We start from the raw sequence: 288,358 nt of genomic DNA, 5'->3' as shown, positions 1-288,358 counted from the left end.
GCCCACCAGGCTCCTCTGTCCATGGAATTCTCCAGGCAAGAATACTGGAGTTGTGTTGCCGTTTCCTCCTCCAGGAGATCTTCCCGACTGATGGACTGAACCCGTGTCTCCTGACACAAAGCTACCAGGGAAGCCCATGTAAATACGGCAAGTAAAGAAATGTCCCTATGACAATCTACTTATCTGTGCATTATCCTCCTTAGTAAATGTTGCCCCCAAGCCCCCTGATACCGTGCACTTCTTGCCAAGGGCTTCCTCGTGTGTTTGCCTGCTTCTCTTTCCTGATGTTGATGCAGAGACCATTTTTAGGCTGGTTAGCACATTTCTGGACACTGGGGCTGCTCGTGGGGCAGCTGGTTGTTGTATGTCCTGGATGGGCCTGAGAGGTATCCAAATTTCTGCCGTGCTAGGGAATTATATACACCCTTGTTGTGTTTTTTTAATCCATTCAGTCTCTAGCATTCAACACGCACCCAGAGATCTCTCTGGAAAAACTGGGGAAATTGGTCTGAGTCACACCCACTGGGTCTTCCATGAGTCCTTGATAAATTACATGTTCCTCCATGGCACCTCTTAATTCATTTCCAATTTGGCAAGAAGTGAATCTTAAAATTTAGAAATATGTGACTCATTAATATGCTTTCAGTACTTTCTAGCCCCAAAACACAAATCTCTACACTTTCACTGTCCTGAAATATATTCTGCTGAGATGATGTTTTCCTCTTCCTCTTCTAGACTGCCCCACATAGATTAATCTTCTTCAACACCTTTAGAGGAAGACCATTCCTGGAATCCCAAAACTCCACTGTTTTCCCACTTCCCATTAAAAAGCAGTCAAATTCCTTGAGTCCATGATGTCTGCCCATCTCCCTTTCCAGCCCACTCTGCTTCTGTGTCCGACAGCTGCACTCCAGTCAACCTGAAGTTGTCTCTGACTTACGCACATGCTCCAGACTCTCCTACCTCTGCTCCTGTCTTTCCATTCCTACCTGCATACAGCCAAGTCCTGCCCATTCTCCCAGGCAGAGTTTAAATACCAGCTCTTTTGTGGAGTGTTTTCTTCTTCTCAGCTCTCAGTTGGTACTTTCTGCTCTAGGGAGCTATGACTTTCTTTTCCTTGTGTCAGATTTATCTTTGTATACCCACAGTATCAGCTCATGATAGATTCCCTATAAATAGTCTCTAGGCAACACAGATGAATGGAATTAATCTAAAGAGCCTTTAGGGAGTATCCCATTAGACTATGTATTGATCCAAAAATTAAAGGTTGTCTTTTCTTTAAAAGTAGTTATTTATAGCCATTTCTATTGTTTTAGTTCCCCAGCTGACTCCTTGCTGAGTTCTCTGCCTGTTTTTGCTGTTTTCCACATTAAATTTACAGTTTATATCAAGCTCGATCGTTTAATTTTTTTTCCTGTTCCCACTGTTCTCATGTCTCTTTACAATGTATGCAATTACATGAGCTGCCTTAGAGAGTGAGATCAGGTTTTAAATCTTGTGATTAACCTTTCACATTAGGAGATTGCCAGCTCCAAATTTCTCCTGCACTTCTCTTGTTTTGCTTTGGACTAATTTCTCTATTTCATCTCTTTTGTTTTGTGTTACTTTGTAACTCGATTCTTGGCTGCATCCACCAGCTTAGGAGAATTTCTTGCCTTGCTACGTTTTATAGAATGACTCTTTTGCATAAAATCAAACAAATCTATACATGTTGAAAAACACTCTGCATAAATCTGTCTGGTAAGAGTTTCCAGGTGGTTGCCAGAGTTGCAAAGTTCTTGTTATTCTGATATTTTGAACACAGGATCTTAGGAGATGTTTTGAAATTTTACTGAAAATGCAAATTCCATGTATTTGCACGTGGAAAATTTTCCTAAATAGACGACTACTTAGCTTTAAATTGGAACATGAAATTGGAAATCTTTTCAAATTCATAAAATGCTGAGTTTTTGGTCTATATTTGTTGAATTCTTATTTTTATTCAATTTTTTTAATTATAAAAAGAAAAAACCCTTTAGAGTTTAGAAGGCCACTTTAGCATTTATAGTGCAGTAGAAAAGTTTTTTGCCACTGACCCAGCAAAAATGATAAAGGTGTGTATTTTTAAAAATACATACACATGGTACATTCCTTCAGGAAATGAATAATATATGAGTAAACAAGATATTTTATCTTTTAAAGTCTTTTTCTTAAGATCCTTGCAATAACTTTCAAGAATACTTGGTTTCCTGGCAGTTTGAATACAACTAACGTGAACAATCAGTATTTAGACCGACGAAAGAGGTTCATTTATAGTAATTGGTTATAGACAACAGCCTAGGATAAAGTTAATTCCAGCCTTATCTGAAAACCCTGATGGTGTTAAAATGGATGTCTAACGTGTTATTAGTGATATTTCATCTGAGGACCTTACCAAGTTGCACACAGCGAAGCCCTTGTCATTATTTTTTACTCTCCCAAAGTGACACTTTAATGAAATGTGCCAGCGCCCCAGTGTTAGGATGTGTTTCATTAATGCCCAGCACTTTTGTTCTATGCTTTACATTTGGAAACAGATTTAAGTATTAAGTGCCTCTAATGTCTGCAGCCAGGGAATCCTTTCCGAATTTGTAACAGTGACCAGAACAGACCGCACTACACTCTCCAAATGGTGCAGTTTTGCATTTGAATGTCTGAATTATCCCGGTTTCTTAGAGACGACCACAACGCCAACATCTTAAATCCTCAAAATACTGTCCGCTTCATTGAATGCTCGTGATCTAAGCATATGTGTAATTATTCTGTAATTCTCCCCAAAATGTGATCCCTTGGAAATGCATACTAGGTTTCTCCTATTGTAAATGCAATGACTATTTCTTTGTGGCCACTTCTTTAAATACGGTAACAAGCAAGTCTGTGTGTCTGGGTGAACTGCCTTGATAATGATGATTTCTTCCCAAGCTCTCCTTGGGACACCCATTGGGGAAAATGTGCCCTGCATTTGTGCAAGAGCTGGGACCCTGATCACAAAAAGACCACTTAAGAGGGTGTACATTACAACTAGAGGATTTCTTGCCAGAAACAGGCCTAATGTCACTCACAATAGCCTTAGAAATCGTCTCAGAGAGTGAGTTGGACTTTGCGCGTGTTACCAGAGCCAGCTGTGGTAATCCATGGCTGCATATAGATTTTAGAGAAGAATAGAATCCCATGCTCCTTAAAAAAGCTTTGGATGTGCTCCACCATGGAAAATTAAAATATACACTTTAGAAACTGACAGCTGGAAAGAAAAGTGGTGGTGGAGGGGGGTGGGAAGAAGTAGACCAGACAGTTAGGGTGTATTTTAACTTCGGTTTTTCTTTTAGAGATTTGCACTTTCTTCGGGAGAACCCGTTGGTGGGAACCACCTTAGTGTTAGAACAATTGTTGCAAACTGTGAGCTCCTGTGTGTGGAAGTCCTTTGCAAATGGTCAATGCCCCGTTCTAATGTGGCTGGGCTGCCCCTCATTAATTTCAGCGCGAGTCAGTTAATTTTGCCTTTTGGTTTAGCAGAGTGCAGTGGTTTTGTGGATGTTTCCTGGCAAATACAAACGAGTGAGGCATTGGGAGTCGGGCGGAAGGAAAGTCAACTTGCAGGGTCATAGCTACACTGTGGATAATTTGATAATCACTCCACAGCAGGTGTTTGCATTGAGTAATTCCTCCTCTTGGCATAATTTTGCAAATCACTTGGCTTTTACAGCCCATGCTGTTCCCGCAGCACCATTTCTAATGGTAGCGTTCCGAATGATCTCAGCATCGCATGAGCAGGGACATTAGCTTCCTCCTGGTCCATGTCATTTACTTGTTTATTCTTGGCAATACAATTTTTAGAAATTTAAAATCTGGGAGAAAATGGGGGGCTAGAGTAGGAAAAACCATCTTATTGATCATTTAAAAGAATTTTAAAGTTTGTATTAAGGGAAAGCTGTTTTGATCTTTTCAAAAATATGCAAGCCACAAGTGAAGAAATGAAAAGTTGGTACCTTTTGCATGGAAGAGGGGAAGACAGCAGCTGGAGGTAGGGGGAAGGAGTCAGGAAATGAAGGACGGAGGTGGGAAACAGCCCTGATAGTTGAGGCCTGTCCTCTTTACTTGACAGGCCCTCATGAGTGATGCCGAGGCTGTGTTTCCATTAGATTTAAAAAAAAACAATTTTATGTTGTAAAGTAAATTTTAGAAGTTTAAAAGAAATGAAGGACTTCTTATCGCTATTCTCTGGAACTCTGCATTCAGTTGGGTATATCTTCCCCTTTCTCCCTTGCTTTTCACTTCTCTTTTTCCCTCAGTTATTTGTAAAGCCTCCTCAGACAACCACTTTGCCTTCTGCATTTCTTTTCCTTTGGGATGGTTTTGTTAGGGGAAGCACACTGATTGAAACCGCCCACCCTGGCCAGGCACCATAGTAACCATTTGCATGAGTTGTTTTATGGCAGGAGATCCTGATAAGGAATACGGAACTAATAGGCCACCACCAGCCGGAAGAGTTCGGGAAAGATCGAGAGGAGACACTACCTGTCCGTCCACTTCCCAGAATCCCTCTTGCTAGCATCCATCTTGGCTGAGCGATGCGTGTGCCACCAGGAAAGACTCTGAATTAGAATGATTGGCCAAAGACCACCCGGAAACGAATCCCATCACCATAAAACCCAAGACTGCGAGCCACGCGGCAGAGCAGTTCTCCTGGGTTCCTTTACCTACTGCTCTCCACCCGGGTGCCCTTTCCCAATAAACTCTCTTGCTTTGTCAGCATGTGTCTCCTCGGACAATTCATTTCCGAGTGTTAGACAAGAGCCCAGTTTGGGGCCCTGGAAGGGGTCCCCCTTCCTGCAACAGTTTTGGTCACTATCTCCTGTACAGTGTTACAAACCTCTGAAGCTGAAGCTCCAATACTCTGGCCACCTGATGCAAAGAGCCGACTTGTTGGAAAAGACCCTGATGTTGGGAAAGATTGAAGGCAGGAGGCGAAGGGGGTGGCAGAGGATGAGGTGGTTAGATAGCTTCACCGACTCGAGGGACATGAATTTGAGCAAACTGCAGGAGATAGTGAAGGACCGGGAAACCTGGCATGCTACAGTCCATAGGATTGCAAAGAGTGTGGCACGACTTACAGACTGAACAACAGCAACAAAAGAAGTGAAAGAAAGAAATTATCAACTCAGGACCCACTATGTTGCTTAGAGATTTGGATCACTTCCCAAGGAAAGAATGATGTGCATAAAATCAGCAAAAGGTTTCTGAGTTCTTCACGTCTGTTTATATTTATTTTTAAAGTACTGTGATGTATCATTTATCTGAATGTTATTTATTTGCCAATCTGAAGAGAACACAAATTTAAAACGGCTTCGTGGCGGTCAAAATACGTGTTCCTAAGTCTGCTCACTAACTTTATGACTGAGAAAACCCCTCAATACTCGCTCAGAGCCTAATTACTTGTACGTTACAAATACTTCTAACACACGTGGATATCCGCTTCTCCAGCTCATAAAAGATTAGCAGGAGCATAGCAGATGGGGAACAAATGAGGAGAAGATCTCAGACATACTGGGAGCAGCAAGAAATAATAGCTGACAGCTTGATTGTGAAGGGGGAGACAGAAAATCCATATAAAGCAAACATAACGCGATGAAAGCTTAGCAGTCTGGAACCATTAGGGGTTTATAATTTACCAATCCCAGAAGGACTCACTCTGTTATAGGATAGAATAAAAACTGATGCTCGTAATTATGACTTCGAGTCATCAAGAAAAAACTGTGTTGTTAAAATGTGCCTGTCTTTTAAAAAGGCATATTTAGAATAATTTCCACTGGCACTGGCTAACATTAAAATGCAGGTCTTTATGCTTGGAAAGCTGACCTTTAGTACTTTGGAAATTTCTATTTACGTGGAGATTATTTCTCTCTCCATAATGCCAAATAATTAATACATAAAAATTCCTCGTGCTTTGAGTTTTGGCATAGCCAATTGTTCTTACTCAAACTGAATTTTGTAACTATAATTCTTTCTCTAGTGAAACACTGGTATAGTGAGGGGAGAAGAAACACCAAAATGAACCAGAAAATTTTTTTGGTCCCTGCTCTACCTCTGAGATGCCAGGTATTATGGGGAAAGTCAGTTAACTCCCAGGTGTTCAGTTTCTCATCTATTCAATGGGGTCCTCTGATTCCATACAATTTGACAAACTAAGATTTTTCTGATATAGTAACTCAATAAATGATAGGTGATTCTCCTTGTGCTTGATTCAGAGCTGGGTCATACCGGTTGCTTTCCATCCTGTGGGGATTAGGGAGACTCACCTCAAACTTTATCCCCACCAGTATTCTGTTAAGATATTTAAAAATGATTCTAAAAGAGCTTGGAGCCAAAAATGTTAAATACTTTTATTTCTGAGTGGTGAGAACACAGAAGATTTTTCTTTTCTTATGCTTTTCTCATACTTCCAACATTTCTAAAACAAATATGTATTATATTACAAGGAAAAAAGTGATAGAAGCTATTTTTAAAATATTGACACAAAAGAGAAAATTTTGAGGCCTTTTAATGCTTAGAGAAATTCAGCCTTAAAGACAGAACTCATTCAAAATGTTGTTGTTCAGTCACTAAGTGTCTGACTTTTTGTGACCGCATGGACTGCAGTACTCCAGGCCTCTGTGTCTCTCACAATCTCCTGGAGTTTGCCCAAGTTCGTGTCCATTGAATTGGTGATGCTATCTAACCATCTCATCCTCTTTTTCCCCTTCTCCTTTTACTTTTAATCTTTCTCAGAATCAGGGTCTTTTCCAATGAGTTGGCTCTCCATATTGGGTGGGCAAAGTATTAGAGCTTCAGCTTCAGTATCAGTCCACCCAATGAATACTCAGGACTGATTTCCTTTAGGATTGACTGGTTTGATTTTCTTGTAATCCAAGGGACTCTCAAGAATCTTCTCCAGCACCACAGTTTGAAAGCATTGGTTCTTCAGCACTCAGCCTTCTTTATAATCCAACTCTTACCACCATACATAACTGCTGGGAAAACCATAGCTTTGACAAGATGGACCTTTGTCAATACAGTGATGCCTCTGTTTTGTAATACACTGTCTAGAATTGTCATAACTTTCCTTTCAAGGGGCAAGCGTCTTTTTTAATTTCATGGAAACTTGGCAACTATTTTCTCTGCCACATTCAAGACTCTCGAAATCAGTGGCAATTTTTCAGACTTGAGGAGGAAGAGTAGCATCCAGCAAACCAGGGGAATGTGATATTTAAAAAAAAAGTCCCCAAATAAACAACTGCTTGTAACCCTGGACTCCCAGCTGCCTCTGTCTTCTAGACATCCTTCTTGCCAGGAATAATCTCATTGTGACTTGTCAAACACTAACTAATAAGAAAGGAGTGTTTCTCTAGACTCCGAATCTCCGGGTAATTTCCCCAGGATCATCTCCTTGGGTTATTGTTAGAAAATCTGCAACCTACCCGAAACCTGTCTAAAAACAGTGGAGAAATAGGAAAGGATCTGGGAGGCTGGTTAAGCTCTGCGGATATTTAATGTCCCGGGAAACTGGACTGCTTGAATGCTAGCAATTTGGAAACCAGTCGACTGCAGTTGAGGAAAAGGGGCCTGGCTGGGACAGCCCCAACTTGGCAACAGCTTGTGGGGAGTAAATCCTCTCACTGAAGGTCTTGCTTAATCTGAATACATTCAGTTTCAAAATCTGCCCTTGATCTAAGCCCCTTAAGCTTCTGGGGGAGGACTAAGGGCCTTCAGGGTCAATGCCAATAACAAAAGATGAGAAAAATGCCCCTTTCCTCATATCTCATTGCTGTATTCTATAAACTGTTAACTCACTGCAGAAAATGTTTCCTTTCAATGAAGTTGTCTTTGAAGATCCCTCCTCCCTTCACTTTAAAGATGACATTCAGTGCTTCCTTTTTTTTAAGACGGTCAACATGGTTAGTAGAAGGAACACCAGACAAAAGGTTAGGAAGTCTGAGTTATAACCCTGAAGGTGCGCCACCAGCAGTGGGGCTGCGGCAGACCAGCTGCTCTGAACTTCAGTGTCAGCAATACAGTGAGGTGTTTGGACCTGACATATTTTTCTCCTAATTGTGGTCTTTGTAACACTTGTCTTTAAAGGTGCTTTCCCAGGGGTGTGTGTTAATCACTCAGTCGTGTCCTACTCCTTATGACCTCATGGCCCTGCCAGGCTCTTCTGTCCATGGAATTCTCCAGGCAAGAATACTTGAGTGGGATGTCGTTGTTCAGTCGCTCAGCCGTGCCCGACTCTTTAGACCCCATGGACTGCAGCACGCCAGGCTTCCCTGTCCTTCACCATCTTCCAGGGTTTGCTCAGATTCATGTTCATTGAGTCAGTGATGCCATCCAGTCATCTCATCCTTTGTCATAGCCTTCTCCTCCTGCCTTCAATCTTTCCCAGCATCAGGGTCTTTTCCAGTGAACTGGTTCTTCGCATCAGGTGGCTGAAGTATTGAAGCTTCAGCTTCAGCATCAGTCCTTCCATGAATCTTCAGGATTGATCTCCTTCAGGACGGACTGGTTGGATCTCCTTGCAGTCCGAGGGACTCTCAGGTGTCTTCTCCAACACCACAGTTCAAAAACATCAATTCTTCCGCACTCAGCCTTCTTTATGGTCCAATTCTCACGTCCATACATGACTACTGGAAAAAACCATAGCTTTGACTATATGGACCTTTGTTGGCAAAGTGATGTCTCTGCTTTTTAGTATGCTGTCTTGGTTGGTCATAGCTTTTCTTCCAAGGAGCACACGTCTTTTAACTTCATGGCTGTTGTCACCACCCACAGTGATTTTGGAACCCAGAAAATAAAGTCTGTCACTATTTCCACTGTTTCCCCATCTATTTGCCATGAAGTGGTAGGACTGGATGCTATGATCTTCATGTTTTGAATGTTGAGTTTTAAGCCAGCTTTTTCATTCTCCTCTTTTACCTTCATCAAGAGGCTCTTTAGTGGGTATCATTCCCTTCTCCAGGGATCTTCCCAACCCAAGGATCGAACCCAGGTATCCTGCATTGCAGGCAGATCCTTTACAGTCTGAGCCACCAGGGAAGCCCATTCCCAGGGGTAGGATGATTATAATGAAATAAGCTTGGTCAACACTGAAAATCACGTTGCTCCTTAGAGATTCACAGTCTTATTAGCATATTGAAGGCTCTGAAAAGTCCTGTAGTAGAGAAACTTTTTCAAATGTTTTCAAACCAGTATTTCCCAAATTTCTTTACTAAACCAGGAAGCCCTTTTATCTGGTAATTCCCACTGTGAAGCCAGAGTCCCTTTCTGACAATGACAAAAAAAGGTCCTGTGTCTGATCTCCATTTTAGCAGTTACCTGAGTATATATGCAGAGGGTGTGATCAAAGTCAAGGCATGATATATTTTACATTGTTGGAGGCTCAAGATTGGGAGATATAATTTATTCATTGGTTTTGGGAAGTAGGATCTGAAGCTACCCAGTAGTTACCTTAGTTTCTGTGGCTGTTGTAACAAATTGTCACACATTTGGTGGCTTAAAACAGCAGAAATGTATTTTCTCATGGATATGTTGCAGGAAGGGGGACCCCTTCCAGGGCCCGAAACTGGGCTCTTGTCTAACACTCGGAAATGAATTGTCCGAGGAGACACATGTGCTGACAAAGCAAGAGATTTTATTGGGAAAGGGCTCCCGGGCGGAGAGCAGGAGGGTAAGGGAACCCAGAAGAACTGCTCTGTCACATGGCTTGGGGTTTTATGGTGATGGGATTAGTTTCCAGGTTGTCTTTAGCCAGTCATTCTGACTCAGAGTCCTTCCTGGTGGTGCATGCCTTGTTCAGTCAAATGGATACCAGAGAGAAGGATTCTTGGATGTGGTCGGACATGTGGTGTCTCGTTTTGACCTTTCCTGAATTCTTCCGGTTGGTGGAGGCTTATTAGTTCTGTGTTCCTTACCAGGACCTCCTGTAGTAAAATGACTCATGCAAATGGTTACTATGGTGCCTGGCCAGGGTGGATGGTTTCAGTCAATGTGCTTCCCCTAACAGATATTTTGTTGACATTGTGTAGTCTGTATACAAATGCAATTGCAAGTGTAGAGTTATTACCCAAGTTCCTATGTGTAATATAGGACCCTCTGTCCCAGGCCATAAAAGCAGTATTAATGTAGTAGTGAAATAAGTATGAATTCCATTAATCAAACTATGAGTCCAGACCTGTCACTTAATATCTACATCACCTTAGGAAAGTTATTTAATCTTCAAAACCTCAGTTTTCTCATCTGTAAAATAGAGATAATAATAGGACCCACCTCTGTAGAGTTGTTGTGAGGATTAAATGAGATGAAGACTGTAAAGAACTTAGCACAATTCCTAGTGCACAATTGTGTCTGACTCTTTGTGACCCCTTGGACTCTTTGTGACCTGCCAGGCTTTTCTGTCCAAGGGATTTTTCAGGAAAAAATACTGGAGTGGGTTGCTGTTTTCTTCCTCCAGGAAATCTTCCTAACTCAAGGATTGGACCCTCATCTCCTGTGTCTCCTGCATTGCAGGCAGATTCTTTATGAGCTGAACCATAGGGGAAGCCAGCACAATGCCTGGCTAATAGTAAATGCTTAATACCTCCTGGCTATTATGGTAGTGCATCTAATCTGGGGTGGAGGTGTGTTCTGGGAGACCCCTAAAGCAGTAGGAGCAATGTGGAAGAGATCTGGAATCATGGCATATGAAGATGACTATCCTTGGGGGACATGAAATCTGTCTTCAGATATACGGGTATAGGCCTCTGAGCCACAGCGATACAAGATGGCAGCCACCGTGGGCTTGGAAGTAAAAGTCCCTTGTGATTTCTGGCATTGGAAGAACTTGGAGAAGGCCAGAAAGGAGTAAAAGATGGCACAGCTAGCTGGGATCTGGAAAATAACAATGACAGGACACTTACAAGATGGACATGGATGATGATTGGGCCACCAATAACAATTTATGAAAACCAGATAGACACCCTTAAAATAGAATGTGGACCTAAATACCCAGAAGCACCTCCCTTTTATATGATTTGTAACAAAACTTCATCTGAATGGAGTTAATAATTCAAATGGAGTGGTGGACCCAAGAACCATATCAGTGCTAGCAGAGTGGCAGAATTCATATAGCATCAGAGTTGTTCTGCAATAGCTTTGGTGCCTAATGGTGTGTAAAGAAAATATGAAGCTCCCTCAACTGCCTGAGGCACACTCTGATAGTTCAGATGGTAAAGAATCTGCCTACAATGCAGGAGACCCGGGTTCAATCCCTCAGTCAGGAAGATCCCCTGGAGAAGGAAATGGCAACCCACTCCAGTTTTCTTGCCTAGAGAATCCCATGGAAAGAGGAGCCTGGCGGGCTACAGTCCATGGGGTCACAAAGAGTCGGACACGACTGAGTGACTAACACTTTGACTTTTTTCTTTTTTTTTTTTTAAACAAATATTTATTTATTTGGGTGCCCTGGGTCTTAGTTGCAGCATGCGAACTCTTGGTTGAGGCATGTGGGATCTAGTTCCCTGACCAGGGATCAAACCCAGGCCCCCTGCATTGGGAGTATGGAATCTTAGCTCCTGGACTGGCAGGGAAGTCCCACTTTCACTTTTTCAACTGCCTGATGGAGAGTGTTACATCAGTTAATCAAAAAGGAAAATCACAGACTCTCCCCTACCCGCCTTCCATTTAAGCAGTCTTCATTTTCCACAGTAGTAAATTTTATAGATATGTCTTATAGACCTCAAAGTACTAGAAAGGAAGCTCCCATTCAAGGGCAGCTTAAGATACTATAACTGATGTTAATTTTTTGTCCATTTGAAATGTATGTTTTGCTCTAATAAATCATCCTGCCAAAGGTAAGCACTGTCTGCATAGTCGAACTTCTGAGATCAAGAAAGTATGTTTTAATTGATTCCTGTCATAACTGGTGGGGCACATCTAACTCAACTATGAAAAAACACCTCACACAGTCACCTTGCTGCTGATTATATGGCCTGGGGTCTCTGCCTTCTCCCCTTTCCCCTCCCCCTGCCTCCCTCCCTCCCTGCCTGCAATAGCCCTCAGCTTGGGTTGGCTTGCTAGAGTAGATATGAAGGTTTCCAGTCACAGCCTGTGGGATACTACTGAGTGGGTGAGGGTGCTTTGCCCACATCCCTGATCTCTTCCTCTAAGTCTTAAATGATGCCTCCTTCCAAGCCATCATCCTTTCCCCCACCCTCCACTACCACCCTTGGCTGAGGCACAGATTGTAACCCCCTCTGCTCCCTTCCTGAAACTGGCCTTTAATGAGGAATTCAGGACTTTCCCCATATCTTCTCACCCCACCTTAATTGAAGGGTGCTACTTTTTCCTTCCTCCTCCTCAAGTCCCTTTTTGCACCATCACCACCCAGCAGTTTCCAATGATACTTCCTTACTTTTGACCAGAAGCCATCAGGTAAGGCTGGAAAGAGTCTCTGACCTCCCTCATTTAGTTTTGGAACCACATTTATTTACTCTTCACCAGATCCCTCAGTTGAGAAGATCCTATGGAGGAAGGCATGGCAACCCACTCTAGTATTCTTGCCTGGAAAGTCCCATGGACAGAGGATCCTGACAGGCAACAGTCCATAGGGTTGCACAGAGTTGGGCATGGTTGAAGCAACTTAGCACGCACGCACCAGCCTGGAGAATGAATATTGGGTTCTCACCCCATCACCCTCTGCTGTCATCGTCAGCTGATGTGTTTTATTTATTTATTTTTTTTTAAGCTCAGGTTTTGATAAGGTAAAAAGAATAGTCACCAGGGTCACTCAGACCTGCCAGCTCTGAGTCCTTGGTGGTTACACTTGGAGAAAGGCCCCAGAAAGCACCTGCAAACACACACAATCTTTCTGAATGAATTTTTTTTCTTTTCCTGTAATTGCTTTGCTCTTAAAAATTGAAGAAGTTATGAACAGGGCTCTCATTCGGTCATCCTTGCAGTTCATTTAGGTCTGATTTGAAAGCTGATAGCCGGAACAAAAAGAACCTTGAATTTGGTGCATACTTTGGTTTTGGTACTGCTGCTTCTCTTGGGCATTAGCAGGGATTAAGAAAGAACTCTGTGCACAGCAGATCCTTGAAACTCCTGGCAAATGGCTGATTTTTCCACTTTTCTGTTCAGGACCACTAAATGCTTGGATATGGATGCATACTGAAATAAAACCATTTCGCTGTGTTCGAAGATTTTATATATGAATATGTTCTCATTGTTTTTCAAGAGATAGAAATCCAACTTAAACTCAATTTTTTAGAAAAGGAAATTAGTAACTTTACCCCTAACTTTGGGTTTCCTTTGTGGCTCAGCTGGTAAAGAATTCGCCTGCAGTGCAGGAGACCTGGGTTCGATCCCTGGGTTGGGAAGATCCCCCGGAGAAGGGAAAGGCTACCCACTCCAATATTCTGGCCTGGAGAACTCTATGGACTGTATAGTCCATGGGGTCGCAAAGAGTCGGACACAACTGAGCGACTTTCACTTTCACCTTCACCCCTAACTTAAAAGTTTAGGGAAATACTAACTTTGGGCCTCATTAGATACATGGATTTAGACACCATCCTTAGGATTTATCTTTTTCTCTCCACCACTCTGTCTATCCCGCCTTTCCTCTGTGTTGATTCCATTCTCAGGTAGACTGTCCTCTCGTAGTGTAAAGATTGTTGCCAAGGACACCAAACTTTCTCTTAACTCCTCAGCGATTCAACCAATTTCCAAAATATCCTGAAATTGATTTTCCAGGTTGTCAGGTGTCCTGTAGCAGAGGCAGTTTTTCAGATGTGAGCAATCCAAGGTTGAACTCTGGACAACCAAGCCTGGGTCACATGTCTGTTCCTGAATGAACCCCATAACCAAGGATTTGAAATGCTCCATGTGACCACCCTGGGTCACACATTTGTTCCTGAGCTGCACGTCCCCCCAGTAATAGTGAGGAGATGGGGTTTCTAAGCACACTCAGGTAGCTTTCCCAGAAGGTGTGGGAATGAATGAAAGACAAATGAAAGCAATATATGTATGTCCTCTATGGCTGCATTAGGGACCTGGTGGCAAATAGTAAACAGAATCTTTCCTCTACTTGGCTGACTGCTCATCTGTTGTTCTGGCTGGTTCACTGTGCGCTTGGTAGAGTCTAGGTGGAGAGAGGCTGAAATTCATTCAGATTCCAGCGTTAACATTCTCTGATTTGTTCAGATTCCAGCATTAACATTCTCTAATTCACTCAGATACCAGCATAAACATCCTCTGATTCGTTCAGATCCCAGTGTTAACATTCTCTGGGGCTGTTCTCCTCCTGTGTTCAGTGGACCCAAGAGCTCCTGAGTATATAACATATCATCCAACCTGGGACCACTGTGAGAATGAAAGGAAATAAGTCTGCTAGGACAACAGACAGAAGCCAGGGCTGCCCCAGGAGCTCTGGGACTTGTGACTGTCCTAGATTCTGCCCCTGTTGACAGAACCCTTACTGTGCTGGGTCTGGGGCAAAGCGGCGAAAAAGGTATCAATTTGGGATGTTTATTCCAGCTTCTTTCTCTCCATGAACTGGAGCCTGCCAGTCTCCTCTGTCTCTGGGATTTCCCAGGCAAGAATACTGGAGTGGGTTGCCATTTCCTACTCCAGCCCATCCACCAACGCAGGATATTCCCATTTATGTGTGTTTTCTTAGTGTCTTTCATCAAAGTTTTACAGTTTTCGTTGTACAGATCTTTTACCTCCTTGGTTAAATTAATTTCTAAATATTTCATTTTTTGATTGCATTGTAAATGGGATATTTAAATTTCTTTTTTGATTAGTTTGTTCTTAGTATATAGTATAGTATATAGAAACACAACTGATTTTTGTGTTGATTTTATATCCTGCAACTTTACTGAATTCATTTATTAGTTCTAACAATATTTTACTGGTATCTTTAAAATTTTCTTTATATAAGATCACATCATCTGCAAATAGGGATAGTTTAACTCTTTCCTTTCCAATTTGGATGCTTCTTTTGCTTGCCTAATTGCTCTGGCTAGATTTTCCAGTGTTTTCTTTTAAATGTGGTTGATGTACAATACTCCATTTGTTTCAAGTTTACAACATGGTGATTCAACATTTAAATACATTACAAAATTCCGATACTATATTGATTGGAAGTAAAAGAGTGGGTACCCTTGTCTTATTCCTGGTCTTAGAAGAAGAGTTTTCAGCTTTTCACTATTGATTTTGATGTTAGCTGTGCGTTTGTGATAAATGGCCTTTATCATGTTGAGATACATTCCTTCTGCACTTAAGTTGTTGAGAATTTTTATCATGAAAAAAATGTTGAATTTTTCCAATGCTTTTTCTGTGTCAGTTGAGATGATTATACGTTTTTATCCTTTATTCTGCTAATGTGATGTATCACATTTGTTGGTTTGCATACATTGAATCATTCTTGCAACCTAGCAATTCATAAACAAAAGAATGAAATTGGGTCCTCATCTTACATCACACACAAAAATTAACTTGAAATGTATTAACATGAAACTATTCATCTCCTAGAAGAAAGCAAAGAAAAAGCTCTTTGACATCTGTCTTGGCAATGATTTGGGGGAAATGACACCCATAGCATAAGCAACAAAAGCAAAAATGAACCAATAGAATTATACCAAACTAAAAGTCTTCTATACAACAAAGGAAGCCATTAACAAAATGAAAAGGCTATGCACAGAATGGAAGAATATATTTGCAAACCATATATCTGATAAGGGGTTAATATAAAAAATATATAAGGAACTCATACAACTCAGCAGCAAAAAGCAAACAACTCAATTAAAAATAGAAAATGATGCTGTTGAAAGTGGAAGATGGGATAGCTCTGTGAGCCATTTTATTTTTATTCCTTCTACGGGGGCCAGCATCATAGACTTCAACTATATTTATTTATTTTCTTCCTTAGAGAATTCTGTACTCTGGATAGAAAGTGTTCTTTTCCTCTTCACTTTGGTACCTACATTTTTGTATTTGGCATTGTACTCCTGAGTTTAGGGGACGGAAAGAGTAGCTAGAAGAATCTAAGTGCCCTCATGTGATTTTGGGGACCTTGTGCTATTTGAAATCTCTTCAGATTATTTCTTGGGTATATCACCTCTTAAGAATGAATTGCTCATGAGTTTAATTTCATGTTTTTTCTGGACAAATATGGGGTTTGCCAGGCTAGGACTTAATTTGATAATAGCATTCTAGTAAGTAAAAGTTTAAATACTTTCCATTGCCTGATGAGAAGGTATAGTCTATGCAAATTAATCATATTAAAATATTTCTCAGTCAGTTCAGTAGCTAAGCCATGTTCAACTCTTTGCAGCCCCATGAACTGCGGTACACCAGGCTTCCCTGTCCATCACCAACTCCCAGAGCTTGCTCAAACTCATGTCCATTGAGTCGGTGATGCCATCCAACCATCTCATCCTCATCCCCTTCTCCTCCTGCCTTTAATCCTCCCCAGCATCAGGGTCTTTTCTAAGGAGTCAGTTCTTCGCATTTCTATCAACTGCTTATTATATCAGTAGTCATTCTTACAGGATTTAATAAACAGTTTATGTGTTCCATCCTCAAAGAAACCCTCTCTTAACTTCTATGGCAACTCATTTGTACTGTTCTAAGGACCCTTTTTCTCATTACTACCTTCCTTTGTATAAGAACAGTATTTCTCCTTCTAGACTGTAAGCTCCATAAAGCCTATGACCGTGTTTCCCACCGCCATGTCTCCACAATGTCCTGCAGAGGACAGGCGATCCTCAATGTTTTGATGGGTGAATGAACATATGATTTGGAATTTAGGAGAGGACGAATTGATGCCTTTTTAAAAAAAAATACATTTAAAAAGCAAATTTGCAAAATACAGAGATAAATAGAAAACAGACATTATCTATACCCCTGTTATTGACAGTCACTATAAATACTTCAGTTTATCTTTTTTCCTTAATATATATTTAACAATATATTTTGCCACAAAACTGCAATAGTACTTAAATGCAGGTTTGCATCTTTTTTAAAACTCCTTACTACGTAGTTTGAGCATTTCCTAAGTCATTAAATATTTTTCCAAAACACCATTTTGAATGGCTACATAATATTTCAGTGATGACTAGATAATGATTTACTTGTGGACATTGGATTGATTGTCATATGGGCTATTTTAGACATGCTTTGATGGACATCTTTATGCAAAAATAGAATGCACAATTTGGTATGTTCTTAGAAATGAATTTATTATGCCTAAAGTTTAAGAGTTTTTGATACATATTTTCAGTTCCCTTCCATTTGTCTCCATGTGTACGTGTGTGCTGTGTGCTAACTTGCTTCAGTCATGTCTGACTCTGTGTGACCTTATGAACTGTAGCCTGCCAGGCTCTTCTGTCCATGGGTATTCTCCAGGCAAGAACCCTGGAGTGGGTAGCTGTTCCCTTCTCCAGCTATTTTTCCTCAAAAGTGTCTCCAAATAGTCATTTAGTAGATTTATACTTTATTCACAGGAGTGACACAGAGGAGGACCACCTTATTGCAAATAGTAATAGAGAGATCTGCACAGCAAGGTAAATTTAGAAAATGCTTCTCTCTCATTTCTTTTGTACCTAGGAGTTATTTTCTACCCAAGCAGATATTATTTCCATCTTACAAATGAAAAAAAAAAAAAAACCTAAAGTTTGAGAAGATTAAATGATTTGTTCAAGATCGCATAGCTCATCAGAAGTTTTATGTTTTTTTCAACCACACGTGTTTGAGACACAAAGAGGAGATGGGGTGATTACATGGAATGACAAATTCAACAGATGTAATATAAATAACCTTTGATGGTTGGAAATAGAATCTCAAAGGAGAGAGTGGCACATTTTGTGAATAGATTAGTAAAAAAAACCTTTTGGAGCTAGGGCTGTCAATTTAGATTCTAGGAATATTTCATGAAGGGTAGTCCTTAAACTTAAACTCCAAAACCTCAGAAATACTTTCCAGAAATATCTTGATAACTTTCTATCTTTGTGATCCCCTAATTATGTCTGGTTGGAGATTACATTCTAGGCTAGAAGTGATTTTATCAGGAGGAAAGGTTGTCTAGAACTTGTTTTAGGTTCCCAGGCACTGTCAGAGCTAGAAGGGACTTTAGAAATCATTTTAATTCCCTCATATAAACTAAGTCACAGAGAGAAGTAACTCACTCAGGGTCATACAAGGTCTACACAAGATCACACAAGGTCTACGCAGTGCAGATCTGACAGAGTACAGAGAAGGAAACAGGTTAAAATAAAGCAAAGCAATTTTTTTTTTTAAAGTTCTGTACCAAAGGAGGTCTTAATTCACTCAGCACAGTATGAGTATTCCTATTGTGTTACATCCAAATGCAGTTTCAGTTTACACATAATGCAAGGAAATGTCTCTGTAAATCTCTCAAATGAGCTTTCCTGTTTTTTTTTTATTATACTTTTTTTTTTAACTTTTAGTTAAGTGATTTACTTAATAGAATCTTTTGAGAGTCATACAAATAAGAAAACAGAGTCATGTATTACCAGGCATCTTAGTAAAGTGTAAGTAAATCAGATCAGTTGTTTCTGAACCTGGTTGATTTTCAAAATCACTTGGAGGACTTTTTGAATAAACAGATTCCCAGAGTCCCACTCCGAGGATTCTGATTTAGTAGATCTGATGAATTAGACTGCTTCCTCCCAAACTTATTTTTTAAAAAAGAAAAGATTTTCAGTTGTAAACTTGATCCTTGAAAATAAGATCATGAATTCACAAGAAGCTTAATACATAACACAGAATGCTTTTTTTGAAATGTCAAAGTCAAGTGACCATTCCTGTTTAAAAATTAATTTGGGGTGACAATAGATACTAAATGTCTATGCAAAATGGCCCTATACTTAGAAATGTCTGAAAAAGTTAAGTTAGGAAAGCAGTAATAGTCAATAAATGGATTTTCTGTTGTATAAATGTTTATACAGATGTTTTAAGTGAGACTTTTGAAAAAAAAAAAACCCATAGGTTGCTGACAGCAGACAACTTTGCATATGTGTGTTAACAGGAGAATGTGCTGTGTTTCAAATGAATGGGGAAGCGGGTCTAAATGACTTTCAGATTAGCTGGAACAGATGGAAGGGTCACAGTTGAACAACTTGACACACCAGCATAAAGGCAACATTGGAGTGGAGTTCATTGCCTCTGACAGATACTGTCAGTCAACCCCAGTGCTCTCTCAAGTTAACCAACAGCCTAGGCCTTTAAAGATTTTTAAAAAAGAATTATTTTAAAAAGTATTTTGAGAAAAGAACTAGAGCTTATCTTTTTTTTTTTTTTCCCAGGACAAAACTCTATCCGGGACCCACTAAGGATTTTAGAAACAAAGCATTAGATTATAGACATTTTGGAAACTAGTATGCTATAACTTGGAATTAGGGCCTTTCAGTAATAAATCATTTTGTAAAAATTTTGTCCATATGATGGCTTTTGAGAATCTTATTGTCACACTAATTAAAACACAGTGCAGAATACCAGAATGAAGGAAATGCAAGTGTTTTTTCCTTAACTATTCAGCGTGTATTTTGATCCACTGTTGTCATAGCAATGAAGTGAAGTGAAAGTCACTCAGTCATGTTCAACTCTTCGGGACCCCATAGAATGTAACCCACCAGGCTCCTCTGTCCATAGGATTCTCCAGGCCAGCATTCTAGAGTGGGTAGCTGTTCCCTTCTCCAGGGGAATCTTCCCCACTGGATAGAACCCAGGTCTCCTGCCTTGCAGATGAATTCTTTACCATCTGAGCCACCAGTAATAATATGTACAAGCAAATATTAAAATATACCATATTTATGTTATTTTTTTCTAGGTCTAACTTTTTAACTTGATATGTGTTAAACTTTGCATGTGGCCCAAATGGTTAAAAATAAAGAACAGAAAGCTTCAAGAATAAGATGAGACTTGGAGGTAGCCTTGCCCCCTCAGGCCACTTAGGGGGACCCTTAAAGAGTCTGAAGACTCTCTCAGACCATCAGCACCAGGTGGATTCACTGTAGAAAGCTACTGTTTTCTTTCCTGCCTCAACACAGCTGATTAATCCAAATTAACACATTGGTTCCTAGGTGCTTCTATGCATGTTGCTAGAAAGGTTGAAATCCTGGAAATTTCAGAAAGATTGCAAAAAAAAAAGAAGCTTACCATTTGCAACAACATGGATGGATCTAGAGGGTATTATGCCAAGTGAAATAAGTCAGATAAAGACAAATACCATACAGTTTCTCTTATATGTGGAATCTAAAAAACAAAGGAAATGTAATGCAATAGAGACAGATGCATAGATACAGAAAACAAACAGAATGCCCGAGAGGAGGGGTTGAGGGGATAAGTGAAATAGATAAAGGAGATTAGGAGGTACAAGCTTCCAGTTACAAAATAAGTAAGTCACAGGGATGAAATGCACAGTGCGTGGAATATAGTCAATAATATGTTAACTTTGTATGGTGACAGATAGTAACTAGACTTACCATGGTGATCATTTTTCCTGTGTGGAAATACTGAATCTCTATGTTGTGCACCTGAAACTAACAGTGTTAGAGGTCAATTATACTTTAGTTGAAAAGAAAAGAAAGGTGTTTGCTATTTGCACATTAAGGAGTGACTCTGATTTTCATCACTGGCTGGCTGTGGACTCCTAATAGTCCCATGGACTCAGAGAGACTGTAGAAAGCAGAGACAAGATGCAAATTATTAGAAGGGAATCTTGCACAATGCATGTCATGACTAAGTGATTACCTTTGTAGATTCATCTCCATTTGCTGAGGCTAGCATCCATTTGAAAAATAGTGGCTTGAGAAGCAGATGAGCCAGTGGAGCATCCTGCTGATGGTATTTCTATGACTCTAGGGGCATTTTAGGAGCTTCCGAGGTGGCACTAGTGGTAAAGAACCTGCCTGCCAATTCAGGAGACCTAAGAGGTGCAGGTTCAATCCCTGGGCCAGGAAGATCTCCTGAAAGAGGGTATGGCAACCCACTCCAGTATTCTTGCCTGGAGAATTCCATGGACAGAGAAGCCATGGCATGCTACAGTCCATAGCATCACACAGAGTCGGACATGACTGAAGCGACTTAGCACACACGCACACACAGTGGTACTTTATATCCTAAAGACATTTTCATAGGACCATGGACTGTAGCCCACAGCTCTAAAGGGTGGAATATGATTCCCTTAACTCTGTGCTTATCCATGTCATAGCATTACCATTGCCTCCACAAACAATGATCCATCTTTGAAAATCTCTTATTCATAGCCTAGAACAGGGAGTCCAAAGAACTGCATGATTCCAGCCTCGTCGCAGCCAATTTTCCGATGTAGACACCTGAATCAAGCTGAGATTGAGTCAGTCAACAGTGATGTTCGTCGGGGTTGTAGGCATGCAGAGTAGTCAACGTGGCTACCCAAAGCCTCATGCAGCTAGAATTTTGAAAGAATAGAAACTAAAAGTTTTGCAGAGGAAACTAATCTGAAAGAGGAACAGCAGATTAGATATGGACAGAGGAATCAAGGTGAGAGATCCGCATGGCTCCAGGTAGAGGAAAAGAGTGGATAATTGTTCTGTTCTCACAAGACCTTGCTGTGCATTCTGTAGTTGGATTGTGGGAAATTCATCTTTATCCTCATACTAAACTTACTTAAATTAATTTGACAAAGTTTCTGTTTTGTACAAGCAAATATTATGACTGGGAAACTATAAAATTTCCATTATTCCTTTAAATTAAAAAAGTTTATTGGGCATCTACTATGTAACTGACATTGTGTCAACCTTTAGGACTACAATAATGAAAAAGGCGATGTTAGACTCCTAAGTAGTTTACAGTTCATGTTAATGTGTCCTGTACTTTCCCAACCATCTTCTCCAAGCCACTTGTGGGGCTTGTACTACAAATGTAGAGAAGTAAACCAAAGTCTTCCTCTGCTTCAATCTGTCTTCCTTTATCCATCCATTTCTTTGCTAACCGGCCCTCTAAGTGCCAAAATGCACTCACTCTGGGTGACTCCAAGGAGGTTCTTTTTCCCATTGTGTTCTGCCTTCCCTTATTTATTTATTTTTTGGCCATGCCACGTGGCTTGCAGGATCTTAGTTCCCCGACCAGGGACCTCTGCAGTGAAAGCATGGAGTCCCAACTACTGGACCGCCGGGAAATTCCCTCTGCCTTCCTATCTTAAAACTTCCTTCTCCATGTCCAATTTTCATAGGTCCCTGCCAAAGAATGACTATGTATTAATGAATCATACATGTGGATGTGTCATTAATGAATTATTGTGGTGTTTGTGTCATTTATCTGTTCTAGGGGGAACAACTATTAAATATTTTTTTATTGTGATAAAATACATATAATCTTAAAGTTGAATATTTCAACCATTATAAGGTGTACAACAATGGGATTTGGTACATACACATCACCCTTACCTAGTTCCAGAATATTTTTATCACCCCCCCCCAATATACACGCACAAAAACCTACCCATTAAGCCCTTATTCTTCATTGCCCCTTCCCCAACCCCTGGCAACCATTAATCCACTTTCTGTCTCTATGGATTTGCCTCTTCTGGACTTTTCATATCTACAGAATCATAAAATATGTGGCCTTTGTGTATGGCTTCTTAACATTTTCAAGATTTGTCTATGCAGTAGTATAGATACTGGGCTTCCCTAGAGGCTCAGTTGGTAAAGAATCTGCCTGCAATGCAGAATATCTGGGTTTGATCCTCGGGTCAGGAAGATCCCCTGGAAAAGGAAATGGCAAACCCACTCCAGTATTCTTGCCTGGAGAATTCCATGGACAGAGGAACTGGGCAGGCTACAGTTCATGGGGTCACAAAGAGTCAGACATGACTATGCAACTTTCACTTTCATAGATACTATTTCATTCCTTTTTATGACTAAATAATATCCCTTGTATAGGTCTAACACATTTTGTTTGTCCATTCATGAGCTGAAGAATATTTGGGTTGTTTTCACCTTCTGGCTATTGTAATTAGGACTGCTGTGAACATTCATGTACAAGTTGTTATTTAAGTGAATGTATTTTTAAAGAGAACTTGATGATATAGAAAAATTACAAAATATTCTTAAAGTGAGTAAAAGCCTATAAAACTATAATTCGAATCAGATTAAATTTTATATTTTAATATATAGGGACTAGATGAACAGAAAAATCTCTGAAAGATTCACTTAATTGTTTCTAAGTCACAGATCTATGGATAAATTCTTTTATACATTTCCAACTTTCTATAATTAACACATGTCATTTTATAACAAGGAAAATCAACTTATTTAGCAACTTATCTAAACAACTTATTTAAAAATTAGTGCTTAGGGGTGAGAAAATAGAGGTAGTGAGGGCTCCGGTTGTTTTGAGGACCATGCCTGGCACAGGAGATGCTCGGTGATGTAGTACTAGTGAAGGAAGAATAATTGAAGGATTTTTAAAAAGATAGGTAACTTAAACATATCCTCAGTCTGCACAAAAGAATCTGGCAAAGAGTGAAAGGGTAATAATATAGGGAGAGAGGAAGAACAAGGTCCCGATCTTAGAGAAATCAGAAAAGGACGTGATCAGAAATAGAGACTGGCCTAAGAATAGGAAAAGCTCCATCTTCCCTTAGATGAAAGGGTGTTTTGGTGAGAGAGCAGGCACATAGAGATAAACTGTAGGTATATAGAAAAAGTTTGAGGGGTTTCATACCTAATAGACTTAATATTCTTGGTGAAACAGGTTCAGTCAGATATTGGAAAGAGTAGGATAGATTGTGTTGCATCCTTGAGTAAAAACAATGAAAATGTAGAATGTTTAAGGGAAATAACCAGGGACACCCAGGCTTCTGCAGCACTCAGTCTGTCCCTTATTGCCTTCACTGTATTCTAAAATCCATTAGTTATACTTTCCCTGTTTAAGAAAACTATATGTAGATTTTTTTCCCTTTCATTGCCAAATTGATCCTGTTTTATAGATGCAATAGCTTCTAGAACATATTGATAATACAGTTTGGAGATGTTTCTATAGTTCTCTTTTGCTTTTAGGGCTGGATATCTTCTCACATCAACTCTTTCTTTGGAAGTGCTTAATATTGCTGTATATCCAGAAAATTCTTTCTCTTTGCTCATCCTTACACTTGGAAGTTTTTATTTGTCCAGTATTGAGGTTTCTATGATTGATTATGTGTCACCTTTATATACCTCTTTAAACTCAGATGAAAGGGAACATACACACCAGATTTATGTAGTGTTGCTTTTTCATTCAGAGTTAGGTTGGACTGTATTAGAGATATGAAATAACATTATTTTAAATGAGAGAGAGATTTGTGTTGTATGTAAAGATCTGAAGAGAACCATTCTAGGGCTGGTAAGGCAGGTCTCTCCAAGTCCTGAGAAACTCAGGCTCCTTCTCTCTGCCACAGTCAGGGTATGTTTCCTATGCCCATGGTTCAAGACAGAGTTCTAGCCACCACCCCCACATTCCAGGTAACAAGATAGAGGAAAGGGGAAAGAAGAGACTAAGGGAAGTTTATGGAAGCTACCACACGATGCTTTTACTTCCATTTCATTGGCTAGGACTTAGTCACATGACTGAATCCTACCTGCAGGGCAGGCTGGGAGACGCACATTTTATTCTAAGTGGTCATCTGCCTCATTAAACAGTGCACTGTTTAGCCGGGAGAGGGGAATGGTTATGAGGGGCAACCCATAGTTTATGTCACTCAATGATCAGAGAAGTCACTTCATCTACGGGAGTAGAAGGAAGCAGTCACCAGCAGTGTCAAGGAAAGGATACGTGTGTAAGATGTTTCTTCTTACACAAGAACATGTTTCTTGTGTGTAAGAAACCCACAAGATGTTTGTAAGATGTGTGTAAGATGTTTCTTCTTTGGGTAGAGTTGTCTGAGTTAACCTCACTTAGTCTCATCTCTAACTTGCAGGACTGCTCTTTCAAGGATCTACCTTTGGCTGGGTTCTCTGTGCATTTTGACTGACCATCCATCCATGTCAGGTATGGTCTTTCCAATAGGATTCCCATTCCTTTTGTGTTAAAGCATTCTGCCCTTCTACAGGCTTTAGGAAGCTTGAAATTTGATTTACTTTATTGATTTCCCCCAGGAAATGTTGCAAGCTAGAGGTTGCTATCTGAATTCCATTGGGGTTTCTTCCACGGACAACTCATGGCATTCTGGTGGGCCATCCAGAAACATGGTACTGCTTGTATTATAATCTGCAGTAACTAGAAATTATAAACCCATTCAACTAACTTTAAGGAAGGGGGAGTTTTTGTGAGGATGCACAGAAACTGAATCTGGTACCAGAAAACCACCAGTACCTCAGGTAGCTGCTCTCTTGGTCTCTCCTATGGGCCATGTGGTTTTTCATAATGATGTTACAGCTTCATACATCTCTGGTCCAGGTTCTTTGATCTCTATCACCCAGCATCCTCCTAGACTCTGTGAGCCTGTGGTCCCAAGCAGACACCCCAGCCTCAGGTTTGCCTCAAGACTCTTCTGTTCAGCTGTAGAAGCTACTGTCTTGTTCTTGTTCATCACAGAAGAATCTGGATTGACCCAGCTCCATTATGCTAAAAGGCTTTTCAGGCATGAATCACAGCTTACTGGACAGGTTGCTCTTCAGTCCACGGTTGCCCCGGTTCACCTCAGCTGAGGCATAGAGCAGGGCGCGAAGCATACAGTGCCCAACGTGGCTGTTACGAGCAGTGGGGACTGTAGCTCTCGCTGGGCTTCTCTGCAGTTGCTTCTAACCTAGGTTGTCTCCAGGACTGTTCCATATCCATTGTCTTCTTAGCCAACAAGAATAAATGCCAGTCTCCTTAGCCATGCGTTCAAGGCTGCACCCTCTTAAATGTGCCACCTTACTGAGCATGCCTCCCACTCTCACCCTCTTTGCCAGTCTCCCTGAACTATTTACTGCAAAACCCACCATAGATATTCCCACCTCCAGGCCTTTGCTCACACTGTCTACCTTGCCTTCCCCACTCCTGTCAACCTTCAAAGGCCAGTCAAAGTTGCTCTTCCTTTTAACAATAACAGCTACTGCTTGTTGAACATCTGCCAAGAGCCAGGTATTCTCCCAGATACTTTACATATCCAACCTCATTTAATCTTCTCTACTTACCTTTCCTTGGAGAAGGAAATGGCAACCCACTCTAGTATTCCTGCCTGGAGAGTCCCGTGGACCGAAGAGCCTGGCAGGCTACAGTCCATGGGGTCACAAAGAGTTGGACACGACTAAGTGACTTACACACACACACACTTACTGACCTTTCAGAGTAGGTATTATTCCCATTCTACAGCTAGATAAAAGAAGGGTTGGAGGAGTTAAAGTACTTACACAAATTCATGCAGGGAGTAAATGTCAAAGTTGGAATTCTGGCCCCAGAGTCTGATTCAGAGTCTGTACTTTTTCTTAACCCATGCTAAGTCATGAAGAATTTCCTGATAACTTGAAACCTGATTTTCTTGACCTGTTTTGAATAGTACTTGATGGCTATTCTGAATGACTGGTTTAACATTTAATAGATGATATGGTTGTCTTTTGGGGTGTGAACCTTCCTTCCTCAATTAAACTCTAAACCAATGGTTCTCAATGGGCTGGCAGTGCCCCTCAGAGGCATTTTGTAAATATTTATGTGTGGCGACTGGTGATCACATTGATTGGCGAGGACTACTGTCATATACTATGCAGAGGCAATGCACAGGATAGTCCCAGACAATAATTACACCACAAGTCACAAAATTTTGTGGTATTCTACTAGATATTCAAGGTTAAAAACTTTTTGTAATTGTCTAAGGCTCAAACCTAACTCTGGTTTTTTTTTTTTATTTTTTATTTATTTTTAATTGAAGGATAATTACTTTATCGTATTGTGTTGGTTTCCACCAAACATCAACATGACTCAGCTAAACTCTGTTTTACCTATTTTTTGTTCTTGTTCAGTTGCCAAATCATGTCCAACTCCACAACCCCATGAACTGCAGCACGCCAGGCCTCCCTGTCCCTCACCATCTCCTGGAGTTTGCCCAAGTTCACATCCATTGCATTGGTAATGCCATCCAACCATCTCATCTTCTGTCACCCCCTTATCCTCCTGCCTTCAATCTTTCCCATCATCATGGTCTTTTCCAGTGAGTCAGTTCTTCACATCAGGTGGCCAAAGGATTGGAGCCTGTAGACTCCAAGACACCTGTAGACACCAAGTAATCTTTGCACAGTTTAACATAGAGAATTTCCCAGGAATGTAGCAACCATTGTTAAAAAAAAAAAAAAAAAAAAAGAAGGGCTAATACACACACATACACACATATAAATATTTTGCTTTACATAATTTTGCTGTTTTCTGTCAAACCTCAACATGAATCAGCCATAGGTATACATATATCCCCTCCCTTTTGAACCTCCCTCCCATCCCCCCCACCCCACCCCTCTAGATTGGTACAGACCCCTGTTTGAGTTTCCTGAGCCATACAGCAAATTCCCATTGGCTGTCTATTTTACATAAGGTAATGTAAGTTTCTATGCTACTCTTCCCACACATCTCACCCTCTCCCCATGTCCATTTTGTTTAGCCTGGCCTTTGACTGAGTTTTCAACCATTTCAGAAAATTACATCCGCTAATGGCAACACTGTTTGTAGTGCTTGATTCTCCAGCAAAATACAGGTCTATTGGTCCACTTTTATAGTGACCGCATTTACAATAATCCTACATGTAGATGAAAACTTTTGATCTCTCATAACTGTAGTGTAAGCTTCCTCAGGCATTTACATATTTAAATATATGCTATTATAAATTACTTTCCTTTTGTTTCTCCTTTATATCACTGACAGGGGATCACATTGCTTTTTTTGAAATTATATATGTAGGTTGTTGCTGTTCAGTTGCTCAGTTGTGTCCGACTCTTTGCGACCCCATGGACTGCAGCACGCCAGGCTTCCCTGTCCTTCACCAACTCCCGGAGCTTGCTCAAACTCATGTCCATTGAGTCAGTGATGCCATCCAACCATCTCATCCTCTGTTATCCCCTTCTCCTCCTGCCTTCAATCTTTCCCAGAATCAGGGTGTTTTCTAGTGAGTAGTCTCTTCACATCAGGTGGCCAAAGGATTGGAGTATCAGCTTCAGCATCAGTCCTCTAATGAACATTCAGTGCTGATTTCCTTCAGGATGGACTGATTTGATCTCCTTGCAGTCCAAGGGACTCTAGAGAGTCTTCTCCAGTACCACAGTTCAATATGTAGTTTACGTCATATATGATAATGGGTGTGTGTGTTCAGTCAGTCAGTCATGTCCAGCTCTTCGCGACCCTGTGGACTGTAGCCCGCCAGTTTCCTCTGTTCATGGAATTTCCCAGGACAGATTCTTCCTAGGCAAGAATATTGGAGTGGATTGCCATTTCCTACTCCAGGGGATCTTCCTGACCCAGGGATTGAACCCACGTCTCTTGCATTGGCAAGCGGATCCTTTACCAGTGAGCCAGGGAAGCCAGGTTTCTAGGGAAGCCCTGGAAGGTATATGATAAATACCTATAGATTGTTTTAATATAGTAAAAGGGATGTTAACACTATGTATGTAGAGAGAAAAGGATGAAGAAGCAGGGCTGTGAGCCCAGGGAGGGAAAAGACTAAGTCTCATGCTGGTGTGACTTCTCAGGACTCCTGGTGGAGTCCTATGTGCTTTGGAAAGAGAGCAGGAGGTAGATAAACTGAGAGCAGGAAGTGGCTCCAAACAAGACCGGAAGTCCCTTTCTCTCAAAGTTCATTCATGTTTGAAAACTGAATGGCAATGCAATGTCTCTTGTTTCTGAACATGCCTCTTGGGCCCACACTTTCGAGCTTTGACTGTTCTTTTACCTGGAAGCTCATTTCTTCTTTCAACCAATCTTTGCAAGGACAAATCCAGATTTATCTTTTAAGGCACAATTCAAGAGGATTTTCCCGATCCTATCCTTTCACCTGCCGATTCTTGAAAATTGAACTCATCTCTCTTTCTTCTGGACTCCCACAATATTTTGCCTGAACTTCTTTTGTGGCACAGTGGGTTTTTTAAACTATGTCTTAGAGTTCTTTGTATGTAATCTCCTTATCCTACCCTGAGAGTGAGTTCTTGGCCATGAGGATCTTTTATTGACTCATTTCCATATCCCCATACATGGAAGAGGGGCTTCCCAGATGGAACTAGTGGTAAAGAACCTGCCTGCCAGTGCAGGAGACATAAAAGACACGGATTCTATCCCTGGGTCAGAAAGATCCCCTGGAGAAGGGAATGGCTACCCACTCTAGTATTCCTGCATGGAAAATTCCATGGACAGAGGAGTCTGGTGGGCTACAGTCCACACAGTCGCAAAGAGTTGGACATGACTGAGCAAACTTAGCGCACACACACACGTGCGTTGCAGAGGACCAGGCACAGAGTAGGTATTCAGTAGACAGCTGAATGAGTAAGTGAATTACTCACAAGCAGTCCTGCTGAGAGGAAAGATGTCTGAGAGTGATGGGTTCTCTGGGGTGGGTTAGAATTGAGGTGGGATTCCCTTTGAATAATTTCCCCCTGGACTTTGCCTCAGAGAGCTTTGTGCTGATCCTAAAGGGGGACCAACTCGAATAGGACACAAATGCCTTTCTTCTTGTTAAGAGAAAGAATGCTCACGTGCTCAGTGAGGGAGCCTCTTTCCTAGCCTCCAGCCCTCTTGATTTTAGAGGTTCTGATTAAGAATCTGCCTGCAATGCAGGAGACCCGGGTTTGATCCCTGGTTTGGGAAGATCCCCTGGAGAAGTAAATGGCAACCCACTCCGGTATTCTTGCTTGGAAAATCCCATGGACAGAGAAGCCTGGCGGGCTACCTCCAGGGGGTCTCAAGAGTCAGACATGACTGAGTGACTAAACCAGCACCAGCACACACCAATCAGCGTGTGGATCAAAACCATGTGGTTTCACCAAAGAAGTGTTGCTGGTACCTGATATGTCAAAACAAAGACCTCAGAGATGGGTCACCTTGAAGTCTGCATTTTATACCAGTGATGTTCCAGAGGAAATGCTGGGGGAGTAAGAAGAGGAAAGGATGTTGCCCCACTTCTGTCCTCATTTTCCTCTAAATGAGAAATCTCTAAAAGGATCTCTCTTATCTTTCTGGTAGGGAGGCAGCAAAGCATTTATTTTGTTTATTTCACACAATGAAGTAAAAGGTGAACAAAGAATAAAAAGAACAGTAATACAAAGTCTTATATAATATTTTTCCTAAGTGCTCTCATGCCTCAGTGATCTTTGTAAAAGGGGCCTGTGAAGTCATGGGGATATTCACTTCCATTATTTGAATGGGGAAATATAACAAAATGTGTCCACCTAGGGTGTTTTCAAGAGACAGGTGAAAAGTGGACTGCCCTGGTGGCCCAGTGATTAGGAATCCATCTGCCAGCCAATGCAGGGGACACGGGTTCAATCCCTGGTCCAGGAAAATCCCACATGCCACAGAACAGCCAAGCCCAAGAGCTGCAGCTTCTAAGCCTATGCTCCACAACTGCTGAAACCCATGAGCCTAGAGCTTCTGCTCCCCAAGGAGAGAAGCCACCCCTAGGAGAAGCCCTCACCTCAAAACTGGAGAGTAGCCCCCACTTGCCACAACTAGAGATAGCCCAATGGCAACAAAGAAGACTCAGCACAGCCAAAAATAAATAAAGCCCCCAAAGTTTAGAACACGCAAAGAGAGATGAATTAAAAGTAATGAGGAGGAGGTGGTGTCTCCTTCACTGAGAAGCCAGCTTAGAAAGATCTGGATGGCAGCTGGTCAGTGTCAGAGGCCAGAAGACAGTCTTCAGAAGCCAAAGACTGGCCTCAAAGGGCCTCTAAGAGTCTCGCAAATCAGAAAAATAACAAAAGAAAAACAGTAGTAGTATAGTAATAAAAACTATTACTTATTGAATTCTCTGGGACCATGGAAAACATTCTATATACATGATCTATTTGAACCATTGATGGAAAGGAGCCTGTGAGAGAGGGTGTTATTAGTCTTACTTTAAGGATGAGACTGTGACAGGCAAGGGACTTGCCCAAGGCCCTGCACATTAATAAATGGTGGAGCTTGGATTCACAGCCAGCGTGGTGCTAATCTGTCACCCATGCTCGTCTAGGACATTCTGAGGACAAACATGCCCCCAGCGTGTCCCATAGGCATGTCTTTCAAAACCCAAAGAGAGAGGACTCAGATAACAGAGGCTTTTTTCCTTTATTAAAAAAATAACAAACAAACAAACAAAAAAAAACAGGTCTCCTACAACCTAACTAAATAAACCCATGAGAAGAGCAGGAAGAAGGCCAGAGCCTCTGGGAGCTGGCCTTCACCTGAAGAAGAAAGCGCAGAGATTCCTCCTGGGGACCGATGCCCCCATTTTCTTCTCTTGTTTAGGAAAGGGGCTTGGCTGTCAGACTTTGATTCAGAACAGGAGTGCATTCAGAAGCATCCTCTGGCGAGGCTGGGAAGCTGCTCACATCCCCGGAAAATTCAGTGGGAGAAAAAGGTTATGGAAGCGAGTAGGAGTTTATTCAACAGTGTCTGAGGCCTTTCAGAACCATGAGTGAGTGTCTATAAAGAAGCAGTCAAGCATAGGCTGGGAATTATCTCTGTTGGGTGCCTACCTGTGACAGGCCCTCAAGAGCTGCTAAGAGGCTCATTCAGTGCCCGGGGGGGACAATGGGCAGTGGGGACAAACAATTCGGAGGAGTCTATCACTCTGGTGATGTTATCTTTAGCACTGAATAAAACCGGAGTTCCCCCTTTCTGCCTCCTCGTCAGCACTATTTTTAGGAGCCAGTGGTACTTTTCAGCTCTCTTTCACTATTTTTCAACAGGTTCACAAGGGCACGAAGTGCAGTATATAAAAAGAGGATAATGACTGGAGTGCAGGAAAAGGCCCAATGCGCAGAGCAGCCAAGCTTGCCTGGGACTAGAATAGATGAAAGTCCAGAGAAGAGTCAAGAAGAAATGGCATTGTCTGCACGGAGAAACTCCCCATTTTACATACAGTACTTCTGAGATGCTAAAGTAGGCTTTCTGAAGTTCAAAGTTTAGAGGAAAAAGAGTCAGCTCTGAACCGCTCTGAGTGAGAAGTCAGGATAAGGCAAGGCAGTCTTCTCGGCCCCACTGTTCATGGTTGTCTCGTGTGTGCCTTTGCGACCTGGACGCTGATGTGTGAGCTTGCTTTCCGGGGCTGGTTCCATGGGTGTGTGACCTGTGCAGTCACACAGGACCCAAGGGTGGAAGGGCCCACACCTCGTTTAATGCTCTGTCTTGAAATCCTTGAGAATTTTTGAGCAGGGGTCGCCACATTCTTATTTTGCCTTATGCAGCTGCTCTTGGATTAGAGAAGCAGAGAACTGTCAATTTACACAGTCCCAGACACCAGGCCTTTGCTGTGTCAGAATTATATGGGGAATTAAAATATAATGTGTATTATATAAACCCTCGAGTTGTATAATCTGTGTTTTGTTTTTGCTTATGTTTTCATGGCATACATTTTTCCTGTTATAGGGAGAGAGTTGCTGCTGGGTTGGTTTTTTTTTTTTTTTTTTAACTGCATGATATTTTAAAATTCCCCAAGGAGGGGATTTTTTCTAAACCTGTGTCTATGTCTTCTGGTGAATTCTATACTCTGTATTCCACCTGGGACTCCTCATTTGAGCTTCCCCTATGTGATTCCCCGGCCGGAGGCTCAGGGGGAAATGAGATCCTTATTGAAATCTAGGGGGAGCTGGATTCATCTTGTGAAGGTTTTTTTTCTTGGTCTGCTGGGTATATGGAGGAACAAAAGAAAAGTCAGCCTTTTGCTCTTGGCTCAGAGCAAAGATCATAATGCCTGTTATTTCTAAGCCCAGTCGCAACCCCAAAGTTGGTGACGTCCAGAAGTAAGATGACCTTCACTGAGACAGAGGAGAAATTAAAGTTTACACTGTGGGGCAGCATCTGTCTGGATGGGGTTTGGAAGTGTCTCACATTAAAATCAGAGCAGGGCCAAGGGCGAACCCCTGATGATGCCCCGCTCCAAATAAACATTGTTTATTAAAGACCTGTTACCCAACTGACTCTGGATCTGAGGGTTGAAGACAGAAATCATGCCAAACTATGCTATGTAAACTTTCCACCCTTTAAAAAATATTCTAACTGCAAAGGGAAATTATTGCTAACAACAATAATAATGACAACAAACATAGGAAAATTACTGGGATAATGATCTCAGATGTGACTTCAAAGCTTGATGCCTGCACTCCTAACTGTGATCATGGGCAGTGTCCTAATCTCACTGATCCTTGGTTGCTTCATCTCAAAAAGATGGAGGAGACGAGGACCATCCTACTTCTCAAGGCTCTTGGGAGCCTCAGACTTGGCTAATATGTGTCTTAAATCACCCCAAAGTAGATAATGTTGTCATAAATGCATGCTTAGTTGTTCACCCATGTCCAGCTCCTTGCAACCCCATGGACTGTAGCCCGCCAGGCTTCTCTGTCCATGGGATTCTCCAGGCAAGAATACTGGAGTGGATTGCCAGTCTCTCCTCCAGGGGATCTTCCCAACCCAGGGATTGAACCTGGGTCTCCTATATTGCAAGGGGTATTTTCCCACCTGAGCCACCAGGGTTAAAGGCAGTTCTCAGCATTCCAGACTCTATTATTTGGACACAGAGCCCCCTCCCATCCACTCTCCCTCTCAAGCTTCTCAGTCTCAGCGTGCTCAGAGAACAATCTGGGCCCCACATCTGGAATATCCAGGATGCCCGCAGGAGTCAGAACCTCTGTCTATAGCAAGGGTTCTGGAGACCCCACTCCCAACCCCAACCCCTCATCGTGTTCGTGGGGTGCTCATTCACCATGGGCCATTGGAGTGTTACCTCACAGATGGAGCACCCAGTCTGTGGGAAAGAAGAGACCATGACTTATCGGAACATATGGTTTCTTAATTCAAGTTAAAATGTCTGAACCCTGTTGCATCTGGTGCCATTTTAGTTTGTTAAAAATGCCACACAAGGCTGTGACTAAAGGGGAAGAAATGGAGAAAAATACAGTTATTACACACTCAAGAGCCGGGTTTTGCGGCTCATTACCCAGTGGCCTCCGTGACTAATTAGGTTTTGTCACTGTTGCTGGGTCATTATGCCTTAATTTTTTTGCATAGTTATTCAGCCGTCACTTGAGGAAAAATGAAGTAGAGAAATACCCTTCTCTGTCCCTCCTGCTCTGAATCACTCAGGCTAAAAAAAAAAACTCTCCCGGCAGAGAGTACCCGAAACTGATGAAATGATCATTTTGCCACAAAGGGACAAAGAAGTGTTAGTGGATTAAAGAGGCGCTTCTTTATCTGATGGCAAAGACCTCATTGAGGAGCGGAGGGCACAATTCAGTGGGGGAAGATCATTAACTTTGAAGTCAGTCATCCAAAGATAATGTTTGTCCCTTTGCTTCCTTTGTTGTCCAACTGGCCTTAGCAACCTCTATTTTTAAACTCATCCTTGAAAAACTGGGGGAAAATGCATAATAAAACAGAGGCCTTAGGTCTTCCACAGGCTGCAGGCCTAGGTTAATTTTTGCTGGCAGCAGAGGAAATTGAAGACACCATGGTATTAGCACAGTGGGGCTTGTGTTGGGTCTGGGAGAGTAAAAGGACCCATGGTGAGAGGGGAGACATTGGTGTCAATCACAGGGCCGGACGCCACAATGGCTGGTAATTGGCGTGGGTCCACCTTCTACGTCTGTCCCGCTGAGCCCGCAGCCCCCGGCCCACTCTTGAGCCCCATCGCTAACAAGTAAACAATTTATCAGGGTTAGGTCTCCTGCGGGTTGCTCATCACACGCTCCATTCAGCCCTGGTACACCCCCCCAACCCCCGTGCCAGCCCCGCCACACACACAAAAATTTACGTACACCGTGCAATTTGGGGCAGACGCACCATGTAACAACAAATTTACAACAGGCCTACCATGAAAATGGCTGTGTCAATATAGCTGCGAACTGGGGGTGGCAGAGCAGCTGTGTCGGGCCAGGACTGGTGGCCCCCAGAGGACGTCAGGGGGAGGGGGCCACAGGCATCGGACCCTCTCGGAGCTCATTATGACCCCTGCATTTCTGACACAATAATTCACACAGATGCTCACTAGAATCAGTCAATGTCTTCTAAAGAGCCTAGCCATTTTCATGTCACTTTCTGGATTTGTTTGTTCACTTTTTGAGTGGGTCGGGGCTCTTTAGGGTCCAGAGTACAGGTCTTGGGGACTGTGATGAGAATTTTGACAGAGTTGGCTGTTGGATAGAAAAGAGAACTCTAGACTGTTCAGAACCCCCAGCCCCATCTCTTTCACCAACCATGTGACCTTGCTTTACATTACCAGTTTCATACCTGATTGGCGTGTTTTGCAGATTGCATGAACTTCTGGGCAGTTATGTATCTGGTATCACAAATAACTCTGTATTAATAGATAAGAAACTTCTGTTGAGCATCTCCTACATGCCAGGCTTTATCTCATCTCTAGGAAAGAAATGTCACCAATCTTTTACAGAGCAGGTAAGTGAAGCTTCAAAAAGAAAAAAATAGTGAGTACCAGAAATGGAAGTTAGAACCAGCTCTGTCTGCCTAAAGTTGATTCTGTCTCCTTGCAGTTTTGCTAGGAACCAGTAGTCTTAGGGAATTTGAGATACACCATCTCATTTTCAGATTGATAAAACAGAATTCTGTCTAGCGGAAAACTATTCTTTGGAGGACAGGAATGAGAAGGGAAATTCCTTTGAGACGTGCAGAGCTTGTCAAAACGTGGATTTTTTGTTTGTTTATCAATTTCTAACAGTCTGTCATTGACTTTTACTGGTTTTTTAGTCCAATCCAAGATATTCTCAATTATTAAACACACACAGTTTCATGTGCCACCAAGAAAGAAAAATTCCTGCCATTTATAATTTTGTGCTGTTAATCATAGGGCTTCTGCCTATTTAGGAGATTAAAATGTAGGAAAGTGCATACTTCAGAGTCAAATATATATATTCACACACACACACACACATATATATAGTGAATTGAAAGTTACTCAGTCATGTCCAATTCTCTGAGACCTCATGGACTATATAGTCCATGGGATTCTCCAGGCCAGAATACTGGAGTGGGTAGCCTTTCCCTTCTCCAGGGCATCTTCCCAATCCAGGGATCAAACCCAGGTCTTCCGCATTGCAAGCAGATTCTTTACCAACTGAGCCACCACGGAAGCCCATATATGTATACACACAAACACATATACTTGGATTTCAGCATCATAGGGCTGGTAATTCCTTCCAAGTTCTTCTTGGAAAAAGCGGTGACTTGTTTTGCTTTCTCATCTCTTTCTCAGATGCCAAGAGTCAAGGCCAGTCAGGACTTAGGCAGTAGCCACTGCATAAATAATAAAAGAGGAAATGAGTGAGTAAAGTTGCCCATGTCTTTCTTAAGCTTCTGCTCCTGAAGGGAGGTAGAAATTGCACTTTGGAGAGGAATACTTTCTGTCCTGTCCATGTTTTATATTTTCACCTAGAGATGAAGGAAGTTGAGGCCAGAGGTCCCTTCTTGGTGTTTGCATTTGGAAGTCTAGCTGATCCTGGTTCCCTGGGGTTTTTGTGTGGAGTGACCTGAGCCACTCTGCGGGGAGGGAAAGGGACTGTCTTCCCAGCCAGGAGTCTCAGCGCCATTGTCCTCTGTAGCAGCTGAGCAAAAGAGCAATTTTATGCTAATCAGTGTACATGAAATGAGCTTTTTTTTTTTTTAAACCAAATTTATTTCTTTCACTTGGAAACCCAGTAAAGGAGCTGAGGGTCACAGCCACTTTCCTCGGTGAGGCACACAGCCGGGGCAGCCTTGGTCAGGAATGTGTGCAAGGCAGTGGAGAACTTGACAGAACCCGCCTGGCCTGGCCATCTCTGCAGTTTGTTCTTCAAGCTGGGACCCCATGCATTTGGGGGTGGTGTTGTAGCGGGCTGTCTTTGTGGAAAGGAAAGAATACACTTACCTATTTGAGGAGAGAATTGTCCACATTAGAGGGAGAGGGGAATTGTCTGCAGTATCAAAAGCAAAGGAAGCAGAAAAGAACCTGCACGAACTAGACCTACACAAGAGAGCTCTGTGGGTGAGGCTTCCAAAATAAGGCAAGTCCTTTGAAAAAGCAAAAGACATTTATGACACATAATCTGCTGAGCACTCTCCATCCTTCACGATGTGTCTCCAACTTCGTTACATCTCCTTCAAGCTTCCTGGGCTCCCATGCTCCTGCCAGCCTCTGAGCAGATGCTGAACTTACCAGATTCGACCTTGCCCCATTGCATCTATTGCAGTGATTGACTTTTCATTTGTCTGTCTTATCTACTGCATCTCCAGCTGTCATAATCTTATGCATTCGCTTCCGGTTCTGAATCAACTGACCCTTCCTCTTCCATGCAGCCATCCCTGATTTCTTACATCAGGAAGGAGGTGGTCTTTCCTTCCAGTCAACCCCAGCGACACTATCCGTGAGTTCCCAGGGTGTCTTGTGTGATAGTCATTTTGTGTCATTTCATAAATAGAGCTTAGGACTACCCAAGACTTACAGCAGGTTGCTATAGGCTTCAAGGGGCTGTGTCTGGGAGACACTCTCTCCATTAAGTAAGGACACTAAGATGGACACAGAATAGACAATTAGAAATACAGTTTCCAGGGAAATTTTTGTAACTTTCTTAGAATAAAAGAGGATATCTTTAATATTAAAAAGGCAAAACAAAAGGAGGCAGGTAGGGTTGTCTCGTATTCCCATCTTTTGAAGAATTTTCCACAGTTTGCTGTGATCCACACAGTCAAAGGCTTTAGTGTAGTCAATGAAGCAGAAGTAGATGTTTTTCTAGAATTCTCTTGCTTTTTCTATGATCCAACAGATGGTGGCAATTTGATCTCTGGTTCCTCTGCCTTTTCTAAACCTCGCTTGAACACCTGGAAGTTCTCGGTTCGTACTATTAAAGCCTAGCTTGGAGAATTTTGAGCATTACTTTGCTAATGTGTGAAATGAGTGCAATTATGCAGCAGTTTGAACATTCTTTGGCATTGCCTTTCTTTGAAATTGGAGTGAAAGCTGACCTTTCCCAGTCATGTGGCCCCTGCTGAGTTTGGCATATTGAGTGCAGCACTTTAACAGCATCATTTTTTAGGACTTGAAATAGCTCAGCTGGAATTTCATCAGCTCAACTAACTTTGTTCACAATGATGCTTCCTAAGGTCCACTTGACTTCACACTCCAGGATGTCTGGCTCTAGGTGAGTGATCACACCATTGTGATTATCTGGGTCATTAAGATCTCTTGTATATTTCTTCTATGTATTCTTGCCACCTCTTCTTAACAGCTTCTGCTTCTGTTAGGTCCATACCATTTCTGTCCTTTATTGTGCCTGTCTTTGTATGAAATATTCCCTTGGTATCGCTAATTTTCTTGAAAAGATCTCTAGTCTTTCCCATTCTATTATTTTCCTCTATTTCTTTGCACTGATCACTTAGGAAGGCTTTCTTATCTCTCCTTGCTATTCTTTGGAACTCTGCATTCAGTTGGGCATATCTTTCCTTTTCTCCTTTGCCTCACTTCTCTTCTTTTATCAACTATTTATAAGTCCTCCTCAGACAACCATTTTTTCTTTTTGCATTTCTTTTTTCTTGGGGATGGTTTTGATCACTGCCTCCTGTACAATGTTACAAAACTCCATCCCTAGTTCTTCAGGCACTCTGTCTATCAGATCCAATCCCTTGGATTTATTTGTGACTTCTACTATATCATCATAAGGGATTTGATTTAGGTCATATCTGAATGGCCTAGTGATTTTCCCTACTTTTTTCAATTTGAGTCGGAATTTTGCAATAAGGAGTTCATGATCTGAGACACAGTCAGCTCCCGGTCTTGTTTATGCTGACTGTATAGAGCTTCTCCATCTTCAGCCACAAAGAATATAATCAATCTGATTTCAGTATTGACCATCTGGTGATGTCCATGTGTAGAGTTGTCTGTTGTGTTGTTGTTGTCTGTTGTTTCTATGACCAGAGTGTTCTCTTGGCAAAACTCTGTTAGACTTTGCCCTGCTTCATTTGTACTCCAAGGCCAAACTTGCCTGTTACTCCAGGTGTCTCTTGATTTCCTACTTCTGCATTCCAGTCCCTTATGATGAAAAGGGCATCTTTTTTTGGTGTGAGTTCTAGAAGGTCATGTAGATCTTCATAGAACCCTTCCACTTCAGCTTCTTCAGCATTAGTGGTTTGGGCAAAGACTACGATTACTGTGATATTGAATTATTTGCCTTGGAAACGAACAGAGATCATTCTTTTGTTTTTGAGGTTGCGCTCAAGTACTACATTTTGGACTCTTTTGTTGACTATGAGGGTTACTCCATTTATTCTAAGGGATTCTTGCCCCAGTAGTAGATATAATGGTCATCTGAATTAAATTTGCCCATTCCTGTCCATTTTAGTTCACTGACTCCTAAGATGTCAATGTTCTCATGCCATCTCATACTTGATGATGTCCAATTTACCTTGATTCATGGACCTAACATTCCAGGTTCCTATGCAGTATTGTTCTCTACAGCATCAGACTTGACTCTCACCACCAGATGCATCCACAACTGAGCATCATTTCTGCTTTGGCCTAGCCACTTTATTCTTTCTGGAGCTATTAGTGATTGCCCTCCGCTCTTCCCCATAGCATATTGGACACCCCTTTATGGATCATAGCCTTGTCATGGCAAAGGGACTTATGAAGCTCAGTGAAGCTCTGAGCCATGCCATGCAGGGCCACCCAAGACTGATAGGTCATTGTGAAGAATTCTAACAAAAAGTAGTCCCCTGGAGGAGGGAATGGCAAACCACTCCAGTGTTCTTGCCCTGAGAACCTCATGAACAGTATGAAAAGACAAAACGATATGACACTGTTAGATGAGCCCCCCACCCCCAGGTCAGAAGATTATAATGAACTCCAATAGTATAATAAAGAGTATGATGGATGAATATTATAATGAGTTAAGATGTTCCCCTACCTTCTGTATTTCTTGCAAACTGAAACTTGTATTTTGGAGTGTGAGCCTGGGCCAGCAGCACCAACACCTCGGAGCCTGTTGTAAATACAGACTCTTGGAACCCTCCCAGACCTACCCAATCAGCAACTTCAGTTGAGGGTCCCAGAAGTCTGTGTTTTCACAAGCTCACATGGGGGTCTGAATGCCTACTAGAGCCCCTGAACTAGAGGTTTACTCAGATGCAAGGTTGGTTTTTCTTGCATGATGGCTGTGTAGGAGGTGCTATGTATGCCTATCACGAGGGACACAGTGTCTGCTTGTCTGTAATATTTGCAACCATTAAGGATTATTGTCTACTTCAGGGTGTCTCATCCTTAGCACTGTTGACATTTTGAGCCAAATAATCCTTTATTGTGGGGGACTGTCTTGTGCATTTTCAGAAGTTTAGCAGCATCCCTGGTGTCTATTCCCTAGATGCTATATGCATCTCTTCCCCGGTTGTGACAACCAAAACTGACTTCAGACATTGCCAAATGTCTACTGAAGGTCAAAATTGCTCCATTTGAGAACCACCGACCTAGACTCATTATTTCCTTAGAAGTTGGAAAATGTTGATATTCTAAACACATCATTTAGTCTTTGGTTATTAGCTGGTGTCCTTTTATAAAGCCAAATGTCCCCTCAGGAGCTGATGACCTACAGTGAGGCATAGTTAGTCCTATAAGAAAGGCAGGCTCAATGCTTAATTCTTTCCCTTTCTGTAGTATTTTTTTTTTGACAAGTACACACTGCTGTATTTAGTTTACTTACTTTTGGCTGTGCGGCATCTTCACTGCTGCGTCCAGACTTTCTCTAGTTGTGGAGAGTGGGAACTGCTCTCTCGTGGTGCCTGTGCTTCTCAGCGCGGTGGGTTCTCTTGCTACAGGGTCCAGGCTCTAGAGGCATGGGCTTCGGTAGTTGTGGCACACAGGCTTAGTTGCTCCACAGCATGTGGAGTCTTTCTGGACCAGGGATTGAACCCGTGTCCCCTGCATTGGCAGGTGAATTCTTATCCAGTGCGCCACCAGAGAAGTCCATATGTATTAGTTTTTAAATAATGAATTGGTTCCTCAGGTCTTCCAAAAATCACAAGTGAAGTTTTGTTTTAGAATCTTTGCTTATCACTTTGAATTATGAGCTTAATCTTATTTAATGCATTCAACCCATTGATGTTGTTACTCTCATTGATATTCAAATTTTCCCAGCTTTGGCCAGTAGAAGACGCTTCTAGTTGGTCTAATTTAAGTGGCTGCAGAAAATGTAAGAATGTATTTGAAAGTCAAGGCAAGTGGTGTTTGCCAAGTCTTAAGCAGTAGTAATATCAGGGAAGACTGGCCCCAGGTAACACATTGCGACATACTCTTTCATTTACTTAACTCAGTCCTTCAGCCTATACATGGGCTTCCCTTGTGGCTCAGCTGATAAAGAATTTGCCTGCAATGCGGTAGACCTCGGCTTGATCCCTGGGTTGGGAAGATCCCCAGAGGAGGGCATGTCAACCCACTCCCATATTCTTGGGCTTCCCTTGTGGCTCAGCCAGTAAGGAATCTGCCTGCAATGTGGGAGACCTGGGTTTGATCCCTGGGTTGGGAAGATCCCCTGGAGAAGGGAAAGGCTACCCACTCCAATATTCTGGCCTGGAGAATTCCTTGACTCATAGTCCATGGGGTCGCAAAGAGTTCGACACGACTTGAGTGACTTTCACTTTCAGATGATACATATTGAATCCCATCTCCCTGCCAAGCCCCAGGAATATAATGCAGAAGAGAAGGTTTTCTTTTCTCAAAGGTAGAGTGAACATATAATTCTTATGCAAACCAGGACACTTCTAAGGGGGAATTGAAGTGCTATTAATAATTACACAATAATGACACTGTGTCAATAGGCATTAACTAGGACTGTCTTGGGCAAACTTATGGAGATTGTACTTTCCTGGCTGGAATCTGTGTTTCAAGAGCAGGACCCAAACTCTGGGTTTGGAATGACTCTTACCCAGAAGCCAAGTTGTGATCATATTACAAAGTCCCCAGGAAGAAGAAAAAGCCAAGTTGTCAAAACCTTGGCCACCCAAAGTCAACCCCAGACATGTGGGAAAGTTGATGATGCTTAAACTCCAAACTTCAGACTAAGGTTCCTTGAATCTTTTTGATTCGGAATTTGAAGATCAGAACTTAATCTATAGATTGGGGCTACAGTATGGCTGAAGGTGGATACTAAGTGATCACAGGGGTGAGTCCAGGAATGCTTGATGGATTGTGTACCTGTCTTCTAGCTCTCCTTGAAGACAAACTTCTCAGGGTCTTTGGATCCCCTTGCTCCTGCAGTGCCTCAGTGGATTCTTTTTTTTTTTTTTTTAGATGCTCTTTTCCCTGGTGGCATATGCTTTTTATTTTTGGCTGCACCATACAACATGTGGGATCTTAATTCCTCAGCCAGGGATCAAACCTGTGTCCCCTTCATTGGAAGCTCAGAGTTCCAACCACTGGACTGCTAAGGAAGTCCCCCAGTGAATTCTTACACCTTGTTCATACAAAGATGGAGAGAGACCGTAAACTATTTTTGCCCATCCCTTTATGTTGAATGCAAACCCATTTTCTAACACTTACTCTATTTAACAAGATACTAGTTTCACTAACAATATCCCTTTTTGACAGCCTGTATTCCAATTAGCAGCATGTGAGTTGTCCATCACGAATGACCTGGCCTCCTCTGGGATGTATCTTTTCTGAGATAGTAGTAGCCAACTGCTCCTGGGCAGTATACATTCTAGACGTGAACTGACCACCCCTGGAGTTATATACTTTAAGATATCTGACCCATCTTGTCTATCACAAGATTATATTGAAATTTTTTAAAGCACTGCAGACATAACCACCATACTGCTGACCACTGCAATGAGCTGTCAAAAGGAAAAAAAGTCCCAGAATCATAGAAACAGAGAGGCAAGACTGTTTCCCTAGTAATGTTACATGCTCACCTCTCCTTTCACCCATCAGAATCTGATTTTCCTCATCTAAAATGAGAATAACTACGCTAGACAAAGGTAGCACAGTACAACATTGTGGTGAGTTCAAGTAAAATGTTAACTACATCTTCTCATTATTTCTCTGTCCACTGACCTGAGCCATGTTCTTGAATTCACCTATTTAAGTTAATTTGATTACTGAAACACTATAATCCCTTAAAGTGAGAGAATAAGTTTAGTCTCCAATTCAGGCTCTGTATGATACCTGAATGTGGTGAAAAATGAAATTAAGCAGAATATTTGTTTTACCAAGACAGGACTTAATACCCATGTATTTCAAAACATCCTGAAATGTGCCTGACTTCTTCTTTGTTTTGTTTTTTTTTTTCAGATTTCATGTGAATGTGGACTAGGCCTAGTCTGAGTTTAGGTTTGGAGATTAAGCCCTTCTAATGAACATTTGCCTAATCCCCCCTGCAGATCCAGGGTTGCTGTTCTCAAAAAAAAAAAAAAAAAAAGTGAAAAACAGCTCATTATTAGGGCTTTGATATGGGATTCCAGACACCTAGAGTTTTCCCCCATATCAGAGTCTTTGACAGTACAAAGACAAAGCGCCGGGGAGATTAATTTCCTGTTTCAATACCACATTTTATCCTTTGTTGTGTGAGAGGGAAGATTTTTGACTCTTTTTTGTTGTTGTTCCCCCAAAATGGAAACCTTTCCCTCTTGGCAGGAACATACACAACCAACATTGCCTCTTACTGTATTAAATTTGTCAGTTTTATTTTGGATGGTTTCCCTTTTATAACTTTGAGAAGATGGAGCAAGATTCAGTTGAAATCAGTATTTCCTTTTTTATATGGTTTGCTTCCTGTTCAGTGGCTCTACTTCCTCATCTGTCAAAAGAGACAAAATGATTCCCCACCTGATGGACAGTTGGAAGTTGTGATAATAAATTAAATATTTGAAGTAAGCCAGCAGCAGCAGCTTTCGAAAAGGAAGCCTGAAGTATAATAATTAAACCATTATCTATAGAGTATGTGTGAAGTATTCATTTATGATTTTGTGGTTTTGTACTTATTCAGTTAATTCAACAAACATGGATTGAATGCCTTCTATCTGCCAGATAAAAAAGTGGATATAGTCTTTGCCCTTAATGAACATCCAATATGCTACTGTTCTCTTGCTTTCCCATTTTTTAAAGTCTCTTTTTTAATCCTCTCTAAATCTCATCAGTGATGCAAACCCAAACCATGATGGCCAGACTCATGTGGCTGCCTAGACGGGAGGCGAGTTGGGGGAGAATGGATACATGTATATGTGTGGCTGAGTCACTCTGCTATGCACCTGAAACCATCACAACATTGTTAATTGGCTATATTCCAATATAAAATAAAAACTTTAAAGCATGTAAAAAATGTAAAAAAAAAACAATTGAAGTAGAAAAGCTTGGCTAATGTTGTAGATGTCATTACTCACTGTGAGGGGGAAAAAGGTAGCAAACATCAGTGATTCTAGATTTATTCCCCTATGAGAAAAGTTCTTTCTCAATAACTCAGAAAGTAAAACATTTAAGTTATTCCAGTGCTTCAAAATTTTATGAAACAGAAGTGGTATAAATTCATATACATTTTTTTCAATTGAATGTCTGCTGGCTCTCCAGTGATGGCAATGGCATTGCTTCATTTTCCTCTTTTTTTCACAAAGGCAGTGGGTAGCAGATGTTAAGAGACGTGTAGTTCATGCCAAAATATCTGGGCATCCTGCCTACATAATAGTAACAATGTGTATTTGGAAGGCATTGTGTGTATTTGATTTCATATTAGCAGTATATCTGATTTATTAATTCCATTTTTCATTTTTAATTCAGGCAAACAAAGCAACACATTGCAACAACAAGAAAAAATTAAGGAAGGGAGATTTTATGATTCAAAAAATTGTAAATGTGCCCTGAAGCAATTCTGCTCTAAGAATACTGCTCCAAATATGACATTCATGATATCTTCATTCATCATCTGGCTATGAGAGTTGCTAAGTTACTTGCCTCTGGGCCTCTGTTCCCTATGTAATTGGAAATTACAATCTCTCTAAAATCTTTCTATTTTGAAAATTATATAGTTCTGTTTCTGTTCAGTCATTGAGTGCAAATGAAGAACAACTCTTGTGGAATTGTTGTTTCTAAAAGAAACATCTGAAGTGACTATTAATACTTACCAGAGTCTAATGTGTAATTAGTTAATTTCTCCTTCTGGTGTCAATGGCTGTGTGTATGAGAGAGCACAAGATTTGGTGTCAGCAATTCCTTATCACCTAGTATCTGCAAGACCTAGAAAAAGAAATTCTCTAAGGTTCTCAGTCTCCTCATCTAAAAGTAGTATTAATAAATGGAACATAGAGAATTTGTGTAAGGATCAACTTGAGAAGATGTATGCTATTGTAACGTGTAAGGAGAAATCCAACTATTAATTGCACTTTTCACCTTATTTCTAATGAATAACCATTCATTAAGCTCTCTAGTGCTAGTTGCCTCATAATATCACCTCAGGTACATGGGGCAAGTTGATGTTATTATCACAGAATTAAAATTTGTGTTCTTTTTTCCTGCTCCCTCTTACCTCGTCTCTGCCAAAGCCTAGACCGTCTGGATTCCATAAGCTTGTCTGAAGCTGTTTCCTTGACTGAGAATTGTAGAACCTCTTGCAATCACATGCAAGGAACATCTGCTCAGAAAAGCCAGTCAATATTGTGGAAAAGTTCAAAGAATGCAGCCCATTGGTAGTGTCAGCTTTACAACCAGGAGGTAATGGCATTAAAGGGAATGGTCGTAATACCCAACAATAGTGACCTCATTAACCAGTGATTTATCATGATGAAAAGACCTGTTTAACCTTTGGTCTCCACAGGCTTTTCCTTTTAACAAAAAAGTCTATTATTTCAAGTTGTCAGGAGATAATTTGTGAGTTGTTAAAAGACAGATTCAATTACTCTTAAGACAGTTATATGAAAACTCTACTCACTGCAAGGTGCCTGCACAAAAATTTTTGTTTTCCTCAACCATTTTTCTGGGAACAGACAAAACACACAGGAGTTGGATGGCTTTTGCCACAAGAATCCCTGTGATTATACCTCTAATGGCCCCTGCTGTAGACGTCTGGTTCTAAATTGGAACTTCTTTGAAACAAGTGTAAGGGAGACTTAAGTGAAATGGGCTCATTAAGACCACATATCAAGGTCCTCTGTCAATTCTGTGCAATATGTACAGAGGGACTATTGCGTGGTCCACCCAGTTGAACACTGTGAATGAGGCTGGGCTCTGCCTTCTAAAAGCTCAGAGACTTGTGTGAAGATGCCCTCTCAGTTTGTACTTTTTAGAATCCTTCTAATGCTTCATGAAATTATTATGTGCTTGTAGGTCTCCTGCTGGTTGGTTCTGGCGATGGCTTTCACACTAAGGAAACGGATTGGAACAACATCAGTGATCTCTGATAAGAGATAGGAAAAGGTGCATAGTTGAGGTTTTGCAGGCTGCTTGGAATTATCAACTCTGTGAATTTTGTCCCTGTGGTCCAAACTGAGGAAAGGGAAAAACTGTTAACATCTGTGCCACTCCAGATCTGGGCCTCTTTAGAGCAGAAGCTGTCAGTTGTGACAAATTGAGCCCAATTGTAGGGGGCTTTTGTGAAGTAGACAAATGTCCATCAGAATCTCAAATGACCACCAACCTCAGTTCACTTGTGCCTTCTCTCTAATTTATACCCCAGGACCCTGAGGTGAGGGACCCCACTCTCTGGTCGCCTGACCACAGTAAATAACACCAGCTGGAGAACTTTTAACTGAAGATGTTTTGGTAAAAGACCAACTTTCAGAATGGGATTGCAGACATTTCCAGTGTCCGCTCACATTGTTTTATTACCGAGGTGTAAAGAGATACTGGAACCATGATCACCCTTGATGAGGTTGTATTCAGAGGTAAACCTCAACTCCAGATTTTGGTCATAGGTTAAAATTTCTGGTGCTGTCTTTAAGAAAACATGTTGCTTATTATCCATGTTGTTCAAATATCTTGTATATTGTTTTGTTTGTTTGCTCTTAAAGACTAATTTGAAAATTTTATACTAGTATTTTCTCGGGGAGTGCTGTTACTGACTGCCTGGGTTTAGTTGCTTGCAAATTTTTAAGATTTTTGTTTAAAAATTATTTTCAGAAACCTAGTAAGTTATTTCTGATTTTTTAGAGAAAGAATAAATAATATCTAATTTTACCTGAATAAGTATTTCTACCTGATTGCATCAATAGATGGATTTCACTAAAAGAAATAAATCTAGGCACTTGGAACACCTCAAAATCTGGTTATTATACAATTAGTAGTGAATGGAGAGGAAGGAATTAATAGAATCCATTCTTAACCTGCCATTAGTAATTTAATGTTTACTTTTGAGTGCTGTATACCTGCTCACTTACACAGAAGTTTTGAGGCAGATTAAAGTTGCAAGAGAGGTAAAAAGAGAAGTGAAAAAATCATATAGAGGAGCAGTTGAGTAATTGAGATTTAGAGATATAGTTATTTAGCTTAAGCCAAAAGAAAATAGAATAAATTACAGAATTTCTATTTTATAGTAAATGAAGGTACATGGCTCATTAGGAAAGTCAAATCTTTCCCAGGGAGTGGGGGCAAATTCTAGAAAGAATTTGCCTTTATAAAGAATCTTCTTTATAAATGGTTGGGTTTTGAACTGTTAGCTTCAAAATGAAAGCCATTTAGATCATTATCTCTTAAGGTCCTGGCCTTCACATTTCAGCAGAGGAAAAGCCTGGAAATTAGGATTTCTATATAAACCTTGCATTCCACTACTTGAAAAAAGCAATAAACCAGAGGGGCTATGTCTATTATCTCAACAGAAAAATCTATAAACAAGCAAGTAAGTACAGAAAATTTTTGAGCAAAAAAGCCAAGACATGGGAGAAAACAAGGATGTATCAATATCAAACTAATTATTCCCTTTGGGAAGGCAGGTTCTATCCTTCTTGGATAACAGTTCCAAGTGGGCAGTGAAAGCCTTAATCAATAGGAGTAAAAACTCTGAGGAATTTGGTGTTTGGGTAGAATTAATGCTTACCTTACTGAAATTTAAGGGAAGAGCTGTTTATTTTGATTATTGTAATCATATAATTTTTGTAACTTTTCTGGCACTACTTTGTTACCTAAGGAAGAAAACACAATTGAATGTTTCCTGGTAATTCTGGATCTTACTGACTTTGGGATTGGCTTCCCAGGTGGCTCAGTGTAAAGAATCTGCTTGCCAATGCAGGAGATGAAGGTTTGATCCCTTGGTCTGGAAGATCCCCTGGAGGAGGAGATGGCAACCCACACCAGTATTCTTGCCTGGAAAACCCCATGGACAGAGGAGCCTGGTGGGCTACAGTCTATGGAGTCACAAAGAGTCAGACACAACTGAGCATGCACACAGAGAGGCTTTGGGATTAACATTTTGAAGAGTAATTGTTATTATAAGATGAACTATAAATCCCTTGCCATGATCTTAGTTTTCTGAATGTTGAACTTTAAGCCAACTTTTTCACTCTCCTCTTTCACTTTCATCAAGAGGCTCTTTAGTTCTTCTTCACTTTCTGCCATAAGGATGGTGTTGTCTGCATATCTGAGGTTATTGATATTTCTCCCGGCAATCTTGATTCCAGCTTGTGCTTCCTCCAGCCCAGCATTTCTCATGATGTACTCTGCATATAAGTTAAATAAGCAGGGTGACAATATACAGCTTTGACGTACTCCTTTTCCTATTTGGAACCAGTCTGTCGTTCCATGTCCAGTTCTAACTGTTGCTTCCTGACCTGCATACAGGTTTCTCAAGAGGCAGGTCAGGTGGTCTGGTATTCCCATCACCTTCAGAATTTTCTACAGTTTATTGTGATCCACACAGTCGAAGTCAATAAAGCAGAAATAGATGTTTTTCTAGAACTCTCTTGCTTTTTTGATGATCCAGCGGATGTTGGCAATTTGATCTCTGGTTCCTCTGCCTTTTCTAAAACCAGCTTGAACATCTGGAAGTTCACACTTCACGTATTGCTGAACCCTGGCTTGGAGAATTTTGAGCATTACTTTACTAGCGTGTGAGATGAGTGCAATTGTGTGGTAGTTTGAGCATACTTTGGCATTGCCTTTCTTTGGGATTGGAATGAGGGGACAGACTCTGCCTTGATCATCTTTTCTATTATAGGGCTGAATAGGGGCCCTATAGAGAGTAGGTAGCTGTTACCATTGACTGAGTTGAGGGAAAGTATCTAGGATTGGTGAAAAGGACTAGGTTAAGGAAACTTCTCTGTGCAATCACCCTGGCAAACACCCTAAGCACTGTTTTAAATAAACTCCCAGTAGAATTTTAGGATTTTAAAATTGAAAGGATCTTTATGTTGGGATTTGAGATAGCTGATCATATCCTTTCCCCTCTGATTTCCGAAAGAGTTGAGAATTAGTCACAGATTGCCAGGAGAATTATACTGGGAAATGATTTTGTACTTGAGACTCAGTGGATTACTAGAATTGCTGCTTGCTTATGAAGAGGAGATTGAATCTGCAGGATGGACAGTGATCCAAACCAATTACAAGGGAAACAACTAATGCGTGTGCACACACACACACATGCATCGGCCTCTACACTGGCCTTAATAGTGCTTTTTTCTTTCTTGGCTGTGCTGGGTCCTTGTTGCAGCGCACAAGCTTTCTCTAGTTACAGCTAGCAGGGACTACTTTTTCATTGTGATGCAAAGGCTTCTCATTGTGATGGCTTCTCTTGTTGCGAAGCACAGGCTCTAGGCACACGGGCTTCAGTAATTGCAGTGCATGGCCTCAGTAGTTGTGGCACATAGGCTTAGTTGCTCTGAGGCACATGGGATCTTGCTAGACCAGGGATTGAACCTGTGTGCACTACATTGGCAGACAAATTCTTAACCACTGGACCACCAAGGAAGTCCCCTTAATAGTGCTTCTGTAACTATCTGTGTTGAAGAACCAGTTTTCCCTTTTCTTTATTCCTATTCAATAACAGACCCATTAATTAGCCAAATGCAATAAAAATGAATTACCAGACAAATGAAGAAAGCAAAGACATATAAAACACAAATTGCAATGTTTATTAGATTCAACAGATAAAAATTACATTTCCATTAATATAATAAAACAAACAACAAAGGTTTAAAAAAGTTATACAAAACTGTATACATAGTTCATTGAAAGTGTGCCTATAGGCAATCAAAATATAGAATCACTATCACACTCATAATTTTTGCCCCTTGTAAATTATAACAAAATTTAAAATTATGAGTGAAGTAGCAATTTCCCACATTTAATACATATATGCACACTTTAGGTGAACATTATATATATCAATGTTATTTGTATGTTGTCATTGTTGTTCAGTCACCCAATCATGTCTGACTCTTTGTGACCCCATGGAATATGCCAGGTGAAGTTTGCTCAAGTTCATGTCCATTGCATCAGTGATGCCATCCAGCCATCTCATCCTCTGACGCCCTCTTCTCCTTCTGTATAAGTATTTGTATACATATATATATATATATATTTCTTATTTATCTAAGTCAGGTTAACTGAGATATAATTTACACACCACTTCCCAGGTGGCACAGTGGTAAAGAATCCACCTGCCAATGCAGGAGGTGTGAGTTCAGTCTCTGGGTTGGGAAGTTCCCCCAGAGGAGGAAATGGCAACCTGCTCCAGTGTTCTTGCCAGGATAATCCTATGGACAGAGGAGCCTGGTGGGCTACAGGGGTCACAAAGAGTCAGACTTGACTGAGTGACAGAGCGTGCATGCAGTAACTGATGATGTTAGCATGTTTGCCTGTGCTGATTAGCCATCCAGATTTCTTCTTTTGTGATGTGTGAGTTCAAATTTTTACAAATTAAAATTTTTCTTTCTTATCATGGAATTATAAAGAGTTCTTTAGACATTCTGTATACAAATCCTTTATCAAAAATTTTTTTTGAACTTAATAAATATTTATTTAGTTTTTATTTATTTTTAATTGAAGGATAATTGCTTTATAGTATTGTGTTGGTTTCTATAAAACATCAACATGAATCAGCCATAGGTTTACCCATGTGAAAAATTTTTTTGCAAATATTTTCTTTCTTACAGTCTGTGGTTTCAGTTTTCATTTTCTTAGTAACATCTTTTAAAGAACAGAAATTTTATATTAAGTCCATATTATCTATTTTTTCTTTTATGTTTCATGTTTTTTGTTAAATTTCTCTTACCAATGTTTTATAGTTTTTAGCATACAATTTTTGCACATATTTGGCTAAATTTATCAATAAATATTTCATGTTTTTCAATGCTATTGCAAGTGCATTTAAGAATTAATTTCTAATTGTTTATTGCCAATATCATAACTCAGTTGGTAAAGAATCCACCTGCAATGCAGTAGACCACTGTTCAATTCCTGGGTTGGGACAATCAGCTGAAGGGATAAGCTACCCACTCCAGTATTCTTGAGCTTCCATTGTGGCTCAAATGGTAAAGAATCCACCTGAAATGCGAGAGACCTGGGTTTGATCTCTGGGTTGGGAAGATCCCCTGGAGGAGGGAAAGGCTACCCACTCCAGTATTCTGGCCTGGAGAATTCCTTGGACTGTATAGTCCATGGGGTTGCAAAGAGTCAGACACAACTGAGCGACTTTCACTTCATGTCACTTCAGATGTATAAACAATTTTTGTATATTGACTTATATATTACAACCTTGCTAAACTCACTAATTACTTCTAGTAATACTTAAAAAAAAAGATTCCATGGGATTTTCTACTTAGATGATCATGATGTAGTAAAGACTGATTTCGTTCTTTACAGTTGTTTGCCTTTTATTTCTTTTCTTGCGTTGTTACGTTGGCTACAGTCAGTGTTGAAGAAGAGGAGTGAGAACAAACTTCATTGCCTTCTACATGATTTTAGTGAGGTGAGTACTCAGTTTCTTACCAGTAAGTATAATTCAGTTCAGTTCAGTAAGTATAATATAGTTCAGTTCAGTTCAGTCACTCAGTCGTGTCCGACTCTTTGCAACCCCATGTACTGCAGCATGCCACGCTTCCCTGTCCATTCCCAGAGCTTACTCAAACTCATGTCCATCACGTTGGTGATGCCATTCAACCATCTCATTCTCTGTCATCCCCTTCTCTTCCTGCCTTCAATCTTTCCCAGCATCATGGTCTTTGCCAATGAGTCAGTTCTTTGCATCAGCTGGCCAAAGTATTGGAGTTTCACCTTCAGCATCAGTCCTCCAGTGAATATTGAGGACTGATCTCCTTTAGGATGAACTGGTTGGATCTCCTTGCAGTCCAAGGGACTCTCAAGAGTCTTCTCCAACACCACAGTTCAAAAGCATCAATTCTTCAGCACTCAGCCTTCTTTATAGTCCAACTCTCACATCCATACATGACTACTGGAAAAACCATAGTTTTGACTAGATGGACCTTTGTTGGCAAAGTAATATGCTGTCTAGGTTGGTCATAGCTTTTCTTCCAAGGAGCAAGCATCTTTTAATTTCATGGCTGCAGTCACCATCTGCAGTGATTTTGGAGCCCAAGAAGATAAAGTCCCTCACTGTTTCCATTGTTTCCCCTTCTATTTGCCATGAAGTGATGGGACTGGATGCCATGATACTTGTTTTTTGAATGTTGAGTTTTAAGCCAGCTTTTTTACTCTCTTCTTTCACTTTCATCAACAGGCTCTTTAGTTCCTCTTCACTTTCTGCCATAAAGGTGGTATCATCTGTGTATCTGAGGTTATTGATATTTCTCCCAGCAATCTTAATTCCAGGTTGTGCTTCATCCAGCCCAGCATTTCACATGATATACTCTGCATAGAAGTTAAATAAGCAGGGTGATAATATATAGCCTTGATGTACTCCTTTCCCAGTCTGTTGTTCCCTGTCTGGTTCTAATAGTTGTTTCTTGACCTGCATACAGATTTCTCAGTAGGCAGGTAAGGTGGGCTGGTATTCCCATCTCTTGAAGAATTTTCCACAGTTTGTTGTGATCTACACAGCCAAAGGCTTTGGTGTAGTCAATAAAGCAGAAATAGATGCTTTTCTGGAATTCTCTTGCTTTTTCTATGATCCAACAGATGTTGGCCATTTGATCTCTGGTCCCTCTGTCTTTTATAAATCTACTTTGAACATCTGGAAGTTCATGGTTCACATACTGTTGAAGCCTGACTTGGAGAATTTTGAGCATTACTTTGCTAGCGTGTGAGATAAATATAATGTTAGCTGTATGTTTTTCATAGATGGCCTATATAAAGTTGACAAGGTTCTCTTCTAGTTACAATTTGCTGAAAATATTAGCAGGAATAGATGAGGATTATGACAAATGCTTTTGTTTTGCATCTTGATATGCCCATAGACCATTTTGTTTTTAGTCCATTGTCATGATTGATTAACTTTCAAATGTGGAATCAAATTTCCATTTTTGGAATAAACTCTATTTAATCATGATATATAGTATTTTATATATTAATGGATTCAATTTGATAAAATGTTGCTATGCATTTCTCTGTTAGGTTTCATGGGGGATATCTGTTTGTTTGTTTTTCCTGAAATGTCTTCTGGATTTGCTGTCAAGGTCATGCTGGCCTTGTAAAATGACTTCAGAAGTATCTTCTCCTCTTCTATGTTATGTGAAAGTGAAAGTTGCTCAGTCATGTTCGACTTTTTGCAACCCCATGGACTATACAGTCCAAGGAATTCTCCAGGCCAGAATACTGGAGTGGGTAGCCTTTCCCTTCTCCAGGGGATCTTCCTAACCCAGGGGTCGAACCCAGGTCTCCCACATTGCAGGTGGATTCTTTAGCAGCTGAGCCACAAGGGAAGCCCTCTAAGTTATGTAAGAATTTGTGTAAAATAGGCACATTTCTTCTTTAAATGTTTGGTAGAATTTATCAGTCAACCCATCTAGACTTGAAGTATGGCTTGTGGGAAAGTTTTTTATAGTAAATTCAGTTGCTTTAATAAATAAGGACAATTCCATTTCTTCTTAAGTAGTTTATGTCTTTAAAGGAAATGTTTCACCTAAGCTATCAAAATCTTTATTGGCATAAAGATGTTTATGATATTATCTTATTATTCTTTTAAATTCTGAACACTCTACACATTGATCTTCTCTTTCTTTGCTAATACTGGTAATTTATGTCTTCCTCCTTTTTTCCTGACCAGCATGGCTAGAGGTTTATCAATTTTATTGCTCTTTTCAAAGAATCACTTTTGACTTCATTGATTGTCTCTGTTATTTTACTTATTTCTGCTATTATCTTTTTATGTCCTTTTCTTTGATTTGGTTTTAACTTGATCTTGTTTTCTTAGTCTCATAAGATGGAATCTTAGATTATTAATGAAAGGACTTACTTGTTTTCCAATATAAACAAGTTTTTTTAATGTTTATGTTTAATGTTATATGTACATTTACCTCTTGGTTACATCAGTATTTAGTTTTTAATGTGAAAAGCGGGCTTGCTTCATGGATTGACAGGTTTCTAATGACAGTGTCTGCGTTACTTATCATGGGTCAGTCATAAATACACTGATTAGCAGGTCACATTTGAGTATCGCTGCCTTAGAAGACAGGACCTGGGTTTTAACTCGTGTTTTCTCACCACCCGCCACCCCTGATAAAGACATGAAGGCTAGAAGGAGAATAGTGTACCTGTGAGCTTTTGGCCAGACAATAGAAAGAGAAAAAGACAGGTCTTCTGGAAACAGCAATCTTTAACACTGCACACCACCTAGGAAAGAAAAGTTGCTGTATTGAATCAGACACTAGACATCTCCTACCTTAATTAGGGGTCAGTGAGAGGAAAGGCCACCAGGGCCTTTCTGATACCTAAAAAGAAAGTAGAAATTGCCATTCTGCAGACCTATATAAATGAGAAAGAGAGATCATAAACCTCACTCTTCTTTTACTGCCCCCATTACCATCCACTTCTCCAGTTCACATACAGATAAACTACTTTTAATATTAAGTTTCCCAACTCAGTTCACAGTGCTTAAGTGATATGCCTAAACTCATTCAGCTGCTTACAGCTGTTTAGTATTAATAAGAGAGAATGGAAGAATTTTTTACTCTAATATACCCTTTCACAATATTAAGTTTATCATCTTTTCCTTGCCTTGTCACTTCTAACTAAAATGCAGGTGTATATGTGTGTGTAGAGACAGGGAATGTGGATTTTAATTATTTAAAGGTTTTGCTTAATCAACTTCTAGTTAACAGATAAATGTCATATCAAAGATATCTATCTTAAAAAGAAAAAGATAGGTTTTCTGGAAACAGCAGTCTTTAACACTGCACACCACCCAGGAAAGAAAAGTTGCTGTGAGGAATCAGACAGAAGTAGATCAGAAATTGGAATTTTTATTGAAGAATAGTTGATTTACAATGTTGTGTTAGTTTCAGCTATACAGCAAAGTGATTCCATTATGGAAAATAATCTGAACATATATATTTATATAACATATATATTTATATGTTCAGATTATATATATATTTGTGTATAAATATATATGTTCAGATTATTTTCCATAATAGGTTATTACAAGACATAGAATATGAAAAAAAAAAGATAAAGAATATGGTTCTCTGTGCTATACAGTGGGGCTTCCCAGGTGGCTCAGTAGTAAAGAATCTGCCTGCAATGCAGTAGACCCTTGTTCAATCTCTGGGTTGGGAAGATGCCCTGGGAGGCAACCCACTCCAGTATTCTTGCCTGGAGAATCCCATGGACAGAGAAGCCTGGTGGGCTACAGTCCACAGGGTTGCAGAGAGTTGGACACAACTTCAGTGACTTAGTATGCACACATGTGCTATACAGTAAATTCTCATTGCTTATCTGTTTTATATATAGCAGTGTGTATCTGTTAATTCCATACTCCTACTAATTTTTACCTCCCCCACCTCTCATTCCCTTTTAGTAACTATAAGTTTATTTTCTATGTCTGTAAGGCTGTTTCTGTTTTGTAAATAAATTCATTTGTTATTTTTTAGATTCTGCATATAAGTTATATCATATGTCTTACTTCACTTTTTGTATTTGTCTTACTTCACTTATTATGATACTCTAGGATCATCCATGTTGCTGCAAATGGCATTATTTCATTAAGTAATATTCCATTGTGTGTGTGTGTGTGTCTGTGTGTGAGATTGGATAATGCATCTTACCCAATCATCCATCAATACAAACTTAGGTTGCTTCCATGTCTTGGCTGTTGTAAATAGTGCTTCAGTGAACATTAAAGTGCATGTATCTTTTTGAATTAGAGTTTGCACCTTTTCGTGATGTATGCCCAGGAGTGGGATTGCTGGATCTATAATATAGTAGCTCTATTTTTAGTTTTTTAAGTCAGCTCCATACTGTTCTCCATTTTATGATTACCAATTCATATTTCTACTAACAGTGTAGGAGGGTTCCCTTTACTGTACACCCTTTCTATCATTTATTACTTGTAGACTTTTTGATGATAACCATTTGACCAACGGGAGGTGAGACCTCATTATGGTTTTGATTTGCATTTCCCAAATAATTAGTGATATTGGGAATTGTTTGATGTGCTTGTCGGCCCTTTGTATGTCTTCTTTGAAGAAATGTTTATTTAGATCTTCTGCCTATTTTTTGATTGAGTGTTTTTTTTTATTACTATTGAGTTGTATACTCTTTTAGTATGGCAACTAATTTGGAAATTAACCCCTGATTGGCTGCAAAATGGAAATAAGAATTTTAATACACTATATTGTTACTAGAGAACTATGTCAAAAGTCACTTAACTTTAGAGTCTGGATCTGTCTGACTCAAAACTCTATGCTTTTTTTTCACTTTGTCTCATTTCTTATCACATGTGATTACAAGCCCTAAATCATAAAGACACTTGACTTTTATATCCCAAAGGCATAATTCTCTTGCTGTTTTCTCATTTGGGCAACACTTACCCCCAGGGTACTGACTCTTAGACATAAGGCTCTAAATAACTGCCCTTATTTTCACTTTAGAGGAAGAATGAAGACTTTCATGGAGTAGAGAGTCTGTTTGAAGTTGAAATTAGTGTTAAAACAACAGTTGCTCCTCTTACTAAATCGTCCCAAGAGCAAGGAGTCAGCTGGCCTCTCTCTTCCCAGCCAGCCTTCCACCGTCAACCCACACTAAAGCAAAGCAATATGCATCTATCTGCATAGTCATTAAAATGCACCGAGTCTCGGAACTGGCTCCCCACACCCCCTATTCTACTGCCTGACAAAGGATTTGCGACAAAAGACCTTCTTCCCGGTTTGTAGAACAGTTGTGTAAAACTCGGACTGTAAAGTCACAGTTGACTGCTTTAATGTGGAACAGCTGGGAGGGTGTAGACACCCTGGCAGGTTGAGACAGGGACTGGGAATGATCCTCCATTCTGCCAAGGGTCGACTTAGTCACACCACCTGCTGCCCCTATTATGTCAAGAGCAAACCAGTCATGACAGCCTCAACAGACGGACACACGGCACCAGACGGTGCAAGGGAAGTTAAGAAAAGATAAATTAAGTGATCAATAAAGATAAGGGACCTGCTTCACCAGTAAATGCTGCTGACAGACCAGACAAAACATGAAGCAAACGGGCATTTGATAATGTGGGGTTGTGTGAGGCTTAGCGTCAACCTCAATAGTATTGACATTTTGGAGACCATTGGGACATTGGCAGTGGATTTTCCTGGCTGGACTGACTTGCGTTGAAGGTGGTTGCCTTTGTGTTTCCATTGTACACGTAGGAGGGTTCAGGATCCAGTTTAGGAGTGTCGTAAGCCACGTACATGGAAAAGGTCACTACTGGCCTTGACCCAGGCCAAACTGGACAGTGCATGGTGGGTGAAATCTGAGGTTAAGGTCCACAAAGTTGCCTCTATCCTTTGACTTATTTGTTGGGCATTTAGTTATTCTATCTGGTCTTTACCGAGCATCTCTTAGGGGCCAGTCACAGTGCTAGGCCCTGATGGGGATGGAGGTACAACGGTGGTAACAGTGATGGTGGCACAAGAGTGCAGTCATTTTCCTGGAGCATATTGTAGACTAATGAAGGAGTCAGCCCATTCACTTTAGACAGCCCGCTCCCAAAACAAGTTTAAGTATCATCTCTTAAGTGCTATAGTGGAGCAATGTACAGCTTGCTGGAAACTAAATCTGCTTAAAGGAATCAAGAATACTCTTACAGAGGAGGCTGGGAGGGCCAAGTTCAAGGAAAGGTGTTGCTGGCAGAAAAAAAATAGCCCCAGAAGCACAGAAATGTGACAGATTTGGGCTTCCTTCTTGGATCTGGATCTGGAGAATTCTCAAAGTCACAAACTACTCAAGGTTGAGTGATTTGAACAGTATAGTTTTACTAATGGAAATAGGAGGATATTGTGGAGGAGAATGTAAATTAAAAAAAAATTTTTTTAATAAAATCTAATACTTCCAAGAAATGTGGGGCTTTTCCATAAGCTGTTTCAGGCTCTAGATGTACCTGGGGTCTGTGCTTATCCTTCTCTGTCACCAATTAAAAATTTTGAGACTAATGTAGGAGATGCTCAGTTTGGTGTAGCTGGAAAATGAGGTATGTGGAAGGAGGGGTTAGGATAGACAGGAGAAGAAAGCAAGAACAAGGCGGGTCAGAGAGGTGTGGCCATAGTGGGAAGAGTCTTGATGCCTCCCACTTAGGTATAATTTACATCATGCAAATTACTTTTACAGAACTATTTCATTTGATCTTCATCATAACCCAGTTAATGACTCTGCAACGGGGATAATTGAGTACACCTATGAAATTTGTTGCTTAATAATTTGAATTTTAAAAGGCTCTCTGACTGCAGTAACAAGAATTGACTTGATGGGGAAGATAAGAGAAATAAACTAAAATTGTTGAGTGCCTACAAAATGCTGAGTACTTTATCTTTCATTATCTTATATGGATTTGGCTACAGGTGACAGAAAACTCAGAATAAGATTAATTTAAACGAGGTTGGTTATTTTTGATTATTCTTAAGAGATGTTCAGAGGTAGTCACTACAGAGCTGGTACTGGAATCCCACTTTCTCAGGATTTAGACTCCTTCTGGTCTCTGTTCAATTCTCTCTAGGGGCCACAGAGTTTTTTGAGTTCCAGCTATTATGGCTTTGTTCTTAGAAAAAGGAAAGATTAATGAAATACCAGGCAATACTCCTGGCTATATCTTGTTTGTCAAAATCAAGTCATGTGACCATGACTAGCTGCAAAGGAAGTTGGGGGATGTAGTCTTTTAAGTAGGCAGCAGTATGTGCAGATAATAAGGAAGTGAATGTAGACTGGGGTCAACAGCTAGAAGTTTGGTCACAGAGTTATTATCTGGGCATGGAAGCAGTCCAGAGAAGTAAATTATTTGTCCCAAGTCACAACATTGTAAATTGACAGAGCCTAGATTCATCTCTGGTTCTCCCTGAATCTGAATCTGATGCCGCTTCTATTACAGTGCTCCCCCTGGACCTGGCCTGTGGGGGTGTGGAGCGGTGATGGAGGTGTGAGTGAGGCGTGATAAAATGAAAGCTGCAAACACAGGAGTACGTGGACTAACATAGTACAGGTCAGAAGTGATGAAAAAGTAGATTCTTATAGCCTATTTTCAGTAATAATGATCTACCATTTCTAGAACCTGACTACATATAAGGCTGTGTTTTATTTTTGATTGTTAAAACAATTTAAACATTTTTTTATACTGGTGTATAGTTGATTAACAATGTTGTGTTAGTTTCAATTGTACAGCAAAGTGATTCAGATACACATATACATGGATCTGTTCTTTTTCAAATTCTTTTTCTATTTAAGTTATTTCAGAATATTGAGTAGAATTCCCTGTGCTTTACAGTAGGTCCTTGTTGGTTATCTGTTTCAAATATAGCAGTGTGAACATGTCAATCCCAAACTCCCTAACTGTCCCTTCCCCCATCCTTTCCCCCTGCTGACCATAAGTTCCTCCTCTAAGTCTGTGAATCTGTTTCTGCTTTGTAAATAAGTTCATTTATATCAATTTTTTCACATTCTGCAAATAAGCAATATCATAGGATATCTATCTCTGTCTGCTTTATTTTACATTAGCTCCTTAATTCTCCCAAATTTGGGAAATAGTTATCACTATTTACACATAAGGAATAAAACTCAGAGGGGTTAAATAATACGCCCACGTATGACTGTCTCTTCAGGCTTTATTTTTGTGGCACACTGTCTCCCAATGTGTCATTAGAAACCAATAAATTTGGGTTGATAGGTTTTTATTTATCAATCTTTTTTTTGAAGTATTACTATTGTTAATTCAGAGCTGAAAGAAACCTTAACCCTCACTATTCAATTTCCTTTTCGCTAATAGTGAAAACACAAGCACAGAAATGTAATGACAGCAATGATGACAATGACAGTAATTATGATTAAGGTATGCTAGGCGCTACGAGGTAGCTTAGTCTTCAACCTTGTCTCCCAACGCTGCCCCTACCTCCACTCACCTTCTACTACCCATATCGCAGGAAGAGGAGTTGCTAATATGAATAATGAGAATCTAAAACATGGACTGGGTCATGGTCATCAGTAGACAGGGTCTCTGTGTTACAAAGCAGCTAGCATCTCCTCCTACCTGTGTGGTGAGCAGATCCACCCAGAGCTGTCACAGCAAGTATGCCTGCTCGTCTCTCTCTCTCCCTCTCCCCACACCTCCTCATCCTGCTCCTGTTTCCTCTCTCTCTCTCTCCCATTTTCTCTCTCTCTTTCCAAATCTGGCCAACTTCTTCCTTCTTCCTTTCTTTGACCTCCCACCCCCATGAATCCGCCAGAGAGTAGACGGTGTTGAGAGTGGGAAGACTCTCCCTAGTCTTCAAGCTAAAACTGTGTGCTCCACCATCGCTTTGCCATAACTCAGGAGCAGGGTGTGCAAGCAGCCAATTCAAAAATGGAACTTGGGTTTCCATTCAGCCCTTATTCCTCATGTGTTTACCTTCCTTCAAAGTGGTGATTGCAGGGCCGGCTTTGAACATGCCTGGGTTCCTTCTCCAATACTATCAGTTCATCGGTCACCAGTTAAGAATTGACCATGTACCAAGCACTTTGCTCAGCACCTCACACAGCCACACAGCGACACAGTAATAAAGCCGTCCTTCTCACTGACAAGGCATTCAAGGCCCAGCAAGTGAAGGACTTGCTCAGGGCATGGCAGTGTCACCAGGATCAAAGTCCAGCAGAGCTGGACTCCAGCTCCTCTCTCTCTGAAGGCTTACGTCGGTCCCCTCCAATGTGCGAAGGGAGCCATGTGTGCCAGTCGAGTCTTGACCAGGATCTGTGGCAATCCTAAATGAAGTGGACGATCCCTAGTTTTCCAAAGTTGTTCACATAATGACCATCCTAGTCTTTGATGAATGCTTTGTATCTGTGAGCTGATCACAAATCAAGCCGTCTGTGGAATGGTTTCCGTTCACGAGCTGGGCTCCACAATCCTAGTCCTGAGAAGGCTGTGGAAGTTCAAGCTTCATGTTGCCACACTTGCTTCCTAGGCCCACCACATCCAAAATGATTCCAGCCAACAGCTGTTGGAGAAGGAAATGGCAACGCACTCTAGTATTGTTGCCTGGAGAATCCCCGTGGACAGAGGAGCCTGGTAGGCTACAGTCCACGGGGTCGCAGAGAGTCAGACACAACTGAGCGACTAAACACAAACACAACAGCTATAAGTGTTGTGATGGGGGTGGCATGTACCAGGCTGGCCATCTTGTGCCTCATTTGGCTGTTCTGCCTTCATCTAGTCAAGCTTTTCCTAGCAGTTTCTGGAGATCTTTTTCCTTCTCACATGACACATGCTGATTTAAATAAGTGAGACATCAGGGGGTATCATGGAGAAGCCTGCAGTGGACTGGCCAAAGACCCCAACCCTGGTCCAGACTCTTCTCCATCCTGGCGGTGGCCTTTCTGATGCATACCTTCTCTGCACACCATTGTCTTCAGTGGCTTCACAGCGTTAACAAAAATGCTGTTGAGCTCCAGTGAGTTAATAACATGGTTAATGAGTGTTTTGTGAAATAACCAATTAAAAGTCACTTTTAGGTAATGTCTTGCACAGTAGAATGTGACCTTTTTGAGGAAAAGGGCCCATGTTTTATTCTCCTTAGTTACCTATGATGGTGATGGTGGTGATTTAGTCACTAAGTCATGTCCAACCCTTTGTGACCCCATGGACTCTAGCCCACCAGCCTCCTCTGTCCATGGGATTCTCCAGGCAAGAATACTGGAGTGGGTTGCGGTTTCCTTCTCCAGGGGATCTTCTTGACCCAGGGATTGAACTCGTGTCTTCTGCATTAGGTGGTCTCCTGCATTACAGGCAGATTCTTTTACTGATTGAGCCACCAAGGAAGCCCCTGGTTACCTAACCATGGGGAATAATACCTACCTTACTGGATTCTTATAAGAATTAAATGAAAATGTAAAGTACCCAGCACAGAGCCTACATAAATGGGTGTTAAATAAATATTAAATCTTTCCTTCCCAATTTCTTGTTTTTAATGTTCCTAGGCCTTAGAACATAATAAACATAAGTAAATATTGAGACAGTATAACAGATGGGTTAAAAACGATAACAATAATAATAACTGATATTTATATTGAGCAGAGTCTGTATCAGGCAGTATTCTAAGTGCTTTATATATATATATCCACTCAGTCTTCATAAATACCCTTCTAAAGGAGTCCTGTTATTATTTTCATTTTAAAGATGAGGAAATAGGCGGGGAGAGGTTAGTTAACTTTCCCAAGACATCACAGCTAACACCTGGCAGAACCAAGATTTGAACAGAGACTGTTGGGCTTCAGAGTAAACAGCAGAAACCTCAGACCATAAGTTCAATTGCAAATGGCCCCAGGTTCTTTACAACTCCTCTCATCAAGGGGCAGAATCTGTTTAAGCCACCTGGTAAGCCTGTCTGGCCTCGTGTCTTGCTTTGATCAGTGGAGTGCAGGGAAGTAACCATGAGTTCTGAGCCTCAACCTCATTAAGTCTTGCAGCCTCTGCTCTCTCTTGAAAAGCTGCTTCCATCTGAACAAGTCTCCATCAGCCTCCTGACGGCTGAGCAGAGGGAGGACCAGCTCTCCTAGCCATCCCAGCTGAGGCCCAGCCCTGTGAGGGAGACCATCCTAGACGACCCAGCCCAGCCATGCCAGCCCAGTTCAGCAGAACCTCCCAGCCAATCCACAGAACCATAAGAAATAAGAAAATGGCTATTGTTTTAACCACTAGGTTTGGAATAGTAATTAGGCTGATCTGCTTAAAGTCTGTATGTCCTTGGGACCATGGCTTAGCTTCCCTGAGCTTCTGTATGCTGGAATGGGTAGCCAGTCCCTTCTCCAGGGGATCTTCCCAACCCAGAGATCAAACTCCCGTCTCTTACATCTCCTGCACTGTCAGGCAGGTTCTTTACCATCTGAACCACCAGGGAAGCCTGCTGTGTAAGCAGGTGCTCAAAAAATGGTAAATTCCTTCCCCTTGAGGAATATGTTATGCAAAGATAAACTTGAGAGGAATGCAAAGTGGCTTCAGTCAGGTCAGTTCAGTCGCTCAGTCGTGTCTGACTCTGCGACCCCATGGACTGCAGCAAAGTGACTAGAAGATCAGAATTAAAAAAACTATAATTTGTAATCAAGTTATAAATCAGAATTACAAAAACTGAAGATGATAGATCCCAAATGCTTGGAACAGATAAGGAGGTCTACTGAATCTTGGGTAGAAGGGATTTAGAGTACTGGTTGCATGATTGGATTTGAGGATCTTTAAGGTTGACTTTTGATGAACCTGTCTTAATCATTGTAGGAGCCAGGATAAAACTTCTCCTCTTCTCTTTTCCTCACTACCTTTCTAAACAGATCTCCTTGAGTGCCCACTTGGTAATGCTGGGTAGTGGTTGAAATTTTTCATGCTTTGTTGGGTGACCTTCTTTCTAACCCTGCGTTACACACAGCAGAGAGTAGGGACTCAAAAATGTTAACTGTGTTGAGTGTCAAGCACAGGGGATCCAATTGCTTTCACAGAAATGGAAAAAGTAATTAAAATCATAAAGACAAAGGGAGGTAGAAATGGCAAAATTTGTCTTTTACTGATTGGTCAAACACACATAAACATGCCCGCAGGATGGTTATTTACTTGTTGTCCTGACTTATTGACTTGGCATTTTGTTTGCTCTGTTTTTAAAGGTTGGATTTTACTAAGGGAAACCTTTGATAACAACGGGCACTGCAGTTTCTGTTTTGCCTATGGGGGTCTCACTTGAATGCCTTGATCTCACTAAAAATCCTGCAAATGACATAACTCAGACTTGCATTTGGTGGACTTTTTTTCCTTCATTAAATTCATTTATAAACGTAAACCCAATTGAAATGGAACATTTCAGCGAGTGATAAAGTTTTCACATCAGAGTATTTGGAGGGGGTCAAGGCTGTGGCTTTTAATAAAAAGAAAACTACAAGTATAACATAAACCTTCACAGGGTCTGAGTTGAAGCGTTCTCCTGTACCTCTCCAATATCTTTCAGGAAGCAAATTCCCCAGTCCACATTTCCCCCCGTCTTCTCTGGCTTCAAGCTCTGGCCTCGTGCTCGTCCACATCTCCCTTCTTCACTCTTTGCCTGTGGGAGTCCTCGGCTCAGGGCTTTGCAAACCCCAGCCCTGCTGATGAATAAACATCATTCTATCTGTGGCGCCCAATACATTTCAGAAACAATGTTCAGCTTCAAAGTTTGCAGAATTGCCTGGTCGGGTTTGTGAACGACCCTAGTGGGACCGCATTGTCGGGGCGAGGGGCAAAACAATGGTGCCTCTCTGACATCACCGGGCACAAGGAGCTGTCTCCAGCTGTGCAAACAGCACAGGAAATGGATTTTTTTTTCCTTCATGTTATTTTTTGTCTATTAAAATTATGCAAACCCGGCAAATACAACAATTGCTTTTGTTAAGTCTCTGAAATGTCTAACCATTCATTTCCCAAATAAGGAGGCTGCGGTGCCTTTGATGCTGAGGATGGTTAATCCCAAATGTGGAGAACTAATAAAATAATCAAAAAAAGCTTCAGAAGTGTTGATAAATTTCAATTATCTCGCGCGCTCTCTCCCAAGATTGGGTGAGGCGGGATGGGGCTGCCTTCAAGTAGTACTTGAGTCCGGACTGCATTTTCTCTTCCTCAGGCCTCTAGGCACCGACGTCTCTCCTTTGTGGCTGAATCGCCTTAGCAGGGCTGGGGTTTGGGGGTGCTGGGGGCCAGAGGAGACAAAGCAGGCCTGCTTCACAAAGCCAAGGGAGCCAAAGAAAGCAAAATTGAATCTCCAGCACCCTGCTCCTGAGTAAACAGACAAAACTAATGGGTCTGCCGTTTCTCCTCCCATCCAATTACTGGGCTCTGGTACAGAGAATATGGCCACATCAGCTCACACACATTCTAATACTCTTAATCCCTTCCATACATATAAACCTCACATCCACTCACATGACTTCATTACCAAAACCACCCAGGCAGGCGGTGTGAAGGAATGGGCCCACCAGCTGCAGAAACCTGCCTTCTTCAAGTTTTCATCAGCTAATGAGGGGTATGCAAATGAAAAGCTTATGGGATTACAGCTTGTCGGACAGCGGTTCGCCCCGAGTGCTGGAGGACTAATACAGGTGTTAGTAAACGGGTTATTAGGCCCGGCCTAATTTAGGCCTATTCATGCTGGCTTGCACTCTTAGCCTCACCGTTTGTCCTCCTGCTGGGGGCCCAGCAGGAGCCATCTTTAGGCCTGCGGTGGGTCTGACGTGAAGGCCTACTGAAGATATGAAGTTAATAAATCCGGCCATTGGGTGTTTAGGCATACCCAGCAGCAGAAGAGTGGCCTCCAGGAGGGGCTTTTCTTCCTCCCCCACAGGCGGGAAGGGCTTGAGAGACAGCCGTGAAGCAGTGAGAGGGGATTTTACCAACACGATTCACTACTTGTTCCTGGCTTTCCAGACTCTATGAGGCAGATGCTATCTGGGAGTTGTACCTAGCTCATCTTTTTTTTTTGGTGGCCTGACACAATGACTCAGTTTCCCATCTGCAGAGGGGTGTGCCCTGTAGTCCTGTACGGCCTGTCTGCAGAACGTACAGCTAAGGACAGCGATCCGAGGCCGACTGGCTTCAGCTGGGCGGTTTCCTTGGAGAGGTCACTACCAGACAGGGTTAGATGCCCAGCTCTGCCAACCCAAAGCCTAAAATGGTCCACACTCCTTCTCTGCAATTCTGAAATCCCCAAAGCTCAGGAAATCAAAGTTTTTTTTGGTTTTGTTTTAATAATTCATCTGGCAGTAAAGCCTGGCATGAACAGATGTGAGGCTTCTTATAATCTTTCTATCCCATTGAATGTCAGGGGACCCAGGTTCCATCCCTGGTTGAGGAACTAAGATCCTGTATGCCATGACCTACCAATGCAGGAGACACAAGAGATGTGGGTTTGATCCCTGGGTCAGGAAGATCCCCTGAAAGAGGTCATGACAACCCACTCCAGTATTCTTGCATGGAGAATCCCATGGACAGAGGAGCCTGGCGGGCTACAGTTCACAGGGTCACAAAGAGCTGGACATGACTGAAGTAACTGAGCCCGCAGGTATACGCATGCATAACCAGTGTAAGGATAGAACACATGGAGAGATGGACTGCCTGGAGAATCTGGGAAAACCTCCTGGAGAAGGTAACATCAATAGATTAACTGATTTATTTAACAGGTTTTCATTGAATACCTATATTTGGCAAGAACAATGTAAGACATTGATTTACAAAGACCTAGGCGCACAGAGGGGCTTCCCTGGTGGCTCAGAGGTTAAAGCATCTGCCTGCAATGCGGGAGACCTGGGTTTGATCCCTGGGTTGGGAAGATCCCCTGGAGAAGGAAATGGCAACCCACTCCAGTATTCTTGCCTGGAGAATCCCAGAGACAGGGGAGCCTGGTGGGCTGCTGTCTATGGGGTCGCACAGAGTCGGACACGACTAAAGCGACTTGGCAGCAGCAGGCACACAGAGAATGGTGTGTGGTAGACGGTTAACAAGCAATTCTCCATAAGGACCCGGATTTGTCATGTCTGATGATTCCTGTGGATTAAACATTCCTACCCTGGCTGATAATCACACAGCCAATGTGATGTCAGTCTGCTTGCAAAAATTCCTGAAAAGAGCCATGAGCTTTTGCAAGCCAGTACCAGCTGGCTCCAGCATACCACTGGACATAGACCTTGCCCTCACGTTACTTTGAATGCTGTCCAGTAGCTCTCAGAGGGTGTCTGTGAGATCAAAACCACTTTCACTGTATTCTAAGATGTTCTTTCCCTTTTTCCCACTATGTTGGTTGACATTTGCACGGATGGTGCAGAAACAATGGTGATAAAACTGGAGGCTTAGTGTGAATGACGGCCTGGCTCTGCTAGTACAGGCTTTCTTCATGACTACACACTTGCAGGGAAAAAAACATTCCAGGTTCTTTTATGGATTTCCTTGAGGAAGGAGTTCAAATTATTAATATTGTCAAATTTTGGCCCTTGAGCACGTGTTTTTTTAACATTCAGTGTAGTGGCCTGGGAAGTAATATATAAAGCATTCTTCATACCAAAGCATGATGATGACCTCAAGGCAAAGCATTGTGTGATTGTTCAACCTGTGAGCTGAACTGACTGCTTTTCTGGTGAAACACAGTTTTTACTTGAAAGAGTATTTTCTTGCAAATGAATGAGGTGGGCCTGTCATTTCAAGGGAAACAATTGACAGTACTTCTTGCTAATGATAAAATTTGAGATTTCAAGCAAAAATTAAAATTTCAAAAACTATATCTCTCCTCCCCTCTACCTCCCACATCATGAACTTGACATATCCCAATAAAAAAGACTTTTTCAGTAAGGTTAGTGGTGAGATTAATGACAATGGTGTTTCAATATTGTGTAATGAAATGTGTCAATATTTGGAAAATCTGCTTAACTTAGTGAACTAATATTTTTCAAATGACCAATGCTGGTGTTACAAAATCAGACATGGGTAAAAGATCCATTCAGAGTGTCAGGTGGACTGAGATTTTAATTTTTTAAAAATTTTTTTAAAATTAATTAATTTATTTATTTTACTTTACAACGTTGTATTGGTTTTGCCATACTTTGACTTGAATCTGCCATGGCTGTACATGTGTTCCCCATCCTGAACCCCCCTCCCACCTCCCTCCCCATCCCATCCCTCTGGGTCATCCCGGTGCACCAGCCCCGAGCACCCTGTATCATGCATCGAACCTGGACTGATGATTCATTTCACTTATAATAATTTACACGTTTCAGTGCCATTCTCCCATATCATCCCGCCCTCGCCCTCTCCCACAGAGTCCAAAAGACTATTCAATACATCTGTGTCTCTCTTGCTGTCTCACATACAGGGTTATTGTTACCATCTTTCTAAATTCCATATATATGCGTTAGTATACTGTATCAGTGTTTTTCTTTCTGGCTTACTTCACTCTGTATAATAGGCTCCAGTTTCATCCACCTCCTTAGAACTGATTCAAATGTATCCTTTTTAATGGCTGAGTAATATTCCATTGTGTATATGTACCACAGCTTTCTTATCCATTCATCTGCTGATGGGCATCTAGGTTGCTTCCATCTCCTGGCTATTATAAAGAGTGCTGCAATGAACATTGGGGCGCATGTGTCTCTTTCAGATCTAGTTTCCTCGGTGTGTATGCCCAGGAGTGGGATTGCTGGGTATGCCCAGGAGTGGGATTGCTGGGTCATATGGCAGTTCTATTTCCCATTTTTTAAGGAATCTCCACACTGTTTTCCATAGCGGCTGTACTAGTTTGCATTCCCACCAACAGTGTAAGAGGGTTCCCTTTTCTCCACACCCTCTCCAGCATTTATTGCTTGTAGACTTTTGGATAGCAGCCATCCTGACTGGCGTGTAATGGTACCTCGTTGTGGTTTTGATTTGCATTTCTCTGATAATGAGTGATGTTGAGCATCTTTTCATGTGTTTGTTAGCCATCTATATATTTTCTTTGGAGAAATGTCTGTTTAGTTCTTTGGCCCACTTTTTGATTGAGTCTTTTATTTTTCTGGAATTGAGCTGCAGGAGTTGCTTGTATATTTTTGAGATTAATTGTTTGTGCATTGCATCATTTGCTATTATCTTCTCCCATTCTGAAGGCTCTCTTTTCACCTTGCTTATAGTTTCCTTTGTTGTGCAAAAGCTTTTAAGTATAATTAGGTCCCATTTGTTTATTTTTGCTTTTATTTCCAGTATTCTGGGAGGTGGGTCATAGAGGATCCTGCTGTGGTTTATGTCAGAGACTGTTTTGCCTATGTTTTCCTCTAAGATTTTTATAGTTTCTGGTCTTAAATTTAGATCTTTAATCCATTTTGAGTTTATTTTTGTGTATGGTGTTAGAAAGTGTTCTAGTTTCATTCTTTTACAAGTGGTTGACCAGTTTTCCCAGCACCACTTGTTAAAGAGATTGTCTTTTCTCCATTGTATATTCCTGCCTCCTTTGTTAAAGATAAGGTGTCCATAGGTGCGTGGATTTATCTCTGGGCTTTCTATTCTGTTCCATTGATCTATATTTCTGTCTTTGTGCCAGTACCACACTGTCTTGATGACTGTGGCTTTGTAGTAGAGACTGAAGCCAGGCAGGTTGAGACATTTTAATTTAAGACAGTGTGAAAATTCCTTTGACATGGTTTCAAATTCCATATGGCAACTACCCTTTCAGAAATCACTGTCTAGTTTGGGCATAATGTCAAGAATAAAATCCAGTTATCCGCAAAGTTTACTAAAATACTCATTTTTTTCCCAACTACATATCTGTGAACATTCACTTCAACCAAAAACAACATATTTATTTAAACAGATTCAATGCAGAGGCAGATATGGGAATTCAGCTGTCTTTTACTAACTTAGACACTAAAGGGATTTGCAAAAGCATACCAAATATGTTTTCTTCTGGAAAATGGTTATTTTTCATAAAACATATAATTTGTTTTTAATAAGCTAATAAATATCTTTAAAACTTTTTAGTTTTTTAATACTGTAAATATCAAGAAATAATAACCCTCATCAACAAAAATCTTTGGAGTTCCCAGTAATTTGTAAGAGTGTTCAGGAGTCCAGAGACCAAGAAGTTTGAGAACCACTGGTCTAATAGAATATTATCATTTGTCTTGGAGAATGGGCAAGTGTATTCCTAATGAAGATGATGGATAGGGAAGGCCAAACAGACTGTGTGAGGCTAAGAGAATATTTGCTTGGGTTTCTGCAAGAAGGTCAGAATGTCTGGATTTGAGATGTGTACACCAGAGGGCAGCGATGGGGGCGAGGGACAGATTGTGAAGCTGCAGAGGCAGGCAGGAGCCTTGTTTGCTCACCTAGGAGCTGAGTTTGATGTTCAGATTATTTCGGGCCCCACCATTCCCTTATGTCTTACACTCCCCCAGTCCCCATATTTATGTTCTCTTTCTAGTCCTCACGGCAGTGTGAACTTGAGAACACTGTCAGAGAAGGTTCACTCTTCTAAATGGGCAAAACTGGGGACTTCTCAGTGGTTTCTGAGAATCCTCTTTGGAAGAGGGTCTTTGAAATGCAAGTCATCTTTGGCACACACAGAAAGAATAGAAGGGCTTGTGTAATGAGCAAAATCAGGCTTAGAACATTTTACATCTGTAATTTTTAAATGTCTCTAATTTTCTTTTAGTTGGGGGGGAAAAAAAATCTATGTTATAGCTCCTGCCAGTAAGTTGGCCAGGGCTTTGAAAACACATAGCTTTATAACAAAAGCTATGTTATAACTTGATTTTCTACCAACTGTCTCTTCTCAGTTCAGTTCAGTCACTCAGTCATGTCTGACTCTTTGTGACCCCATGGACTGCAGCATGCCAGGCTTCCCAGCTCCTGGAGCTTGCTCAAACTCACATCCATCGATTCAGTGATGCCATGCAACCATCTCATCCTCTGTCATCCCCTTCTCCTCCTGCATTCAATCTTTCCCAGCATCAGAGTCTTTGCCAGTGACTCAGTTCTTTGCATCAGGTGGCCAAAGTATTGGAGTTTCAACATCAGCATCAGTCCTTCCAATGAATATTCAGGACTGATCTCCTTCTGGATGGACTGGTTGGATCTCCTTGCAGTTCAAGGGACTTTCAAGAGTCTTCTCCAATACCACAGTTCTTCGGTGCTCAGCTTTCTTCATAGTCCAACTCTCACATCCATACATGACCACTGGAAAAACCATAGCTTTGACTAAATGGACCTCTCTTGGCAAAGTAATGTCTCTGCCTTTTAATATGCTGTCTAGATTGGTTATAGCTTTTCTTCCAAGGAGCAAGCATCTTTTAATTTCATGGCTGCAGTCACCATCTGCAGTGATTTTGGAGCCCAAGAAAATAAAGTCTGTCACTGTTCCCATTGTTTCCCCAACTATTTGCCATGAAGTGATGGGACCAGATGCCATGATCTTAGTTTTTTGAATGTTGAGTTTTAAGCCAAGTTTTTCACTCTGCTTTTTCACTTTCATCAAGAGGCTCTTTAGTTCTTTTTTGCTTTCTGCCATAAGGGTGGTGTCATCTGTGTATCTCTTCTGGAAAATAGCAAATGTATCTGCTCATTATGGAAAGAGGTATCTTTTATCCTCCTGGGGACAATCTTACAATAAGTTGGACTTGTCAATTTTTTTAACTGTTACTTATTTTCCAAGGAAAATTGTAACATATTAAAAAGCCAAGAGAGAGGGAGAGAGAAAGAGACGAAATGACCTCTAATCCCCGTTCCACACTGTTTTTATTAATTCTTCATGGTGTCTCTCAAAGTCGGCCCACAAGCATACACAATTATAACACACTTGTTATCATAGCATAAAAATAATTTTATATTCTACCCTTTCTTTTAATTAAGGCAAGGAGCAAAAGGGATATAACCAAGTTCTATTTGCAGTTCCTTCTATACATTGAATAATTGCCACTAAAGCTTCCAGCAACCCTCTCCCCACAAATGTACCTTTCTTCCAGATCCATACACTTAAATTTTGCTGTTTATAGGGTTTGGAATTAGTTTCATGTACAGTCACTTTGGGTTTATAAATTTTCTGGCCTATCATTGTAAAATCAAGCTGAACTCCTACCTGATTGTTGCCAGGTTCATATGAATTTGCTATGTGGTCCTTTGCATTCCATCACTGCTAACATCTTCATAATTCAGAAAGGTGATATGAACATTCTGGCTCTGGATAAATTTGACCAGAGGCCTTTTCAGAGTATGCTGTACAAACATCTAAAGAAATACTGTTTTCTCCCTTCAAAATGTCATTTTCCAGGTTCCTGATCTCATTCCTACAGAACTGCTTTTGAATAACAATGTGGCCAAAGCCAGTGCTTAAGGACTTCGACGCATGACCGAGGACAATTTTTCTGGCCTTGGAATGTGTAGGGTTAGAGGGTGGGGGGAGGGCAGGCGTCCAATGAGTTTCTTTCCTCATACTCTGAAATTGTTCCCTTCTTACCTGCCCTTGCCTCAAACCTAGTTTTTACTGAAAAATTCATTGCTGTTAAAAGTAAAAGAGCTATTAAAAGTATTTAGATGTCAGGGTATCAGGCAACCACTTTATTCTTGGTGGTTCTGTTTGCTCTCAGGAAAAGTAATTCCAAATAAAAGTTATTGAACCGGGAGTCTTGCCAGCATGATGTTGGTTCTCAGAACACAAATGAGCTTCTCTGTGTGTGTGTTTATCTGTAATAGTGTCCTCAAAATACGGGGAAACTTTTTAATCTTTTTGGTTCCCTTGGAGAAGAGAGGACCTAACTAAATTTCCCGAATTCTTCCACACAAGAGTCTTTTTTTGTTCCCTAAATACTTTTGCTGTTGGATATAAAGAACTCGGCAGACTAAGTCCTTCAGCAAATGTTTCAAACACCTCGTTTGGGCCAACACCTTGTCCTGGGATTGGCCTGTTAACCTTTCACCCTTTACCCAGCCTGCCTTGGGGCAATGATCCTCTTAGAGTCCTCCCCAGGGAAGGCTGCAACGTGGGATGATGCTTAAGTCTATTTAACCTGGGGATTTGGGGAGGCAGCTTTTCCACAATGCATTGTTCATCATTTCCATTTGTTTTCTACAGTTCTTCCCAATTAATTGGCCAGGGCTTTGAAAACACATGTGATTTTTAAGGCCCTGTAGGCTGTTCCTCTATTTTGAGGGGGAGAAACCAGAGTAGGTTCATGATTTATAAATGTCATTATGCTTACATACTCAGAAATAGTCCATAAAGAAATAGGGGTCACACGTATTACAACATACGTGAACAACAATAACTGGCGTTTGTAGCATGCTTTAGAATTTACAAGCTGTTTTCTATGTCTGATTTATTTAGCTCCTTACAATGAACCTGTGGAGTAGGTGATAATTATAAATGTCCATTTTACAAATGAGCAAACTGAAGTTGAGGGAAGTAAAGGGCGTTTCTGAAGTTGCTTGGTTAGGTAAAACTGATTTTATTGCCTGTTTCCACTTGGTTTTTTCACCATATGAATATTAAGCTTTAAAATTTCAATAATTTGCTTTTTCACTTGATTAACTTATTTTTATTAATAAACAACACCTAACCAAGGAAAGCAAAATTTACCATAAGTCTCCTGTTCTAACAACAGAGAATTGGAAATAGCATAGAAAAAGAAAACTACAGTGTTGGAGCCAAATAAAAAAATCTAAAAAAAGATATAGTACACTTGAGAACTTATTATATGAGACATAGCATTCCATTTTAGTAAACATAGGTATTCCATTTTATAAATGGTATTTGCTCTCCTCTCAGAAGAAAAAGACCCCTTAACTTGTATCTTATGTAAGAATTACAGGTGGACTAAATATTTCAACATTTTAAAATAAAATGGAAAAATTTGAAAAATATTTGAAAGAAACCTGTTATATGGGAGACCATCATCATCACAGGAAACCAGGAGGCCATGAAGGAAAAGAAATGCTTTCTTAATATGGCAAAATACACCATGACAAAATCAAAAAGCAAGCAGTGGCTTAGAAAAAATATGAAATGTATGGCAAACAAAACCAATATTTCTACCACACTAAACATTCCTACAAATTGTAAAAGGCACCTTAAAATTTACCAAATAATTTGAACAGGAAATTCACATAAGAAGAAATCCCAAAGTCTCAAAATACAAGGAAAAAAGGCTTAACCTTAATAGTCAGGAAGATGCCAAATATAGTAACAAGGATGTACCATTTTGACCCATAAAATTGGCAAAGAATAAAAAGAACAATACTGTTGTGAACTGGAGAAGATGCTAGAGAACTAGCATTCCCATAAATTTATGGGCTATTCAAAGTTGTCAATTACTGCAACCTTTTGGGAAAGCAGTCTGGCAATATCTATTAAAATATTCTTCATTTTCATATGTTAGACTTCCATTTGGCCTTACAATCCTACTTTAAAAAAAACACTCCACAGAAACAAAAACAAGAATAAGATTTGAAGTTCAAGTGTGTTTATTATAACAATGCTTATCATCCTAAAAACAAAAATGAAATAAAATTGGAAATATTCAGTAATAGTGGTATATGGAAAATGGTCAAATAAGTGAGTGTGTCTACTCTGTAGACTATTTTTCAGCCTCTAAAAAAAGTAGATTGTCTTTATCCTTTAACCCAGGTGAACCATTATGTATTTAGTAAAAAAACAGAGAAATGAAGATGGCATGCCATATTTTTACTTTTTAAAACTTTACACGTGTGTGTGTGAATGTGTGTATATCTATATGTATTTTGAACTTATCTAAGTCAACTTAGATATGCACCACTTAGGGTCTTATCGGTCTAAGAAGTCAATACTAACTTCTTAATGGTTCCAGGCAGGTAAAGGTAGCTAGTCTCCGATAATCTCACTACTAGGCTATAGTAAAAGCAAGTGTCTGACTCAGTTCTGCTGCATAAATAAACACTTTTAGCAAACAAGCATAAACAGGGCCTATCACTAGTTCTGGAAGCTTAGTTAAGCCCTCTAGTTGTTTTACCCACTGTCTTGCAAGCAGGTTCCCTTGAGCCAGATGTGACAGTACTGCAGGGCTGGGATTCTGTTCTCTTTATGGTCTTTCGGGCCATCAGAAATCCCCCAGAACACACTGGACGGTACCCTTTAGTATCAGGCCTCAGACACCATCCCTAAGGGAGCAGGCCACAGACCTAGCTGGAGTCTTAATCTCTGTCCATACAAGGAAATGGAGTGTCTCTAAAAGACTTTGGATAAGCCATATACAATTGAATACCACCGACTTCACCAATAAGAGGCTATTTTAACATCTATCATGCTAAAAAGCTACTCATTTTACCTGTGAAAAATCCATTCCTGACTTTCACTAAACCATCAATCAGGTGTCCTTGTGTCCATAAAAAAGATGAAAATCAGTGAAGCAGTTGTAACAGTCACATCTGGGTCATAGCAACTAGCTCTTCTTGGCTTGTGACTTCAACCAACCAACACACACATAATACCATCCTGTCTGGGTCCAAGCATTATGAAACAATTTAGCTATATATTAACTGTTTCATAGAGAGGAAGAGGAAGATTCAACATGAAAGTAATTCATATTGGCTGGGTAGAAATGGAAGGAGAGTGGAGATAAAGAGAATATGAACTTATTCATTTCTTAAAGGGTGTTCCATTATCTTTTTAAATTGAAGTATAGCTGATTTACAATGTTTAATTTCTGCTGTACATCAAGTGACTCAGTTATACATGTATGTACATTTTTTTAAATATTCTTTTCCATTATGGTTTATCCCTGGAGATTGGATATAGTTCCCTGTGCCATACAGTAGGACTTTGTTGTTTATCCATTCTGTTGTTTTTGGCTGAGCTGCATGGGATACAGAGCTTCCTCCATCAGGGATGGAACCTGTACCCCCTGCCCTGGGAGGGAGCAGTCTTAACCACTGGACCACCAGGGAAGTCTTTTAACTTTATCATTTATAGACATTTATGTTATTTCATGTGGCACAACATACTTATATTATTTTTGTACTTTTAAAATCTTAGAAACATGTTTTTAAAAGATGCAATAACTTTACAAAAATAAAAGCAAGATTGTCTTTGCGTGTATTCTTTCTTCCAGATGGAACTTCTCCGTCACCATTTATATCATCAGGAGTCTCTTCCTCCTCCAGTTCTCAGTTTTAAACCCTACATCCTTTGGGAAGTCTTTTCTAACTGTTCCAGATAGTCACAAGCTTGTTTTGTATGCTCCTAGAGCACCCTAACTGTTTCCTAGCCGAACACTCATGACAATGCTTATGTTTTTTCTGTTAAGTTATACATTTTATGAGAGCAGGAGCTTGGCCTTATTAAATATGCCTAACACCATGTCTAGCAATCATAGACACTTGAAAAATATGTGCTGAATTTATGAAAGAAATAATGGATGAATGAATATCAAGATATAGTATTTAGTATTTTTGTATTTTACATTTACAGTGTTTATGAAATAGATCGAATAGGTTTTCAAACTTTCTGGCTCAACTAGTTTCTTACTATCATTTCATGAGAAAAGATATGAGTCACCAGCATAATTTTCAATACCAACATTTGCAATCGATAGGGAGGGAGTTAAATTCTCCTCCTATAATAAATAATCAAGCATCATAGAGTAGTAGAAATTATACTACTCCAGACCTATATGAATGGGCTCACCATTCATTAAATGTGGAATTTTGGAAGAGACACTGAACTACTCCCTCTGAGTTTCAATTCCATCATCATCTATAAAATTGAATAAAAATTGCTACTGCAAAGGCTTATGGCAGGGATTGAATGAAATAATATATGTGAAACACTGTTAACTACAAAGTGAGGGGCACAAAGTATTTTGATTAGAATGAAGGTGGAATAAGTCTCACTTTTCCTTCTGCAACATTAAGGTTTATCCATCGTTAGGTCCTAGGTGCACCACATTTACTCTTTTGGGTGCCTCAGAAGGGAAGAATCACAGAATCATAAAATAAGAGTTCAAACAGATCACAAAATCCTAGTTCACCCTCCCCATTTTGTTGTGAGGAAAACCAAGTTCCAGATAAATTGTATGACTTTACTCGGGCCACAGGGCAAGTTGGTTCAACTGAGGTCATCATATCCAAAGGATCATCTTAGCATCTTTTTCTGATTTACTTTTGTGTGTGTGTGCTGCAAAAAGAAACTCATTTCAGACAAAACTTGCCTTGCTTTGATAGAAAGAAATACTCTTAATCCCAAGCACAACACAAAGGCTTCTTTGAGGAATTTACTTGTGTGTTGAGCAGTGAATTCAATTATTGCAATGACAAATGCAAATTTCCCTGAAAAAAAAAAAGTGTCATCTGTTGGGCCATTCATAAATGAATCTTACTGCACACTCTTCATGAGCTTGTGCAAGTCTTAAGCAATGCCAGTGAAACAAATATTAACAACTAAAGAACCACAAAAACTCTGAAGTCTGATACAATATAAAGAAAAAAACCGTGAACCACAGACCTGGCCTTCCCGTTGATTTTGTGATTGCGGGAATTATTTTGGGAAGAGAGCTTAGGGTTTTGGTTTTAGTATGGTGATAATAATGACTCCTTCCATTTCTGAAGGCCTTCAGAATTTTCAAAGCGAGATCACACACATTCCCACTTTGATCCTCACAACAGCCCTGTGATGGAAGCATGCAATTTTCTAAGAAAGTCCACTCATGTTTTTCAACTGATCTCCTCTTTTGTTTCAGGCATATTGCTACTCAAGGAGCTACAAGTCTCAAGTGTGAAGGGTCAGAATAATTCAGAAAGACAAACAGAGTGGTCAGTTTTTCTGAAGGAGCTGTGTGTGTGTGTTTATCTGAATTGATAAAGAAATAATAAAACAAGAAAACGTGGGAGTGGAGTAGTAAATGAGAATCCTGGTAGCCTATGGGACTAGAAAACCTACAGCAACTGCATTTACTGTTTTAAATTTTCTATTTTTATGCTTCTCTTAAGATAAAGCTAAAGACTTTGTAGCTTCAGTTTTAGGGAATTTTTAAGTTGTTGTGGCTGGATCACTTCTTTAGTAACTGACATCACCAGGTATGTGATAGCACATGTTTGGGACAAAATACTATGGCCTCTGGAATCAGAGTATCTGAGTTCAAATCCCACATCCAAAACTTACTAGTTTTGTGAGATGTTGTGTGAGGCACTAAACCTTGCTGCCTAGTTTCCTTTTCTGAAAAATGGGCATCATAATAATACCTACCTAATAGGGTTATTGTGAAAATGGGATGAGTACATGGGCTGAGAACAGTCTGATACAAAGTAAGTACTGTATACTCTGCCCTCAGTATCTGCAGGTTCTGAGTCTGTAGATTTAACCAACCACAGATCAAAAATATTATAAAATATATTTTTTCATACAGTTCCAAAGAGCAAAACTTGAACTTGCCAACCAGTGGTAACTATTACATAGCATTTGCATTGTATTGAGAATTATAAGTAACCTAGAGATGATTTAAAGGAATCGGGTGGAGAGGGAGGTGGGAGGGGGGATCGGGATTGGGAATACATGTAAATCCATGGCTGATTCAAAAAAAAAAATAAATTAAAAAAAAATAAAATTAAAAAAAAAAAAAGTATCAGGAGGATATATGTAGGTTTTATGCAAATACTACGCCATTTATATGAGATACTTGAGCACCCGAGGGAGGACTGTATGTGTGTGCTCTCATCTTCATTGTTTGTGAATCTATGTCCCCAGCCTCTCTTTTCACTAGATATTAGAGTATTGTGTTATTATGTCTATAGAGTATGTGTGTTATGATGTACAAGGCTTCAAAGCTTGAGATCAATATTTTCTGAACCTTTTCACACAAAATTGGTGTGAAAGTATTTTGCAACGTGGTTTAGAATTTCTTACAATGGGATTAAGAGTCCTGGTTTGAGAGCCAGATGACATGCACAGAGTTTTTCCTCTATGATTTTCAAGCTGTGTGATCTTGAGCAAGTTATTTAATCTTCCTGGAGCTGAGTATAATAATGGTACCTATCCTAATGGGTTGTTTTCAGGTTAAATGAGATAATACAATCAAAACATTTTCCAAAATGGTTGCCAAGTAGTTATGGAACTTCTCTTAGTCATCATAGGAGGAGAAGGAGGAAGAGAAGTATACTCGTACTCAGAAACTAAACTTTCATTTTTTAAAAAAAAAATTCCCTTTTTTAAAAGGGAATCAAAAGAATAGCTAAAGTGTAACAGGTGCTTACTATTTGTGCTGAGTCTTATGCTAAACTCTGTATGTGCATTATCTCCCTTAATTATATTATTATAGTAGTGTTATATATTACATATACAATAACATATGTGATATTATTGATATATATATATTGCACATATACCTCCTTTTGGGGGCTTCCCCAGTGGCTCAGCGCTAAAGAATCCACCTGCAATGCAAAAGACGCAAGAGACCTGGGTTCTACGTCTGGATTCGGAAGATCCCCTGGAAGAGGGCATGGCGACCAATTCCAGTATTCTTGCCTGGAGAATCCCATGGATAGAATAGGCAGGTAGGCTACAGTCCCTAGAGTTGGACACGACTAAAGCTACTGAACACACAGACATATAGCTCTTTTATCTCTGACACAATTAGATGTCATTTTTCCCCTCTGTTTTTTCTCTGACCAATCATTGTCAGCAGGCCTAGACTTATGACACTTTAGTAAGAGTGCTAAAATAGTGAGAACCATGTTAGCTTCTTCAGCAGTTCTCATCAAGACAAAGTCCATCCTACAGTCCCCTGGTGAGGAGGAAGGGCATCATGCATCAAACTGCTGTTAATAGAATACATCTTCTGTAATCAACAGTGTGTTCACTTAGTATCCCTCCCTCCCTCGTTGGTTAAGTGGAAAAAGTACAGATGGAGAATGAAAATTAAAATTTCTCATTTTAGTTGGTAATACAGCTTGGACGGAATCCTTGACAAGTTTCTGTTAGAATCTCTGGGGTCCTTTGAAAGCTACAACTGACTTTAAGTAGATAAATTGCTAGCCTGGAAGGTGGCGTTGCTCATTCTTTTGCTCTAAAGTCCATCCTGGGTTGTTTGTATGCTTGTTACAGGTGGTGGTGTATGTTTAGTTTTTTAATTGAAGTATAGTTGATTTACAATATCATGTTAGTTTCAGGTGTATGGCAAAGTGATTGAGTTATATTTGTATATTTTTAAGATTATTTTCCATTATAGATTAAGATATTACAGTTCCCTGTGTTTTACAGTAAATCCTTGTGGCTTATCTATTTCATGTGCAATAGTTTGTATTGGTTAATCCCTCCCCTCTTTGCCTAACTTATCTCTCCCTTCTTTCCCCTTTGATAACTATAATTTTTTGTATATTTAATTTGTTGATGTTATGAAAAGTTTGACTTGAGTTTTATGCTTCATTTTCACAAGCAAACTGAAATAAATAATGCAGACAATTTGGGGCAGAAATTATCTAGATGGGGACTGCAATGACAAAAATGTTCCATATCTACAATGTCTTATGTTGTTGTCACCAGCCACATGTGACTGTTGAGCACTTGAAATATAGCTCATGCAACTGAGGTATCAAATTTTAAATTTTATTTATTTTAAACTTATATATAAATATCCAGGTAGCACTATTATCTGTGGTATCATGGCTGCTGCTTTTAAGGTCTGATCACTGAGAGGACCCAAGAGCCATGAAAGGGTCTGGAAGAAGCAAAACCCAAAAGAAGTAGCACCAGCAAGTAGCAATCTAGTGCCCAGATCTTGGCTCCTAAATGCCATTCTCTATAAAACAGAACCAGAACCTTTTTGAGAAATGACTGATTCAAGAGCTGGATGAGAAAAATATAAGATGACCCTGAAACATCTTATTGAATCCAAAAGCAAAGATGTGTTCAAAGACTAATGGTGACATGATGAAAAAACACAGATTTCTGGTTTTGGTCAGAATGGAATAAGCATAATGCACCCTATTGCTTTCTCTAACTGCAACTAAAAATTGTGGGTAGAATGTCTAAAGCAACTGTCAGAGGACTCTGGGAGGGGGGTCAGAGCAGGAGGACTGGGAAGGGAACCCAGTCCTTGAGGGACAGCCCAGCTGTGGATCTCCTATGTTGCTGCTCTTTGTCCCTCCTGGACAGTCTGTCTCAGACCCTAGGGCACCCTGAAACCTACAAGTGGATACAGACATAAAAGGTTTTGAGGAAAGCCCATGCTTTCAAGGACCTGTAGGAGAGAATCCTGTGGGACAGAAGTCTTTTAATGTTCCCTGGCTTACTCCAGGAGAGGGACCAAGGAAAGAGCAGACCTCTCTCCCAAGCTGTGTGCCAGCAGCAGCAATGAAAGTGGCCCCAGGTGGGTGAAGCTCTTGGGATTCTCCCCACCCCCTACTAGGTGAGTTCCAGCAAAGAAGGGACATCCTTTTCCCCACATTTGTGTGGTGGAGGTGGCTGCTTCAGGATTGAGCCCTTGTGAGTTTCTGACAAACACCAAGTGCAACCCAGGGACATTATTGAGATACTCTTTTTGCTGTGGCCAGCCATTCAAGATGGTTGTATTTGCCTGAGTTGGAAAACATGAATCTTTTATCAATTCTTTAGGTCGTACAAACAAAGGAAGGGGACAGGACTTTCCTGGTGTTCCAGTGGTTAGGAATCCACCTGCCATGCGAAGGATATGGGTTTGATCTCTGGTTTGGGAGGAATCCACAGCTACAAAACCCATGCACTTAGAGACTGCTCTGCAACAAGAGAAGCTACTGCAGTGAAAAGCCTGTGTACCGCAACCAGAGTAGACCCTGTTCTCTACAACTAGAGAAAGCCCACACTGAACAACGAAGACCCAGAGCAACCAAAAATAAAAGAGTAAAAATAAATTTAAAAAAAGGAAGGAGATGGAATACAGAATAGAAAATAATATTGGGATGTGGGTATAACCATAGAACAGGGAAGCCTGACCTGCTCTGTTCTTTCTCCCTGCTGTGTACTCTCTATGTGGCTCTGTTGTAGACGGCCATTGACTGAGATTCAGCCTGGAGGTAAGAAAACATCAACTGTTTCCTACCTGAGGCTTTTATTTTGCTTAGAAGAGGCTGAAATGTCACCTACTGATGAGAGTGGGAATTCGTTAAAGTGGAAAGACTGTTGCTAAGAGACAGAAACCACAATGGTGATGTCTACATTTAAGGATCACAGACAAGATCTCTGACTTTGGACCTGAGTTCATGGTCACAGAATACCAACGGGAGCAGCCAACTGCAATTTTAAGTGTTGTTATTGCCAGAGAGGTCAGAAGCTTGCAGAATAATGTCTTGAAATCAATCAGCTTTTTTTTTTTTAGCCGGAGGAAAATTGCTTTACAGTGTTGTGTTGGTTTCTGCCGCACAACAATGCAAATCAGTCATAATTTTATATTTCGTGTGTGTGTGTGTGCGTATTCCCTTGTCAATCAGCTTTTTTGGTCAATACCTAGATGTCAGAATTCAGACTTATAGGAGAGAATGGCTTAACAGTAGAGCCTTCAGAATAGGAATTCCACTAGAATATACCTCCCTGAAGTGGCCATGGAGGCAAAGGACAATCAGATTTCTGCCGCTTGCAACTTAAAAAGCCTTTACTAATAGAAACAGAACTTTGATTCTCTTTTTCCCTTGCAAGTTGTCTCAGCTTGTCTTGTTTTCTCTCATAGATTCCCAGTCCCAATATCCCTCCTTGGGTCATCCTTCCAGTTTCATCCCAGCCTTCAGAGTAGAAGGGGAAACGGTGTTCTCTTTGAACCCAGCTGACATCTTGATGTTCCAATCATGACCTGGCACCTTTTTCCCACTTCAAGAAATACCCTAACTTTGATGAACATCATCACTACTGACTGTAGTTTCCATCTTATGTGTAAAATGAGAGTTTGAACTAGATGAGTTTTCAAGTTTTTTCCAGATTCCTCTAGGGCATGGGACTCAGGCATCTCATTAACTAACTAAAGTGCACCTGATTTAAGGAGCCATGGCATATGAATGGGTCCCTCTAATTTCCTGGCACAAAGCCATGCTTGTAGTAGGTTTCTTAGGACTATTCCATTGATTATTAATCTGGGGCAAAGCCCACACAGCTAAAGCTTTCTCCATATAGGTTCATTTTGTCTTACTGTTCTTGCCTTGGGCTGTTGTAGTCTTCTGATAGAGGTCTTAAATTAACAAACTCATTTCACATCTAGAACTAAGACAACCCTTCCTGTTCTCCCCATTCCAAATGAGGACAATTTCATCCCAATCACTCCAAGATCCCTCGCCTCCAAAAGCTCAGATACCAATTAGCCTCCACTGGAGATTAATCAACAATACAATAATGACAGATAAAAAGACGAATTCTGTGGCCAAGAGAATCACTTTAATTAATTTAATCCCAGCTGAAAGATCAGCTGTATTCAGGCCTGCACACCAGCAGGGCCCATTTATCCCAGTCTGTCCCTTCCTTGAAAACCAGGGTGTGCTTGGGAGCCGGCACTTAAACAACAATGAGAAACAGATTGTACTGTCAGGCTTCATTAAAGGTCATCATTAGTATTCCAATTTGAAGACAGTCGCTCCAGCTCAACCTTTTACCAGTTCTTCCCCTGGTGCATTTGTGAAGTTTGGTTCAGCTGCGAAATGGAAAAATTCTCTCTGGGCTCCCACCGTCGGGATGGGTATCATTTGATGCCTGTCGGCTGTGCAGCTTAAAGGGCAAATCCTCTGGGGAAGGGATGGTCTGGGACTCAATTTGATAATGAGGTCATGTGCAGCGGCCTATAAGACAGACATTTCAAGGAATGGAACTTTCTAGGACTCAGCCATAGCAATCAAAAACAGAATAGCTTCATCTTCTTGAGGAGTCTATTTCCACTGTTCTCTTGCAAAAAAAAAAAAATGATGAAAGAGGTTTTTGAATGAAACCAGAGAGAGTGACAAATAGGAATCACCACCAAAGTAGAAAATTGCTCTGGATCTAAGGCTCCAGAGAAGGTCAGGAGATGTGCCTGGTAGACCTTTAACGGCGATGACCCTCAGAGCACAATCTCAGCTGGCTTAGGGGAGCCAGTTTTCAGACTGCTCACTTCACACAAAATGTGAAATTTTAATTTTCTTTCCCTACAAACTGCCAGTTGTTTTTTGTTTTTTGTTATGATTGGAGGATAATTGCTTTACAATGTTGTGTTGGTTTCTGCCATACAACAGCATGAATCAGCTCTAAGTGTACACTCTTCCTCTCCCTCTTAAACCTCCCTCCCACCTCCCACCCTATAAACTGCCAATTTTTAATTGCTTTCACTCTGCTGAAGCAGTTTTTATCTGTAGGTGACTGTGTGCACAGAGGTAACATTTTACTGTTTTTTTTTCTTCCTTTTTTAACCTTTTTTCCTAGTAAGTAGAGCAACAGCCTATCCTGCTGTTTGGGGAATGAGTTCATCTGTACCAGGTTCTGCTTGTCACCTTTCTTTGACGTACTCCTCTCAGAGCTTTTCAGTCCCTTACTTGATCATTATTTTTTTCACCTTTTCCACATGCTTTTCTCACACCTCATTTGGTGCCAGTCCGTGCTGTTCCTTTCTAAAACTAGTGTCTCTTTCGCACTAGATTCTAATCTCCAAATGAATGAGTCCCCAGAATCAACCTCTATATCCTTTACTCCCTCCCCTCCCTTCCCTCTCTCTCCTCCCTCCCTCTCTCTCTCTCCATCCTCTCTTTTTTCAAATTGGCAAACAACATCTAGGAGAGATAAAGCTTAAAGAAAAAAGTAGAAGAGTCAGTACATCAGTCCGTCTTGTCAGCATACACCCGATATCTGGACTGGGACTGGAGTGGTCTCACCGGGGACGTTTTAACAAAATCAGAGGGCAAGCTAATTTTTAAGTAACTGTGCTTATGAATCAAATGGAGCCTAAATCTGCTTTGCAGCAGTTCTTGCTGTTTCTCTTGGTGTGTTTTCAGAAGCGGTAACATTTTAAATGGCCCATTGTTAACCCTAAGGATGAAATCTTTTTTTTTTTCCTACTTTTTATTTATTTTTTTTTCCATTTATTTTTATTAGTTGGAGGCCAATTACTTTACATTATTGTAGTGGTTTTTGCCATACATTGACATGAATCAGCCATGGATTCATTTGAATCAGTTCTAAAGAGATGGATGAAACTGGAGCCCATTATACAGAGTGAAGTAAGCCAGAAAGATAAAGACCAATACAGTATACTAATGCATATATATGGAATTTAGAAAGATGGTAACGATAACCCTATATGCAAAACAGAAAAAGAGACACAGATGTACAGAACAGACTTTGGGACTCTGTGGGAAAGGTGAGGGTGGGATGTTCTGAGAGAACAGCATTGAAACATATACTATCAAGGGTGAAACAGTCACCAGCCCAGGTTGGATGCATGAGACAAGTGCTCAGGGCTGGTGCACTGGGAAGACCCAGAGGGATGGGATGGGGAGGGAGGTGGGAGGGGGGATTGGGATGGGGAACACATGTAAATCCATGGCTGATTCATGTCAATGTATGGCAAAAACCACTACAATATTGTAAAGTAATTAGCCTCCAACTAATAAAAATAAATGGAAAAAAAAAACATGCCAAGAGAAAAATAAATAAATAAATAAAATAATCAATTAAAAAACAAAAAAAGCAGATTGGAGTTTTTCAGGGTTCTCTGAAAACTCCCAAGTTCTTATTTTAGATCTTACTGAAGATAAGTATGAATCTCAGACATAAATAATATAAGGACGTTCACCCATCCCTACCTACTGGATCTTTCCTGAATTGTAGAGGTTTTGCTTGCTCAGTAGAGCCCCTGCATGTCATGTAAATGGGAAGAATATGAATTTGGAAGTTTTTTTGTCTCCTTCTTGGTATTCACTGGTGGTGCTGTCTGACCACCCATATCATCTACTTTTGACACCCAGGGAGGTGTTTTCCAGAAGCAGGCTCAATTTTCCTTGGAAAATGCTTTAGTGCAGAGATCTCTGCAATGGGCATTTATCATTATTTGGCTATCCAGCATCTAGTAGAACTCCTTTTTTTAAAAAAAAAATGACTTTATTGGGACTTCCTTGGAGGTCCTGTGATTAAGTCTTTGTGCTTCCACTGCAGGGGCCACAGGTTCAATTCCTGGTTGGGAAACTGATCCTAACACATGGCATGCAGCCAAAAAAAAAAAATTCCTGAACTGAATACAAATGAAAACACAACATATCAACTTTTAAAAATTATATGGGAAAAGTAACAAAACTTAAAAAAAAAAGACTATTTAGATATAATTGATATACAAAAAAGCACATGTTTAATGTATACAGTTTGATGGCTTTGGATATGAGCATATACCCATGATACTATCCCCATAATCAAGGTAATAAGCATATTCTTAACTTTCAAAAGTTCCCTTGTGTCCCCCCATCCTTTTCTGTGGTGAGAATGTTTAATGCGAGATGTGCCTTCTTAATATTGCTATGGGCTTCCCTGGTTGCTCATCCTACAATGTGGGAGACCCAGATCTGATACCTGGGTCGGGAAGATCCCTTGGAGAAGGGAATGGCAATATTCCAGTATTCTTGCCTGGAGAATTCCATGGACAGAGGAACCTGGCAGGATACCATCCTTGAGGTTGCAAATGTTGCCCAGACGTTCTCTAGAACTTATTCATCTTGTATAATTAAAACTTTATAGCCATTGAACACCAACTCCCCATCTTAAGTTCCTGGCAACCACCATTCCACTCTATGCTTTTAGAAGGTTGACTATAAGTTTGACTATATTAGTGGAATCCTACGGTATTTGTGTTTCTGGGATTGGCTTATTTAGCTTATCATTTCTCCCAATTTTATCCATGTTGTTGTAAATGGTAAGGTTTCTTTCTTTTATAAGCTGAATAATATTCTTTTGTGTGTATATGCCACCTTTTATTTATCATTTCATCTGTTTTTGGACAATTTGGGTTGTTTGCCTATCTTGGTTATTGTAAATAATGTTCCATCGAACATGAGAAATTAGATTCCTCTCCAAGATCCTGATTTCAATTTTTTTTAGTAAATATGGAGAAGTGAAATTGTTAAACATGGTAGTTGTATTTTTATTTTTTTGAGGAACTGCCATACTGTTTTCCATAGGAGCTATACTATTTTACATTCCCATCTACAGTGTACAAGTATTCTGATTTCTGTACATTCTTGCCAATATTTTATCTTTTTTTTAATAGCCATCCTAACTAGGGTGTAAGGTGATATCTCATTGTGGTTTTGATCTGCATCTTCCTGTTGATTCGTGACGCTGAGCACTTTTTTATGTACCTGGTGGCCATTCATATGTCTTATTTGGAGAAATATCTATTCCTTTGCCCATGTTTTAATCAGGTAATTTTTTTTTCCTTCTTACCTTCTTATAGGTAAGAAGGCCTTACTACTTATTTCCTCTCTGGATACTTCCTGTTTATATATAGTCTTCATAGAAGAGAGTAGCTTTTAATTCAGAATCCCCAAATGCCAGATTTCATTCTCTTATCTCATGTGCAAAAGAACAGGTATGTGATTTTCATTTGACCATTTGATCAAACACCTTCTCATCTTCTCTACCTATTAATAATATCTAGCTAAATAACCCCCCCCCTTTTTTTTCTAATACAGCCAGAATCTGTTTTTATTGCTGCAATAAAAAAATCCCGGGGATATTCTCTGCAAATTCACTTTCCATCTGCTTCTCCCTCTGCAGATTCCTCTGTGAAGGCAGTGGTATATGTGTCAAATGTCTGAAGGGAGGGACATAGGCAAAAGAGACTTCAGTGAAACATCATGCTAGATAGTCTCAAACCTCAGTTTCTCTCTGAGTGCCTTTGGAATGAGAGTGAATGGATTTGCGCTTTAGTAAGTAGTCAGCTGAAGCCCTATAATCGCTGTAGGCTGTGATTGGAAACCTGGAATAGGACTACGTGCTTTTTGCCTTCCTCTTTCAGGGCTCTCCATTGGTTTCTAAGCTTTAGCATGTCTGAGTTATCTGAAATATTGTTCAAACATAAGATTCCTGGACATCCGTTCCCCACCATATACCCCAAGATTCTGGTTCAATAGGAGAGTCTGATGAGGATGGTCTCAGAACCATACTCTGAAAAAATCTGGAAGCCAGCCTGAGGATAAAGCCATTACACAAAGAAGGAAAAATTAGAGAAATTCAGAGAAAAACGAAGTTAAAGCCCCACTCAAGCTATGCCTGAAGCTTGCTTGATCCACTATAGTTTTAATGTATTTCTCTTTGGGAAAGAGAATACATTCCTTGTAGTATTTATGCCCAAATTAAAGTTGGTTTTCTGTTACTTGTAACTGAACACACCCCAAATGATATAAAAATACTTTCATTTCAGACATCATATGATTGGATAGTCATCACCACCACATGAAGAAGGTTTTAGTTTTATTCCTATTTTATGGATGATGACATCCATGACATCCAGCTTAAAAAGCTGGAATCTTTGCTTAATTTAAAGCAGTTAGAGTCAGATGCATGGAGATGGAACTTATCAAGGCAGAGGGACCCTCTGTTAAGGAAAATTAAAAATTTGCCCCTATTCTTACTGGATTCATGTTTTACCACCTTCTTTAAGTCTTTTCTGAATATTGGACCCACACTGATATTCATTAGGTAAACAGATTCAGTGCTACAGACATAAAATTTAATTATTTTTAAATAGTTTGTTCCAATATTTCCTTTATTTTCTCCAGCTCTACTGGAGAGGAGAGTTCTCCAGTACCACCCAAAACACTGGGTTGGTCAAATTCCCAGGTGGTGCTAGTGGTAAAGAAGCGACCTGCCAATGCAGGAGACGCAAGAGACTCTGGTTCGATCCCTGGGTTGGGAAGATACCTGGAAGAGAGCATGGCAACCCACTCCAGTAGTCTCATCTGGAGAATCCCATCGACAGAGGAGCTTAGTGGGCTATAGTCCATAGGGTTACAAGGAGCTGAACATGACCAAAACAACTTCACACACACACACACACAAACTTTGCAATATCTTAAGGAAAAACCCAAACAAACTTTTTGGATAACCCAATACGTAGATGCTGGACAATGAGTGATGTCTTCCCAAAGAAAAGTTAAGAATGGGGAAAAAGAAAGAAAATAAATGCTGAGTGGGCACAAATCCTTTGTATGAATGGCACAGATTTACATTCTGATGGATGGTAGTCCCACAGTTCAGTCTGGCATACATCTGTATATTTATTTTATAGTTTTAAGATATTTAAGTTTAATATGATCTAATTAATTCATGATCTTTCATTCTTTCCTTTTTGTTGCCACCTCTCCAATGCCTGAGATTACTGCCATGATGAAAGTCATATTATATTTTGGTTTGTAATATATAGAAGAGCTTAGAGAACTGTAAAGCAACAATGCAAATAGCAGATACTTTTCTTGCTACTTTGCTTGTCAGAATGGAGATACTAGCTAGTATGTTAGGATCGTGTGATTCTCTGAATAGTCAAGTTCCTTGGTAACTAGATTGATTCATAAAGGATAAACTTTATGGGCTTCCCTGGTGGCCTGGTGGTAAAGAATCTTCCTGCCAGTGCAGGAGACACAAGTTTGACCCATGATCTAGGAAGATCCCTTGGAGAAGGAAATGGCAAGCTATTCCAGTATTCTTGCCTGGAAAATCCCCATGGACAGAGAGCCTGGTGGGCTACAATCCATGAGGTTGCAAAGAGTCGGACGTGGCTTAGCAACTGAACAATACCTACCTTAAGGGTTCCAAGAAAAAACTCTTCAGCCCAGCTCTTATTAGACAATCTAGCCCCAGGCTTTGCTGAAACAGATGACTCACTGGCTTTTTTGTAACATCTTAATGTGTATGATGACTTACAGTTCGTAAACTGTTTGAGAAGAGTCTGAGAGCAATAGATGCTGAAATTTTGTAGATTTTGAGCCTGGGGTCAGACCCCTAAGACAGTGGTATATCTAGTGTAGCCTGAGAACTAACATAACCAAGATTCCTAATAGCATAGCTATTTAACATCTAAACCCTAAATCTTTATTTCTTTCTGAACTTCCTAAATATCATAAGGCATAAGATAAAATCTGCAGTTTTATAATTATTTCATGTTTTTATATGTCTTAGCTTATTTGATCCTTCTAACCTCCTTTGAGATAGGTAAGGATTATTAGCTTTACAGATGTGGAAAGTGAACCCCAGAAAGGATAAAGGACTTGCCGAAGATCAAATAGGGAGTGTCAGGTTCAGGTTTTTTTATTCCAAGTCCAATACTCTTTCTACAACAGCATGGCATATACATTTGGAAATTTATGGGGACCACAACAAAAATATCAGTTTCACTTTAGACTCTAGGAAAGGACGTAGACATCTGTCTTAGGAAGCACTTAGAATCAATTAGTAAGATTGGAATAGAATCTTCATCCTTGGAGAGTTTTACAAGTCAGAAGAATCTCCAGCCTAATCCAAACAGAGGCTACAGGAAAAGCTAAATGACTTAAAGGCTCCTTCAACTCTTAAATTCTAGAATCCATATTTCAAGGGCTGATCATCATTCCAAGAGTTTTGATTACACCGTTAAGAATAACTTACCCGTATTAAAGCATCTGTTTCTGACAACTGGCAGGTTTTACTAACAATCAAGTCCACTTTTGAACCATGACTACAGAAGGAACAAATGTTCTCAGGCAGTCCATCTTATCTTGGAAAAAGAGAGTAATACCAACCAAATGAATTCATGCTGGCTCTGTAGAAAGTGTGTGATCCCCTCCAAGCAATTTCAAGGGAAAAGGCCATCCAATTTTAAACTGAGGAATTTGGTTTGCAGATGAAGTCATTCATCTTGTGGCCACTAACCAGAGTTATCCAATTGATAACCGTGCCTCTCTTTGAATTCGAGTAGGTTTGATTTAAATCACTAGTTTTCCTACAAAGAGCACAGTTTTGTTTTTTGTTGTATAATCCTATGTAACAGTCCTTGCAAGTTAGATAGTTATAGCATGCATTTCATTGCAAAACACAATACATTTAAGACAGTAATTTTGATATCCCATTTTTGTAGCATATTAGAAAACAGAAGGATGATCTTTTAACAAGCAGAGCTAATTGTAGCAGATGGTTTTGAAGTTACTGGAGAAGATGGTGAATCATCTTCAAAGTGGCTATATAAGGGTTATTTTTTGTTGTGTTTGCAATAGTGAAACTATTACCAGAATACATTATCTTTGAATACATACTTGTATTTTGGATGTTTTTTCTTAATCAGCATATGTAATAATTTTAACACAGCAAGCACATGTTTATTTTAAAATGTAATTACTATGTTTCCATTTAATTTCACTTCTTTAAATATAGCTAGATTGGTACCAAAAAGAATATGAAGCAAAATGTTAACTGCTCAGTCATTCAGTGGTGTCCAATTCTCTGTGACCCCATGGACTATAGCCCGCCAGGCTCCTCCTCTGTCTATGGACTTTACCAGGCAAGAATACTAGAGTGGGTTGCCATTTCCTACGCCAGGGGAGTTCCTGACCCAGGGATTGAACCTGCATCTCTAGCATCTCCTGCACTGGCAGGCAGATTCTTTACTACTGAGCCACTTGGGAAACTCCATAAAACAGAATTCTGTCTTTTAATTTAGAAGATTTTTAAATACATATACATAGGTTATTTCAGATCAACAAAAGAAATTTAAAATATCAGCTAACTTCACTCTCTTTGTTTATATACAACTTGAAAGTAAACCTGAGTCTTTCCACTTTCCAATTCCCAAATGAATTCCTTTTTTTTTTTTTGAGTTCACTTTCATTTATAAAAATAACTTTTCTAGGAGCTATTCAGGCTAGTTCAGCCTCCATGTTCAAAAAGGTACACATATTTCACTGAGAAAGAAATAGTAACCAAATGTAAAAGTAACAATTTAAGGAAAATCCAGCTTGAATGGACATGAATAATTTCCAGCTAAGGTGTTTTCTGGGCTTCCTGGTGGCCTAGTGGTAAAGAATCTGCTTTCTAATGTAGGATACGTAAGTTCCATACCTGGGTCAGGAAGATCCCCTGGAGTAGGAAATGGCAACCCACTCCAGTATTCTTGCCTGGAAAGTTCCATGAACAGAGGAGCCTGGTGGGCTACAGTTCATGGGGTCGCAAAGAGTTGGACATGACTGAGCAACTGAATACACATATACAGGTGTTTTCTATATTCTGTATATACCACCTCACTGATTACTGTCTGGAGTATTTATTCAGTCTTGGGTCCAACTGTACTTTCTGAAATTTTTAAAAAATTTTTATTGCAGTAGAGTTGATTTACAATGTTGTGTTTAAGTGTACACAAAGTGAATCAGTTATACATATACTCTCTTTCTAAAGGTTCTTTTCCCATAATAGTCCATTACAGAGTATGGAGTATAGTTCCCTGTGCTATATAGCATGTTCTTACTAGTTATCTATTTTATATATAGTAGTGTGGGGGAGCCTGGTGGGCTGCCGTCTATGGGGTTGCACAGAGTCAGACACGACTGAAGTGACTTAGCAGCAGCAGCGGTGTGTATATATCAATCCCAATCTCCCGATTTATCCCTCCCCTGCATTATCCTTTGGTAACCAGGTTTTTTTTCTACATCTGTGACTCTACTTCTATTTGTAAATGAGTTCATCTGTACTCCTTTTTCAGATTCTATGTATAAGTGACAGTGTATGATATTTGTCTTTCTATTTCTGATTTACTTTGCTCAGTATCACAATCTCGAGGTTCATCCATGTTGCTGCAAATGACATTCTTTTGTTCTTTTTAATGGCAGAGTAATATTCCACATGAATTCTTGATTGAAACTGGATTCGTCCAGGTCAGCAGTGATGTAGAAACCTTTCTGAACTGCTATTAAATGTCAGATTCTCATGCGATAGTCTCTAGTGAACCAGGGACCTTCTATGACTCCTTCGCTTCCTTGGTGCTTTTTTCTCTATACTCTTACCAGTCAATATTTATTTGCTGAGTGATTTAACCATAGCCCAGTGATTTATCATGACTGACATTATGTGCAGAATAACCGCTGGATGCCCAGGTGAATTCTTCGCATCAATTAAGGCTTAATAGTCTTATTGACTGGACAAATAAGCACTGTTGTCATTATCATGACTATTGTTATCGAATCAGGTATTGGGACTTGACAAGAAAAACTGGATTATAGATTCTTGGTTTTGATGGGTTCTACTCAGAAACTTTTCCTTAACATCATCTTAACACACAGTAGGACATTTTTATCTGCTGTGGCTCTGTTAGAACTCTGGTTTCTATATTTGAATGAGTTATGCTGATCTCTATCATCACTAGATGGTTTTTTAGTGTGAGAATGAATGTGGAAGGGCTAAACTAATTACAATTTTCACCCGCGATGAGGACAAAAGTGAACTGTTGGCTGTTATAATCAGATTGTGTGCTACTTGACTTGTTCAGAAATAGTAGGTACTATGAAAATAATGTTTGGCAATAACAAGAGTTACCAGTTATGCAACAGCTTTTAGGTCCCAGGCGCTTCCCATACACTGTCTTAGATAATCTTCCCAAGACTACTGTGTTCCCAAGATATCCATTTTACAGAATGCTTGTACCATTCCCCGTTCCCCAAACTCCCAGCCCCTGATAAACACCTGTTTACTGTTTCTATGAGTGCGACTTTTTTCCTTTGCTTAATGCCATGTTTAGATGCAAGTCAGTGTACATTTCAAGCAGTCGATGCTGAGAAATTTAGCACTGCACTGCCCTCTTGTGCTTTTGACCACATTTACAGCATCAAGGCGATTAAAATCTCACTGCCTTCTTTGCACCCAATCTTCCCTCTTCCACTTCAACAGTTGAGTTTGCCCGCTTGTTTTAAATTTAAATGAAGGTTTATGAAGGCTCTTGGCAGAGAATGGTGTCTTTGTCCACACTGGAATCCTTCCTCCCCTGCACTCAAGATTTTCTCCTCTTCATTGCTCTCTCTTAATACTAAATTGTATAAAAGAGGTAAAAAGACCCCAAAGCGGCCAGTTTCCAAGAGCTCAAATGTTCAAAAGAGAAACTGCAATATCTATTGAGCCGCAAAGTTGTGTGTGTTCCAGTATTTCATTTTTATAATTAGTCAATTATGAATTCCCAGTTATAAATAATTAATCGATGTTCGATCTCCTGAGAGGAAACACATTTGACAAATGATCAAACCAATGCAAAACCTAATTCAGGGCATCCTTAAAAATGACTTTAAACAGAAAGAAAAAAACTCTGAGAAATTTTTTTTTTTTTATTTTAATTTTTTATTAGTTGGAGGCTAATTACTTCACAACATTTCAGTGGGTTTTGTCATACATTGAGAAATTCTTTAAACTGATAAAAATGCTGACATGTAAAAAGACTCCCAAAGTAAACCAAAATAACCATTAAAAATAAATAAATAACTGAGAAACTTGCTTTCTTCAAACTATTATTTTGACCTAATTGTCCTCTGAGCCAGTTTGATTTCAACCAAACTGCTTTCTTCCAAATCATGTTTTGAGAACTTGTTTCTAATTTGTCTTTGGCCAAATCCCATGCTACCCATACAAGCCAAGGAATTCAGTCATCAAAATGAGGTTTTTTTTTTAACCTCTTTTACCTAGAAATGTATGAATTCAATTTGTCTTCCCTTATATATCCTGCTTGATTTTTTTAGTGTTTTCATAATCATGTAATTTAATCCTCACAAAAAGTTAGGAGATTATTTCTGTTTTACACTGGAGGAAATGAAGTTTCAGTGAGGCTAAAGGATTTGTCTGTCCAAGGCCACATGGTTCACTAGTGAAAAAGTTAGAGACCCCAGATCTTTTAGGTTCTACGTGTGCATGCTCAGTTGCATCCAACTCTTTGCAACCCCATGGACTGTAGCCCGCCAGGCTCCTCTGTCCATGGGATTCTCCAGGCAGAATACTGGAGTGAGCTATCATGCCCTTTCCAGGGGATCTTCCCAACCCAGTGATCAAACCTGAGTTTGAGCCTCTTAAATCTCCTGCATTGTCAGGTGGGTTCTTTACCACTGAGCCACCAGGGAAGCTCCTTCAGGCTGTATACTGGGGCCAATTCCATCACAATAGTGGCAAAAATGTAGAACCTGCCTTGCAGGATGGAGCCTAGAACAGAGTTTAGGAACTTTTACACTCAGTTTCAATGTACTAACCAGGTGTTCACAGAATTTTGCTGTGGAATCTGAGGGAACTGAGTTTGTTTTTAGGGTAGAGTTGATATATCTATCAGTCAGTTTCTGTGTGTGTATGTGTGTTTAGCTCCTACGATATGACAATATAGAAAAATACACAAGGATTCTTGACCAGTGGGGTTGCAAAGAGTTGGACACCACTGAGCGACTGAACTGAACTGAACCAAATATGTAATGTTCTCAAGCATTCTGCTCTCCAAGTTGTTCAATATGATCAAGGAAAGCGAACCCACATTTGTTTGTTCATTCATTCAGGAAACATTTATTTAGTGTCTATACTATGTCAGGTACCATCCTAGGTGTTGGGGATACAACAGTGAGCAAAATAAAGTCCTACTTCATGGACTGTTCATTCTAGCAAGACAGTAAGTAGTATATAGCACAGTAGGTATTTGAGGGGTAAATTAGATGGCTTTTCCTAGTGACCATGGCCAATACTCAGGAAAAGGAGAAGTCAGAGAAGATTCAAGGAAGTATGTCACTGTTACATGGAACCACAAATGATTGAGGTCATACTTTTTAAAGTGTGTTATACCAAAGGATATTTGTATCATTTGGGGGAATATCAGTTTTATATTGTAAGACTAGAAATGGATTCAGATCTTGATTCCTTTCTTTATTAGTTGTATGATCTGAGATGTGTTACTCTGATCTTTACTCTGTTTTCTCCTCTATAAAATGGAAATAATATTAGTACCTGTCATATCTCTACCTCATACAGCTACCATGAAAACTAAAAGGATAGATAATATATGGAAAATTTAGCACAGTAACTAACACAAATCAAGAAACTAAATATAACTGCTGTGTCAGGCAGGATACTTTCTGTTGCTGGTGATAGACTGGTCCACGTAGTTATATCAAACAATGCCTTTGGACCCATCATTCTGTCTATAATTTCATTTGTGTTCCCAAGAACAAGTAATATCTGAATAAGAATTCATAAATATTGAGCTCTTAAATATGACACGTTTCCAAGCACTTTGCATGGATTGTATCATTTAATCTTCACAAGACTCAATGAGGTAGATGATATAATCATCTCATTTTACAAGTGAGGAAACTGGGATACAGGGAGGTTAATAGCTGGAAAGAGGAAAAACTGTTTTACTCTAGAGCTTAACCATTACACAGAATCCTTTTGAAGAAATTAATGGGTGAAGAGGATAGAGTTTCAAATAAGAGAAAGTAAAGTATTATAGATAATTTTGAGTTCTCATGTGACTAATAAGTTCAATGAAAAATTGTGGGCTCATTTATCTTGGCACCCACAGCATCTAACCAGCATGCACACAAAAGCAACTAATAAATATTTCACAACTGAACTGATTCAGTATTAGCAATCTTTACTCTCTGCTTTCTCCAACAATGCTTAAGTATTTTAGCTTTGCATTTGCTAACTACCCACCTTGCTCAAAACTATTAGCTAATAAACTTATGCATATAGTTATTTCATTTTAAAAAACTCAAAAAGAACTAATAGTAAGCACCCCTATATTGAGATCAGAAAGGACTTTCTAACACTGAAATGGATCCCTGGAAAACAAAAATTTCCACCTTCTCTGGCGCCCTCTTGTGCTTTATGACAGAAACTAATCCAGAGTGCTGATGCTTCCAGGTGTTGAGAAGTGAAACTGAATCTGAAAAAATTCAACACACACGCTCTTAGAGATTAAACTGTTTTCCACTCATCTCTTCATGTTACACTAATCAGTGCTTGTGTCAGGAATTGTAAAATATTGTGTAACCTGGTTTCCCTCGTCCCAGTAGGCTGTAATTTACCTAATCAGTTTGAAAATTTCCTCCAGCTCTTATTCCTAGAGATTCATACAACCTGTAAAATGTGTGCTTTTTGGAAGCATGTGTGACTTGTGTTATCTGGCAGGACTGCCATCTCTCTCTCTCTCATCCTCGGGTCAAGGCTCTGATTTCCTTAAAAAAATGTAAAGCTGCAGGAAGAGGGCAGTACATCTACTTTTCCTTGACTTAAAGGGCGCCTTGAGGCAGTGCTGCTTGTTCATCAGTCTTGCTGAGTTTTCACTGGTTCCCTGGTACCACTTTTCAAGTCCCCCTGCATCATTGTACTGTGAGCACTGGAAAGGAATACAGGCTCAGCAGGTAACAATGCAAGTGATAGATTCTACATTGCCTTAAACCAGGTGTCCTGCCCCAGCAGCTGGCGAAACAGGCTCAGATGTTTCAGATTATTAAACTTGAGCTGGAACCTGCATTATATTTCCATGAATAATGATGATATTAAAATTATTAATAAAAATGACTGAATTTTATTTAGTGCTTAATAGTTAAGCAATAAACACTAAATACATTGCTGAGTGCTTTACAGGCAGCATCTTGCTTAATTTTCACAAGTCTCCTAGGGAGTAAGTAGTGTTATAATTGTCCTTCACAGATAAGAAAACTGAGCTGCAGAGAGGTTAGATACTTTGAGAGACACCATAGCTTTGAGAGAATCTGTCTGCTCTAATTGTCTGAGCCACAAGACTACAGTTCCAATGCTGGCTCTACCACTTTCTAACTGTGTGACTTTTGGTTATTTGCTTAACCTCTCTGTGCCTCAGTTTCCTTATCTATAATAACTCCTGCTTCAGAAGCATATTGCAGGTATTAAATGAGCTAATGGTCCATATTGTTAAGTGCTGTAAAAGTACTTTTACAAAAAGAAGTGAAGCCCAGGTTGGTTCAGACCACTATATAGTCTAAGATGAAGATTATGCTTTTTCTCCTAATGGATATTGTTATGAAATGGATCCTAGTAACATGTCTAACCAAGGTTAATTTCTTCTTTGTGCAGCACAATCATCTAAGAATCTTTAAAAACTACTGATCCTGATTCAATAGGTCTAGTGCAAAGCCCAAGCATCTTTATTTTTCTGAAGCTTTAAGAGATGTCCATCCATAGCCAGAACTACAAGTCACTGCCGTAGTACTTAGCTGTTGTCAAAGATCTTTTCCATAATAAGATAATATTTATTCAGGGGTTACTATATGCTATATACTAAGTGCTTTATTTGGATCATCTCATTTTAATCCTCCAACAAAAGCTTCATGAGTTAGCTAACTAGTGTCATCCACACTTTACAGATGGGAAAACCAAGGAATAGAAGGTAAGGAACTTGCCCAAGGTCACTTGCATAGCTGGTGGCAGAGCGGGGATTTTAAACCAGTGGACCAATACCATGGCCTGTTCATTTAACTAGCAGCTTAGACTACCTTTCCACCTAGGGTCTAATTTGAACTTTGAATAAATCTTTCACATAAAAAAATAAAAACAAACTTGCACACAAGTCTGTGCAGTGAGCTGGTTTTGCCATTATTCACAGTTTATAACTGCAGAGACTAAAACTAAGGACTAAAACTATAACTGCAGGACTAAAACCAAATATACACAGCTAGTCAGTGTACAAGCTAAGGCTTACACCTGGGTCTTATAACTTGAAATCCTATTCACTTTCTCTATTGTCACAGAGAACTTCAAATAAACCAAAGTGTTAGTTGCTCAGTCATGTCCGACTCTTTGAACAGTAGCCTGCCAGGCACCTCTGTCCATGGAATTCTCCAGGCAAGAATACTGGAGTAGGTTGCCCTTTCCTTCTCCCAAATAAACCAAGGTGGATAGTTCTTTTATAAGATCTTTCATATGCTTTACCTTCTCTTTCCTACAATGACTGCTTTAATCCATGCCATCACCCCCTCTGGCAAGAGCTTCAACCAAAAGCCCTCTTCTATCTTTATCTCTTTTCTGCACACTACTTCCAGTTTCTTCATCTGCTAAATGCAGAACTCATCAATCAACTCTTTAGATTAAAATTTGGCTAACATCTGTTTTGTCTGCCATTTGCAGTAGGTTGAATGGTGGCTCCAAAAAAAAAATACACACACACACACACGCACACACACACACACACGCGCGCACACACACACACACACACACACACACACACACACACACACACACACACACCCCTAGCCCCTGGGACCTGTGAGCGTGACCTTATTGGGGGGCGGGGGGAGTCTTTTAAAATGCAGCTAAGGAGTGGCGCGCGCATGCGCTCTCGCGCACCCCTGCTCCCACAGTCCTCTTTGCGCAGCCGGTTTTGCATCCACCTCGTGGCAGAGCGCACGAGTGCAGTGACGCGCAGGAGCCCCGCGCCACCCAGCAGGCCACAACCGTTTCAGAGCTCGCGACTCTTAAAATGGCAGAGCAGCTTTCCCCCGGAAAGACGACGGACCAGGTGTGCACCTTTCTTTTCAGAAAGCCTGGACGAAAGGGGGGTGCAGGCCGCAGAAAACGCCGGATTTGCAACCAGGAGCCCGGCGGAGGAGCCGGCGCCGCCGGCGGCAGCAGCAGCAGCAGCAGTGGTGATGAAGGCATCAGGGTGGTTCGTCCAGAAAAGAAGCGAGCTATCCACACTCCGATGATCCAGAAGACCCAGGGCGGTGGTAAACAGAAGGGGGCTTCCGGGGACCGGAGTAGCGAGGAGGAAGTGGAGGAGCCCGAGAGTCTCGGCGTGGTCTATAAGTCCACTCGCTCGGCGAGACCCGTGGGGCCAGAGGACATGGGGGCGACCGCTGTGTACGAGCTAGACACGGAGAAGGAGCGTGACGCACAAGCCATCTTTGAGCGCAGCCGGAAGATCCGGGAGGAGCTGAGGGGCAAGGAAGATGATAAGATCTACCGGGGAATGAATAATTATCAGAAATACATGGGGCCCAAAGATACGTCTGCGGGCAGTGATTACTCCGGAATGGCGAGGAAGGGCCCCATCCGAGCTCCCGAGCATCTGCGTGCCACCGTGCGCTGGGATTACCAGCCCGACATTTGTAAGGACTACAAGGAGACCGGCTTTTGCGGCTTCGGAGACAGCTGCAAATTCCTCCATGACCGCTCAGATTACAAGCACGGGTGGCAGATCCAACGCGAGCTCGACGAGGGCCGCTATGGCGTCGACGAGGATGAAAACTATGAAGTGGCGAGCAATGAGGAGGAGCTACCATTCAAGTGTTTGATCTGTCGCCAGACCTTCCAAAACCCTGTGGTCACCAAGTGCAGGCATTATTTCTGCGAGGTATGTGCCCTTCAGCATTTCCGCACCACCCCGCGGTGCTACGTCTGTGACCAGCACACCAGTGGCGTCTTCAATCCCGCGAAAGAATTGATCGCTAAACTAGAGAAGCGTCGAGCTGCAGAAGAGGGCTGTGCTTCCAATTTCCCAGAAGACCCCGATAAGGGTCCAATTCCCATTACTTAATTTTCCGACTATTCTCAAATCTCGAAATGTTTTGTAGTTTGGGGGAGGGGGGGTGGAATACTGTAGCTAAGTTACAGATCTCTAGGTGAAATCATTTTTTATTTTTCTGGGTTGGCCCTAAATCCAGCCTTAACTATCCTTGTAAGGCAGAAGAGAAGGCCATGTGAAGACAGAGGCAAAGACTGGTGTCCCCAGCCATAAGCCAAGGGATCCCTGAAGCCACCAGAAGCTGGAAGAAGCAAAGAGCCTCTAGAAGGAAGATGACCCCACCAACACCTTGATTTCAGACTTCTAGCCTCCAGAACTGTGACTGGATACACTGCTGTTGTTATAAGCCACTCAGTGTTAATTTGTTGTGGCAGCTGTGGGGACCTAATACACCATTTCTTTACCTCTTTTTGACTTTGAGGGTTCATGACATCTCTGGCTTCCCTGCTCATCTGGCTCTGTACCTCAAATAAACCCTCAGCCCTTCTGGGACTCCTTCACTGTCTACTGCGTGGGACCCTCGGGTCTTTTATGTGCCATCCCTCATGTTGCTTCTTTGTTGGAAAGAAGACATGCCATGGCAACAGAAGTCCCCCCTCAGAAGGGAACTGGCTTTGGGGTAATATGGGGAAGGAAATGAGCTCTGTAAGGACAGATGGTGTGTAAGAAGAGCACCATTTGCCCATGAGTTCCTTGCTATGTTTTCCTCTTTCTTAAAAAAAAAAAAGATTATTGTTTGTTTACGTTTGGCTGGATCTTCATTGCTGCAGGTGGGCTATTCTCTAGTTGTGGGGGCTACTCTTCTCATTGTGGTGGTGTCTCTTGTTGCAGAGCATGGGCTCTAGGCGTGCTGGCTCAGTAGCTGTGGCGCATGGACTTAGTTACTTGTAGCATGTGGGGTCTTCTCGGACCAGGGATCGAAACGGTGTCCCCTGCATTGGCAGGAGGATTCTTTACCACTAGACCATCAGGGAAACCTTCCCTCCCCCCACTTTTTAATCCCTGTATTGTTTCCATTAAAGAGCACATCTGAGGGTTACTACCTGTACAATTGCTACCTCATTTTTGGGTACCATCTGCAAAGTAAGAATGTTTGACAAGTTGACTCCTTCCTCTCCTTCTGGGCCACGTAAAACATGAAATCTATCATACAGAAGTTTTTCGTGAGTACCAGCTAAGTGTCAATGACAAATTGGCACTTACCGAGAGCATTGCCAATGAGTGAACAACAAAGGCATTTGCCATCTGTCTCTAAGGAGAGTGCACCCCGTGCTGCTATAGCTGTTGATCTTCAACAATCCCCGAGGAAGTTCAGGGTGGTGTGAGGCACTCTGCTCCAGGGAATCTGGTGGGACAGGTCTTTAGATAGTTGGATGTTTTTAGGAACAGATTTTATGATCTCAATCCTTGCATCTCCTTATATCTAGAGAAGCACTAAATCCCTTCATGGTGACCTCAGATCCTCATGACTAACAAAAAGCCTTTTGTAAAATCAGTTCTTCATGCTATTGAACTCCCCCTTCATCAAAACCTTATATATTGACTTCCCCCCCACTGCCGCTTTGGAGCAGTCCCTCAGAGCTATCTGAGATGTTGCCTCCCCGGCTGCAGTCCTCATTTTGCCCCAAATAAAACTTAAAACCCTCAAGTTGCACATCTTTTTTTAGTCAACCTAAGTATTAAACACTACTCCAAGAACCAGGACTTGTATCAGTGAGATAGCTGTGGTGCCTGAACTCACAGGGTAGTCTTCCTGGGTTGATGAATACCATGCTTATCTACTTGGACTTGCCCAAGGTCACATAGCTACTAAATGGCCAAGATTCAAATCTACTTCTGTCTGATTTCAAAGTTCACGCTTTCCATCACATCCGGCCTATCTATCAGTGTTCTGGCAGGAAAACAGAGAGTTGTTCAAATGGGACAGTGGAATGAGAATTTAATAGAAGATTTATAAGAGGGTGGGGAGGATTAAGGAAAATCCAACAGGGAATGGTGCTGTGTCCCAGTGCTAACAATAGCTGGGTCTGAAGAGGTGTGGTGGGGAGGTGCTTACAGGAACTTGGAGAGGGTTGTCTGTAGCTGTGAGGGAGATCTGAATGATGGGAGTTATGCCTCTTGGTAGAGGACCAACCCCAGTGACCCTGTAGAGAAGGATATGAAGAAATAAACGCCCTTATCTCACTGTCTTCCCCCTTTCAGATAACCAGTGCCTTCCACTGGCCAAATCCAACTAGAAACTAGAGGACAAGCCAGAATGTTACAGGCTTTAGACGTCAGCTATGAGGTCACAGAGAAGGGTGTAAAGGGTAGAAAGTGGATATGAGGGGACAAATGAGAAATGCCCAATACACCAGTATTTTACAAACTTTTCCCATTCAGGTATTACCTTCATGAATTCATCATATCCCATGTATCCTGTACACTCACCTATTCTTAATATTTTTTAAATGTCACTTTTAAATACCTTATTAAATGTATTAATAGGTCACAAAGAGTCAGACATGACTCAGCAACTGAACAACAACAACTAATAAATGTATTACTAGTAATTCAGGTAATATGTGGCTACCTTAAACAGAAGAAAAGCATTAAAAAATATAATGAAAAATCATTGCCCCAAATTTAAAAAATAAAATTAATAACTATAAATGGTTGTTTATCTTTTGAGGTCAGGTACCATCTGGCCCTGCCTGCTTATCCAGTGTCCTGTCCCCACCCCCGCTCCAGATGTTTACCCCTCCATTTCAGCCATGTTGATTTTTGGCCCTTCAAAACCAGCCATACTCTCACCCACCACAGTGCCATTACATAGGTTATTCTTTAGCATTGGTTAGTGAGAGAACACTCTTGAAAATGCTAGGGAACTGAATAATACAACACATACGGGACAATCAGCTACAAACAAGAGGAACTATGCTTTTCTGAAGACTATTCTAGAATTGCACTGGTATCACTAAACATTGGTCATTGATCTGGGTGTCCAAGGTCTTGTCCTGACATCAAACTTTAATTCTATGGTCTTACATAAGATATTTAACAGAAACATGACTCAGTTTCTCCATCTATATAAAATGAAACAAAAATTAGCATCGAAGCAGGAAACATGTGGGTACATATGCCATCACCTCTTCACTCCTACAACTCCCAAAAGGGAAAAAAAAAATTACTGTCAAGAATGTGATAAATATACCAAATTAGCATCTAAATTGCTGAATGCAGTTCATGCCTATATTTGTTCTATGACAGGAATATAGCAAAATTTTCTTCTAAACACCTTCCTTTACCAAATCTAAATTCTTTATGCCCCACCAGATATCTTAATAGTGCTACATTTATTTATAGCTCTCCTTTGCAAAAAAAGTCATCCAGCATACATATTTATGAATAAATGGAATAATAAATGGGGAAGAAGTATGGCCACCTTGAATACGGTTTAAACCTATTCTTTCTTTTATAATAGTGAGCTCTACTTTCTAGCCACAGGAATCAGAGAAGAAACTAAAGGAATACAAAATTGCTGCTTTCCTTGAGGTGGTACTCTCAGACATGAGAAGTTGACCTCATCTAGGCTTCATTCCTCTGTCTACACTGATGGTCAGGATGGTCTCCTTAGTTCTTCTCAGTCAGAACTAAGGAGATGCAGCTGACTAAGAAGGGGCTTTTGCTTAGATTTGGCCTTTTCCACTGGACTTAAATCTCAAAGGATGCACTGGTATCTTGAATAATCCACTCTCTTCATCCCTGCCGCCCGCTCTGTGTCCTGAATAAAACTGATCTGCACAGTCTAAGTTCCTTCTGACCAATTAGTACCAGCAGGAGATCAAGGGAGGGAGAAGAGGATTCCCTGGCCAGCTAGTGATTAGGACTACATACTTCCACTTCAGGGGGCATGGGTTCAATCCCTGGTCAGGGATCTAAGGTCCCACAAGCTGCACCAAAAAGGTGGAAGAGAGTGAGGTTGGGCTATTATTCCCTTAACTCCTTTTCTGTGCAGTTGCTCCAAACTCACTGTGTCCTATAAGACAGCCCTCTCTGGCTCAGTTTTGATGAACTGATCCCCTCTTCTCTTTTGCTCTTTGAAACAACATCTGTTTAGTACCCTTGCCTTCAATTACCCATTTTGAGTGTCATGTCTTTCCTACCTTGAACCTTGAACCTAAAACAGGGAGTGGTAGGCTGGACCTGCCCACAACCTTTGAGTTACCTTGTGAGGTCTGAGAGTCAGGCTGACATAAAGGAGAGAGGAGCCAAGGGAGGAAGAGGGATTGAGTCCTGGCCCCACTGGCTGACCGCCTGACTTCAGTGATGCCCAAGGCTTTCACACACAGAATTTTTTTTTTTTTAATTTAATTCAGTATATATCTTTTTCTTTGCCCAAAACATCTTGAGCTGATGTTTCAATAACTTGAAACAGAAGTCTTAATGAAGGTGTTACTAAAAATATAGCTCTAAAGTGAAGACATCTGGATCCTTGATGCTAAAGACTCTGCTGCTGCTAAGTCACGTCAGTCGTGTCCAACTCTGTGTGACCCCATAGATGGCAGCCCAACAGGCTCCTCTGTCCCTGGGAATCTCCAGGCAAGAATACTGGAGTGGGTTGCCATTTCCTTCTCCAGTGCATGAAAGTGAAAAGTGAAAGTGAAGTTGCTCAGTAATGTCCGATTCTCAGCGACCCCATGGACTATAGCCTACCAGGCTCCTCCATCCATGGGATTCTCCAGGCAAGAGTACTGGAGTGGGTTGCCATTGCCTAAAGATCCGGCTAAAGATTCTAGATCTGGCTTAAATACAGAACTACTTTCTAGTTCCATTCTGCCTGAGGCCTGATCCTACAGCTGATTCTATTTTCAGATTTCTCTGAGATTCTGTCTCCCATACATACTATGTGGGTGTTACAATATTCATCGTCTTTACTCTAGTTAGCATGAGTGAGTCTCTGTTTCTTGGAGCAAGGTGAACATAATAAAACAGTTCCCATTTTACAGATAAGAATATGAAGGCCAAGATAAATGAAGAAACTTCATCTCAGTCAAAGATAAGGTCAAAAGTGGACTTGACAGGCAGGTCTTCTGGCCCAGGACCTTTTCATGCTACCCCAGCTTTCTTGTGTTTCCTTTGCCTCCCTCTTTTCCCTTCCTATTTGCTCTGAAATTTTGTGGCCCTGTTGCCTTAGTAGTCTAGGTTGTATCATTTTATCTAAGGGTATTGATGCTCGGCCAACTGTCAGAGAAGAAGAGCCATGGGCTTATCTTTTTCTGAGTTCCATCCCTTGTCAGTCCACTCATTTACATTTATCATGTGCTACCCTATGAAAGTTTGGGAGATGTTGGATAATGTTAACTTGTACTTTTATTTAGCTCCCCAAGTATTAATAACTTACCATCTCAGGTTAGAGTACATTTGTCTTGTATCTGATTCATCCTGGAAAAGTCTATAGTACCTAGCACAGTATTTAGCTCACATTAGAGAATCAGTATCCAGTATCCAGTGAGTATCCATGAACATGATTGACTCAAAGCATCTTATATTAGGCAAAATGTTGATGAAGCTGCTGTGACACATTATAGTGGCTCCAACATGACAGAAGTTGACCTATCCCACAGCCCGAAAGTGGGCAAACAGCCCAGGGTAGGAGGCAGATAGCTCTGTTCTATGAATTGATCCAGGGACTCAGGGTCCAGGTTCTTACTCTGCCATTCTGCTTATGGTTAGAACTGGCTCACTCATACCACATTCGCATCTTTGCATAAGGAAAGGAGAAAAGGGAAAGGGAAGGGAAAGCAGGTAGCTTTCTTATTAAAATGTGATTTGAGTATGCACATATCTCGGCTTGCAGCTAATTGGCTAAAACATTGTCACATGTTCAAACGGACTTGAAAGTGATGTTGGGAAATATAGAATATAAATGGTCAGCCACATGGCTTGATAAAACTCAGAGCTCTATTGTTAAAAGACAAGAAAGACCATGTAATATCCAGTGAAATGGCTAAAATTTTTAAAAAGTGGGTGGGAGAAATCCTTGGTCATTCCTACCCTAGGTATTTACCTAAGAGTAATGCAAACCTGTGTCTACAGAAAGACTAGTAGAAGAATGTTCATAGGAGTCTTAATCATAATAGCTAAAAACAGGAAACAGACCTAATGTTCATCAACAGAGTGTTTAAACATGTCATGGGCTAATCATCCAATGTACTGTTACTCAGCAACAAAGGAACAAAACTGCTGATACATGAAGCAACCAAGTTTGACTTACCCATTTAGCAGAGTAGGCACAGTGCCCAGGCCCATGGAAATGTTTCAATTTCTTTTAAAATCAGAAGGAAAAAATGAACTTTTAGGTTGATGAAAATGTTTTATTATATAACATGTATTTGTCATTACAGTAACAGTTATAGGAGATAAATGTTATTTTTTATGAAGGAAAGGGCTCATTGAAGTCCGTAGGATCCATGAAAGTCATAACACAGGCCTACAAACAATAGAGATGAATCTTAAAAACATTATGCTGAGCAAAAGACTTGAGACACAAAAGAGTATGTGCTATATGATTTTATTTAATGAAGTTCTATAACAGACAAAACTAACCAACTGATAGATTAGAAAATGGTCACCTTTGGGATGGGAGGCATTGAAGGCACTTTCTTAGGTGACAGAAATGTTCCGTATCTTGTTTCTAGTGGCGGTTATGAAGATGAATACAAAGATGAATACGAAGATGAATTATCTTCATATGAATATGAAGATGAATTATCTAAAAGGATGGGACAGAACCTTTTCCATCCATGCATTTTATTGTATGTATCCATGCTGAAGAATTGATGCTTTTGAACTGTGGTGTTGGAGAAGACTCTTGAGAGTCCCTTGGACTGCAAGGAGATCAAACCAGTCCATCCTAAAGGAAATCAGTCCTGAATATTCATTGGAAGGACTGACGCTGAAGCTGAAACTCCAATACTTTGGCCACCTGATGCAAAGAACTGACTCATTGGAAAAGACTCTGAGGCTGGGAAAGATTAAGGCAGGAGGAGAAGGGGATGACAGAGGATGAGATGGTTAGATGGCATCACTGACTCAATGGACATAAGTTTGAGCAAGCTTTGGGAGTTGGTGATGGACGGGGAAGCCTGGCTGCAATCTGTGGGTTGCAAAGAGTCGGACACAACTGAGCAACTGAACTGATTTTATTGTATATTAATTATGACAGGATTTTTTAAAAACGAGAATTAACACTACAAAGCTAATCATCTCTGCAATACGTTTGATTAATGAATTCTTGAGACAGTGTTAGCTGGCATGGTTTTAAGTTGCCTTTTAGCAGAAATGCTCTAGGAACTCTAATGGAAGAATCCAACACCGTGGCAGACTAGCAGGGAATGAAACACTCTGTTCTGTATCAGTTAAGGTTTTTGGTTGCAAGCAACAGAAAGTAGCTTTGGTTAGCTTAAGCAAAAATGAAACTATTGCCAAAAAAGAAAGGAAAGAAAGAAAAGGAACAAGAGGAAATATAATGAACAGCCTTTGAACACAGGGAGGAATTAAAGAAAGTGAAACAATCAATTAGGCCATCAGATCACTGGCAGATCCCAGGATGATATTATCCTATACGATTGCTCTGTCCAACCAAACTCTTTCTCAGCTTCCCACAGCATCATTTTATAACCTTCCAAAGTGAAAAACCTAGATGAGAAGTGTCTGTCTGTCTGAGCCTAGGTCTCACCTGCATGTAAAATAATTCCCTGGCAGTTGGAGAGGAAAGATGTTTTACTTGCCTTCTAGAGTAGGAGGTGGGGCCCTGTATCCCATTTATTTTGTAATTCTCTAAAATAAGACTTGGAGAAGGAAATGGCAAACCACACCAGTATTCTTGCCTGGAGAATCCCACGGACAGAGGAGCCTGACAGGCTACAATCTATGCGGTTGGAAGAGTCGACACAACTGAGCGACTAATAAAATAAGCACAAAATAAGACTAGTATTTGAATGCTGGGCAGCCAACAATGACCAACGTCCACAACACAATCAGTCTCTGTTGTTCAGGTTCTAGCTTATGATTCTAACTCCTGTCCAGGACTTCCAAAATCCAGGACAGGCCCAGTGTAGATAACTATGTTCTAATACATGGATATTGGCTCCAAAGAGTGAACAGGGGAACCGTGTGGAAGGTTGCTCTGGCTCAACCATCTAGAACCTAGGCAGGGAAACCAGTTGTACTGGTGAGATAAGATGAGAGCTGGAATTGCATAAGACAAATATTTGAAAGGCAGAGAGGATGGCAAGCGTTGGTGATTAATTTAGAATGTGGAAAGGCCGGCCAAAGGAGTCAGAGGGGGAAGAGTCCGAATTTCTGACTTGAGAGGGACAGGGTGAATGAAGATTGTGCAAATGAATAGACAGTCACACCCAAGAGAGGCCAGGAGGAGACTGATTTTACAGCTGTTTGGGGGCGGTTGGAAGGGAAGGGTTACGTTTCGATGTGAATTCAAGATGAGGATGTTCAACATGCAGTTGACATTATAGGTTTTGGAAAGGGTCAAACGCAGGTCAAGGCTACTGGCCGAGGCCTTGGATGCGGGCCAACGCAGCCTAGAGGGTGAGGAAAAACGCTGGAGAGAGGGGCCCAGAGATCCCCGACATTGAGGGAGAGGTCTCCGAGCTTTCTACCCAGCAGGGCGCAGCCACGTGCTCTGGGCGCGCCTAGGCCGCACCCTCCGGCCCCCACCGGGCCCCATCCCTCTGGGCGGGGCGAGCAGCGATACCCGGAAGTCACCCGGAAGGCGAAGTCCCGGTAGGCGTCGAGCTGGGAGGGGCCCCGCCGAGGCGTGCCAGGGGCCAGGGAACGCGGGCCTGGAGGGATGGCCGGATGTCCCGGCCCGCAGCTCTGAGCGCCGCGGCGGCGGCGGCGGCGGCGGCGGCGGCGGGGGTGGCGGCGCTAGTAGCCGCCTTGCTCCTGCTGCAGCCCGAGGACGTGGGGCCCGGGGCCAGCCTCAGGTAACCCCTCCGCTTGGGGGACCGAGCTGGGCTCCGCGCCCCCTGTGGTTGGAGGAAGGAGGGGCCAGAGTCGGGGACACCGTGGGGGACACGGGGCGTCCTGGTACCGGCAGTTTGTGGCACCTGGGCGCAGCCCCTGTTCCAGCCCCTTCTGAGGTGTGGGTTGGCTCAGGTGCTGGGGAACGGCCAGGGCGCCCCGCCCTGCCGGTGACTCTGCACTTTCCCCTGGGCCCAGACTGCGGAGAAGAACCGTACCTTCCTCCAAAACACACAACCTACCCTTGTTCGGGGGGAGCACGGCCGCCCCTGAAACGTCCCCGAGACCAGCACCTGTTAATGTTATTTCTGCAGTATGGCCGAGACAGAAGCCCTGCCGAAGCTTCGGGAAGACTTCAGGATGCAGAATAAATCCGTCTTTATTCTGGGCGCCAGCGGGGAAACCGGCAGAGTGCTCTTGAAAGAAATTCTGGAACAGGGCCTGTTTTCCAAAGTCACGCTGATTGGCCGGAGGAAGCTCACGTTGGACGAGGAAGCTTATAAAAACGTGGTGGGTATTTGAGCTGGGACTCAAAAGTGTCCCCGCAGTGTTGCTTCAGGGTGAGGGTATTTTCTGCTGCAAGGCTTGCGGTGGTCCCAAGAGGCGTTCAAGTGTGACCATGGTTGGCCTGTGAGAGGCTTTACTGGAAGCTGGGTTGTATGTCCAGGTGGGCCTCTTCCTCACTTGAACAAAGCCCTTCTCTCAGTCCGGACCCCCATAAGGTGGAGCCGAGGTGAAAGGGAGGCCAGGGACGAAGAGAAGAGCCATGTTGCGAGGGTTCTTCAATATGGCTTCTAGAAAAAACAGTCCTGCGACCTAGGGCAATTTTCTCAACCCCATTGCTTGTTTTCTTTACCTGTCCACTTGACACTAATGTCAGTGAATCAGAAGATGGTTTGTGGAGTGGGAAATGCTTTCTGGCATTGAGATGTGCTCTTATTCAGCTGCAAGAATTTGCCCTGCCTGACTTCTTAGGGCTGCAGGCTTGTGTCTGTAAGTTGAATCATCCTTTTACTGTCACTTACACTGTCTTGGTTGACCCACTGATACAGCAGACTGCAGTCTGGTGCTCATCCTCTAAATATTTGAAGCTTGAGCTTGGTGGAGATTTGTAAAGGGAGTAATTTGTAAACTGCAGTAAATTAAACTGTAGTGTAATTCTGGTATCTCCAGCTGTTCCCACAGGTTTCACAGGTGGAACATTCCAGTTAACAACTGTCTCACAGATAAATGTCCTTGACTCCTGCGGGTCATTTTGCATATGTTTTTGGTCTCTCAGGATTTTTGTGTTCTAAGACTTAGGTAATATGTGATCTTCATAGTCTGACTTCATGGGGCGTGAGGTCGGACACTTCTGGCCATTAGAAACTGAAATGGAGTTTTGTGCTTTGATGGCCGAGTTTTGGTGGCACTTCTTTTGGTCAGGCACTTTCTGTAAGCATTCTTTTCTTCAGCATTGGGTAGAGTGCCAGGAAAATGCTTTTGAAAGAGAGGGAAAAGCAACATTTTGTGTAAACTCCTGGATGATGGGAACTTCTGAAACTTTTCTTTTTTAAATTTCACAGCAAACTTAAGAGGTTAGATGGAGTTTCTTGAATGTTCACGAGTGTGAGAATTAGCAAGGGTGCTTATCAAAAGTACGGTGTTGGCATGAGACCTAGGAGTGTGGCTTTTTGTCAAGAACCTGCTGCCTGATTCTAATGCTGCTTTAGACTGAAAGAAAGGTTATCTTTCACATTTTATTGATGAAGGAACTGAGACATGTAAATAACTTGGCCAAAATGATTATCATGCCTAGTAAGCAGCAAACCCAAGACTCAAACCTAGGTTTTGAGATTCCAGACACCATTTCCTTCCTTGACATTATACCTCATTGGTATTTCTCCTGGTAATATATAGAGAGGTCTTTTATTTTTCCAGAGAGAAAAGTATATTTGAACCTGACTTAAGAGAGCTAGATCACCTGTAGTCCAGTTGTGTGTACTGTAGACATTTAAGTACATTGTTGATGTTTAAATTTAGATTTATTGCTTTTTCTGGAAGAAAATGAGCTTGCAAAATGTGATGTTAAGTGAATGGACTCTAGTAGTATTCTCTCATTTATTCTTTAAATCTAGAGGGAGTATTTTTTTTCCTGTTTGTTTTAATAACGTCAAGTAATATACAGCTATGTCTCTCTTGTCTAGAATCAAGAAGTGGTGGACTTTGAGAAACTGGATGACTATGCTTCTGCCTTTCAAGGTCATGATGTTGGATTCTGTTGCCTGGGTACCACGAGAAAAAAAGCTGGGGCGGTAAGGAAGAAATAACACCACCCTTTTCCCTTTTCTCTTGTCAGTCACGTCAGAGATTCCATTTTTGCTCCCCCTTTTGCTTTTGCTGTGCTTAAGTGTATATTAGCACTTAACATTTAAGATTCCATGTGCTGCCCTAGCATTTGCTATATTTTAAATAGTACTGATAAGTTCATCTTTCCTTCAACATAATCCTTGAGTTCAGATCCCGTCATAGATATTTCATGGTCTTGCCTTTTACAAATATTGTGGTCACTCCATCCTCTGACTAAGGTTTGAGTAAAAGTAACTGGCTCATACTCTTAGCAGTAGGTTTTTTTGTTTCTTTATAAATGCCTTAAATTGATCGCTCTCACTTGAGTGATTTGCTTCAACCTATTTTCATGCAGAGCCTTAAGCTTCCACGCTAGAACATCAGAGGCACGATTCAGCTAGCCTCCAGTGATGACTCAGCCTCCAGCGATGATTCAACCCCTGTGGTGATTCAGCCTTAACTGACTCAGAACTGTCTTCACACACATTTTATTTGCTTTTTAATGATAAATTGCATTCTAAATTGCATCAGCCTCTGTCTGGAAGTCAAACTTTACTATATAGTTAGAAATCAAAGCTTACTATGTGGATCCTGAGCAAGTAATGCGTACATCTTATTTAATTTATACCTTGACTATAGTTTATCTCCCTAACGAATTTACTTGCTGGAGTTAAACATGTCTGTTAACATGCAGGACCACGATGGTCCCATGGGGGCTTACCATAGGTTTATAAACAGGCCCAGGCATCAGAATCATTCAGAGAACGCACGGTTAAGAACTATTGATTTATACCAACCAAGAAGTTAGCCTCAGATGTATTTCTCTGGGCTCTTTGGGTGATCCAAAGAATAATTCCATTTATGCTTTCATTAGGGACAAATTTCCAGATTTTCTGTAGTTTTGCCATGTGCCCAGAGGAACAATTGATTTTTTAGTTCTTTGCTGGGAAATGAGGATTACCAAGTTTGACTCTCTCTGGAATTGGCACATCATCTCTCCTACGAAGGGTCATTTTCCTGCCGAGCAGCTCATGCTGTCTTTTCTGTCCCAGGGACAGTCACAAGCCTTGTGCCCTCTAAAAGCATGGAAAAATTTTTGTTCTAGTACCCTGCAGGTTCCACGGTCTCAACTGCCGACCTGACTTTGGTGGTGACTCAGCAAAATAAAAAACACTGCATTAGGCATAGAGCGATTGACTTTCATGACAGAAGGCAAATCTCATAGGGCTCTCCAGGGGAAAGTCTAAATTGTTTTATTGCATTCAAATTACGTAATGCAGTTTTAATCAGGATTTGGGTGTGTTCCCTGTCCGGAACATTTTTGTTTTGATGGGAGTTTTTTCCCCACCCCACAGGCTGCTCAATACCTTTTGTTCTCCAAACAGTTTGAAAAGATAAAAGTAACTAATGAGTAAGGAAAAGACTAGTAAACCAAATATATAATCTCAGAAATTAGTTAAGGCATAAATGGTTTAAGAAGATAGTGACAGGAAATAAGCTGACACTTCCTCCAGAAGTCTTTTTTGTTTTTAATTTGAAACTAATTTAGATTGGATGCAATATAAAGCTTGGAGGTTGTGATAACTTAAGGCAGTTTAAAAGAAGTGACAGTTCACAAGTGACTAGGTAGTTGTTTGATGGGGGCCTCACCCCACCTGGTATTCTGGTCAGGAACCCTGTCTGTCTTTTTTTTTTTTTCATGGTATCTGGGCTTTATTTTTTATTTTTTTCATTTACTTTTATTAGTTGGAGGCTGATTACTTTACAATATTGTAGTGGTTTTTGTCATACATTGACATGAATCAGCCTGTCTGTTTTTTAAAAATAAGGTCATTGGATGGCTTTTGCAAGTTGGTGGCTAGCCAAGTGTCGTTCTGTAGCTGTTTTGTAACTGAAACAGCCCACATTTTCATCTAGTACCCTGAGTTTCCAGTAGAGGAACTTCAAGAAATTCAGGGTTTCTATCTCTAGTGTTGAAGCCTTCTGAGTAGCCCACTTATTTCCCTTTGACCTTCATTGTATTAGTTTGCTAGGGCTGTCATAACAAAAGATGATAACCCCTGTGGCTTAAACAACAGGAATTTCCTGTCTCCCAGTCCTGAAGTCTGGACATCTGAGATCGGGGTATTGACAGTGTTGGTCCTTTCTGAGGGCTGGGAGGGAAGGATGCTTTCCAGGCTTCTCTGTTTGACCTGCAGATGGCTGACTTCTCTCTGTGTCTATTCTCATGGCGTTTTTCCTACATACTTTCGTGTGCATGCTGTCACTTCAGTCTGTCTGACTCTGTGCGACCCTATGGACTATAGCCTGCCAGGCTCCTTGGTCCGTGGGATTCTCCAGGCAAGAATACTGGAGTGAGTTGCCAGGCCCCTCTCCAAGGGATCTTTCTGACCCAGGGGTCAAACCCTAGTCATTGTCTCCTGCATTGGCAGGTGGGTTCTTTACCACTAGCGCCACCTGCCAGTGGCCATGTCCAAATTTCTCCTTTTTATAACAATACTGGTCAAACTGAATTAAGAACCACCATACTCAGTATGGGGCTTCCCTTGTGGCTCAGACTATAAAGAATCTGCCTGCAATGTGGGAGACCTGGGTTCATTCCCTGGGTCAGAAGGGTATGGCTTCCGGGAGGGTATCCCCTGGAGAAGGGTACGGCTACCCACTCCAGTATTCTTGCCTGCAGAATTCCATGGATAGAGGAGCCTGGCTGGCTACAGTCCATGGGGTCGCAAGGAGTTGGACATGACTGAGCGACTACTCAGTATGACCTCATCTTAACTAATTACATCTGCAAACAAGGACACATTTACTGGAGTTTAGGCCTTCAACATATGAATTTTGAGGGGAGAAGGTTGCAACCATAAAATACAGTCTACCAAGATTTCTGTTGACGCTGGTGCAAGGGGTAGGTCTGTTAGCCGTCTTGAGCTGTTTGGAAAACCGTTTCCTTTAGCAGTAGCTGGTGAGATGCTGATCATCTTTTCACAGTCACAAGCCATAGTTGTCCAATCAATGCAGGGACTTTGTGACCTGGCCCTAATCCAGATGTGTTGCATCAGAATCTGAGGTTGAAAGCCTGTTTTTAATAGGCTTCTTGGGGGATTCTGATGCAGCCAACTTTCTTCTTCTTGTTGGGCCTGCTTTCAGGAGGCGTTGGGCAGTATTAGTCCTCCTTACCTGCTGGTTTTCCAGGTACTGTTGACCCAGATGGCCTTCACCTTGCTTTGCTATGTAACTTAGGTGCCAGTGAAGGTTGAAATATCCCTTGCAAAGCAGATCTACATTGGCTGTAAGTGAAGTGCAAAAAAAGAGGTGCCACTGAGAATGGTGCTTTCTCCTTATTAAGTGAAGGATTTGGTTAGTGAGTTTGAGGGGGGTGTTATTGTAGTTTCATCTTTTCATTTATGTCCTCACCAGCTCAGCACAGGATTCTGAAGTCCAGGCTCTTGGAGTCTATCAAATGAACGGTACCATTAATGTGATTAACACAGCTACTGTCACGTTTATTAGGCATCATTGAAGTCTCTGGGCTTCTGATTCTAATAATACACTCTTCTAAACCAGGCACTTGCACACTGCTGTGGGCCGAATACAGCCTGCCTGTTTTTGAATAGCCCTTGAACTATGTTCTATAAATGTTTTTATATTTTTAAGTGGTTAAAAATTTTCAAAGAGGAAAAATGTGTCATGACATATAAGGATATAAGAAATTCAAATTTCTGTATCCATAAATAAAATTCTATTGAAATATTTTCATTACTTTATGTATTATTAATGGCTACATTTGCACGATGATGGCAGAGGTGTGTAATGACAATTGTAAATCTGCACATATTTACTATCTCATCCTTCACAGGGAAAGTTTGCCAGCCCCTGTTGTCACCTCTACTGTTTTATTTGATGTCTAGGAGGGGACTTGTGAAGTAGTGAGGTCCCAGATGGTTCAAGGGACCCAGATTATAGGCTCTGTTTGGATACCGAGTGGCTATGGGGCCTTGGGTATGCCAATTAGCTCCCAAGGATCATGGCCTCCTTGTTTGTGCTGAGAGGGAGGTGACCACTGCAGCCCCTTTGGCCTGCAAAATTCTTTGACTTTTAAAACACAGAGAAAAGAGTGCCCCATATGGGAAAAAAAAAATGTGTGAGAACATGGAGATTGGCTCAGGAATCTCTGTAAGATTTTGTTTTCCTCTCCAGAGCTCTTTGGCTCACCAAGACCTTGCTTCCCACTCTGTACTTGAAGTATAGACGTGCTCTCCAGGACAGGAACACATGGGGGTCTCAGGTCATACCATTCATTGTTGGTCGGCATCTCTTTGTTTTCTAGTCTAATTTGTAGGGTTGGATTGAAAAGGGAGTGGAGGAGAAAGAATCTGAAGCAGCAATATGGCCAAGTGGGACCCTTTGCGGGATGATAGATCCTCCCTTCTTGGAAAAGATTCTTCTTGACCTTGCGTCATTCCCACTGCTTGCTTGTCGTATCAGTCGGTATTGAAATACTGTGTCGGGATGAGTTATTCCTAAGGCACAGTGTTCCCGGTGTGCAGGCATTGGCAAAGATTAGAAAGAATACTTAGTAGTTTTGGATTGTCATAAGACGTAAAGAGTAATTAGAGAATTTGTCTCCGTAGATGTTTGTGGAGCTCACAAAGCGCTCTCTGCTATGTCATAGGAGTATATTGTGTTTATTCTTTTGAGCAGGTACTGGAAAAGGAAATTTATAGTGGCAATTTATTTAATCAATTCCTTTTTCTAGACAGACTCTGATTCCTGTCTTAGGGTAAAACACACCAACTGTGGATCATAAAGACACAATAATATAATGGACTTAATGCTCTCAGAAGAGACGTCTGTTTTTTCCTGCTATATGGTTGGGGAAACTAAGTACAGTTTTTCCGAAAATTGTGTTTCTGGGATATGGAGTAGCTTGTTTTAGTTTGTTTTTCTATTGCTTTTTTATTTGAGCTGCTAGAGAACAAGAAAGGGTGTTAATAATAAGGTTTTAAAGATAGCTCCCTTCGGTCTGTAAACAGCATCTTCCTCATTCCAGAGAAAACCAGTTATGTGTCGGTGTCTCGGACTCAGTCGCTGGGATCGCATTTAGTTTGGTTTCCAAGTCCTTGAAAGCCGTTGACCCTTTGCTTTTGAGTTTCATTCACCAGCTGAAAGGCCACGCATCAGGGTGGGGGAAGTGAAATTCAAAGTTTGTGGGCTTGGAAAGATGCGTATTTATAATCAGCTTGAGGGCTCAGAGGATTTGTGAAATCGTTTTGGATTAACAGCCATTGATTGCTAATAAAACAGTATTTTGCTTTGTCCAGAGAACAGCGGTGGAGAAAGGTATGGGCACCTTGTCAACAGGGCCCCATTGAGCAGGACTGATGGGCCAAGTGTGGGGGTCGCAGCAGCAGCGTGGGTGCTCGTCCCGCAAGGAGCCGTTGTCAGCCCTTCGCCCGGCGGGTGACAGGAGGGACGCCAGAGGCTGATGGCTGGGGTGCTATTGATGTGCCTTAGCTGACTAATCAGATTGAAAAAAGTCCCATGGTATTTATGTCACTTTAATTTTCATCAAACAATTGGAGACGACAGGACTCTATTAAGGAGAGGTTGATCCAGAACTAAAGCCAAATAAATTGGGGTCTCAGTTTAATCAAATTATCCCTTTACTGGCCTTGGATTAAGTGAGAGCCACGGCGTCGGTCTAGAGCCTTGTGATTGGCTGATGCTTTCCCTTATTTTTAAAGACGCTGATGAAAGAAGAAACGTTTTTTGACAGAGGTAGTTCTAATAATCCTTCTAAGAAATAGTGCTAAACCAGCAGCGACAACAAAAAGGAATTTCGCTCGTCAACACTGTAATTTTATTGGAAATAGTGGACCTGTTATGAAAATCAGAGTTCTGGTGAATTGGAGTGAGGGGAAGAAAATAGGTATGGAAGAGAAGTAGAGTGTTTTTGAATTTTTCGATGTCATTTTGGGTGGTTCTTGGCACATTTTTCAGCACATGTAAAATCTCAATTCAGAGAATGGCTCTGAGGAGGTCAGTCTCGTCCCACTCTCAGGATGTGCTGAGTATTAAAATCAGTTTGCTGCACACCCATTTAGAAAAGCAGCAAGAGAGAATTTCAATCAGTGTGTAGGATAGGTCTTCCAGTCCAGAATTAGGATTGAATGTCAAAGTCTACAACACAAAAGGAGATGGGGATGATACCTGGCTAATAGTTAAGGTTATATCATCTAAAAGAAGGAAAGGCAAAGGAACAACACTGTCCTGCAGGTCGTGGACATAGTCAAAAATTCTCTGTGGGGTGTGATGAAAAGAGAGGACAAAACAGGTTTTGGGGGTAACAGTGATGCTCTATTTCTGGGGGCTGGTTGCAGAAGATGTTTAGTTTATGAACACTTTATAGCCAGTCCTAAACTGAAAATCTGTTTTCTTTTATGATCCACTGCAAGACAAGGTTTGGAAAGTTTGCTCAGACCTCTTGTTTTAGGATTGAATTCTGTATTGGTTTCCTATTGCTGCTGTAACAAATTCCCTCAAAGTTAATGGCTTGAAACAACGTGAATTTATCATCTTATGGTTAGCAGGCGGATGTGGATTTTGCTGAGATAAAATCAAGGTGTTGACAGGGCTGCATTCTCTTCTGCCGGCTCTAGGGGAGAATCCATTTCTTTACAGTTTCTGGCTCTAGAGGCCACGGGGGTTCATGGTCCCTTCCTCCATCTTTAAGGCCAGCAATGGGGGATCCAGTGCCCCTCACACTGCCTGGCTCCAGCCTCCTTTTCTGCTACCCTTTTCCACTGTAAGGACTCTTGTGATTCCATTGGGCCCAGTTGGATATACAGAATAACCTTTTTCAGCGTCAAGGTGGTTGTCACTCATTGTCGTTGTTCATCGCTAAGTTGTGTCTGACTCTTTGTGACCCCATCAAACTGTGGAAAATTCTTAAAGAGATGGGAATACCAGGCCACCTTCCATATCTCCTGAGAATCCTGTATACAGGTCAACAGTTAGAACCGGACATGGAACAAAGGACTGTTTGAGAATTGGGAAAGGAGTACCTCAAGCCTGTGTATTGTCACCCCACTTATTTGATTTATATGCAGAGTAAATCATGCAAAATCCCACAGTGGGGTGAATAACAAGCTGGAATCAAGATTGCTGGGAGAAACATCAACAACGTCAGATACACTGATGATACCACTTTAGATCCAACCAGTCCATCCTAAAGGAGATCATTCCTGAGTGTTCATTGGAAGGACTGATGTTGAAGCTGAAATTCCAATACTTTGGCCACCTGATGCCAAGAGCTGACTCATTGGAAAAGACCCTGATGCTGGGAAAGATTGGGGGCAGGAGGAGAAGGGGATGACGGAGGATGAGATGGCTGGATGGCATCATCAACTCGATGGACATGGGTTTGGGTGGACTCCGGGAGTTGGTGATGGACAGGGAGGCCTGGCATGCTACGGTTCATGGGGTCACAAAGAGTCGGACACGACTGAGCGACTGAACTGAACTGAACTAATGGCAGAAAGTGAAGAGGAACTAAAGAACCTTTTGATGAGGGTGAAAGAGGAGAGTGAAAAAGCTGATTAGCAGCCATAATTCCACCCGCAACCTTCATTCACCTTGGCCATGCAGCCTGTAACACATTCACAGGTGTGGGGATTAGGATGTGGGCATCTTTGAGGGGCCATTATTCTGTCTACCACAACAATGAATTAGTCTTGCCATTAGCTGGAGACGGTGTGAAGTAAGAAGGAACATGGGTACAAGTGGGAAGCCCTGCTTAGAGAGTCAGGAATTTGCATGCTGTTCTCAGCTCTCTCACTTATTAGCCGGGAGTTCTTGGAATACTGGGCCTTGTGGTCACATCTCCACAGTGAGGGGGTTGGCTGTGATGTTTCTCAAAGTGCCTTCTATCTATCCTATGAAAGATATATACATTTAGGATCAATAACTACGAGAGGGCAGACTTTTAAAAATTTAATTATTCTTAATTGAAGGATAACTGCTTGACAGAATTTTGTTGTCAAGCAGCAACAAGAATCAACCTTAGGTACACCCATGTCCCCTCCCTCCCGAACCTCTCTCCCATATCTCTCCCCATCCCATCCCTCTAGATGGTTACAGAGTCTCTGTTTGAGCAGATTTTTAATTAAAAACAACAAAAAAATCACTGAGACAGTAATCTAGCCTTCAGATTTGGAATCCTCCTTATGTGAAACCTCATTATATAATTGTGGGTACTTGTGAAGTTCAACTTCACTGGACTTTAGACTTCTTTTCAGCTGTCCTGAGTTTGAGTATGCCCGGCCTTGTGGTGGTCCCAAGAAGCTATTACACGGAATTCCCTTTTCTGGATATAGGCATGTGTCCTTCAGTTAGACCCTAAAAATAAAAATGAGTCCATATTATCTTGTTTACACCATCCTCTCCCCTCCTCCTTTGATTGCCTCTTATTTTTTTCCTAGTTGGATTTGCCTTTTTTCTGCTTTCACTGGACTTTTATTCATTCCAATATTTTTGGAGTACCTACCAGGTACTGGGCATACAGATGCTGAGATGTGAACTAAGAAAGACCCAACAGCTACCATCACTGGGCTGAGTCTAGATCAGGGGTCTCCAGACATTCTTAATTATATGTTGTTGTTTATTCAACTCTTTTGCGACCCCCATGGACTGTAGGCTGCTAGGCTCCTCTGTCCATGGGATTCCCCAGGTAAGAATACTGGAGTGTGTTGTCATTGCCTTCTCCAGGGGATCTTCCCAACCCAGGGATCAAACCCATGTCTCCTGCCTGTCAGGTAGATTCTTTAACACTGAGCCACCTGGGAAACCCCCTTGATTATACACCTGTCAGTAAAAAGTTTGCAGATGCACTCCTTACTAACATGTAAAGTATGTTGTAAAACATACATAAGAGTTGGAAATTAAATAGACTTCATTCTCACAGTGCCTGGATAGTGTTTGCAGCCAGTCTTTTGAGACACTACCATGTTAAAGTTAACACTGAAAAAAAACAGAGAAAACACAAACAGGGTGGTAAGGTTGTAAAGTGATTAAAGATAAAGAAATGTGAGACTAAAAACAGTCTCTCAGCCTGATAATATCATCGTTTCTTTTGCTCATTGCAGAGTTGCTTGGTGTCTGGTTTCAATGTCACTGTCCTTGTTTTTTCATCACAGTCTGGCCTTGCTGCTGAAGCTGGTACATCCGTCCTGAGCGTCACATCACAGCCATTCCCAGGGTCTGAGCCTGACGTTCATGTTTTACTAGGATTCATTTTACTTAGATCCTCTTCCTTCCCCACCGCAGAACTGCTTACCTGCCACCAAGCTGAGGAGTAATTTTTAAGACAAACTCACAGCTGTTTGGAAATAACTCATTCTTTTTGCCCTTAGGAGGGATTTGTCCGTGTTGATCGTGATTATGTCCTGAAGTCTGCAGAGCTCGCAAAGTCTGGAGGGTGCAAGCATTTCAACTTGCTCTCCTCTAAGGGAGCTGATAAGTCAAGCAATTTTTTATATCTGCAAGTCAAGGTTTGTGCATGTTTCTGTCTTTTATATACTTTGGGGAACCTTGGCTTTTTGGCAGTAATAATATAAAATGCTAGGTAATGCCAAAATGCACTAAATGCATTATGTTATGCATTTTTTATAGCTGCAGGGACTGCTCTTTTGCCGGGATATATTTAGTAATCAAGAGTGATTTGAAAGATAATTTCCAGTGTCTTCCCCTTTGTTAATTATCTGGTAAGCATGAAATGAAATGTTGCCATCTCTGGTATTGAAGATAAGCTGAGAACCCTAGCATTAGAAGAGACTTTGAGATAGTTCAGTGCATCTTTTTTAATTTTCTACTGCATGTCATCTCTTCCTTCACTTTCCAGACTCTAGAAGCTGAAAATCTGAAAGAGGATATTTACATATAACGAGACCGGCAGAAGCAGATTGTCTTCAAAACCCCAAGTTACTCTTGTTAGCATTACAGCAAGTTGGTCTTGATTACATACTAAATGTCTTTTGCTAACAGGGGGAAGTGGAAGCTAGAGTTGAAGAGTTAAAATTTGATCGTTACTCCATATTTAGGCCTGGGTAAGTATTTCTACTGCCTAGGAGTACACCTTTAAGTTGGTTATTCTCTAGGAGCTGCTTTTTCATTTGAAGAGACTGACAAATAAGATATCTATGATGTGAATAGAAGTCGTATGGAGGGAGAGCACTTCCCCGAAGAACCCAGCTTTGGGCTTTCAAGAAAGGGGTAGATGGTTGTTGGTGCCGGGTTCAGAATAGTCTGGAATTTCATGGGTAGCTTTTGCTGCCTTCTTCTTCAGAATCCTCTTCATGTCCAAATAAGACTGTTTTCACACTGGACTGGTGTTTGGGCTGCCCTGACAGAGTAACATCACAGAAGGGGAGGTTACCAGTCCAAGGTCAAGGTGCCATCCGGGTTAGTGTTGGGTGACGTCACACTGGGGGTTAGGGCTTTAACATGAATTTGGGGAGACACAGTTCAGTTACCATCCTGTATGGTCTGAGATTCCAGGAGATAGTGGAGGACAGGGAAGCCTGGTGTGCTGCAGTCCATGGGGTCACAAAGAGCTGGACACGACTTAGTGACTGAGCAACAACAGTGATCTGAACGCAGTTTACCATCTGTTCCCCCGCTTTTCTTTTTCTCTCTAGAGTTCTCTTATGTGATAGGCAGGAGTCTCGCCCAGGTGAATGGCTGGTTAGGAAGTTCTTTGGCTCCTTACCGGAATCTTGGGCCAGTGGGCACTCTGTGCCGGTGATAACTGTGGTCAGAGCAATGCTGAACAACGCAGTGAGACCAAGTGACGCGAAGAAGGAGCTGCTGGATAACAAGGCCATCCATGACCTGGGGAAAGCCGATGACCCTCTCAAGCCATGACCACACTGAATAAATGTTTATTTTTTAATTGTCAGACTTAACACCTACTAGCTAATTGGTAATTTCAGAGTCTAAAAAAAATGTGCTTTAACTATGGTTTTCAGTTTTCGTCCAGTCAAAAAATGATTGTGCTCTGCATCAGTGTTTTAGAACCTGGGGCTTTCCTCGCGGCTCAGATGCTGAAGAACCTGCTTGCAGTGTGGGAGACCCAGGTTCAATCCCTGGGTGGGGAAGATCCCTGGAGAAAGGAATGGCTACCCACTCCAGTCTTCTTGCCTGGAGAATTCCATGGACAGAGGAACCTGGCAGGCTACAGTCCATGGGGTTGCAAAGGGTCAGACACGACTGAGCAACTAACATTTACTTGCTTGTACATAAGTAGACATCACCCGGGAAGCCTTTCAAAAATAGAGATCCACCAGCTCCTTGGTGGCCTAGTGTCTGGTATTCTGCACAGAAATAAAGAGATTCATAGGAGGGCCTGAGTCAGACTTTTCTGACTCAGAATTTTTGCGTTATGGGCACACAAATCTGTTGTTGAAACTTACAGAAATCTGTTGTTGAAACGACTGTTCTGATGCCACTGGCACAGAGGCCAGCTTTGAAATGCTTTTCTGCAGAGTCACAGCAGCAGTGCACACTTTATGTATCATGCAGATGAGTTCTGAACTAAAATTGTTTACATTTGTGTCTCTGAGTTACCCTGTGGTGACTGCCTGTTAATTGTGTAAGTGAACATTATGCCTTACTACTTCTTTTGGATATATAATAAAAGTTATTATGTAACTGAGCTTATATAATTCATGGGAGAATTAAATAGAATAGTTAATATGAATGGACAAGTTGTGGGTGCCCTTAGATTGTTAGAAAATGCCCAGGTTTCAGTGGGAATATGCAGTGTATTGACCAGTGGGGTGATAGAATAGCAGCTAATATTTATCAGGTGATTGCTAAATGCCAACCTTTATACATGCTGTCTGTCCTTTAACCCTCCAAGCAATCCTTATAATTCACATCATCCCATATCTTAGATGGGGAAACTGAGGCTCACTGTGGCTAAGTGCCTTGCCCAAGGGCCCAAAGCTAAAGCCAGGAAGTAGCAGAACCAGGATTCTAACTCAAGTCAGCCTGAATCCATAGCTTCTGTTTTCAGCCACTTGGCAAGAGGATCCAGTATCCGTGTATTTCAAGGAAACTCCACCTAGTTGTTACTGGATCAGTACATGCCATGGATGCATAAGATTGAAATATTTGGGTTCTCTATTGGTCTAGGATCTCTCTAATGATTAACCACAAAACGTTCGCATAGTCAGTTAACATGTCTCAAAGTGCTTCACTTTAAAAACTATGGAAAAGGAAAGGAAGATGCAAAAGGAAAGGTCAAAGTCAAGAGGAGCACACATCAGGGAGCAAAGGACAGTAGCGAAATTAATCTTAACTTCTGTGCTGGGGGAAGCCAAGTAGTGAATTTCAAGCTTCGGTGGACACCAGAAGATACAGGCTATCCCCTTCAATGGGGTGTGTTTGCTGTGCTGAGTTGCTTAATCATGTCGGACTCTTTGCGACTCCACGGATTGTAGCCCGCCAGCCTCCTCTGTCCACGGGGATTCTCCAGGCCAGAATACTGTAGTGGGTTGCCGTGCCCCTCCTCCAGGGGATCTTTCCAACCCAGGGATGGAACCCAGGTCTCCCACAATGCAGGTGGCTTCTTTACCATCTGAGCTATAAGGGAAGTGTGCACACGTGTGTGTGTCTGTCTGTCCTGAGAAAGTATTGGGCATTCCCAATGTCAGTCATCTAGGAAAGAGGCATATCTTAGGATGGAATAAGCCCAATGTCAGTCATTTAGGAAAGAGGCATATTTTAGGATGAGATAAGATCTTGGAATATGGGCTTTGAGAATGAGATAGAACATCTTCCTTCTTCATGGAGGGTGGGGTTCCTCTGGGGCTGAACTCTTGAAGAGTCTGTGTGTTTGGGTGATAAACAACACCAAAGCATGGGCTGCAAGAAGTGTGGCATGAAGTGAGGGGACCCCATGAGGATATCTTGAGGCGGGTGGACTCTAAAAGCAGCTATACCCAGTGCCCAGTTTTAAATTATTCTGTTTGTTATTTCCTTACCCACAAACCTGTTGGGTCTTCAACATTCTATTCTTATCTCGGTAGTGAAGTGGGGTGATGGGAGAGGGTCTGTGTTTTATCTTTGGAGTAAAGAAAACTGCTCCCTGCTAAGCCCAGCATTGTGGTGACAGATAAACTCCTGACCCTGTCAGTCCTCCAGACTGGGTGTTACTTTGATTAATGTTAACATGGAGTTGTTCAGTCTGTTAGTCATGTCCGACTCTTATGCAGCCCTGTGGACTGTAGCCCGCCACGCTCCTCTGTTCATGGGCTTCTCCAGGCAAGAATACTGGAGTGGGTTGCCAATTCCTTCTCCAGGGGATCTTCCCAATCCAGGGATCAAACCTGTGGCTCCACTGATCTACCTGGGTTGTTAATGGGATTTAGCACGTCTTCCTCCAAATGTTATGCAGACAGGGAGAAGATAAGCCTTGCTGGAGAGTGTGTTGGAAGGATGAAGGAAAAACTGGATGAGCCCAGGTAACAAATGCGTTTGAATTCATTAGTTCATTCAATGCTATGTGCTACTCCTATGTGCCACTGGACATGTAGGCAGTGGGTTTACATCAGTAAACAGTGAACAGTACGTCTAACCTAGCGAAGCCAGCAGATAGTCTGGCAATATCCTACACTATGGGCTTCCCTGGTAGCTCAGCTGGTAAAGAATCCACCTGCAATGCAGGAGACCCTGGTTTGATTTGTGGGTCGGGAAGATCCCCTGGAGAAGGGACAGGCTACCCACTCCAGTTTTCTTGGGTTTACCTGCTCCTCAGACAGTAAAGAATCTGCCTGCAATGCCAGAGACCTGGGTTCAATCCCTGGGTTTGGAAGATCTGGAGAAGGGCACGGCAACCCACTCCAGTATTGCTGCCTGGATAATTCCATGGACAGAGGAGCCTGGTGGGCTATAGTCCATGGGGTTCGCAAAGAGTTGGACACAACTGAGTGACTAAGCATGGCAGAGTGGGACATCCTGATATAAGGGGACCTCAAAACTGGTATTTGATGGATTCTGACCCCTAGGCGTGACAATAAAAGAAAAGGAGTAAACTTCAGAAGAGTTTAGCAGTAATACAAGGAATTCTCATTAAGGAATTTTTTTATTCACTCAGCAAATTTATTGAGTACCTACTATAAGTTAGGCCACATGTTATGTGCCAGAGAAATGAAAGTAGAGACATGGCCCTTCCCTCATGCTCAAACAGTATTGTGGCTGAAGACTGAAAGAAGAAAGGAAAAAGGACTTCCCAGGTGGTGCTAGTGGTAAAGAACCCACCTGCAATGGAGGAGACAAGGGTTCGATCCCTGGGTCTAGAATATCCCCCAGAGAAAAAAATGGCAACCCACTCCAGTATTCTTGCCTGAAGAATCCCATGGACAGAGGAACCTGGTGGGCTACAGTCCATGGGGTCGCAAAGAATTGGAGGCATGCTGCGATTCATGGGGTCGCAAAGAGTCAGACCTGACTGAGCGACTGAACTGAATGAACTGAGGAGACTTAGTGCACATGCAGGTGCTAAGAAACTGACTGGAGGCTGCCTGGGTGACGGTGGAAGCTACTCTAGAAACAACGGTCTGAGGTGGAGACAAAAGCACCTCCCCTTCAGTAGGACTTCGTTATCAAAGACAGTTCAGTTCAGTCGCTCAGTCGTGTCCGATCTTTGCGACCCCATGAATCGCAGCACGCCAGGCCTCCCTGTCTGTCAGCAACTCCCAGAGTTTACCCAAACCCACGTCCATCGAGTTGGTGATGCCATCCAGCCATCTCATCCTCTGTCATCCCCTTCTCCTCCTGCCCCCAGTCCCTCCCAGCATCGGGGTCTTTTCCAGTGAGTCAGCTCTTCGCATGAGGTGGCCAAATTACTGGGGCTTCAGCTTCAGCATCAGTCCTTCCAATGAACACCCAGGACTGATCTCCTTTAGGACGGCCTGATTGGATCTCCCTGCAGTCCAAGGGACTCTCAAGAGTCTTCTCCAACACCACACTTCAAAAGCATCAATTTTTCGGTGCTCAGCTTTCTTCACAGTCCATCTCACATCCATACATGACCACTGGAAAAATCATAGCCTTGACTAGATGGACCTTTGTTGGCAAAATAATGTCTCTGTTTTTTTAATATGTTATCTAGGTTGGTCATAACTTTCCTTCCAAGGAGTAAGTGTCTTTTAATTTCATGGCTGCAATCACCATCTGCAGTGATTTTGGAGCCCCAAAAAATAAAGTCTGACACTGTTTCCACTGTTTCCCCATCTATTTGCCATGAAGTGATGGGACCAGATGCCATGATCAAAGACAATAGAGGCGGGGAAATGAGTAGCACCAAATGAAAGGCTGGAGTGGAAGTTTAGTCGCTCAGTCGTGTCTGACTCTTTGTGACCCCATGGATTGTAGACTACCAGGCTCCTCCATCCACAGGATTTTCCAGGCAAGAGTACTAGATGGAGTAGGTTGCCATTTCCTTCTCCAGAGGATCTTCCCGACCTAGGGATCAAACCCGGGTCTCCCACATTGTAGGCAGACACTTTATCATCTGAGCCACAAGGGAAGCCCCTGGAGAGTGGGGTCCAAGGAAGAGGCATGAGTTGAGATGTCAGACAAAATTAGAGCCTGGCACGCCATAGCAGTCAGTTTAACTGGATAAATTTGTGCCAAACCCAGTGCCAACATCTGGTACTAGAACTTGGGACATATACTTCAAAGACAAAACTGCTTAAAACGGCCCTTCAGGCTTTGGCCCCTGGTACATTCACTGGTCTCTGCAGTTCCCTTTCCCCAGCCGCACCCCAGAGGCGCCTCGGGCCCCGAACCAGGGTGGAGTCCCAGGCTCTCGCCTGCGTTTGACATTTTCCGCCACCAGAGGGCGCTGCAAGCAGCTCTCCCTCCACTAGCCGCTCTTCCCTAGAATAACGGATGGACTAGGGGCGCGATGCGGACTGCGGAGCCGCTGTTGGCTCTGGGCTGTGGGCCACGGTGTCAACGCTAATGCCTGCCGCAGCCCAAAGAGAATACCAAAGCTACGTACAAGCTGCAAGGGCCAGCCCAGGCTTCCGCGCACATTCAGCGCGCGCTGCGTCCGTCCTGCGTTGGGGGGGCGGAGCCCTGCCCTCACCCCGCCCACCCTAGTCACGCGAACGACCCTGCGCTCCTGAGGCCGGAAGCGCTCGCGAGCCGGCGCGCGCGCTCTCGCGTTTCCCGGCGTCCCCGAGGTTTCCCCGAGCAACGGCCCCGCTGCGCGCTCACGCTGCTTCCGGGGTTCCCGGGCCGGCGTTGCTCTGAGGCGGCTGCGCGCTCTGCGCCGGCTGTTCCCCGCCCAGCGGCGTGCTGGTCTCCCAGGGCCGCCTCAGCCATGTGCTCGTTAGCGTCAGGCGCTACCGGTGGGTACCCCGGGCCCTCGGCGCGCAGGCCGCGCCGCGGTGGGGCCAGTGAGAGCCCTCTTCCCCTGCGCCCCGGTCGGGGCGGAGGGGCCCAGCGGAGAGGAACGGGGAGGTGCGGGGTTGGGGGGGAGGGCCGGGCCCAAAGCCATCACCCCTCCCTGCCCCTCGTGCGCCCGGTTAGCACTGGTGTCCGAGGCCGTCTGACCGTTTGCGTGTGCTAGGCGCCGCGGAGGAGGAGGACCCGCCAGGCCAGTCCGACAGCGGCGACGAGGCCAGCTGGGAGGATGAGGACGACGCGGATCTCCCCTGCGCCGAGCAGCGGACCCCCTGCCTGTTCTGCCACAGGTTCGTCCGTCTCAGCGCCAGGTTCCAGCCCAGGGTGGCCGAGCCACGTGGGTTTTCGTGGTCGGTTCTGCTGGAGTCTATAACCCGAGTGGCTGCCCTGGAAATCTGGAACCCATGGTTGGGAGTGAGGGTTTGTCCAGAGGGAGGAGCCATGAGCTGGAAGCCAGGTTACAATATTGGTCTTTGACGGGCCTTAGTTTCTCCTTGTGTAAAAATAAAAGTCTTCTGGACTGGATCTGTGGTTCCCTAGTCTGGTTGTCACCTAAAACACTTAAGAAAAAAAAAATTACAGATGCTAAATTCTGCGCCTCCGCCCTTCTAGATCAGGGTTAGTGTCTAGGAATCTGCTTTTTTACAAAGACACTATCGGAAGTGATTCTAAAGAGTAACAAGTTTGGGAGTCACTAAACTAGATTAATCCCTCAGAATCCTTCCGGCTCTCCCTTTCTATATTTGTTTGACAAGTAGAAAGCTTTTCAGGTGTAAAATAGTTCCATTTGAACCATTTAAAGAACCTCGTTTGTTAGAGGACCCCCACCTGTTGAAGGTGAAGGAAATTGATGCCTTTTTGAGAGAAAGTAACTTGTTCAGAGTTGCAGAGCTGTGGTTTGTCTTATAGCCAAAACAGTGTTCTTTCAATTTAAAATTCTGCTTCTTCATCTCAACAAGCTTTGACTTTGACTGCTTCTCTGGGCAAGTGGGGATGAAAGAGGACTGAGTGGCATTGACTAGTCTTTAATAAACATTTTTATTAGTTCCTCCTGAGTTTGGGCATGGTACTGATTGATGGTATATTAGCATCTCTTGATTTCCTCAGTTTCCTCGTGTAGCCTCATTTGCGTAAATAAGGGATGTGTGCATATACTCTAGTCACAAAATAATATTTACTGAGTATCAGGCAGGTACTTCTTTGTGATAGGTTGGGTAAATACTACAAAAATAACCTATCATGGTAAATGTTTATTTAAAACTGCTGCCTATGTGCTAAGCATAAAGGTGTGTCTCTGCTGTAAATTCCTGACTTACTGTGCATCTTTCAGTTTTGCAGATAACATAATAAAGCAGCTTGGGCCTCCCAGTGTCTGTAATGCAAATCCTTGGGGAGCACGATAAGACTATTTTTTGAAATACGGCACTTTGGAAATGTGCCAGTTATAAAATTACATTTTATACTTTATTTCTAAAAGACGTTTGATCCTATGCTAGTTCAGAGCCTCTGAAAACAAGAATTGATACTTAGAGGAAAAAAGAGTCTTACATGGGGAATGTTCATGTCTTGAGAGACACAGATTATCAAAGGGATTTCTCTCTCCCAAAAGCTTTGTGATAAATTCACTGCTATTGTTTGGCATATTAATCTTGACCTTTAAAGGATAGTTTGTTTTAGGTGTAAAATGGGACTCAGAAGTACTAATTCCCTTTAGAAGTGCTGGGATCCTCTCTACAGGTGGTTTTTATTATTATTAATTGGAAGTAAAACTGGAAACTTGTAGAGTGAGGGGAAAAGTGTATATTTGATTAAGTATGAAATCAATAGAGTTGTTAGGTGACTATTCCATGAAGCTATTGCTTGATTTTTCAGGTTATTTACATCTGCTGAAGAAACATTTTCACACTGTAAGTCGGAGCATCAATTTAGTATTGATAACATGGTTCATAAACATGGTAAGTATTTTTTAGAATAAAGAAAATTTTAGTAATGAAATTCAAACTTTATATTTTACCACATCTCTTCATTTTCTATACAAGTCTAATATAGTGAAACATATAGTAACAGTTTATGAAAATGAGGTGTTTTTGGCAAGTGGCTTTTGAGGAAAGATTAATGAGTCATTCTTCTAGATAAGTTTCACTGTATTTAAGCTTAAATTCGCTTCACAGCTAAAAAGGAAAAAAAAACACCCTTGGCATGTGATTGCATTTTAATCATTTTAAGAGAAGGGGGGGATATTAGAATTAGGGAAAATAAGGGTAAAGGTGGACTTTGGAAAAGGAGGCAGATCATTATGAAAAAAGACAGCTTACAGCTCAGCATAACATAGACTTAAGGGCATACAAGATTGAGTTTTATAAGGAGTTCGATAAGAGTATGGAAGTAGGGAGTGATACAGTTAAAGTGGTAGCCAGAGGTTCAGATGATGATTCTGTTGTAGACATACTTAAAGCCTTTTACTCTAAATAAATATTGAAGAGCTACAGTATGGTTCTAAAATTAATTCAGTAGAGAATTGACTTTTTGGTCCCTGTATTTACTAATAACTAGGAAGGACATTACTGAAGAATAGCAAATAGGCAGATTTTAGGTCTTAGATACACATATGATGCAGTATGTTTTTGAACCATAAGTTCAACCGCAACTCTTTTTGTAAGACATAAACTACTGTTTAATTGTTTGTTTTTTTTCATATTTCTAATGTGCCTTTTTAAATTGGAATCATGCTTAATATAATGTTACGTTTTCACTTACCAAATAGGGGTTTTGTTTGTTATTATGCACATGAAGCACTTTCATATACCAGTGTGTTCTCATAAGTCTTCCTCCAGGGCTTTCCTGGTGGCTCAGGGGTAAAGAATCCGCCTGCAGTGCAGGAGGCACAGGAGCTGCATGTTCGATTCCTGGGTCGGGAAGATCCCCTGGGGGAGGGCATGGCAACCCACTCCAGTATTCTTGACTGGAGGATCCCACGGACAGAGGAACCTGGAAGGCTGCAGTTCATAGGGTTGTAGAGAGTCGGACATGAGAAGTAACTTAGCACATGTTCTCGTAATAGTCTTTCTCATGACAAATAATAATTGGTTGGACATGCTATTTTCTCTCCCTTATTTTAAATGCTGCTTCATTTCTGAAAAGGTGAGAACCAGATACAAGCCTTATTGTTTTTTCATTTGTATCATTTAACTTAATGTAAAAGCTAGTATACTTTGTATATTCTGTGACTTGGCAAAATGATAGTTTGATAGATACTGTAAAAATTGGGGAATTAGAAAATTTGGCTCTAGTGTCAACTGCCAAATACTTGGTAAAATCTAAGGCCTAATTTTCCTTATTTGTATTTTTCTGAGAAGAGTTGAATTCTAAAAATTAATTTCCCATTTTCTAGAAATGCAGGGAAGGCATTTAAAAATTTGTCATCTATGGCTGTTGTCTCACCAGAGAAGCATCTCTGGAGCAGGTCAATGAAACAAAACTCATGTTGAAATAAGTGAATTTTTTTTTCCCCTTTTAGGACTTGAATTTTATGGATACATTAAACTGATAAATTTTATTAGACTTAAGGTAAGATGGTAGCTTAATTTACAATTTTGTTTAAAACCTAAAGAAATGCTGCAGTGATTATCAGTGCACTCATTTTTAAGAGAATATGAAGAACTGCTCTATAAGGAAGTGTTTTAAATTTTACACTCATCATGTTGGAATTCTGGACATTAGGAACTAGCACAACATATAGCACCAGGTAAATACATGGTACTTACATGCATACATAAGTACCATATAATACATACCATACTTAAGTATGGTTTTAATTGTATGTGAGAGATGAATCAATATTATGTGGCAAAGTAATTCAGTGTCAGATAAAGAATACAGTCTTCCTATAAAATCAGAAATTTCTGATTTCTAGTGTGATTTTTAAGTGCTTTAGTTGCTCTTTTTTTAAACACTTAGTTCTGGTCAGTTGATATTTATATTGCCATTTCCCCCAAATCCAAACAGTATAAAACTGCACTGAAACAATTAAGCAATCATTCAGTCAAGTTAATGAAATGGCAGGTTAACACAGATTCATTTTAAACAGCAATTGTGTGTTAATGTAGACATGCTTTCCTTTTTTGTTTAATTTTCTTTTGGTAAGGGGATTGTGTGATTATGTGCAGTGAAAAAATAATGCAATTGATTTTATTTCCAGAATCCTACAGTTGAATATATGAACTCCATATATAACCCAGTGCCTTGGGAGAAAGAAGAGTATTTAAAGCCTGTACTAGAAGATGACCTTTTACTTCAATTTGGTAAGCTGAACATATGGTATCTACTTTAAAGTAGGGTCATTTGTTATGGCAGAATAGTGGTTAGGTTTTATAGGAGATATGTTATCTCCTTGATTCTCAAAAGATCTGGGTAGTTGGTTTCAGTAGGTAAGTTAAGTCACTTGAAAAGTGAGTCACGCCAGCAGTTACCAGGGAGGGCTATGAGCTTGGGATAAACATTGTGTACAAGATGTTTGGAAACATAGGAACATTTAAGAGAGTAGTTTTTCGTTGGCAGACTAATTTTTAATGTAACTCAAATTGATAACTTTTAAATCTAAAAAAATTTAAATCAGATGAAATATTTAATAGATTTAAGTAAATTGAGCAGTATTTGCTGCTTTTACCTCATCATCAGATAATTGACTTTTCTTAAGATACCTAATTTACAGAGTAGTTGTTTTGGTGCAGAGCAGACCATGCAGATTCTCATGGGCTTACCCATGTACACTAACTAAATCAGCCTGCCTTGTGGCGGGTTCACTCATTTATTGACCGTAGCTTTCTTTCTGAGTTATTTGCTCTGTGCTTTGGTTCATTCCTTATTGAACTGGAATCCTGTGAAAATTCACTTCGCTTCTTACTCATCCTTTATAGATCTAATTTATTGGAGTTCGTGATTTATTATTATTATTTTTAAGTTTATACTTTCTTTCATGTTCTGTGCCAGCTGGGTGACATAGAGGGCTTGCTGTCTTTAGATCAGCAAGACTGGTCTAAATAGACACACACCATCACAGATAGTAGTTTGACAGTGTATATTTGAGCAGTTCTCTGAAAAGTGAGAACTGTGGGAAACCACTCATTTCCCTAAGAAGTACCATTAACGGGAGTTGTATGGCAGTGTGATGCTATGGAAAGAACCTTAAGGTATGATTCAGGGACTGCGTGACCCTGGACAAAGCACTTACGCTTTCTGTGTTTAAGTCTTCATCTGCAAAATGAGAACTGGGGCCAGATTTCCAACTTTATCTCTAATTCTAAAATTTGGTGAGGCCTAGGTTGATTCTTTCTTGTTTTTATAACCTCTCTCAAATTTTATTTTCTCCTCAGAAGTGACCAAAGTGATCTCTCTGATACATGACGAAATGCCCACTAGGTGGTCTTCATGACACCCTAAACTCAAATTGAACACTCACAGGTTAACCAGTAGTATGTTAAATTCTGTGGAAACCTAACCAATGAGTCCTTCTTGTAGAGAGCCCATAATCTAATAGTAGGTGTGTTTTGTTTTTGAGTGAGTTACCTGTATTGTATTAATAATGTATGGTGGAATCTAGTAAGTTTCCTGAGAAGTAGGAAATACAGGGCAGCTCAGAAGAGAAAGCAGTTACTCAGATCAGCAGATGCTGAGTGCTGTGTGCTGTGTGCTGAGTACTGAGTACTGTGGACGCAGACCAGTATTGAACTCTTTACTTTCCAAAGGTGTGTACACTTAATACCTGTCAGGGTAAGTGCCTAATGACCGAGAATTTGTTATTACTAGTAAATAGATTCTAAGGAGTTAGATGAAGAAGTCATGACTGAGGTTTGGAACAGTTAAAAGGCCTAGGGAAGGAAGTGGACCTTGAACTGGGTATGCTCATTAGTGTACTGTTTGCATCTCTCAAAGGATCTGTGGGCTTCCCTGGTGGGCCCTCGTTAGGACTCCATGCTTCCCCTGCAAGGGGCACAGGTTCAGTCCCTGGTTGGGAAACTAAGATCCTGCAGCCAAAACAAAAAAGCCTCACAAAGGATCTGTGCTCCTGGCCGTTGGTGGAGAGAGATGGAAGAGAAGGTCTTCATTCCCCTGCCTCTTGGCTTGGTGACCGACCTTTTCACCTCCACTGCCCTTCAGTAAATATTTATTGAGCGTCTGCTTTGTATTTTGGCTTTTGAGGATATAAAGATGACTAAATTTAAAAAGATGACTAAGAAAATAAGTGATGAATGTATAGTGTAAGAGGGGAGAAGTAACTATACGATGGAGAAACCTGGCAAACACTACCATAGCCAGGTAATCAAGGTTAGCATCATCAATAATAAGTCATGTTGATAGTATGAGCCCTTTGTATGATGTGATGAAAATAACACTTTACTTCAGTGGTCTTCCCTCGAGACCAGTAACCTCAGTATAACCATGAAAAGCCATCGGACAGACACAAAGTGAGGGACATTGTACAGAGTGTCTGGCCAATACTCCTGAAAACTGTCCATGTTGTTAAAAACAAGGAAAGCCTGAAAAACTGTCATAGCCAAGAAGGGTTTAAGCTAAACACATGTAGTATTCTGGGTGAAATTTTGTAACAGAAAGGGGACATTAGGGAAAAACTAATGAAATCTGAGTGAATAAAATGGAGTTTAGTCAATTTTTTTTTTAAGTATGGTATAGAATTTGAAACATATTCCACAAGGGGTTAATATCCATTTCATATAAAAGACTTCTTAAAAATTAAGGGACAGAGGATCAAACAATTGATGGAACAATGGAGAAAGATACGTGGTTGGACTGTAGAACAAAAAAAGGTATAAAAATAACCCAACAGCAAGTTACCATTTCTCACTTCCTAGACTGGTAAAGATTTTTATAGCGCCGTCTGTTGACCAGGCCATGGAGAGATAGGCACTGTCATACACTGCTAGTAGAATCAGATTTGACAGTACCTCACAAACCTGGACGTGAACTTTCAAACTGAGCAGTTTCTCTCGTAAGAATTGGTCTTGAAAATGGCCAGTCCTGGTGTCTGAGTGATTCCCTGGGCCCAGCAAAGGGACCAAGTTTCCAGAGCCTTGAAGACAAGGGGTAACACCCCAAAATATGGACTCATTTTCCACTCTACCTTCATTGGCCGAGCAGCTGCCAAGAACAAAGGTCGCATCTCCCGATACCTGGCAAACAAATGCAGTATTGCCTCACGAATCGATTGCTTCTCTGAGGTGCCCACCAGTGTTTTTGGGGAGAAGCTTCGAGAACAAGTTGAGGAGTGGTTGTCCTTCTATGAGACTGGAGAGATTCCCCGAAAGAAGCTGGATGCCATGAAGGAGGCAATGGTTCAGGCAGAGGAAGCGGCTGCTGAGATTACTAGGAAGCTCCAGAAACAGGAGAAGAAACGCTTGAAGAAGGAAAAGAAAAGGCTGGCTGCAATTGCCCTGGCTTCTTCAGAAAATAGCAGTGCCCTGGAGGAGTGTGAGGAGACAAGTGAAAGACCCAAAAAGAAGAAAAAGCAAAAGCCCCAGGAGGGTCTTCAGGAGAATGGAATGGAAGACCCATCTGTCTCTTTTTCCAAACCCAAAAAAAAGAAATCTTTTTCCAAGGAAGAGCTAGTTAGTAGTGATCTTGAAGAGACAGCCGGTACTGGAAGTCTTCCCAAGAGGAAGAAATTTTTTCCCAAAGAGGTAACAGTTACTGACCCTGATGAATCAGAAAACAAGACGGTCCCCAAGAAAAAGCGGAAATTGTCCAAGGAGGAGCCACTCAGCAGTGGACCTGAAGAGGCTGCTGCCAGCAAGAGCAGTGGCTCCAAGAAAAAGAAAAAACTCCGAAAGCTATCCCAGGAAAGTTAGAATGGACATCTTCCTAGTGGGACATAACTTACAGAGGTATTCCCCATCCCATCCCCTAGAGCCCAATAAAAATAAAAACAAAAAAAAAGAAAAGAATTGGTCTTGAAGATACACCTCCAACGCTCTGAAAATACATAGAAAACATGGTTCTTCATTGCAGCATTGTAATTCCACGATGTTGAGAACAGCCTAACTGTCCACAAATGGGAGAGTGGTTGAACAAACTGGCACGTCCATACCACGCAGTAGTAATCCTGTCTTAGCGTGAGCGGAGCTGGTGCAGAATGCTGTCCAGGACAGCTGTCTTTTTTGTTGTTTTCATTTCTGTTTGTAATTTTTTGGTTGCTCTCTGTGTCATGTGGGATCCTAGTTCCCTGAACAGGGATCAAACCTGCACCCCCTGCATTGGAAGCACAGAGTCTTAATCACTGGACTGCTAGGGGAGTCCCAAGATGTAGTGTCAAATGAGAAAGGCAAAGCTCAAGAGTATCTAGTATGATGCTCTTCGTGTAGGAGAGATTTGAGAAAATGCTTATGTGTCTGGTCACTTTTGCGAATGAAGTGCAGGAAGGATAAACTGGAAACTGAGATTGGCTGCTTGGATTTGTGGGACAGACATGGAAGCAGAGAGCAGAGGCTGCGGTGACAGGTGAGGGGTGACGCCGTCACTGGGTGGGTCTTTGTGCAGCTCTGACCTCAGGATCGTAGTCAGGTTTTATAGCCTTCACATCATTAAAGAAACCAGCAGTGATGAGGCTGAATGGGTATGAGGGTGGTGTTGGTGTGAGGTGGAATGCAAGCACTAACAGATGGACTAAACCGTGATACAAAGGAATAATGTAACCCTACTGCAGCGGGGGTGGGGGGGGGGAAGAACTCCATGAGACCTTGACTGGATGTTGTGCTGAGGCTACAGAGAAAAAGAACTACATCAGTGCTATAATCCAGTAAGAAAAGAAATTTCTTGTGTGGGGGTGCTCTGTGTGTGTGTGAATGTGTGTGTACTCAGTTGCTCTGTCATGTCCAACTCTTCGTGACCCCATGATCTGTAGTCTGTCAGGCTCCTCTCTCCATGGGATTTTCCAGGAAAGAATACTGGAGTGGGTTGCAATTTCCTTCTCCAGGGGATCTTCCCAACCTCGGGATTGAACCCGTGTCTCCTGCATTGGCGGGCAGATTCATTACCACTGGCAACATGGGATGCCCTTCTTGGAGGGTATGGATTAACAGTTCTGACACTTCTCACATATGCCAGAATGGAAGAAGTAAGTTAATATGAATAAGAGCCAGGTTTTTCATTGTTGGAGAAGGAAGTTGAATTGAAGGATGAAATGAATCTTGTGATGACAGATTAGAATCAGAAGTCCAAATTCACAGTATTTCTTATATAGGCAGACAGATACAGAAATACAGATGTGTGTGCATATAGACAGAGAAGTATAGATGTGAGTGGATTAGTATAATACATATTTATATATTGTCTAGCTCTGCTGAAGGGCCTAGAAAAATGTCAGTATGAGCATCCCTCATGTCCAAACCTTGATTTACAATCCTTTATTAATATAAGGTGCCAGGGGTCCTGAGAGAGGTGATTGATTCCATGATAAGGCAGGGAAAAAGGGAAAATACAAGATAAACCTGGGACATCTTGTTCCAGAAAGTAAGGAAGTACTTAAGAAAAGGTGAAAAGAGGAGACTTACCTAAAGAACACAGGAAGCCAACCTGAAGGAGCTCCTAATGGACAAAACTGGAAAAAATTGAATGACACAGAAAATGACAGTGTTGAGTTTTAACCCTTAGGATAATATAAATGTCCATGAATTCATACTGACATGAATAATCAAATAAATGGGGAAGAATTAGCTCCACTTTAGCATAGAATTTCTATTAATAAATGTTGGAGAAGAGAGAAAAAATCAGCATTAGGCAATGACTGCAGTAGTAACTTGCCGAGAAGAGCCACCCATGGATGCTAAGATTAGTAGTGAAAACTTAGGTGGGTGCGATAGGATTTGCATAGTTCAAAGTATCTCCCCCAAGAAATCTGTTAAAAGGAGACGTTAACTTTTGTGGAAAAACCAAGCAGACCCCACCACAACTGAGTGATCAAGGTTAACATCACCAGTAATAAGCATATTGACATCATGAGCCCCGTTGTGTAATACTTTGAGGAGACAGCATTGTTTCTCTGTTGTCTTTGCCAAAAGTGTATAACCTCATTCCAATAATGAAAAAATCATCAGACAACCCCAGGTTGAGGGACATTGTACAGAATTACTGATGAGTATTCTTCACAAGTGTCAAGATACAGTTATTGGGCACATTTTTGTATAAATGGGTCACAGTGCTAGTATTTTTCTTCAGATCTTTTATGTCTTTGTGGAGTTTTAAAAATCTGCCGCTATCAATTGTTGATTGAGGTGTATTTGAATCCCTGACTGTGATTGGAGGATTTTCTGCTTTTACCATTAATTCTGTCAGCTTTTGCTTCATGTATTTTGAAACTCTCTTGTGAGATTTATTCTCATTTATAATTGTTAGGTCTTCCTGATAAACTGACTATCTTTTGTGGTAGTTTCCAGCTGCCAAGATGGAGTGTCCAGGTGATTTGCACTTCCTAAGACAGAATGTAGATGTGGCACTTCTTCCTGAGTGTGGTTAGGACTTTGAATTAGACTGTTTTGATATACTGTAGATATGAATGTTAATGTTTACTGAATCCTTTCTCATTTTCAAAGCTATACACTTAACCTTTAATTTGTAATTATCTGTGTACAACAGGCCTACTGTATCCAGGAGTTCTGCCTCTTTGGATTCAACCAACTTTGGATCAAAAATATTCAGGAAAAAAAATTCCAGAAAAAAAAAAATTTTGAGTTTGCTGCCCAGTGGCAACTACTTACATTGTATTTACAACTATTTGTATAGCATGTATATTGTGCTAGTTACTATAAGGAATCTAGAGATGATTTAAAATGCTGAGTGTAAATTGCCATTTTATACAGGAACTTGAGCATCTGTGGGTTTTGGTATCTGAGGGAGATCCTGAAACAGAGCCCCTGCAGATACCAAGGGACAACTGTATTATTAATAAAGTTTTTATTCTGACTAACTTAGTGCAGCAGAAAGCAAAATAGAGAAACTAGCTGAAACAAGCCAATTTCTTTGTTCAGTGCTTTAACAAGGTGGTTTGCAAACAGTTCAAAGAATTTTGAAGACAAGATACACAATGCGAGTTGTAGTGGGAAGTAGAGAAATGGTACCACCATCCTTTAACAGTTTGGCAGTATTTTGTTGCTGTTGTTAATTTTGGGTGAATTAAATAGTAGATGAATCTATAGTTTTTTAAAGCAAAGAGTCAGTGTTCTGCTAGACTGATTATCCTGCACTGCTTTTATAACAAGTTCAATTTAGGCGTTAGTCTTTATATAATATTATTGTGAAAAACTTAGTATTTTGTCCCAATTCTAAAGAATTGTTGCGAGTAAAGACTGAGTGGGGGGATAAAGTCCTGCTTCCCTCAGTGCTGCTCTGAGGAGACGGTATAATACCTGCATTGTTTTTATTGCTTTAGGTTGATGTGAAAGTTAATTAGACTGGTCAATGGACATTGCAGTTTTGTACAACTCACTAGCTCCGCATATTAATTTCTGTTTGCAGAATTAATGATTTACATATATTAACTTCTGTAGCAGAAGTTACTAATTTACATACAGTGAAATTAAATTTAAATCAATTTTTAATAATATTAGGAATTAGGATATTTAACAATATCAGCACTGAGACAGTGTATAGATTGCATACCCCCTTACCCAAGATGAAAAACTCAGTGAGTGTACAGAATTCCTCACCTCCATGTTGTCCTTAAGGAATATCCAGATGTAATACTTGTTTTTCTACAGGTAAAGACCCAGAGACTAGAGGTGGCCCTCTAGTGATGGCAGGAACATGGGCTAGAAAGGCAGGCAAGAGTTTGGATCAACGTTCCCTCATTAAACAACTATGTGACTTTGGGCCAGTCAATTTCTCTGAAATTTATTTTTCCCATGTTTTAAAACAGGGATAAATGTTTATATTTTAGGTTTGTTTTGAAGATGAAATGAGATGTAATACATGAATTTGAAAGATACCCGATCAATAAATACTAGCATTTTTTTCCCTTCTACTTTTTTTGCTTTGTCCTGGGTTTGATTCAGTGCAGTTACTATTTGTGTGTTCAGTTTAGCCAACTAGACTAACAGCATGTTCTTTATAAACCCAAAACAATTTGGATATTAAATAGTTAAACGTACTTGTACTAATTATTCTCAGTTGGCTGCGTAATAGGCACTTAGTATATGTTTACTTGTAACACGTGTACCTGCTTTGTTGTTATAAGACGGCCTGAAAATGATGTCCGTTTACTTTTTAGACGTAGAAGATCTTTATGAGCCGGTGTCAGCCCCGTTCTCCTATCCCAATGGGCTCAGTGAAAATGCATCTCTGGTTGAGAAATTGAAGCACATGGAAGCCAGGGCACTATCTGCTGAAGCTGCATTGGCTGGAGCACGTGAGGACCTGCAAAAAATGAAGTAATTTATCAATCTTACAGAAAATTAATGGTTTAGGTCCCTCAAATAATACAGTTCAAGGTGAAATACAGTAAAATATTTCATGCACTAGAAAGCACAGTGTAGATATTTAATTTTAGTAATATTGAGGATATGCAGTATTTTTGTATATTGTGGCTACAACTGATTAACATAAAATTCTATTCTCATATACTTCTATATAATTACTTTTATATTAATGGTAATTGTTCTCAGGAGTGTTTTCCTCTTGAGTGCGTTTGTTACTTAATACTACCTTCTTTTAAATTACCTTCTTTCTAATAGCTTTCTCCACTTGCCTTTTCTTCTCCTAGGCTTTTTAAAGTATAGGGATTAATACATTTTACATTTTGGGAAATACACAGGTGAAATGTTTGTTTTTAAAGAATCAAATGATAATTATGGTGAAGTATGTAATCAGAAAACTAGCTCCATAAAATGGTTTTCTACAGTGCGTAAATTAGCATTCTGCTGGCTTAGTACTTGTCAGAATTTTACATGTATACAGATCACCTGGGTAACGCAATAGACTACAGATTCTGATTTAGGAGGCCTTGAATAGATAAGAGTCTGAGATTCTGGAGGTATATATACCTCCAGCTTAACCTGTTAGATTTGTAAGTTGATTGCTACTGCCTGAGTACCCATTTAATGGTTTGCCAGAATGTCCAGCAGGAAAAATAGTCAAGCGGATTGTAGTTTCCCTTCCCTTTTTCTGATATTTTATGTTGAATAACCTAGTAACCAAGAACTCTCTTATCTGCCTCTTTACACTTCTTTCCCACGTATACCTTATAGGTTCCTGATGTGTTGTGATCAGAGGGGAAACTGAGTTTTAGAGCCTGAGTGGATGGTGTTGGTGTGTGTAAATAATTTCCAGTTTGTATCTGCTTTCTGCCCATATAACCTTTCCATGATATAATAAGATTTTGGAATAGTAGAAATAATAAAGTGAACAGAGTCATAGTATGCTTATTTTGTTCGGTCGGAAGGTATCAACAGCCATAATTTGCAGTTGGCTATGCTTTTGTGCTTTGCAGAAGGAATGCTTCCAACTGGGTTTGAATATGCCTGTTGCTTAAAATCCAGCAGGGGGAGCTTTTCGTTGCTTAAGATAGAGCGTGATTTAGAGGCTCATCACACTCCACACTCCCCTTCTACCTCTCCCTCAGCCTCTAGCCTTTCCTTTTTTCATGGTCCAATAAACTTGTCTCAAGGGTGTATTTCAAATTGATTACAGACAATTTGCTCAGGATTTTGTGATGAACGCAGATGTCAGAGCCTGCCCGTCATCTACCACTGCCAATGCAGACCTCCCGGAGGATGAGGACGGTGTTTATTTCAGCTCCTACGGGCATTATGGGATACACGAAGAAATGCTCAAGGTTAGAAAAGAGCACAGATGTGCCAACTCCATGCTGAAGGAAAGATAGAGTGAAACTGGTTCTTAACACACATGCTGTGGTAGAATTGCCTTTTTTTTTGAGAACTGCTTTTTAGATCTTTTTGGTACTTGATAGCTCATCTTACGTTGAAAAGATTATAGAAGCATCAGAATTACTATAAATTCTACTTAAGATCATTGTTAATCTTTATGAGATTACTTTTGCTTAAAACAGAAAAATGGGAAAAATTCCTAATGATTTTAGGCTTCTCAAGAGCAACTTTTAAATAGAAAGAAATAAATTATATGTTTGCCTTTTAATGTGTGAAGGAGAAATTAGTGTTTTAATTAGCAGTACTGTCATTAGTTTGGGCAAAGAATAATTCTTTGGTACAAAGTTGTAGATAATTCTCACAGTTATAGCATGACTTTTTTACATTTGAAATCAATGATAGAATTTCCTAAATCAGATCAGATACTTGAATTTGGTTGGTTTTAATTTTTATAATGGTAATATTTATATAAACTATAAGTAGATTTCTAGCTGTACCTGGTATAATAGATACATTTTATCATCTATTATAGATTATGAAATAGCAAAGTGTAATTTTTTAATTTAGTAAAAGTGAAAATATCTAACAAATGTTGGAGTTTAAAAATTATTGAAAAATTTAGATGTTTATCTCTGTGAATTTTAGTTGTCACTACCTTTTTTTTTCTTTCTTAAAACCAACAAAAGAAAAATCCCCTTTGAATCCTTCCTCAGAAGATTGATTTATTTTACGGAAGCCTGAAGACTGTGTTCCTTGAAACATACCTATTTAAAATAACCAGGGATATTTAATAACACCTATATATTTTGTTGAGTCAGTTTTGCAGGATCGCAGAGTTGGAGGTTTGCTGATTAATAGTAACTGTAATTATTTGTAGTCTTTTAAAGCAATGTCATGTCATTTCTTTACTACTGACTTGTCAGGGTTGGTTGTGCTTTTTGTTGTTACTTGGGTAGTTGCATAGGATTGCAAATAACAGTTATAAGTAAGAAATTATTTTAAGTCCAGGATGAATTTATTTAAAAGAAATGGATATACACCGTTTTCCTCGTTAAAATTAATTTTACTGTGTCTAGAATATTTTCTTTAAAGGAGTTTTTCTTAGCCCATGTTTGTCATTTTAAATCACCCCATCGGTTTCAATGCCATGAACCTTTAATGTTTTTGATAGGGAAATTGTATTGGGTTTTTTAGACTGGTAAGTTACCGAGACGCCTAGAAGATAGTACATCTGAGTGCTCTCGGTTCAGTCGTCTGGGAATCCAGTTTGGATTTATTTCCAAATCTCTCTCCTGGACCCTTGTAGCTATATTTCAGTAACTAGAGGATCTTCATACCTGATGGAGTATCTTTAAGTCCTTTTGATGTACCTTAAGAAGTTCCAGCTGAAAGTTACCAGTGCCATCTTTTCTCTTTTAGATCTGGAATCACTTAAGAAATCTTATTAATATAATTTGCCATGCCTTAATTCCCCTTAGCTGATACACAGTGTAACTACCTCTCCTTGGATCATAGGAAATATGGATATAGTTTATTCAGAAAGAGTATTTGTCCATTTTATATTTTGCTAAGTTACATACTGTGGACAGATATGAAATGTGCCTTATGTCACGCAATATTTCTTCTGTTTCCTATCAAAACAATTTTTAGCACATATAATTTGTTCAAGGTTGTGCTACTACCAGAGTCTCACATGATCTTTACAAATCATTTAAAATTGAGAAGCCATACATACAGGACACTTATTTTTATGCTTAGAATTGCCTTGCTTTTATAAAAATATTATTTGGATTTTTTGTTGCTTAGTCTCAGATACAGTATTTTAATGACACTATTTTGGATATGCCTTATTTAATGATTATAAGTAAGGATAGTTTGTAATCTTATTTTCCAGAATCAAGATGAAGGTAACTTGGAATTCCAGAGATATAATTGATAGCAGAATAGATGACATGAACTTTCAAAATCCTTCACCACTTTATCTTTCTGAAAGGAGTTGTTGCTGATGTTTTAAATCTGACATGTATCACACTCTGTTCCCCCCCCCCCCAAAGAAAAACATTGTTTATCCCGGTGAACATTTATCCAGATTATTAGTACCATTAAATAATTTTTCTTCATTTTCCTCATTGTATTTGTAGCTGACTCAGTCATTCTGTCCACCTTCATGAGCCTGTGTTTTAAAACATGCTGTTACTTATATCAGTAAAATTTATAGCATATAATTTTTCTGTTGTCTTTAGTCTCATACTTAAATTTTTAAAATATTTGTAGGAATAATTCCATGACACCATGTACTAGTCTTAAAAGATTATTTTGCTGCTTAATATTGAGAAGCAAAAGAACCCCTTATTCTTTTGTGTTTCTTAGTTTTAATAGGTGAGTGCAAAAGATTATTTTATTTTTGTTTATTACCTTATTTTATATTGAACAGTTTTAGTTTTTTGTTAGAATAAATTTTTAGAAATGGTTCGAGGGCTTGTCTTTAATTTGTTGGATTTTCGCATTTAGTGGATTTTCCTCTCAAAAATTCATTTATTAAATCAAACCTCTGCTATGTCCAAAGCACTGTGTTTAGTATACTTTGAATTTCATTGCACCAGGGTGAGCATATGAGTGGAAGCAGATGGATGTGTAGGAAGAGCCGGATGAAGGTTTATAGTTGAGCTGAGCAGCAGTGCATGGACTTAGGACGGGAGTTGGGGTGCTAGTGGTTAAGTTAGAGCCATGTGCTTGGTGAGAGCTTTCTGAGTGACTGCCTTCTTGACTGATGTTCACCCGTTGTGGGTTTTGTTATGTCAGCAAAAATCACTGGTAATAGTGTAAGAAGAGTATAAAAATAGTAAGAATGTATGAAGTGGTATTTTATTTATAGATTTTTACTTATTGTTTAAATTCACTTGACTATTAGATTCTCCTAATAATTCTTAAAATACATTAATTTAATAAACCTGATTTAAAATTTTGTTTGTAAAGCAGTTAGAACTAATTCCATCAGAAAACATGGAATTAATTATGGAATCCCCCCTTTTTAGATCCACTAATTAAGTAAAACAACTTTTAATTTACGACTTCCTTTATATATATGTATCTTTTTTTTTTTTTAATTCAAATATTGGCATAAACATGGTTTTGTCAGGGATGTGAATGGTATAAATGTTGTAGTGTTTGGTGTTAACTACTTTTTACCAAGTGTGAAGTTTAAAATTCCTGGTTTGAGATATTTTTATCAGACTTATTTTATTCCCTTAGCAATTGTGCCCTTACTGCTTAATTTGCTGTCAGTACATGTCTCAGCTGAGGTGATTTAAAAGGGAACCGGCACTGTTCAGGAACCAGCATAAATGTTAACGTTCATTGCCTGCCTGGGGCATGGGTCATGTGAGATTCTGGAGTGGAGAAGTCTCATAATGTGGGCTGTGTGGCTCAAATGATTTACTTTTAGGCTTATAGGCTTTTAAGCATCATTTCCTGCTACAGACAGTTCTAGAAACAAAACAGGATTATAAATCATGTAGATGCTGATCAATGACTTTCTTAGAAAACTGTACTCAGTTTAGCTTCATTTTTCCTTATGTAACTAATTTTCACATCTGTCTGTTTTGTCTTTTTCCTCTCATTTTAACCTAGTTCTACTACAGGGAATCTGGCCCATTAGTATTAATTATCACTTGAAGTCTTATAGTGATGGTGCATGTCAAGACAAAAATATGTACATTTTTAAGAACTTAGGTCTTATTTTACTTTCAGTGATGTTATTAAATGTTTTCTTTGTGTGTTGTTGCTCTTACTATTCTTATTTTCTTTTTGAAAAAATATTTATTTGGCTATGCTGGGTGTTAGTTTCAGCTCACGGGATCTTTAGTTGTGGCCTATGGGATCTAGTTCCCCCACCAGGGATCAAACCTGAGCCGCCTGCATTGAGAGCTTGGAGTCTTAGACACTGGACCAGCAGGGAAGTCGCTATTATTTTCTTCTAGCAAAAAAAGATTAAACGTGGGTTTCCAGGCAAAAAGTAGCTATAGAAACGTATGTGATAATTAGCAGATATCTTCTTAAAAATTTTATTTGTAAGTCTAACGTAATGTTTTCCTTTCTTTGCCCTAGGACAAAGTACGAACCGAAAGTTACCGAGATTTTATATACCAAAACCCACATATCTTCAAAGACAAGGTGGGTAGCATAGGCTACAGAATGACATGTCTCACGTGGATCTTGGGTAGCAGAAATCCTCTTAGGTCGTTGTGACAGCAGTTGATTTCGTGTGTGTGCTGTGCTTAGTCGCTCCGTGCCCCACTCTTTGCGACCCCGTGGACTGTAGCCCGCCAGGCTGCTCTGTCCACAGGGATTCTCCAGGCAAGAATACTGGAGTGATTTGCCATGTCCTCCTCCAGGGGGGTCTTCCCAACCCTGGGATCAAACCCTGATCTCACGCATTGCAGGCGGATTCTTTACCTTCTGAGCCACCAGGAAAGCCCAAGAAAACTGGAGTAGGTAGCCTATCCTGTCTCAAGGAGATCTTCCTGTCCCAGGAATCGAACCGGGGTCTCCTGCCTTGCAGGTGTATTCTTTACCAGCTGAGCTACCAGGGAAGCCCGATTTCATGTATACTGGCTTTATTTGATGGAAGACTTTTATGATACTGATCTGTGGTGCAGAATACTGATAAACAGAAATGCTGATTGGTGTCATTCAGTACACTTTTTTTTAATTGAAATTCATTAATTATAGTGATTTAACTTAAACTTTGCTCAGTCATGTAAGTTTTGCTTAAACCATGTTTTTGATTTACTGTGATTCTTATAAATTTCAAATGTACAAGATAAACCCCATATCAAAGCATTTAATTATTTTAGTTCACATTAATTAGTTAAAACTTAATTTAAAAACTCATTTGGTAAGTAGGGTCAAATATTTTAAGGTAGACTTTATCTTAGGTGCTTTTTTTTGAGACCATTTTATGAGATACTTTATATTTTACAATTAGTGTTTATGCTGCCTCTGGTTATTTCAAAGATGCTCTTTCATGGTGTGTATGAGTATGTGTGTGAAATTTGTGTCAAATATTTTTTCCTCCCTTGTGAATTTTTCCATTTTTTCTTCACTTTCTCTTTCCCTCCTTCTCTACATTGGCATGTTACCTAAGAGTTCAGGTTTTCTATTTGTTCCACCTTACTGGAAGTTAGTCCAGAATTCAGTCAAGTATATGATTCTCTCTGCCACTCACATACCTTTGCTTGGAAATTTTCCCCCTCTCTTTCTACTTCAGGGGCTTCCTGATGGTAAAGTATCTGCCTGCAGTGAGGGAGACCTGGGTTCAATCCCTGGGTCTGGAAGATCCCCTGAAGAAGGGCATGGCCACCCACTCCAGCATTCTTGCCTGGAGAACCCCATGGACAGAGGAGCCTGGTGGGCTATAGTCCATGGGATTGCAAACAGTCAGACACAACTGAGTGACTAACATACACACACACTTTCTACTTCATGAATATGTATATTGGTAACATCAGGTTTTCACAGTTCCCCTTAATTTTAAAAGATACTTTTCTAAGGTTATTTCATGGACCTTACATGATATTGCGGTAGTGACCCACAACCTTAATATATTGAAAAGACTGTTTTCCTGCGTTTTTGCTGCTTGGAATAACATAAAGAGAGAGAGACTGGCTTTTCGTTTTCCATACCTGTTTCCTAAGAGCTGTGTTTAACTTGTGACTTAGCTGAGTTGGAGATGTGAAATTTATATGGTTCTGATATCTTGTGGCCAACACATTACCTATAAGGTAATGGTGGCGTCTGTTTCTTTGTTTTGCTAATTCCCCAACAGGCAGATTATTTCATTTTTAAAAATATTAGTTCTTATCAGTTCTTTGTTGGCCTTTTTATTTGCTTTTTATTTATTATTATAGCGAAGACTTATCATTTTTTTAGTAGTTTTTATATTTGCACCTATAATGCTAGAACAGTTTATTTAATATCTAAAAAAACACTTTCCAGTGAAGCAAATAATGTTACTATTAAAATTTTGCTTTATACTTACGTTAGATTGTGCCTAGGTTTTTATTTTATTTTTTCCTTAATATGTTGTATACAATTTAAACATGTACTAGTCTGAGAATCACTAGTTCTGCCTGGCTACTCAGGATCCAGCCACATAATAATTTTAGACAGTGGTGAGTCTCTGTGCCTCATCTATAGAATGATTTTTAAAAAATTTTTCTGGTTCTAAAATTTTAGAACTTCTGTTTTTATAAAAATAGTATCTTTGAGCTATCTTGTAAAATATTTTAATACTTTTTGATACGAATGCTGTAAATACTTTTTGATACCAATGCAGTAAGAATTTTTTTAAGTAAACATAGTTTCTTTTTCAATATGCTCTGAGTAGACTTTTGTCTTATATTACATAAGAAAATAGTGAAAAGACACAAGTATTAGTAATCATAAGATTGATCAGGAAATTAAGTAATTATGAATATTTCTATGTATATGAAACAAATCGATGACCTGTACACAGTCATTATCTGCTTTTAATTTTTTATTTGTAACTGTTATAGAAATACCGTATACACTTTTGGACAAAATACATGACCATAGAAAATGTGTAAAGTTTGTTTTGTCTTATACTTACTGCTCTTGCTGAAGCGATTAAATCTGCCACAGTTAGGAGAGGGATTAATAATAAATTGGAAGTGTTTTCCTTGGTATTTTGCCTGACATGTTTTCTTTTATCAATGTGTGGCTAGGTTTGCTCGGCATTTATGGTTTCTCAAGAGTATAATGTAAAATATGTATCAATTTCTAACTCTTTAAAGCATATACAGGATATAATTCTCTGTAATTAACAATTGTAATCTAGAGATTTTATGTGATTTGGGATACTCTTCTTTGTATTATACTATGGCTGCAGATGTAGAAAATATACTACCATACATTTAAGTAGTGTTCGATTATTTATAAAATATTTTCAAACATGTTGTCTCTTTGCTGTATAATATATCTGTAACTAGGGATGGTAGGTATTTATCTCCATTTAATCCATGAGGAATTTGAAACCAATAGGTTAAAGGCCTGTCCTAAAATAGGCAACTAAAAAGATAGAACTTGAAGGTTTTAGTCCTAGTTAGTGCCCTTAACCCTGTGCCACTACACTTTAAGGAGAAAATAATTAGGGTGGGATTCGTTAATGACATTTTAATTCTCATTATTTTTCATGTATAGGTCCTGTGTGGCATGACAGAACGTGTTCATGAAGTTATTTAAATACAGTTCTTTTAAAAAATGTATGGAATAACATGTCTTCCTAAGTTTTACACCATTGTTTTTGTTTTCATTTTTCTTCATTAGGTAGACAAATTTCATATCACAGCTCTAGCTTCTGTATCATATATTGTTTAGGGCATGGTAGAGATTTATTTTTCACAAAAGGGATTAAAATTAAAATTTCTTTTCCTCTCCCGCCATCCTTCCTGCTTCTTTTCCTTCATTCCTTTCTTAATATTGTTTTAATTCACAAAGCTCCTGTGGAGGCCATATGGTTTCTCAGATTTAATTTAACTTTGGGTGCCATAATCTTGTTATCACTCACTCATAATTAATTTCTGTTTGTAGTTCATTGAAGAAATTCACAGTTTGGTGCCTTTTTTATGCTTTTGATTATTATCTACAGTTAAAATGTTTTATATACATTGCTTCATCGTTTTATAAAATAACATTAGTGTATTCTGTTATCATTCTCCCTCTTTCTTGGTTCTATCAAGTTTTAGTTTATTTGCCCAAATACCTAAATCTGAGCTAGATGTAATAAATAATTAGTATGCAACTAAAAATATAATTTAAGTATGCACTTTTAAAAAAGCAGTTTGACCTGTGTTTGAGTTCCAGCTTTACAAATTACCCGCTGTATGATCCTGAATCTGTTACTTTCTTTCTCTAAAGCTCTTTTTCCTTCAGAAAAATTTAAGTAAGATTTTATATATATATGCCTATGTATATAAATTATGTGTGTGTGTAGTTTTACAAGAGAATACATACTCTAGCTGGAGTACGTTATGTGTATCCTGCTGTACTTAGTTGTCACTTAGCAGGTTCTCTAAGATAATCCCTTATTAATGTTATTTTAATGGCTCAAAAATTCAGTGTAAATTGTCCATAAGTTCTAACTTTTTGTATTAGAAATAATGCATGTAAAATATAAAATATTAAAAATCTCTTTATAAATGTAGGAATAGAATAATAAGATAAATTCTAGCAGAGGACTCTCTGGGTCAGAAAGGTTCTACCCTGGATGGAGTTAGTCCTGCCAGCTTGTCTTTCCAGAAACAGTGCATGAGTGTTGATATTCAATATTTCCAAAAACCATTGGCAAAGCACTGTGCTGTCAAACTTGGTAAATTCTACACTGATCTTTTATTTTTAATTTTGAAAATATTTCAATGAAAGTTTCTGGGAAGTCATCATTTACTGTTGTGTTGTATATATTTTTACATTTTATTATCATTTTATGCCAAGTAATATTTCAAGTTGATATACTATAACCATACTATAAATATATATGCTCTGTGTTATAGTATTTACTTGATGATGTGGTTAGTATATTTTATTTGTAACTTTACAAAATGGTCTTGCAGTGGTATTTTATAGATTTCATCTTACAGTTTTGAACTTTCTTAATGTGTGAAGTGGTTATGTTAAAATGTGCTGACTCACCCAAACAGGGAACATTACGGTCAGGGACACTCGCATTCTCCCTTAGCGGCCTCAGCCTTCTGAGATGGGCAGAGAGGATAGGGGACAGAGTAACAGCCTTTTGACAACCTTATATCTTCAATAGAAATTAAGACTTTATAGATTCTCTCCTCTGGAGTCAGTTCTGTTATATTTTAAAAGTGTAATGGAACAGACTTCCCTTATACTAGTAAACAGTGCAGAAGATAAAATGCATAGGAACAGACTTTAACTAGTATGCAGGACTTACATGAAAAAGATTTTTAAAAAATCCCAAACTCCTGAAGAACATAAAAGATGATTAAAACAAATTGAAATTCTTAACATGTTCCTGAATAGAAAACACAAAATGAAATTGTCTGTGTTCTGTAAATTTATATTTTAGTTCAGTCCCCATGAAAATACTAAGACTTAAAAAAAAATAGACAAACTGATTCTCTTATGCTTGTGGAAAAATGAATATATTACCTAGTGAAAAAGTAGTTGTTGAACAATGTACTAGATTCTTTTTTTAAAAAACTTTATTTTATATTGGAGTATAGCCAGTTATCCACTGGATCATCAAAAAAGCAAGAGAGTTCCAGAAAAACATCTATTTCTGCTTTATTGACTATGCCAAAGCCTTTGACTGTGTGGATCACAATAAACTGTGGAAAATTCTGAAAGAGATGGGAATACCAGACCTCCTGACCTGCCTCTTGAGAAACCTATATGCAGGTCAGGAAGCAACAGTTAGAACTGGACATGGAACAACAGACTGGTTCCAAATAGGAAAGGGGGTACGTCAAGGCTGTATATTGTCACTCTGCTTATTTAACTTATATGCAGAGTACATCATGAGAAACGCTGGGTTGGAAGAAGCACAAGTTGGAATCAAGATTGCCGGGAGAAATATCAATAACCTCAGATATGCAGGTGACACCACCCTTATGGCAGAAAGTGAAGAGGAACTAAAAAGCCTCTTGATGAAAGAGGAGAGTGAAAAAGTTGGCTTAAAGCTCAACATTCAGAAAACTAAGATCATGGCGTCTGGTCCCATCTCTTCATGGGAAATAGATGGGGAAACAGTGTCAGACTTTATTTTTGGGGCTCCAAAATCGCTGCGGATGGTGACTGCAGCCATGAAATTAAAAGACGGTTACTCCTTGGAAGGAAAGTTACGACCTACCTAGATAACATATTAAAAAGTAGAGATATTACTTTGCCAACAAAGGTCCGTCTAGTGAAGGCTATAGTTTTTCCAGTGGTCATGTATGGATGTGAGAGTTGGACTGTGAAGCAAGCTGAGTGCCGAAAAATTGATGCTTTTGAACTGTGGTGTTGCAGAAGACTCTTGAGAGCCCCTTGGACTGCTAGGAGATCCAACCAGTCCATCCTAAAGGAGATCAGTCCTGGATGTTCATTGGAAGGACTGATGCTGAAGCTGAAACTCCAGTACTTTGGTTACCTCATGCGAAGAGTTGACTCATTGGAAAAGACCCTGATGCTGGGAGGGATTGGGGGCATGAGGAGAAGGGGTTGACAGAGGATGAGATGGCTGGATGGCATCACCGACTTGATGGACAGGAGTTTGAGTAAACTCCGGGAGTTGGTGATGGCCAGGGAGGCCTGGTGTGCTGCGACTCATGGGGTTGCAAAGATTGGGACACGACTGAGCAACTGAATTAACAGCCAATTAACAATGTTATGATAGTTTCAGGTAGACAGCAAAGGGACTCAGCCATACATATACATATACCCATTCTCCCCCAAACTCCTCTCCCGTCCAGGCTGTCTCACTGAGCAGAGTTCCCTGTGCCATACAGTCGTTGTTGGTTTCCATTTTATTTATTTATTTTTTTCATTTATTTTTTAGTTGGAGGCTAATTACTATACAATATTGTAGTGGTTTTTGTCATACATTGACATGAATCAGCCATGGATTTACACGTATTCCCCATCCCGATCCCCCCTCCCACCTCCCTCTCCACCCGATTCCTCTGGGTCTTCCCAGTGCACCAGGCCGGAGCATTTGTCTCATGCATCCAGCCTGAGCTGGTGATCTGTTTCATCCTAGATAATATACATGTTTCGATGCTGTTCTCCCGAAACATCCCACCCTCGCCTTCTCCCACAGAGTCCAAAATTCTGTTCTGTACATCTGTGTCTCTTTTTCTGTTTTGCATATAGGGTTATCGTTACCATCTTTCTAAATTCAATATATATGTGTTAGTATACTGTATTAAAATGGCTATACTACCCAAAGCAATCTATAAATTCAGTGCAATCCCTATTAAGCTATCAACAGTATTTTTCACAGAACTAGAACAAATAATTTCACAATGTGTATGGAAATACGAAAAACCTCGAATAGCCAAAGTAACCTTGAGAAAGAAGAATGGAACTGGAGGAATCAACCTGCCTGACTTCAGACTCTACTACAAAGCCACAGTCATCAAGACAGTATGGTACTGGCACAAAGACAGAAATATAGATCAATGGAACAGAATAGAAAGCCCAGAGATAAATCCACGAACCTATGGACACCTTCTCTTCGACAAAGGGGGCAAGAATATACAATGGAAAAAAGACAACCTCTTTAACAAGTGGTGCTGGGAAAACTGGTCAACCATTTGTAAAAGAATGAAACTAGAACACTTTCTAACACCATACACAAAAATAAACTCAAGATGGTTTCCATTTTAAATAAAGCAGTGTGTACATGTCCATCCCAAACTTCCTAACTATCTCTTCCCCCCAGTTTGCCCCGCTCTGGCAGCCATAAGTTTATTCTTTAAGCATGTGAATCTGTTTCTGTTTTGTAAATAAGTTCATTTGCAAAGATTCACTTACATAGATTGAACAATGCTCAGTTGCTCAGTCGTGTCTGACTCTTTGCAGTCCCATGTACTACAGCCCACCAGGCTCCTCTGTGTGGGATTTCCCAGGCAAGAATACTGGAGTGGGTTGCCAGTTCCTCCTCCAGGAGATCTTCCCAACCCAGGGATAGAACCTGCATCCCCTGCATTGCTGGCAGATTGTTTACTGTTGAGCCACTAGCGAAGCCCCATAGATTGAACAATACAATAGATAAATTCTAGTTTTGTTTTTCTTAGAGTGGCTTCCTAGGTGGTACAGTGGTAAAGAATCTGCCTGCCAAGCAGGAGACGTTTCACAGGTTTGATCCCTGGGTCGGAAAGATCCCCTGGAGGAGGAAATGGCAACCCATTCCAATATTCTTGCTAGAAAAAGTGCTTCATGGACCTGTTTAAAATTCTAAAAGAGTGTGTGTGTCCTCTCTCCTTGCCCTAAGCTCTGCTCTGTGCTTGAGTTTTCTTTATTGCACTACTATTCTCTGTTACGCTCTATTCTTTATTCTTAGTTGTTGCTGAGTATTTTGCTTAATGTGTTTCCCTGGTAAATTTTTTTTTTTTTTTTTTTTTTTACTGTGAACCATGCAGATTTCATTATTACTATTCTGGGAAGAACCATATGAAATTCTTGATTAGAAATAATTGTTACACTCCAATCCCCAATAACATAAATTTCATTCTTCTTACTGTTTCTACCATTGATAATGAATATCTTTTTGAAAACTTAAAATTCTCAAGTTACTGAATTCTAAAAGCCTGTTTTTTATTGTACCTCTATAATTAAAATGAGTTGAATATTAAACTTTGGAAGTGGAGTGGGTATGACAATATTCTGTATCCATGATTCGTTTATAACCTTTTCTAAATTGTATTGGATCAGACTATCCTGCTTAGGTTAATTTCTGGTACTCAAACTTGAGAAAGCTTATTTTTGTTAAAATTTAGAATTACTGAACCTAAATTAGAGCATACATACAATAAGGAAATAAAAGGCAGACTACTTCCCTAGTAAGTTTGTGGGAATTGCTCATTTCATATAAAACATTTCTTAAATTTACATTGTTGCCTATGATTGCAATAAACTGTGGCCAAAAACAGTTATGAATTTAAAATAACGTAATTATATGTTCAATTTACCCAAATAGAAATTATTACCATGTTTGACTGGTAAAGTTTAAATTTTGTTATCTATTCCTAGCCAGAAACATCATCATATATGAATAGGATTTAAAGTATTAGACCTTCTCAATAACATTTATTCTTTTTCTTTTATTATTATTCCAGGTAGTTTTGGATGTTGGTTGTGGAACTGGAATTCTCTCTATGTTTGCTGCTAAAGCAGGGGCAAAGAAGGTTCTTGGAGTTGATCAGTCTGAAATACTTTACCAGGCAATGGATATCATAAGGTAGATGCATTTTAAGGCTTGAGTTAAGATTATTTTTAAATTTGATGATCAGTAGATTTTCTTGTCTTTAATAGCTGTCTGGTGCAGACCTAAGGCCCTTATCTTTCAGTAAAATTTCATTCCAGCACAATAAGATTTTAAGTTGAATTGACCTAAACATGTTTGAAGTATGAACAATCTTTTCACTCCTCTTATTAGAATTATTTTTATATAGTTTTATGTCTTTTCAATTATGACTATGAATATGCTAATTATAATAAATTAGAAATCGTGGAAGTATAGGGTAATGTTAGAAGATGTACTACAAAAGTCAATATATTGGTAGTAGTTTGTTTACCAGATAACAATTCAGCTAAAAGAAAACTAAAGGTTATTGTTTTCCTTTTGACAGTACTGGTAGCCCTGTGCCTCCTCAAATTAAAATGTGAAGTCCAAAATGGCTACACCCAGAGTGGATTTAGTTTATCCCCTAAAACTTAATTTTGTTCTCTAAAAATACGTCCTCTCCTTGAGGAATTGTTAGGCTAATTGAACAGTGGTTGATTTTACAGTTGGCTTATATTCTAGTAAGAAGACCTTTATTTGAACTACAGCTTAGAGATTTTGTTAGTTGTGTACTTAACCAACATATGTTACATGTTGCATTTTGTGTGTTGCATGTTACATGTTACATTTGAAATTTAGGAATAATTTCCAAAATAATTTTAATAGCAGGCTTCTCAGCAATTCTTCCCCCCGCCCCAGGGTTATTGAGATATAATTGACACATAACATTGTGTGAGTTTAATGAAAATATATTATAAATGTATTTCTTTGATACATCAATGTATTAACGTAATAGCTACCACCATAGTGTTAGTTAACACCTCCACTGTGTCACATGAAATATTGGGTTGGCCAAAAAGTTTCTTCCAGTTTTCCCTCACATCTTACAGAAAACCCCAAATGAACTTCTTGGCTAACCCAGTAATTACCATTTCTTTTTTGGAGGGAAACATTAAAGCTCTACTCTCTAAACAACTTTTACCATGCTTACATTAGATTCTTGGTAATGATCCTTCAATGGTCCTCTCACTGATGCATATATTTTATTCTTAAAATCGATTAATGTTGATCTTTTCTGATTTGTATAACATTTAAATAAACACAATTGTGTAAAATGTTTAAGGTTTTATTGCATAGTGTAGAGTGTAGTGTTGTGGTTAAGCATGCAAAGTTTCAGGCTTTCCTCGTGGCTCAGAGGTTAAGAAACTGCCTGCAGTACAGAGACCTGGGTGTGATCCCTGGGTTGGGAAGATCCCCTGGAGGAGGGCATGGCACCCCACTCCAGTAGTCTTGCCTGGAGAGTCCCATGGACAGAGGAGCCTGTCGGGCTACAGTCCATGGGGTCGCAAAGAGTCAGACATGACTGAGCAACTAAGCACATACATGAAAAGTTTCAGTTGGACAGTGTTGAGTCCTTGCTCTGCCCCTTCCCCATTGTTTGAACTTCGATTAGATATCTAACCTCTTTGAAACCTCAGCTGTTTCATTGTAAAAATGAAAGTAATGATGACAAGGAGTCATTAATGGTTATGAGCAAGGTAAATAAGTTGTAAGTAAAATACACACCTCAATCTCTTTGGTGTATTGCCTGACCTGACATGTAGTAGGTATTCAGATGTTAGCAACTGTTACTGTTAACAAGCACCAAATGAATGTTAATGAAAAAATGACATTGCTCTTCCTTAGATTTTTTCATAGATGCTGGTGGTTATTATTTTCATAATCCAGAATATGCATATGTGTTGCATATGTGTATACAATTCCATAATCTGGTAAAATTTTTTTAGTTCTTTTGTTACCATTAACTATAACATCATCATTTTGCGGGTTCCTTAAATAGCACCCTCTCTTGCTTGTACCTTGCTTTCCAAATAGGTGTGAGAACTGCTATCCCAAAGAAGAGATTGTTTTACGTAAATTAACAAAATTTATTGTTGATAGGTTATGGTAAGATATTTCTATTAGAAATATGGAAGACCCATGTTCATTTATATATTTGTCATTTTTTATTTCTATGAGACTAGATGTGCTCTTATTTTTTTTAAACAATAATTTTAAAAAATTGTTTATTTTTGGCTGCTCGGAATATTTGTTGCTGTATGCCGACTTTAGTTGTATTGAGTGGGGTCTGCCCTTTGTTGTGGTGTGGCGGCTTCTCTTGTGGAGCATGGCCTCTAGGTTTTGGGATCTGTAGTTGGTGCTCGTAGGCTCTAGAGCTCGGGCTCAGTAGTTGAGGTGCATGGGATTAGCTGCCCCATGGCATGTGGGATCTACCCTGTCCAGGGATTGAACCCATGTTCCCTGCATTGGCAGGCGGATTCTTAACCACTGCACCACCAGGACGGTCCAGTGTATTCTCATTTTATCTTCTGTGGAAGAAAAGGATGGTGATACTACTCATTTGATTTTCATTTTATTTCACAGAAGCCCTAATTCCTAGTGACGTTTTAGAAATACATTTTTACAATGATTATATTCAGATTCTTTGTGTATAAAATTTAGTGTTGGAATATACAGAAATTTTACATGAGAGCATATATTGAAAATGACTTAGCATTCATTTTTAGGTACTTTAACTTAATAATAAAAGTTGCTAACATTAACTTAGTACTTCCTATTGAATTTTTTTTTGAGGTAGGTACAAAAACAGTATAATATTATTTTTTTAGTAGAGATTAAGAAATTGAGACATGGAGAACACATCAGTTTATTTGTAGTACTGCCAGGATTGGATCCCATAGTTGATCCTGACAGCCAGTTTACTATGCTGTGTCTCCATTGCACTGCTCAGAGGGCACATATTTTATTGTGGCCAGTAGTTTGCTTTACTTAGAACCTATAGCATTTGAATATTAGACCTTTTTGTTTTGGATGAGCCGACATTATACTTTTCTTCAAAGATGTTCTACTTTGCCTTTTTTATATCGTGAAAAGATAAGATTGTTATTTCCGTAGTGTTCATAGCATCTCTTCGTCGTTTTCCATTCAGAAACTTGAAATTTACACTGTGGATGAAATAACCTCTGTTATTCTGTTTGTGGATGTATCTATAGAAGAATTTTCATGAAACAGTTTATTGTTAATGTCTGCAGCATTTTCTGGCCCATTTTTCTACCAGATGAGAAAGCAGAATAGCATACTTATCTCAGCATCTAGAACCATGTGACTTGATTTCTAACTTCGGCTTTTTGACTAGCTTTATGATAATGGGCAAATTGCTTAACTTCTTTAACCCTGGTTTCTTCATTTATAAAGTGAGGTTGATGGTAGTATCTGTCTCACAAGATTGTTATAAAGATTGAATTCACTTATAGTGCTTCGCAAAGTGGCTGACATGTAGTGAAGTGAAAGTTGCTCGGTTGTGTCCGACTCTTTGCGACGCCATGGACTCAAATCTGACCCCTTGGACCCCAGGCTCCTCTGTCCGTGGAATTCTTCAGGCCAGAATACTGGCAGAGGGTAGCCGTTCCGTTCTCCAGGGGATCTTACCAACCCAGGAATTGAACCCAGGTCTCCTGCATTGCTGGCGGATTCTTTACGATCTGAGCCACCAGAGAAGCCCGGTTGACATGTAACTGCTTACTAAATGTTAGTAGTAATTATGATAATATTAATAGATAATTATAGTGATATGTTTGATTTGGCACCAGGGCCTCCAATAATACTTTACATTTGATTGGTTATGTTTCTGAAATGATCATTTCTTGCCACTATCCCACCAACATATGCTGACTCTCTTTTCTTTATTCTATTTCATGATCTCTATTCTTTTATACCGTAGAGTTTCAAGCTTTAGTCAGCTTTATTATGTATTCACTCTCCTCCCTTGAAATCTACTCTCAGCTTCTCTTATACTTGTCTATTATTGCACTGGAGCTTTCTAGAACCATTATCAATCAATGAAAGCAGCTCTTCTGATTAGCAGGCTGTGAATTGTCATTAGCAATTCTGAGGCTTCTTTTGCTGCCAGAAATTTGTACACAGCAGGATTTCTGTAAAACTCCCTAAGCTTACATCTATAACAAAATACTTTAAATTCTAAAAGATGGATAGTGTCCCCCCGCCCCCCAGCTCTGGGTAGGAAAAAATTTTTATTGTACCAGTCATGGAACTAGATTTCAACCAACAAAATCTACCACTGGCTATTTTAAGTCAAACTGATTGAAAGGGGATTTGTTTTGTTTTTAAATGTATTTATTTTTAATTGGAGGATAATTGTTTTATAGAATTGGGTTGGTTTCTGCCATACATAAAATATGAATAATTACATGTTTCATATTCTTTTAAACAAATTCAACAATCCTTGAATTGTGCTCAAAAAGATGATAAAATAATTTTATCTCTTTTATTTAAAAAGGAGATATAGCATTTCTAAAGAAATGAAAGATGTTTTGTTAGCAGGGGCAAATAGAACTCAAAGTAATACATGGGAGGAATGAGAAACTGTTTTTTCTTGCTCTCACTTTACGGTGAGTGATCATTCCAGAAGCATAAATATCCTAAGGATAGCAAAGCTATTCAGTTGTCAGGTGATCATATCCAGTGTTCACCCTGAGGAAGCAGAGGTAGCTTCTGGTAATATTTACCTTTACTTCTGACTGCCTTTGGTTTCTCATTGACTCTGCCGTGGAAAGCTCATTATTCAGATTTTTGGATGTTTTTGCAAAGTTTTCATAAGAAGGTTGATCTGTCATATGACTATAATGCAGTACTTTCAATCTCAGTATGACTTTAAAAATGCAAACTTTTATTACCTGTGCCTATTTATGCCTAGATCTGTTGTCATATTCATGTAAGTGTTCTTCTCTAGATTCTAGGACAAGAGCTTTATCTTCTTAATGTTTTTAGGCACTTAGTAACTTAACACAATGAATTTAAAGATAGTGGTGGTATATGTAAGATTTGGACCAAGATCACAAAATATACCAGGATATATTCTTGAAGTAAGAGATACCTGTCATATCTTGTCTCATTATTCATTATTTTTGTTCATTTATTTATGTATTTGTAGCTGTGCTAGGTCTTTGTTGCTGTGTGCAGGCGTCCTCTAGTTGCAGCAAGTGGGGGCTACTCTTCGTTGAGGTGGCAGCTTCTGTTGTAGAGCGCTCTAGCTTCAGTAGTTGCTTGCGGGCTCTAGAGTGTAAGCTTAGTTATTGTGGTGCACAGGCTTAGGTGCTTCATGGCATGCGGAATCTTCCCAGACTGGGGATCGAACCCATGTTAACAGAGTTGGCAGGTGGATTCTTTTTTTTTTTTTTTTAATTAGAGGTTAACTCTGCTTTACAGTGTGGTGTTGGTTCCTCCCTGCATCAGCCACAGGTGGACACATGTCCCCTCCCTCTTGAACCTCCCTCCCACCTCCTACCCCGTCCCAGCCCTCTAGGTTGTCACAGAGCACCAGGTGGACCCCTTGCGCAGTACAGCAGCTTCCCATGAGTTACCTGTTTTACACATGGTAATGTGTATATTTCAGTGCTGCTCTCTCAATTCGTCCCTCCCTCTCCTTCCCCCACTGTGTCCATAAGTCTGTTCTGTCTGAATCTCTATTCCTGCCCTGGCAGACGTATTCTTAACCGCTGAACAACCAGGGAAGTCCTCTAAATTTAATAGAAATAATAAAAGAGTAAGTGAAAGCTGAAGGAAACTTTGAACCAGTGATGAGGATAAAAATGGTTAAAAACAATTCGCTGCTCAGAAGTCTTCTAATGAAGGTGATTAAGATGGTTTACATGGAAACTAAATTCTGTTTTTCTCACATCCTGCCACCTCCTTAATTTCGTGTCTACTCAATGGTCCTGTCTTGGGGATCCCATAACTACCTACTAGTTCAGTGATTGACTGGAAGAACTCACATGATTCAGTATAAAGTTGTATTCACAGCTTCACTGCTAAGATTTATTATAGCAAAGAATACAGTCCAGGGACAGCAAAGAAAAGATAACAGTAAAGAGGTCACATACAGGCTCCCACAAAATCCTTTCTTCTCTGCAAGGGTCACGCAAGATGTGCTTTTCCCTCTAGCTGTGAACCTCAGAGACTCTCAAGAGATGCCTCAACCCAAGGAAGTTTGAGTCTTAAGAGTTTATGGTTCTCAAAGAGAACTGAGGGCATAGGCACATGACCGCTGTGTGATTAGCCATTGTGCAGTGGTGTCAGATGCCAGGTGCATACCAGGAATCTTCCTGTTAACTTTACACATGCTGTTCTCCTGATTTGTCTTGGTTCACATCTTCAGGTGGAGAAGGCAATGGCATCCCCATTCCAGTACTCTTGCGTGGAAAATCCCATGGATGGAGAAGCCTGGTAGACTGCAGTCCATGGGATCGCAAAGAGTCGGACACAACAGCAACTTCACTTTCAATTTTCACTTTCATGTATTGGAGAAGGAAATGGCAACCCACTCCAGTGTTCTTGCCTGGAGAATCCCAGGGACAGCGGAGCCTGGTGGGCTGCTGTCTATGGGGTCGCACAGAGTCAGACACGACATCTTCAGGTGTATCGAATAGCATCATTAACCGGTAAATATAAGAATGTTCAGGAGTTTTGTTTCTAGGGTTTGATCAAGAATTGCCATGGTTACAGAGATAAGAACCAAGGGAACAGACCTGCATTAATTCTTCTCACAGATTAAAATTGAAAACCTGGGGTTGATACTTGACCTTTCCTTCTCTTTTACCAGCAGACTTACTGGAGATAGAGTCCTGATGAGAATCCTTGCTGTTTCTCAAATCCATCCTTTTTCTACTTGTTGATGTAACTTAAATCTATGCCTTCATTCACATTCTTGTATTTTTTTATATACTTACCTGAATTAATGCATTTGCACATAAGTAGCTCAGTTATTCGGAGAAGGCATCCCACTCCAGTACTCTTGCCTGGAAAATCCCATGGACGGAGGAGCCTGGTAGGCTGCGGTCCACGGGGTCTCGAAGAGTCGGACATGACTGAGGGACTTCACTTTCACTTTTCACTTTCATGCATTGGAGAAGGAAATGGCAACCCACTCCAGTGTCCTTGCCTGGAGAATCCCAGGGATGGGGTCCCACAGAGTCGGACATGACTGAAGTGACTTAGCAGTAGCAGCTCAGTTATTTGGCTCTCTGTCATCTCTCTCTTAGTGTGTCCAGGTTGATTTCCCTACCAGCTCTCTTCTCTTTTAAATAAATAAAGGAGGGAAGGGAGTAAAAAGATGTTTTTGTGTTGGGAGGATATGAGAGTAAAATGGAGAAACTAAAAGTTACCTCTGATCCTGGTATGAGATCTCACTATCAGCACTTTGGTAAGGCTTTTTAAAGACTTATCACATGAAAATGTAAGCTTTACTAGAATATCAGCTCCCCAGGGTTAGACAGTGATTTTTCTCTTATTCATGGACATACCCCAACCATCTGGAAGGGTACCAGGCATGCAGGTATTCAGTGTAAATACTTGTTGAATCAGTGAATGGATTTTCAAGACCCAGGATGTGAAATAGTCAAAGCTTGCTGGAAACCCATTATCTTTCTTCTTGAATTCGCATTATTCTCTAACCTTTTTTTTTTTTCCATTTTATCAGAAGCTAAGCTATTGCTAACTTTAAACAGTAAATGTCCTCAGTGTTAGCTACATGCCTATAAACAGAAATTATACATTTGGGAGGGAGACAGCTCATGAAATACACTTGATAAAGGTAATTGGCATATGTTTTCTGTTATCTGCCTCAGAAGAAAAGAGAGGGATCTGTTCTGGGCAGCACTTTAGTCTTCTCTGATGTGTGCACTGAGCACTGGGTCCTTCCTCACAAGTTTACCAAAATGATTTGATTGCTCTTTTTGCCTCCGCTGAATTGTATCTTTGGTTCTTTGATATTACCATCTAAAATCTCTATGCATTTATCAATTTACTACATTTTGTATTACTTTATTGTCATTTCGGCATGCTTGGGGAATAGGAGAAACATGTATGTTTGGGTGCCATAGTGAACTGAAAACAAAATAATATTATGCCTTGTATATTTTTGTATCATGGTATTTCCCCCACCCCACCCCCATATGCATTTTGAAAAAATAATTATCACCTAGGTATTCTTCTAGCTGAATTTTATAGTCATTTTGTCACCAACTTTAAATGCCATTTAATTGATAAGATGTTCATTGTATGAACACTTGGTGGTACTTTATGCTGTTTACACGTCTGTTTCCCTGCTAGACCATGTTCTTCCTTAGAACCTAGACTGTGTCTTTTTTTAAATCAAAATTGCATTGGGCAGAAGTACATTACAAATTTGATCCTGTTTTCTGATTCTAAAAATCCTGAAATGGCTCCTCATTGCCTCTAAAAACTAGACTCCTTAGCATTACCTCTTACTGCCTCGCAGCTTTGTCACTACATGCTGCCTCTTGTTGCTCTGATCATACTAAACTATAGCTCTTCAGATTTGCGATTTGTCTTCCATACACACACATATACACACAGGCAGTTTGTGCATACAGAGATGAGGCACCCTCCTTTACCCCCATATTCATATATATCTTTATGGATACTCTGTCTTTTTCTGGTTAAACTCGAATGTCACTCAGTTAAGGTCTTATTATATTAGCTTCTATGAAGCCTGTGTTCTTTACCTTTCTGAATGCCTTAGACCATGTTCTTAAGTGCACGGACTCTCTCTTATCTCTGTAAGCCCAGTATCAGATAATTACTCGTGATGATGCCTCTGTATCATGAAATAAAAGTTAAATTGCTGCTTTTGAGATAGGAAATAATATAGGATAGTGATTATTGCTCTAACAAAATATTCACTCAGAAAAATAATTTCAATGTTTATTGGATTAGTTAAGAGACTTACTTAACATACCCTTTATATTATGGTGTTGTATTTCTGAGAATTAAAGCTATGCTAGTTTTTGAGCAGGTGTTTTCAGAGATAGAATTCATTTGGAATGCTTTTAATGCTAACGTAATGTTCAGTGATTGGCCTCTTGAGAGAAGAAAAGTAAGTAAAAATCTATAGTTTTTTTTTTTCCATGAATGGTAAAATCAGGTGGTGATTAAGATGAGCAGGCTCATAAAAGGGATTATCTCTGTGAATCATGTCTGTGTTGCAATGTTTTAATACAGAATCACTGGGAATTATGGCCTTTTGTCTTTTTTCTATGTATTCCCTGAAATCTTAATCTTTCCAGTTGTATTTATATTCCAACAAGTAATTACTGAGGTAGATAGGATTATGACTTGTAGCAGACAGTAAACAGCCTGAGCAGATGGGCTTTTACAGGACATGTCTTGTTTCAGCATGAGCATCCTGAAAATATTTCTAAGGCACTAGGAACATTTTGATCTTCTAAGAAGATTGCTCTTTGTTTCTTTTGATGTGTTTGTAATTGTTAAACCTTAATAGAATATTTCAGTAAATGTAATCAACTACAGCAATTCCATTATAGAGAATTTTATTAAATACCTCTTTTAAAAAGCTCGGATATGATATATAAGCATCCTTTTTAACCTTTGTGTGAAATATACATATTAAAAAGTACATAGCACATAAATTATGTGGTAACATAGGTACAAATAAGTAATAGGAAAGAGAATATTTCCAGCACTTTAGATTTCCTCCCATCTCCATCTGTCCTTTCTCAGTAAGATGCTCTCCCTGCTTGATTGAGGTAGTGACCATCCTGGCTTTTGTAGTAATCACTTCCTTAATATTGCTTTATATTTCACTTTAATCATTTATTGCATTATTTTGGTCTAGCTTGTTTTGTTCAACATTATTTTTAGTGTTCATTCATGTTTATTGTTACATAGAATGGCATTGATTAGTATATCCCAATTTATCTTTTCTATTCTTGACGGGAATTTTTGTGTTTTCCAGTTTAGGTCTATTTAGAATGATTTTGTTATGAACCTTTTTGTCCATGTGCCTGGTACACATCTGTGGGGTATATATTTACAAAATACTTCAGACTTTAGGGAATATATATCTTCAGATTTTCTCGGTGTTGCCAGACTGCTTTCCAAAGTGGTAATGCCAGTTTATACTTCTACAATAGTATATAACTGTTCGGGTTGGCATTGCATACCATTAAGAATTTTTTCCAGTTGGTTGTGTAGCAGTGTCTCATTGAAATTTAAATTTGCATTTTTGTGATTGTCAATGTGACTGAGCACTTTTTCCTGTGATTATTGGCATTTGGATTTCCTATTCTGTGAAATATGTGTTTATGTCTTTTGTTCAGGTTTCCATTGACTTGGGCCTTTTTCTTATTTATTTGTAGACAGTCCTTATTCTGTGTGTGTGTTTGAAATGTTTGTAAGGTTAATGTAATGAAAAAATTCTTCTATCTTGCTTTTTTACTCTCTTCAAGTATCTTTTGATGTACTGAAATTCTCAGTTTTCATGTATCATCATCATTGTTTATGGTTACCACTATATGTGAATTGGGTAAAAATCCTTATGGAGGTGTTTTCCTATATTCTTGTGTAAAATTTTATAGTTTTTTTTTTTAATATTTAGATTTGTAATCTACTTGGCATTGTTTTTGTATATGGTATGAGGTAGTAGTCCAGCTTTTTAAAACTTAGTAGCAGTAGTAGTAGTATTAATTTGTTTAAAAATGACCTAGTTGTTCCAAAGACCATTTTTCCCCCTCTACTTTGTACTGTCATCTTTGTCAGGAATCAAGCATCCATATGGGGCCAGTATAACCTTTATACCAGAACTCTACTAAGGCAGAACAGAAACTTCTAGGTCAATCGTTTATGAACATATATGCGGAACATCCTATTCAAACTATCCGAAAACTTAAGTGAGCAGTGTGTGCTGAGTTGCTCAGCTGTGTCTGACTCTTGCAACCCCTTTGGACTGTAGCCCACCAGGCTCCTCTGTCCATGGACTTCTCCGGGCAAGGATACTGGAGTGGGTTGCCTTGCCCTTCTCCAGGGGATCTTTCCTGCCCGGGTCTCCTATATTGCAAGCAGATTCTTTACCTTCTGAGCTATCGGGAAGGCCTATTGAGCAATATATTGGAAGGTAAAGTTTATCCCAGGAATACAAGTTTGGTTAAATTTGAGAAAATTAACCAGAAAAATTCATTAATGTATCTCAGGAAAGAAAGTTTGATAAAATTCCATATCCTTTCGGTCTATATATTAAACTCTTAGCAAACTAGAATTAGAATGTGTTATATGATAACATGATACAGTGTATCTCCAGAAACAAAAACTACAGCCCACAACTTGATGAAGTTTTGAAAGTTTTAAGTTCAGGAACAGGACAGGGACACTTGCCGTCATCTTTTCTATTCAACACTGTAAAGGAGATCCTGGACAATGGAACAAGGCAATGAAAGATACAAGAATTGGAAATGAAGGATCAAGACTTTCCATGTTCCCTAGTAATATGTTTATGAATATAGATATCAGAAATAAACTATCAGTAAGTTATTACAGCAGTAAAAGTATTAAGGTGCTTAATATTTTATTATGTATTTTTAATTTTTAAATTTGACATAATTTTTAAATTTGACATGATTTACAGTGCTGTATTAGTTCCTGGTGTACAGCAAAGTGAATCAGTTATACATATATATATATATTCTTTTCCATTATGGTTTATTATAAGATATTGAATATAGTTCTCTGTGCTATTCAGTAGGACCTTGTTTGTATCTATTTTATATGTAGCAGTTTGTATCTGCTAATCCCAAACTCCTGCCCTTTCTTATGCTAATCTTATGACCAAACATATAAAACTATCTAATGAATGTTCTTGGACAAAGTTAAATAATTTATGATTGGAGGAAAGTTTCAAGTTTATGTAACATGTTATTCATGTAACATTGTTATTCATGATAATACCTTGCTGTTATATAGTGCTTGAGGATGTGCACATAGCTTTCACAAATATCTCATCCTCATAACAGACTGTTAATAGAAGTGTTAATAGTTTGGGAAGGTATCTATTTCTGTTTTACACACGATTTCAGGCTCAGTGAGATGTTACATAATTTGTTGACAGTCACTTAGCTGACAAGTGCTAGAGGACCTGGAATTCAGCATAAAGCTTCTGGCCCTAACTCTCTCTGCTATGGCAAACTACTTCCCTTTAAAATATACTTTCGTTGTCTGGTCTGTTTCCACCTCTCCCTTTAAAAAAAAATTTTTTTTTTTTTTTAACTTTATTGACATGCATTCTTAATAGCATTTGAGTTTCTTTCATGCTGTACTTTTAAACACTGGTTCAGCTGTATTGTATTAACCACAAACATTCTTGGGGGTTCATGAAGTGACCAAAGAGTGATTATAATGCCGGGAAATAAAACTTTGAAAAAACATACTTTGAGTTCTATAAAGTAATAAGAACAGTAGCCAAGAATTTTTGTAGTTTGACTAGTTTTCAGAATTTAATTTATCCATTATGGCATTTTTCAGATTAAATAAACTTGAAGATACTATTACACTAATAAAAGGAAAAATTGAAGAAGTTCGTCTTCCTGTAGAAAAAGTGGATGTTATTATATCTGAGTGGATGGTAAGTGTTTGCACACAAAACTACTATTAATTTTTTTTAAAGGCAATGAATAAAGTAGCAAGTGTTCTGCATTTTATTATATTTGATAAATGGCAGAATGGTGGCATTATTTTAAAAATAGCTACAGTCTTTTTATGGTGGTGTATTCTGCAGTGGCACTTATTTACTGGTAATATGTAATCTTTAAGAAGAGAATAAATTATCTTTTTAAATTTTAAAGTCATAATACTACTTTCTAGATTTGTTGAGACCTAACTATGTTTGCCTAAAAGCCTCCAAGGATTCTTCAAGGATTTATTAAGACTGTTCATGTCAAAATAATGTGGTGTTGCTACTGTTGTTGTCATACTGAATAGCCTATCTTTCTGATTTCTTTGGTCATGTGTCCTATACCACGTAAAGTGAAGGTGAAGTCACTCAGTCGTGTCTGACTCCTAGTGACCCCATGGACTGCAGCCTACCAGGCTCCTCTGTCCATGGGATTTTCCAGGCAAGAGTACTGGAGTGGGTTGCCATTGCCTTCTCCGTGAGTTATTGAAGTGAAGTCGCTCAGTTTTGTCTGACCCTTTGCGACCCCTTGTACTGTAGCCCACCAGGCTCCTCCGTCCATGGGATTCTTCAGGCAAGAATACTAGAGTGGGTGGCCATTTCCTTTTCCACCTATACCACATAAAATAGTATTTATTGGCATCATTAAAATAATGAAATAAATGTATATTATTATATAACTTTATAATTTGCTTTTAAAACCATAAATCAAGGCCAAAGTATTTATAAAGTGTCTGTAAAGTAAAATTAATGGTATTTGTCAACTGATTTGACTTGTTGGTATGCCACTTCTATTAAGACAAGTATATAGTAGTTCTGCATAACCATTTGGAAAGTGTTAAGGTTTTTTTTTTTTAAAGAAACTATATTTGATACCTGTATTTTAATTAAGTGAATTTATCAAAGCTTCTTGAAAAGAATGAATTTTGCTTTATAATTATCTATAAATTTCGAATAACAATTCTAGCAAAATAGCTAGAATTAGGGCACTTTTGAAATGTTCAGATTTAATGTCGTGATTTCAGTTCAGAGCCTGTGACAGTCACTGTTGTTAACAGTTACTCTTTTGCATCTGAAACAGTATGTTGAGTTTTTTCATGCTAAGGTTGGCCTCTAACAATTCTTGATCACAATACCCTTGTTCTTCTTTAACCAAGTAATGTGTGTCCGTACTCTGATTTCCCTTAAAAATTGAGTGAGGAGGAATGAATTTAGTTATACATAACTGAAAATCTAACATCTCTTTAAAGACTACAAAAAGGTGCTTTGGAGAAAGTGCATTTGAGGCATCTGCTTGACAGCAACTTTAAGTAGTTTGTACTAAGTGTTGCCTAATGTAGTGCTTATTTCTCTAAGGATCATTTATTTTTTGGGGGAAATGCATCTTTTAAATTACCCCAAATTACACTGTAAGCAAAATAAAAGATAGACCTTACTAAAACTTCCTGTCACCTCAGTTAACCTGGTGATAGTTCTTGACCAGGCTAGCAGAATTATCCTTCTGGATATTGATGTTTCAGGAACTTTCATTTTGAAACTTGAATCACTGTCTAGAAGTATTAATTGTCATTCAGTCTCTCAGTAATGTCTGACTCTTTGCAACCCCGTGGACTGCAACACACCAAACTTCCCTGTCCTTCACTGTCTGCAGGAGTTTACTCAAACTCATGCGCATTGAGTTGGTGATACCATCCAACCATCTTGTCCTCTGTTATCCCCTTTTCCACCTGCCCTCAGTCTTTCTCAGCGTCAGAGCCTTTCCCAATGAGTCTGCTCTTCGCATCAGGTGACCAAAGTATATGAGTTTCAGCTTCATCATCAGTCCTTCCAATGAATATTCAGGACTGATTTCCTTTAGGTTGGACTGGTTTGATCTCCTTGCAGTCCAAGGGACTCTCAAGAGAAATATTAATATGAAATTGAAATCTTAGAGCCAGTTAGTATAATAACAAAAACCTAGCTAGTTTGAGTGAATTTATGAGATTGTCACAATTATGATGTAAACTTTATTGAAAGGTGTGCTGATCTTGGGCTTGTTTTCCCTAAGATTCATTTTACACCCTTCTTCTGTTTTCTGCTGTCTGATAGAGAAGGGCTAACACTGCAGGTGGCTTTTTCTCAGCTCCTGTGACAGCCAACTTCAGTTGGGCTTGGGGAATCTAATAGGAAACACTAATGGGAGATTTACGAAAGGAGAAGTCAGGGCATTTTCTTTTTTTTTTTTGCCTCTGGTGGTGGTGCTGGCAGAAATTGTTTCTTTTGTGGCTCCAATTCCTACCTGACAAACCTCTCATAATTCCAGCATCCACTGTGTGACCCTGACCCTGGGCTCTTGTTGCAGTACTTTTTTATTTTGGGGGTTTGGTCAGGAATGATCTCTGCCTCTATCAGGAAGTCAGTGTCATGCAAGCAATACTGAGTCACTGGAACCTGAGATGAAAAGGGTACGTTCTTTGCAACTGAGATGCTTTCAGAAACCCTTCAGAAAGGGGAAAAAACACATGTGTCCAGCATGTGATGGCTAAGAAATTTCTTTTTCTCTGCACAAAGGTGTAATTTGAGAGTTTGCATTATCTTGCTGTCAGCCTTTCCTTGTATACATCAGTGAGGTTGGTGTCTAGTAGATCTGTTACACGTTAGAGGGAGCATTAGACGCTGTAACTTACAGGTGATAGAGTCATCTTTGTGGCTTGGCAATATCGTTTATAATATATTCTAGATCCTCTCCCAACTTTGGTACATATACTAGAATTTGTGAGCCTCGATGCTGGAAAATTCTAATTACGTAATTAAACAAGAAGCAAGTATGCTTCCTAAAATACATCCAACATTTCTTCAGATATTCCTACTTAAACCCAAGTTGTTTAAACAATGATTTTTAAAGCCACATTTTCTTGAACCAGCATTTTAGAATTAAAATATCTTGCATAGAATCCTGACTTTGGAAGTTTCTTTTCTTTTTTTTTTCTTTTTTACATATAGCAGTAGAGATGCAAAAATTAGAATAATTAAAATTTAAACGATGGCATAGTGTTTTTTTTTCTTTTTAAAAGTATTTTGAACAAGAAAGAACCAAAAAAAAAAAAAATAATGTACCTTGAAGAATTGGACACAGATGTTTAATGAACTTGTAATCCAATATAGCAATGTAGGCATCATATATTGTAGAGATGTACATCTGTTTTCTTCAGCTGTGGTCCACTAACTCTTTCATGGCTTAATTTAGATATGTTTTTTGTCTGCAGCTGTTCATGAGCTTTGCTTTTATTTTTCAAGATGTTCTCAGATAAGAATGTGTTTTTAAAACCCAAATCATTGTTGTTAGCATGTCATTTAATAAACTTGCCCCTTAGATTTACAAATTTCCGTATTTAGGCCTCTCTTTAATTTTACATTTTCATTTTTATTGAATGAAATTTCTATTTGATAAAATTGTTATCAGTTGAATAGAAAGTTTAATTTCTACAGTATGTTACTATGTATGCCTATGAATATCTGTTCTCATATTTTACATTTTACTGTACCAAGAGAGCCCTTCTTTATGACCTCTCATTTCTGACGGCCTAATAGTACTGTTCAAAGTAAGCATCCCTGATTCTTGTCCTATGAGCCAGTAAGCCCAGATAGACTGATTTGAGGTTGCTGTTTGCCATCTAAGTTTTCAGCATGATCTTCTTACAAATATTTACATAGATAAGATCCCGGCACTGCATAATACAATTGCCAGAGATGAATCTTGTTTGGACATGTTATTTTCTGTCATCAGGACCATCAGCAAAATTATACATTAGGTGAACTTTAAGTTACGTTGTCATGATCACGTACTATATGCATTCAAATTGTCCTTTGTAATTTTTCTGTCTAGGCTTGCTTTTCACAGAGTGACCTAAAATTTTCTCAACTTTCCCATCCCATTTCACCAGCACAGGTGTCTGTGTAATGTGCATGCATGTACCGCCCACACCCACAATGATGGGGTATATTTCGTTTACATTTAATACTCTTTGTTGTTGGTAAATAGCTTTTCAGGATTTTATCACTTTAGACTTTATCACTTAGAAACATGACTTGTCATTTAGTTTATCAACACTATAGAATCTGGGCTGTGAAGCATATCACAGGTTACAATTTCAACTGTTGAAATGTTTTTGTTGTTTTTAGTTTGGTCTGGCAGCGAAGCCATGCTGTGTCAGCCAACTGCCATGAAGATTAGGTGGCCTTTCCTGATTTCTCTTCTTACCTTAAATGATGTAATAATAATTATGTAAGTAGTTTAGTAAGTTAGATAAGCTAAATTAATCTTAGTGTTAAGGAAAGTATAAGAGATTGATTCACAACACAAATTTTTAATCGTACAGGTACATTTTTGCCTTTCTAGTCCTTGATAAGAAATATGCTTATGACCTGAATTTAAGGATTTTTTTAGTCTTTTTTTTCTCTTTTGTGTATATTACTCTGAAAATTTTAAGCAAAATAAAATTGTCTATGTCTAGTATGTATTTTGTTTACTTAAAAGTAGACATAATCTAATGTCCAGTGGTTCAAGATAAGGAAATGTAAGATGTAACTTTCAACTCTATATTCTCTGGTCAGTCTTTTCCCTTATTTTTCTTATTTTTTGTTGTTCCATCAGAGAAAAAGTCATCGTTTTATTGCCCAACTTCTGGTATTTTTAAAAACCAATCAATATGATAATAATTAAAAAAGCAAATGCTTGCTTAATCACCTCAGTCGTGTCTGATTCTGTGCAACCCTATGGACTGTAACCTGCCAGGCTCCTCTGTCAGGCTTCTCTTTCTAAAATCATGTTATTATTTATATTTTTGATAAAAAATTTGTCTTTTAATGAAATATACTGATGATGAGAGAAATATGTGTTAGCAGACTGACTGACTTCATGTCATGTACTCTACCTTCCCTGTCTGGCAGACTGCCACAGTTTCTGCACGCCTCACCTGTGCAGCTGCCCCTTGATCACATATAAAATCTTTTCCCCTTTCTTTGCAATTTAGTTTAAGCTTCTGTTACATACTTTTACAGTGTATTAGAATTAATTGTTCATAAACCTTTCTCCATTCTCTGAGATTGGGAACCAGGGTTTACTTGATATGGTCAGAATTTGTCAAAGGGATCAGTATGAGTAAATGATGAAATATGTAAGAGAGCTTTTCCAAATAGAAATTCACTGGCCACAGACACAGTCTTATTTATAATTTTCTATACATCAGAGGAAGGCAAAGATGAGACAGAGTTAAGTATATTTATTGCTCTAGAGTCAGACCACCTGAATTCTTGGTGCTCTTTTGCTGTATCTTGGTTTGTTACCTTGGGTGTATTACTGAACCTGTCTGTGCCTCACTTTCCTTCTCTCTAAAATGAACACAGCAATAGTACCTACTTTATAGGGATTTTTTGAGGATTAAATGAATTAATACATGGAAATTTCATAAAACATTCTGGCACTAATAAGATCTCAGTAATTAGCCACTCATTTTGAAAGTTGTACAAACTTTTAAGGACTCTATAGTGAATGAGCTGCTTGAGTAGATTATGCAGTTAATAAAAGCTGGAAATGATAATATATGTGAAATCAGTATTATTAAAACTTGAGGGAAGAATATACTTGGTGCTTCTCTCTTGGCTTTTGAGCCCTTTGTAAAAGCAGAAGACCCTCTGTTTCCATGGCTAATATTTACTAATTGACTCTGCCTATAATGAATGCAAAGAAATACAAACAGCTGATGAATGTGGATTATTGGGGTTGGGATTTTTTATATTTTTCTTCATATTAAAATGTATTATATGTATATTTCAAGAATAATTCTCAGTTTGCTGCTCTGTAAATAAATTATAGGCAGTACTAATATTACATAATTATTTCAGGTAAAGTATAAAATACACATTCAATAGGCTTTTTTGTTTTTAGTATTTTAAATATTAACAGAGAAGTAGTTACAGTACTTGAATGCTGAATTTGAAAATTGTGGTTTGTAAGTATTTTTTTTCTTAAATTTTTCCTTTATTCTGAATTAAGAATAAAATGAAAACAGTAAAAATAAAATTAAGAATAAGCCTCTTATGTTCAATTATTTCAGTTTTATAATCTTTACATATGTTCTTACTTGTATTCTTAATCACTCCCCAGCTTCTGCTTTATTTAATCTTAATATTTGTTTAGATTAAAATTTAGATCACACTCTGCAGCTATTTTATTTCTTACTCTAGAGAGGAGGCTGTTTTGTAATCTTGAAAGCTGTAGGAGAAATTTAACCCTCAGGGGCTTGAGACCAAATGTAAGTGAAAATAGTCCTTTAAGCATCGTGTTTATATTGAAACACTTATGTATGTGGATAAAGTTTTTGCTTTTGAAATATATTTTAGATGTTTTATATCTCGTTCATCAAAGTTCTGAAAGTTGCATTTACCAAGAGATTCTGTGCTCATATATGATTGATTTGATTGGATTTATTTGTTTTTGGCTCTCCATAATTCCCAGTGCATTCTAGTGCTTAAGTCCTGTATGCATTACTTTTTTAAAAAAAGAAACATTTTGCTCAATAAGTTGTAAGTTATTCTAATTATGAAGGTAAAGGGCGTAAGTTACTCAGGAGTATGAATCAACTGTCCTTACAAAAATTTTTCAATATATTAGCCAGAGAACATGAAGTTTTTGTTAATTTTGATTTCAAACTCTAAAATTGTATAGCAATTAAAAAAAATTTTTTTTAGATAATACTGTTTAGCTCTGCCAGGGAGTGAAAGTAAGCTCCTAAAATTTAACAGTGTGCGTTTGCAAAAGTAGATGGGTGTTCATTACAAGCTCTGTTTCATGTAACTGAATTGGCTCAGTCATGATTATTATAATAATTAGTATGAAGTGGTTCTACTTAAGGATTATCCTGGGACAGATATTTGATTCACATGCCATGAGTAATAATATAAATTCTACCAGTTTATAATAATCTTGCTCCAGTGCTTCACAACGTGGATTTAGAAAACCTCTAATCATGTGCTTGAGAAATGACAAATTATGTCTGTATGAAGCTTCAAGGGGGGCATCATTATTATTTTTATGGAATGAAATACAAAATTCTCACAGACTCTTAAGATAAAACACCTGCCTTTAATATTTTTTTGAGCCCTTGCAGCACTGATTTTAGTTAACTATTCCCTAATTACTTGGAATTTCAATTCATTCTCTTGAGCTAGTCTTAGTACTTCAAGGGACAAGTTAAAGAAGCCATGATTTTCATTGCCTTAGGCAGTGGGTCATAGAGGATCTTGCTGTGACTTATGTCCAGGAGTATTCTGCTTATGTTTCTCTCTAATAGTTTTATAGTTTCTGGTCTTACATTTAGGTCTTTAATCCATTTTGAGTTTATCTTTGTGTACGGTGTTAGGAAATGTTCTAATTTCATTCTTTTACATGTAGTTGTCCAGTTTTCCCAGCAGTACTTATTGAAAAGACTGTTTTCTCCATTGTCTTAATATATTCTTACCTCCTTTGTCAAAGACAGGGTGCCCCCAGGTATGTGAATTTATCTTTGGGCTTTCTGTCTTGTTGCATTGGTCTGTATTTCTGCTTTGTGCCAGTACCATACTCTCCTGATGACTGTAGCTTTGTAGTATAGTCTGAAGTCATGAAAACCAACTCAATTCTTCTTTCTTAAGATTGTTCTGGATATTTGGGGTCTTTTTCATTTTCATACGAATAGTGAAATTTTTTGTTCTAGTTCTGTGAAAAAATGCCATTGTAATTTGATAGGGATTGCACTGAATCTGTAGATTGGTTTGGGTAGTATAGTCATTTTCACAGTATTGATTCTTCCAGTCCAAGAACATCGTATGTCTCTCCACCTGTTCATTCACGTCTTATAGTTTTCTGTATACAGCTCTTTTGTCTCCATGCTGCTGCTGCCGCCAAGTCGCTTCAGTCGTGTCCGACTCTGTGCGACCCCATAGGTGGCAGCCCACCAGGCTCTGCCATCCCTGGGATTCTGCAGGCAAGAATACTGGAGTGTGTTGCCATCCTTCTCCATTTTTCTCCATAGATAGGTTTATTCCTCAGTTCAGTTCAGTCACTCAGTCGTGTCCTACTCTCTGTGACACTATGGACTGCAGTACGCCAGGCTTCCCTGTCCATCACCACTTCCCGGAGCTTACTCAAACTCATGTCCATCGAGTTGGTGATGCCATCCAACCATCTCATTCTCTGTCGTCCCCTTCTTCTGCCTTCAATCTTTCCCAGCATCAGGGTCTTTTCCAAGGAGTCAGTTCTTTGCATCAGGTGGCCAGAGTATTGGAGTTTCAGCTTCCGCATCAGTGTTTCCAGTGAATATTCAGGACTGATTTCCTTTAGGATTGACTGGTTGGATCTCCTTGCTGTCCAAGGGACTTTCAAGAGTCTTCAACACCACAGTTCAAGAGCATCAATTCTTCAGTGCTCAGCTTTCTTTATAGTCCAGCTCTTCGCCTAGGTATCTTTTTTTGGTTGTTGCAGTGATGAGTGGGTTGATTTCCTTAACTTCTCTTTCTGATTTTTCATTGTTACTGTCTAGGAATGCAAAGGATTTTTATGTACTGATTTTGTATCCTGGGACTTTACTATATTCACTGATTAGCTCTAGTAATTTTCTGATAGTATATTTAGGGTTTTCTCTGTATAGTATCATGTCATCTGCAAACAGAGTTTTACTTCTTAAAAAAATTTGCAGCAAAGGAAGGCAAAAAACAAGATAAAAAGGCAGCCCTCAGAATGGGAGGATATAATTGCAAATGAAGCAGTTGACAAAGGATTAATCTCCAAAATATATAAGCAGCTCATGTAGCTCAGTATCAGAAAAACAAACAACCCAATAAAAAAATGGACAGAAGACCTCAACAGACATTTCTCTGAAGAAGACATTCAGATGGCTAATAAACACATGAAATGATGCTCAAGATTGCTCATTATTAGATAAATGGAAATCAAAACTACAACAGTTTTAAATGAGCTTGTAGCTCATTTCAGCATTGTCTTCTATAAAATTTCTGTTCATTTCTTTTGCTTATCATTCTGTTTGTGACTTTTGTCTTTTTATTTTCTGAGTTTCTTATCTATTACAATTATCAATCTGTTACTCGGCCTACTGTCATATCTTTTGCTTCTCTTTGTTTTGAGGCACATAATAGAATGTTTCTTTCTGTCTCCTTTGAAGTTAGATGTGGCCCTGTGACTTCCCTGTAACCTAGCCTGTCTTGACAGGTACGTTATTCTCTCTCAGTTATATTTGTTGGCAGTGTCTGGTTTGTCATTTCTCTCTTTTTTTGGTGTAATTTGGTGAATAGACATTCTTAACTTTGTGTATCAGATTTATCAAACTTCTTTATGGTTTGAGTTTTTTGTATCTTGTTTTAATAAACCTTTCTAAAATTACCATTGTATATTTATTAGACTTCTCCATTTTCCATGCCTCTTCACCTCTTTCATATTTTCTAATGTTTTGGCTTTCTGAACTGCACTCTGGATAATTTTTCAGTCCACCTGTTTTTTTTCTGAAGTTATTTTTCACAATCTGTTAAACTCATCTGTTGTTTTTTTATATCCTCTTCTCTAGATTTTTTTTAACTGAAGGATAGTTTGATTTACAGTATCATGCTATTTACAATATGTGTGTTATTTGCAATATTGTGTTACTTTCAGCATGGTGATTCATGATTTTTGCAGATTATATTCCATTACAGGTTATTATAAGGTAATGGGTATAATTCATCTGTTATGTAGTATTTCCTTATTGTTTATGTATCTGGTGGCTCATACAGTAGAGAATTTGCCTGCCAGTGCAGGAGACCTGAGTTCGATCCCTGGTTCAGGAAGATCCCCTGGAGAAGGAAATGGCTACCCACTCCAATATTCTTGCCTGGAGAACCCACGGACAGAGGAGCCTGGCGGGCTACAGTTCATGGGGTCACAAAGAGTCAGACTTGACTGAGTGACTAACACGTCACAATTTGTATCTGTTAGTCTATTCCTCTAATTTGTCCCTTCTTTTTCTCTCCCCTTTGGTGATCACAAGTTTGTGAGTCTATTTCTGTTGTGCATATACATTCATTTGTGCGATTTTTTAGGTTCCACTGATAGGTGATATTGTATAGTATTTGTCTTTCTCTGACATTTCGCTAAGCATAAAGTTCTCTAGGTTTGTTCACATTGCTGCAAATGGCAGTGTTTCATTATTTTTTATGGCTGAGTATTACTTTGCTAACAAAGGTCCGTCTGGTCAAGGCTATGGTTTTTCCAGTGGTCATGTATGGATGTGAGAGTTGGACTGTGAAGCAAGCTGAGTGCCGAAAAATTGATGCTTTTGAAGTGTGGTGTTGGAGAAGACTCTTGAGAGTCTCTTGGACTGCAAGGAGATCCAACCAGTCCATCCTAAAGGAGATCAGTCCTGGGTGTTCATTGGAGGGACTGATGCTGAAGCTGAAACTCCAATACTTTGGCCACCTGATGTGAAGAACTGACTCATTGGAAAAGACCCTGATGCTGGGAGGGATTGGGGGCAGGAGGAGAAGGGGATGAGATATGCTGGATGGCATCATCGACTCGGTGAGCATGAGTTTGTATAACTCTGGGAGTTGGTGATGGACAGGGAGGCCTGGCGTGCTGCGATTCATGGGGTCACAAAGAGTTGGACACAACTGAGCGACTGAACTGAACTGAATTGAATATTCATGTGTGTGTGTTTGACATCTTCCTAGGCCAATCATCTAGTGCTGGGCACTTGAGTTGCTTCTTTGTCTTGTTGTTCAGTCTCTAAGTCATGTCTGATTTTTGCAACCCCATGAACTGCAACACTCCAGGCTTCCCTGTCCTTCACTGTCTATGTCTGAAATATTACAAATAGTGCTGCTATGAACATTGGGGTACATGTATCCTGTTCAATTACTGTGTCTGTTTTTTCCGGATATACACCCAGGAGTGGAATTGCTGGATCTTATGGTAGTTCTGTTTTTAATTTTTTAAGGAACCTCTAGTCTGTTTTGTATAATGGCTGCACCAGTGTACATTCCCAACAACAGTGTGGAAGGGTTCCCTTTTCTTCACATCCTCTTCAGCATTTGTTATTTGTATACTTTTTGATGATAGCCATTGTAACAGATGTGAGTTACATTTATTTCATTGTGGTTTTGATTTGCATTTCTCTTAATAATTAGCATTATTTAACATCTTTTCATGTGCTTGTTAGCCATCTGTATGTCTTATTTGGAAAAATATCTATTCAGGTCTTCTGCCCATTTTTTAATTGGATTTGTTTTAATTCTTCAGTTTTTATAAAACTGGATCATACAAACTAGTCACGGATTTAGTACTCAGAAGTAACCACTTTCCCCATCACAACGTTTTTCTCTACTCCATGTGGGGTTGTCATGGTGGAACACTCGCCCCTTCCTTTCCTCCCTTTTTCTGTTCTCAGGATCTTAGTTGGAATTCAAAACAGGAAAAAAGTTCCCTATCAGTGTTTGACTTAAAGATTTTAGTATTCATTGAAAATGATTTCTTAGATTCATTATTTAATTAGAAGTTACAAATTTGTGGTATTCTATCATTTATTCTTTATTTGTTACTAAGTACTTTCTCTCATCAAATACTTGGTTATGAAGTATAGTTTATAGTTGAAAGGGCGATAAATGCTGGATATTTTCTATGTAACATTTTTAGAATAATGAATTGTTCTGCAGCATTTTCTAAAGGGATTTTTGGAGTTTTTTTTTTGTAGTGTCATTATGAACTCATATTTGATGTGTTTTGAACCATTGTAATTATTATTTTGATTTTTGAATTGGCCCATGTTTAGCTAATGATAAGCATTTGAATTAACCTCTTAGATGCCTTTAACAATTTCTAGTTATCCTCGGTATAATGATGAAAAGAAAAAAATGTATGTTTATAATCCAGATTATACTTTCTGATAGTATAAACCTCTTTACAGTCACTTTATACTGCCTAAACTTGGAAGGAGCCAAGGAATCCTGATTCTTTCACTGGAAAACAGTATCTAGAGATCACAGTCTCAGTTCTAGGAATGCTCGTTACTACTGGACTGTCACTGGTTGTATGTTATTCTTAGTAGACAGATATAGCTATTTTTTTAGTATTAAAAAGCCATGAGTTTACACTGATATTTCCAATTTAAGATTATGGAATTTTTAATTCTTTAACTTTACACTGTATCTCTTTGTAGAAAAATCTTGATTCTTAAAATAAAAATTGCTTATTTGTTCTAATATGTATCTATATAATAGTTTCAAAATTTTTACATGAATTTTACTAGTAACAAAATTTGTAAATGAAGTTTTATAACTTCATTTATGATTTCCTTATATATATTTTTTTGTCCTAGAATATATATCTCATGAGAAATGTATAGTCTAAATACTGTGTTTTAAAGTTAACCTGAGGGGGACTTTCCAGGTGATGCAGTGGTAGAGAATCTGCCTGCCAGTGCAGGAGATGCAAGCGATATGGGTTCAGTCCCTGGAGTAGAAAATGGCAGCCTGCTGCAGTATTCTTGCCTGGAACATTTCAGGTACAGAGGAGACTGGCGAGTACAGTCTGTGGAGTCCAAAGAGTCAGACACAACTGAGCATTTCCTTTGGTTATGTAACCAACTTGACATACCTTCAGATGTATTTGTTTTCTTTCTCTTCAGTTTGGAAGAATTGCTTCTTTTTTCTCTTTTTAGTTTAAATTTATGTTTTAATTACAAAAAAGTTCAGTGATTCCATTCTTCTGTCCATTAGTTAATAGATAAATTTTTGTTTCATTTTTAGCTTTTGGCTTATTATTAAAATATTAGATATGTATATGTTTACATTTTTACCCTTGTGTTATGCAGAGTTAATATACTCTATGTATTGTTCTATGCTTTGTGTTTTTTAATTTAAAATTATATCTTGACCATCATTCTATATCATTATAGAGAAATACTCGTTCTTTTCTATGGCTGGTTAATATTCCATTGTCTAGATAAATGTAATGTAAATAACTAATATTCATGAAAATGTCTATCATTCTTTTGCTGTTACAAATAATAATGTATTGTGTATTCTTATACATTATTCATTTTATTTCATGTTCCTGGAGGTGGGATTGATGGGTCAAAGACTTAATGCATATGCAGTATTAACAATTTTTACCAAATTCTTCTTAGCACTTACCTTACCATTCTGCCTTCTTGCCAGTAGTATGAGAGTTCCTGTTTTTTCAGTTTTACCAACAAAGTATGTTGCAGAATTACTTTTATTTATTTTTTTTTATTTATTTTATTTATTTATTTGGCTGTTCCCAGCCTTAGCTGCAGCATGTGGGATCAAGTTCCCTGACCAGGGATTGAACCCTGGCCCCCTGCATTGGGAGCACAGAGTCCCAGCCTCTAGACCACCAGGGAAGTCCCGCAGAATTACTTTTAAATGATTGAAGTTTTTCCTGCCACCTGGACATTGTAAATTAGCATGGTGAATTCACAAGAGGACTAGCTTACGTTAAGAATTATTGGAAACAGTGTTGGGGTGGGGAGGAGATATGTGTTTGACCATGGTTCTAAACTGGGTTGGCAGGGAGGGGGCAAGGTGGCAGCAGATGAGATTTTAAGTTTATATTTACTCTGCAGATACATTTGGTTGTCTCTGTTTTGTTATTTAGGATCATTTCCTCTTCTGTTCCTCACTTTGGCTGGACGATAGGTTTTATCTCCTGTTTCCCAATGTTTATTCACTTTATAATAGCTTTAGCAAATGACTCTCAAGGTGATGACCAGCTTACTGATGCATCTAACTAGATGGTCTGTTTTTTCTTCTTCTGGTATATATGTTGTACTCAGAGGATCAGTAGCTCCTAAAAATGCATTTTTGCAGGAAACAGAATGTGATCTTGTTCAAGCCTTGAATCATACTATTAATAGAGTTCATCTTTCCTGTAGTCTGAAATATCTATAACTTAAGAATATTGTATGACTGTGCTGTTATAGAAATGTAACTTAATATATCAATAATTCTCTTTTTAAAAGTGCTAGCAAGTGATTGTTTTGTAAGTAGAATATCCAGTTTAAATTATTTTTTTCAATCACTGTGGGGAATTGGGAATATTGTTTCAGAAATACACATACATCTTTCTCCAAAGAAGACATACAAGTGGCCAGCAGGCACATGAAAAAATGCTCAGTATCACTAATTATTAGAGAAATGAAAATCATAACTACAGTGAAGTACACCTCACACCGATCAGAATGGCCATTATTAAAAAGCCTATAAATAATAAATACTGGAGAGGATATGGAGAAAAAGGAACCCTCCTACACTGTTGGTGGGAATGAAATTGGTGCAGCCCTAGAGAAGAGTATGAAAATTCCTTAGGAATAAAAATAGGGTTACCATACGATCTAGCCATTCTACTCTCGGGCTTATAAATCTGGAGAAAATTTTAATTTGAAAAGATACGTGTACCCCAGTGTTTATAGCAGCACTATTTGTAATAGCCACGTCATGGAAGCAACCTAAGTGTCCATTGACAGATAAATGGAAAAAGCAGAAACTGTGTGTGTGTGTGTGTGTGTGTACACACAGTGGGATATTAGCCATAAAAATGAATGAAATAATATTATTTGCAGCAGCATGAATGAACCTAGAGATTATCATAGTAACTGAAGTAAGTCAGATAAAGACAGCTAATCATGATATTTATATGTGCAGTCTAAAAGAAATAGGGCAAGTGAACTTATTTACAAAACAGAAATGACTCATAGATATAGAAAACAAACTTACGGTTACCAGAGGGGAAAGGGGGAATGTGATAAATAGGGAGTTTTGGATTGACATACACACACTGCTGTATATAAAATAGATACACCACAAGGACCTCCTGTATAACACACGGTGTGTCCATGCACATGCCCAGGCGTGTCAGACTCCTTGCAGCCCTATAGACTGTAGTCCTCCAGGCTCCTCTGCCATGGGATTTTGCAGGCAAGAGTACTGGAATGCATTCATTTTCTCCTCCAGGGGTCTTTCTGACCCAGAGATTGAACCTGCATCTCCAGTATTGACAGGAGTATTCTTTACCACTGAGCTACCTCAGAAGCCCATAACACAAGGGACTATATTCAGTATCTTGTAATAATCTGTAATGGAAAAGAATATGAAAAAGAATTTGGAATTAGATTTTATAGGCGGCTTGTTTAATATTTAGAATAATCTTTTTATCTTTAAATAAATCCATATTATTGCCTATTTGTTACTAGACTTTCTACAGATTAGCTCTTTGTTTTATTTTTGCTTTCCCATGGCCCCACTTTTTAAACTGGTTAATTCTGCCTAAGAGTGTATCAGTAATTCAGTTATTTGAACTGAAGAAAAAAAAAATGAGTCAGCAGAAGCACCTTATTCTGAAGGTATCACAACTTTCTTTTTATCATTAATTTGTCTATTCCAAGAATAGATATCATGGACAGGCACTTTAAAATAAGGTTCCTATTTCAATGAATAATGTTAATGACTCTTTTAGTTCCAGATTTGACCCAGTGTGTTCCTTTTGTAGTAATTAATTTTTGAAGTGTAAATGCAAATTTTAATTTTAACAAATGAATGTCAATTTGGGAAGAAGAGTGCTCCATGAGCATCATGGGAGAAAGTGCGGAGTATAATTCTCTTCCAGATGGCACCCCTACAGGTGAGGCAGCAGCCTGTGAAATTACAGTCTGAATCACACTGCAGACAAGCAGGGCATTTGGAGCAAAGCCTTCTGATATCAGTAATAAATGACTTGGTTCAGAACCAAGGACAATTCCCAGGAAATTAAAGCCCATTCTGTCACATAGGGAGCCTATAGTAAAATGAAGTTTAGCAAAGTGGAAAGTTGAGAGAAAGGACAATAACTGCGAGCAGTCCATATATGAATCTTTTCATCTGCTAATATACTTAACTAGACATTTTAATTTATCTCACAAATACTAAGTTTTGTTTCTACATATAGTATATTCATGGATTTTCTAAAGTAGTATTTTTCACAGTGAATGCTGGCTAACAGCCAGTTGCCAACTAAGCTTTCACTCTGAAATATTATCAATCAGGTACCTGTTGTAAACCTAATCCTGTTTAATATGTGCTGGGTATTTTTTATTTCAGAACACTTGAGTCCTTAATTACAAACGTGGTATAATATAATACAAATGTGTGTAATAAGTCATGTCTGACTCTTTGCAACCCCATGGACTGTAGCCCACTGAGCTTCTATGTCCATGGGATTTTCCAGGCAAGAATACTGGACAGTGTTGCCATTTCCTACTCCAGGGGATCTTCCTGACCCAGGGATCAAACCTGCATCTCCTATATTGGCAGGGGGATTCTTTACCACTGAGCCATCGGGGAAGCCCCATAATATAATATGAATACCAAGTCTTATTTTTACTGAGGTAAATCAATAAGAAGCAACATAGAATAGTTACTTAGAACTTGGCCTCTATAGACAGATAGACCAGGGTTCAAATTCTGACTCATTCAACTGTTTCTTTAACTGTGAGCTGTTTTTTTTAAGTCTTATGATTTTAGATTATGTAACATTTCTAAGGCTTAGTTTCCTTGTCAGCTGAATGAAAATAATATGTGCTTTAGGGACGAATTAAATAAGATATTCCATAAAGGACACTTAATATTACTGTGATGATATTTACCACTATTAATATTTGAAAATTAATTTTAGAAAGCAGAACAGCACTTTAAAATAACCAGTTTTCATTAAAGTGCCATGTTAGAGTATAAAGCAGAATAAAGAGATGGAGTTTGGTGGGGAAAGAAGATATTTAATATGGAGAATCCAGAAAATCCTTTTTGAGGAGGTAGTAGGTGAACAGATATCCAGATACTAAGTGAAATAAATGACTAGTGAAATTGTCAGTCTTCATCAAGTATTAAATAATGTGGCTTGAGTTTTCCCTGGTGGTCCAGTGGTTAGAGGGGCTTCCCAGGTGGCTCAGTGGTAAAGAATCCGCCTGCCAGTGCAGGAGACACAGGTTAATCTCTGGGTCAGGCAGATTACCCTGGAGGGGGAAGTGGCAGCCCAGTCCAGTATTCCTGCCAGGAGAATCCCATGTCCTGAGGAGCCTTGTGGACTACACAGTCCATGGGTTTGCAGAGTCAGACCCGACTGAACATGCACGTACGCCAGTGGTTAGGACTCAGCGTTTTCACTGCCAGGGCCCAAGTTTGATCCCTGATAGGGGAGCTAAGAGCCCTCTAGCTGCACAATTAGACCATAATAATAATAATGTGGCATATTTAGTAGACAGGCTCAATATGAACATGGGTAATCCATGGTTGTTTTGAAGAAATGCTATTCTACTGATTTGCTAGTTTAGTTGATCTTTACCGTAAAGTTTAGAAAAGTACTTTGACAGAATAGAGCCCTTGTCGTATACTTATACTAGAAATATCTTACTTGTTGTTCAGTTGCCAATTCCTGTCCAATTCTTTGTGACCCCATGGACTGCAGCAAGCCAGGCTTCCCTGTCCCTCACTATCTCCTGGAGTTTGCCCAAGTTCATGTCCATTCAAATATCTTGCTACAGAAAGGAAAAAAGGTATTATCAGAAATAGATATACGGTTTTCCCTGGTGGCTCAGTGGTGAGGAGTTCGCCTGCCAGCGCTGGAGAGACAAGTTTGATCCCTGTTTTGGGAAGATCCCACATGCCACAGAGCAGTTAGGCCCGTTTGCCACAACTGTTGAGCCTGTGCTCTAGAGCCCGGGACCCGAAAGTACTGAAGCCCACTCCCCACCACAGCCCACGCTCTGTAACAGAAGCCGCCTCAGTGAGACTGTGCAGCACAGCTAGAGAGTGGACCCTGCTTGCTGTAACTAGCGAAAAGGGCAGCAGTGAACATCTAGCACAACCAAAATAAACAAAGTTATTTTTAAAAACCAAAGTTAAAGAAATAGCTTTAAAGTATTGTTTTTAATTTTACACCAATGAAGAGTGAAAAAGGAGGGGGAGAAAGGAATGTGGAAAGGAAAAAACCTTCTGCTTCTACCATTTTAGCCCAGTTCCATCCCATAGTAGCAGACCCCATATGACTTCTGCCAATACTCTTTAATAGGTTTTATGTGTTAACTCTGTGCCAGGCACTGTGCTAAATGTATCAACAAAAGCATTTGATTATTTGCTTTCAGAAATTTTCCTACCTAATAATGTTGGCTCACTCTGAAATTTGTGACATAATGCATGGCATCTAGGAAGGGATGTTTGTGCATCCAGGGATGATGATCCTCCTTTTGTTTGCCTGCCCCTCTATCTCAGGTTGAGTTTGGTTAGCAGCATTTGGAATTGAATCTTAAAGCCAGTGTTTATGATGGGATCTGAAGATTGTCCAGAGTTATTTTTCCAGCTACATATCCTAAAATAAGTCACTTAACCTTGCTAGTACTGATTTCTCTGATATGAAAATCACATTGTTTAAATAGTTAGAACCTCAGAAGTGCTCTCTAATATTGTTCGATCATGGTTCTGGGTAATCATTATGGGGTATGTGGAAAAGGGCTTATTGGTATTTTTTATTTTGAATGGAAGTAGACATATAGGAAATTCTTTAGTATAAATACCAAACTTCAGAGGATTAAGAAAAATTGACATTTTTAACCCAGAGGGAAAAAATCTCTCTGAGAACCTTGAAGTTGGAATTGGCACTAATTTGGCCAGCCTGATCAGATTATTTTGATTGGGTTTAAAATTGTGTTTATGAATTTTAAAGAAATTTCAAACATTTTAAAGAAGGGTCTTTTTATTTTTTGTATGCACACACATATACATAGTCTTGGATAATCTGGAAAAAAGTGACTCCTGGGGAAAAAAGAAAAGGAATTTTAATTCTGACTCAAGGATTTTTAATAAAGGACCATTCACTAAATAAATACTATATGATTCTGAAGAATCTGGTAAACCTTCCTTCTCTAATGTATTAAACATAATTTTAAAAATCTCAGTAGCCTTTACAAATATATTTTTAAGTACTTATTTTTTTTAGTTAAACTGATAAGATTTACTGCTGTAAACCCTTTTGCATTTATTAACATATTTAGGTCTTGCAACAGCACTGTGATATAGAATACCATTGTTATTGTCACTTTTGTTATCATGCATGTATGCATGCATACTCGGTTGTGTACAACTCCTTGAGACCCCATGGGCTGTAGCCCGCCAGGCTCCTCTGTCCATGGGATTTCCCAGGCAAGAATACTGCAGTGGGTTGCCATTTCCTTCTCCAGGGGATCTTCTGGACCCAGGAATTGAACCTGGGTCTCCTGCATTGCAGGCAGATCTTTACTGTCTGAGCCACTAGGGAAGTCCAAATCCTTAATTTTCCTAAGTAAATACATTAATACAAGATTTGTTGCTAAGTCTGTGTTTTGTAGGCAGTTATTTTCTTATCAATAAATTAGTGAGTTGGAGGGAAAAGATAAATGCCAGTGTAGAGTTGCTAGCAGCAATTTAATTAGGTTCTGTTATAAGTGATTCAGAATGAGAGCTGTATTTTCTGTAAATTTAAATTTGCTGTTAATCTCTTGGGAAAATGACCCATCTCTAGTTTTGCAGGTTTTTCTGTTAGAGAAACCTTTGAAACGTTCATTGTGTTGTATATTGATCTTGTTAGACCCTTAATTTGTGCACAGAACAAATGAATGAAAACAGTTTTGTTTCACAATGCTGACATGAGGGTAACACTCTTATCCATTCACCTTTAGCAATAATAGGGTTTACTGTATGCTAATAAGTACTGTACTGAAGACTTAACTTTCCCTACTTTTCAGGGCTGTTGGGAGATGGGCCCCAGAAGAAGACTAATAGAAACTGGCTTTGATCTCTCACTTATAATTACTTTATCATTTCTATAATAAACTGTGTAGCATACTACTAGAATGTGCTGTGTATGTGACACCGATACAGTAAGTCCCCTACATACGAACCTTCAAGTAGCGAACTCTGAAAGATTCAAATGTGCCCAGGATCACACTGTACTACTGTACTTTTCAGGTTGCTTTACCGTAAGAGTAGAAATGTTTTCTTAATTTTTTGTTTTTTATGTTTTATTTGTATGAAATGTACTATAAACCTGTTATAGTACTATATAGCCAGTTGTGTTAGCTTGTTACTTAGGCTAACTCTGGTGGATTTACAAACTGGACTTACAGCCGTGCTCTCAGAATGCAACTGGTTCGTATGTAGGGGACTTACTGTGGTGGTGAGTTATCTTTTCATTTGTGCTGTGATTATCCTTTCTTGGTGAAGGAGTCAGTGGTGTTCTCCAGAATCTGGAGTGCACTGGGGCCAAGTTTCACACAGTGTGTTTCAGACTGCTGAACAACAACTCTGCTGAGTCGTGTGAGATGTTGATACATGTTACATAGGAAAAGAAAGGTCTCTAGTCAAAAAGTGGGCAATACTTATTTAAAATATATTCAGCCGTACTCTTCACTGTAACACTTTTCAGAACTTGTTAATGTGCTGTTGTGCATTATGAATCTCTCCGAGGAGGATAGAGAATCTGATCTTCCTCACCTCTTTAATTAAAAGTCCCCTCCCCTCTTTTTTTTTTTTTAAAAAAAAAACTCTTCAAAGAGAATGTCTTTGGGCAGAAAATAACTTTGGGAAAAGATATTCTAAACCAGTTTCTCAGTCTTAGCCTTATAGACGTTTGAGATCAGACATACGTTTGTTTGGGGGGCCATCTTATGCCAGTAGAAGATGTTTACCAGTAAAGGACATTTACCTCCCAAATAGTTGTGACAATCAAAAATGTCCTCTGGGGGCAAATAGAACAACTGGTTGCAGATTCATACTGCAGTAGTCCAGGAAGTTATACAATACATTAGCAATTTCTGTGTGAAACTTTCCTTTTAATGGGGAAGAAACAATAGTCTAGGAAGTGGAAGCACAGGTGGAGAAGGTTCATTACGTTCTACTGTAATAAACATTCTGGATCCACTTTGTACCCTGGCTTGATTTAATTATTACATGGAGAATTTCCTGCGAAAAGTAATTTCAAACTTTGAAGACTATTACATGGTAGAGACAAAAAAAAAATATTTTTTGCTAAAATAGTAGCCTAGATATTTAAAGTTATCTGCTTATGATGATATTGCACATTTCTGAAAACCACTTTTTCCTTTTTATTTATATAGGGCTATTTTCTTCTCTTTGAGTCTATGTTAGATTCTGTCCTTTATGCAAAGAACAAATACTTGGCAAAAGGAGGATCGGGTGAGTATAAAATTCAAAGTAGTCTAATTTTAGTCTGGCAGAACCAAATGAACCTTTGGATTTCAAATAAACTATGCATGACTGAGAAAGTTCCCAATAGAGATGAAAGATATTTCCATTAGAGGAAGCTTTAAGACATTTATTTAGTGTACTGTTGATAGTAGAACATTATATTGATATAAGATATGCAGGACTCCCAAGTTAATGGTATTCTCGTGAACACGTGAGTGTTTTGATTTGTTTGTTTGTTTTTATGACATTTAGTTGTTGTTTTTCCCCAAAACAATGTTTCATACTAGGTTGGAAATCATTCACTTTGGTAGCAAATTTTCCATGACTTCAGTAAATGTATAAACCTGTCTTCTCTGTGATTTAACAAAAACATTTAAATATTGGTTTCTGTTAAATTTATAAAGTACCGCATACCAGTCAGTATTTTTAAATAGATCCCAATAAATGTGGAAGGCTTCCTTTTCATATCCATGGTGAACTTTTACTCATATTGTCTGCATACTCAGTGAGATTGTGTTTCATAGACTTTCTGCTGTAAACAGTTGTATACACATAGAGTGTCCTCAGGATTATGTTTTGCTCATCTTTGGCTCTTTACTGAGCTCTACAGCTCCTGGAATATAGATAGAACATAATACATGTTTGTTGCATTGAATCATTAAAACTGAGTTGAATAGCATCTGTTGATAGCATAGTTGAAGGTCCCTGGACCTTCCGTTTCTCAAAGCTTTAGAATTAGTAAGTCATTTCTGTGGTCCAAGTATAGTTGATAAAACTGCTATATAAAAGTAGATGAAAAGGAGGATACATTTTGAACTGATATCATAAAGCACTTGAGCATACATATGCTTTCTGCCCATTCATGTTCTGTGAAATTACTTGGCAGTAAAAATCAGTAAGACCAAAACAGAAAGCACACAGAAAATTCTCCAGTACAATTGAGTTCTTTTTATAATAGCATTTAAGTGGATTGCCTTTCTTTTGCAAAATGCTCTCAATTTATCACTGTATTTTCTGCGACCATTTCAAGATATGTTTCTGATCTGTGACATGAATGTGGCTAGAATGTTTTAGATATATTTTACCCTGTAATAATTGGCTTTCAATAATTGGAGTGGGTTTTTTTTTAATGACAACTATACTTAATGACTAAAAACTAATATTATCTACTATTTGTCTACTAGTTGCCAAATAATACAGTCTACCTTTATTTATTGTATTACATGTAGTTGTCACAACAGCCCGTTGAGATTTTAGAAACATAGATGTCCTGGATGGTACATTTAAATATCCAAGCCTTGAACTTGTTTTTCTAAACACAGATCTGCCAGGCTCTAGTATTCATGTTCTATTCACTGTCCCTTGTTGTTTCTTTACTAAAGTGCATTTTATTGAATCTCATTCTTGCCTTGAAGTTGTTTCAGGGAGGATTCAGAAAACTGTTTCCATACCTCCCTGAGTGGTGTTCATTGATCTTACTGAAGGACTGACAGCAGCTTAATACATTTAAATTGAATTCTCGATGAAATTCGTTAAGAACTTACAGCCTTGTGAATAAAGAGGTTATAGCTGAAACAGTGGCAGAGCTATTTTCCATCATCGGAGGGATAAAGTAGAGACACATAAGTTTATCTCTTTCCATATTTTTATATAGCTGCTTTTAGCACTCAGATTTTCTAGGGGTGTATTAAAGAGAGGTCAGCATTCAGCTGCATCAGTGGTGCTATTGAATGTTACTTATCAACAGAATCAAAAAGGTAGGAAAAGACAGAAATAAGTAACATGAAGTGATCTAACCTATTTTGTATATTTGAGCATGCTTTGATGAATATCATCAGTCATCTAGATGCTCATTCTTTTATTGCAAACAAAAGTTTTATGTTTTTCTTAATGAAAGATTTACTAAGCAATTAGTAGTGTAAAGATTTAAGAAAGAATAACTGAATTATGAGAAACAGACTATTGAAGACTATATAAGCATGAAGGGACCACACTTTATTTTTACAGGAATCTTGGTTCAGTTTATGTTTTACTTTATATATACTGGCATGGCCTTTATAAAACATAGTCAGCCAATAACTTAAGTATTCACTCTCCTAACCACCAAGTAATTCCACAGTACTTTAGAGGTGCTCATTTTCTGCTGTTATCACTAATAAAAGTAAAGTTTTGTGGGGATTCCCTGGCAGTCCAGTGGTTAGAATGCGGTGCATTCACTGCCATGTGCCCGTGTTCAGTCCTCTGTTGGGGAACTAAGATTCCACATGCCATGTGGTGAGGCCAAATAAAAAAATAAAAAATAAAATAAATTTTTAAGTTTTGTAGAGTTACTGAAAGTGGGTTTACTACTTTCTGCTTATTATTAGTTTACCAATTGTATATCAGAAATGTAGTGTTTTTACATTAAACCGACTTGCTTGGTGGCTCAGATGGTAAAGCGTCTGCCTACAATGTGGGAGACCTGGGTTCGATCCCTGGGTCGGGAAGATCCTCTGGAGAAGGAAATGGCAACCCATTCCAGTACTCTTGCCTGGAAAATCCCATGGATAGAAGAGCCCAGTAAGCTACAGTCCGTGGGGTTGCAAAGAGTCCGACACAGCTGAGTGACTTCACTTACATCAACCCAACCAAAAAATCAGGAGGAAAACCAGGAAAATGTTAGATCATGACCAGTGCATATTTTTACAAGGAATTGAGTTGAAAACCAATGTATATTTTAGGATTGAAGCATAGATATAAATGTTTTATACACTAAAAGTGTCAAAATTCCTACACGGATTTATCTTTAATAGGAATTTATGGAATTCATTATTTCATAATTTGAGGGTTGGCTGTTTATGTCGCTTAAAACTGACAACTCAAATTAATAGCATTATAAGTACGTTTAGCACTACAAAGGTAATATTAAAATGATACTGTTGATTAAAATTGAATGGTGAGGCTTGTGGTCATCAATCCTGTCTGTGTCTTGATTGTGGTGGTGATTGTATATAACTGGTGTATTTATCAAATCACATAGGATTACACACCAAAAAGGGCAAAGAGAGTGAGTTTTACTGCATGTAAACTTTATCTCAGTAGAATTGACTTTAAAAAAAAAAAGCAGTATTACCTCCGTCAGGTCAAATAATCATGATATAATATGATTTCTAGCTATTTTGAAAAATAAAGCTGTGTACTAACTTTATGCCCACTTCTATGATTTTTGTTAGTATTATCAATATATCTCTCTATAACAAAAAAATAATTGGGTGATTACAAAGAGGAAAGGAAAGGGGAAGAACAAGTAAATACACTAACTTTATCATTACTCGTGATAGGAGATTAGTAAATACTATTAAAAAGAGACAAACAGAAGATATTCTGTAAGGTTGTAATTATAAAGTTAGCTATTAGAACAAAAAAGGCAGACTTAGTAAAAAAAAAAAAAAAAAGAATACTTAAGAAAAAAGGAAAACGATTGTGCAGTTGAACTACTTAAAAAACAAAATAAAACAAAAACTACAGATAACAGAGTAACAAAATGATAGGAACAAGAAAAATTTTCATATCAATAATGTAAATGGACTAATTTATAAATGAGAAAGAATTAGGTTGTAACACAAGAGAGAACCTGATTCTATGGTACACCTAAGACAAAATTACATAGAAAAGTCAGGACAAAAAAAAGACACTCAAGCAAATAAAAAACAGTTATGATATTGATACCTAACAAAAGGGAATTTGGGCAAAATACATAATTAATCATAAAAACAGGGCTTAGCACTAAGGAGCAAAATCATGCCCATCTTCATAGCTACTGAAAATGTTGATGTATATAAAATACATGAACAATCTGAAAGTTTGGTTAAAAATGGCATACTTAAGTTGTTTGTTTCTGAGAATCTCCCCACGAAATATCTTCTCATTATAAAAGGGAAAAGAGTAAATTTCTCTGTAGAAGCCTGGCAGACTCCACTTCTAGTCATAATCAGAGTTGGCATCCTCCAGAATTGGACTAATTGATACTGTTGGAGCACGAAGAAATGATTTGTTGCTTTGAAACTTCCTCAGAACTGATAACATAGTCGTGTTTTTAGAATTTATTTAAGGTGTACACAGTAGTGGTGGTTCAGTGGTAAAGAATCCACCTGCCCAGCATGAGACTCAGATTGGATCCCAGGGTCGGAAAGATCGCCTGGAGAAGGAAGTGTCAGCCCACTCCAGTATTCTTGCCTGGGTAATCCCATGGACAGAGGAGCCTGGAGGGCTACTATGCATGGGATGACAGGGTCTGACATGACTTAGCTAGTAAACAGCAACAGTACACAGTAGTAGGTATTGCTGCCTCTGAAAAGTAGACAGAAATTTAGGTGTGTATCATTAGTAGAGCCTCAGTCATGGATTCATGCCTAACTTGCAAGGGAGGGAAAGAAACATTTTCTCGTTTTCAGCTTCTGTAGAAGAAAGCAGATCTGCCTCATAACAGGAAATCTCACAAACAGTTCAGAAGAGGGCAGCAAAACAGAGTGGCAGATACATGGCATTGGAATCCTGGTCTTTGCTGATAAGAAACTGCCTCTGTTATGAAGTCCAGGCTTACAGATGCCTTTCCCTTGCTATTTCCTCATGTGTGGAAAGCTGAACTCTAGAGTGTACTGACTTCTCCCTCATTTCTGCTTGGTTGCTCTCCTTTTTAGTGTGTCTCTCTGCTTTATCGCCTCATTCCTTTACTCGGGTGGAATGGGTAAGGCAGGACGTTCCCATTTTCCTCACTTAGCCCTGAAGTTTTATTAATCTCTAATCTTTCTCAACGCTTTTCTCTTTCCTCATTCTTTTCCAACAGGTGCTCATTAGGGCAGTTGAGTTCCTCTTTCCTTTTTCTCTGTTTGAAAAGCACAAAACATGGCATCATGAATAATGGAAAGCACAAAATTTTGCAGTCAGACCTCGAATTAAATCCCTGCTTCATCAGATGACTAGTTACCTAGTTAGCTGATTAAGAACAGTAATTTGGGCAAGTTACTTTATTCCTCTGAACTTCAGTTTCCTTATCTGAAAAATGAGGCTTATTATCTAGCTTTTTAGAATCAGTCAAAAGTCTAAATGAGGTGCTTGACATAAAGTAGTTGCTCAATAAACGTCGATTCCACTCCTTAGTTTTAGCTAAACATGAGATTCATGTTGTTTATACATTATAAAAGTTTGCGATCAATTTAGGCATTTTCACCTGCCTTTTGTATAGTACTTGACTTTTACATAACTTACTCAGTATAATCAGTCACTGACTGTGTCATAGTGCTTAGAGGTCTCCTTCAGTATTTCCACAATTCACTGTGTACTTCCTCATCTTCAGATTTGTTTCTCCCACATTTATTATTTTGGTTTTGTTCAGTGATATTGCAGTACTATCATTTTCTACCTTTTTTTAGTATAATTTTTCAGTGTATATTACAGCAACAATTTAGCCTAGCTAAGCTTTAGTGTGGGCCCAGAGGAAATGTTCCAATTTCCAAATAAACAGTTGGTTTTTAAGATAACCTTATTATATAAATTGAAATTAATTTTTTAAAACTGTGATTATTTGATGACGTAGTTACCTGGTAGTACATTTTCCTTTATTCATGACAGTCATTTTATCATTGACTATTGTTTCACCAAAGCTTTCCTCTGTGGTTCATATACTGTGAAAAGAACAGTCTGTTTTAACTTATTTATTGTCTCCTTTTTGTTATAAACCTTTTCCTTCTCTGGTTATTTATATACAAACAATGATGCTAGTGTTTAGTAGGAGTTGTTTCTTCATGCATCTCAGTCTTATCCTTTAGTGTCCAAAAGTTTGTGAGGCATTTCTAAGGGATAAAGGATTTCCCATCTTTATCTGTTCACCATGTGAGCTGTTCTAGTGACAAATGAATTCTGGGCAGTGAATCGAGAAGGACACAGATGTCAAAGCCATGAATTTATAAATGGTCTGCTAAGAAAAGGCTTTTGTCCAATCAGCGCTTTGTTAATTTCACCTACAAGAAGGAATAATTATTCAATTATGCTTCTATCTGACAAAAATCAGGTGACAAATGTGTCAGAATGCGAAGGTAAAGGGTTAGTCAGGATTCTGGCAGCTGGCCCAAAATGTTAGCCAGCTGTGAGGAGGTGGATAAAGAATCAAATTGACCTATAGCATTGATAGCAAGTCTTTCATGGATATTCATAGATCTTACTAACTGAAAGATAAAAACTTACTTCTAAATTCTAACAAATACAGAGGCCATGATTTTTTATATCTTTGTGAAATATAATTAGATTGAAAAATAAACTGCAAAAAATTAAATCATATTCCTCCTTAGTCTGTTTCTTATTACCAACATATTTTTAAAATTGTTTTTTAACAGTTAAAATATGTTATTTTTACTTCCTATAATCTGCTAATTGTGTTAACAATTTTTTTTTAATTGGAGGATAATTACTTTACAGTATTGTGTTGGTTTTTGCCATACATCAACATGAATGGGCCACGGATATACATCTGTCCCCTCCCTCCTCAGCTCCCCTTCCGTCTCCCTCTCCATCCCACCCCTCGAGGCTGTCCCAGAGCACGGAGTCGAGCTCCCTATGTCACACAGCACGTTCCTACTTGCTGTCTGTTTTACATATGGTAATATATATGTTTCCATGCTTTTCTCTCAATTTGTCCACCCTCTCCTTCCCCAACTGTGTCCACAAGTCTGTTCTCTCTGCCTGTGTCTCCACTGCTGCCCTGCAGATAGGTTCATCAGTACCATCTTTCTAGATTCCGTACGCACATGTTAATATACAATGTCTTTCTGACTTATTTTACTCTGTGTAATAGGCTCTAGGTTCAACCACCTCATTAGGACTGACTCTAATGTGTTCTTTTTTTTAGTTGAGTAATATTCCATTATACACACACACACCATGATTTCTGTAAGATTCATCTGTCGATGGACTCTAGATTGCTTCCACGTACTGGCTATTGTAAAAAGTGCTGCCACAAGCATTTGGGTACATGCATCTCTTTCAGTTATGGTTTTCTCAGGGTATGTGCCCAGTAGTGGGATTTTTGTGTTGTATGGTAGTTCTGCTCCTCGTTGTCTAAGGAATTGCCATACTGTTCTCCATAGTGACTATATCAATTTATATTCCCACCAGTAGCAAGAGGGTTCCCTTCTCTCCACACCCTCTCCAGGTATTGTTTGTAGAATTTTTAATGATTATCATTCTGACTGGTGTGAGGTGATACCTCATTGTAGTTTTGATTTGCATTTCTCTAATATCAGAATTGCTTTTTAATTAGTTTTAGTAACTGAGTTTTTCCTTATAAAAACAGTGGAAAAGTTATCCTTACTTCTTAACGCTATTACTAACGAGTACATCATATTACTTGATTCAGTGCCTGAGTTCAGACATTTCTACAAAAGGCTAGATAGTATTTTAAGTCCACTAAGATTTTTAATAATATTCTAAAATAGAACTCTGTGAACCATGTTAAGTGGCTTGAATGTACACTGCCTCATCTGTGTTAGGAATATCCGTCAGATGCCTGCTCCTTGGAAGAAAAGTTGTGACCAACCTAGACAGCATATTAAAAAGCAGAGACATTACTTTGCCAACAAAGGTCCATCTAGTCAAAGCTGTGGTTTTTCCAGTAGTCATGTGTGGATGTGACAGTTGGACTATGAAGAAAGCTGAGTGCCAAAGAATTGATGCTTTTGAACTGTGGTGTTGGAGAAGACTCTTGAGAGTCCCTTGGACTGCAGGGAGATCCAACTAGTCAATCCTAAAGGAAATCGGTCCTGAATATTCATTGGAAGGACTGATGCTGAAGCTGAAACTCCAACACTTAGGCCACCTGATGTGAAGAACTGACTCGTTTGAAAAAAACCCAGCTGCTGGGAAGGATTGAAGGCAGGAGGAGAAGAGGACGACAGAGGATAAGATGGTTGCATGGCATCACCAACTCGATAGACATGAGTTTGAGCAAGCTCCAGGAGTTGGTGATGATGGACAGGGAAGCCTGGCATGCATGACTGCAGTTCATGGGGTCTCAAAGAGTTGGACACGACTGAGGGACTGAACTGATACCTAGTGTCCTGCTTATTTTTCTAGATAAAGTTTTATTAGAAAATAGCCATGCTCATGTACTTATAATTATCTGTGGGATGTTTACATCATAGCCCCAGAGATGAATAGTTTCAGTAAAGACCATATAGCCTGCAAAACGTAATACAGTCACTTTATATAAGATGTTTGCTGACCCCTGACCTATTATGTTCCTCTTTAAGGGTGAAATTACAGGACATAATGTTGGAAAGCTTCTATGATGGTCATATTAAGTCTGAAGTGTACATAAAAAACTTGGTGGTGGTTTGGTTGCTAAGTCTTGTTCAGCTCTTGCAACGCCATGGACTGTAGCCTACCAGTCCTCAGTCCATGTGATTCTCCAGGCAAGAATATTGGAGTGGGATGCCATTTCCTTCTCCAGGGGATCTTCCTGACCTAGATATCTAAAGTTGCTTCTATTTCTTCTTCATTGTTCCTCATCGTAAGAACCTCGTTAGGAAACTAAACATGCATACCTTTCCTATAGCAGATAACTTGTGAATCACCATTTGCAGTAGCATATCTTTACTTTGAAGTATTTATATCAATCAGAAATTTAAACACAGTCAAGAGGCTTACCACATTTGTGGAGGAAGAGGAAAGTAGAAGTAATTCAGGTTACCCAGCAGTCGACTCCAGCCCAGTGCAGTTGTCACACCTGACTCACTTGCTGCTTTAGACAAGACTTGGGAAACTTCTTATCAGTATCACAGCACCAGGTTTTTTTTCTGGGTATCTCAGATGTCAGGTTTGGAAGAAGCAGTTGCTTTGTTGTCAACAGATCTTATCGTGGGCTTTATTTAGAAGATAATTTAGTACTGCTGTCATTGAATAATAAAATTCCTACAGCTGTGGAGAGAAACAAAGTTCGGAGGAAGGAGGGTTATTTCTCTGATGTTTATGTCTGAAGGCTAAATTAATAATTGTGAAATTATTTCTTTTTCTTTGGCACACATCTAGTTTCTTTCAGTGTGTTGATACACTAATGTGTATTTTATATTTTAATTTACAAATTCCCTAAATTTTGACATTTGAAGGACAAAGTTAATTTGATTATTAGTCCAAAAAACGAGCATCAATATTGTTTTAAAAATTTTGTGTTATAAAGACTTTTACTTGTTACTAGAAGAGGGTTTCTCTCAGCTTCCCTGGTGGCTCAGTGGTAAAGAATCCACCTGGCAATGCAAAGGACACAGGTTCATTCCCTTATCCGAGAAGATCGCACATGCTGTGGAGCTACTAAGTCCATGCTCCACAACAAAAGAGGCCCCCGCAGTGAGAAGCCCATGCACCACAACTAGAGAGTAGCCCCCGTTCTCCGAAACTACAGAAAAGCACACATAGCCAAAACTAAATAAAAAAGTCTCTCTCTGAACACACTATTCCCTTACCTGTCTTAACACTTATTCTCTTGGTATTGAATCCAGATCACCTCTATTGAATTCCAAGCCTATGTATCAGCTGATAATTAATTGGATATTTTTACCTGTTTGTCTAAGCATTAAACTCTCATATTCCTCTTGAATCTGCCCTTATGTTATTCCGTTGCCCGGGTTAGTACCATAATTTGCCCAGTCACTAAGTATAAAGCCTGTCATCCTTGACTCTTCCTGTTTCTCGCTTTCATAGCCAGCCTGTCTTACCATGTGTTAGTTCTGTCTCCTAAACTTACCTTGACTGTATCTCCTCCTTTCCATTCCCACAGCCATCACTTTACTTCAGATCAGCTGAATTATTACAAGTGCCTCTTTCTTAAGTCTTGCTTCCCACCATTTATTCTCCACATTGTACTCCATGTGGCTTTTCTGAAACCAAAATTTGACCAGGTGCTCCCTCATATGAAATTTTTCACTGGCTTATCCTTATTCTCAGAATAAAGTCCAGTTTATTATTGTGGTTTACTCAGCACTGGCTTTATTTTATTTTATTTTATTTTATTTTGGTTTCTACTTAACCTTTGTAGCTTAGTATTCCTTACTTATTCCTCTCAAGTTGGAATGTACTATGTCCCTAGATGCCCAATGCCCATTCTACCTAGAACATATCCACTCCCCCCCGCCATTCCAGACTTACTTGTTTTTCAGCTCTCATCGTGATAATATCCTTGTTTCCCTGCCATAAACAAAGCTGAGTTAGCTGGGTTTTTGTTTGTTTTTTTTTTTCTGTAGGTCTCTTAGTACCTTATGCTTCCCCTTTCTTAGTATTTATTACATCACAAATAATTTTCAGTTTATTTGTCAGAATTGTATAAATGTAAGTTTGAGTAGGGACATGTATCCACAGTCTGTAAATTAGAGTAACTTACTGGCATATATTTAGTGCTCATAAATATTTACCTTTTATAATAAATAAGAGAGGATAATATGAACTGGTCTCCTGCACAACTATCTGTCCCATAATTTTCTTTACATGTCACATAACATCTTTAGAAAGGGCTTGTCTTTACACGTTTCAGAGGAACATAGAAGGTAAAAATCTCGTACCTCTTCACAGTCAGCATGTTTAATATTAATAAATTCAAGATTGTGTCATCCTTTTAAAATAATTTGAATAGGAGCTCATCACTGAAATCCTTACTTTAATCTTACTACCCTCCACTGCTAGTAATCAATTGCTAGTAATGTCTACTTTGGATTTGGTATTTCTGTTTAGCCTTAATGATTGTATTTTGTTATAAAGGGAGATAATGCTAAATTGTTGGGTGTTTTATTTGTTACAGTCTACCCTGATAGTTGCACTATCAGCCTTGTGGCGGTAAGTGATATGAATAAGCATGCTGATAGAATTGCTTTTTGGGATGACGTTTATGGCTTCAACATGTCCTGCATGAAGAAAGCAGTCATTCCGGAGGCTGTGGTGGATGTTTTAGATCCAAAGACACTTATTTCAGACGCCTGTAGTGTTAAGGTGGGTACTTTACTAATTTTCTTTAACGGTGTGGCTGTATTTCTTATTTTTCATTTATGAGGTTAGTATTTCAAATTGATGAATTGATTTTATGTATGGGTCTTCAAAACTAATCATTCTTCATTTTAATTAAAGCAACTTGATGTCATAATATTTACCAGTTGACTGTGCCATCCGTTTGGAATCACTTCTCTTTATGTAGTGAAGTTTCTTACACTGAAGGCTTGAATCATTGACTTAGTGAAGGCAGAAAGTCCTGTTGTATTGTCATTTCTGCTTCACCACCACCTCCTGCCCTTAATTCTAAGCTTCTAAGCTTCTTATTTATAGCCAGTTTATTCATTCATGTATGTTTCACACAGTTTAACTTCTCATTTGGATTTCTTCCAGCCTTTTCAGATTAAGTAATTACAGTGACTATGTCCATGAGACTAAAACCCTGCTATTTTAATTTTATATTCTTCACCATGTTAATCTCTCATTTTATTGACAGTTTTGCTATGTCAAATTTGCATGGGTTGAGTAATTTTGCAGTTAGTGATAGTACTGTTGGTTTTTGTGAAAGACTCCTTAATTTATCTATTTCGATTGTATAATGAAATAAATATAGCTTGTTTAGTGTTAAATTCAGAACACTGTCTCTCTTTAGTCACACTGTTACTTTCATAGTATCAATAATTATTCTTGGCACAAAGTATTCAATAGATAATCAGTAAAAGTTCATTAATTTTCTTAAGTGGATAAAGTCTTAAATTAATATGTAAAGTTTCTCAATAAGAACAAGCTGATTAAAATTGCATTCACCTTTTAAGAAAAAAAAATATAGCATGGTTAATGACTATAGGACTGTTCAGTGCCCTGGTACATTGAGTGTAAAGGATTTATTTGGATTCTTCCACTCAGGGAAGGGTGAATGGTTATAGCCAACTCAACCTTAAGATGGAACAGAAAGAGAAGGATCATGTCGTGGTGCTAATTTCTCTCTCTAGTTATTTCTTGGCTTAATTCCCAAAAATGCTATGGGTAAATAAAATAGTTGAAATAGAAGATTTAGGACTGATAAACAAAGGTGTTTAAAAAGTATACATATCCTTTCTCTTCATTTGTTTAGGTAAATGTAGCCTGTTCTGTATTCCCCAGTCCTTTTATAAATAAAAGGCAACCACAATGTAGCTTCCTTAAAATTTTCTCACTGTTTAAAATAGAGTAATGCCTCAAGTAGTCATGTGAATTGTGTTCACTGTGTTATAACCTATTCATGGTCAGCCAAATGCCGATGACAGCCTTCACAGCACAGCATCCTTTGGTCACACTGCTGTATCCGAGTCCGTCTACTCTCCATAGTGAAATGGAGAAGCCTTTGAACTAGGATGGAACAGGAAAATAAGGATATTTGGCCATTTTTTCCCCTGAAGTGAATCTTCTTAGTTGATTTTGTTCATTGGTTGGAATTGGTATGGTTGTTCCTAATATCTAACAAACTTCAAATGCACTTAGAAAAATGAATTCTAAAACACCTTGTTCTTTTAAATAGCATATGTTTTCAAGTTGGCATTTCCTACAAAAAAGATTGACTTACCACACATAATTTATTGCAAATGTATACCACTGGTGGTTTACAAAATGATTTTAGTTGGAACACAGGAAAACACTTTTTATTTGAGAGTATTTTAATCTATCTTAGAAAAAACTTGAGCACAACAGAGCCATGATTTGATATGTATTATTCATATAACAAGTCTAAGTAAAAAATACTAATTTGATTTAAAGAAGATGTAATTAAATATTAGTGCTAATAGCCTTTAAGTTTAGAAATAATCCCCAAAGTGGGGTGTGGGTGATTAAAGTTCGCAAAGCATTGGTTTACAGTAATTTTTTTGCATAGAAAAGAAATATTTATGTGTTTCTGATTTTATTTTTACTAAATCCTTCCCTCTGCTCTTTTTTTAATGGATAGCATATAGATTGTCATACGACGTCTGTCTCAGATTTGGAATTTTCTTCAGATTTTACTCTAAAAATCACAGAGACATCATTGTGCACGGTAAGCTGTTTCATTCTACTTTCACAAATCTCTCTAATAGTGTGGTTGATTGGCAGGCTAATGAATTAATTACCAGGCTTGTGATAAATGAAAAAGACTATTGCTTTTGACAGTCTATCGAATCTGTCTGTTGAATAGATCTGTTTTAATAAGTCAGTAGACGTCAGAAAGTTGAGAAGAGAAAGTATTAGGAAACCATGTTTACATAGTGATATTTCTTTATAAGCTCTTCACTGTTACTTATCATATAATTAATGGAGAGCACTCAACTTTATCTTCATAGACAGAAGTGAAATGTCCTGCTCCTCTCACTGAGTCTTAACACTCAATTCAGATGGAAATAAAGTGATTATTTTGTATAATGTTTTATATTCCTGTGAGAAAAATAATGAAGAAACTGATGGTTTACCTGTCTTGAAAGATTCAGCCTGCTCTAATAGAAATAAGTAGGTGTTTTAGAAAAGTTACACAAATCTAGATTCACATTTGGTTCTGCCACTCCATAGTTTGTTACTTTGTTCAGCTTACCTAGGTGATAAGTACTGCAGATTAATTAACTGCTTTAAGAAAAATGGTTGTTCTTTCTGTGTTGAAGACTAGTTATATAGATTAGTGAGATATAATATGTGAAAACACCTACAATGTAGCCAGAAATGTTATTACTAAAATATATTAATTTTTCTTAAATAATTACTAAATGTGTATTAACGCTACAGTATGTAGCGTTTACAGTATACAAATTACAGTATATATTATACCTTGACCAGGAGACTTAGAATGTTAACAAAATGTGGACCTTTCCTTACCAATGTATAAATTTACACAGGTATTATAGGTATATTTTTATCATTTTAAAATTTAATTTTATGGTTTAAAAATACTAATCATATCTTCAAAATGAAAATTTTTATTGAAAACTGTATCATCAGAAACTGTGAAACAGTTTATGGTCATGTAAACTTTGACTCTTCAACCTGATTCTTTTAAATACTTTGCTCAGATCAACATATAAAAGATTATGATTTCTTTAAGAGTTTTTCAGTTCATTTTGAGCCAATAATTATTTTATAACCAAAAATGTTTTAGCTATTCTTTGATGTTATGAGAACATCTTTTTTTAATCAAAGTTGGTTTTATAGTTTAAAAAGTTAAATATCTAAATCCCAGACTTAGGATTGTTAAGCACCCATTATATTCATGTATTTAATTGGTGAAAAGCAAAATTTCATTTTTCCCGTTTGTCTATCCCAGACTTTCTAATTCTGCTTTTTATTAATAGTAACTGAAGTTATTTGGTCAGTTGAAATTATAGACCACAGCCTTTAACTCCTAGACTTACTCTGTGTTTTTATATTCATAATCCTTGAGTGTTAAAAATGACCTCGTTTTTGAAAAAATTATTGAAGTGTAGTTGATCTACAAATGTGTTAATTTCTGCTGTACAGCGGGGTGATTCAGTTATACATATACATACATTCTTTTTCATTATGGTTTATTATACGATGTTGAATATGGTTCCCTGTGGTATATGGTAGGACCTTGTTGTTTACCCATTCTGTTTATAATACTTCACATCTGCTAATCCCAACCACCCACTCAATCCCTCCCCACTGCACCAAACCACAGGTCTGTTCTCTGTATCCACGGGTCTGTTTCTGTTTTGTAGTAATTTCATTTGTGTCATATTTTAGATTCCACATATAATTGATGTCATATGATATTTGTCCTCTGACTTCTTTCAGTTAGTATGATAATCCCTAGGTCCATCCTTGTTGCTGCAAATGGCATTGTCTCATTCTTTTTTTATGGCCAAGGAGTATTCCTTTGTGTACATCTGTACCTCATCTTTTTTATCAACTCATCTGTTGACATTTAGGTTGCTTTCATGTTTTGGTTATCATGAATAGTGCTATTATGAACATAGGGGTATGTGTATCTTTTTGAGTTATAATTTTTTCTAGATATGTGCCTAGGAGTGGGATTGCTGAATCATATGGTAGCTCTGTTTTTAATTTTTTTAGCAACCTCCATACGGATTTCCATAGTAGCTATACCAATGTACATTCCCACCAACAATGTAGGAGGATTCCCTTTTCTCCACACCCTCTCCAGCGTTTGTTATTTGTAGATTTTTAATGGTGACCATTCTGACTGGTGTGAGGTGGTACCTTGTTGGAGTTTTGATTTGAAAAGTGAAAGTTAGTCATTCAGTCATGTCCAACTCCTTGTGACCCCATGGACTGTAGCCCTCCAGGCTCCTCTGTCCATGGAATTCTCCAGGGAAGAATTCTGGAGTTCGGTTGCCATTTCCTTCTCCAGGGGATCTTCCCAACCCAGGGATCAAACCCAGGGCACCCGCATTGCAGGCAGACTCTTCACCGACTGAGTTTTGATTTACATTCCTCTAATAATTAGTGATATTGAGCATCTTTTCATGTGCCTGTTGGCCATCTGTATGTCTTATTTGGAGAAATTTAGGTCTTCTGCCCATTTTTTGATTGAGTTGGGTTTTTTGTTACTGAGTTGCATGAGCTGTTTGTATAGTTTGGATATTAGTCCCTTGGTGGTGGTAGTGGTGGTGGTGGTCATCTTTGCAAATATTTTCTCCCAGTCTGTAGGTTGCTTTTTCTTTTGCTTATGGTTTCCTTTGCTGTGCAAAAGCTTATGTTTGATTAGGTCCCATTTGTTTATTTTTGCTTTTACTTCTGTTGCCTTGGGAGACTGCCCTCAGAAAACAGTGGTACAATTTATGTGAGAGAATATTTTGCTTATGTTTCCTTCTCGTTTTATGGGGTCGTGTCTTAATGTTTAAATCTTTAAGCCGCTTTGAGTTTATTTTTGAGTATGGTGTGAGGATATGTTCTAATTTCATTGATTTACATGTGACTGTCCAACTTTGCCTACACTGCTTGCTGAAGAGACTGTCTAAAAGAGACCTCTTGATTAACAGCCATTGATCTATAAAGTAATTCTTAGAAGTTACTTGTTGTATTACCACTACTATTAAATAATATTATTTCAAATCTACTTGCAGTGACCTCTGCACAAATCCAAGTAGAGCAAATATGAAACTGGTGAAGGCCTCAAAACTGTGTTTGTTTTTAGTTGTGCATATTTTTGAACTTTATATAAATGAGTTTATTGAGTTTCATTGAAATGTTTTTTATTTTCTGGGTATTGGTCGAGGTTCTTAGTTTCAGACAACAGAATCCAGGTAAGCTGGTTTAAGCAGAAAGAATTTACTAAAGAAAATAAGAGGATTTCCAGACACAATGGCAGAGCTAAAGGACAGGCTACATTTTGAACTTCCAGAAACAATTTATAGAACCACGTCACCTTAGAACTGGCCTGCTACAAAAGCTGTCTTCCCCACTGCAGACCCTATAAGCCCCAATAACCCTGGCCCACTCAGGTAGCCACCACTGACAGCCCCAGATGAATGCCTACCTCACTACCATTCTGTTCCTGTCCTCCACCCCCCACCCAACTCATGCTGACCAGTTCCTCCTTACAATTCTTCATTCAACACCTCTGCATAGCTGAATGCAGATTATGTCGTACCCTAGTTACAGGAAGTCTTGGAAAATAGTTTTAGCCACAAAAGTGTTAGGCTGGAGAAAGTATCATAACACAGAAGCTGGGTTCCCTTGCTATCTGAAAGTAGAGTGTTCCTGTGAAACTTTTTGTAAGCGGAAATGGTGTAAAGCGACGAAAGTTACCTTAGAACACATCTTGCTAAAAATGCATAATCTAAATTGAGATAAAGTGTAGATGCAGTTCAAAGCTCTGGTGGCTTGATGCTGAGATACCTAGTGTGAATCCTGGGGAAGGAGTGTGGCACTCTCTCCAATACAAACACTGAATGCTACTTTTGCTTTTCACCTTTTTTTGTAAAAGCAAAAATCCTCTTCAAATTTATTTCTGTTAGGGAAAACATAATAATGTAGGTCTTTTGTAAAAGGGACATGGTGTAAAGTAAACTTTTGAAAAGCAGGAGATACCTATATAGAATTATTTCTATTGTTATTTGGGATAGAGTACAAGAAAGAAGCTTTATGTTAAAAGAAATTGTATTTATCCTTTGATCTTAGTTTTATTTTGTATATTTAAAAGAGTAAAATAGAATGAAAAAAGGGAAAAAACTGGTAAAGTCTGTTTAATCCAAAGATTGTAATCAAACTGTTTTTGTTGAAAAATAATGTATCAAATAGGTGCTGCTGCATTTGTCCTTGTACATTTGGAGTTCCATATCTGTGAAGAACCATTTAGAATTACATTTTTATTCCCAGCTTGCCTGAATGATTCTAATGTAAAAGTCTGGATTGAGACTGGCCTGGAATTTGAGAGAAAGGTGGCAGGAGATTGGAAGGGACGTGTATGTGTGTGATCACACTGCTAAATAACATAGTTCTGTAACTCACCTTGAGAGGATTTATTGGCTGCGTGCCAGGTATTGAAGATAAAAATTTTAGTACTCAACATTTATGGTAACTCTTCTGTTATTGTGTGGTCAAATAGTCAATATAAATTATCTTTGATGGTGATAGTATCTAGCAGGCATTGAACATTTGTATATCAGGCAATGTGCTAATCACTTTAAAAGCATTATTTCATTTAATTTGCATAATGACTAGTTGACATGGATACTAATATTCCCATGTTATGGGTGAAGAAAGGGTAAATCACTGTAATATTTTGAGAAATACTCTTTCCTAACCCAAAGAAACTTTCATAGTGGGGTCATACAAACTATTAAAGGAACATTGAGAAACATTATGAATGAGTTCTTCAGGAGTGAAAGACAGGAGGTTGCATGTTCTCTATTTGAAACAGGTTTGAAAAATCTTATTCCCAGCCAGTAGTCTAGCAGTTGTTGAGAGGGAGAGGGAAAAAGAATGTATGATCACAGCGTGCCCTTCCTCAGGGATAGGACTGACAGACTCATAGGATACAATAAGCCGCATAGCCCATCCTCTTTGCAGCAAAGGAAAAGTATATCTTAGAAAAATCTTCTCTTTACCCTTTCAGAGTAAGCTTATAGTTGTTTGATGAGTCATGTACATTTCTTAAAACCTTCCTTTCCTTCCAAGTATGTTACTCTAACATGAACCTGACTTGAGTGAGATTTTGTGGCCTAATGCTTGTATTGCATTTTCATTGTGAATCTCAACCATCCACCCATATCTACTCCAGGTGTCTTTTGCTCTTTTATTGTTGTCGTTGTTCAGTCATTCAGTCGTATCTGACTTTTGCCATTGCATGGACTGCAGCACACCAGGCTTCCCTGTCCTTCACCTTCTCCCAGAGCTTGTTCAAACTCATGTCCATTGCATCAGTGATGCCATCCAGCCTTCTCATCCTCTGTCATCCCCTTCTCCTCCTGCCTTCAATCTTTCCCAGCATCAGGGTCTTTTCCAATGAGTCAGCTCTTCACATCAGGTGGCCAGAGTATTGGGGCTTCAGCTTCAGCATCAGTCCTTCCAATGAATATTCAGGACTGATTTCCTTTAGGATGGGCTGGTTGGATCTCCTTGCAGTCCAAGGGACTCAAGAGTCTTCTCCAACAGCACACCTCGAAAGCATCAATTCTTTGGTGCTTAGCCTCCTTTATGGTCCAACTCTCATATCCGTATGAGACTAGTGCATAAACCATAACTTTGACTATATGGACCCTTGTCATCAAAGTGATGTCTCTACTTTTTAATACACTGTCTAGGTTTGTCATAGCTTTTCTTCCAGGGAGTAAGTGTCTTTTAATTTCATGGCTGCAGTTAGTCTGCAGTAATTTTAGAGCCCAAGAAAATAAAGTCTGTCACTGTTTCCATTGTTTCCCCATCTACTTGCCATGAGCAGATGGGACCAGATGCCATTATCTTAGTTTTTTGAATGTTGTTTTAAGCCAGCTTTTTCACTCTCCTTTTCACCTTCATCAAGAGGCTCTGTTGTTCCTCTTTGCTTTCTGCCGTAAGGGTGGTATCATCTGCATATCTGAGGTTATTGATATTTCTCTGGCAATCTTGATTCCAGCTTGTGCTTCATCCAGCCTGGCATTTAGCATTTGCGCTTTGACAGAGTGCTAACTCCTGACCCTCTTCGCTTAACAACTGTCTGGAGCTACTATGCAAGCCTAGTCTCCAAGGCTACTTTTTAGCTTATTTGCCTGGTTACTTGGGAATGATCCATTAACAAAGCTATTAAGAGGATGAGAGCCTAATTGGAATTGAGTTATTCTGTTACATAATCAGAAGAATTAATGAAAATATGGGAAATAAAAAGCAATGCCTGGTAAAGAGATGGAGAAAGTTACTCTGGCGGGGGAAAAGTGTGGCTTTCTTAGAGTGAAAAAAAAGGTACCCAGTTTTGTATTGCTGAGTACAAGCCTTCACATAAATTAAATTCTTTCTTTCTTGTGCTTGAAACCTGAATGCATAGGTAAAAAATGAGAGAATTTCTCTGAATAGTTAAGCCCATTTTAAATATATGCATAACCATTTATTTATTAATGAGATTCTCAATTTGTGGCCTAATTAATATATTGGAGGAAATTGCATTTTTCAAACTAGCAAGATGCTTAGAACACCCTCTTTGCGTTTAATTTCGATTGTGTGTGTGCTGTAAACCGATAGTGCTTTTAATGGCTTTCTCAAGTTTGTTAGAGCCTTGAATGGAAAAATATCTTTTCTTTGCAGTCTCCTCCACCAACATACACACAGACACGTATCCACACCACAGAATAAATTTGGTAGCATTTCTGATTTAACATTTTGCATTACCAAACTTTATGTTTTGGGGAATATAGCATAGTGCAGTACTTGTATGTATATGTTTTGAGTCTTCAGTTCAGTCGCTCAGTCTTGTCCGACTCTTTGCGACCCCATGGACTGCAGCACGCCAGGCCTCACTGTCCATCTCCATCTCCCGAAGTTTACTCAGTCTCAGGTCCATTGAGTCAGTGACGTCATCCAACCATCTCATCCTCTGTCGTCCCCGTCTCCTCCTGCCTTCAATCTTTCCCAGCATCAGGGTCTTTTCCAAGGAGTCCGTTCTTTGCATCAGGTGGCCAAAGTATTGGAGTTTTAGCTTCAGCATCAGTCATTCCAATGAATATTCAGGACTGGTTTCCTTTAGGATGGACTGGTTGGATCTTCTTGCAGTCCAAGGGACTCTCAAGAGTCTTCTCCAACACCACAGTTCAGAAGCATCAATTCTTCAGTGCTCAGCTTTCTTTATAGTCCAACTCTCACATCCATACATGACTACTGGAAACACCATAGCTCTGACTAGACAGAACTCTGTTGGCAAAGTAATGTCTTTGCTTTTTAATGTGCTGTCTAGGTTGGTCATAACTTTCCTTCTAAGGAGCAAGCGTCTTTTAATTTCATGGCTGCAGTCACTATCTGCAGTGCTTTTGCAGCCCCCAAATAAAAAGTCTGTCACTCTTTCCCCATCTATTTGCCATGAAGTGACGGGACTAGATGCCATGATCTTAGTTTTCTGAATGTTGAGTTTTAAGCCAACATTTTCACTCTCGTCTTTAACTTTCATCAAGAGGCTTTTTAGTTCTTCTTTGCTTTCTGCCATAAGGGTGGTGTCATCTGCATATCTGAGGTTATTGATATTTCTCCCAGCAATCTTGATTCCAGCCCGTGCTTCCTCCAGCCAAGCGTTTCTCAAGAGGTACTCTGCATATAAGTTAAATAAGCAAGGTGACAATAGACAGCCTTGACATACTCCTTTCCCTGTTTGGAACCAGTCTGTTGTTCTATGTCCAGTTCTAACTGTTGCTTCTTGACCTGCATACAGATTTCACAGGAGGCAGGTCAGGTGGTCTGGTATTCCCATCTCTTCAAGAATTTTCCAGTTTGTTGTGGTCCACACAGTCAAAGGCTTTGGCATAGTCAATAAAGCAGAAGTAGATGTTTTTCTGGAACTCTCTTGCTTTTTTGATGATCCAGTGGATGCTGGCAATTTGATCTCTGGTTCCTCTAACTTTTCTAAAACCAGCTTGAATGTCTGGAAGTTCACGGTTCAAGTACTGTTGAAGCCTTGCTTGGAGGACTTTGAGCATAACTATGCTAGTGTGGTGGAGAAGGCAATGGCAACCCACTCCAGTACTCTTGCCTGGAAAATCCCATGGACGGAGGAGCCTGGTAGGCTGCGGTCCATGGGGTTGCAAAAGAGTCAGACAGGACTGAGCGACTTCCCTTTCACTTTTCACTTTCACGCATTGGAGAAGGAAATGGCAACCCACTCCAGTGTTCTTGCCTGGAGAATCCCAGGGACGGCAGAGCCTGGTGGACTGCTGTCTATGGGGTCGCACAGAGTCGGACACGCCTGAAGCGACTTAGCAGCAACAGCAGCAGCAGCATGCTAGTGTGGGGGTGAGTGCAATTGTGTGGTAGTTGGAACATTCTTTGGCATTGCCTTTCTTTCCAACTGCACTGAAAACTGACCTTTTCCAGTCCTGTGGCCACCACTGACTTTTCCAAATTTGCTGGCATATTGAGTGCAGCACTTTCACAGCATCATCTTTTAGGATTTGAAATAGCTGAACTGGAATTCCATCACCTCCACTAGCTTTGTAGTGATGCTTCCGAAGGCCACTTGACTTCACATTCCAGGATGTCTGCCTCTATGTTGGTGATTACACCATCATGATTATCTGGGTCGTGAAGATCTTTTTTGTATAGTTCTGTATATTCTTGCCACCTCTTCTTAACATCTTCTGCTTCTGTTAGGTCCCTACCATTTCTGTCCTTTATCTTGCCCTCTCTGCATGAAATGTTCCCTTGGAATCTCTGATTTTCTTCATCTCTAGACTTTCCCATTCTATTGTTTTCTTCTATTTCTTTGCATTGATTGCTGAGGGAGGCTTTCTCATCTCTCATTGCTATTCTTTGGAACTCTGCATTCAGATGGATATATCTTTCCTTTTCTCCTTTGACTTTCACTTCTCTTCTTTTCTCAGCTATTTGTAAGGCCTCCTCAGACAACTATTTTGCCTTTTTGCATTGTTTCCTTGGGGATGGTCTTGATCCCTGCCTCCTGTACAACTTCAGGAACCTCCGTCAGTAGTTCTTCAGGCACTCTATCAGAACTAATCCCTTGAATATATTTGTCACTTCCACTGTATAATCGTGAAGGATTTGATTTAGATCTTGGTTGTCTGTAATGATTGAAGGATGATTTTCCAGTGAGTCCTGGTGATACATACACAGCAGTTTTCTGAGCATTTTTTACTGTATCATAAGGTATTATCCACAGTTAAGGTCAAATCACTTTTGTTTTTATGATGAGGTATGCAGCTTTAGTTAGCAACTGACTTCCTAGCTATCATATCAGCCTGTCTAACCTTGCAGTAAGTGAACAATAAAGTCCATTATTTTCATAGAACGTTCATAGGGGTTCAGAAGCAAATGATTTAAGGCTGTATAATTTAGAACCAGTGTGTTTTATCTTGTGAGTTAAGGTTTATTTTTTAATGCCATTTATATAATTGTGTAATGTTCTCTTACTCTGTATCCTAGCAGCATTTATATTGATATCTGTCTGAATAAGCTCCATAAAGATACAGACAAGCATCCTTTTTCATAATCCTGGGTGTACATTAAATGACTTCTCATAGTTCCTTTCATATAAAAATGAGTTGTTTATACCTTAAAAATGAAAATATTTAAGCTGGTTTTATCAGATTGTGTGCTCACATACATACTGTCTTTGTCATGTAAAGATTTTTTATTTAATATATCATCTCTTAAAGCAATCATTTTTATATCTTAATTTTAGCATTATGTTTTCTTTTATTCTACTTCTATATTAGCATGCACTAGAATAATGTTCAGTTTGTATAAACTTTCCTTAATATGATTTTAAAGCTCATTTAAAGAAGAATATTTTTCCAGCCATTTTTTTTACTGCAGTTGTTAAATATAAAACAGTGGATTAAATTTAAAAAATCAGGCTTTTTAAATATTTGGATTTAATAACCTTTATTTTGGATTTAATGATCTCTTACAATAAAGTCTTTATTTTGGATTTTATTTGAGAGCTATTTGGTTTTTAATATAACTTTTAAAATCTTTATAACAATGTAAAATTTTGTGTCAACAGATATTTCAGTTTCTTAAATATTAAATGCTGACCGTGTGCCAAATACTTGTTTGAAATGTTTTGTCACAGATAACCACAACAAAAAACCTCTCCTGTATCCTGAAAAGGCACTTACGTGAGAGGAGGCAGGTACTGACTGCATTTTAGTATGAATAATGAAGATAGGAATATAGAGGTATGAATAGGGTGGTCTGAATTCGGGAGCACAGAAGTGAGGTATTTTTCTGATGGAAAAATTATAGTTGGTAATCAGATTTTATAGCCAAGATTTCATGACAAAGAAAGATAAAAATCATTGCCCCCTCAAAAAAAAAAAAAAAAGATTTGTATTTTAAACAAGGAAATCTATTCTGTTTCCAAGGATGAAAAGACTGACAGAAAAGCTGAGGTATGGTAGCCATGTAATAACTTGATTTTGGGATAATTTTTGTTCACCTAGTTTTTAATTCACTAGTCTTTTCTTAATCTGTATTGTTTCTGTTGCTAAGGTCACCAATAAATATTTTCATTTTAAATACCATGTATTTTAGTTCTAGCATTCTTATCTTGATTTTTTGAGTTATATTTCATCTTTCTAACCACTTTGGTTACTCTTTTTTATCTTAATTGCTTAACATATATATAATAATTCTTATAAGATCTATTTACTGATTCTATGAGGTGCCTGTGATTCTACTATTGCTTTTTTCTTTTGATTGTGGGTCAGATTTTCCTATTCTCATTTTTCATAACTTTGTATTTTATGCTAGTCATTGGGTTAGGTTGGCCCAAATGTTTGTTGGGTATTTTTCATACGATCACATAGAAAAATCTCAACTAACTATTTGACCAACCCAAGTTAAAAGATAGTACAGACTTACCTAATATTTTCACCTAGAAGGACCTCCACTTACTCTGTCTGGTAGCTACTCTGAGGACCTGATCCCTTTTATCTACTCTGAAGTTGAGCTTGATTGGGTCTAGATTCCACTGCAGTTAATTTACTTGGTCTTGAGCATAAAATTAGACGTTTCCCTCTTTCCAACTTCATGGAAAGACCATCAAAACAAAGCTGACTTTAGGGAGGAAAACAAAATCAGGATATTTGTAAGGTTTAGGAGATCTGATTTTTGAAGGGTCTGTCATTTCAGAGCAAGGGATTAGAGGGGAGAGGAAAGGTTCTGATCTGGGTTTGGCATGGTTCCTGACCTCAGTGAGAGTTGATAATGCCAGTCAAAAATTGTCAGCTGCCTTCTGCCTCTGCGAGGTCACTAGCCACTGCAGTCGCTGACCTTCCACACTCTTTTTATAAAAGAGTTCAGAGTGGAATGACGCCCTCCGTGCTCTGGCCTACAGATAGATATTTTGGTAAGATTTTATGAGACCAGTTTCTTGTATCGCTCTTGTCTAGAAAAGCAGTAAAATCATTGAAGGAGACATCTGTTCCTCATGGCTAGCAACAACTTTCTCATGATTAGCAGCAACCCTCTGTCCAGATGTGTCCTTGACTGCACTTATCCCCCTTCACCAAAGTGACATGTGTACTAACCTCCCGCCATCTCCTCAAAGCAGTTCCTCAGACCTGTCTTAAGATGCTGTCTCCTGGGCTTTAGTCCTCATTTTGCCCCAAATAAGATAGCTCACAACTCTCACATTGTGCTTTTTTTTTTTTTTGGTTGACCATAGACATAGTAATGGTTGAGTTTCAGCTTGAGTTTTGAAGAGTTAACAGTGTAATTGAGCCTTCTGTTTGAGAAGAGGGTATTTTACTCTCAGGGTTAGTTGGAAACAGGGTTATTGTTCATATACATGGATTTTTCTTGAGGGATCTGAAACAAACTGCCTCATCTTCCTGGACAAGAGTTCGTGGAATAATAAAGAGAGCTGAATAGCAAGACCATGCTAATGGTGCCGGTGAGTGGTTGCAGATGATTTTGGCTTTGAACACCACATCACATCTAAACACCACAAGAAAACCTCTCTCCCTACTTTCTAGTATAAGCATCAGCTTCATCAGCTTTCTTAGCTTGCAGAGAGGACTAGCCAGGCCTTTGAGAATTTTCCAGAAACCAATGCACCATACTACCCCAGACTTGGCCATTAAAAATTGCTTGGTTTTTCCTTGCCCCAGCAAGGTTCCTGTGCCATGACATTTTTGCTGCTTTGCCCCTGCATTGGGTAGATGCCCTCAGGCGAAAGCAGCTATTGGGTAGATGCCCTCAGGCGAAAGCAGCTATTGGGTAGATGCCCTCAGGCGAAAGCAGCTATTGGCTCCACTAGGAAGTGCTAATCCCTCTTACTTGTATCCAAAGCTCTTTGAAGGTTGAGAAATGCAGTTGTTTCATTTACCCAGTGTTTTGTTGTAGTAGCTATATCAGAATGAGAAGAGGGTCTTTTGCACACTGGAGAGAGAAGTCCCTGAAAGCTTTGTTTTAAGTTAGGAAGAGTAAATGAAATTTTTTCTTTAAGTTAGGGTATTTAGGATTTTAAGTTAGGAAAGTAGAATTTTATGAAAATAAAAGTTAACTGAAACTGAATTATGTGTTACCTCTCAATTCTTTTTTTTTTTTCTATTTTAAAAAAGTATGATATATTTGATAAACAGTAGAAACATATTTAAGAGGCACTGATACTTAGAACAGGTCTTGAGTTACAGTTTTTTAGGGCTAATACAGATGTTTTTAAAAGAAACTTTAAAATGTTTGCCATTCAAACTTCCATGGTTCTTAAGGAGTACTCATGGTACTCCTTGTTTTCATTTTATTTTTTAATTAAGCTTTAAATTTTTCTAACGGCTTAAGAAGAAACATCAAAATGAGCCCATTTCTTTGCAGTTGTATTCTTTAAGTCTTCTTTTAAAGCTTTTGAAAAATCCCTGACAGTTGAAGCCTACTAATTTTAAACTCATTCCTTGGTATTGAATCAGTTCTTAGTACTTTTGGGTGTAAATTGACCTAATTTTGACCCAGCAGAGCTAATCAGTTAAAGAATCTAATTATTAAAACACATCTGCACTGCTTCAAAATAGTAAGATTTGCCTTGAACTTGCATCATAGATTTTAATGGGACATCTGCTATATGTTTTAACAGGCTTCATTAAGTCAGTTTTATGTCTTAGAGGGAGAGCATTTCTAATTGTGAGGTTCCACCTCTACAGTCACTTTTAGGTTTCTACTTTAATGAATGACCGTACAATCTAGAGCCTGGTCCTGAACTTCCTGCTCTCTCTGTGAACCTTTGGAGTTAGGCTAAGATGTTGTTTAGAATACTTAAATCTCTTTATTTCCATGAACTGGTTTTTGAATAGTAGGATGTGTTAAGAGCTACAAGGCATTGGGAATATAGTAATAAGCCAGAACAAGCAGCTCTTCTCTTCATAAGGCATTATTGGAGGAGATAGATATTAAAGTTCACTTTGTGGATATTAGATAATACCAAGTAATATTGAGAGTTATGTGTGATAAAGGTATTGTAGTTATATAAGGAAATGTTCATATTTTTTAGAGATGTACACAAGTAGGTAGGGGAGAAATGACGTGTCAAGCATTTGCTTCAATATAGTTGAGCAAAAAAGGGAGAAGCAGTGGGAGAATATATGAAGCAAATGTGCCAAATATTGGTCACTGTTGTATATAGGTGATAGGTGCTCAGGTTCTATAATTGTGTATATGTTTGAAGTTTTTTCATAGTCCGACCTTCTTAAAGAATCATACCACCAACAGTATTCTAAGAAACACGTAAGAGTGATGAGGCCAAGGTGCTGTCCTCTGTTGTTTCTGTACGACTCACCTATCTGCTATAGTTACCAAGGCTAAACACATGCTTACACTGTGCTTCACATTTTCACACGTAGACATGTGTTCCTATGTTCACCAAAAAGACCTGTACAAGAATGTCTATTGCAGCATTGTTTCTGGATACCTAGACTAGGAGTAAGCCAGACATTCATCAGTCGTAGAATGGATAAATGGTGCACTATATTTATGAAGTAATATACATCAGTGGGGAGAAAAATGTGATCTTGACTGTGCACTAAGACGTGGATGAATTTCATGAATATTGATGAAAAAGTGGGGGAGAAAGCCAAATACAGAAAAGCTTTTGTCTTTAAATTTTCATAAAAAACTAAATTAGTATAGTGGCAAATATCAGAATAACAGTTACATTTTGTGGGAAGACTTAATGATTCAGTTCAGTTCAATCCTCAGTCGTGTCCGACTCTTTGTGACCCCATGGACTGCAGCACACCAGGCTTCCCGGTCCATCACCAACTCCTGTAGCTTGCTCAAACTCATGTCTGTCGAGTCGGTGATGCCATGTAACCATCTCATCCTCTGTCGTCCCCTTTTCCTCCTGCTGTCAATCTTTCCCAGCAGCAGGGTCTTTTCCAATGAGTCCATTCTTTGCATCAGGTGGCCAAAGTGTTGGAGCTTCAGCTTCAGCATCAGTCCTTCCAGTGAATATTCACGATTGATTTCCTGTAGGATTGACTCGTTTGACCTCCTTGCAGTCCAAGGGACTCCCAAGAGTTTTCTGCAATGCCACAATTCAAAAGCATCAATTCTTCAGCGCTCAGCTTTCTTTATGGTCCAACTCTCACATCCATACATGACTACTGGAAAAACCATAGCTTTGACTAGACAGACCTTTGTTGGCAAAGTAATATCTCTGCTTTTAATAGGCTTTATGTGTTTGTCATAGCTTTTCTTCCAAGGAATGAGTGTCTTTTAATTTCATGGCTGCAGTCACTGTCTGCAGTGATTTTGGAGTCCAAGAAAGTAAAGTCTGTCACTGTTTCCATTCCTTCCCCATCTATTTGCCATGAAGTGATGGGACTGGATGCCATGATACTTGTTTTTTGAATGTTGAGTTTTAAGGCAGCTTTTTCACTCTCTTCTCTCACCTTCATCAAAAGACTGTTTAGTTCCTCTTCACTTCCTGCCGTAAGGGTGATGTCATCTGCATATCTGAGGTTGTTGATATGTTTCCCAGCAATCTTGATTCCAGCTTGTGCTTTATCTAGCCTGGCATTTTGCATGATGTACTCTGCATATAAGTTAAATAAGCAGGGTGACAGTATACAGCCTTGACGTACTCCTTTCCCAATTTGGAACCAGTCCGTTGTTCCATGTCCAGTTCTAACTGTTGCTTCTTGACTTGCATACAGATTTCTCAAGAGGCAGGTCAGGTGGTCTGGTATTCCCATCTCTTCAAGAATTTTCCAGTTTGTTGTGGTCCACTCAGTCAAAGGCTTTGGCATAGTCAATAAAGCAGAAGTAGATGTTTTTCTGGAATTCTCTTATTTTTTTCTATGATCCAGATGTTTGCAATTTGATCTTTAGCTCCTCTGCCTTTTCTAAATCCAGCTTGAACATCTGGAAGTTTTTGGTTCATGTACTGTTGAAGCCTGGCTTGGAGGATTTTGAGCATTACTTTGCTAGCGTTTGAGATGAGTGCAATTGTGTGGTAGTTTGAACATTCTTTGGCATTGCCTTTCTTTGGGCTTGGACTGAAAACTGACCTTTTCTAGTCCTGTGGCCAGTTCTGAGTTTTCCAGATTTGCTGGCATATTGAGTATAGCACTTTAACAGCAGCATCTTTTAGGATTTGAAATAGCTTAATCATTGGAAGGGGAATAATAGAGGCCCTGCATCTTGATCTAGGTAACGGTTGAGTGTCTTTACTTTGTAAAGACTCTGCAATGATTTCCTCACTTTTAGATGTGTGTTGTGTATTTTATTCTTGTATTCTTCAGTAAAATATTTTTTAAATAAATGATTCTCACATTTGGCTGAAAGAAACATCTCTAGTTTTGCATGTATATAATATTTCGGTTAAAAAGTTTATAAAGAACAAACCACAAAAGGGCCCCCTTTGGTCAAAAACTTGGTGAGTGAAAGGAGCTCATCAGAGAAGCCCAGTGTGGCTGGAACACGTAGACTACTGTTGAAGAAAAGTGGTAAGCTGAGGTCATTTAGCACCTGTGCTGTTTACGCTTTTCCTTAAATCAGTGGGAAATAATGGAGGTTTTTGTTAAAGAGAATGATGTGACCTGAAGGGCACATTGAAAAGATCATGGATGGAATATAAAGAACAATAAGGAGACTAGAGCATATATATGGATGTGAGAGTTGGACTGTAAAGAAAGCTGAGCACCAGAGAGTTGATGCTTTTGAACTGTGGTGGTGGAGAAGACTCTTGAGAGTCCCTTGTACTGCAAGGAGTTCAAACCAGTCCATCCTAAAGGAAATCAGTCCTGAATATTCATTGGAAGGACTGATGCTGAAACTGAAGCTCCAACACTTTGGCCACCTGATGCAAAGAACTGACTCATTTGAATAGACCCTGATGCTGGGAAAGATTGACGGCAGGAGGATGAGATGGTTGCATGGCATAACTGACGCGATGGACATGAGTTTGAGTAAGCTCTGGGAGTTGGTGATGGACAGGGAAGCCTGGCATGCTGCAGTCCCTGGGGCTCCAAAGAGTCGGACACAACTGAGTAACTGAACTGAACTGAACTGAACTGATGGGTCCGCTGTCACAGTACTTCAGGCAAGAAACGGCGGTGACTTACATAAAGATCGCTGTAGTGGATGTGGAGAAAAGTGGATGTGTTTGAGACCTACCCAGAATGTAAAATGTCCAGACTTAAGGATGGATTAGATAGGGAGGGATGAAGGAAGGAAGTCACAATGGTGACTCTTTGGTTTCTTTCTTTTACTGTTTGAAGAATGATGATACTATTTTGTAAGACAAAGAAACCTGGAAGAACAGGTTTAGAGGTAAGGATAAGAAGCTCATTTATTGGTGTGTTGAATTTCAAATGCCTTTGAGATATCCAAGTGGTGATTTTCAGTTGAAAATTAGAATACTCTTCCATGGTTGGTTCTATCAAGTCAGACTTGTGACATATTCCATCCAGATATGATATATGATAGTGGAAGCAAAAGCAATCATAAAATTGTACAAATTGCTCTTTAACTAGGATGCATTTTCTAACCTATGGTACTTCTCAAGGTTAATAGGCTCTAGAAGGTTTTTTTTTTTCTTTTTTCTTTTTAATAATCAAATCCAATGGAGTAGCATCATGTGCAAATAGAACTTAATCCAAATTAACGATTCAAGTAGAAGAAAAAGAGTCCATGAGAGAAATAATGGTCTAATTAGTGCAGATGATACTACCCTCCATTTTACTTAATGAATATATGCCCTAGAATGAGCCTGAAGCGGGAAACACATATGTTCTTTCTTCAGTTATGTTCAGCTTGCAAGTATATCAGTAGTATGAATATCTTGCTGGATTGCATGTGATTCTTTTCTCTCAAAGTATTTGCAGTAGTCACCCTAATGCTCAGAGCACACATTCTAAGACATGCCTAAAATCAAGGATCGTACCATACTTTTTATATACACTGTTTTTTCTTATATATGCATACCTGTGATAAACTTTAATTTATAACTAGACATAATAAAGGAATGTTCAAACTGTCTGCATCATACTCTTGCACTTAGGGGCCATTACTAAGTACAGTAAGGTTTACTCAGCAATCTGATAACTGAGTTGTCTGTTAAAGTGATTAATGAGTAGGTAGGGTAAACAGCAGTGATACTGTGGACAAAGGGATGATTGTCAGCCTGAGCGAGATGGAGCAGGAAAACGTGAGGTTTTGTCACACTACTCAGAAGGTCTTGAAATTTAAAACTTACTGCTGCTTTCTGGAAATTTTCATTCAGTACTTTCCTGGGTAACAGATAACCAAAGAAAGAAAAATTGCAGCGAAGTGGGGAGTACTGTATTTTTAATACAGCATGACACCCTGAAAGCCATCTACTTCATCTGGATTCCAACCAAAGAAATGGTGATTTTTGCCATTGCCCGGAGAACTGGTTGTCTTGAATGTATTGAAGAATGGTTTATATTTCACTCTCCAGTGGAAAACCTTCAGGGATTTTCCTGAGTGACTTTGATAATCTTAAGATGTTTCCATTACGTGACTTACCCACTATGTAATACGTGACTCTGCTGTAAGAGGATGCTTTGTCTCTGGTTTGAAGGGATCCTCGTTAGTTCCCATTGTTTTATATTTGGTTAAAATCCAGGTGTACCCTGTGCATTGCCAACAAAATTTTGGACATTTCCACTTAATCCTCTCTTAGTTTTCAATCTTCCCAGCCACAGAGGGAAACTGGACCCCTGGGGGTTTTAACCTTTAAAATCTAGATTTCTTAAACCCATTCTCTATGTTTAGTTGCCTTCTTACCTACTTTCATTCTCTGTCCTTGGAAACATATCATTAATAAAAACTTAATTTTAAAACGATATCTTTCACACTTCATATTAACTTTGAATCCCTTCAAATAAGAGACACAGCATTCTATTAAAGTCTTTTCATGTTCATTGAGTAGAATAGTGGGAGGGATCATCTGCAGTATTAAACCATTATTTAACCTACGCAGACAAGAGTGCAGAAGTCCACAAAATGAGGAACCCTGAAGTTGAGTTAAGGATTCTAACATCAGTTCTGAAATACAGTTAGAGTGGAACATTAAAAGCTTAAGCTACATTAAAATCTCAGTTTAATTCTAGATAGGTATAGGGTCATGCTTGAAGTCAGCAGTGCCCAGGGTCAGAATAAATTTATGAGAGAAATAATCACACTCAAGCAGGACTAAAATATTGTCTTCACAGCAATAACCATAAAAATGAAATAATCAGTATTAGTGAACTCTTGATTAGAGATGTCAGGGGAGTTCTCCCCAGAGTTATCTCAGAGGTTGCCAATTAGCATTGTTATGTTGTGATAATAAATGAGTTTGACCAGGTATTTTCCTCAATGATTCAGGCAGTTATCCCTGGAGTAATGACCTCTAAGTAATTTTCTCAGTTCAGATTCCCTTTGACTTATGTTCTGGCAGAAACCATTATTAATATTGGCATCCAGGTCTTCAAAAAATCCTAAAACATCCAATGTTTCCAGACATATATATATATATATATATATATGTATATGTATATATATATATACACACACGTGTGTGTATGTATGTATGTCTTCATAGGAAAGATCAGTCCTTGTAGAAAAATGAGTCAAGAATTGGAAAAATAAATTTTTGTTCTATATACCAGATGGCTTAGAACTTAATATTTACCTAAATCAGTCTTTCTCTTTTCTAGAAGACTAGATGAGAAAAGGACCAGTCTTAAAATAGAGTTTTCTAAAAAATAATTTAAATTAAAGAGGAAAGTTTAGACGATGGTGACACAGTGTCACAGTTGGAAACTTCAAGCTTTAAACCCAGTGGGCCACGTTTACCAATATGATTCCCGCGCCCCCCCCCCCCCGTATGACTTTAGAAGAGGCATTTAACTTAACCTGACCTTGAAATTTTTCATGTGAAAAGTGGAGATTATAACACCAATAATTACCTCCTGGGTGTTATTTTGAGAACAAAATGAGGCAGTGCATAAAAGCATTTACCACTACGTCTGGCACATAGAAAATGCTCATAAAATGGTCTGATTAATCTTTCCATTCACTTCCCTATCTTTGTAAAGAAGGGATTGTTTATTTTATTTTTAACTTACTCATTTGTTTATGGGGAGTGTGATTTCATAGGTTGAATTTTCTTACTCCATCAGCATTAAATAAGTGTCACTGGTTTGTCTATCGTGCGTGCTAAGTAGCTCCAGTTATGTCCAACTTTTTGCAACGCGTCGGACTGTAGCCCACCAGGCTCCTCTGTCTTTGGAATTCTCCAGGCAAGAATACTGGAGTGGGTAGCCATTCCTTTCTCCAGGTATCTTCCCCACCCAGGGATCAAATCCACATCTCATTATGTCTTCTGCATTGCAGGTGGGTTCTTTACCACTAGTGCCACCTGGCGAGCGCTGATCTGTCTGTCAGTACCAATTTCTTTACAGCCAAAGATATGCAGTAAACTTTGTAAGCTGTTCATATCCCTGAATACCTAATGTATTAGGAAAATGAGACTCTTTCAAAATGCCACATTTATGCAAACCAGGTGCTTCTCAAAGCAAAATCACTCTTTAATGCCTACAGTTTTTCAGAGTCAAATTTTTCCCCTCTAGGTCACTAAGACAGTGACATAACTATTACAGCAGGCCCCTTTCTTTAACAGGTGATATGTCCTGGCTGTCCCTGAAGACTGTACCATAGCCTTAAATCTGATTTCTTTTTTCTCTTCTTCTCATCCTTTTATTCAGCATCCAACCCCATGAATATGGGATGGGCTAGTCTCAGTATTCAGAGATCACAATTAAAAAAAAATCTGAACATCTTCTAACTAGATTTTTAGTTCTCACCTCAGATGTTGGATACTTCTTAGAAGGGCTCAAGTGGAAAGGTAACAGCCATCTTTTTAGTTCACATATCAAGAGAGAAAAAACAGCCATATTCATTCCTGGAAATTAAAGTATATCACATCATCTACCTACCCCCCCTTTTTCTTTCCTGTCTGTCAGGATTTCTTTCAGTATTCCATCTCTTAGTTTATACTTCTGAAGGTTTATAAAGACAAGAAGTATCTTGTAGAGCTTGATCTCCTAGCCACAAAAATGAGTTTTAATAGTTTTCAATTTTAAACCTCTGTAGCAGTCAGAAATCTAATTTTTTTGTTCTGCATTGATTTGTTAAATTCAGTTTATCTACTGTTTTGTTTTTAAACTTTATTTTTTTTTTTCACAGAATAAGCAGTTTTATTTAGGAGAAAAGTATAATCAAATTTGTGTTTCAAAAAAGCACTCATTCTCAGATGGATCATGGATAGACCAAAAACAGGAAGAACTGTAGGGAAATGAATGCTGAGAAAGCAGAAAAGAGACATTAGATAGCAGTCTGCAGAGCACTGGGGAACCAAGGTTGAACAAAATCAAAAACAAAATTTAGTCCTAAATTTTTACTTCAATGTGTATCTCATGGCTTTCCAGTTAGTACTCCATGTTATTTTAACCATTTGGCCTTTCCTATTTGTTTTTAAACTTTTAAATGTAATGTTTTCTTACCATTGATAGTATTTTCTGGCATTTGAAGAATGAGGAGTGGGCCATGTCATTCTTACAGCTTTTATGGAATATTGGAAAGCAGCGTGAACGTGGAATATAAAGCAGCAGTAGCCATTGACGTTGAGCTGTGAGGAACTGATGGCGTGAGGAAGCAGGAGACAGAAAGCTCGAGAACCAGTGGCTGCAAGAGTTCTTAAATGGAAAAGAAGCGCAGACATGCACACCTTTTCACGATGACTTTTTATTCAGATATGTATTGGATCTTAGTACTGTATTAGGCATTGTGAGGACAACAGAAAATATAGTCTCTGACGCCAAAGACCTTCACTTAGTAGGAGAGGCCAGCATATAAACATAATTGTACTGAGGTGCTCTGTAATAGAATTTTACTGATACAGGCATATGTAAAAGGTACCCTTGACCTGGCAGACTCTTACTCACTCATATTTAAGGTTTTACCTTAGGCATGAGTTTCTTCCAAAAAGCCTTCATCATACAGTTTGCACTAAATTAATAGGGAGTGATTAATTGTTGGTAGAGACATCAAGGAATATTCCTCTAGAGCAGTTGACATCAAATTCCAGTTTTGAATAAAAAGTAGGAAATGATAAGAGAAGTAAAGCATCATAGTTTTTTCCTGAAGGTTGGTAGGAGTTGAGCGTATTATATCATTTCATTCTTTAATTGTTCTCTCAATTAACAAATCTTTATTAATTTCCTGTGGTGCCTGAACATCCCAGGCTATTTCATGCCCTTGTAACTGCATGGCTGTTTTCACTAAATGTTTAGATTGAACACCCGCTCATTGTGCTTAGGCAGTGAATATAGGGAGGTAAGCACAGATGCAGAGAGATTGCCCTAAAGGGCCTATTGGGATTTTCAGTCGAACAGAAAGCATTATGAATATGATGAATATTATTACAGGAAATACAGGAACATTTAATGAGTGTATTATAATCTCTGCAGAATTAGAGAAGGCTGCACAGGGAAAGTAACATTTAAACTGAGACATAACAAGTGAAAAGGAGCTAGTTTAGAGGATGAAGGACCTTAGATAGGAAAAAAAACAAAAACAGTCCAGTGATGAATCTGCCTCCTGTAACAGCAGACTGTGTAAAATGGAATAACCCTTTTACTGAGACCAACTTCAAAAGTTGAAAAAAAAAAAAACAACTAAATACTATCTGTTTGAAAGTACCAGAGAGATAAATCAGTGAAGCATTACCAAGCCAAGACTCAGAAGGAAATCCAAAGAAACAAGACTGGCATTTGGGACTGCTTTTGCCCTGTAGGCATTTACCACTTCAGAGGTAGCAGCTAATGGACTTGTGTAACCCTTTTGATAGCCTCACATGGGCAGAAATACAAAAGTGGAGCCATTTAAAAGTTCCCCAGTGCTTTGCCTTGGAATCCAGAAAGACTTCACCCAAGAATAGAGAATAACAGAAGTAAATGAGCCCTTGTAGGGGCTTCAGGCCTGCTTCAAATCATCTGGGTAGCCCAGAAAATTCTCAAACCCCATTATTAGATTAAGATGACCTTGGTTTTTGCCAGCACCCTCATGTTTCTTGCAGGAAAAAAAGATTCTTTCTGGAAGGGCATTTTTATAGATCTGGAATGATTTCTCTAGTTTTTCATATGTGATGGTCAGAACATAATCAAAGGTAATCAGTTGCACAAGAACACAACGACAACATAATCAGGAAGCAGGTAAACCAGGCAATAAAAATAGAGCTCCAGGGACTTCCCTGGTGGTCCAGTGGCTGAGAGTCTGTACTCCCAATGAGGGGTCCCAGGTTCGATCCCTGGTCGGGGTGCTAGGATTCCACATGTTGCAACTAGCAATCACACCACAACAAAGAACCTACAGACCACAACTGAGACCCTGTGCAGCCAAATCAAGAAACATTTTTTAAAAAAATACAGCTCCAGGAGTTAAAGATGGCAGATAGATCAGATATGGACTTTAAAATAACTATGCTTAGTAAGTTTAAGAACAAAAATTGAAAATTTCAAACAGAGTTGGGAATATTTAAGGCATAATAGAACAGATTTGAAAAAAAACTGAACAGATATTCTAAATCTTAACTAAAGATGAGTTTAGTGGTAAATATTAAATCACTACCGTAGAGAGGATTGTTGAACTAGATTTTATGTCAGAAGGAAATATCCAGAACAACAGAACACAGCGTTGGGAAGGGTGAGAGAGAGAGAAGAAACAAAAAGCAGGCTCCTGTGTGTTTACATGGGGTCTCAAAGGGGAAAGAGGCAAGAATTCTCAAACTGTCTGAAGAGCCAATGGCTGAGGGCTTCCCAAACAGATGAAAGACAATGAACTACAATTTAAGAAATATAGCATAACTTGAATAGGGATGATTTTTAAAATCCTTCCATTTTTAGATATATACCCAGGAGAAATGAAAACATGCATCCATACAAACACTTGTTCATATATGTACATAGCATATATGTACAAAACGTGGTACAGCCATACAATGAAATATTATCTGGTTATAGAAAACAGTGAAATCCTGATACATGCTGCAGAATGTATGAACCCTGAAATAATGAGTGAAAATGCTAAGTGAAAAAGGCCTGCTGTGAGAGGATTCCATTTATATGATGTTCCAGTTCTGTGATTCCACTTATCTGAAATGTTCATAATAGGCAAATCTGAGAACTGAGGATAAAAGGAGCAGTATGGATACAAGGTTTCTTTGGGGTTGATAAAAATCTTCTAAAATTAGATTGTGGTGATGGTTGTACAACTCAATATACTTTTTAAAAACTGAATCATACAGTTTACTTAAATGGGGACATTTTTATGGTATGTGAATTGTATTTCAACTTAAAAAGGGAGAATTTCTTTAGATACATTCTACAAAAACCAAAGAGAACATCTTAGAAGCCTCAATGGGGCTGTAAGAAAAACATTATCTTCAAAAGAACCGTAAATAGATGATTTCTCAGCAAGAACAGTAGAATTGGAAAGACAGAAGGTAATTCACTGATGACATCCTCACTGTGCTGAAAGAAAATAACTGCCGACACTGAATTTTACCCAATTAGAATAACTTTGCCAACAAAGGTCTGTCTAGTCAAAGCTGTGGTGTTTCCAGTAGTCATGTATGGATGTGAGAGTTGGACTGTAAAGAAAGTTGAGGGCCAAGAGTTGATACTTTTGAACTGTGGTGTTGAAGTTGAGTCCCTTGGACTGCAAGGAGATCCAACTAATCAATCCTAAAGGAAATCAGTCCTGAAGATTCTTTGGAAGGACTGATGCTGAAGTTGAAGCTCCAATACTTTGGCCACCTGATGCAAAGAATGGACTCATTGGAAAAGACCCTGCTGCTGGGAAAGATTGAAGGCAGGAGGAGAAGGGGACTACAGAGGATGAGATGGTTGGATGGCATCACCGACTCGATGGACATGAGTTTGAGTAAACTTCGGGAGTTGGTGATGGACAGGGAGGCCTGGCATGCTGCAGTCCATGGGGTCACAAAGAGTTGGACACGACTGAGTGACTGAACTGAACTAAAAATGACTTTTAAGAATGAAGCTGAGAGCTTCCCTGGTGGAACAGTGGATTGGAATCCACCTGCTAGTGCAGGAGACATGGGTTCTCTCCCTGGTCTGGGAAGATTCCACATGCCGCAGAGCAGCTGATCCCAGGTGCCACAACTACTGAAGCCTGTGTGCCTAGAGCCCGTGCTTCGCAACAAGGGAAGCCACCTCAGTGAGAAGCCTGTGCACTGCAACTAGAGAAAGCTCACATGCAGCAGTGAGACCCAGCACAACCAAAAATAAATAAACTTTTAAAAAATGAAGATTGAAGCTGAAATAGATTCTATTTCAGGTAAACAAAAAAAAAGAATTTGCCCCAGCAAACTGATTACTGAAGCGGATATAAGCAAACAAAAAGTGATCCTAGATGGAAGTCCAGAAAAACAGGAAGCAATGAAGTGAACAAAAGTGGTATATGGGCATAGAGCAATAGTTTCACTCCTAGGTATATACCCGACAGCTTCGAGTACTTAAGTTCACCAAAATACATTCATAGGAGAATGTTCATAAAAAATGACACTTAATACTTGTCAACAGTAGACTGGATAAATAAATTGTATAGTCACATATGTCTTAGAGCCATATAGCTATTTAGGTAATATGCAATCATATAAGTGAATGTCAAAAACAATAATAAAATTAGCTAGGCACAAAAGACTATATGATATTGGTGAAGCATATAATAGGGAAAATGAATCTGCTCTCAGAAATTGGAGAGAGAAGTGTTGGCAAGGATGTCGAGAAAAGGGAACTCTACACTTTTAGTGGAAATGTAAATTGGTACAACCATTACAGGAAACAGTACAGAGGTTCCTCAGAAAATTAAAAATAGAACCACCATACGACCCAGCAATCCTGCTTCTGGGTATATATCTAGAGGAAATGAAAACAGGGTCTTGATTATTCACAATAGTCAAGATAACAGAAACATCCAAAGTGTATACGGTGAACTAGATGAAGGTATGAGATTATAGGTACACACAGGTCCATACTATTTTGTGTGTGTAGATTTTATATATGCAGTGGAGTATTATTCCACTGTAAAGAGAAGGAAATCTTGCCATTTACCACAGCATGGATGGATCTTGAGGGTATTAGGCTAAGTGAAAGAAGTCAGAAGGAAACAAACAACTGTCTGATGTCTCTTATACATGGAACCTAAATAAAAAGGCCAGACTCAGAGAACAGAATAGTGGTTACCAGTGGGTGGGGGACTGGGAAAAATGGGGAAATGTTGGTCAAGAGTACAGACTTCTAGTTAGAAGTTGAGTAAGTTCTGAGGATCCATTGTACATCAAGATGATTATACCGTAGTTAATGATGCTATATTATATAGTTAAAGATTACTAGAAGTAGATTTTAAATGTTCTCACTGCAAAAAAAAAAAAAAAAGTGATACTCATGGCATGATGGAGGTTTAGTGTATGGTCTGGTGGTAGTCCTTTTGCAGTGTGTAAGTGTATCAAATCAACACATGGCACACCTTACATTATACATTGTTAGATCAGTTACATCTCAGTAAAGCTGGGGGAGAAATCAGGATAGCAGTTACCCTGTAGCCGCGCCTAGGAAGGGCCAGGTGCGTAGGAGGATTACTAGGCTGCTGAGATGTTCTGTTTCTTGATCTGAGCGTGGGTTCACAGCTGTACTCTGTTTGAAAATTTACTGTGATGTACACTTTTGTGCACCTTTCTGCATGTTCATTATAGTTTAAAAGGTTCTTTAAGTGAAAATATTGGTGAATCTCAATAAACATTGAATGTATAAATTAATAGTATCTTGTGTTTCTAGCTAGGAAGAAGTGTTGAGGAGAAAGGTCATATAAGCTTTTGATCTATGAAATGTCAGAATTCGAGTACTTATGTTTTTTAGTCTCTGAAGCAGTGATCACTTCTGCTCTCTTAACACTGCTTTTGTAGGTAATTTTGTAGGTAAACTACAAGGGAGCAATCAGTAAATTTTAAAGGAATTTCAGTTGTACTTTGGGAATATTTTAGTAGATCAGAAATGATTTATGTTGAAATTTTTTTTTTTAAAGTACCTTTTAAAAATATTCTTAGACCTATTGTCTGTTTTGATGCTTTCCATATTGGTTGATCTATTTTCTAAACGATACTCAGTTTGGTGATACCCCTTGAGAAGTATATGGCACTTAATGTGTATTGTTCCCTAGAGGAATCATGAAAGAAAGAAAAGATGCAAATTTCCTCTTGGGATAAAATAGGAAATTAATTGAAGAGGGAAGAGTCTATAATTTAGGCTATAGTTAATATTGGTGGAATAATATAATATGTAATTTTCATTTCCTTGGTTATGTCTTCTTAAATACCAGTTATCACCAGCAGAGTTCATGCTTTTTATGCAGCAGCTTTTTATGGCCTATATTTGTATTTTCATCTGATTGGTTTATAGACAATGATGTAAGTTTAAAATGTATAATTTTTTTATGCATTATCTTCTTAATCTTGCTTTATGTGCTTCAGACTCATCATCAGTTAGCTTTTGAATTCTATGTTAAGATTTTGAAAGAAATACTCCAACAAAAAATGAATTGTATTTTTGTTAGAGTGATTCTGCTGCATGGCTTACAAGCACTCTATCTCCATGCTTGGATAAACTCCATCAAAAGCACATTATCCTCCTATTTCTGTGGCCAGCTGCCTAATTGTATCTGCTGTAACCACACGCTGCTGGAACATGATACCAATGAAGAACAGAAATGATAAATTACTCCCTGCAGGTGATAGTGATAATGATAATTTTTAATTTCCTTCTTCCTCATAAGGTCTAGTCTGATCTCATTTCATTGGCTGCCATCCTGTTGTATACACACATGATATGTCCTCTTTAAAGAAATGCTCATCCCACTAAAATGCATGAGAAAGCAATTCATTTTTATTCCATGTCATCGTTCTTCAAATGAGCATGAATCATACTACTTTGTATGTATGGAATGAAAAAACAAAATGTAGCTTAAAACAGATTTTTCAAATGGTTCAATGTACACATGAAATGATTGTGAAATCCACAAAGCAGAAACAAATAGCTCATTCTAAAACTCTTCTAATACTTTGGAATATTTAAGATGCACAATAAAGCTACATGTCTGTATTATTTTCCTATGTACTTCAAAGTAATAATGGAAGGGTCTCACCAAATTAAAAGCATGCTCAAACTATCCCAGAAATTTACTGTATGCATATATTTTCCTTTCATTCTGTTTATTTCTGTCATCACTGTTGTTCTTAATTACCATTAACTCTTTCTCTCAGTCTTAGTGACTTTATACCTGTATTTTTCTGCCTGTGGTATAAAGCAGTGAATTTTCTTTATTTCATTGTGCCTTTGCACAGTGTGCCTTTGCACATTGTGTTTGCCTTTGCAAACTAACCTAGCTCCTGTAGATACTTAATTTCAATGCTTATTTCTGTCCTTAGCATTCCCCTTGCCCCTAATTAGAGATATATATGGAACAAAGGAGAAATTCATTCTGTGGCCAGGTCTTCCAATCTATCTGATCTTTTTTAAGCACATGTCAAGTTGTGCTCCAGTTATTTATTGCCATTGCCTGTTTGGCATCATTTTCCATTTCCTGTGCTGGTTGTTTATTGTTGTGTTTGAATGACTTCCACAGAGAGAGTGAGCTCATTGAAATTAATATTTAAAACACCTAGAGATAGCGTGTCAAAGTGGTGGTAACAAGGAGGTTAAACTGTAATTGAAAAACAGTTGCATGTTTATATTCTGCAGCAAAATGAATAGTTTTGTCCCCAAATCATCTGACATATTTGATTATTTATAACATCCTTGCAGAAATAAAAACAGTGATCATAGTTCAACTAGTTTATATGATGTTTCAAGTTTAAGGTTTTTTTCCCTCTTTTTTTCTAATCCCTATTTTAATTATCCAGGATTACTTATATATTTAAAAAGAAAAAAATGCTCTTTCCCTAAAGTGGCATTCTAGGCCTTGCTTGTATTCGAGAGTAAATAACCATTTAGTTCTCTGATGAGTACATTATGTGCATGTGATTTTAAATCCCAGGTGAATTTTTTTCTGACTTCTCATGCTTCTGCTTAATGTTTGCCATGAGACTGATCTTAGCACTACCTTTAAATAAACATCGTTAGGAAGGTAGATCTGCATGAAGAGTTGGAGATCCTATAATGTCCTTCACAGGGAACTATGATATAGATATGTCTTCTATTTTTCTTTTCTTATTTTATTTGTCTTTGGGTTTATAAACTATTTGTTTTTTGGTTATGCTAAACTCTCCATTATTTCTTTCACTGTATTTTTGGGTATCTGCGGGAGGGTTAGTTTCTTTTTTGAGAACTAAATTTCATAGATAATTATATTTAGGGATTGAAAGACAATTCTAAAATGGCTTTATATTCTCAAATCTTTTTTATTTTTTAACTTTGTTGTAAACTTATGTATCAGCCTCTTGTCTTCATTAAGACCTATACTCTATGATTATAGTTCTGTAATGTTCTATTAACGTTACCAGCCTGGTTTTTCTTTTTTTTTTTAACCAGAGTTAAATAGGCCATTTCACTTAATATATTTTATATATTTCAAACTCTGGTTGCATTTTCTGATAACATTGTAAGAGCTGCTTTCCAGCCCAAATTTGTTGTTTCCACTAAAGGTTTTATTAGGTCACTGAAGTTTTTCTTTCCTCACTTCCATTTTTGGTAACATAGAGTATACAACACATGTATGACTTAGTAATTTTAAAGTAACTATCTCCCTCTAGAACCCACTTATAAAATCTTTAGAAGTCTTCTTAATGTTTTCATATATGCACTGCGTGCGTGTTCAGTTGTTCACTCGTGTCCGACTCTTTGCAGCCCGACAGACTCCTCTGTCCATGGAATTATCTAGACAAGAACAGTGGCGTGAATTGCCATTTCCTACTCCAGGGTACTCTTCCCAACCCAGGGATTGAACCTGCATCTCTTGCACTGGCAGGCAGATTCTTTACCACTAAGCCACTTGGAAAGTCCATCCCCATATGTACACTACTATGTATAAAATAGGTAACTAATGAGGACCTACCATACAGCACAGGGAGCTCTCCTCACTGCTCTGTGGGGACCTAAAGGAGGTGGGAATCCAGAAAGAGGGGATACAAGTATGCATATAACTGTTTCAGTTTGCTGTGTAGCAGAAACAAATATAACATTGTAAAGCAACTCTTCTTCAATAAAAACTAATACAAACCAATACAAATAAAATTTTTCAAAGATTTTATAATAAAATAAAATATATATACATATAGAGAGGGCTTCAATAATTTCTATTACTGTTACTTTTCCATTTGCATCTTTTCTTCTCTACTGCTACTTTAGGGACGTCCCTGGTGGCTCAGACGGTAAAGTGTCTGCCTACAATGTGGGAGACTCGGGTTCGATCCCTGGGTCAGGAAGATCCTCTGGAGAAGGAAATGACAACCCACTCCAATACTCTTGCCTGGAAAATGCCGTGGACGGAGGAGTCTGGTAGTCTACAATTGATGGGGTCACAAAGAGTCGGACACGACAGAGCGACTAAACGTTCACTTTCACTTCTATTGGAAAATGTGTGTGTGTGTTAGTCGTGCAGTCATATCCCACTCTCTGCGACCTGTGGACTGTAACCCACCAGGCTCCTCTATCCATGGTATTTTCCAGGCAAGAATACTGGAGTGGGTGGCCATTCCCTTCTCCAGGGGATCTTCCCGACCCAGGGATCAGACCCAGGGATCAAACCCCGGTCTCCACCATTGCAAGCAGATTCTTTATCATCTCAGTCACCAGGGAAGCCCTGGAAAATGTTATTTTTCTAGAATTACTAGCTGGGGAAAACTTGTCATTTTTTTCCTTTAAATTAGTTTAGTTCCTTTAACATGTTAGACACTGCCCTCGCCTTTGGGGTACAGAGAGGACTGATTTTTTTGAGAGTCACTAAGGGAAGTAATGCGGAGAAGGCAATGGCACCCCACTCCAGTACTCTTGCCTGGAAAATCCCATGGACGGAGGAGCCTGGTGGGCTGATGTCTGTGGGGTTGCACAGAGTAGGACACAACTGAAGTGACTGAGCAGCAGCAGCAAGGGAAATAATCAGAGGTAACAGCTGAATTGAATGCCTCTCCATTCAATAGTAAGGATTATTTAGCTCAGGTCCTATTAAAAATAACATAGTATCACAGTTCTTCATATTTGTGAGAAATGGATAGATAAACATGAAGAATATCCATATCCCAGATCTGTCCAAATCTATCTATTACTTTCAGTAGCTTGGTCAGATCTTTCCAGATAGTTATATATTCACATTTGTGTAACACAGAATATGTGCCCCAAATAAATACATATTATTCTTTTCACTTAATAGTATACCAAAACTCTTTTTCCAAATCAGTAAATATTTATCTGTAGGTTTACTTTTGATGGCCAAACAGTATTCTGTTATTTGTAGATTTTATGATTTATTAACTGATTACCTGTTGTTGAAAATTTGGGCTAAAATTGACATAGTTAAATCATGGCAAGCATACTTAATAATTTCCTTAGAACAATTTTTGGAAGTTTTGAATTACTAGATCAACCAGTATTACATTGTAAAAAATCTTAATTGAGTGTATGAAAACAGAAAAGTACATAAGTCATAAGTAAAGTTTAATAAAATTACACAAAGTGATTTTTCCCTCATGTATATATAGCTAGCATTCAACTTAAGAAACAGAATATTACCAGAAACCCAGGAGCCCACCATGTAACCCCTTCCAGTTTCTATCCTTGTTGCAAGGATAACTCCTCTTCTGACTTGTAACACTATGAATTAGGTTTGCTATTTTAGAATTTCTGTATATAAATTGAGTCATATCATGTGTGCTATTTTGCATCTGATTTCTTTTTAATATGTATTAGTTATTTTCCCTAGAAAAGTTATTTCATTTTACTTTCCCAGCATGAATGCTTCTTTCTTCGCTAACTGTAAATACTGTCATTCAAAAACACAGTCAAAGAAAATTGTATCCAGCTGTCTTAATTTACTTATTTTTTTCTAAGTAGGTGAAACAGTTTTTTTAATATGTCTATTAATCATTTGCTTTTCTTTTGTAAATCTCTTGCTTTGTGTTTTGTTAGCTTCTTTTGATGCATTGCTGTCTTACTAATTTGTAGTAGCTTAATGTACAAAGAACAGTGACCCTTTGTTATATGTATGGCAAATATTCTCTGATCTTTTATTTATCTTTTAGTTTTGATACTAAAATTTAAATTCTTCTTATATTAAGTTTCTGCCTAGTGTATGATACTTGAAGAGCACTCTATTTGCAGACTTTTAGACGTTGTTTATTGTTTAGATTTCATTCTTCCTCCTACCCTCCAGCCCCTGCACTGATCTTTGTGCCTATGTATACTTACATTGAAAACCCCACCAGATGATTTTATAATTTTTGCATTAAATAATCATAGGTATCGAAGAAATTCAGAGGGGGAGCGTAGTGTTTTATAGTTACCCAACTATTTATCATTTCTGTTGTTTTCTTATTTTTGGTATTTCAGGTTTCCTGCCAGTATTATTGCCTGTCAGCCTGAAGAACTTTCTTTAAAATGTCTTCTAAAAATCCTGTTGGCAATGGATTCTTTAATTTTCCTTCACTTGGAAATATTTTTATCCTTCATTCTCTAAAGGATATTTTTCCTGGATATAGAACTTTTAAAGTGTTTTGCTTTTTTTTTTCCTGTTTCATCATGTTTTTCTTTTCAGTCTGGACCTCCAGTCAGAGGTCTGTTTAGCTCCATAGGTCCCCAAGTCTCTGGGCATTTTATTTCAGTCTTTTCCCCTTGTTTTAAAATTGGTTTGTTTCTATTGGTCTCACTTCAAATTCACTGACTTTTTTCCCTGTATCTTCTCCATTCTACAATTCAGCCTAGGAAGTTTTTTGTTTCGGTTAATTGTGTTTTTCAGTTTAGGTTCTCTTCTTGTCATTTCTATTTCTCCACTGAGAATTTCTCTTTTGATTTATTTCAGTGTGTTTCTATTACGGCATTGCTATTAACTCATACCAACATAGTTATAGTTTCTGCTTTAAGTCTTTGTCTGATAGTCCAGCATCTGGGTCATCTCAGCACTGACATCTATTGACTGTCTTTCCTCTTGACAGTTGGTTCCATTTTCCTGGACTTTGTATGTTGAGTAGTATTGGATTGTTTCCTGGATATTGTGGACTCTTTGCTGACTTATCATCATCTGGACTGTATTGATGTTTGGTGTTAACAGGCAGTCAGTCCAGTTAAAGTCAAAACATAAGTTCTGTCAGTAGTGTCTCAGCAGACAGTGATTCACACCTCATTTCTGTTCTCTAAGAGTTTGCTGTTCTGTTTTGGGTTCTCTCCTGCAGGAACATAGTTTAGGAATTGGTCTGAGACTTACATCGTTTTTTCTGTTTGACCGAATTATAAATAGTATTTTGATTCTTTCTTGGTATCTGAAGCGTAATGAACCTCAAGGTTAAATATTGAATTTGATTTGGGCCCAATCTGCATTAACCCTGTGGAATCAATAAAACTCCACAGTCTTAACAAAAGCAGGAAACTATACAAATTAGCTTTATATGACTTTTTAAAATCAGTTTCTAATTTTTACCACTTTATAAGCTTTATTTAATGCCAATTTTAAAATAGGTTGAGTTGAGCCTGTCCCACTAGTGAAAGAAAAAGGAATGGTATCATTTAAATTTTAAACAAAAAGAAATTAAAATCTATATTTGATTGAACATATTAATTTCTTCTAGAAGCCTTTTATACAGTTACAGTGAACCTTAGAGTTACATCAGATTTCTTCTTCGAGTATATACCTAAAACAAGCTTTATTTGAATGGTGTAATTTTTATTTTCAGAAACAAAATATGTAATATTTTAAAATTTCATTTATCTCATCACAAAAATAATCATAGTACTTTGCTTTGAAATTGGATGAGTTAAATCAGAAGAAATGAAATGAACTGGGTTTGTACAAAAGAGTATGTGTCAGTTATTTAGTTCTGTGTAACAAACCACTCCAAAACCTAGTGCCATGACGTCAAATCACGTAGATTTCTTTGTCTCTGTTTCTGTAGTCTGGATTGTTCTGTTGGTCTAGTTCAGTACTAGTTCTGCTGGTCTCTCCTGGGCTATCTCACACTGCTGCGGCTGTATGGAGACTTGACTCACATGGCAGCATCTCGGTGGGAGAGTCTGGATGGGTAAGGGGCCGGATGAGCCTCGCTCCACGTAGATTCTCACTTTTCAGTGGTCCAACACTGTCATTTCTCTAATTGAACACATGTTCAGTATCTGATTAGCCTTGTTACCCTTATTATCTTGTTTACATGGGGAAAAACCAAGTTACATTACTTTATTTTTATTTATAACATCTTTTCTAGAGAAAATAGTGACCTGCCATTTGTTTAAGAGTGTCTGATCTTTGAAATGGTTTTTTTGCTGTGACTTAAAAAACCATGGAATCAATTGTTACATGATTAGTTTAATAATTGTTTATATTACTTCTTTTAAAAAACAGGCAATTGCTGGCTACTTTGATATATATTTTGAGAAGAATTGCCACAACAAGGTAAGTATCTCATAACTAGGCAAGTATTTTCTTTTTGTGCCCCAAGGTATTTGATCATAAGCATTTTGCTTTTGTAAGTAGTTGGAGCTTGTATTTGATGTAGTAAATTAATGTACCATGATATTAAAAATCTTGTACTTCATAAGACATTTTTGAACTCTACTAATGCAGGTTGTGTTTTCTACGGGCCCACTGAGCACCAAAACACACTGGAGACAAACAATATTTCTACTGGAAAAGCCATTTTCAGTTAAAGCAGGTAAGAAAGAAAGGGGGCGAGTATCTTACTCATTCTGAAACCAACAGTATTCATCCATTCTGCAACCACTTTTTCTGTGCCCACTGTATCTGAAGCAATGTAGCATACTAAGGTTAGTAGTTCTTAGAGTTTACCATGTACCTAAAGTTAGGTGGCATATCATTTCATTAAAGAAGTAAGTTAAAACTTTTATTTGAATCTAATGTCTGCCAGTTACAATGTATGTGCCATTATGTAGCTCTTATGTTGAGTACTACACAGTAATTCAGAAAATTTTTCGTTAAGCATTAACTAGTATGTACTTAGTTGAAACTATAAATAAAAGAAAATATTTTAATTTCCCAAGTGACTAAACAAATATCACCAATAGAAGTAAAGTGTAAATTAAAAAAGAATGTTATTCAGTAGTTACTATATTCAAAATATATTTGCTTAGAATTCTCTCCACTGTGTCCACCTCCTCAGATCTTACATAGTAACTGATCCGATGCTGCATTCCTTTGTTTTGCATCTTGTTGATTGTTCACTTAATGAGCACCGATAGTTCTTATGTATCTACACATTTAACACCAAAAGTTAGAATTTGATTATGGAATCTTTTTTTTTTTTTTAACTGCTTGTTACATGGATGTCTTGTCCCATCTTCACTTGAAAGCCTCTTGACTATGGGAAAACTGAAGGTACACCAAACCTCAGTGCAGAGATACTCAACATCAGATTATTTGTGTGTCTCTCAAAAGCAACATTGAGCAAAGATTTGCAGAAGGATCCCTAAAATATATGATTTTGATTTATATGAAGTTTTAAAAACATGTAAAACAACAGTATATACGCACACATAGTAAATTAAGAAACAACACCTAAGAATGATAACCACTGAATGCATCAAAGTGGTCACCTCTAGAGAAGGATAGAAATAAGATTGCAGGAAGGGGCTTTAGTGCCATATATCAACTATTTCTCTGAAAAACTGAAGGAACTGTGCCAGATGTCAAGATTTGACAGAACTGAGCAAGTGGTCATTATATCCTTCTTGTTTAAAATATCTCATAAAATTCTAATACAGTTTTGATTTCACTGTTGAAGCGTGAAGGAACTTAGCAGATGCAGACAAACGCCATTAGAGTAGAGCGGCACCGTGCTATTGCCCTTTCACTCTGAGGCTGTGATGCTCTGGAAGTGAAACCTGATGGCGTCGCTTTCTCTTTCTCTGGAAAGTTATAGCACAGCAAAACTGAAATGAAGCGAAGACATCTTCATTTATGTTTCGTTGCTTTTTTTTAGCTCTGATATTTGGATTAACTTTGGGGAAGTTGAAAATACTGCTTTTTTCCTCACTGTAACCATTTGTGTCTTACTACTAGAATTCTAAAGACAGTACTAATTCTTTCATGTTTTAATCTTGAAAGAGATTTAAGACAGCCTTTGAATTTTCTCCTACCTAATTGCAACACAATATTATTTATTCATTTATTTATTATTTATTTAATTTATTTATTATTTATTCATACTAGTGAAATTTTGAAATCCTAACTATTCTTTATACAGTAATCCTTTGAGTAATTGATTCGCTTTCTCAGAATACTGTGAAGAAGGTATATGATTCTCATGTTGCCCTGTGGCACCATCTACATTCTGTATTTCTTTCATTGCCATTGTGTGTACTTACATTTAAATAGTAAGTCCAGTAGGCGCCCCTGAAAGAATATAACCTGAGGAAAGTTTATGAAAGCAACAGTTCAAAGAAAAAGTAGTCATTCTCAGTTACAAGAATTTTTTTTTTTTAAACTCTACTAATCATTAGCCTCTGGTTGTATTACTAATGAATAGAAGCCAGAAGCTGTGGGGCAGAGTATTGGGATAGAAGCTAGTCAGAAAAAAAGATCTCTAGGGACCTCTGTATCAATATAGAACATGTTGATAATTGTATTAAATATAAATGGGCTGTACATCTAGAAGATAAAATTTCATTCAGTGCTAAAAAGAAATGAGCTATCAACCTGTAAAAAAGCATGGAGGAATCTTAAACACATATTACTGAGTGAAAGAAGCCAGCCATTTAAAGAAATAATACCAACTCTACACAGTCTCTTCCAGAAAATAGAAAAGAACTGATTTTATGAGGACAATATTTCTTTGATATCAAAAATTAGACAAAGATAGTACAAGAACGTTAAACTATAGACCAGTGTCCCTCACGAATAAATCCTCAACAAAATAGTAGCAAATTGAATCCAGTGATGTATAAAAAGAAAATACACTGTGACCAAATGGGTTTTATTCCAAGAATGCAAGGCTGATTCAGTATTTTAAAATCATGTAATGTAGTCCACCATGCCACAATCTAAAGAAGAAAAACTACATGATTGTATCAGTGGATGCAGAAAAAACAGTTGGACAAAATGTAATATCAATTCATGACAAATACAGCAAACTAGAAATAAAAGAGGGCTTCATCATCCTGACAAAAGGCATCCATACAGTCTATAGCTAGCATCATGCTGAATAAAGAAAGACTAAATTTGAGATAAGGAAATGGTGTCTACCTGCACCACTCCTACACTGTTGGTTTTTTTTTTTTTTTTAATTGGAGGATAATTACTATACAATATTGTGATGGTTTTTTCCATTTATCAGTATGAATTGGCCATAGATAGACATGTGTTCCCTCCATCGTGAGACCCCCCCGCCCCGCATCTACCTCCCTACCCTATCCCCCTCTAGGTTGTCACAGAGCACCAGTTTTGGGTGCCCTGCTTCATGCATCAAACTCGCCCTGGTTATCTATTTTACATATAACAATGTATATGTTTGAATGCTATTCTCTCAAATCATCCCCCCTTCTCCTTTTCCCACTGAGTCCAAAAGTGTTCTTTACATCTGGGTCTCTTTTGCTACCCTTTATGTAGGATCGTTGGTACCATCTTTCTAGATTCCATATATATGCATTAATACGTGGTATTTGTCTTTCTCTTTCTGACTGACTGCATTCTGTATAATAGGCTCTAGGTTCATCCACCTCATTAGAACCGACTCAAATGTGTTCCTTTTTATAGCTGAGTAATATTCCATTGTGTATATGTACCACAACTTCGTTCTCCATTCATCTGCCGATGGACATCTAGGTTGCTTCCACATCCTAGCTGTTGTAAATAGTGCTGCATTGAACATTCAGGTACACGTGTCTTTTTCAGTTCTGGTTTTCTCAGAGTGTATACCCAGCAATGGGATTGCTGGGTCATACAGTGATTTTATTCCCAGTTTTTTAAGGGATCTCTGTATTGTTCTCCACAGTGGTTGTATCAGTTTGCTTTCCCACCAACAGTGTAACAAGGTTCCCTTTTCTCCACACCCTCTCCAACATTTGTTATTTGTAGACTTTTTGATGATGGCCTTTCTGACTGGTGTGAGATGATACCTCATTGTGGTTTTTGATTTGCGTTTCTCTAATAATCGGTGATGTTGAGCATCTTTTCATTTGTTTATTAGCCTAAACAAAAATTAGACAAAGATGGTACAAGAAAATTAAACTACAGACCAATGTCCCTCGCAAATAAATCCTCAACAAAATAGTAGCAAATTGAATTCAGTGATGTGTAAAAAGAAAATACACTGTGACCACAGTGTATGTCTTCTTTGCACTCCTGCGATCTCATACTAGAAGTCTTAGTACAGTAAAAAGCGAAAAAGAATTAAAAACCATTGGGAAGGAAGGAATAAATCTGTTGTTATTTATAGATAATGTATACATAGAAAACTCTAGAAACCTACCAAAAAAAAAAAAAAATACAGAGCTAGTAAGTGAATTTAGCAAGGAAGAAATTAACATGCTGATTCTAAAATTTACATACAAATGACCTAGACTATTGTAGCCAAACAATTTTAAGAACCATATTGTACTTCTTACACTATGTAAATTCTAAACTTAAAAATTATATTAACACAAGCAGTATAGTATTGACAAATAAAAGATGGATATATTAAAAAAAAAAAGATGGATATATAGATTAATATACCAATAGAAAATCCAGAAATAGCCTCATTTTTATATAGTCAATTAAGTTTTTTCAAAGGGCCAGTATAAATTTAATTGGAAAAGGATAATCTTCTCAGAAAATTGTGTTAAAACAACTGAATATTCATAAAGGAAAATAATGACTCTTCTTATCTGACACCAAATATACACTGACTTTAAATGGATAGTAGACCTAAATATAAAAGCTTAAAACTGTGAAATTTCTAGATGATAACATAAGAGAGCATCTTGATACTTGAGGTAGGTAAAAGTTTACAAAAGTGAAATATTAAGTAAAACTCATTGAACTGCAATTTTACATGTTATTGTTTTATTATATATAAACTACACCTTAATAAAGTTAAGGCAAGGGTGGGATGATTTGAGAGAATAGGATTGAAACATGTTTATTATCATATGTGAAATAGATCGCCAGTCCAGGTTGGATGCATGAGACAAGGTGCTCGGGGCTGGTGCACTGGGATGACCCTGAGGGATGAGATGGGGAGGGAGGTGGGAGGGGGGTTCAGGATGGGGACACATGTACACCCATGGCTGATTCATGTCAATGTATGGCAAAAACCACTACAATATTGTAAAGTAATTAGCCTCCAATTAAAATAAATTAATTAACTTAAAATTTAAAAAAACAATAACCCTTACTGGACCATAAGTATATCCAGGATAAAATCCAGATTCTTTACCATGACCCTTTACAGTCTGACCATTTTTCATCATTTCCAGCCCTGACCTGTCAGAACCCCACAGAAGCCCATCATATGCTCCAGCTGTACTGCTCATTTTTTAGCTAACTTTCCTATCGTTTTTTCCTCCTTGCCTTTATCTGAGATACTCTTCTACCTAGGAAACTCTTTCACTTGATGAATTACACTTTTCCGTTTATAACCCAGCTTATTTCTGTACATCTTTCCTCATTGTCCATAGAAAGTTAACTGTTCTGTTTTTTTTTTCCCAAATCAATTCACACGTATATACCAGTGTGCTCTGATAAGGGGTTCTCATAGAAGATGAGTTATTTGCCTCTCCCTTCTTTTTATCTGGTGCAGTGTTTGGCATGTCATAAATACCCTCCTGAACGAATGAATAAGTACAGTAATATGCACTGTCATTGAAATATAACTTCCTTTCCTTACCGTGGGTGACACATGCCAAGGGCGTTTATCTAGTTGCTGTATTTGGTTGCCCCATTTTGTCAACTCTGATATTCTCTGAAATTTTGGCATGGCTTGAGGGGAGTGCTCTATTGTTGAGTGAAAAAATAGCTTGAGTCAAAAACTACTTTTTGACTCAATATGGTGTACAATTTTTAGATAAAATTAAATAAAGCCAAGCATCTAATCATGACAGTTTGATGTGTGTGTAAAGTTTATTTTATTGTCCAGATAGTAATGTGACAAGATTTTTTTTTAAACAAATAAAACATTGTGAACATACGTATATAGTTATTCCACCCAGCTTGTGTGTGTGTGTGTGTGTGTATGTGTACATGTTAATATTGTGAATGATGAGAAGTCTTTTTTTGGTAATAGTAAATCTACCATTGGACTTCCCTGGCAGCTCAGTGGTAAAGAATCTACCTGAAAATGCAGAAGACATGGGTTTGATCCCTGTGTTGGGAAGATCCCCTGGAAAAGGAAATGGCAACCCACTCCAGTACTCTTGCCTGGGAAATCCCCTGCACAGTGGCGCCTGGCAGGCTGTAGTTTGTGGGTCACAAAAGAGTTGAACACGACTTACCTACTAAACAGAAACAAAATCTACCATTGGGGGCAGACAGGATATTTGGAAAGCAAAAAAAAGACAGTGTGAATAGGAAATTTCTCAGACTAGGAATTTTACATTTGACCGAAAGCACAAGGTAACTAACTATAAGATAATGAACCTAATGCATTTTTGCTTTGGTTTGGGGTTTTGTTCGTTGTTGTTGTTTTTTTTTTTTTTTTTTCGTTGTTGTTGTTATTTTCACAACATAGTTCTAACAGTAGTTTCCAAAGAAATACTCTAAAATGTTTGATCACTTCCAGCATTGTGGGAATTAGAGACCAGCCTCCCAGAATGAATACTTTTAAGTATTTAAAGGTCACTTTTAAAGTTTAAATTCAGGATGGTTCCCCCCCCTCTTTTTCTTTTAAAAATAATGTGCAATTTTATTGTACAAACTTATGTGACAGTATTTATTTTAAAGATCCAGATTTTTTCTTGTGGTTTGGTTTTGAAAAATATTATTAAAATCATATTATTAGTAAGCTTTTATGTGATGGAGAATCCTTTTCTTTTTTTTTCCCATTTTTTTTTTTTAAACTCTAAGCTTTGATAGTGATAATACTGAATTTTATTTATCCCCCCTTGTAAGGAATGAAATTTTATTGCTCTGGAAGAAACTAATTTGAAAAAACAGAATTGAAATGAAATCAATTTTGTTCTTGATTGAACTGCAGTGCTGCTTTGTGGTGTACTAATCGCCGTCTGCTGATGATGAAAACAAGGTGTACAGCTTGGCTGCATAGGGACTGTCCTTTGCAACTCTCACCAGTTAACACACTTAACTACATCAGTCATTTTATATCTATTTGACACTGATTAATTACTCCTATCTCTACTGGCATTATAGCCGTTTTCTTTGGCACTTTAGCCAGGCTTGAACAATTGAAGTGGGTGCAGCAGTGTGAACTGTGTATTTATTACTGTGACCCTTCATGCTGTATAATTAACTTAAATAAGTACTGTTTTGCATTTCCATTTTGAAATTAAGGTTACGAAATAACTATTAGAGAAATAGTTATTTTGCTTGTATTTTGTTTTAAAACATGAAAATTACAAATCAGCTTATAAGACAGTGTTAAGACTTTTTAATTACTCAAACATTTTATTTCATATTGATGCTGAAAATTTTTCTTCTGTGAAAATTTTAACAAAATTATCTGCTACTCGTGCATCTTGAGCTGTATTTTAAGTTAAGGAATACATAAACCTCTTAAATACTTTCTTCTTTTTTAATGTATTTTTTAACTTGAAATGCAGTATTTGATAACCTGCTTTATAGGCACCAGGGAACATTTCCATTTTGACCCTACACTAAGGATCAAATAGGACATTTATAAACAAGCCAACTTAACATTTTTAACATGTCTAAAGCCACAAGGAGATCCAACCAGTCCATCCTAAAGGAGCTAAGTCCTGGGTGTTCATTGGAAGGACTGATGCTGAAGCTGAAACTCCAGTACTTAGGCCACCTCATGCGAAGAGTTGACTCATTGGAAAAGACCCTGATGCTGGGAGGGATTGGGGGCAGGAGGAGAAGGGGACGACAGAGGATGAGATGGCTGGATGGCATCACCAACTCGATGGGCATGAGTTTGAGTAAACTCTGGGAGTTGGTGATGGCTAGGGAGGCCTGGTGTGCTGCGATTCATGGGGTCGCAAAGAGTTGGACATGACTGAGTGACTGAACTGAACTGAAAGCCGCTTAAAGAGCAACTGCCGTTGGGGCACATCAACAAGAAAACCACTGAGTTAAATAAAATGCTCAAATAATTTTTTTAGATGGTGGTTAAACATTTGAAATAATAGCATCACTACTGATAATCACCAAAGTGCAAATCAGAGCATTCAGATACTGGTGGGTGGTGGTTACCATTTTCTTTCATTCTTTTTCTGTTGTTGCTTGGATTCTAATACCATCCAAATTTTGGTGAAGATGGCTGGAGTGTAAAATGGAACACATTTTATGCCTTTTTAAAGTATCTTGCTTTATAGAATTTGTTTCATTTTTTTGTTTCATTTTTGTATAAACAAATCATCAACCTTTTCCTTCTGGTTTCTCTTTTTTTCATAATAAGAAATATTGTGTTACTATATTTATACATTTCTGTTGACTGCTTTCTTTCCTCAGTGATGTAAAATGCCCCAATTACAATGTACTGAATCTCTATAATGAATCTTTATTCCATTTATCTATGAACTTATTCCTAAGCCATCACATTTTAAAAAACACTTTATTCTATATTTACATACAGTAAAAATTTACACATTTTATTTATGCAGTTTAATAAATTTTGGCAAATGTATGTTCCACCTTAGTCAAGATATAGAATATTTACATCACCCTAATAAGTTTCCTTGTTGATCCCTTGTGCAGTTTGTCATCCCCATCTTCAGTTTTCAGACTGGACAACCATTGATCTGCTTTCTGTCATTATGTATTGTATTACTATTAATAATATTAAGGCATTAGTATTCTTTTAGAATTTTATATCACAGTTGTTATACAGAACATACTCCAGCTTCTTTGCTTTTAGCATATTTTAAAGTACATCTGTGGGGACTTCCCTGATGGTCCAATGGCTAGAACTCCGGGCTCCCAATGCAGGGGACCCAGGTTCGACCCCTGACCAGAGAACTAGATCCCGCTTGCTGCAAGTGAAAGTTCACATGCTATAACTAAAAAAGCCCACATGCTGCAACTAAAGACCCTGCACCATCAAATAAATAAATATTAAAAAAAAATAAAGTGCATCTGTGAATCAGTAATTTGCTCCTTTTTATTGCCAAATAATGTTTCTTTGTATGGACTTACTGTAATGTACATATGCTTTCACTTGCTGATAGACTTGGATTGTTTCCAGTTAGGGGCCATTATGGATTAAATTAATATGAACATCCTTGTAAAAGTTTTTGTGTGAGCATATGTTTTCATTTCTCCTAGGCAGAAACCTAGGAGTGGAATTATTGGGTCTTATGATAAATAAATACTTAACTTTGTAAGATGTTGGCAAACTTTTTCACGGTGACTGTACTATTCAAGGTTCCTACATTGTTGTGGGTTTGTTTGCTCCACATCTTTGTCGACACTTATATAAAAGGGGAATCATTTTAATATGTTTTAATATGTCATTCTAAGTGTATGTAGTGACAGCTGTGTTTTTAATTTGCATTTACCTCATGACTAATGATGTTGAGCATCTTTTCATATGTTTATTGGTCATTTGTATGTTGTCTTTGGTGAGGTTTCTTTTAAGATATTTTTGGTTGGGTTGTCATCTTACTGGGTTATAAGAATCTTTATAAGGTACAAGTCAGATATATGCATTGCTGATATTTTTATCTCAATCCTAGTTTGCCCTTTCATTTTCTTAAGGTCTTTTGAACTTTGTGCTATAGTGGCCTAAGTAAAGAAATCTTTGCTACTCTAACGTCACAGCTTTTCCTATACAGTTGTTCTAAAAGCTTTATATTTTTGCCTGTACATTTAGGATTATAAACTATTCCATGTTGATTTTAAAAGTAATATTCATCTTTCTCCAAATTTATATTAGGTTGTTTCACCATCATTTCTTAAAAAGACTTTTCTTTTCCCATTTAATTACCTTGGCTCTTCTGTCAGAAATTAATTAACCATGTATGTATGTCTGTTTCTGAACTTTGTTTCCTTGATCTGTGTGTCTTTTCTTACGCCAGTAAGACACTGTAAGATGATATAAATCCTCCTGCTTTATTCTTTTCTCTCACTATTCTGGACTCTTTAAATTTGCATATGCATTTTAAAGTCAATTCTGCCCAAATAACAGTCCTGCTGGGATTTTGATTGAGACTGTGTTGAATCTATAGATTACTTTGGGGAGAATTAACATCTTAAAACAGTATTGAGTGTCATCCACAAACAAAATGTCTCATTTACTTAGATCATCTTTAGCAGTGTTTTATAATTTGATATAACTAAATGATGCATATATGTTGTTACATTTATCTCAAGAATTGTATGCTTTTTCAATGCTGTTATAAATGTTACTGTTTTATATTTCAGTTCTAATTCTTCATTACTCATGTGTAGCAATGGGGAATTAATTTTTTATATTGATCTTATGTCCTGAGATTGCTAAACCTTTTTAGAGTTTTAGTAGCTGTTTTCCGTTTTTGTTTTTTTGCATAGTGCTTAAGAATTTTCTATGTGTAAGACCATATGGTCTGCAAATAAAGACATTTTACCGTTTTTTTCCCCAATCTGTATTTTTTTTCTTCCTTTGCATCTTAATGCCCTGACTAGGACATCCGATAGAATACTAATTAGAGGCAGTCAGAATTAGATCCTTACTTCAGTCCCAGTCTTAGGAAGAAACCATTCAGTTTTTCACAGTTAATAATGATGTTATCTATAGTTTCTCATCGATTTTCTCTATCAGGTTAAAGAAGTTTCCTTCTATTCCTAGCTTGCTGAAAGTTGTTAGAAATTAACTTTGTTAGAGGCTTTTTCTATATTTGTGTGTATTTTTTTCATATTGTATTTCATATTTCTACATATTGTGTGTATTTTTTTCAATTGTATCATATTTTTTCTCTTGTTCAAAGAATTTTTGAATCTTTGTTCATGAGGGATATATATCTCTGTCGTTTTCTTCAAATAACTTTATCTAATTTTGGCATAAGGGTAATGCTGCCCTCAAAAGATGAATTGGGGAGTATTCCTTCCTCTGTTTTTTATACATTTGTTATTATTTTTCCTTAAATGTTGGATACAGTTTTCCCAGTGAAGACCTTTGTGTCTGTCTTCTTTGCTTTCTAATATAAGCATTTAAAGTTAACAATTTTTCATCTAAGCAGTGTTGTAGTTATAGGCCACCTATTTTTATATGTTGGTTTCATAATCATTCAAATCAAAATGTCATCTAACTTTGTTCTTGATTTTTATTTTGATTTATGAAATTTTTTTTCTCACCACATGGCATGTGGTATCTTAGTTCCCTGACTAGAGATTGAATCCTCATCCCATGTAGTAGAAGCACGGAGTCTTACCCACTGGAACACCAGGGAAGTCCCTGATTTGTGGAATATTTAGAAATCTGTTGTTTAATTTCTAAATATTTTGGGATTTACTGATTTTCAGTATCATTCTGTTTTGGTCAGAGAACATATTCTGTATGATGTCTATATGTTTAAATGTATTAAGATTTGTATCTATTAAATAAGTTTTCAAAAGGAAAAAACATCTTTTATTTACCAAATACTTACTATAGTCTAGCACTGTTTATTCCTTTGTGTAGATTCAGGTGTCTTTTTGGTGTCGTTTCCCTCCTGTTTAAAGAACTTCCTTTAACATTTCTTACAGTGCAGGCCTCCTGGAAAAGAATGCTTTTGTTTCTTTGAAAAAAAAATAACTTGTTCTAATTTTTCATTTTCTTAAGGATTTTTGCTGGATATCAAATTCTTAATAGGTTTTCTTTCATCACTGCAAAAATGTGTCTAGCTGATGAAAATTTTGAGGTTGCTCTTTTCTCTCTTCTTTTGTATGTAATAAGTCTTCTTTTTCCCCCTCTGAAAGTTTTAAAGATTATTGTTTTTATCACTGGTTTTCAGGAAGTTAATTAAGATATGCCTAAATGTGTTTTTGTTATTGCTGTAACTTTTTTTTCCCCCTGCTTATAAGCCTCAATTTGCAGCTATTTAAAAATCTAGACATTTTAAATGAATGTCAGACACTAGAAATTTTGTTTTGCTGAATGTTTGGATTTTGGTTAGTTTCTTTTAAAAGCATTGACGTATGCTTAGGCAGACAGTTAAGTTATTTAAAGATTACCTTGATCTTTACAGAAAATGTTTTAAAGCTTTGTTAGGGAGGACTGGTGTTGACTTTACTCTTAGGGTAGTTTAATGCTAAAATGTAACCTGGAGTCTCTAGTGAATCATCCTGAGTGTTCAGCAGTCTTCTTCTGTCCTGGCTGCTGTAGTCCTCTGATAGTTTATCCCTTTGTTGTTCATTCACTCAGTCATGTCCGACTCTTTGCGACTCCATGGACGGCAGCTCACCATGCTTCCCTAACCTTTGTTGTCTCCTGAAGTTTGCTCAAACTCATACCCATTGAGTCGGTGATGCCATCCAACCATCTCATCCTCCATCATCCCCTTCTCTTGCCATCAATCTTTCCCAGCATCAGGGTCTTTTCTAGTGAGTCAACTCTTCATATCAAGTGGCCAAAGTGTTGGAGCTTCAGCATCAGTCCTTCCAATCAGTATTCAGAATTAATTTCCTTTAGGATTGACTGGTTTGTTCTCCTTGCAGTCCCAGAGACTCTCAAGAGTTCTCCAGCACCACAATTCGAAAGCATCAATTCTTCAACACTCAGCCTTTATGATCCAACTCTCATATCTGTACATGACTACTGGAAAAACCATAGCTTTGACTATAGGAACTTTTGTCTGCAAAGTAATATCTATGCTTTTTAATATGCTGTCTAAGTTTGTTATAGCTTTTCTTCCAAGGAGCAAGCATCTTTTAATTTCATGGCTGTAGTCACCATCCACAGTGATTTTGGAGCCCAAAAAAAAATCTGACACTGCTTCCATTCTTTCCCCATCTATTTGACGTGAAGTGATGGGACCAGATGCCGTGATCTTCATTTTTTGAAAGTTGAGTTTTAAGGCAGCTTTTTCACTCTCTTCTTTCACTTTCATCAAGAGGCTCTTTAGTTCCTCTTTGCTTTCTGCCATAAGGGTGGTGTCATCTGCATATCTAAGATTGTTGATATTTCTCCTGGCAATCTTTGCCAACTTGTGCTTCATCATCCAGTCCTGCATTTCGCATGATGTACTCTGCAAGTAAGTGAAATAAGTGACAATATATAACCTTGACGTACTCCTTTCCCAATTTTGAACCCCATTGTTCCATATCTGATTCTAACTGTTGCTTCTTGACCTACATACAGGTTTCTCAGGAGGCAGTTAAGGTGGTGTGGTATTCCTATCTCTTTAAGAATTTCCAGTTTATGACTATGATCCACACAGTCAAAGGCTTTATAGCATAGTCAATAAGGCAGAAGTAGATACTTTTCTGGAATTCTCTTGGTTTTTCTGTGACCCAGTGGATGTTGGCAATTTGATCTGTGGTTCCTCTGCCTTTTCCAAATCCAGCTTGTACATCTGGATAGTACTCAGTTCACGTACTGTTGAAGCTTGGCTTGAAGGATTTTGTGCATTACCTTGCTAGCATGTGAATTAATTCTTGTGAAACCTTGCCTTGTACTGCCTTCCAGCCATCCCCAGTCCTCTGTGTCAGCATACCCTAGTAGACCTGTTGCATAATTGTCAGTGCTGCTGTTTTCTTTGCCCTGAACTGTGAACGCTTTGAGTTCAGGGACCATGTCTTTTTTATATATGCCCAGGATGTACCACAATGCCTCATATTGAGGATTCCAATAAACAGCCCCCAACCCTGCAGTAACCAATGTAGTTGTGCTTTTTCACAAGCGTTTGACACCCATGCTAGCTAAGTTACATCTGCTTTCTTCAAAAATTAAACATAAAATTGTCCTGAAAATTTTTAAGTTAAAAAAAAAGTGAAACATCTCACAACAAAAAATGAGAAGTATCAATACTAAGTGTACCATGTTGCGTTTCTGCTACACTGTATTCCTTGAATTCTGAAACACAATTTTTTGCCTTTCTTCTATAGGTGAAGCCTTGAAGGGAAAGATCACAGTGCACAAGAATAAGAAAGATCCACGTTCTCTCATTGTGACCCTCACATTGAACAATACAACTCAAACTTACGGTCTCCAGTAAAAAGGCTGCAAAAGTGCCAACTAATTTGCAGCTTTTATGGTTGGGGAGGGGTGGGCAGTGGTGGAGGAAGCTTATGTGAACACATGGATGTTGAATCTTTGAATCTGATAATTCAGCTACGGAGGGAATGATCCTCGTGATCCACCTCTGTAATCACACTTTTGAAAGTCTGGTCAATGAGATTTAACAAAATGTAATCCCTGTGTTGGGTTCAGCTGTACTGAAAGTCGTTCAAATTGGCCTAAATTTGGAACAGAGTATAATGTTTTGTTGTTTTTAATAATTTCTTACTATAAATTTTAACCACTAGTAATTGATTGTTACTTGGATAATGTTTTATGAAGCTAGTAACTGTGCACAAGGTATTATGCATTTTGTTGAAAATTTCCTTTCTGAGAAATAGTTTTAATTGTATCTGCTAGAATATCAGGGTATTATAGAGCAAGTGCACGGGGCTAAATGTGGAAGAGACCATATAAACTGTATTTGAAAACAGCTTAGTTGATTATTGTATAATTCTGTTGTCATTTTTTAGCTTCTTCTCTCTTTGCAAATATTCTTCAGTCATATAGTTTTCTACTACTGCCCAGGACATCTAGTTTCAATACATTTGCCCTAGATTTCAAAAAAATTTTTAAAGATTGGGATAAATATGTATTTATTTACTAATACTTTTTTCAAACAATTTATGTACAAAGTTAAACATGTAACTGTTAATATACTTTTATCATTCTATGCAGTTGTGTCATTTACAATTATTGACCCAGTGTGAAATGCAGAAAACATTCAAATAAACGTATACAACAACCATTAGTATTATAAAGTGACATTTCCACATACCAAAGCCTTGTACAAAATCAGAAGCATTTAAAACAAGTCTTAGCAAAGCAATCATTTTTAAGAAAATAGGAATGTTAAGGAGAGGTGGATCACATGGTTCATTTCCATTCATCAGCTGGTTCATGTTCACAAGACACACACAAAGCAGCATAGCATTGTGTTGGGAAGCATGAATTCCAGAGCCAGTTCAAGCCTTGGCTGCAGCTCTTCCTTGCTGTGTGATCATAGGTTCCTTAACCTCTCTCTTCCTCCATAAATGTGCCAGTTCATCAGCTGATACATTTCAGCTACTGAAATGTAACTGATACAGTTCAACAACTTCTATGTGCCTGGCACATAGAAAACACTTAGTCCATGCTCAGTGATATCATCATCATACAGTCAAGGACCCCTTCCAAAGACTGTAGTGGCATCTACATTAGATCAGTTTGAGAATTGTCAGCCTTATGAGATACTACCATAGCTTGTGAGTGAGTGGGAAGATTACAAGAGAATTTAATATTTATTTAGCAAAAAAAATGCATCAGGAAGAAACTGCCTTTTGGTCTTCAGTAGAAAACTGGACTTCCAGCAATAGGAAAAATAGCCCCTTCAAGCAATGGTATTTCAAACCTTAATGTAAGTCTTCCTTCCTCGTAAGCATGGTTTCTTTTTTCACTGAGCCAAACTAGTCAGCTTGTTTTCACCATGGATTTTGGATTCTGGCCACTACTGGAAATGTATACTGCTGCTAATACAGCTCAAAATACTTTAAATTTCTGTCTAGGGTGTTTCATGTAGCAATTTGAGTAATGGGATGATGGATCAAAAGTAAGATTTACCATTTTTAAAATTTTTAATTGCATATAATTGCTTTACAATGTTGTGTTAGTTTCTGCTGTACAAGAATGTGAATCAGCTCTCTATATGTCTTCTCCCTCCTCAACCTCCTTTCCACCCCCCGTGCCCCTCCACTGGGTCATCACAGAGCACCGAGCTGAGCTCCTGGTACTTACACAGGAGCTTCCCACTAGCTGTCTAGTGGTCATATATATATGTCAGATTTACCATATATGAAAATTTACCATTAAATTTTTAAAGTAACCAAAAAACATGTAATTTTTTTATTTGTTTTTCTTTTTTACAAGTGTAAAACAAGTATTTTTTGCTATTTAAAAAAGTACTTCTCAAAAATGATTTCTCATTAAAAGTCTTGTTTGACTTTCAGGGGATTTTCAGCCTGTGTCTCTTTTGATATTCTCCTCCTGGTTAGCCTCCCCAGGCTGGAACATCCTACTTTGTGTACCTGAACATTTTCTGAGATGTGAGAGTCTGAATATTAGCTCTTTGGTTAGAATTTCAGCCATTAAACTGCTATAGAAAATATACTTCATAGCTCTTTATAGTGATAAATACAGCATTCTCTCCTGCTGTGGCAGATGGGCACTTAGGGATAGCAGTGTGTTCTGTCCCAAGAATCTTATTCCCATTAAGAAAATACATTTTCCTCCTATTTTCCTTTGTGAAAACTAATGTTATATATAATGTGTGGGGTTCGTCCAAGGTTAATAGTCATCTCTTGTTTGGTAGAGCAGTATTTTCTAAACAGAGCACTTTGGAAGAAGTGTTCCAAGAAAATTACTGCAGGTGTACGGCATTGCATAGACAAGGTGGTCCAGTGAGACCTAAATGCTGGGAACACACTTCAGCGTGAATCAGGGAGCTGTCAGATAACTTGGCAATAATTCCTTTTTGTGGAGGTGCATAAGTAATACTGGCTCCGTCAAGTTTTTTTCTTTCTTATCACTTAATCTAGATTATAGTCTGGTTCACCTGTGTCTTTCAGCTTTCTACCCCTATCACTTCTTAGAATGGAATATTTAGAATGTATTGTGTGATCTTATGGATTTGAGATCACACATACTAATCTCACTGATCATGCTATCAAGCAGAGGAAGTACGGTGACAGTGCTGCCAAGGGCATTCAGCAGGAAAAACTAAAGCGGGATGGGGCACTGCTTAGCTTCTGCTGGCCATATTAAGCTGCTGAACCCTAGCAAATCTAAACGTCCAGGTATTCAGACTTTCTCTGTGTAGTGACATATCTCAAAATGCATGTCTCTTATGCAGTTACTATCACGGAGTTTCAGCCTGTTACGAAAGGCTAGGTAAGTAAGATAGAGCTGAAGTCAAGTGTTGTCTACGATTAGATTGGGGAACTACAGGCCAGAGCCAGCTCCACCACGGTGCTCATTTCGGTAAATAAAATTTTACTGAACCTGAGATAGGCAATATTTTAGAAATCATATTTCTTCATATGACTCACTAACAGCTATGACAGAGAAGATACAATCAATAAGTTATAGCTTATAAGGACTATTTCTTAAAATACGGAGACCTTCCATTTATGAAGACATCGAGGATTGACCAAGACGTACCTAAAATTACAGTATTAATATTTATGAGACTGATGTCTTAAAAGACTAGAGAAATGGGCAAATTTTCACAAAGATGGTTGAATCTTACCCACAAGCTGCAAGCAGAGGCAGCTAATGAATGACTTTTGAGCCTAAAAGAAAGAATTTGCATGCAGCTCATTAACCTCTGGGTTTTTAAGAGACTTAGGGCCCAAAACTGTCAACCTTAGGAAAGACAGTTGGGGGAATAGCCTTATATCAGTGCTTTTCAACATGCCCTCAGGGCTCCTCGATGCCTTCCTTGCTTGCTTTTAGCCTAAAATGTGGTGTTGCTTTTGTACTAAGGTACTGGGCATCCTGGGAAGGTATGTGAAGTCCCTTCCCAGCTATCAGATAAGGCCATGTTGCATTTTTTTATTAAGATGTGTTCATTTATATTTATTTTTGGTTGCACTGGGTCTTCGTTGCTGTTCGTGGGCCTTCTCTAGTTTCAGCGCGCGGGGGCTGCTCTTTGTTGTGGCGTGCAGGCTTCTCTTGTGGACCGCAGGCTGTAGGTGTGCCGGCTTCAGTACTTGCAGTGTGCGTGCTCAGTAGTTGGGGCACACGGACTTAGTTGCTCCTCAGCATGTGAAATATCGGACCAGGGACTGAGCCCACGTCCCTGTGTTGGAAGGTGGATTCTTAATCACTGGGCCAACCAGGGAAACCCAAAGCCATGTTGCTTTTTGAGTATATGTGTTTTTAATGATCTTGTGTCTGTTTCCTTGCCGAAAGGGTAAACTTTTCCATGCAGAGTGATGAAATATGGTTAAGATTCATTTACATCTAGAGTATAGTTAAATACATACATAAAGCTTGTCTATAACTGAGTTACTTAAAAGTTATTAAGGTAATCAGCAGTAGTCTAAACATTCTTCCAGCTCAAGTCCTTGTTTCCTATTTTACCAAGAAAATAAAGCCAGTCTGAGGAGAACTTAACAGGTTTCCGTACCATACTCCCCAACCAACCTTGATGCGCATGTACGGGTTTCCCACTGAATGAACTCTGACCACTTCTGGCCAAGCCAGCTGCTCGCCCTGTGCCTCACAGCCCGCTCCCTCAGTCACTCAGATCCTCCTTCAACATGTCTCCTGTGTCACCAGGTTTTCCCTCTGCTGCTCCATGATCAGCATGAAACTGAAAAGTGTTACTCAGTCTTGTCCAGTCCTTTGCAACCCCATGGATTGCAGCCCACCAGTATCCTCTGTCCATGGGACTTCCCAAGCAAGGATACCAGAGTGGATTGCCATTCTCTTCTCCAAGGGGATCTTCCTGACCCAGAGATCGAACCCGGGTGTCCTGCCTTGCAGGCAGATTCTTTACTGTCTGAGCCATTGTCCAGATATGACCAGTATTTAGAAAGGATATTGTTTCTCCTACAGTAAAAAAAAAAAAAAAAAATTCAACTCCCACTCTACCTCCCATTGTTGTCACAGTTCTACCTTCCCTTTACCTTGAGACTACACAGAAAGGATTCAGTGTTCACTGTTTTCTGTCCTCCCGTTATTTTAAACAACTATAAAGAGTTGGACCATATAGAAGTCTGAGCACTGAGGAATGGATGCTTTGGACTGTTGTGCTGGAGAAGACTCTTGAGAATCTCTTGGACAGCAAGGAGATCAAACCAGCCAATCCTAAAGGAAACCGACCCTGAATACTCATTGGAAGGTTTGATGTGGAAGCTTCAACTCTTTGGCCACCTGATGCAAAGAGCCAACTCACTGGAAAAGACCCTGATGCTGGGAACGATTGAGGGCAGGAAGAGAAGGGGGCAACAGAGGATGAGATGGTGGAATGGCATCACCGACTCAATAGACTTGAGTCTGAGCAAGCTCCAGTAGATACTGAAGGACAGGGAAGCCTGGCATGCTGCAGTTCATGGAGTTGCAAAGAGTCGAACATGCCCTAGCAACTGAACAACAAATTGAGGTATATGTATGATAAAATGTACAAGCTCCAAGTGTATGGGAAATGAGTTTTAATAAATGTCTGCCTATAATAAGCACCCCTATTAATAGTTTAAAAGTTTCCTAAGTACCGAAAAGTTGTGCCACTTTGCAGTCAACACTTAGCCTCACTCCCCTCCCTAGGCAAACACTAATCTGATTTCTATCAATATAAATTTGTTTTGCCTGGTTTAGTACTTCCTATAAATAGAATCATGTAGTATGTACTTTAATTTCCAGCATAGTCTTTTTTGTTTCATCTACGTTGATGTGTGTCCATAGTATGTTTTTTTAGTACTGGATATTCCACCTTGTAAATGGAATTCTGCTCTCTTGCTTATCCATTCATCTGTTGGCGAACACTTGGATTGTTTCCAGGTTGTAGGTGTTGTGAATAAAGCTGCTGTGAACATTTGTGTGCAACTCTTTGCTTGAGCCCACCTTCACCAGGACTTTTGCCTCCACAACTCCCTTGAAACTACTCTTATCGAAGTCACCAGTGAACTGCATGTTGCCAATTTCATCCAGTTAGCTTGTGACCAGTTTTCAGCCCTGGTTTTACTTGCCCCAGCAGTAGTTCTCAATGCAGATGGTCACCCTTCAGGAAACATTTGGCTTGGCTTCCCCACGCTCCTCCTTCCTTCTTGGCCACTCTTCAGTTTCCTTCGTTGGCTTTTTCCCTCCCTTTCACCTTTTACATTGGCACCTTAGTCTTGGAATTGTTTTTTTTTTCCATCTTCCCTCCCTCGGTGATTTCATCCAGACTTATGGTTGTAAATACCAAGACACTGATGATTCCTAAAACTATCACCATGGCAGTCTATATCCAACTTCTCACATAACATGTCTATATAGATGCCTCCTGGGCATCTCCAAATTAACATTCAAAACTGAATTTCTGATCTTCTCCAAACCCTGGTATTTTCCTCCATCTCACTAGGACAGAAAACAGACACATCCTTGACCCCTTTCACTCCGCATCCAATTTAGGCAGCAAGTCTTTTTTTTTTTTTTCAATTACTTTTATTAGTTGGAGACTAATTACTTCACAACATTGCAGTGGGTTTTGTCATACACTGACATGAATCAGCCATGGAGTTACATGTATTCCCCATCCCGATCCCCCCTCCCACCTCCCTCTCCACCCGATTCCTCTGGGTCTTCCCGGTGCATCAGGCCCGAGCACTTGTCTCATGCATCCCACCTGGGCTGGTGATCTGTTTCACTACAGATAATATACATGCTGTTCTCTCGAAACATCCCACCCTCGCCTTCTCCCAGAGTCCAAAAGTCTGTTCTGTATTTCTGTGTCTCTTTTTCTGTTTTGCATATAGGGTTATCATTACCATCTTTCTAAATTCCATATATATGTGTTAGTATGCTGTAATGATCTTTATCTTTCTGGCTTACTTCACTCTGTATAATGGGCTCCAGTTTCATCCATCTCATTAGAACTGATTCAAATGAATTCTTTTTAATGGCTGAGTAATATTCCATGGTGTATATGTACCACAGCTTCCTTATCCATTCGTCTGCTGATGGGCATCTAGGTTGCTTCCATGTCCTGGCTATTATAAACAGTTAGGCAGCAAGTCTTACAGAACCTGCCTTCAAAATATGTCCAGAACCAAAATAGGCCTCACTACACCACGCTGGTCCAAGCTGCCATCATGTTTCACCTCGATCACTTGTTCTCAAACTTTGCAGTAGTACTAAGGTATTGTTTGCCTTTTTCAATGTATTCATATTTACACCAATGGTACAAAAGCAACCAGGGATAAAATCGCTGGCTGTCTAGCACAGATCAAGGCACCAAACTATATGAATAATCATTGTATTCTTCACTGCCATATACTCTATTTAAAATGTCCTCGATGAAAAAAAAACAAACAAATTATATTAAATCTTGCCCCTTGAGTACTCATCTTGTTAATATTCTGTATGATATGCTAATAAAGCACTTTTATTGCATATGACAATAACAGTATCTGTCTCCGGGAAAGCATTTGTGTGACTGAGTTGGGAGCTGATCTGGCCACTTTTTTAATGAAACATTTTTACTTGGAAAGAAAATTATGACAGACATTGTCCTGGAAAGAAAAAAAATGACATCACTTCAAGTGAAGACAACTGATAGAATTTGTTTCTAGTTTCCAGTTTTTAAGCTAAAGTTAGAATTTTGGAAAGTATGTATCTATCACCAAGGGCCTGACAGCTTCCCAGTTATTTCAGTCTGAGAAAAATGAGAGAAGGGAGGTCAACCTTCCTCTACCACTTGAAGTTCTCACCTGAGACCTCTGTAACAAAAGACAGATTAACAAGAGAAAAGCACACGGATGTATTTAATAGAAGTTTTTATGTGACACACAGCCTTCACAAGGAAGTGAATGAAGACCTGAAGAAAAAAATCCAAGTGGTTTTATGTTAGGCTGAATGAAGAGTGGAAGGTCTTGAGAAGACGTCACAGGACAAAGATGAGCTGAGCTTAGGAGACGGGGACACTTCACAAGGCCTGACTGATCGGGTTCCTCCTGGTATCCCAGTGTCTTTGGAGATAAGGATGTGCGTTTCCTCTGGGCACTGGGAGCGCACCTCTCACATGAGGGTGTTATGACCTGCTTCAGGAGAAGCCTAGGAAGTCCTTCCTGAAGATGGAAGAAATCACCAGAACAAATCTACGTTTATTCTAACAGCCTTTGTTGGACACTGTGGGTTTCAGTTCACCTGTTAACTGAGAAGCAACAAGTCAAGCACACAAGCAAATAGAAAAAAAGACTCTTTCCCTCACGTGCCATCTCTCAGATTTCTTCAGCTTGAAATACTCATTATGCCAAGGTGTCATATTTGGAGGTCACATAGGGTGAACCAGTAACTGGTGTAATAACTGATTTTTGATGCTGTATAATAAAACATGTCAATCTTGGAAGATCTGCATGATTCAATGAGCTAAAAGTATACCCTCCACCAGCACCATATTGCCTAATATTAACAAATATTCTTTCAAAGGATAAACTATTGGTCCTGTTTGGCTTTAGTATTGAAGATTATATGAGGCTATAGGGAAGATCCCTTGGAAGAGGAAATGACACTCCACTCCAGTATCCTTGCCTGGAGAATCCCATTGGACAGAGGAGCCTTGTGGGCTACAGTCCATGGGGTCACAAAAAGTTGGACACAACTGAGTGTCTAGGCACATAGCACATATTTTCTTCATGTACTTCAACCAAAACAGTGTATCATAGCAGACTGAATGCAGAAGCCACGACGATAATCCAGCTGTGTGCTATTCTAAACCTGATAATGGAGATTTGTAAACATGTTATATAATACCACTCTTGTCATTACTATTTTGAAAAAGTTATTTTCATTAAAAAATGTTATTCCTGTCAATGTGTGAGTTCGTTATTCAATATAATTAACCCAGAAATATAAATTCCAGAAGAAAAAGGATTTTTGTGTATTTTATTAACTGCTGTATATGCCCTGGCATATAGTAGGAGCTCGATGAGTATCTGTTGAATTAAAAAATGAATGCAGGTGATTCCCTTGTGGTCCAGTGGTTAGGACTTGGTCCTTTCACTGCTGTGACCCGGGTTCAGTCCCTGATTGGAGAACTAAGATCAACAAGCAAAAAAAGGAATGCATCACCTAACTGGCCGATCATCTAGACGAGTGGTTTACTATACTTAACCAATGATACTGTGCCAGTTTCTTCTACTTAATTATTTTATTATCTATGAATTTATTTTTGCTTTTCTGAATTAGGAAACCTCTTGCATATCATTTTTACATATTTAAATGTTTATTTTTCTCAACCACTTGGATGTTCTAAAATGTCAGACCCTGTGACCATCACATGGGTTTGAGCCCACAGAACCCTGGGTTTGCAAGTGGATAAGTCTTTTAGTCGACATACTCACATTCACATAGTTGGTAATTGATTTGTATGTTGATCCTTTTCAAAAAGTAGATAATTTTGTATAATTTAGATTTGGCAAAGGCTAATTCTGGTGTTTCAGTAAGTGTGTGGAAACAACACATAGATGTAATTTAAACTTCTTTAAAAAACTTTCAAAAAGATCCAATAAATTATTTCTAAAACAACTTAATACAGTTTTTCTTCATTAGGAATTCATAGCTAGGAAAATAAGGACACAATTATGAGTGACTCTCAAAATCTCTTCAGCACACAGCTACATAAACTAATGACATTAATAATTAGGAATATTTTAGCTAATGAGAAATCTTGACCAGGTAATGCTTCCAAACCTTATAGAGTTTTATAACAGTAGTGACAGCAAGGATTTTTTTAAGTCAAATTTTTGTCCCCATCTCTACCCTAGAGGATGTTTACCCCTAGAAAGAACAAAAGGTCTTGTGTGGTTTAAGCAGTGCCTTCGGAATGCTTTTTGGAAGCAGACAGCACGTTTTTTTCCTCCTCAGTGACTGGAGCTGAGTCCGCATGAATGTGAATGCAGCCCCAGGTCTTTACTTCATTAGTGTGCTTGTGTCTCCAAGGACCCTCCTGCTGGGAACCCTAATAGGATTTCTTCCTCTTACACCTTCATCTGCCCTGGCTTCTCATGCTGTGCTATGATGTTTGGTTTAATGAGTCAACTCCTGTGATCCAGGAAAAAAAAGCCTTTTTCCTTAAATAGATAGCTGAAGAAATTCAAAATTATGTTCCATGTTTTCTGCCATTATATGTGGCCAATATTTGATGACAGGCCTGAATATGTTGAGCCCAGAAGATCACCGTGGTTACTTAGGCTCAAATCTCAGCCATGGCTGGGCAGGTTATATCTCGCAAAAGCCCACCTAGCTGTCATGATGTGGAAAGACAAGCCACAAGCTGGGAGCAGAAAGGAGTGTGTGCAGGAAAGCAGAGGAGAAAGCAGGGACACTAAAAATTTTTCTGCTGAAGTAACTCAAAACACAATCTAGTGTCAGTGGGATAAGCCAAAATAAGTTCATGTGTGAAGTGTTTGAAGTAACCAGTTATGGACATAGGAAGAATATTAGATGGCTATTGAAGGTTAAAGCCCTCTGCTACTGTAGAGAAAGACAATGACAGATATTGCCTAAAATGGATGTGTCAAAAAACAGTTAAATTATTTAAGGATTTAAAGGTGATGGCAAGAAAAATTTTAATTGTTTAAGAAGTTAAAATAGGTTGGTTCTGGGAAGGAGGGGTAGAGTTGAAGAGGAATGGAAAAATGGAGTCTTATGATCTCTTATAGTTTTCTATTTTATAACCAATGTGTATATAGCTATATCTTCTAGGCAATAAAACATTTAAAATGGAGCCAAAACTAGTGACCCCTCTGAAAGTGAGGCTGGGACGGGCTGGAGAGGCAGGATGGTTTCTGGGATGTCTGGGTCAGGGGTCTGGTTCGGTACATCAGCTTTGATTGGCTTTTGGCCTTGTTCAGGAGCTTCCCTGATGACTCAGTTGGTAAAGAATCCACCGGTGATGCAGGAGACCCTGGTTCGATTCCTGGGTTGGGAAGATCCCCTGGAGAAGGGATAGGCTACCCACTCCAGTATTCTGGCCTGGAGAATTCCGTGGACTGTGTAGTCCATGGGGTCGCAAAGAGTCAGACACAACTGAGCAACTTTCACTTTCTGGTGTGAATGATGCATGGAGAGTTAGAGTGGCCTGTACTTAAATCCTGGTGACTCCACCTTGCTGTTGAGATTTGCTTGCAAGACAAGTTAAAAAGCTCCTGACAGCAAAAAAACGCTACTAAATACAATTTCAAAACTGTATTTGCACATCCTTTGGATGGCCAAGAGAAATAGCCCTGGCCTAGTTTGGTTACTACAGAGAGTAATAGACCCAAAGTAGCTGTGGGGAGCAGGGGGACCCCGTCTCTGCCTCAGCTCTGTTGTTATTCAGTGGCCAAGTCATGTCCAATTCTCTGAGACCCCATGGACTGCAGCACGCCAGGCCTCCCTGTCCCTCGACATCTCTTGAAGTTTGCCCAAGTTCATGTCCATTGAATCGGTGATGCCATCCAATCATCTCATCCTCTGTTGCCCTTTTCTCCTTCTACCTTCAATCTTTCCCAGCATTAGCGTCTTTTCCAGTGAGTTGGCTCTTGGCAGCAGGTGGCTTCAGCATCAGTCCTTCCAGTGAACATTCAGGGTTGATTTCTTTTAGGATGGACTGGTTTGACCTCTTTGCTGTCCATGGGACTCTCAAGAGTCTCCTCCAACACCACAATTCGAAAGCATCAATTCTTTGGCACTCAGCCTTCTTTATGGTCCAACTCTCACATCCATACATGACCACTGAAAAAACCATAACTTTGACTATATGGACCTTTGTTGGCTAAGTGATGTCTGCTTTTTAATACACTGTCTAGATTTGTTTTAGCCTCTTTTCAAGAGTCAATCATCTAATTTCACAGCTGCAGTCACCATCTGCAGTGATTTTAGAGCCCAAGAAGAGGAAATCTGTCACTGCTTCCACCTTTTCCTCTTTGATTTGCCATGAAGTGATGGGACTGGATGCCATGATCTGTTTTTTAATACTGAATTTTAAGCCAGCTTTTTCACTCTCCTCTTTCACCCTCATCAAGAGGGTCTTTAGTTCCTCTTTGCTTTCTGCCATTTAAGTGGTATTATCTGCATACCTGAGGTTATTGATACTTCTCTTGGCAATCTTAATTCCAGCTTATAACTCATCCAGCCTGACATTTTGCGTGATGTGCTCTGCATATAAGTTAAATGAACAGGGTGACAACATATAGAATTGTATACTCCTTTCTCAATATTAAACCAGTCAGTTGTTCCATATAAGGTTCTAACTATTGCTTCTTGACCCACATATAGGTTTCTCAGGAGACAGGTAAGATGGGTCTGATATTCCTATCTCTTTAAGAATTTTCCACAATTTGTTATGGTCCACACAGTCAAAGGCTTTAGCATAGTCAATGAAACCAAAGTAGACGTTTTTCTGGAATTCTCTTTGTTTTTAGTGATACTTTTCCATGGTGTGATACTCTTCCATGGCTTACTGCAAGCTATCAGCATGACATCACTGAACTTGGAGGTGGGAAGAGATGCCTAAGAGATCACAGATATTTCTATCCTGTAGATATGACAACATAAATAGACATATAGACAGAAATAACCTGAGCACAGATTAAGCTATAATAAAATAATTAGGAAGTGGTAAATTTTGAGTATCCATTACCTGTGTTATATAATCTGATTGTAAAAAGTAAAGTGAAAGTCGCTCAGTCATTCCAACTCTTTGTAACCCCGTGGACTATACAGTCCAGTCTCTAGGCCAGAATACTGGAGTGCATAGCTTTTCCCTTCTCCAGGGGATTTTCCCAACGCAGGGATTGAACCCAGGTCTCCTGCATTGCAGGCAGATTCTTTACCAGCTGAGCCACAAGGGAAGCCCTTTATCAAATTTAATTTTTAATAATGATTGAGTTTAACAACTGGCTTTCACAGTTCCTGAAAATTTAACGGTTGGCTCTCATGAGCTGATGCCAACCAGCTCCAGTGGCCTCATGTGTCTGACCCCAAAACCCTCTATCCTAGTGTTTAACACCATGTGGTCTATGGAATATGAGTTCTTGAGAGTGTCCTGAAACAAGATCTTAAAGGATCAAATGTGTTAGGGAAATGCTGCAAGGTTAATTTGCTTCTTTAAAATCTACCACTGAGTCCTAAGAAGTGCCAAGGGAAAGAGGCCTGATCACCCCAACCCGAAGATTCCTTTCTGTTCCTTAGAACCCCGTTGGAGACAGGCTTTGCATTTGGGCAAAATCTAGCAGGTCGATTAAAGCATAGACTCTGGAGCCAGCCAGACAATTTGAGTTTGAATCTTGGCTCCACCATTTACTAGTTGTGGGCCTTTGGGCAAATATAATCTTCTTGTCTTGGTTCCTCATCCATACAATAGGTATAGTAATTATAAGCTTATCACAGATATGCTGCAGGTATGGTTCCACACCACTGCAATAAAAGCATGTTGCATGAATATTTTGGTTTCCCAGTGCATAAAAGTTATGTTTATGCCATACTGTAGTCTATTAAGAGTACAATAGTATAATGTCTAAAAAAATGTATATGCTTTAAAAATACTTTATTGCTAAAAAAGCTAATTATCATCTGAGGCTTCAGCAAGTTGAAGGAGTAATGTCAAAGATCTCTGATCACAGGCCACTATAACAAATATAATAACAATGAAGTTTGAAATATTGTGAGAATTACCCAAAACGTGACACAGAGACATGAAGGGAGCAAATGCTGTTGGAAAAATGGCGCCCATTGATTTACTCAGCACAGGGCTGCCTCAGACCTTCAGTTTGAAAAAAAGATGCACTATATGCGAAGCACAATAAAGTGAAGTACAACAAAATGAGGTCTGCAACCAAAAGACAGACTGGCTGAGCAGATGAAAACATGTGCATGTATGCACTTCCACTTACCACATCACTCTGCTTGACCGCCCCCCCCAACAAATTATATATAATTATTTTATACTGGTAGGTTAATCATGTTCCCATTATGGCTTGCAACTGTAATTATCTTTTTTTTTTTTCCTGGCTATTGACTATATGAAAACTAATAGTAATAAATAGTAAATAGTAAAATACTATTACTAAATAGTAAAAAATTTTACTATTGTGATTATGTAACTATTACTCAGTGCCATTGTATCATGAATGGTCAATGGAAAAATAATAGAATTCTATATCACCAAAACTATCATTCAATAGAAAAACCTGTAATCACTTTCTAAAATCCAGATGCATAGCAGAAATATCTTGAAATTCTTTGCAAAGTACAAATGCCCCAGGTATTGCTTTTTTTCCTCCAGAGCTCAAGATATGTTTCTAATGAGCAGCCATGTTTATTTATTTATTTATTTTATTTAAGGAAAGGGTTATTTTTTTTTTTCATTTATTTTTATTAGTTGGAGGCTAATTACTTTACAGTATTGTAGTGGTTTTTGCCATACATTGACATGAATCAGACATGGATTTACATGTGTTCCCCATCCCGATCTCCCCTCCCGCCTCCCTCCCCATCCCATCCCTCTGGGTCTTCCCAGTGCACCAGCCCTGAGCACTTGTCTCATGCATCCCACCTGGGCTGGTGATCTGTTTCACCCTTGATAGTATACTTGTTTCAATGCTGTTCTCTCAACATCCCACCCTCGCCTTCACCCACAGAGTCCAAAAGTCTGTCCTATACATCTGTGTCTCTTTTTCTGTTTTGCATATAGGGTTATCATTACCATCTTTTTAAATTCCATATATATGCGTTAGTATACTGCATTGGTCTTTATCTTTCTGGCTTACTTCACTCTGTATAATGGGCTCCAGTTTCAGCAGCCATGTTTAAAAACAACTGGACTATATGAGAATCTTTTACTTTTATCTAGTTTGTTTCACTTTTTCTACTTGACATTCAGTGCTCCCATTTCATTTAGTTTATGTTTTCCAATTTCTTCATCTCTTTTATTAGATGTTCTTTCTCAAGCCTTTATCAAGCATAATGGGAAAACGTTTGTATACATATATATAAATAATATGTATGATAATATATTTTAGAAAACTTATAAATTTTTGCCTAACTAAAAATTTTTGACATTTTGATGCCACTTGTTTGACTTAGTATGAATAGAATGCTAGATTTCTAATTTAGAAAAATAGATATGCAACAAGCAACAAAGGTCTACTATATAGCACAATATCTTGTAATAGCCTATAATGGAAAATAATTTCAAAAATAATATATGTGTATATGTATAACTGAATCACACACAAAAAAGAATTCTACTTCTTGGAGGAATAAAAAATGAGGTCTGCCTGTAGCACCTATTTCATATGGTTGTTAAGATTAAGTGAGTTAACATACAGGTGAAGTTCTTAGAGCAGTGCCAGGCATCTAAAAGTGCCGTGTGGTATAATCTTGTATTGTCGTTGTTATCCTCATGCCGTTCGGCTTCCAGCCCAATCACTCCAGTCTCCCCAGCTCTCAGATCTGTCAAGCAATGTGGAAGAAGGCAGAGGGATGGGAAGGAAGCATTTCTTGACATTCTTTTCTGAGTTCAAAGCATTTCTAACCACACTAGAAGGATATAGGATTTACCAGTTTCTTTCTAGAACCTGCCAACTGGGACTGTGCTTTTAGATGTGCATATATTTAAATAAAAATGCCCTTAACTGGAAACCATTTAGATATCCCATGACACTGGTTATAGAGGAATTTTCCCTTCCTTTGAAAAAAAATTAAATAGTGATTTTTAGTAGGCCTCTTCCTTCTGAGTCAGCATCATCAGGGGCAAGAATTGTTACCCTTCATAGAGGATTGCTTCCAGGTTCAGACCCAAAGCTATCTCATATCCCTGACTTTTTCCCAGTCAAACGAAGGGCATGAACCCTCCATTGCTTTGTCTTCTTGCCAACTTGGCTGACTTCATTCTTCTCAGTAAAGGAGATGGTGGTGAGGTGACAGTATACAGAATTCCATAAGAGCTGGGTTAAGAGAAGCTAGTGGTGACTTCATCCTAGTTTTGTGAAAATGATTTTATTCAAAAGAGAGTGAGTTGAAGTAAAGAGCATGAAGAAGTCATTCAAAAAATATATACCTAAAAGTCCAACAAACATAAAAGTATTTCTAACCTCACTAGTCATCAAAGAAATGTAATAAAATTAAGATGTCATATTTCCTCTATCAGAGCAAAGTTGTTTTTTTTTTTTTTAAGATCACAAAAGCTAGTAGTGGCAAAAGTGAGAAAATTAGCACCTTATACAGTGTTATTTGGAGCATACAATCTTTTGGGAATAATATTAGGTAATATGTCTCAGTATTGAAAATGCATATGCACTTTGACATAACAATTTGTCTTTAGAAATTTACCACAAGAAGAAATTGAACACGTATACAAAAATATACATTCAAAGAGGTTTCTAGTGGCTTATAATAAAAAAAATTGGTAACTATGAGTCCCTTGGACTGCAAGGAGATCAAACCAATCGATCCTAAAGGAAATCAACCCTGAATAGTCATTGGAAGAGCTGATACTGAAGCCGAAGCTCCAATACTTTGGTCACCTGATGTGAAGATCTGACTCATTGGAAAAAGCCCTGATGTTGGGAAAGGTTGAGGGCAACAGGAGAAGGGGGCAGCAGAGGGTGAAATGGTTAGACAGCATCACCGACTCAGTGGACATGAGTTTGAACAAACTCTGAGAGAGAGTGAAGGACAGAGGAACCTGGCGTGGTGTAGTCCATGGGGTCACAAAGAGTCGGACACAACTTAGCAACTGAACAACTGTACTAGTTATCTATATAATAGATTGAATGGTTGGTCCTCTTCACCCCCGTCTGTATATGTCTTCATTGTAAGCAATGTCTGTTTCCCCACCCCGTGACTTTGGACTTGGCCATGTGTATGCTTTGATCAATGATATGTGGGCAGAAGTGACATTAAGCCTAAACTTTAAGAGGCTTCAAGTGTTTCTGCTTTCCCTCCTGTGTTTTTGTATTTTCTCTAGCATTCCTCAGTTAGGTCTTTGGCCCCAGAAAGAGGATAAGAGACACATGGAGATGAGCCATCCTTGCTAATCTATAAATAGAGCAACTATAGATGGAAGCAGAGTTGCCCAGCTGAGGCCAGGCTAGGTCAGCCAAACTCTAGCCAACCTGCAGACATGTGATATATAAGTGAAATTAACATAGAATATGTATAATTCATACAGAATATGTATATTGCTTGTAATTGTTTTAAGTCACTGAGTTTGAGGATGATTTGTTATTTAGCACTAGTTATCCAATACAATCTATCAGAACATATTATAGTAAACTATACTATGCAACTGTTATAAACAGTGATATGATCAACATTCACTGACATGAAAAGATGTCTGTTCAATAGTATTAAGTGAAAGAAATCAGATTTCAGAACACTGCTGCTGCTAAGTCGCTTCAGTCGTGTACGACTCTGTGCGACCCCATAGACGGCAGCCCACCAGGCTCCCCTGTCCCTGGGATTCTCCAGGCGAGAACACTGGAGTGGGTTGCCATTGCCTTCTCCATTCAGAACACTATCTAGGCACAATTACACAAACATACACACACAGATGTAAGAAAGGATGTGTTATAGTGGTTATTTCTTGGGTGGGTGGGGGTCTGGAATCTGGAAATATTTTTTTCTTTTCTCTGTAGTTTTGTGTATTGTTTGATTTTATTTCCCACAGCACATCCACCTGTTTTATAATCGGAAATAGGGCAATGGCAATGATTATCATATGTCCTGTCCTGGGAGAACAAAAAGATGAACCTTTGTAAAATAAAGAGAAACATTAGAGAGGAAAAGAGGAGCCCAGATTACATGCAGCCTTGAAAGGTGGCTAGAGATCAGAGTTGATGTATAAAGAACTTGAAGTAGATACAGTAGTATAGTTAGCATTGATTATTGCTTATGCTGAGTATGCCAGTACATACAGTCTCATTTCGTTCTCATAGCAACCATTTGAGGGGGCTTCCCTGGTGACCCAGTGGTAAAAAATCTGCCTGCAATGCAGGAGACCCGGGTTTGATACCTGGGTTGGGAAGATCCCTTGGAGGAGGGCATGGCAACCCACTCCAGAACTCTTGCCTAGAAAATCCCATGGACAGAGGAGCCTGGCAGGCTGCAGTCCACAGGGTTGAACAAAGTTGGACATAACTGAAGTGACTAAGCAGCAGAAACAGCAGCAACCACTTGAGTTCAGAGTTTTAATCTTCCTTACTTTACAGAAAAAGAGGATAAATAATTTGCTGTGGGTCACACAGCTTGGGGGCTTCCCTCGTAGCTCAGTTGGTAAAGAATCCACCTGCAATGCAGGAGACCCTGGTTCAATTCCTGAGTCAGGAAGATCTGCTGGAGAAGGGATAGTTAACCCACTTCTGTATTATTGGGCTTCCCTTGTGGCTCAGCTGGTAAAGAATCTGCCTGCAATGTGGGAGACCCTGGTTCAATCCCTGAGTTGGGAAGATTCCCTGGAGAAGGGAAAGGCTACCCACTCCAGTATTCTGGCCTGGAGAATTCCATGGACTACTGTCCATGAGGTCGCAAAGAGTCTGACACGACTGAGCAACTTGCAGTTTCACACAGCTTGGATTTAAACCCAATCTGTGTCCAGAGCTCATCTTCTCTCTAGGATGCATGCTTTTTCTCATTGCATGCTGTGAGCAGGAGTGACATGGAGAAGTGACCTGGACGCAGCAGTTATGGAATCAAAATACCTGAAGGTCTGTGAATAAGAGATAAGTAGAGAGCATTAGAGCACAGGGCATAGGTCACAGAATCTGCCAGAATCAGAGGTCAAATCCCACCACTGCACTTAGGAGCTGAGAAATCGTGCACCAGTTACTTCGGTTCCTCCACCTCTGGCTTTCTCCTTCCATGAAGACATAGAGTAAATAATCAATATCTCTGTCATACTCGTAGGAATCACCTCAGGGCCTGGCACCAGACACCAATAAATGATTGCTAATATTTTAACTTAAGTAGAGGCACTCTGGAAACTGTGAAATGTTAATCAGATACTAATCATTGTGAACTGTAATTTGAGGGAATACAGAAGTTAAAGGAAATTGACCAAGTAGGCTGACGTGAGATGGGAGCCGACTGAGAGCCGGCTCGCCTGACCTGTGAGTGTCCTGATGAGCTTGGCTAGCGGCTGGCAGTGGGAGTGCTGGTCAGGCAAAATAGTGATGATCTTGACAAAGAAATCTTCACTATCTGTTTGTTGAAATGTATTGAAAAGTCAGGAGAAAACTCTCTATGAAGCATTTGTTCATTCATTCATTTATTCACAAATGTGTGAAGTGCTCGCCTTGTGCTTGGCATGCTAGTCTCCTCAAGTAGATTATGGTGTGTGGGGGGGAGGTAGTGAGGAACAAATATTAATCTAATGTGCATACAAATAAATGTAACATAAGCCTGTGATACAGGAGGTGATGGAAGCATAGAACTGGAAAATGTTTCCTGGGAAAGTGATGATTCAGCTGAGATCTGAAGGAGAGTAGAAATGTGACCAGAGTTTAGCTCAGGCTATTACTCCATAGATGCACAGATCAGCTGTCCCAGAGGCCGTTTATATCTCACTGTATAAATCAGAGGTTCTCAAACTTGGTGTGCCCTTGAAGCATCCAGGAGGGCGTGTTAATACACAACTTCGAGTTTCAGATTCCATATGTCTGGGTGGGGCCTGACGATGTGCACATCTAACAAATTCCCAGATGCTGCTGATCTGGGGGCCACCCTTTGAGAACCACTGCTCTCAATGAACACCCACACCACCTCTTACTAGTTCATAGTTCAAAACACGAGCAACTTTTAACAAATGTTTCTCAGGTTGCTCACCACAAAAATCAATTTCCAAAGTCTTAGGGTTGAAATGTTTTTACACCAGGTTGAATGTTAACATTACAAGTTCAACCTTTCTCTTGATTGGAAAAATAAAATAAAAAACTCCGCTGTAATTGTAGAATTGCCCTGCAGTTAGCTCTGGGTGAACAAATGTCAAGGCACTGCCAACAACTATAATGGAATCTTTGAAAAGGGACGATGAGGGCCTGGCCTCTGGGATGGGCATGGGAGGCAGAAGAGTGCAGAGCCAGGCGAGGCACTTGCTGTGGGGAAGAGTGGTTTGGGGTGATCCTGTAATTTATGGAGTAGGAATTCTATTCCTTGGAGCCTAGGAAAAGGGGAGACTGCCAGCCATCAACTGCTAATTTTTTAAAAATATTTGAAAAAAAATCTTTAAGGTTACACAAGTCATGCACAAATACGTTGCCTTTCTAAACAAGCCAGAGCAGTAAAGACAAGGCTTCCCCAGCACTGATTCTTTCCCCAGCACGAATTTATGCTGTCCATTTGGCATTTATGTTTCCAGGCCGTCTTCTATACAGTTTCTATGGAAACAATTGACTACTGTTTCCTGTGACTGTATCATACTCTTTTCTTCCATAACTTACCCTTTTTTCACCCATGGGTGTGTGTTATGGATTTTTCCATGTCAGCACATATCACCACCACACTTTTTATTTTTTTTGAAATGTAGTAACATATGCAACTTATTTTTTTTTTCCATTTATTTTTATTAGTTGGAGGCTAATTACTTTACAATATTGTAGTGGTTTTTGCCATACATTGACATGAATCAGCCATGGATTTACATGTATTTCCCATCCTGATCCCCCCTCCCGTATATTGTCAAGGGTGAAACAGATCACCAGCCCAGATTGGATGCATGAGACAAGTGCTCGGGGCTGGTGCACTGGGAACTTATTTTATTTTTATGTTTCATGAGGGTTTTTAATTTTTTTTTTCCACTGGAGTATAGTTACTTTACAATGTTAGTTTCACACTCTTCTTGTTTTGCATACTATTGCATAACATCAAACACAGGCTTATTTATAGACCAGCATCGAAGTGGCTTCCTCTCCTCCTATATTTGTTGCTGTTTTATCTTGTTTGTGTGGAAATGACAAATAGTGCTGGAGTCGCCGTGCATTATGGGCATCCCCATAGGCCGGTGTGGGTGCTGCTCTAAGGGACATATTGAGAAACAGAACCACTGAGTCCCAATATTTGAAGGTTTTACATTTTAACAGCTACTGCCAAACTGTCCCCCGCCCCTTCCACCAGCGGGGTCACTGCTTGTCCATTCAGCAGGCTCCTCTTGTGCCCGGGTTTCACACAGCCCCAGGACACACAGCTCCAGCCTCTGCCTGTCCTTTAAGGCTCACACGTGAGTCGCGGGACCAGGCGGGCACGGGCAGCTGAGCAACCCTGTTTTTCCCCCTTAACTCCAGCCACGTTTCAGGGTGAGGAAGCCCAGCTCATCTGTTCATCTCATGGATGACGGAATCCTATTTTTAGACTTTAGCTGAGTCTTCTGGTATACCTGACCGATAAAGGGTCCCCAGGAATTTTACTACTGCTGATGCCTGTGCTTCAGGTAGAATCATTTGCCCTGAGATATAGCCCAGTGGTTTTCATTCACTCTCAGGACTTAGCTCCGCCCCTGTGGCCCCAAAGACTTCTTGGTGCCCCTTCTCCAGACAAGTGGAGGGCTCCTTTTGATCTTCAGACAGAGGCCTGTGGAGGATCTGACTCCTGTCTGACTTGGTGGCAGCCGTTTATTTTTTAATTTTTAAATTAGTTTTCTTCACTGCATAATGTGCGCTCTTACGTTACAGCGTGCAGACTCTAGTTGTGACTCGGGGGCTCAGTAGTTGTGTTGCTCAGGCTTAGTTGCTCCACAGCATGTGGGATCTTAGTTCCCCGATCAGGTGTCAAACCCTTGTCCCCCCATTGCAAGGTGGATTCTTAACCACCGGACCACCAGGAAAGCCCCAGCTGCTGCCACTCCCGTCAGACTGGCTGGATCTTGAGAACAGATTACCCTGCTTGCCTTTTAAATTCCCAGTTTACAACCTGGAGCTTCTAGGCACACAGAAAAGGTTTTTCCAGTGATTGAAGGAGGCAATGAGACATTGAGACCTTCTGGAAAGCAGAACTATCACTAACACATAGGTTCAAACACAGACCAGCTCAACATGGCAGGGTAACACGGAGGCATCTAAGTGTGCACCGGGTGATACTTGTCCCTTTCTCTGGGCTGTGCACTCATGACAACAAAGACTCCTTCCTGCTTACTGCTGTATCCCTACACCTAGAGCAGAGCTTGGGACAGATAGGCCCTCCTTCAGTATTTATTGAATAAATGAAGAATTCCAGGCGTATTTCCATCTGTCTTCTCTTTGGAGACACTAGCTTGATTTTCTGGTTTTCTTCCCCTCCTTGAGGAGGAGGGCATGGAGCTAATATTTCTTCCCCCTCCTAAAATGACGGTGTACCACAAATGCATTTTTGCAGATGTAAGCTTGAACCTCAAAATAGGCAAGACAGAAGTGTGCCCCAGAGAGCCGTCACCCAGACTGACAGTGAGCTGTCACTGAGAGTCACAGTGAGCTGTCAGCCAGAGTCATGGTGAGCTGTCACCCATAGTCACTGGGAGCTGTCACCGAGAGTCACAGTGAGCTGTCAGCCAGAGTCATGGTGAGCTGTGACCCAGAGTCACAATGCTACAGATGAGCTGAGGGGCAGGTGAGAATTTGGCCACTGAACCAAAACTGTAGGGCAGAAGGTCGAGGTTATTATGCTATATTTTTCTTTGATGCAGTGCTTTTGTAAGAAGGGGCCCATGTACCCAGAGAATAATAAAGATAATGTAAAAATCACTACAAACCCTGCACTCCTCAGGCAGTGACTGTCAAGATGATTGATGGACATCCTTGCAGGAATGTTTTTAGGCGTGTACACACCCATGTGTGTGCACACGTTAGGTTATGCTTAGCTACAAATGATGGACCACCAAAATATCGATGATGGAGATGGGATAGCAGCTCACTCCTCTCACACGCAGCTCTGGGTGGGTGGTTCGGGACGGGCAACGTTCTCCCTGGTGTCAGTCGTATGGGCTTGTGCCATCTTCTCACTGTACTGTTTATGGCCTCCACCTCAGGCCCAAAGGACAGCATCCGCATTCTAGAAAGCAGGAAGAGGAAGAAACGAGAGAGAGAGAGAGAGAGAGAAATGCCAAAGGAATACATAATATTTCTGTTTATATCCCATTGGCCAGAACTAAGTTACATGGCTATACCCAGCTGCAAGGGACTTTGGGAAATGTAGTCCTTATCCTGACAGCCATGTACCCAGCTAGAAATCCCCTTACTAAGAGGTGGAGAAGTGGGATATGAAGGGGTATCTGGCAGTCTTTGTCATACTCTTTATGCAGCATTCCTTAACAGGATCACAGTGACAGTAGATACAGATTACAGGCTCTGAAGATGACTGTGGACTGAAATCTGGCTTCATCAGTTACTTTTCAGTTCAATGGTTTACCAATTAGGGATCATAATAGAACAAACCTACTTCACAGGACCAATGTGAGGATTGAATGAGCTAATGTATATAAAAGGGCTTGGCATGGTACCTGGCAGTAAGCTTTCAGCACGAGTTATTAGTCTGCTTTTTTTTAAACACCAGTATAACAAGGGTAAAGTTCTATGTCATCACCTGTATTATATTATCCTTTTCAATAGCTGCGTAGGATTTCATTATATGGTGAGAACATAATTTATTTAACTAGTCCCCCATTGATCACCATCTTAGATCGTTCTTAATTTTTTTCCAGTGTTAACAATTCCTGCATCCACATCATTTTGAACTTGCTTGATTAATCTCCTTAGGATAAATTCCTAGATGTGGGCTCACTGGGTCAAACCTACACATATTTAACATATATTGACATATCACCAAAAGTGGGTATAGTGTTATTAACAGCTGGTTTCTGAGAACACTGGAGCATTGCAGATTGACAACAAGTTTTTAAGCACCTACTGTGTCCTGAGCCTTGTTCTAGGTGCTACAGAGAGTCCAGAGATAAACAAGACTTGCCCTGACATTGGCAAGGAAATAACCAATCAGGATTTGTGGATAGGAAATCCAGGAGGTGAGAAAGTCTCCCTGAGGAAAGGCTATTTCACCTCAAACCTGAGGCCTAAAATGTGTGGGTGTGGTGGGAAGGGGAGAATTGGAGAAGGAGAACATATTCTAGGGGAGAAGGAATGTCTGTTGAACAGTAGAATGTAGGGGTGAAGCGCATGCATTGGGCAGCCAGAGTGTCTAGGTCTGAGTCATCACTCAGCCACTTATGACCTGAGAAAGACCCCTATGCCTCAGTTTCCTCATCTTTACAATGGGGGCAATAGTAACAATAGGATGGTTATGAAGATTGACAAAGGTGATGCACAGAAGTACTTAGAAGAGTCCTGGCTGGATAGAAAGTGCACGGTGTCTGTTAATATCAATAATTTCATTCCGCCTTTGCTTAAAGTCTTAGCCCAAGACTGTGAGAGTTCAACAGCATCAAAGGCCCCTTTTCATTTTCCCCAATGTTGAACTCATCCATCCAAGGAATATGACTGAACACCTCTAAGGGAGATATTGTAAGGAAAATCCTCCCAGACCCAAGCTTCAAGGAACTAACTGGCTAGTGGTGAAGGTATATTTTTTTTTACTTTAAATTTGTCTATTTTTAATTGGAGAATAACTGCTTTACAGTATTGTGTTGGTTTCTGCCATACAGTAACATGGATCAACCACAGGTACACATATGTTCCGTCCCTCTGGAACCTCCCTCCCACCTCCCACCCCCCACCCCATCCCACTCCTTTAGGTTGTCACGGAGCGCCAGGTAGAGCTCTCTGTGTCATAGAGCTGTATGTGCTATGTGTGCTATTTGTGCTATATAGCCAGTAGCTATCTGTTTTACATATGGTAGTGTATATGTTTCAATGCTCCTCTCTCAATTCACCCCACCTTCTCCTGCTGTATCCGTAAGTCTGTTCTCTATGTCTGAGTTTCTATTCCTGCCCTGCAAATAGGTTCATCAGTACCATTTTTCTAAACTCCATATATATGTGTTAATATACGATATTGGTTTTTCTCTTTCTGACTTGCTTCACTCTGTATAATAGGCTCTAGGTCCATCTACCTTCTTAGAACTGACTCAGATTTGTTCCCTTTATGGCTGAGTAATATTCCATTGTGTCTATATACCATAACTTTACCCATTCATCTGTCAGTGGACATCTGAGTTACTTCCGTGTCCTGGATATTGTAAATATTGCTTCAGTGAACGTTGGGGTATATGTGTCTTTTTCTGTTATGATTTTCTCAGGGTATATGCCTAGTAATGGAGTGCTAGGTGGTGGTGAAGGTGTTTCTTTTTTTTTTCTTTTCTTTTCTTTTTTTTTTTATTCTTTGAATCAGCCATGGATTTACATGTATAAATCTCAGACAAACAGAAACCCATTGAGCTACAAACCCAGTCTGTGCCGTGTTGAGAAGCACAGGGTGATCTCTGAGAGCCCATGTCCACAGAGGACATGACAAAGAAAATGACAAAGAAGACAAGACCAAGGGGATGAGGAGGCTCCAGCCAAGTGGAGGGAGTGAAGGAAGAGAGTAGGCCAGGCTGAGGGAGAGCCCGTGCGAAGACCCTGAAGAGGGATGTCTAGCACATCAGAGGAAATGGCGGGGGGGGGACAGTGAGGGGGATGGGTGGAGCAAGCTGGGGAGAGGCCAAGGGTGCAGAGGTGGGCAGGGCTGGGTCCCATGGGGTTTCCAGCTCCCCAGCTCTGGAGTCTAATGGTGAGTATGGAGATCAAGTCCCCTCACCAACACATCTCCACGCCCCTCCAAGGTCTTCATTCTTACCAGCCAAAAGGTACCTCCTATCTAGTCATTCCTCAAAACTTTTCTTGCCTTTGGCTCTCAAAGAATCCTGAGACTCAGCAGGAAAGTCCTCCACACCAGCACTTTTTCAGGAAAGTAAGAGCATTTAATGAACACCTGTTAGGGGCCAAGGAATGCTCTGAGCCTTTACCCACCTTACTTCATTTACTGCCCAACAATCTGTGAGATAAGTAGCAGTACCAAGAAAATAGAGACTCAGAGAGCCTGACTTGCCCAAAGTCACACAGCTATCCAATAGTAGAGTCAGGTCACTGAGGGCAAAGTTATGGTCATTGACTCCACATTGCTCTGACCATGGGGCAGGCCTGGCCTGTTTCACACAGGCTTCTTGGAGTCTCAGGAAGCCACTTCCTGTGTCGTGTGATACCTTTTCAGGCAGCAGTGAGCTAAAAATTACAGAAACCTCTCTTCTACCAAATGTAGAATTCATTAAGCTGCAGGGAGCTCTTAATATCTTCAGCATTTCCAGGCAGCTCTATGCTCCATGGATAAAGGAAAGAACTAATACCCATCCCTAAAAAGGTGAATGAAAGCCTTTGCTAACTAAATACTGCAGATAAGCATCTTCCCATTTGACTGCAATTACCTCGGTCCCAAGTTACAGCATTGCTAGCGAAATGATTAAGAAAATAATGGTAATGATACCGATGGTAAATTAAATGGAAATAAAAGGAGCTCAGTGTACTGTTCAATTTCCCACTTGGGGACCACTCCTAAGTTGTGTTCTTCAGCTTCCCACCGGGAATTTCCACATGTAAATAATATGCCTGATTGAAACTGCAAACCTCGACCTCTGTGCATGGCTAAGCCTGGGATTGCTTCTCTCCATCCTAAGACTCATGTCAGTGAAGATGGATTTTCCCCTCATGAAATGTTCTAATGAATTATGTAAATAGAGACAAACACCTTATAGGACTGACCTCTGCCACAGAGTTTGACATCCTCCTGCCCTGGCCAAACCAAGTGGAAAATTGGATTTATAGGAAAAGGATCAAGACTTCATGGCAACCCACATGCTTGTTGTGTCTGGGTTCTCGCCTCCACAAATCAACACAACCCCACCAAGAGAAATTACCACAGACGTGACAAAGAATGGGCATGACAGTTGGGGTCCAGTTCAAGTCTTCAAGAGATTCCTTTCTTGTTAGAAGCCACTTATTAGGGTTTCGGCAACAATCGTTAGTTTTTCTAATAGGACACCCTACAAGAAGATCAGGAGCCATGAGTTTAAAACCCAGCTCTGCCTCTTATTAACTGTGGGATTTTTAAGGAAGCTTACTTAAAAAGCTTTCTGAGCATGCATTTCCTCATCTTTAAAATAAGGATAATAATAGCCCTTACTTACTATGTGGCTTTGAGAATTAGAAAGAGAATACGTGTTGCACAGTGCCTGACCCAGACTGATTGCTCAAGAAATGGGTTCTGTTCTTATCATTATTGGCCTCAAATAAAAGGTTGATTCTATTTAAGGGTAAATATAAATTGGGTTTTAGACTCTTTTTTTTTTCTTCACATGACTTGAGAGCCTGTTTGGTCTTAAAGTTATATTGATTTCAGATTGTACAAAATTAAACTATTTTTTAAAATTACTTATCTGACACTTATTAGCAATGTAATTTGGAGCAAATCATACCTTCACTGGGTCTTAGTTTCCCTGTTGGTTTAAATGAAATAGTTGAAGCTAAAACTATAAAATTCCTAGAAGAAAACAATGGAGTAAATTTTCATGATCTTGAATTAGGCAATGATTTCTTAGGTATGACAAAAAGTGTCCAAGCGATAAAAGAGAAGTTGGGACTATATCAGAATTGAAATTTTTGTGCTTCAAAGGACACCATCAAGAAAATGAAAAGAGTAATTGTCAGTCAACAGAAATTTGATTGTTTCTACTTTTTGGCTATTATGAATATTGCTGCTGTGAATATTCATGTACAAGATTCTGTGTGGACATATATCTTTGTCTTAGGTACCAGGATTGGAACTGCCAGGGCTTATAGTAACTCTACGTTCATCCTTTGAGGAACTTCCAAACTTTTCCAGAAGTGGCTGAGACATTTTACTTAATACTGGCAATGTATGAATGTCCCAATTTCTCCACATCATCACCAACACTTGTTATTGTCTTTTTTATCATAGTCATTCTGATGGGTATAAAGTGACAATGACTCTTGAAAGCATTAGGCTAAGTGAAAGAAGTCAGTAACAAAAGACTACATATTATATGATTCTATTTTTATCAGGTGTTCGGAATAGGCAAATCCATAGGGACAGAGGTAGATGAGTAGTCGCCCAAGGCTGGGGGGTGGTGGGGAGAGGAACTAGGAAATGACTGCTCCCAGGTACCATTTCTGTGGGTTGGTGTGATGAAAATGTTTCAAAATTAGATTATGGTAATAGTTGATCAACTCTGAAAATATACTAAAAACCACTGAATTGTACCCTTAAAAAACTACATGGTCTGGACATGATGATTTGTTTGGATCTTGCCCAATTTAACATTTTCTGGATGAGAAGCATGTCTTAGAATGGAGCCAGGCCCTACTGGAAAAGAATGACCCTGGCCATGTGAGTGCATCAAGAAGGGAGAAGGGGTGGGTAACTTCACTTGTGTACATGACAGGATCCCACCTCTGTAAGCATTAAATAACTCACAAGCTAGCTGCCAAGTATGCAAATTAGTGGTCACATGATTGACAGTCACCAATGCTTGATGGGCTACTTGCCATTTGCCTGGGTCTAAACATTTTCTGGTGGCTCAGATGGTAAAGAATCTGCCTTCAATGCTGGAGACCCGGGTTCAATCCCTGGGTTGGTAAGATCCCCTGGAGGAGGGCATGGCAACCCACTCCAGTATTCTTGCCTGGAGAATCTCATGAACAGAGGAGACTGGCGGGCTACAATCTGCAGGGCTGCAAAGAGTCAGACATGACTGAGCACCTAACACACACACAAGCATTTTCTATGGATCTCATTTAATCCTCATGAAAGCCCTTTGAGGTTTCAGATGAGAAACAATATCAGAGGATTACAAAGATAGAAAGTTGAGGGGTCACATGCAAGTGCAGACAGCTTGACCAGTGGTCCAAGTCCTGTGGTCCTAATCTCCCTCCATCCTGCCCAGCTTTCTCTCTACTGCTTTCTGTCTACATCCACCTGGGTGCAAGGAAGCGTGTGCTTCATCAGCAGTGAGCAAATAACTGAGTTAAAAATAACCTTACCGTTTCTTGCTCTAGTTCTTGAAAGCAATGGGTATGATCATTTCATTTTTAAAAGCCCTGCATTCAGCTTTCTCGGTGCTCAGACAGGCACTGATTGCCTTGCTTGCAAGGCACACGCTCCAGGCTTCCCAGAGCTAGATGTGCACCGCTCATCTAAACCAGGCTAACTGTTCTCTTTCTTGTGCAAATGTCTTTAATCCAGCAGCTTCCTGCTGGGCTCCAGGAGCTCCAATCGCCCCACACCTGGAAAGTTTGCTACAGACACCTTAAAAGAGCCAGATTTTAAAGTGCCTGCTATTGGTTTTGCCTCTCATCTCCAACCATAATGCTTTGTTTGCAACACAGTGACTGTTCCACAGCCAGTGATTCCTCCATCATAAACACATGGAAAATGACTCTGGGAATGTGGTGAGCAGCAGGAGACAGGAATTGTGCTGCCAGCCTTTGCCGTGGGCTGTCCTGGCATCAGAGCCCAGGCTGCAGGGCACTTGCCTCTCTACCCGCCTCTCGCTGCTCACCCAGCAGGCCCAGGCCAAAGCTTAAACCCAACAAAGGCTTCACAAAAGGACTTGCATTTTTAACTCCAGTCCAGCTTTGGAGCTTGCTGTGGCTATATGCAAGGTTGGTGCCCAAGCCTGGGCAGAAACTGCCAGCTCCATACAGGTATCTGGGTCTCCACCCCATGGGTGGTCTGTCAGGTGAGATGAGCCTGCCATCCTGCCCCATCCTCGCCTGCATCTCTGCGCAGCTGCAGTCGCAGGCTCTGCCTGGACCGCCCTGGGTACCAGAGGCCTCTTTGGAGTGATGCCTCCTTTGAAGAGAACTATCGCTTGTGTGAACAAATTGCCAAGGTCTGTGTTTTCTAAAAATTCCAAAACCCCACAATTGAAGTTACATGATGACATCACCTGGGATGTCAAAACAGCCTGGAATGCTGAATTCCAGCCCCTCCACGCACCCCACTTCCAGTGAGGGCCCCCCTGGAAGGGCTGAGCCAACCCTGGGATTCCTTGTCTACCACAGATTAAGGGGTGGTCGAGAGAGGGTCCCAGGGCCACCCTTGAGCTACCTTGTTGCATGGCCTGATCTCCCTGGGGTCAGATTTATTGTTCTAATGAATGCTCCTCTCTGCTTTAACTATCGAGGCTGCCGGGAGAGAGAGAGGAGCCTGACTGGGCACAGAGCCAGGTCAGAGGGCAAATCTACTGTCTCCAGTCCCTGCAACAAGGAGCACCCAGAAAGCAGCAGTAAACCTAAGGGAATGGAGAACATTCTGTGTATTCTTCCAGGACTCCATGGAGATAAAGGAACACAGGCATACTCTAATAAATCACCAAGAGTGGGTGCAGGTGGGGAGACCTTAACACCATTGCCAGAGTAACAGCAGGTAAGTGTTGCCTTCTGGGTTGGAAACGTGGGTCAGGTTAACGGAGGAGACACAAGCCTGAGCTGGGGCTGCTTGAGGAAGGAAAGAGGCACAGCTCTGCCCGCCGTGTGCTCCGTCTCAGCCATCCCCCACACGGCTCAGTGTGGGTGGTTTAGTTGCTAAGTCATGTCCGACTCTTTGCGACCTCATGGACTGTAGCCCACCAGGCTTCTTTTTCAGCCAAGAATACTGGAGTGGATGACCATTTCCTTCTCCAGGAGATTGTCCTCACCCAGGGATCAAACCTGGATCTCCTGCTTCAGACTCTTCTCTAAATGACTGCAGAATGTCTGATGAAGAGGCATCTAATTACCACTCCCCGCTGGAGCCCCCAGGCCTGGTCTGGCTGTGGGGCTGGCCCATCCTCCCACCCCTCCTCCTTTTCCAGCCCTCCCTTTCTGCATGTGTGGAATATAGACCCCCCACAGGGATCTCTCAGGGTTGGACCTTTTGCACCCAGCCTGTCTGAGCTGTTATTCCTGCTGAAACCCAGGTTGAGTTATTGAATCTGAAACTGTTCTTGTTAGTTTCATGATGGTTCTCGTGGGTTTGCTTATCCCTCGCAGTCTCTCTGACTCTGGCCTGAATCTGAATCTAGGCCACAGTTTGATGATCAAAGCAACTGGTGCAAGACAATTGCTTAGATTTGCTGTTTGCGTCAAATCTGGATTACCAGTTACCCTTCTAATTAAGCCTTTCTGAGGACAGGATTTAAAAATTCACGGGTATCAAAGTCCTTAAAATCACCAGTCCTGAAACTTTCTTTATAATACCCTCCTTACAATCCTGAAGTGAAACTCATATAAGCCACCTGTGTACATAATTTTTTTTTAATTTTTAAAAAATCACTATTATATCCGTATTATATATAATAATTCATGGCACAGTATGGATAAACCTCAAAAAAAATATGCTCAGTGAAAGAAGAGAAACACAAAGACTATATATACTCTATGATTCTATTTATGTGAAATTTTAGAAAAGATGACTTGGGGGGGAAAAAAGGAGGAGACAACTCTATAGAGACAGCAATCAGTGATTTCCTGGGGCTTAGGGTGGGCATGAGAATTGACTGCAAAGAGACCTAAGGGAACATTTTAGGAGGATGGAAATGTTCTGAAATTGCCTTTTGGTGATGGTAGTCCAACTTATCAATTTTACTGAATCACTGAATTGACTAAAAACTTGCCTGAATTGTTAACCCTTTAAAAATGAGTGGATTTTATAGTATGTAAAATAAGTGAATTTAGTTGTCTTCTCTTTTTTTAGTTTCACATAAATAGAATCATACAGTATATAGTCTTTTGTGTTTCTCTATTTTTTCTTTTTAATTGAAACTATATTTCAATTTCAATTAGAAAGAAAAATAGTTATGATTTACATACTATAAGTGTACTTTACCCTTGATTTACATGGTAATTCCATTTTTTAAAAATTCAGTGTTGTGAAATACTGGTTGTGAAAAAATGAATTGTGTTCCTAATTTTTCAAAGATGGATTCATTTTTAAAATCCCAGCAGTTATTTATTTGTTGTTTTTCTGCTGCGCTGGGTCTTTGTTGATGTGCTTGAGATTTTCTCTAGTTGTGGCAAGCCGGGGCTCCTCCCTAGTTGTGGGGCACAGGCGTCTCACTGCGGGGGCTCCTTGCAGTGCATAGGCTCTGGGGTGCTTGGGCTTCGGTAGTTGGTGAGCTTTAGAGCTTGGGCTCAGTAGTTGTGGCACATGGGCTTAGTTGCCCGGCAGTGTGTGGAAACTTCCCAGACCAGGGATCAAACCCGTGTCCCCTGCATTGGCACATGGAAGTCCTGTGTTCATAAGTTAAAGCAGAGCTACATTCCGGAGTCAGATAACTATGAACAAGTTCTTCAGCTGCCTGTGTCCAGTGGCACATATTATAGCAGTGTTGGGTATGGGATAATTCTTCACTGGGAGGGACTTTCCTGGACACTGTAGGATATCTCACATTGTTATGCTCTGCCCACTAAATTCCAGAAGCAGCCTCTAATCACTGTGACACTGAAAAATGCCCTTATAGAAGTTCACATCAACCCCTAGGAGTTCCTATTATGTGACCAGACTTGTGCTAGCTACTAGGGTAGAGTGGTGAGCAAGACAGGCTTGATACTGCCCACTGCTCAAACCCCATCCCTAGGCCTCAGAGAGGTCTCCTTGCTAGTCTGGAATCAGAGCAGTTTCTCTCTCTGCTCTTCATTGTGCTGGGCTGGCAATACCCTAGCTTCCTAGCAGATTAGAGTGATCACAAGTATCTTTGAATAGGTCTCTTTCCTGGAGAAAAAAGAAGGAAAAGAAACAACACAAACCAGATGGATCTAAATTGAACACTCTTTTCTCGGCACTTAATTTCCCTTACATGGAGCACTGAAGGCATTTTGGTGGCCTTCTGGGAACACTTCCCAGGCAATGCCTGGGGTTTTAACCATTCGACAGCCATTAACCATATTGAGCCTCACAGGGCTTAGCTCCCCACCCACCACTGAGGAGCTCGATCAGAAACTACCATTTACCCTGGGAAAACGTCCTGTAAGTATCACCAACCAATCTTCCCCCAATAAGGGCAGACCGCAAGCAATGCTGACAATGGTGCTCAGAGGGGCCTTCATCTGAATATGCCAAGGAGAACAGAGAGAAAGACCCAAGAAAGCCCCTTAGAAGCAAATTTCCCCTTCTTCCCCAATTCAGATGTCCATGCCTCTGTTATTGCATTTTGTTGGTGGTACTGTCCCTTAGCAGTCATGGGGTTAAAGGCGGATCTGTAGGAGATGGAATCACAGACATTGTTACTATCATCTCTCGTATCTAGTCGGCTATGGGTCAGGTCTACTCAGTGATGGGTCTTGCATGTCCATGGGATTCTCCAGGCAAGAATACTGGAGTAGGTGGCCCTTTCCTTCTCCAGGAGATCTTCCCTACCCAGGAATTGAATCCAGGTCTGCTGCATTGCAGGCAGATTCTTTACCAACTGAGCTACAAGGGAAGCCAGTATATCTAAGTCGGTTGTGGGTCAGGTCTACTCAGTGATGGGTCTTTTATTCATCCCACTTTGTGCATTGCTAATGTGTATTTCCTAGTTCAACAGTTTCCTGGAACTATTGGAGTTTTGTCAACACTCAGCTGAGGGCACAAATCTTAACAATGCTCCTTCCTAATTGTTGACTTCCAGCAAGTCACTTAACTTTGAGACGTGGTCATAACAGTTAAAGGAAGAAACCAGTGCCGAATGAATGTTATTGTAAAGATTAAGTGAGAGTCACATTACAAGTGCCCATTGCTGCTGGTACCTACTAGATGCTCAATAAATAACCTGTTGGGCTGATGAAGTAGGAGTGGAAACTTCCAATTAAATGTGGTGTAACTTACATATACGAGTCATCCCTTCTCCAGCAGATCTTCCCAACCCAGGAAACCAGCCGGGGTCTCCTGCATTGCAGGCGGATTCTTTACCAACTGAGCTATCAGGGAAGCCCACTCTTTTTGCAAACCACACTAAAATGGTATTACAGAGCTAAAAACAAGTCTAAACTTGCAAGGACACATAGAACAAAAATGGCATAGCCTTGATATGTGAAATCTACAAATGCAAAGGGAACAAAAGAGAAAGCCTCAGTGTAACACTTCTGTATCAGTATCACTTCTGTATCAGTATCACTCTGTAAGAAACCACCCCAAAACTTAATAGCTTGAAATAACATTTTATTTGCTCACAAGTGTGTGAGTCAGTGATTTGGGCTAGGCTCAGGTAAGTAAATCTTCTGCTGGAGTTAACTAGCTCACTCATTTGCAGTCAGCTGGGAGCAGGTATGACTGAGTGCCGGGCTCTGCTGGGATGATTTGACTTCTCCCTGCATGTGGTCTCACCATCCAGGATGCTGGCTTTTGCTTCTCCACCCAGTTCCCAGCTACCAGAGGATAAAACTCAGTGTACTAGCCTCTGCATGCCTTACATTTTCTAATATCCCATTAGCAAGTCACAGATTCAGGGAATAAGCCCAGACTCAGTATGGGAGGGATCTACACAAGGTCACAGATACTCTGGTTCATTACTGCAACAGTCCACCACAACCTATGAAACGCATATACCATCTTCCCCAATTAAGATGATCATGTCTCTTGTCTCTTTTTAATGGCGATGCTACCCAGTGTTTCTGACAGTCAAAGCTAGATTAAAAGAGATAAAAAGCAGGTGGGCAAGAAAGACCAATTTAGCAGATCAGAGAAAATGGAAACTGAAGCCTGACTGGTTCATTCTATAGAATCCTAAAGACTCAGAAATTGAAGGCACCAAATGCATCTGAAATTCAGAGTGCAGGTGTGGCTTAAATCAGAAGAATAAGCTGAAAGTCTGTATAAGAGGTAGTGTCTTGACCTTTATTGCTGCCCCCACACAAGCAACTGAATACCCTTCCATATCCCAGGATTGAGGGATACTCTGGAGAGGTGAAAATGGAAAGATTCTTATCTTGGGATATCAGGCATTGCTAAAGGTGGGGGCACCATACTGAAAACAGAGAGATAAGCCAGATGACACTGAGAAAATTAGATGATTCCACAACTGATTAATAGTAATTCCAAAGAACAAGAAGACAGAGAAAAAAGGAGGTGAAGAGGTTATCAAAGACTTCAATACATTTCAGTAACATTTTCTAGAACTTAAGGAAATGAGTTGGAAAAAACCCAGTGCACTTTGCAGATGAATTAAAAAAGAAAAAAAGCAGAACTAAGGCAAATCATTGTGAAATGGATACCAGGATATTAGGATACCAGGGATAGGATAAAGAGAAAATCCTAAAAACTTTCACAGAGAAAAAATCCAAGAGAAAACAAGGAAAACAGGTGACATACAAAAATTCAGAAATCCACATGGCATCAGACTTAGTGGCCACAGGAGATGCTAAATGATAATGGAGCAATGCCTTCAAAATAAGGAGTGGAAATAATTTGCACACCAGAGTGCCATACTCAGCCAAACCAGAATTGTGATGGTAGACTAAGCATATTTTAGACATTAAAAATGTGAGGAAATATACCTTACATGCATTCTTCCTTACAGTTACAGAAATGAGGAAGACCTAGGCATCTGAGAACAGGTGTGACAGTTATTAGCTTATTGACCCTTAACTTCAAACCCACACAGCTGTGTGATGCTGAGGCCAAGACTCTAAAAATCTCTTTGCCTTGGCCAGCTAGCCCCCTGTTAAACTCGCTAGTGGGGAAGGGTTACTAGGGATACTGGAGGGCTGGAGAAGGAAGAAGGGACTTGCTTCTTCCTATTTGCTTCCTGTGTGCTTGTAGTTCCTGAGAGAATCACACTGGCCTCACCCCGGCAAAAACTGTTCTTTCCTGTAGTGACCGTTGAATCCAGTTTGCAGCTTTCCCGACACTTGCAGAAGCAACTTTACTATGGCCCTTTAGAGATACCCTAGAGAGAACTTCCCTGGTGGCTCAGACGGTAAAGCATCTGCCCACAATGTGGGAGACCTGGGTTCGATCCCTGGGTCGGGAAGGTTACCTGGAGAAGGAAACGGCAACCCACTCCAGTATTCTTGCCTAGAAAATCCCATGGACGGAGGAGACTGGTGCAGGCTACTGTCCATGGGGTCACAAAGAGCCGGACACGACTGAGCGACTTCACCTCACTTAGAGATACCAGCACCGGCTAAGCCTCCTCCTTCACGTCCCCCACACACAGATAAAATAACTGGCATGGTTTCTGAAGCCTGACTGATATATGGGGATCCAACAATAAAAAATAAGAACTCCAAGGATAATAGTGACAGGAGATTCCAGGGCAATAGCTATGCATCAGACTGGTGGGTTGCTTGAGTTGAGAGCCCCAGTTCTTGACCTTCCTGTATCCGTGTTCTTTGCAGAGTGGCTTTTCAGATTCTTCCATCAGGATGGAGCATCTATTTCTGTTCTTGATTCTGATTTTGTGACTTGTCTGGCCAATGAAATGTGATGGGAGTTGTGGTGAGTCAGTACCAATCCTACGCTAGAGAATGCGTGCATATTTCCTTTCTCTCTCTTGGATCTTTATTTCCTCCATGAAGTCTTGCCTAACCTGCTGGAGGAGAAGAGACCATGAGTCATGCTGTCCAATAGCCAGCTACCCAGCCTTTCCCCGGGCAGAGCTGCAGTTAACTACGGATGCCTGAAGGAGCCCAGCTGAGATCAGGAGGACCATGCAGCTGAATTCAGGCCTAAATCCAACCTGCAGAATTGTGAGCTAAACAAATGATTATTGTTTTTAACCACTAAATGTCAGATGATTCAGTATGTAGAAACAGCGAACTGATCCACAGGCTGAGAGAGTAAACACTCCACACTGGACCAGAAGGACCAGATGTATTCAAGAATCAAAAGTGATGTCATTCATTAGAGAAGCCAATGTGTTCCTTTGAAGGCAGTGGAGTGAGTTGGGACAAAGGCTTGAGGCTTCTTATTGTAAGCCTGGTGAAAATACTCTATGTGAGCTGTGTATATGGGTAACAGAAATAAAATTCAAATTTACAAAAATGAATGGACTTTTTGGATTTCCTTCTGTAGTGATTGCCAACTCACAATCCTGGACTTGAATCCTTGAATCCTGGACTTGGTTTCAGCAATCTTGTCTTTTCATGACTGCTTTTTTCACTGGTGGAAATGGAGGCAGTATTCATCAGTAGTTCTCATCATGCTGCTTGAGCCCTCATTCCCAAATCCAATCATCATCTTTGATTCTACTTCCTAAATATGGCAGTCCACCTCTCTCCACCACCATGCCTCTACAAGAGCGCAGGACGCCGTTGCTCATCTGCACCACCGCAGCATCTTCTGAACTAGGTTCCCTGCCTCTCATCTTCCTTCTTCCCCTCCAGTAATCTTCACGGAGATGCCAGAATGATCTTTCTGAACAAGTCATCTGGGGTCGTGGCACTGTCTAAAATCGGTTACTGATTCTCCTTTGCCTACAGGACGAAGGGTAAGCTCCATCGGATGGCATACGTGGCCCCTCATGCCGAGACTCTCACCTTTCCAGACTCACCTTTTGCCCACTGTCAAGCTTTCCTCCAGGTACTGAGCCTCTTCCCGCCCCTCATTTTTGCCATGTTCTGCTTTTCTGTCAAGTTTTTGCACGTTGGATTCCCTCTGGCAGACTTTGTTGGTTGCCTATGCAAAACTCTGATTTTTGCCTACAGAATCCTGGAGACCCCTTGAAGGTGAGGCTTAGCCCTGGTCTAGAGGTGGGCATGTAACCTAGTTCTGGCTCATTCTCAATGTTTGTTAGAGGAAGTCACTATGGAACATATGGAAAGATTTTCCCTTCCTGCTAAGAGGAAGGTATGTCAGTCAAAACTCTCAACCCCGTGCTCCCCTAGCTTTCTTCCCTGGAAACTGGACCTGCTGTTGACCAGTAGGAGAAAGGAAAGGGGAGGTGACTGGAGCCCAGACTTCATAGAGCTTCCGCATCAATGTCAGAAACCACTTACCGCCAGACATTTTGTTATGTTGAAAAATAACCTCCTCTTTGTTTATGCCACTGTTCACTGGGCATTTCTTAAAGCCTAAAGCATTTATTCTGGATATACCTACCTCCCCAAACCAAATCTTGCTCATCCTACCATACTCAGCAAAGTTACCACCTGAACCAGATCGAAAC

The 288,358-nt window shown here is 39.4% G+C and overlaps 3 protein-coding genes and 1 pseudogene across 3 annotated transcripts; all 4 read left to right on the top strand.

Annotated features, from left to right (window-relative positions):
- Positions 1 to 10,807: 10,807 nt before the first annotated feature.
- On the top strand, positions 10,808 to 35,186 carry LOC122431465 (annotated as a pseudogene).
- A 64,375-nt stretch (positions 35,187 to 99,561) lies between these two features.
- On the top strand, positions 99,562 to 101,450 carry LOC122430924 (E3 ubiquitin-protein ligase RNF113A-like). The gene has a single exon (XM_043451878.1). It carries the CDS (start codon positions 99,662 to 99,664, stop codon positions 100,715 to 100,717), a length of 1,056 nt encoding a protein of 351 aa, XP_043307813.1. The 5' UTR covers positions 99,562 to 99,661; the 3' UTR covers positions 100,718 to 101,450.
- An 8,032-nt stretch (positions 101,451 to 109,482) lies between these two features.
- Positions 109,483 to 123,670, top strand: HTATIP2 (HIV-1 Tat interactive protein 2). The gene is made up of 6 exons (XM_043452272.1): positions 109,483 to 109,695; positions 110,047 to 110,242; positions 111,919 to 112,026; positions 121,471 to 121,608; positions 122,102 to 122,163; positions 122,755 to 123,670. The coding sequence occupies exons 1-6, from the start codon at positions 109,568 to 109,570 to the stop codon at positions 122,978 to 122,980; spliced, it is 858 nt and encodes a 285-aa protein (XP_043308207.1). The 5' UTR covers positions 109,483 to 109,567; the 3' UTR covers positions 122,981 to 123,670.
- Positions 123,671 to 128,290: 4,620 nt separating this feature from the next.
- Positions 128,291 to 251,296, top strand: PRMT3 (protein arginine methyltransferase 3). Its single transcript, XM_043451398.1, has 16 exons — positions 128,291 to 128,478; positions 128,700 to 128,823; positions 130,406 to 130,488; positions 132,051 to 132,100; positions 132,732 to 132,834; positions 140,808 to 140,967; positions 142,226 to 142,370; positions 146,530 to 146,595; positions 155,286 to 155,407; positions 167,864 to 167,963; positions 189,215 to 189,293; positions 200,125 to 200,312; positions 202,270 to 202,356; positions 236,586 to 236,636; positions 236,808 to 236,895; positions 250,374 to 251,296. The coding sequence occupies exons 1-16, from the start codon at positions 128,451 to 128,453 to the stop codon at positions 250,481 to 250,483; spliced, it is 1,584 nt and encodes a 527-aa protein (XP_043307333.1). The 5' UTR covers positions 128,291 to 128,450; the 3' UTR covers positions 250,484 to 251,296.
- Positions 251,297 to 288,358: the final 37,062 nt, after the last annotated feature.

Source organism: Cervus canadensis, chromosome 29 (assembly GCF_019320065.1).
Source record: "Cervus canadensis isolate Bull #8, Minnesota chromosome 29, ASM1932006v1, whole genome shotgun sequence".
In the NCBI taxonomy this organism is placed as follows: domain Eukaryota; kingdom Metazoa; phylum Chordata; class Mammalia; order Artiodactyla; family Cervidae; genus Cervus; species Cervus canadensis.
The sequence above is the reverse complement of the archived record's forward strand: the minus strand, read 5'-3'. Positions and strand labels throughout refer to the sequence as shown.

Excerpts from the sequence above, each read along its gene's own strand:
- LOC122430924 (XM_043451878.1), top strand. The coding sequence starts at position 99,662 with ATGGCAGAGCAGCTTTCCCCCGGAAAGACGACGGACCAGGTGTGCACC.
- HTATIP2 (XM_043452272.1), top strand. The coding sequence starts at position 109,568 with ATGTCCCGGCCCGCAGCTCTGAGCGCCGCGGCGGCGGCGGCGGCGGCG. Across the intron at positions 121,609-122,101 it reads TTTTATATCTGCAAGTCAAG|GGGGAAGTGGAAGCTAGAGT; the intron begins GTTTGTGCATGT and ends TTTTGCTAACAG. Across the intron at positions 122,164-122,754 it reads TACTCCATATTTAGGCCTGG|AGTTCTCTTATGTGATAGGC; the intron begins GTAAGTATTTCT and ends TTTTCTCTCTAG.
- PRMT3 (XM_043451398.1), top strand. The coding sequence starts at position 128,451 with ATGTGCTCGTTAGCGTCAGGCGCTACCG. Across the intron at positions 128,824-130,405 it reads CCCTGCCTGTTCTGCCACAG|GTTATTTACATCTGCTGAAG; the intron begins GTTCGTCCGTCT and ends TTGATTTTTCAG. Across the intron at positions 155,408-167,863 it reads CAGGCAATGGATATCATAAG|ATTAAATAAACTTGAAGATA; the intron begins GTAGATGCATTT and ends GGCATTTTTCAG.